This window comes from Microchirus variegatus, assembly GCF_963457635.1.
Source record: "Microchirus variegatus genome assembly, chromosome: 6".
Taxonomy (NCBI): domain Eukaryota; kingdom Metazoa; phylum Chordata; class Actinopteri; order Pleuronectiformes; family Soleidae; genus Microchirus; species Microchirus variegatus.
The window spans coordinates 27,495,697-27,740,323 of record NC_139807.1 but is presented as its reverse complement, the minus strand read 5'-3'; the positions used below and the strand labels follow the sequence as shown (position 1 = coordinate 27,740,323).

The window sequence follows — 244,627 nt, the reverse complement described above, 5'->3', positions numbered from 1 at the left end:
GTGTGCCACCAGCCGGACAACTCCCGAACCCCAGCGCGGCGGAGAGCAGCAGCAGCAGCAGCAGCTACACGGCGGTAGCATTTCACGGGAATTTCACGGCCCCTCCCATCGGACAAGTATTTCCACAGGGAGGAAAAAAAAAAAAGAAAAAACACGTACGGATTGGTTGTTATCCTATCCGTGTTTGGCAGTCTTAGATCCTGTTTGACATACGTGGAACTGGCCTGTTTTGGTAAATGGAAGACCGTGGACACTTCCTGCGGGAAAACAGCGCCATTGGTGGTTCGTGAATACCAAGGAATCACGTTCACAGAGAGTAGGGTTTGTCGAGAGGCTGCTGCTGCTGCTGTTACTACCACCGCTGCTGGTGCTGCCGCCGCTCCCTTTTCTGGAGCCAGCCACAGGAAAACATCCTCTTTGCTTACTTGTTAATTTTTTTCCTTCAGCGGTTAAATTGATTTTCAAACGCTGCATTAACCTTTCTGAATGGAAGCGATGATATTTTCGATTGACCCAATTCCTGTCGCTGCGCACGCGCGGTTTTGGTATTTACCCAAAGGAACGTGCGTTACCACAGCAATGAAACAACACACCTACCGTTGTGCGGAAAAACAGACAATGATTTTTTTTTTTGAGGAACCTTTTTGTTCAAAATGTGTACAGACCTATAAATAAAGTTTTAAAAATAACATGTGATGAACCAACATTTTATTCAGAAATTGTTTTTTTTCTCTAGTGAATGTGTTGTTGCTACCTTTTGTTTCCAGAGCTTGTGAATTTAAATGAAAATGTACTTTATTAAAATAAAAGCGAGACTTTATTTCTCTAAATCACAGGTAACAGAACCACCCGACTCACGCGGAGCCGGACTCTCTCTATTTTCGGTCCGTCCTTTACCTGGTTCCCCACCACAGCAAGGGGACGCGGAACCAACATTATGTTTCGCTAAGAAAACAAAAGACTAAAGTGATAATAAAACCATTATAGACTAAATAACATAATTAATAAAAAATTAACAATACAACTTAAACACATAATAAAACAATAACATGTAATGTAAAAATAATATTAATGGTGACAACATAAATTCCATACTTAAAATAATAAACACATAACTACACGGTTACATTACTATACGAAACAGATAGATGGTGTCAAGCATTACATAAAATAGAGGAAACGTATAACATAATATTATGTATAACATTAAAAAAAATCACTTGGGAAATTAGATGGAAAAAGTTCAGTGGCATGAGATATTTACACGAATGTGTGAAATTAAAGAGCGCAGGTGAGTGGTGCAGAGCTGCTCCTACTATACGCCACTGTGTGGCGCCATTTTGCGATGCTACTTCAATTAAATCTGATTTCTTTGACCAAACACTAACTCTTTCTCTTATGAAAACCAGGACAGGAAACGAGTGTTGGGTCAAAAAGGGAGAGCGAGACATGATGGCTACATTTTCGAGCTCCTCCTCAATACGTTTATGTTTATATCTGGAACGATTTGGTAGTCTTTCTTTTTCTTTTCTTTTTTTTAATTAAACGGGATTTGACCGATTACTATCTTGACGTGCTGCGTCGCTCTTTGGCTGGACGCACACTTGGGCGTGCCTCAGTGACGCGTCAGGGAATGTGCTCATAAAATTGTGTGTTTATGTGTGTGTGTGTGTGTGTGTGTGTGTGTACTTGTACTTGCAGCATACTGAGGACCAGTGAGTGTTTTTAACCAACAAAGTGAGGTCATTTTAACGGAGTGAAGACATTTTGGCCGGTCCTCACTTTGTATTCATTGAAATCACTTCCTTAGGTTGCTATAACATGCTTTAATCAATTTATCAAGAAGAAATTTAAATTTTGGATGACATAGTATAGTATGATGTTTTTGTCAAATTTTTGACCAAAAATTTGGGGTCAGATTTTGTTTTCAAATTTTGGACGACATAGTATAGTATGACGTTTTTGTCAAATTTTGGACCAAACATTTTTGGTCAAAATTTTATTTCATTTTGGTCGGCATAGTATAGTATGATGTTTTTGTCAAATTTTGGACCTTGGGGCTCCACCGGTAGACATTTTACTGGTACTGCAACCAGTAGTTCTTTGTAGATGTCATTCATGAAGTAGATATTTGTAATTGTGTTGATTTATAAAATGGAAATGCTGGTCCTCACTTTGTTGGCAACCCAGTCCTCAGTATGCAGCAAGTGCAAGAATGTGTGTGTGTGTGTTATCTTGTCATGAAAAATGCAGGCAAACAAGCAGAAGCAGATTTTGAAAAAGAAATGAGGGGAAAAAAAGCATGTCAACACCTGCAGTTGCAGGGATTCGACACTTTCTGCCAGATAGTGTCAAAACTGCTGACCTCAGGCCACGTCTGGATTATTAAGCGTTGACATCTCCAGGCTGAAAATAGATTCCGAGCCGTCTCTGAACTGCAACAGGTCTCACTTTATTAAGAAGGTGTTTATATTGACAGGGGGCAATTTTGCAGGTTGGATTTCTGCAGATCAGAAAGCAACACGATTCACCTTGAATGTGTACGCCGCCATCTTGTGTATGAAGTAATGGTATGGAGTGCTTTAATCAGATAACTTCAAGATGAGTCAAGCCACTTTGTTTGTACCTGGTACATTTGTTTTGCAGTCATACGTCAGAGGCATCCTCTTGATAAACATCCGACAGACATAACAGACATGTTGCCATAATAACTGCATTAAAATGGTATGTCTATTACTGTTTAAGTCTGTGCGAGTGCATTCCGATTTATTGCTGTCAGTCAGAGGTTATAGGTATTCCGGTTCATACTGGATCAAGTCCAGATTTCTCAGAAAAAGACAGGTATAAGAAATGAATGAAATTGGTGAGACGTACAATACACAGTGCTCTGCTTCTGCTTGGTCAAAGATGCTGCTGTTATGTATAAAAGGGGTTGTGATAAGATAAGATAAGATAAGATAGTCCTTTATTAGTCCCGCAGTGGGGAAATGTCCAGTGTTACAGCAGCAAGACAATAAAGGTAAGGATAATAAATAATAAATGTGTATTACCGAAAAGAAATACAATATATAAAGTACAATATATAAAGATATTAACACTGACTATAAAAATAGGTTTATAAATAGAATGTAGAATGTACATTATAACCGGTCTGCAGAATATACACAGTATGCACATGGTATTTACAGTAAACAAGGAAACAAGATTGAGCTATTAAATAAGGATATTAAATAAGGATATGGACATTGCACTGATGAGGAAAAACTACAGTATAAAAAATTTGACAGTATGAAAAATGACAATATATCTCACTTCAAAAAAATACATTATGAAAAATATATATATAATATAATATGTATAAGCAGCAATTTGCAATTTAACCTGAGCAACTATTACACAGGAACTCAAATGTAACTGTTAAAATGTCGTTTTTTTTCCCAAATGCATTGTAAAAGATTGAACAGATAATGTTCTTGTATCTGAGATAATCAAACACGTTGCATTATTGCAAGCAGAAAACTGGATTGAGAATGTGTTAAAAGACTCCAACCCACGTAAAAAAAAAAAAACCTTCCCCTATTGTAAGGAGCAGATGGTACGTCCCTGTGTCTCCTCCTCCCTCCTCCTTCCAGTGTCCTCCATCTCTTTCCTTTCCCTCATTTTGCTATGATAAGGACACAGTGACTTCCTGAGACTGTCGTGGTTCCTCCTCCATCTATTACGCTTGTAATCTCTGCAGAGGCTGTTGGAGAGGTATGTAACGTCCAGATTTCCTCGCTTTAAATCATTGCAGGATGGATAAAAGGGCATTATTTGTATTGATATGTGATACGTGTGCAGCCTACGTTTTGTAACAGGCAAGCTGCTGTCATCCATTCATTCCATTTTTAGAAGTGTTTTATTCCCTCCCTCTCGTTATATTGTCCTCATATGCCTTTCCCCTGATTTCCTCTGTTGCAGTCACTGCAGACCTCACTTCTCTCCTCCATCTTGTACTCCATTTATAGCCCATATGACTCATTTACTTTTAAGCAGAGAGCAAGGCTGCAAGACGGTAAATCTTTGTGATTGCATTCAGAATAGGTCTAATCCAGGTCAAAGAAACAAGAGATTCAGTCCTTGACCGTGAGTCAGCTCTGCAGTTGCAGTACCATGCCCCTTTCCTCCCTGATGAAACTGCTTAGGCACAGGAAGCTGCTGTTACAACGTGCATCTCTGTTGTCAAATAACAAACATGTATCTTCAAACCCAAAGAAGTGAATTTCAGGGATTGACCTGCCTTGAATTACAAAGATTACACCTCAGCAGCTGAAACAAAAAATAAGCAATTCAGTCCCTTTGAGCATCAGAGTGAGTGATCATTTTCCAAGGTCACTTTTAAGGCCTCAACCTCCACATGAATGCTCCACTGCTGTTTGCCACTGAAGGGAACAGATAATGTCATAATCTCAATTTGCTGTTTATCCCTCAGTGTATCAGCCCAGACCTGACTGTGTATAAAGACCACTCCAGAACCAGACCAGACCACACCTCCATCCCCGAGTCCATGGAAGCCAAGCCCAAGTCGGGGACTCCAGCGTCCAAGACGGCATCTAAAGCAGAGAAGAAGGAGCCGGTGGCCCTTCGCAAGGCTGAGCCTGCACCTGCACCAGCACCAGCAGCACCAGAGCTTGAGCACCCTCCTTCCCAGGATGGAGCAACAGAGGCTGAAGCTGCAGCAACAGCGGCAGGCGAAGAGGCTGCAGCTTCTGGCACAGACTCCCTGGAACACCTGAAACCCTTTCTCATTGGTGGTGCCATTGTTGCTGCAGGAGCCATCTTGCTGGGAGCATTGCTTCTGGCAAGGAGAAATTAGACGAGCATCGATGCAGATTGGTTCATAGACAGACTACCGTGGGGGAGCCGCTGTTATATAGTTGTTTATTTTGGAGGGGGTGGTGTTTTTTTTTTTTTTGCTTTTCATCCATTTAAACCATTGGTTCTCAAAGTGCGGCCCGCGGGCCAATAGCGGCCCGCAGAAACATTTCTGGCGGCCCGCAATGAATTACAGTTGATAGTTTTAATCCAGGAGCTACTAAGCTTGTTAAATGTTTATTGGACATTACTGGATACAGACCAATAAGTGTAAACTGTAGAACTGCAATCTGGTCATTAAAATGTTTTACAAATGGGATTTATTTCTGGTTTTTTTTTGTTTTTTTTACCTTTGGAGGCCATCAGTCCAATGTTGGGTTCCTAAATTGGCCCTCGGGTATCAAAACTTTGAGAACCCCTGATTTAAACAATTCAAGTTCTGGTCCATGCTGTATATTAGCAGAATTACTCATAGCATATGCATGAAGTTGCTTCAAAACTGCATCAGAACTATAATAGCTTAAAAAAAAAACACTCACTATACTGAGCTTTTGAAACCTCTCTGCAGAGAGACTTTGCCACTGCTTTATCTCGTTTAATCCCGTTTGCAAAAATATTGACATGATCTTGCAGAATTGAAACATTCTTGACTAAAAAAAGATCGCGAAAAACGAGGGTTTATTTACTTTTAAAAGAGAGAAATTGCAGACCTGAAGGGGGAATGTGCATACATTGTGATGTATTGCACATGTTGTGGCTAAATCAGAGCCAAGTTTCTCCTTCGATAGAAAACCAGAAGAGAGAATGTCTCTGCATATCCCCCCCAAAAGGTCCAGAGCATTTTATTGTATTTTAAATTAACCTTTTCAAAAACAGATTATATAAGTACGCAGTGGTGTATAAATGGGACATAGGGAATTGTTTGGAGACAAAGAAAAGAGGTGCAGAATAGCAGCAGATTATTGTGTGTTACTGTAGAATAAGGAAGAGTTTTAGTTTACTATAAAACGATGTCATCATGAAATCAATAACCTTTCATGTCTTACACCAGAACCACAGTCGTGCCGGTTCAATCTTCTCTAGGTACTTAGGAGCTGCAGAAGCCTTTTGTGTGGAAGTATCAGGTTTAAGACCTGCTGCCAAAACACAGGACCTGTTTGTTTTCACTGTGCTCACTGGGCATCCTACACCACTAACACAACACCAGTCCACTGTAGACATGAATTGTATAGTTTTCAAAGGGGGGGGGGGGGGGGTCACTGTGTACTTTCTCACCTGTACAGCCACACAACACCGTCCACTCTCCACTGTCAACCTCATGTCCCTGATTGCATCAGTAGATAGCAAAGACAACTCTCTTTATTTTGCAATGGTATATTTGAACGTATGTTATTATGAGCATTCCATGTTCACTCTCCAACAGACCCAGACACATTCCCAGAATAGTATACCAACACCGAAAACACCTTACATTGTACTTTACAGTGTACCAAAAAAAAGAAAAGAAAAGAAAAACCCAATGTTCATAAATTCAACAGCGTATAAATGCAATAATTCAGATAGGACTCATCATTTAGCACCTGTGCTGTAGCGAGTTAAATGGCATAAATAATGATATGATAAACATGACAACAGAGACGTGACGATGGTAACGATGCTGTTTTTCATGACTGTAATGATACTAATGATGGCTGTTATATTTTTGATATACTTCTAACATTATCCTTATGCGCGCTCCCCACTGGCCCCTCAACTCCACAGTGTAAAAAGTAAAAGGCTGTAATTGAACTTTTATTAAAGGGAGTGAACCAGTTTGAGTGAGTATTTATTCTATGGAATGAGAACTGTAAAAAAAAAAGTTAAACTGATTATTCATTGAATGAATTGTGAAATAAATGTTCAGATATATTATGTAATATATTAATCTTACACCAATGTTTATCTATTCTCTGAATTCTGTGATCCATTTTTACTTTTTGTTCCATGAATAGAAATATTAATACCCTGCACACTCTTGTCTCTCACCTCATGAATTCATCTTACTGTTTAAAAACACCAACCAAATGATCATAAGTCATTTATCTATTTTACACCTAGTTTTTGAATTCTGTTTATAATTCTTTTTAAATGGATAAATATTTTGAAGAAAATGCACATTTTTACTATGCCGATAGATGGATAACATAATTTCCTGACTTTTGTAACTTCTTTATGACATCACTCAACTAATATACGATAGGAAATCATATCTGATAAGCCAATTGGTTGTTTATATGTTTTTTCCACCTTAACACTTTAAAAGGACACAAATGTTGTGCAGTTATATTAAAATAACCTTAGCAAGCCTTTAAACTGTACTGGGGGGTGCTGCTGTTGGCATATAATATTTAAAGCCAAAGTGACTCAGCTTTCCATATGGAAGCGTATTGCATTCACTTGAAAAAAAGAACTCCTGTTTTTCTCAGTAATTAATTTTCGGTTTGATTTTTGAATATTTTTTTTTCTGTTTTTCTGACTATTGTTTTTTTTCTTCAGAAAATCAGGGGAAAAAGTTGACAGAAAAACAGGGAAAAAAATATTCATAAAATCAAACCGAAAATTAATTACTGAGAAAAACAGGAATTTTTTTTTTTTAAGTGAATGCAATACGCTTCCGTAGCTTTCAGTTTATTCCACGTATTCAATGGATATTTTAACTTAACTACCTCCCTGCATATGTCAGCACCGACTGAATGGTTGAATCTATCTATCTGTCTGTCTATCGTAGCTTTTATTTTGAAGGATCAGCACTGGACGTAAAACGGAAGTAGTTGCAGCACTGCCTGGGTCAATCCGCCATCGCAATAACATTTTGTTTTTTACTTCATCTTCAGTTAAAACAGACTGGTGACGGTGAGTGCTCATAACTTCAATGTATTAAATATTGTTTTATTTTACCGGTAAATAACTAAAACATCGCAAACTCGAAGCTACACGTTTCTTGTGGCTAGCATTAGCTAACAGTTTGCCGTTGTGCTAATCGCGTGGCTATTGCGTGTCGGAGTTTAGGTCTTAAAAATAATTCAAGATAAGCTACGTATCTAATCAGTATTCTGATACATACCAAATAAACGTCAGTTAGCCTTGTTTATAGTTTCGATTTCCGTCGCATCTTGTAAACAGTGGTTCTTGGATATTAAAATGGTTGCGTTAGCATTCGCTAGTTAATCCACATGAGTTATGTACAAGTCTTTCTATTGTGACGTTGCCCCTTTTGGAATTGATGTTAATTGGGTTTTGTCTATTGTGTCTTTGGCTCCAGGTGTATAACGATGATTATCCCAGTCCGGTGCTTCACATGTGGGAAGATCGTGGGTAATAAGTGGGAGGCATACCTGGGTCTACTCCAAGCCGAGTATACCGAGGGGTAAGTTGAAGTACCAGCTAGTTATACACCCATTTGTACCGAAGGTTCCTATAGCCTTTCACCCTGTTCCCTAGTAACAAACTGTGTAGAGTACATCACAGGATGGAATAAATAATGGAGACCATGGATCGTCTTTATTAATGTTGATGTTTACTTATTTAGCTGTATGTCATGCATTATGACTGACTTTTACCTCCTCTCTTCCTCTTAAGTGATGCTCTCGATGCCCTGGGCCTGAAGAGATACTGCTGTCGGAGGATGTTGCTTTCTCACGTGGATCTTATTGAAAAATTATTGAATTATGCTCCTCTGGAGAAGTGATCGTGGCCACTTACCTCCTGCAACTGCATGGATTTTGTGGGGCTGTGGCTTGGACTGATTTTTTTTGTGTGATGGCAAATGTCATCACAATGAAGACTTTTGAAACATTGATTTGTCATCTTTTTTTTATGGGTTTTCTTTTCTAAATAAAGCTATTAAATCACCGTACTCCTGATATTGCTGAATTATCTAGTTTTCTACCAGAAACTATACAATTACAGTTACCTAACGTGTGCTTTCGATCAGTACGCTGTGCAACAAACTAAAGCTTTATCTCAATCTCGATATTCTAATACTTGATTACAAATTTAAATCAAACATGGCTTTGCAATTCACATCAATTGTTGTTGAATTATCATTTATATAAATTTATATATAGTCAGGTCTGTTGACCACAATGTGGTTAAATATCCATTAAAATGGTAAATTAACATACAAATAGAACGGATGTAAAGTATCCTACATTAGAAAAAGTAAATAAAGCACTGTATTTACAGTTCCAGAGATGTATTTTTTTAATTTGTAGACTTAATACAAAAGAAAGTGATAAACAACACAATGTATTACTTAAGTTAATCGGTTTTCTTATGCATGCAAGCTTTGGACAGGTGTCCCAGAAGCAAATGTACCTGAAAAATAATCTTACAACATTTTTTTTTCTTTTTAAAACAGGAAAAAGTCCCACTATGTACAGTTGACTGAAGAACAAAAAGTACACATTATTATACTTTTTGGAGACATCTTCAGCCTCACCATAGAATCCTCCAGGTTGTTTTTTTGTTGTTGTTTTTTTTACAGCTTGACGCAGAAACAAAAAGTCTTGTCTTTGCTCTGCTTCACAGTCAGACGTGACCTGCCTGTAATGAGACAGAGCATAGCTTTAAAACCACATTTGGACTTTGGTCAACAGCTGAATGAAACAATGTGTGTTAACTGTCCCATTTTGTGCCCATTGCTCATTCATTAAATTAAGGGACACAATCTGGGGTGTTTCACACAATGCTATGAAGCCTGAAACAGAATGCAACATGTATATGCTGTCAAGTTATAGGCATGAATAACTACATTGACTGTAAACTGCTAAAATGTGTTCATTGCAAGCAGAAAAGAACAGAAAAAGAACAACATTAGAGTCCTTGAAATCTAAAAAAAAATGCACATTTTAAAATATACATTCATTCATTTGGATGACATTTCTTAGTTTTGTTTTCTTCATTAAACTGCAAACTACTGGGAGGAAGTTTGTTTAAGCCTGTTAACTGGCAGAGAATCACAAGTTAGTCAGGCCTGGGACTGAGTTGGTCACGGCGGTTTTAAAAGGAGTTGTAGATCAGAAATGTATTAAAATTCCAGTGCTGAAGCTATGTTGCCCCTGAGCAAACACTGCAAAATTCATACCATTGCCAACAATTAGGATTGCAGACATTTATTTACATCTAAACAGAATTTAGTAATAAAATCGCCATCATAATGTCATCAAAGAACAGGGAAAAGTGCTTAAAATACTGGCTTCACAAACAATAGCACAGCTTGTTTATTCACATGTTAAATTATATATATTTATGTTGTGGAAAAGGGGTATAAGTGTAGTTCCTCAGCTCAGATCTGTCTTTTGGGTTCCTGTGGGATTTATTCCTCAAATTCCCTGGAAACCTCACGTTTCTGACGAAGAGTGGGATAATGGTAGCTATTTTAAACTAAATATAGCCCCTTCATATGTGAATGTGAAAAATTACAATAGCAAATGTCACATCAAATAATAAAAGTCTAATAAGTAAAAATATAAATGTATATTAATAAATCCCTCAAGGAACATTTCACATCTTGTTCAACACATTAAAATTAAATAGAAAAGGACAAAAAATAATAAAAAGTCATACCATGTCAGCGGTATCTGTCTCTGTGATCTCTGTGCCTTTCTCGTTCACGCTCACGTTCCCGCGAGCGCTCCTTCTCTCTATCTCCACTCCAGGAACGTTCTCTGCGTCTTCGAGACATTCCCGCTCCTTCCCAGCCAGAAGAATCTTCTTGGTTTCTTTCTCGGTCTCGGTCTCGTTCCCGGTCACGGCCCCTATCGCGGTCTCTTTCTTTTTCCCTAGAACGACTGCTTCCCCTGCACAGAAATAGGTGCTTGTGTTACAAAAGCTTTCCGTGTGGGCAACAACATGTCATGCACCATGTATTGGGGCCCAGAGGTTTAATTTGACCAACCTGTAGCCATAGTTTCCTTGGATGGAGACGAGACAATCTTTGAGTGAGGTGACCAGAGCTTGGCAGCGTTCATCTCTGTACACTCTGGACTGCTTAATGATGGCGATGGCAGTTAATAAAGTCTCCATAGCCACTTGCAAATCTCCTGTATTTGCAATTAAAGAGATTAGACATTAGATTTAAGTAGTGTGCATCCGTTACTGTTGGTAAAAAATGGATAACATGGATTAAATGTACCCCTCAACACAGTCAAGATAGGCAAAATATGCAAGCACCGACCACTGATCACCAGGTACAAGTAAATTACTTTATTTGTGCACAAACTGATAAAACTAAATCAGTATTTTAACTATGGGTTAATGAGTTAAACACTTCCAGCAATCAAATTTGATAAGACATGTGCTGTGTGAGGACATAAAATGACCCTGTCAACATGTTAAATTGAAATAATGGCTTCAATAAAACCAGCCAGTGTATTTACAAAACACATTTTTAATTTACTGCCGCAAACTCCACTGATGTTTTGATTTGAACTGTTGCACCACCCAAAATAATTTAGCTTGTACCACTTACGACACACAGGATGCCAGCAGGGCAAGCAGAGAGCAGTTTGATGCCAGGTGTTGAAAATAGTTTATGATTCTGGACCTAAAAAAGCCTCAGTGACCCTTTCTAAAGTGTCTCAACCAAAGAAGAAAATCAAAGGTCTACAAATTTTACACTTTTTTTCTCACATTCTCAATCTCAACCTGTAGATGACACGGACATTAACCAAATAGATTCAATATTTATAAATGTGGTATATATAAATATACCATGGGGCAGTTATGTATACGTTTGTGCACAGCAGTGTAATGTCAGGTATAAGTGCAGCATCATATTTCCTTATTTTAAGCAAATCTGGCAACCCTGCATAAACGCTAAAGGCTGTGCATATTTTACGTAACACGACAGTTTGACATTGATAAAAAAAAAAAGTTGATTCAGCTGTACTTCATATTTAAACCACCGCAACTCATTAACTAATAATTATAGTTCCTGTAATGAAATGAAGAAAGCTGCACCAGAGCACACAAACACCTGCATAAAGTATCCAAGCGAGTACTATAAATGTTTAACAGCGCTTGCAGACATAATCTGTTTAACGTCTAGTTGCTCGTGGATATTTTCCATATGGCAGCTATTTTAAGTAGTGACCAGTTCTTCCTCCACATGGCTTATTAGGTTATGTGTTCTTTGTTCCACTTCAAAGAATAAACCACTTTACTTACCAGCTGTTGCTCCAGACACAGCCTTTGAGATGGCACTGCTGGCGATGGCTCTATTTCTGTTCATTAGCTCATCAAAATCCTCCTCTGGACTCTGAGGTGTTTGTCTAAAAAAACAAAAAAAAAATACATAGATTGTTATGTGATAATGATAATGATCCAGTTTCTTAAGTGGGGTTGTATGATGTACTGTCTGAGCTGTGTGCCCCCTGCTGGCCACTTTCTACTGAGAACCAACATGTAAAAATGTCTGAAGAAAAACAGGTTTTAGACTCTTTAGTCTCACCTACTAATAGCCACACATGCTCTTCTCTCAAGAAAACACTACAAAGTAAAGTTTGTAAACTGCTCACTCTTCCACACCAAAGCCAGAGGTTTCAGTCTGAAAAGGCAGCGAGAAAAAGTATTCTAGATATTGTAGATGATAGTAGACATCATAGATTTATGCAGGCATAGATTGTATTAGTTAAGCTTTCTGGTAAGTGGATAAAAATCTGTTTTTCAACATGTTCCCACAGACAGCCATGTTTATAGTGAGTAGGGTCAGGGCCCGGTGATGCGTCAGTACCTCAATCAACCATACTTCAACTATCGTTGCCATTTATGGTTTGCAAAAGCTTTATTTTAAAGGCAGTACATGTTCTTACTTGTGTTGGCTGTAAGCTTTGCTGCTGTGTCCATCCTGGTTGAAGAATGCAGGATTTATATGAAGACTAGGAGGTGGTTGGCTGGGAATATGGACTGGATGAGGAGGGTATATAGGGGGAGGCAGGGGAGGCGGCATGTGTGGAGGCATATGTGGGAAGGGAGGAGGCGGATGACCGAGGAAAGGCATAGGTGGATACGAATGTGTTGGGAAAAGTGGGGGTATAGGTGGAGCGATGGGCTCCTGTGGTAATGAGGGAGCCTGATCTGAATGATCCGACTCCTTGGGATCTTTCGAATTAAGACGAAGGGGTATACCTGTTGGGAAACGCATGTTTTGGGTCAAAGATTGTAGGAACACACACACTTTGCACCATAAGTTCCACAGTATTTTGAGAAGTGCATGGTGCTCTTACGTTTATTTGCAACGTCCTCGAACACGGTGAGGTTCTGTCGAGTGGCAAAGCGGCATTCAACCGTTTCCCCGTTCAATTTACACTGGGGTATTTTTTCCAACAGTACTTTGAATGATTCTTCCGAGGTCACCACTACTTCTGCATAGCTGTGATACAGAGGGGATGAAATAACACATGCAACTCTACACCACATAAGATGCTTCATTTTTCATTACCTATTTTACCAACACTTGACTTTCAACTACTCACCCTCTTGACTGGCCGTTCACTCTGTTCTCTGCAAATTTGATCTCCTTGATGTCCTTCACACCCAAGTTTAGGGCCATAGATATGATGTCCCCATCAGATATCCACTGCAAATGTTAGCAGATTTGTGGAAATGTCAGACGGATAAAATTTTGTTTTTTTCTTTTTAAAACCGAAACATAAACAGACATTATCATTAAAATGGGCTGCACAATTTAAGTCAAAATATCTAAAGTAAGACGAAGTGCAATATCTGAGTAGAAAAACAGAGCTGAGAGATGTATTATATTAAGACAGGTCTCTTGTTGAACTGGAATTCTATTTTACATTACTTCCATTTACATAAACTCAATGTCCTTCATCACCAACTTTGCTTAAAAATTGTATTTTATGACTTATGGAAAATTACATTATACTGGTTCATGTAGACAGTGTTCTGCATGTCCATGGGGACAAAACAACAAAACGGATAACGTATAAAAATGTGACCACAATAAACATACAACAGTAACCGTAACTCACCCAGGGGAAACTTCCAATATACAACGACAGTCGCTTGTGTGAGTTTCCTCCTTGCACCTCTGTTGATTTAGCCTCATCTTGAACTTCTGCCTTTCTAGGAGGCGATGCCTTTTTGGTCACTTTCTTTACCCGATCGACTGAGCCGGTCAGAACAGCATCATAAAGTTCATTTGCTTCAGCAATTCTGTCCAAGTCCTGAAAAATAACAAACATAAGTCATGTTACACTCGCTCGTCTGTTGAAGCTCAACGGACAAAGCAGAGGACGATCAAATGCTGGTGCCAAATCACAGGAGAAATAAACTGTTGTGACCATTCCCATATTGTCTGTGTCTGCTAAGAATTATATTGGCAGCAAATAAACTGAACTGCATGATATTATGCTAAAAGACAGTCTAGGATTTTGTCAACCCCATTCAACTAATTGAGGGTGGGAGTAGGCTGTACAGTTAGCAGTAATTCATCTTACAGGTGAATCAACATCTCTTCTACACAGTTTAATAAATTATTTATTACAGGACTAGTTTATTAGATAGCATTGATGTAAAGGTCTGGTGTAGAGCTGAAACGATGAATCGATTATTAATCGATTACTAAATTAATCTCCAACTATTTTGATAACCGATTAATCGGTTTGAAGCTTTTTTTTCATGATTAAAACAAGATTTCTGATTGTTTTAGCTTCTTAAATGTGAATATTTTCCTAGTCTTTGCTCCACATAACAAAGAAATAATTAAAAACTGAATCATTTTGGTTTGTGGACAAAACAAGACATTCAAGAACATCGTCATTTCCCGCTTTGACAAACACTGATCAATGTTTTTTTTTAAAACATTTTCTGATATTTTATGGACCAACCGATTAATCGATTAATCGAGAAAATAATCGACAACGAAAAGAATCGTTAGTTGAAGCTCTAGTCTGGTGTGCTGCATTTAGTGGATTTAATGGCAGAAATTAAATATAATACGCATAAGTATGTTGGTCAGTGTATAATCACTTCAAAATATGTGTACTTTAGGCAAGGGTCTTGCTTTGTAAAGACCGCCATGTTTCTACAGAAGCCCAAATGAAAACAGCCAAGGCATGTGTATTGTGTTTTGAGGCTGAAACTTAATACATATACGAAGAATAATTTATTGTTATGCCATGTGACGCGGTCGGAGTAGTTCCCTGAAATACTTGTGAAAGGGACGAGTCTGCAGACACCGTTAGATGTCTCTATTTCTTATGCAATGGACCTTTAAGACCAGTGTTCCTTATATACCGACACCTTAGTATGTGACTGTATTACAGTAGTTAAATGAAGATGTACATCCCCTGACATCGGAGTGGACATGCATTGTAGTTTTGATTTCGGTAAGTATTTTTCACAATAGACATTGAACGATAGTTATTTAATTGATTACTTGCTCAGTATTAACAAAGATCTAGACTGCTATATATATAAAAGAAGTAAGTGCAACAGGCAAAGTCCACTGTACTGCATTCACAGGTCCATGAAAACATCAGACTTACCTCCTCGTTTTGATTCAGATCACTGTGAATATTTCTGGCATTCCAGTTCGAGGTGCTTGGTCCGGCTGCAGCTCCAGGAGCAGCCATCCTGTGGGCCTTTGATGATCCAACGGATGGCACGGAAGCGAGTTTTCTTTTTATTTATATCCTTTTTTTCCCCCTATCAAGGTATTTCGCGCTTGCACATTTGACTGCAGATCATCAGTGCACACCGACAACAGGTGAACTGTTACAGTTCACTAATTACTGCGAGCGTTCCGCCTTGTTTGCACTTGTGCTAATGTTCCGCTCGATCCCGTAAAACATCAGACGGTGAAACAAAACATGACCAAACCGAGAATACGATAAGCGGAAATGGGTACAGAAATACTTTAATTAATCAATTTAAAAATAAAGGCACAGTATTTCACGTATTGTGCATGTACGAGTAATTACTAACTAGCGAGCGGTCGCTCTTACATTAGCTAAGGCTAATGTTGCTACTCCTTTAGTATGTGTACGTCAAAGTGTGTCGGTGCGATTGGACCGGGTGGGAACAATATCTAATATTAGTTCCTTCGGTCACTTCCTTTCAGATTTGGACGTCAATTTGGATTAATCTAATGTTATATTAATCGCATTTGATAAAATCGCACCCGATAAACAATACCTCCTTAATGCACCACTTTTACCCCAATTGTGTTCTGCTCTAACTGGACATAATAGTTTCCTTATATTATGACGTAATGTGTGCGCTGTTGAAAGTCGCCCCTAGAAAGCGTTCCCTTCCGAGGAAAGCTGCTTGTGTAAGTACATATTTGCAGACAACAGTAACAATCAGACGTAGGGAAAGCGGTTTCTTTTGTAGGTTTCAGTCGAGCAGGAGTTCAACATGCTGTCGTCTGCCATTGCGAAAAGAGTAAGTAATGAAGTCAACGTAACATGTATTTGTTTAGTGATGTTGCTCTAATGTGAAACTATATTAGTTCAGCGAGGATTTCTTTAAAAAAATGTTAACGCTCAATTATGTCGTGGGATTTTTTAGTTTTTATTTTACTACGGTTTAGCAATGCTGCAAATGAGAAAAGAGTCTAACAAAATGTAACGAGTCAAAGTTCATACACGACATCGTGTGTTGCTAGAGGACAGTTGCACAACAGGACAGCGTATGACGGACATATATTTGTGTAACAACACCCCCCAATGCTCTTGTGTTCTGTGTTTTTTGGACAACATAACTTTCTAAACGTTTAAGTGACTTGTATTGGACTGTATTTAGGAGACATTTATAACATTATAACACATTTTAACACTTTTTTACTGTAATGGTAAGTTATTGGCCAAAACTTGCACGAATAACAGACAGATAATACAGTGGTAAAGTTTGGGCACCCCTGTACATTTTCATGATTTTCCTTTTATAAATCACTGGTTGTTTGGAAAAGACATTTCAGTTAAATATAGCATATAGAAAGATACAGATGCACAGAAAGTGTGCAAGAATTATTTAAACAAAAATAATATTATTGAAAATTTGTGGTGTGATTTAAAGTGGACTGTCCATGCTCGGAAAAACCATCAAACCTGACTGAACTGGAGATGTTTTGTAAAGAAGAATGGTCCAAAATACGTTCCGCCAGAATCCAGACTCTAATTGGAAGCTATAGAAAGCGTTTAAAGGCTGTTATTTCTGCAAAAGGAGGATGCACGCATTTTTTCTTTTGTGGTGACTAAACTTATGCACATGCCATATTTTGTTTAAATAATTATTGCACACTCTCTGTAAATCATATAAACTTTATTTCACTTCTTAAATATCACTGTGTTTGTCTCCTATATGATATATTTAACTGAAATTTCTTATGCAACCAACCAATGATTTATAAAGGAAAATCATGAAAATTTACAGGGGTGCTCAAACTTTTGCATACCACTGTATATGTAGTTCAAGCAGTCAGACCACCTTGTTTCTACAATAGCCCACGATGGACAAACTAAATATCTAAGTTTCTCCAACACATTAGGGAAGGCTGAGGTGAAGGATATTCAACTGTAACATTCAACTTCACCAATAAGTTTTGCTGGATTTTGCACTGTAGAAGTTTATAACAATTTCTGAGGACCTTCAAGAATCACACGTAGGAAGCTCTGATGTAGAGGGACATTTTAAAGTGCATTTTTGAAAGAAGGAAATTTCTGTTTCTTATTCTGTTTGCTTTGGAAGAAATGTGGGAGGAAATGAAATAAATGTTTTCATATTCAATAAAAGAAAGCGTGTGACTCGCACTTTAATCCCAGTAAAGAAAAGAAGATAATAAATGATAAAAATAAGATTTTTTAAACCATCATTTTCAAAAATGATTAGAGCCCAGCCTTGCAATGACTTTATGTTTCGTAAAATACAATATTTGTGACGTATATTCTGGGCCCACGTTAGGTGTAGTGGTTAGCGCTCTCGCCTTTGGAACCAGGGCCTTTCTGCAAGGAGTTTGCATGTTCTCCCCGTGTGTGCGCGGGTTTTTTTTTCCGGGTTCTCCAGCTTCCTCCCAAAGTTCGAAAACACAGGAAATGAATGAATGGTTGTTTGTGTGTATGAATGATCGTGTTTGCCGCAGATTGGCAGCCACGCTTCCGCCAGTCTGCTCCAGAGCAGCTGTGGCTAACGTAGCTTACCACCACCAGTGAGAATGTGTTGATATATTATAATAATAATAATAATAATAATAATAATACTAATATTACAAGGCCCCAGTTCAGACATGCACAAGTCAGTTTAAAATGAGACAAAGACTGTAGAAAATGTGATGTGGTGTCAACAAGATCGTGGTATTTGTCCTGACATGTCCTTATTGTTTCATGTCAGCTGGTGTCTGGGGTGTGCCGGGCAGCCTGGAGACCAGCAGCTGCGGGCATGGTACCAGTTCGTGGTTACCGTGGAGACGCACCAGAGGACTCCAGGGGAGACCTGATCGAGATCCCTCTACCACCTTGGGATGAGAGAGCGGATGAGGCCACCGACGTCAAGAGACGCCGTCTTCTTTATGAGAGTCGCAAGAGGGGCATGTTGGAGAACTGCATCATACTCAGGTGATTAAACTGCACTCATTTTGTCTCATCTGTAATAACAAGTATTTAATGTTTTCTTTCACATCCCCTTTTTTTTCCTGAAATGCTTAAATTAATATTTATTTGTCCATATACTCTAATGGTGGCTCTACTCTTTAAAAGCAATTTCGCTGTAAGTAATGGGACACAAAAGGCTTTTGCACACTAGATGTGTTTTTTAAAGTTACACAACACAAGCTCGTCTCTCCTCTTCAGTGTTGGTTGGATCCACGTGTTGATTTTCTTTCCCTTCAGTAAAACGTGACTTCACACCTTTCTTTTTATGTGATTTGACTTTTTTTCCCCCGGTCCTAATAATTGAGTTGCTCAATCTAGTCTCACTTGGTGTGAAAGTTATTTGCAATTTTTTGCAGTTTGTTCACGTCCCAGTTGATCTGCAACGTCCTTAAACCTGCACTAAGAGTTCAGGTGAGGTTAAAATGAGACCTCGCCTCACCTTTTTGAGTTTGTCAAATAAAACCTTTTCGTCTAACTCGGTCAATGCTCAGAAAGAAATCACTGTCTGTGGAAACACAAGGGTGAGATTGTTACAAAAATGCTTGTAATGTACACTACCGTTCAAAAGTTTGGGGTCACTTAGAAATGTCCTTTTTTTTTAAGGAAAAGCACTTTTTTTCAATGACTATAACATTAAATGAATCAGAAATACACTCTATACATTGTTATTGTGGTAATCGACTATTCTATCTTTTTAATGGAATATGTACATAGGTGTATAGAGGCCCATTTCCAGTGTTCTAATTAGCGCTGCAACTAACGATTATTTTCGCAATCGATTAATCTGTCGATTATTTTCTCGATGAATCGATGAATCGTTTGGTCCATAATGGTCAGAAAATGTTAAAAAATGATGATCAGTGTTTGTCAAAGCTGGAAATTACGATGTTCTTGAACGTCTTGTTTTGTCCACAAAACAAAATGATTCAGTTTTAATGATTTCTTTGTTATGTGGAGCAAAGAAACTAAGAAAATATTCACATTTAAGAAGCTAAAACAATCAGAAATCTTGTTTTAATCATGAAAAAAAGCTTCAAACCGATTAATCGATTATCAAAATAGTTGCCGATTAATACAGTAACCGATTAATAATCGATTCATCGATTAATCGTTTCAGCTCTAGTTCTAATGGTACAGTGTGTTTGCTAATCACGTTAGAAGGCTATTGGATGGTGAGAAAACCCTTGTGCAATGATGTTAGCACAGCTGAAAACATTTTTGCTGGTTTTTGACAAAGGAGAAAATTATTATTTAGAATAAAAATCATTATTTCTAATCTTGTCAATGTCTTGACTATATTTTCTATTAATTTTGTAACTCTTTTGATGAATAAAAGTGTGACTTTTAATGGGAAACACAACAAAAATTATATAGGTCTAGCTTTCAACTGTAGTGTACATGAGCAAACAGGTAGGGAAGTTGTTAGTCAAGCTTTTTCACTTTCCACTGTTACTGGTGTCGGATCATTTTAAACATCCTGCCACTCTTTCTAATCAATGTTGTTATGTGGACTTCATTTTCATTTACCAGCGGTTCAGATAATTACCTATTTCTATTCAGAGCAAAGACGATGAGCCTCAGACGCCAATGAATTCTCCCATCTGTCTTGTAGCCTGTTTGCAAAGCGATACCTGAACACAATGACTGAGAAGCAGCTGCTGCAGTACGACCGGCTGATTAATGAACCAAGCAATGACTGGGACATCTATTACTGGGCAACAGGTGAGATCGTTTTTTTTTTTTTTTTTTTTTTAATGATGAGTTTCTCTTCAGACGTGTTATATTTTCTCGTACAATGCAGCAGTCATCGTAGTTTTTAGGTCCCTGCACTGCAAGACATTTTAATATTTAATGACATTTCAGCCTTGCAATATTAATGTATGTACATTGTGCAAATGACAAATGTTTGTTTTGACTTATTTGGTGTTAACAGTGACAAATGAATCAGATGTACGCATTTTAAATTCAGACCTGCCAACACTGCAAAGGATGGAAAAACTCCAGAGGGTAATCATGATTAAAAAGCCTGTTGTGTGCTTTTATGTGTTTGTTCACCGTTATTCTCGGCTGCTGATTCTAAAATAACAAACAAGCCTGCTTACAATTTATTCAGACTCCTCCCTGGGAGCTTATTTTGTTGTTCAAACAAAACTTTGCACATTTTTCGAGCAATTTTCTCTTATGACATGATTTTGCTATAGTTACTCCTTGTACCTTCTTCTTATAAGTCCGCTGTGTGAGATCGTTTAGGATTCATCGTCGACTACGATGAGAATGAGAAAATAAATGTCAACAAACAAACCGTGGTGTGCAAGAATCTGTTATGCAGTGCAGTGAAGTTGGTTTGAAGTTCGATATTCGACAGACACTCACTCGCTCTACAGCGCCACCCAGTGCAAGCCTCTCATTTACGTCGTCATCACCCGTCTCTTTCACATGGAGCAGCATTTGTAGTTTCTTGGATACAGTTTCTATTTAATTGGATAGCACTCAACTTTATTTCTTTTTAATTTGTGTGGTTTAATGTTTGCTGTTTAATTTGATTTGATAGTGCACAATTGTTTAAAGTGGACCTAGACCGGAAGTTCAAATTAACGCTGTTTTTTTAGTGTGTATCTGCGTCATTACCTTGTTTATGAAGCCCTGAAGGTTCTAAACAAACAGTTCAGCCACTGCTGAGAATGCTGTGTTTTATTGTAATCTCGGGCTCAGCGAGATCTCTGAAAAAACCCGTTATAGTTACGCAAACAGCGGTTCTCCTGAACAGCAGATCGTCCTGCTCCGGGCACTAGTCCGAGCACATCGGGTTGCGTACATCGAACCGCAGAAGAAGAATAACGTCCGTTGTGGAGGTGTTTCACGAGCGACAGTGTCTTCTGACTCTGGGTCTGACTCCGGGTCAAAGTCATAAAAGGGACTGCGGCGGGGAGTCGTGAAGAAGCTATTTTTAAACACTGTTAAACAATGTTTTGATAATGAGGAGCAGTGCATCCACCGTTCCAGAGGGGGCAGCTGCGCTTCTGAGAGCGGGTGTGCTGATATGTCACTTCCGGGTTGAGAGAGTTGAGTCTCAAGTCTCGCGGCTGGGAAACAGCGTCAGAAAAGAGGATTTCTATCGGCTCGTTTACAGCAACCAGAAGGTTTTTGACCATAAAAACAAGTTAATGTATGTAAGTAGACCCTAATAACTAACATATATGTGCAACAGGACCACTCTATGTGAACTTTAAATAAAGTTTGTGGTGTGATTATATCTGTGCTTTTAGTTATTTTAACAATGCAATATTGCCTTTGCTAGTCTGAGCAGTTTTATATTAAGATATCAAAAAGTACCAAAACCGTGATGCATAGCGAATCGTGGGAAAAACCATACCGTTGCATCTCTAACCGTATCTCGCAACGAATCTTCTTGTTGTCTTAAAAAGAATAAAGATTAAGAAATGTCCCTTTGCTTTTCCCTCGAGTGGAGACATTATTATTAAGCGGCTTTGTCTGAATCTGAAAATAATTGAACCTTTGTCTCGACTCTGCAAAACAGAGACTCGACCCACACCTGACGTTTACCAAGGAGAGGTCATGGATCTGCTGAAGGAGTTCACAAAGAACCGCAACCACGAACAGAGGTTGGATGCTCCCAGCTTGGAGTACTTGGATAAGGAAAGTCAGTGAGATCTCGAGGTCTGTCGACCCACTCAGAGACTCATTAACATCCCAGAAGTGAGAACGATTGGTCTCCAGAATGTGTACGGAATGCAAAATATTTGGAACACTGTCGCACTTTTACCAGCTGGTGATCACGGGGAGAAGAAGAGTTGATGGGAAAGTGTTATGTATATTTTGAATGAATGAATTGTATTGTAATGCTATGGTGTTTTGACTGTAAATTCAAATTGGGTACGTCAGCTTTCGTGTGTGTTTGTGATCCGATCTGTGCGATTCATTACATAGGTCATTAAATGAATGTCGATTCTGTCCGCTTCTCTTTATGTTGCTACTCGCTCACGGTCACCTTTCACCACAGGACCGCATCACATGACTGGAGGATGCCATGTTAAAACAATATAACAACGCTGTTGCGTAATAAAGGAATGGCCGCCTGCAGTGTCTGTACACGGACACCAGATGGAAGCACATATCCTTTGTTTTCATCCGCTCGACTGAGGCACACGCTGATCACAACCACGCGCCTGTTACTTACACGTTCACAGATATTCTTATCTGTCATACGAGAAGATTTATTCATCTTAAACTGAACTACTACGAGTAAAAGCCTCAACGTTATCTTCATTGTTACTGCATTATTATGTGTATCATTGCAGCATCGCAGTATTTTTAACAAACTATTCATTTATTTCCTCCACACTGCCATTTTTAACAATGTTACAGTCGTCTCCTTGATTGTGTGCGTGTACCTCTGTGGAAGAGTCATTGCCTCTACTGTGTGTCATGTCAGCTCAGAGGAACCTTGTACTAAGCGTAAGGGAAATGGCCTCGAGCCGAGATAGATGTGCACAGCATCATCGTGACGGACGAAAAGCCCGGCGTGTGGACACCTGCAGAATCATAATGTACACATGATAAACTGTCAAAGTGTTACACAAACAAGGCGGTCGCACAGGAGCGAATCCACTAGTCGTGTGTCTATATGTTCTTTCTCTCATCGCTCTTCAGGGAACATAGTGTGTTTATGTTGAGGAGGAGAGGAGAGTCTCAAGCCTTCAATTTTTTATGTTGTCAGCTCCTCCTAAAATAGACTGAGGTGATGTCAGAAGGGTTCCCCTCTGTGTGGTCCTGTGCTCCTGTGCCATCTGTCTCACTATATATTTCCAGCACCCGGTGGAAAGTGTTACTGTACAGCATTGGTTCTCAAAGTGCGGCCCGGGGGCCAATGGCGGCCCGCAGAAACATTTCTGGCGGCCCGCAATGAATTACAGTTGATGGTTTTAATCCAGGAGCGACTAAGCTTGTTAAATGTTTATTGAACATTACTGGATACAGACCAATAAGTGTAAACAAAAATACTGAGTATTTACCTGGTTTCTATATGGTGAATTTTAGTGTATTATTGGGTTATAAGCAGGTAATAAGCAGGTAGCTACAGCCCCCAATTACTAGCTATTTACCCAGTAAATATATGGAAACAGAAATGTGTTACTTGGTATTAACCTGTAATTAGAGGTAAGAACAATGGCCAAAATACTGGGTAATTACTCAGTAAATTATAAAGCGTTATTATATTAATGCTTAAATTACATTATATTAACGCTTATATTACTTAACGCTAAGCTGTAGAACTGCAATCTGGTCATTAAAATGATTACAAATGGGATTTCTTTCTGTTTTTTTTTTTCTTTGGCGGCCCTCAGTCCAATGTTGGGTTCCTAAATTGGCCCTCAGGTATCAAAACTTTGAGAACCCCTGCTGTACAGTAATCGGATTATTAAAAGTATAGCAGGACTTTTCTTGAATCATAAGCACACAAGTCACGTTCAAGTTAATAATAATAATAATAATAAAACGAGGTTGTTGAGGTTTGCGTACCATGTGCGTATATGCAATTCAAAATGAAGACGCTGGAAGTAATTCTCTTTCAAGGAGAACATCAGAAGAGAATTTCAGAGTTGAGCTTAGACTGAAAATCAAAAAAATTGGCCACTGCTGAGTTGGAAAATAGAGAAAATGTGCATTTCCAGCTGTGTCTGCTATTGGTCGGTCCATGTGTGTCTATATTTTTCCTCAGAACAATTAGTTTATTACAATTTTTAACAATAATATAATTTTAATTAACATAATTTCGAAGACAGGATTCATAGTGTGTGTGCATTAATTGATTATTTAAACACTCTAAATCAGTGGTCCCCAAACTACGGCCCGTGGGCTGCATACGGCCCGCCTCCACATTTGGCCCGGCCCCCCGAACAACACTAGAGACCATTATGATGTTTTTCTGGCTACGCGAATCCTGGCTAGCCCCTGAACGGAATAATGGCGAAAAGGTTATAGGTAAGACCTTTTTTTCTATGAAGAAAATTATTTATTTCATAAATAGTGTTATAATATATTTCCTGACTTTATTTTTTTCTGTGAAGAACCCAGAGAGAGTTATTAATATTTGGTTATGTGTGGCTTTTGGAAAACAATAAATGTTTACGTATAGGCAGGCACCCCTGTGATCGTCACACTTTTTCCGTTACAAACTGACTCCGGCCCCCCATCCGAGAACGGAAAAGTTATGTGGCCCCTCACAGGAAAAAAAGTTTGGGGACCCCTGCTCTAAATTGTCCATATGTGAGCGAATGTTTGTTCATTTCTGTACGTGTGCCCCTGCGATGGACTGGCGATTGCTGAGATTGGCACCAGCAGCCCCCACCACCCCTCACGTGGTGCATAAAGCAGTAAACAACGCATAGATACGCGGATTCACGGCAAAGACAGTGTCGCTGCTGCCTTAATGAGTACCAGACAAAGTAGCCTTTTTTGTTTTATATACACATTTATATTATTATATACACTGTACAGAGTTCAAAAAAATAAACGGTTGATATTTAACACTGTGCACTCCACAGATGTGTGATTACAAAGGGGGAAAAAAACGGAGTGAAAGAGGGGGGGGGGGGGGGGGGGGCTGAGTCATACCAAGGACAGACAGATATCAACATTCCCCGGGAAATACTGATGTTTTCTTATACGACACACGTCACAAATCATTTGTACAGTATATAAATCAAAATGTTGCTGGTAAACCTCTCAAGCAGAGTGCCCAAAATCAGACATTTAAAGTTGTCCACTAGAATGCACCAGTGTGTGATATTTGGGCAGTGAATGTTGCAGCTCAGTTTTTTTTTTTTTTTTGTTATTATTATTATTATTTTTTTTATAACAAATGACAAGCCTGACTGACATTAAAGCAATATTTGAGCTGCATCGTTCTGTAGTGACTTTTACTAAGCCTTTTGGAATGTAATGCTTTATCAGCAGCACTGGTTCATAATGCCTGGTATAACTCGTGCAGGGCCACCAGCACAGACACACACACACGACACGTGTTCCAGGTTATTTTTGGGATCCTCCAATGTTCTGCTCTGACCTGAGATGTAGCTAGCAGTGATGCAAAGAGGTGATGATTATCTCTCATGTCTCACCTTTTTTTTTTTTTTTTTTTCTCCTCCCCCTTCCTGACACTTGGAGAGGGAGCACATATGGTGAAGAGCAAGGCGTGGCGAGGTTAACAAGGCACACAGAACACTCCAGAGTGCCAGAGAGCATGTGTGCACAACATGTGTTTTCTTTTTGTTTTTTTTTTAGGGACCCACTTTTCCTTTCTTTCTTCTATTTTTTTTTGGCTTTTGTGAGTCAGTTTGGACCAGATAGAAAGACAAAAATGTCAGCAGCTATACTTCTGGCTGAACTCAAAATCTAGTACATGGCAGTCAAAGAAAAGAGAGTTTTCTTTTCTTTTCTAATCTGGAGTTATTTGTGGGGTCGTACCTATGTTCCCCGATCGGGGAGCATCGGACCTTATTTTTAAAAAAACGGGTCCTATGTTCCCCACTTTGTGGAAGCCTGGGTGTGGAGCTCCAGGGTAAAGGGTTAGGGTTAGGGTAAGGGGTAATGACCTATGTTCCCCGGGTCCTTTTGGGTGAACAGCGGGGAACATAGAACCCTTTTGTAGAGAAAGAGTTCTATGTTCGGGTCCTATGTTCCCCAATCGGGGAGCATCGGACCTTTTTTTAAAAAACGGGTCCTATGTTCCCCACTTTGTGGAAGCCTGGGTGTGGAGCTCCAGGGTAAAGGGTTAGGGTTAGGGTAAGGGGTAGGGTCCTATGTTCCCCGGGTCCTTTTGGGTGAACAGCGGGGAACATAGAACCCTTTTGTAGAGAAAGGGTCCTATGTTCCTCGGTCTCATACAAAGCGGGGAACATAGGACCCGGGGAACATAGGACCCAGGGAACATAGGACCCAGGGAACATAGGACCCAGGGAACATAGGACCCGGGGAACATAGATACGGTCCCTTATTTGTCATCACAACCAACCATCACTCTACGGATATGCTCTTTTCAAAACCATACATGACGACGCTATGAAGAGAGGTTTGTTCCAGCAATGTCATCACCATCAAAGTGCAGAAATTCCTTAAGAATTGACAAAAAAAAAAAGAAATCTTTGTACATCCGGCTCGCTCCATACAGAATAAAAAACAGTAAACAATGTTGTTCTGTATTAAACTGACAAAATAGAACTCAGTGCAGATATACTGTACACACACGGACAGACTCACAATAAATACGCACAAAATTAAAATTAAAATATCGTCCACAGTGCAAACACACATGCACACATCCAGTAGACAAAAAAAAAAAACAGTGGAATGTAAAAAGACTTTCACCCCGGTTATTATTTCTCTCATTCATCCACTGAACATATCTGTGTGGGACTTAGGGGGGAGGTCACAATCTGGCAGTGAAGCAAGAAACTCTGTTTACAGACGCATAGTCACTGTAACAATAAGGACAAATGGGAGGAAATGTTAATAAACAATAGACACAACTACAAATGGGTGACAGGGGATAAGGCGTTTGACTGAGTAATTAATTCCCTCTGCATCTTTATTCTCAACCCTGAGCAGAAACATTTACTGCCTGCATTCGCAGATTTTCAGTTCACCCAACAAATTATTGACCTTAAAGGAGACATATTATGCAAAAATCAACATTTAAATAATATTAATACTTATATTTGGGACTCTGGAGGCCCTATGCAAAATGTGAACAAAGATGACTCAGTCATGTTTTTGTGGTCTGCCTCAGTCTAAGTCAGGGGTGTCAAACATACGGCCCGCGGGCCGGATCCGGTCGTTACTACCGAGTATTTGCATAAAATCAAACGGTACCCGGAATCGGTACTTGAACGCATCCTTGTAACATTATCCGAGTGGAAGAGTAGGCGATTTCCTAAGCTGACTTGAACGCATCGCTGCTCGCAAAGAGCGCGATGACGTAGTTTGTTAACGTCCGTCATTCATTGGCTGCGACGTTCGAGCGTCATGACGTCAATGTGCTGCGTTGCCGGCATTTAGCCCCGGTGCGGCTAACAACAGCGCTAAGCACTTTCAGTTAGTCTGACGTTCTCTGTGCGTTGCTGTTGCGTTATTCATTTCAGTGCCCGGAAAAGAATGACGTTAAATGGAGCCCCCCCCCCCCCCCCACACACATACTTTTCTTAAAAATTCTTAGGCTGTTCATAAAATATTTTGTAAAAGAATAATTCATTTAATACATAGCATTTTATAATTCTTCTTCCTTGCAGTAATTAATACAAAGAAAAACGTGGACTTATTATTACTTCGATGTCATTTTGCGATGAGTTTACTGGTCCGGCCCCCTTGAGGTCGGATTAAACTGGATGCGGCCCCCGGACCAAAATGAGTTTGACACCCCTGGTCTAAGTACAGTAGATAAAACATGCGATGTTGACTTCCGCACTCGTAATTGCTACGTCTGCTGTTAGCTGCCAGAGCCTCAGTGACGTAGTTTCCTGTGTCTCATTTGCATATTTAAAGAGACAGGCACTCAAATGCGAGCGTTCTGAACAGGGCTGTTTCGACAGAGTGATTGAACTGCTGTGGTGCTTCATCCTTAAGGTGTTTTGACCAAAGCATGTCACAGACAAGTTCATTGGGACACCAGGGAACTAGGTTCACGTGGAGAAATAGGCTATAATATGTCTCCTTTAAAAGTCAAAGTCAAAAAAGAAAGAAAATCAAGGTCAACTTTCTTGAAAAAAAAAAAAAAAAAAAATTCTTAGGTCACTTGGGTAAGATTAGATAATGATTAATAATCTGTGTCTGTCAAGTTTTTCAAAAAAGCCATTTGAAATATAATGAGCACCACAGTGAAATCCTTGTGTGTGGCAGTAGAGATTTCAGGGGGATAAACCCTATGACATCAAGACATGTTTCTGTCATTTTTTTTTTTGGACAGATTGACTTCTTTAACACAGTGACCTCCCCACATATTCAGCTAAAAAAAAACAGTTTCTAACAATTTTCTGACCATCATTAACAAGGGAAATACTATTTTTTTTAACAATATACTTTAATTTAGCTGCGCAACTCCAACATGTTAACACGCACTCACACAAGCTGGCATTTTTGCTTATTTTCTGTCTGGAAGAACAAGTTGATTCTCTAATTGTTTTTTTTTTGTTGAAAAAACAAAAATAAGACACAACATTTATCACTTTTTTTTCGGCCCCGTCGCGTTCTCTTTTCCAAGAAAATAGGAAATAATGTTTTTTTTTGACACATATCCTTTTTTTGTGTGGTTCGGGGGGTTTACAGCAGCACATCACCCACAGCACGCACAGACGACAAAAGGTTTCAGCCAATGGAGAATTATTACAGTGGTGCCAGAGAAAAAAACTGAAAAAAAGATAAAGACATGTTTTGTGTGATAAGGTCCAGGTCCATTTTAAATACACTTCAATTGCCTGTGTGTGGGTTTTTTTTCCTGATTTTTCAGGCGTTTCTGTGGCTATGGAGGAACAGAGACAGCAACAGAAGAATAAGACGCAAGGGACAGAGTGGACAACTTCCTCATTGCAACACCATTATGTAACTGTGGGTGGTAAATAGGTGGCAGAGGTCGGCGCCGTTTAAGCTCAGGTGCACCACTGACTGCAGCCTGCCTTACCGCCCACATAGGATGGCAGGAATATCAGTTTGATCCATTTTTGGTTGGTAGTATTCATGGGTGGCAAGAGGTAGTCTACTGCTCTGATGTTTGACACTGATTATGGTCGACGCGGTGAAGGAAGCGATGTCTTAAAGCGGACCTAGAGTGGTCCTGTTGCACATATATGTTAGTTATGGAGGTCTACTTACATACATGAACTTGTTTTTATGGTCAAAAACCTCCTAGTTGCTGTAAACGAGCCGATAGAAATCCTATTTTCTGAAGGTGTTTCCCAGCAGCGAGATTTGAAACTCAACTCTCTCACCCAGAGTCTTGTGATTGGCCAGTATATTCAGCACACCCGCTCTCAGAAGCACAGCTCCCCCCTCTGGAACGGTGGATGCACTGCTACTCATTATCAAAACAGCTTCTTCACGACTCCCCGCCGCAGTCCCTTTTATGACTATGACCCGGAGTCAGACCCAGAGTCAGAAGACACTGTCGCTCGTAAAACACCTCCACAACGGACGTTATTCTTCTTTTGCGGTTCAATGTACGCAACCGGATGTGCCCGGACTAGTGCCCGGACAAGTGCCCGGAGCTGCTCCGGAGATCCGGTGTTTACATAATCTGATCTGGTTTTTTCAGAGATCTCGCTGAGCCCGAGATTACAATAAAACACAACGTTCTCAGCAGTGGCTGAAATGTTTGTTTAGAACCCACCAGGGCTTCTTAAACAAGGTAATGACGCAGAAACACACTAAAAAACAGTGTTGATTGGAACTTTCGGTCTAGGTCCGCTTTAAGAAAACAAAATTGTCACAGGAAGGAGGACACACGGTTCAAGACGTCAGGAGAGACATCAAAGGGACAAGAATCAGAACTTGACATGGGTGAAAATGAAGGATGGCATCATGGGATATACTGTTTCAAAGAGGCCTGAGAACAAAGACATGACACAGAGTTTCTGCAGCCAACAACCACAGTCAGGGAGTATGTGCTGAGGGCAGGGCTTGATAAGACGATGCTGGGGGAAAAACGCTGTAGGCAGGTTGGTCCCTTGGTTCCCTCAGGCCTTCAGTGCATGCCACTGGGCCACAGTGGTACGAGGATGACCCATCATGTCTTTCCAGTGCTTTACTTCTGCAGGGCCACTCTTCCACGACAGATAAATCTACAGGAAAAAAAAAAGAGTCAGTGTGACTTGAATAGTGTGACACAAAGATTGATGTTATTTGTGAAAACCCTTTACAAAAGCAATGGAATAAAAAAAACGAGGAGAACACTGAGTGCGAGACACAAGTCTGCTTTGTGCTGAACCACTGAGGCTGCATTAGCGGAAGTTTTAAGTCGCTGAAGTGTTTTTTAATCTTCAACTCTGTTTATTCTCCCTGTTGATCTCTTCCTCCTCAATTATACCAACAGCTTCATCCAGCTGGAGGGATGTGTGCTTACACATAGACCAGGGGTTCTCAAAGTTTTGATACCTGAGGGCCAATTTAGGAACCCAACATTGGACTGAGGGCCGCCAAAGGAAAAAAAAAGGAAAAAAAACAAGAAAGAAATCCCGTTTGTAATAATTTTAATGACCAGATTTCAGTTCTGCAGTTTAGCGTTAAGTAATTTAAGCATTAATACAATAACGCTTTATAATTTACTGGGTAATTATCCAGTATTTTGGCCATTGTTCTTACCTTCTAATTACAGGTTAATACCAAGTAACACATTTCTGGTACCATATATTTACTGGGTAAATAGCTAGTAATTGGTGGCTATAGCTAGTAATTGGTGGCTGTAGCTACCTGCTTATTACCAGCTTATAACACAATAATACACTAAAATTCACCATATAGAAACCAGGTAAATACCCAGTATTTTTGTTTACACTTATTGGTCTGTATCCAGTAATGTCCAATAAACATTTAACAAGCTTAGTCGCTCCTGGATTAAAACTATCAACTGTAATTCAGTGCGGGCCGCCAGAAATGTTTCTGCGGGCCGACATTGGCCCCCGGGCCGCACTTTGAGAACCAATGACATAGACGAACTGAACCCAAACATGAACTGACAACATTTTGCAATCCTGTAAGTTTTTAATTAAAATCAAGATAAGTCTGCCTCATGGTACAGTGCCCAAACTCGAGCGTTAAAGCTCAATACGCGGAGGTTAGAAAGAACGTGGCGTTCCACACATAATGACAGTCACTATGTCTTGTGGAGGAACAGCTTTTGATTCTGAGACATTGCAAGAACCTCTTATTACTCAGAGTTAATAGAGAAAAATAAGAGCAACCCCAGGTTCCTCTTCAGCACTGTAGCCAGGCCGACTGAGAGCCACGATGCAACAAACCCATCGATAAAAATAGAAACAACCAGAGATAGAATTAACCACCTCCTACCCTCCAAAGATTGATTGATTGAATATAACTCTGCCCCAACACTGACTTTGTATTAACAGCACAAACTTAACCAATTAAAGTAAAGCTGGCATAACCCGAGACTCTTCAGTCAGCTCTGTTCATTATGCAAAAACTGCAAATTTCGCGAGTTTAAGGACACCACACAGTGATTTTCCAGTAATAATAAAAAGATCATAAATAAAACCACTCTTTGAAAGTAATTAATCAGCGAAGCCATTTACAATTTTATTGCAGAAATAGTTTCACAGCTCCAGTCCTGACTCGTGTTCATTCTGTGAGTTTCACACTCTCTCTCTGTGTGCATGTGAGCAGTTGTTTTTGTAGGAACAGGGTCCAATCCTAGCACCTGATTTCACTTTCACACCTGGTTTCACTCAACTCATGAGCCACAGACTACCGACACTAAACCTTGGTCCCCAGCTCATTATTTGCCCCGATTGTTCTGCAATTAATAGGATAGTGGGACTCTTGGCCACTTGACAGTCGTTGGATTGTCCATAGCCCTTGTTGAGAGGCACATTCGGCCCTCCCAGAAAGCTTCCACGCCGTTGGGGATTGTTGTGTCCTGGCCTTTTAATTAGTATTTTGACCCCTTGTTTCTCCGGGTTAACCTGCTTGTGTCTAAGGACATATAGGACTCCGTCCTCTATCACTACACCAGCATCTTAATCATCAAAAGCAATGTTTTTCCACCTTCGACTCCCTGTGCTTTTGAGTCTCGTGAAAACACAAACCTTAAAGGCCACATTATACTTCTCCGACTGCGTAATGCGTTATCAGACTGCGTAACCACGGAGACACCTCGAGCCTTCATACTTCTGCGTTGTGGTGACGGATACGCTCTGCAATTTCCCGCCTGATCAGTAGGGGTCGCTGTGCAAGGTTGTTGTGCTTTTGGCTACAGTGAGCAATGGCGTCCGAGAGAGAAAGACTGTTGGCCGTGTCTCACTTTTCTGTGTCACGGAACGCAGTTTTAAGATAATTTGAGGCGAGAAATTGGCCATTTAGAGTCTAAACATGTGCTGTGTGTGTTAAGATATGACGTATTTATAGTTTGGCAGCGACGTTGTCGGCGGTGGTCAGCTCCACCTCTGTGGACGCTCGGTGCGCACTGTGAGCCGGCACAGAGCAGCTTCGCTCGGCCTGTCCTGAGGACCGTGGTTGTGGTATTTGTATGAGTATCATCTTATAACTAACTGACAACCTAATAACTTGACTGACAAACGGATCGTTATAAATAATCCTGACGTAAATGTGTTCTTCTTCTTTTTTGGAGTTGACAGACTTTGCCGCAGCTTTCGCGTTATTCTGCCCCCTGCAGTCTGAAGACGTATCTGCATTTAAGGGGTGTCCCATTTCTAAGTGACAAAATAACCAAAAAAAACTCAACACTTGGTTTTGAGGGCCAGTTAAGATTAAGGGTTGAGCTTGAGGGTTAAGATAGGAATTGGAATTGGCCCTACATCTTGACTAACTCGGGAATGCATCATCAGAGTATCCTCCCCTGGAGGAGCTGATGGAAGTGGCTGAAATAATGGACCCTCAAAATAAGCAAAACATGCATTTTCCTTTCTTGATGAGCGCAGCAGATTTGGACAGGGCAACAATATTATAATAAAATAATAAAAAAATTCACACCTACTACTAAGTGTAGTAAGGATAGTTTCTAAGCACATGCTTACTGATCAGTGGGGTAAAGTTAAATAACACCATCTGCTTCACACAGACTTTTTTGTATACTGTACATTCATTTAAAGATCAAAAGATTGGTCTGCATATTCCAGCAGGGGTCAGTAGAGACTGCCTAAGTGGATCAGCTGCTGATTTGTCAGTCACAAAATCAGAGAGAAAACACAGAAGACCAAGAGAAGAAGGACGAGAGCAACAAGAAGGAAGAAACCTTTCCAATGACATCATTGCGACTGAGCCTGTCCTTGTCCATGACGGTGATAATTATGGTGGTCTCCCTCAACACGTGGGCAGGCACATCGAAGGGGAAGGACTCGTTGAACACAGGGTTCAGACAGCGCTTCATTACCACCGTCTTCTTCTTTTCCACGCGCTTGTCCTTGTTCATCAACCACACTTTTACATAAGGGTCTGCGAAGGAGGAGGGAAACACGGCGTGTTTTAATGCAGTTTATGACAACAAATGATTTTTTTTCTTACTTTTGTTCACAAATTTGGATTTGTCATTTTTCTAGCAGTAAATCATTCTGTCATTTTTTTTTTTTTTTACTGTGCGGAGCTGAGAATGAGCAATGATCATGAGAGTAAATATGCTTAAAAAGACATGGGGAAACACTAAAAGTAAAGAATACTGTGTTTCTGTGAAAAGTGTCAAACTGTGGAATTGCTGTGATAAGGACTTAAGAATGTGTAGCTCAATCTATGTTTTCAAACATTTTTTTTAAATATAAAATGATAAACAGTTATAAAGATATTTAGTAATTATGTTGGTATCCAATCCAATCCACTTTATTTATAAAGCACGAGTTTAAACGAGTTTTTGTTTCCAAAGTGCGGCACAATAGGTAAAACAGAGATAAAAATAAAAAATAGAAAGATAATATAGAAAATGTGACACAACAAAACAAATACAGTCACATAAAAACGCATAAAAACACGTAAAAAACACATAAAACACATAAAACACATAAAACACAAAAAAAAGTAGTGTTAAAAGCCAAAGAAAATAGGTGGGTTTTAAGAAGAATTTTAAAATGGGACAAAGAAGTGGCCTTTCTAATATGGAGCGGCAGCGCGTTCCAAAGACTCGGGGCTCGAAAAAGCTATCTTGACATTAACATAGCACCACAATAGACCCCATATTAGTATATAATGTAGTATTATTATTGTTATATGATATAATGCAATACATTTATCTTTGTTTCCTTTTTTATATATTTCTTTTCTTATTTGTGTATTATCATCCACCGGATGCCATATTGTTTGAATAAAATTCAGGATACAGCAAAGGATAGGCTATAATAAGCCCTTGGCTTCAGCCTTCCCCTTTTTCGGACATTTTTATTTACCATTATTTGTGAAATGAACATGTAAATGTCTCAATGTATATTAGTCCGAAATAAAAAAAAACATTCATTCATTCATTCATCTAATAGGGCAACGTTAAAAGGGGGATGAAGAGATGAAGGAGCATTTTTACCAGAAGTGCCTCCGATGTCCATGGCTTTAAGGTTGCGGGCTTTGATGATGCTCACAGTGATGGTGTTGGCTGTGGGGTTGTAGCACAGAGACACCAACAGATCCCCTCGACTCCCCTGGAGAAATCACGCGCAACAACATTGATTATTCACATCTTTATACCATTTTTTTATTTATTTTTTTAAACATCATTCTCTCCTCTATTGGCTTCTGCGTGTTTTTGTTTCATCCTCTCTGTGTTCTCTCCATCCACCTGTCAGCCGCTCCATACTCTCCGTCTATTCTGTCTCCCACCAGCATGCTACCACATTTCCCCCGGGAGCATCACAGCAGCCAGGGAATGACATCACCCGCTAAATTCTGTCCCATCGTCTCTCTCTTCCCCTCCTCCCTGTTCCTCTACCTCTACCATCTTCCTTTCCTTTCCTTCCCTTCCCCCCCGCCCGGACTCACGCTGCCGTCACTACACGGTTTCAGCTCCTTCCAGAAAGTCTGCATGTTGGCCAGGTCCAGCTTGTTGAGGGGGATGGACACCTCTCCTATGGGGTCGTTCCTGCTGAAGCGGTCGTAGTCGAGGACCTGAAGGTACAGAGTCCTCTGGACCACCTTCTCATAGGGGAAGCCTGAGGAGGGAAAGGGACACAGGCACAATCCCACATTTTCTCTGTGAAAAAACAGAATCATTTTTTTTTTTTAAAGCGTGTACCGTCAACACAAGGATAGCTTCCTCCGTCAAACCTTCAAACAGGAAAGTCTCGTTCCAGTGGGGGTTGAGGTTCTTCCTCTTCACTTTGGTTTCCAGTTTGTGCTTCTTGTCTGGCAGCAGGTAGAGCTTGACGAACGGATCCGAGGTGCCGGAGAAGTCCTTGGCGGGCAGATCCTGGCCCTTCAGGATTTTCACGGTGAGAGTGGAGTCCTGAAAGCTGTATCCCACGCTGAACTGAATACGGCCCAGCTTCTCACACACTGGGCCCTCGTGGTCATCTTCCTCCGAACCTGGAGACAACTATGAGACACGGGAGAACGCAGAGACATGTCGTTATTTACCCGGATCTCTTTTGCGGTCATTGTGGAGAACAAAGTAGTTTATGGATTAATTAATTATGAGTAATGCACATGTATAGGAATGACATGTTCAGCTGAAGTCTTGAAGGTTGCAGTTTTTGGTGTTGATTTCTTCCTGCTCGTAACAGTAATAACACATAATAAGAGAGTGCAGTCAAATACACAACAATCTAAAGCATTGGTTCTCAAAGTGCGGCCCCGGGGGTCAATGGTGGCCCGCAGAAACATTTCTGGCGGCCCGCAATGAATTACAGTTGATAGTTTTAATCCAGGAGCTACTAAGCTTGTTAAATGTTTATTGGACATTACTGGATACAGACCAATAAGTGTAAACAAAAATACTGTGTATTTAAATGGTTTCTATATGGTGAATTTTTGTGTATTATTGGGTTATAAGCTTGTAATAAGCAGGTAGCTACATCCCCCAATTACTAGCTATTTACCCAGTAAATATATGGTAACAGAAATGTGTTACTTGGTATTAACCTGTAATTAGAAGGTAAGAACAACGGCCAAAATACTGGGTAATTACCCAGTAAATTATAAAGCGTTATTATATTAATGCTTAAATTACATTATATTAACGCCTATATTACTTAACGCTAAACTGTAGAACTGCAATCTGGTCATTAAAATTAGTACAAATGGGATTTCTTTGTTTTTTTTCCTTTGGCGGCCCTCAGTCCAGTGTTGGGTTCCTAAATTGGCCCTCAGGTATCAAAACTTTGAGAACCCCTGATCGCAAGCTTTTCCAATGATGACTGCACAGTTATTGATAAACCCCACCTCGTGCTCCACATACTAACTTGTTCTCGCGGCGTCACACAGTCTTAATGGACCGTTTGCTCTGTATTTGCGTTGCTGTATTTGCCTACAATCCTACGACCAAGTTCAACACTGTTTTGAATATTTTCCTATTTCCCCCCTTTTTTTTATATAGTGTTTTATTGTCTGACATTTCATTTGAGGGTCCGACGTCTGAAAGGAATTCCCAATAATACATCTGCCACTCCATAACAAGAACAATCTATAATAACAATGACCAAATCCACTCAAAGTCCTCAGAGTCATTAAAAAGTTTGAGCAACGACATTCCAACAGCTACTGAGTGAAAACTTAAACAACTGAATCAACGACAAAATGTCTGAACAAAACTCTGACGCACGCTTGAATTTAATTACATTAGTTTTAAGGGAGTTCACAACAAACAAGCGCTAATTAGCCCCATAAGAACTGCACTGTTGGTGACAAACCACAGGGACATATACATATGTGACAAAGACATAAATAGCGCCCAATTTTACACCGCTTAGGGAAGATGAACACCCAGCTCGACTTGCTTTGCCTCGGCACGGCACGGTTTAGGATGGTTTTCCTCTACGAAATTTGTACCTACTCAACATGGGCGGAGTCAACACTGCTGCACGGAAAGTGCTGCGACTTTGTTTGACGCGCGACACACAAACGAGTGACTAGTGACTTGTAAAGCAGTTGTTTTCAGTGTAACTGAATCATTAGAATCACTTAAAGCGGAACCTAGAGTGGTCCTGTTGCACATATATGTTAGTTATGGAGGTCTACTTACATACATTAACTTGTTTTTATGGTCAAAAACCTCCTAGTTGCTGTAAACGAGCCAATAGAAATCCTCTTTTCTGACGCTGTTTCCCAGCCGCGAGATTTGAGACTAAACTCTCTCACCCAGAAGACAGTCTTGTGATTGGCCAATATATTCAAGCACACCAGCTCTCAGAAGCACATCTCCCCCCTCTGGAACGGTGGATACACTGCTACTCATTATCAAAACATTGTTTTAACAATGTTTAAAAATGGCTTCTTCACGACTCCCCGCCGCAGTCCCTTTTATGACTTTGACCCGGAGTCAGACCCAGAGTCAGAAGACCGGATGTGCCCGGACTAGTGCCCGGACTAGTGTCCGGACCAGGACGATCTGCTGCTCCGATAGAACCGGTGTTTACATAACCGGACTGGGTTTTTTCAGAGATCTCGCTGTGGCTGAAATGTTTGTTTAGAACCTTCAGGGCTTCTTAAACAAGGTAATGACGCAGATACACACTAAAAAACAGCGTTAATTGGAACTTCCGGTCTAGGTCCGCTTTAATTAAAAAAAGAGTTGTTGTGAGTCACTAAATACACCAGACTTCTCTTTTAAATATTGCTATTTTAGACATTTCCCTGGTAATTGGTGGAGATTAACCCACATTTTTTTTTTAGGATTTTTAAGTCTTTTCAACTGATCTACAGTTCGGCATTTTTCGGCTTGAATCTTGTGTCAGACGTCTTTTTCCTGTGACGGCACTCTGTGGCCGGCAGTTTGGAGACATCGCACATATCACCTCAGCTCGCTCGGAACCTCGCCAGTGCAGGTACTAAAAATAGTACCAGATACGATCGTTATAGTGGAAACGCAACTTTACAGTGCCGTGCTGAGGCGAGGCGAGCCCGGTGGAAACACACGCCATGAGCGGCAAACTAAAGCATGTTGCTGTGTCAACATGGTTTCTGTCTGCGTCCATAGCTTTTATGGAGATGAGCGGCAGATAATCAGCCGGTGGACAGAGAGAAAGTCTAAAGGAGAAGGAGAGGGAACAGGTATCCTGTTTAAAAAAAAAAGTGCTATCTGATGGAAGACGAGCCAGAGGCATCACTCACTCAAGGAGCATTTCCAGAAATGTAATATCCAATTCCACATTTTCCCACACATTTGTGATGGTGCTGCTCAACCTCATTCTCCATGCTAAATATGATCACTTTTCATTACGCAGTCCTCCACCCAACAGCTGGCCTAAATTGCTTTCCACCCATTTCCTACATTTGGCCATTCTTTCTTTTTTTTTTCCGCCCACACATTACTCTCTCCCTACCAATTAATTTTTTTTCTAAAATGCAAACAACTAATTTTTCAGCAGATGGAGATTCTACCGAAGCACAGCATAGTCTAGTCTACACATTTTAAAGAATAAATGCTGCGGTTTTCTGTATTTTTGTATGATTTTATATGAAATTAAAGCTTTGCATTACTTCATATAGGACACTATTCAAACGCCAAGCTGAACACAATTTATCAGTCATAAATGTTGATTTCTTCACTCATTTCTTGCTACACCAATGCTGCCTCACACCGTTTCACTGTCTGGAGCTTTGCTGCTCCAACCCCAGCCTCAACCTTTCTGGATCAGAATTTAACAAACTCAAAAGTTTCAGATGTTTTTAAAGAGCTGAGGCATCAATTCCAAGTTTAACCAAGTTTCCATTTGATTCTGTTCCTGAGTGAAGAAGGTTTATGTGTTCATTTGTTAAATATGCAGACCACATGTGGCACGATCTTTAGATACAACAGATAATTATGGCATAGTTTCAGCTTTTTTTAAAGTATTTTTAAAGTAGTTTCATAAATTGTTTTTGTGATCAGTGCGTTTGTTGGGGAATATTTTCTCTTTTATTTATTTTTTTCTAAACTCCCGCTCTAAAGCTTCGGTATTTGAGATTTGGTCAACGCCACATTGGCGCTTTACAAATAGAAGTTCACAGACTCTAACAGGCACTGACTGGAAGATATGAGCTGTCAATCACACAAGTTATTGTTTATTTTCCTCTGGATGGGAACATCGCTACGATTGCACCTGCATTCAAAATGTATAATGTTTCCCTTCATACATGTAATTGCTATGAATGGTTTGATTTTTTGAAAAGTTTGCCCTGTTTTTATGCTGCTTCTTGTCCAGGTCATCATTGTAAATGAAAATTGCTTCTCATTTGACTTACTTGGATAAATAAAATAAATAAATTAAATAAAAATAAATTGACACCCCAAAAACTGACAATTGAGACAATTAACTCCTGAGGAGAACGTATTGATGCTCTAAATTAAGTGATTTTTAGCAGTCGATATATTCTTATTTACTCATTTGTTTTCATATATGCATGGTTGCATTACTGTTCTTTTTGGCTTGCCATTTTTTTCCCAGTAGCAAGAAAATTCTGTTTCAAATTCACTGTATAGACGTAAACACAGGCTCATATATATCATAAATAACTACATGTAGCTTCTGAACAAGGGTGGAAGTATCGAGGAATAACCTATGCCAAGCTTTCCCTGGGAATGAATCAATCCACTGCTAGTTTTGCTCTTTGTAGCCATGGTGAAGAAGCAGCGACACTTTCACACCGCACTATTTATGGCTCTGTGAACATCACACAAAAATGAAAGCAGTGTCAGAAAAACATCCCGATAAAGAAACCATGTGATGCTGACAGGAGAACCAATCCATCTCCTGCCAACGCCTTATCACCTGAGACGCTTGAGCGGCTTTTATGTATATACCGTGTACGCCGGCGTTGAATGTCATTCCACACACAGCGTCCTCTCACACTCAGTGTTGAGTGTGAAATAAAGGGTGAATTCCAATTCCTTGCTTAACCCTCAATCTTAACCCTCAATCTCAAAAATGTGCGCTCCCTCTAGTGCAAGTGCTGTCCTGATTCTCAGAAAAATTTAGTTGAGGGGCAAGTTTAAGGGCTGTATCGCCCTCAATATTGAGATTTTCCGAGACCACCCTTGGGAGCAAGGGCTACCCAGAATGCAGTGCGTGTTTTCTCATAACAAAGATGGCGTTGAAAGCGGCGAAACGAGTACGCTACAAATGAAGTATTTTCTTTGTTAATAGAGATATAAAAATGATGAAAACCATTGTATTATCTTAGTTTAGGCCCATATTATGGATTACTGACGTCATTGTTGCGTAACATTTATTTTTATTTTACAATCTTTTGTCAATAGCCGGCGCGGACAAGCGATCGTTTGCTATGGTTTACTTTTCAATAAGCCGTGGTGTGTGGTAACTGTCAGCTGAATATGTCCGTGGTTGTGGTATTTGTATGAGTATCATCGTATAACTAACTGACAACCTAATAACTTAACAGATCGTAATAAATAATCATGACGTAAATGTGTTTTTCTTCTTATTCGCAGCTTTCTTGTTATTCTGCCCCCTACAGTTTGAAAACGTATCTGCATTTAAGGGGTGTCCCATTTCTAAGTGACAAAATAACCCTCAACACTTGGTTTTGAGGGCCAGTTAAGATTAAGGGTTGAGCTTGAGGGTTAAGATTGAGGGTTAAGATAGGAATTGGAATTGGAATTGGCCCAAAGACTGTGTATGTATGTATATGACGAGTGCCGTGTTGCTTTTTCCTGCAGCAGCACAAGAGCCTCAAAAGTGCAGGCCCGGGTAGGAAAAAATAGAAAAGAAAAGAAAAGAAATGATGGTTGTGTAATAGATAGTAGCCTTTGGCAGAACTGCCCAGAATGAGTATTATCATTAGGCACCAACACCGTGAATTCCTCAGACTCACCATGAGACCCACATAATTACACACCGCTCAAACCCATCGCTGCCATATTCTCACAGCACCCACAGCACTGCGTGTACTTTCACAGCTAATTACCGAACCACGCTGAATAAGGCGTGCGTCCCCCTCCCCTCCCAGCGTCTCACACGAGGGTGATGATTACCGTATATATCTGTTATATCTGTGAAATACTGTGTGTGCAGTGTGTGTGTGTGTGTGGGGTGCAGTATCTGGATATGTTCTACAGGTGGGTGAGCTGAGTGGGATGAAGAAGAAGACGATCTTTTTTGAAGTGTATCGATTTTCCTGCCTCACTGTGCACCGTATATATACTTTAACTGTTTAACAAATAAATAGAAAACAACAACCATGTTCTTATTTTGTCCGTCATTTCTATCAGTTATGAAAAAAGAACACTTGCTAGAAGTAACTGCTGTGATCTGGCAAAGCATGTCGGCTTGAATTAAATCAGCTTGGTCTGTAAATAGTGATAGAGTTTTACAGCGCACCAATTTTGAAAATAATTGAAATGCCTGTGCTTTGTCTTCCAAATAAGTTTGGCTGATTTGGCGTCTGGCATCAGACAAATACGATTTGCTTCTCACCCCAGCTGACTTGTCTTCAGCAACGCTACCGTGTTCCCAGATCTCTGCAATTACTTTGGTAAACACGGAGTTATTAATACTGGCTGCAGCAAAACTTTATACACAGGCACTCAGTCGTCATAGGGTTTTGTTGCCTTTGAATCAACGTCGGTGCACGAAAGACACCTTCAAAAAGAGAGTCAAATAAGCAGAACACAAACCGCATGCTCATTTGACAAAACAATTCAACTTTTAGGCCAAAAGAAATGACATGGACAAAACAGAGTCAAGGAAAATTAAATTATTTGGTGTCGACGTTTCTTCCTTTTCATAAATATCATATATGCTGTATATTTAAACAGTAATTATTGAAATCACATGTCAAACTCAAGGCTTTTTCCTGCTCCTCCCTTATTACACAAGATACATTTAACTACAGGCCTGTACGTGCTGTTCTACTGGAATAGGGAAGAGGAAATCAGCTCGGATATTGCATTATTATTCAGCTGATTTCAATGGAAAATAATACAAATAAAGTTATAACTTTGAAACAGTCGTCCAGTGTCGATAGTCCATGATTAAATCAGTTAACCTGATTTAATGGATAAATTAGTCCATTCCACTCATATATCTTAACATGATACATTTTTACTTTGTTCTAAATTTCATAGTATTTGACCTTGTCTGGCCCTCGACCCTCTGTAATTGAGTTTGACACTGACTGGTTTAACTCAATAATAGCATAAACAGCCAGAGGTGGAAAGTAACTAAATACATTTATTCAAGTTACTGTATTGAATACTTTTTGTTTGTGTATTTTTTAAGTACAATTTAAAATCAGGATTTTGTATTTTACTTGAGTACGTATTGACTCAAGTATTGTACTCAGTTACTTTATAAATCCTATCCGTTACTGAGTAAAAAATAAAAATTCAGCACAATGAAGACCTACAGGGGGAAAATATACACCAGAACCAGACGAATGATGATGTGATTAGCATCAGCAGTGAAAAAGGAACTTTAGGGGAACATTCTGGGAACGTTCTCCAAAGGTTGTATGAAGGTTGGAGAAAAGGCACAGACGTAACATCCTGTGTTGCGCCGGGCGCGTGAGCTCCAAAATATTTCAAAAAGATTTCTGAACACTTGTCATATTTCTACTACCCTCACACCCCACGCAAAGTAACTAAGTAACTTTTACTTAAAGTACATTTCAAATGAACTACTTTTACTGCTACTTGAGTAATATTTCATCAAAGTATTGGTACTTTTACTTGAGTACAATATTTTAGTACTTTTTCCACCTCTGTAAACAGCATCATGGTGGCAGTAGATGAAAAGTAGGGGTTTGAGGTTCTAATGTCTACCCTGTAGACCTGCATTAATATGACTGTTTGTGGCCCCACAGCTATGACTAAATCATAGCTGTGTGAAGCATGAAATAACACCCAATAAAACTGATGCATGATTCTTATCAACAGATAATGAGAAAACTTGTTGAATAATGTGCAGTGTATGACACAGAAAGTAAAAAGGACCTTGAGTCGAGTTTGATCTGAGTTTCCAACAATAGAAGCAAACTAACAAGCCTTGTATAAAAACCGCCAATATAAACAATGTTTGGATTCATTATTTTGAGCGTTTTCTAGGACCTCCTTGGCTCATCTTCCACTTCTTTGTTTGCCTGTAACATTAACCTCAGATTGAGAAAGATGAAGTGAGAGCACATTCAAATCCCTCGGCCATCTCATTTATTGCGATTTTTAAAAGCCTCCACAGACAGCAGCCAATCTCGCCTTAATATAGATGAATTTAGCAAAAAGCAGGAAACAGCCATGCACCACTGATTGAGTTAGTGAAGTATCAATAAAAGGTGTCTCACAGGACAGACTGTGTTGGTATTGCGCGTTACCATCGGCATGTCACTGGTCACCGAGTTGGCCAGGTCAGAAACAGAGGAGTTGGCGTCGTGGCCGTGGCGACGTCCAGTCTCGTCTGGGGTCTGACCTCTGGGGCTGCTGCCTGGTTTGTTACCTGGAGTCCTGCAAAAATGGACACAAACACACACATATAAATACACATGGTCATATTAAACACTGGTGTGAGAAAAATACGGGAAGGTCTTCTTTGTCTTTCGGATTGATGCATTCCTTTAGGTTTATTACGTTAAAGGGAGTTACAAACATTTGCAATTGTTCAATGAAAGCATTGGTTTATCCTATGCCTTGCTTAGGCGTACTCTATCTGGTGTTGTCTCTTCAGTCCTGTCTGAGTGCACTACTTCCTCACAGTGAAATCTCCTAACTCAACATAATCATACATACATTTGTATACAAACAATGTATTGGCTGACTCAATCAAGCCCAATTTATTCTAGCTTACGCAGAGTCCATCCATCCATCCATTATCTACCGCTTTTTCCTCCACCAGAGGGTCACGGGGGGTGCTGTGCCTATCTCAGCAGACATTGGGCGATAGGCGGGGTACACCCTGGACAGTTCGCCAGTCCATCACAGGGCCACATAGAGACAAACAACCATTCACTCACACACTCACACCTACGGTTAATTTAGAGTGACCAATTCACCTAATCCCCATATCGCATGTTTTTGGACTGTGGGAGGAAGCCGGAGAACCCGGAGAAAACCCACGCACACACGGGGAGAACATGCAAACTCCTTGCAGAAAGGCCCTTGTTCCGAAGTTGTTCCAAACGGGGCTCGAACCCAGGAACCCGGGTCTTCTTGCTGCAAAGGCAAGAGTGCTAACCACTACACCAACCGTGGGCCCTACGCAGAGTCCTTTGCACAAAATATTTTTTAAGTGTCTGTCACTCCGTCAAGGGACAACGGAGACGGCAAGAGCTGCGATTGGTCTTCAGGACAGGCCGAGCTAACACTGCTCTGTGCCGGCTCACAGTGCGCACCGAGCGTCCACAGAGGCGGAGCTGATCACCGCCGACAACGTCGCTGCCAAACTATAAATACGTTATATCTTAATACACACAGCAGATGTTTAGACTCTAAATGGCCAATTTCTCGCCTCAAATTATCTTAAAACTGCGTTCCGTGACACAGAAAAGTGCGAAACGGCCACTGTTTCAACAACAACAGTCTTTCTCTCTCTTTCTCTCTCGGACGCCATTGCTCACTGTAGCCAGAAGCACAACAACATTGCGCAGCGACCCCTACTGATCGGGCGGGAAATTGCAGTGCGAATCCGTCCCATCATCTCCAGGTCTGGGACTGAAGTCTCCTCCAACGTGTGATCACCTTTTGTCTCTTCTAACAATGAACGTTTGATCATCTTTTGTCGGAACAGGATTCCGATGATTTAATTAGATTGGTATGGAGCCTCTTCCTCCTTCTTTTACAATTGATAGTAGGCTTGTCTCCCTTTGTATTCTAGAGACTGACTCGTACAGCAGAAGGTAAAGGGCAGATCCTAGGCCATCGCCTATGATGGCCAGTCCATCACAGGGCCACATATAGAGACAAACAACCCATTCACTCTCATTATTCACACCTGCGGTCAATTTAGAGTGAACAATTCACCTAATGCCCAAATCTGCATGTTTTTGGACTGTGGGAGGAAGCCGGAGAACCCGGAGAAAACCCCCACACACACTCGGGGAGAACATACAAACTCCATGCAGAAAATATGCTTCTTGCTGCAAAGGCAAGCGTGCATGCTAACCACTACGCCAACTGTGAGGCTGTAATTGTGGGCTATATAAATAAAATTTGATTTGATTTGATTTGATATTAAAAATGCAAGTATATTGAAAGTTAAATCTTTCATAAACACCACATTCACTTCCACTGTTACGCTGATGACACCCAGCTGTACCTATCCATCAAACCCAACTCCACTCTCCCACCTTAGTCCCTCATCTATCTCCTTGAAATAAAATCCTGGTTCACCTCAAACTTCCTTAAATTAAACAGCAATAAAACATAATTACTTCTAATTAGCACTAAATCCACCTTATCCAAATCCATATTTTTTCCACAAACATCAATCTCTTCCATCTCCCCCTGCCCTTGGGTAAAGAGTCTGGGTGTCATCCTAGACTGCACCAAGTTGGACAATAAGTTGCAACCTCTAATGTTCGGCGAGACATGATTTCTTACACTGGCTTACATTACATGGACAGTTTGTGTCTATATATTTTGGGATAGACTGTGTGTTTATGTCTTTATGTCTTTATGTCTTGTGTGTCTGCATCTGTGCAGTCCCAATTCCATTGTTTGCATTTCTCACAATGACAATAAACTCAAATTGACAAAGCCTCTGTCAACATGGAGACATTTATTTTCCACGTTTGATATGGAGATGAATCCCTGGCGTCAGTTCATTCAGGATGACTTGTCTCATTCACATACTTCCAGCCTTGATGTCCCCCTGATGCTTGCACACTGTAGTGTTGTGTCGGTCAGGAGTGATTCGTTCGAAACTGCGAATCATTTGAGTGAACGAACTGACTGGGATCACTCTTCATGAACTGATTCGTTCCTTCACGCGTGAAGTCGTTCGCCGACGCCGTCACTCACTCGTGAATCTTCGGCAAACGACGCCAGCCAACGTGGGCCGAGCGGGGAGGGAGTGACTCGTAAGAAGAACTGTGCCTGCCGTGCTGCTGTGATTCGTTAGCGAATCATGACTGAGTGAGTGAATCTCGCGAACGAACTGACACAGAGAGCTGGAGAACTGGGGCTGAGGACATGAATCTCGTTCGCGCTGTCACTCACGCATATTTGGTAAAATGGGCGGAGCGAGAACACTTCCGGGTATGAGAACCGTACTCGCTGCTCGCATTCTTGAGAATGGGAACAGAACTTGGACCGAGGCTGATGAAGTTTTCACAAGTACGCACAAATATGGATGTTGAGAAACGGCCATTGTTTTAACAGTGTTTAAAAATGGCTTAAAGCAGACCTAGCCCGGAAGTTCCAATCAACGCTGTTTTTTAGTGTGTATCTGCGTCCTTACCTTGTTTAAGAAGCCCTGAAGGTTCTAAACAAACATTTCAGCCACTGCTGAGAACGCTGTGTTTAATTGTAATCTCAGGCTCAGCGAGATCTCTGAAAAAACCGGGTCAAAGTCATAAAAGGGACTGCGGCGGGGAGTCGTGAAGAAGCTATTTTTAAACATTGTTAAAAAAAATCATCCACCGTTCCAGAGGGGGGAGCTGTGCTTCTGAGAGCGAATGTGCTGAATATACTGGCCAATCACAAGACTCTGTCTTCTGGGTGAGAGAGTTGAGTCTCAAATCTCGCGACTGGGGAGCAGCGTCAGAAAAGAGGATTTCTATCGGCTCGTTTACAGCAACTAGGAGGTTTTTGACCATAAAAACAAGTTAATGTATGTAAGTAGACCTCCATAACCAACATATATGTGCAACAGGACCACTCTATGTCCGCTTTAAGGGCGTTAATTGGAACTTCCATTCTAGGTCCGCCTTAAATGTGTTGTTGCTGTCATGACCTCCACCTCCCCCATCACCACTAAGTCTTCACAGGCTCATCCGACCCATCATTCTTTGTCTCATCAGGTCACCGACCACCATAACAGATATCGTCCCCTTGTGTCCAAACACTAAACACTCTTGTCGTACACTTGTCTCTCTCTCTACTTTTGGGATTAACTGAAGCATTGATCGTGTGCCAGGTTTTATTGCCCAACGTATACAACACACTTGTCAGTGAACGGAAGAACGCTGCTTCTAAAATATCGTGGAATCTTTCCCTGAAAAAGAAAAATGGACGCAGTCTCTCTCCAACCTCTTGAGGGAACACTAAAGCCTGTAGCCTGAAACATTAAACAGGAGGAGGCCGTGAAAAGCTTAGGTAGGCTGCTTGTCAGTAGCCTTTCCTGTATAGGCTATATATTTTCATAGCCAGCAGGGAAGCTCACACCATGATTATTTAAAAAAAGAAAAGAAAAGATCCTAGATTTAATGCCCAGAGTTAAATCATTAGACTGACGCCACTTTCATGTCTAATATTGTTGGAGACAGCAGTTTTGTGATAAAAAGCTACTCTGGCTCTGCCCAAAAGCAACAGAATCTGCTTACCAACACCTCTAAAACGCTCTTTTATTTATAATACATCATGTGATCCATTCATTTAAAGTTTACAATTGACATTTCTAAAGTGAAATAGGATGCAAATCTACAAATAAATAACATATCCTGTCATTTTAATGTCAAATGGTTTGAAACCAAAGTGTTGCTTTACTTCAGTGTCCTCATATCTGTGTGAGGAGCCTCGTTGATGTGGTCTGCAACTGTGTGGAAGTAACTACATTTACAGTGATCTAAAATCCATTTCTAAACATATCTGAGTATAAATATAACATGGCAAGAGGGGAAGGATGCAAACACACCACCATACCTCCTGCAACTGTCTGTGACCAGAATGCAGGCAAAACAAAACCACATCTACACTCAGCTACAAGCCTATTATTAATAAATAAATAAGAATATACCTGGTATATTATGTAACATGGTACATAACATGGACTTAATAACAGTCTAAGGTGGATTGATTAATAAGACTAATGAGCACTTATCGCTCGCTGTGAGAGCGATACGGATCGAGCCAGTGCCAAGGAGACAGAAATAATACTCGACTGAACAGGTGAGCTGTAAAACACAAAAGCAGGAGTGAGATTAGACGATGGTATTATGAGGACGATGATCCGAGAAGGAAAGATACATTTGAAAACCCCGTCTGTGCACGGAGACGAGAGAAGGTGAAGGGGAGTATTTGTCTTTGTTAAGACGAGGAGGATTAATAGAACGAACAAAGTGAGCTTACTGACTCAAAGGAACGCCAGACTGAGGCATCGCTGCAGACACACGCACGCACGCACGCACGCACGCACGCACGCACACACGCACACACGCACACACACACACACACACACACATTCTTGTACTTGCTGCATACTGAGGACTGGGTTGCTGGCAAAGTGAGGACCAGCATTTCTACTTTATAAATCAACACAATTTCAAATATCTATTTCATGAATGACATCTACAAAGAACTACTGGTTGCAGTACCAAAAAGTGTCTGCAGGTGGAGAACTTTTTATTTTATTAATTTTTTAATTATTTTTGGTCCAAAATTTGACAAAAACGTCATACTATACTATGTCGTCCACAAAATTAGATATTTTTTTTTTACAAATTGAGTATAGCATGTTAGCATGATAGCAACCTAAGGAAGTGATTTCAATGAAAACAAAGTGAGGACGGGCCAAAAGTCCTCACTCTGTAAAAATGACCTCACTTTTTTGGTTAATAACCCTCACTGTCGTCAATATGCCGTAAGTACAAGAACACACACACACACACTCTTGTACTTGCTGCATACTGAGGACCAGGTAAAAGTGCTGACAAAGTGAGGACCAGCATTTCCACTTTATAAATCAACACAATTACAAATATCTACTTCATGAATGACATAATAAAGAACTACCGGGTGCAGTACCATAAAATGTCTGCAGGTGGAGCCCCAGAGCAAAAAGCGTGTGAAACACCAGGGCTGGCTTTTTTTTTACCAAATTGAGGACCTCTGTTAAAAACAGACTATAGCATGTTTACGTTTATGTTTTGTTTCAATGAAAACAAAGTGAGGACCAGCCAAAATGTCCTCGCTTTGAAAAAATGACCTCACTTTGTTTGTTAAAAACCCTCACTGGTCCTCAGTATGCCACAAGTACGTAAACACACACACACACACACACAAAAAAACAAAAGCTTTAGCTAGGAGAAATCCAGTAGAGTGGGGACATAGTCGGGATAAAAGCCCAGGAATAAAATCAGATTTGGTTTGGGTGAGGAGTCAATTACTGTGGAGCTGAGAAATGTACCAAACTTACATGGGCAAGCAAAGAAGAAGAAGAAGAAGAAGGAGGAGGAGGAGGAGGAGGAGGAGTGGCGAGAGATGGACAGGGTTTGTGGAGCAAAGAGACAAGCAGAGGTAGAGCAAGAGTGACCAAGGAAAATGCAGAAAGGTGGAAAAAAGGATACGTGGCGTGGAAAAGAAAATAATGGATTTGTCGCTCTCCGTCTGGTTCCTGTGATCTACAGGTCAGAGCGCTAACTCACTGCTGAATTCAACATGTAACGGTTTCTGTGTACGACGACCGACACAAACACAGTTACTTCCTCTGAACGCGACTGCATTATGAGTGCAGAAATGATGTTTACACGGTGGGTTAAAAATATTAAATTACAATGACTATTAACGTTGTTACCTTAAAATGATGACATAACACCTGGCCGTTGTGCTGTGCTAATGACGCAGCGTCCACCTGCACTGCAGTGCGTTATATATATATATACATATATATGTACTATAGGTGACTTCAGATATATAATCTCAGCTGCACACTACTCTCATGAGTTTGATTCAGCGACAGCTCATTGAGTTTGACTAATGTCACACAGCCAGCGCAAAACAGAAATCTTTACTTTACATAAACACAGCAAGCCATTTTCTCCATTATGCACAATTGTGAGCCTAATTTTATTCTACTCTGCTACTGTGATTATTTGGCTATGAATCATCTAAGCCATGTGCAATAACCTAACGCATCAAACTATTTTAATTGATGGAGGCCTGCATATATTATGCATGTTTCCCCCCTGAGACTAAATATATCCACTGTGGCACTGTGAAACACACTGTGCCAACCAGCAAGAACGCTACGGTGGCCCTGAGGTGCAAAACACAAACGCAAATCACAAAACACAACACAAATCAAAAACACAAAAACACAAAAACATTAACTCAAAACGGAAACACAAATGCAGAAAACACATTTTTTAGCCTTATGGACGTTAAAAACACGGACTGTGCAATGATCGACGACACTGGTCTATCGCGGGAAACAACGTTTTTCGTTGTTGTTTTTTGAGTTGCGTTTCCGTTTTGATGTGTATTTCTGTTGTGTTGTCTGCTTTTTTGTTTGCGTTTAATGATCTGCGTTTCCGTTGTGATATAATGTTGTTGTGTTAAATGCTTTTGTGTTTTCTGCTTGGGGCGGAATTCGAACTGGAGCTATCCATAGTGTGCACTTCTACATGGAACGGCAGCTCTACCAAGTGAGCTGAAGTGAGTTAATGTTTTTGCGTTTTCTGCTCTTGTCTTTGCGTTGTGAGTTAATGTATTTGTGTTTTCTGCTTTTGTGTTTGTGTTGTGTGATTTGTGTTTACGTTTTGAGTTAATGATTTTGTGTTTTCTGCTTTTGTGTCTGCGTTGTGAGTTAATATATTTGTGTTTTCTGCTTTTGTGTTTGCGTTGTGTGATTTGTGTTTGTGTTGTGAGTTAATGTTTTCGTGTTTTCTGCATTTGTGTTTGCGTTGTGAGTTAATGTTTTCGTGTTTTCTGCATTTGTGCTTGCGTTGTGAGTTAATGTTTTCGTGTTTTCTGCTTTTGTGTTTGCGTTGCGAGTTAATGTTTTTGCGTTTTCTGCTTTTGTGTTTGCGTTGGGAGTTAATGTTTTCGTGTTTTCTGCTTTTGTGTTTGCATTGCGAGTTAATGTTTTTGCATTTTCTACTTTTGTGTTTGTGCTGTGTGATTTGTGTTTCCGTTTTGAGTTAATGTTTTTGTGTTTTTGATTTGCGTTTGTGTTTTTTGATTTGCGTTTGTGTTTTTTGATTTGCGTTTGTGTTTTTGATTTGCGTTTTGTTTTGCGTTTTGCAACTCAGGGCCACCGTAGAACACACTTGTGAAAATTAGTAAAATAAAAAAAATAATAAAATGAAACAAGCGGAGCAGATTTTGTTAATCTATCCTTTCACACCGACACATAAAAAGGTCGATAATGTGGACGCTGGGTTTTACACCGGCAATGGGAAGCAATTCAATTCACTCACTTTCAGTTCAGGGCCTAATTCATCAATCTTAAAAAAGGACATCACCACTCGCTCGTTTCTGAGATTAACCGATTGAAAGTTAAGACCAAAAAAATAAGAATAAGCCAAATTGTTGAAATGTGAAAATGCTCTGCTCCGCAACTGCACTCTTCAGTCGAGTGCAGTTGCGGGGGCTGTACCTCGCAGTCGATGAGGATTAACCTTAAGTGACACGAAAAGGCGAATACAGATCGGAGCGTCCTCTAATTATGACTCTTAACGCGGTAACGGCCTGCAGGACGTGGACCGATTGTATGCGGTGGTGAGGTGAGTTTGTTCAAGCGTGTAAGTATACATATTTATTCTGGTTTCTGTGTCTTTCAGAGGACATTATATTGACTTTCGTTCTTTTCCTGTAACCTGAACCCTAAACCTAACCTCATCTTAATCATACAGCATGTCTTCACCTAAAAATGGAATAATGTGATGGGGACTTTTTAGTCCCAGTAAGGAAGATAAGACCCCATAATGTGTAAACAGACTTAGGTCCTCACAACATGAGTAATACCTGGAACACATTCTAAATTCTAACCCTAACCCTGGGTCTTAAACATTAAAAAGCCCTTTTAATGGGTGACAGAATATGAGGACCAGCCAAAATGTCCTCACTTTCCCAAAATGTCCTCACTCCCATTGGTTTCTAGGTTTTTTTTTGTCCTCACAAAGACCATAAGCATCACAACTGAGTGCCTAACCTTAACCTAAACCAAATTCTAACCCCTAAAACAGGTCTTAACTTTCAAAAAGCCCTTTTAAGAGGTGACCGAATATGAGGACCATCCAAAATGTCCTTGCAAAGATACCCATACAAGAACATACGCACACACACGGACACTCATAGACATAATGCATTCTCTCGCCCTTTACCCTGACCTTAACCATCACATTGAGTGCCTAACCCTAACCGTAAAAACCAGGTCTTAATTGTCAAAAGCCCTTTAAAGGGGTGACAGAGGAAAAGCCAGTATGTCCTCACTCCATTAGGTTAGTTTTTGGTCCCCACAAAGATACCCGTACAAGAACATACTGCACAGACACAGAGTCCATAAATGTCTTCGCCTTAAAATGTAACCAATGATGTTATGGGGCCTCCCTATTTGTCCCCATAAGGAAAACAAGGCCCCATAATATGACTTGAACTATCTTGAAATAAGCTTTGAGAAAATGATGTTGCATAGACGCTAAAGAAAGAGAAGTTTTTTTAATTCATTGTAAAATTTGAAAAAGTTTGGAATAAACTGAAAGAGACAAAGATATCTGAAGCTGGGACTCGCCTCATTCCTTCCTTCCTTCTCGTCTGAAACACAACACCAGTTAAATAATTCATACTTTAGAGGTTGTTGTAACCATGACGACTGCAATGTGTGCTCCCACTTAAGGGTTGTAGTTACTACTACCATCATGTATTTTGAACAGGGTTACTGTAGCCATGGTAACTTCAAAAGTGGGCAGAGAAGAATCTGCAGAGAGGGTCATCGGCTGGAAATAGCAGAAAGGCCAGAGGGGCAAAGGGACCAAACATTTAAGTAAGTCTTCGAAACTCACTCTTTGACTTCCATCACGGCAACAATTCTCTAATCTATCGAGAAAATAGCACTAGAAATGACAAAACGACTTCAACAACTAACTTGGCTGTTTTGAAAAATGCAATAAATAAAGTAGAGCAACGACTCAGCGAGTGCAAAACTTCATCCAAGGCCTCACAGTGACGAGGCAGTCCTCTAAACTCGCAAGGTTAACAGTCTGCAGAAAATTTAATCAAATCAGTCCTTGATTTTTTGACTTACTCTGCTTACAAACACACCGAGAAAAGCAGGTAACACTTAAGCTGCTTGGCAGATACTGTAATAATAACTTCATGGTTCATCCATGGTTTAAAATTCCAGGTTTACCCATTCATTTGTTTCTGTTTCACCTTATGTTTCAGTGTTTATAAAATGATCGACAGCCTTAAACGAGCTCTGTTCTCACTCTACATTTGTCAAAGAACACAAGTTACAAGTAAATCTATGAAACAAAACAAATGAGCACACACTCACACACAAAGACGAGTGCTTCTGCCGAGAGAACGATCACCCCAATCTGACTTTTAACTGTGACCTCAATCTGGGACTGAAAAATGACGCCACTATGTGTGTAATTGGTCACAGACATGTTATCACTGTGTTAAATGTTACATTGTCTGTTGGAGAATCGATACTTTCTATATGGACAGCCCCAGACGTGACGTGGGGGGAAAAAAAACTGTGATTTGTGGCCACGAAATGCTAATTTGTTTTCATGAAAATAGGTAAAATTTGGCCACAAAATAGGTATAATGTCCATCCGTCCATCTTCTACTGCTTTATCTTGAGGCTAAAGCAGTAAACATGAGGGTCACTGGGGTGCTGCGCCTAAATACTAAACATATTAGTAATTCGTGGCCACAAATTAATATTTTGTTCACACGTGACATGATATTCTTATGGCCTCGGGAAAAAGGACTGGCTTCTATACTGGTCCTGCTGGATCTCAGTGCAGCGTTTGACACTATAGATCATGAGATCCTGCTACATAGACTAGAACAAGATGTCGGGATTAAAGGATCCCGGCACCTATTTATCGGACAGATTTCAGTTTGTTAGTGTAAACGAGGAATCCTCCATACTCACTAAAGTTAACTACGGAGTTACTCAGGGTTCCGTACTCGGCCCAATTCTTTTTTTTGGTTCGTTCCGGAGCTTTATGCTTAAACAATTTACAACTTAAACCACCACTTAGTGTTAAAATAAAAGTAATTAATATGAAACAATGGCGGAGCACATAGTTCATGCAAAAAAATCTCGTCCAATGGAGTCTAAAAAGTGCAGAAAAGGCAGTTTCAAACACTGAAAAGAAGCTACCCCATACCCCATGAGGTAAGATTGGAAAAGGGAAAACAGATGTTTTACAACTGAGTGGAAAATAGAGGGAGGGAAGCACATTTTAGAAAAAATACTATTGCTATACTAGCAATACAAAGTCACATGAAAATCGGTGAAGTATCTCTTTAATCACTTTATATCAACCGAATAGACCGCTGCGCTCCCTTAACTCAGGTCTACTGGTTATTCCGAAAATAAATAAAAGCAGAATCGGTGGTAGAACATTTAGCTACCAGGCTCCTCTCCTGTGGAACCAACTCCCACTTTCAGTCAGACAGTCTGACTCGGTCTCCGCCTTTAAGGTGAGACTGAAAATACAGTCGAAGCTAGATCAGGTATGTCCTGATTAGAATAGTCTATCTTATGCTGCCATAGGCTTAGACTGCTGAGGGAATTTTCCCATCATGCACTTGAATGAATGAGCACACATACTTTGCACGAGCCGCACTTTCTCTACCCCGTCCTCGATTTCTCAACCCTCACCACTCACCCGATGTCCCCCCATGACATGAAGCCCATAAATCCACATGTAGCACATAACTAACTGACTTTTTTAATCTCTTACAGTTCTGCTGACACCAGTGAACGACATGAGGTCAGGACAGGAAAGAGGACTCCGTCATCTTCAAGTCTCTGACCACAACAGCCTTCACTGCAGGCTGTGACAAACCCAGCGATCCAGATGGATCCTGGCATTTAAAGACTTTTTACTTCCTATTCTTTGTCATTATGTATTGTATGTTTTGGGTAACATCTACTGCACGTCTGTCCGTCCAGGGAGTGGATCCCTCACCTGTGGTTCTCCCTAAGTTTTTTCCCTGATAGTTTTTCCTTACCCTGGTCGAAGGTCTAAGGACAGAGGATGTTACCAACCCTGTGAAGTCCTGTGAGACAAACTATGTTTTGTAAACTGTGGGCTATACAAATAAAGATTGATTGATTGAGTGATTGTTTTTGTTTTACCCATTTCATGGGAACTAATTAGTATTTATAATATTTATTAGGAAAAACTTTGTGGCCACAAATGTGTATTTTGTGTGTTATACCTTTTTCGTAGTTTTTCCCTGTCATATCTTATTTATCTTTTTAATTTATGTTTTTCTTCTATAGTCACATTGCCGGTATCATTATTATTATTATTATTATTATTGTTAATAATTGTTTTTGTGTCATCAGGGTTCTTGGTATGGAATTCTGATGGGATTTTACTTTAACTTGTCTTTCTTTTTCCAAAGTAAATGTGAAATGACCAGTGTGATGGAAGAACGGGTGTGTTTTTGAAAATGAAAGTGGTGACAATGACATTTCATGCTGTTTAACGGATCTCTGATCTTCATTTAATTAAAATTGCTGAATCAAAAAAGTAATTTTTATCAGTCAACTAAATAACAATTGAGCTGAGATTTTATGATTAACAGAAGTTTTTGTATTGATATTTTCAAACTTTTTATGAGTCATAATGATTTCTTTGTTTAAGTATGGCTGGACTTAATCTACTCAGGATCAAACACAAAAGTGACAACTATTTGTCTATTACTATTGTGTCTTTTTGAAGGTCTCTGAAATCAAAGTCTTGTTATTTGAACACCCACCATCCCCTCGCTGACTTTGTGTGTGGTATAAAACTGCAGCACTTCTTAGAGAAGAGAAGTTCAAAGGGTTTGTTTAAGAAAAGAATCAAAGTTAATATTTTACCCTCTTATCATTTTCAGTGATCTTTCTCAAGAAGTCAAAACAATTATTTTGACTTCCATTTATGAGATAAGTAATAAAATGATAAAAAAAAGATTGATCATATTTAATAGTATGAACTATGATTAAATTCTTTATCATTTCTGTGGATTAATAAAGCTGGAAACAGAACTATGACTAGGTGTATATATAAACTGTTAATATCTAACATCCACAGCCAGTACTTTTAAAAAGGGGATACTGGGATGTAACAGAAGGAATCAGCATATATAGTATTATTTCCAAAGGGCAATCACATTCCTTTTCCGGGTGTTTTAGAAATGAAGCAAATTTATCAGCGTCTGACAGCGCTGACAGTCATCTGCACAAACAGAGGAGCATTTCCATGACATCACCCTGTCACAGTGCCAGTCATCATCACCCCACGGGGAAAGGCTGAATCAGGAGACGGTGGAATTCAAAAAAAAGGAAGAAAAGAAACGAGAGACAACGGTGGGAAAAAACAGGGCACAGTCAGAAAATATGCAATGAAATAAAGCACGACAAAGAAATTACAGCAACAGATGACAGAGGGAGGGAGATAATGAAGGATGGCATCTTACAGAGAAAGAAAATCAGGGGGCCACAGAGAGGAAACTGAAGAAAGGGTGGGGGAGGAAAAGTGGACGGACGGGTGAGAACATGAGGAACGAGGGTTACCGTCAGGCCCTGAGTAGGAAGTGTTTTCATAAACATAGTATATCTGAGTATTGCTGATCATACACTTGCCCCAAGGAGACCATGGAACACAATATAGGTCCCGTGTCCCATGATGGATGAGGCTCAGGCGCCCGTGTCAGCCCACTCAGCGCTCCTCACCAACAGGGACAAATCACTCAGCCACCACCCCCTTTCAACGCCAATCCTAATACAACTAATGGAGCCGTTCCACACACTGTTCCACTGGCTTCATGTTCTTTGAATAGACTGCGCTGCAATTTCCCGCCCGATCAGTAGGGGTCGCTGCGCAAGGTTGTTGTGCTTCTGGCTACAGTGAGCAATGGCCTAGAGAGAGGGAGAGAGAGAAAGACTGTTGTTGTTGAAACAGTGGCCGTTTCTCACTTTTCTGTGTCACAGAACGCAGTTTTAAGATAATTTGAGGCGAGAAATTGGCCATTTAGAGTCTTAACATCTGCTGTGTGTGTTAAGATATGACGTATTTATAGTTTGGCAGCGACGTTGTCGGCGGTGATCAGCTCCGCCTCTGTTGACGCTCGGTGCGCACTGTGAGCCGGCACAGAGCAGCGTAAGCTCGGCCGTGGTGTGTGGTAACTGTCAGCTGAATATGTCCGTGGTTGTGGTATTTGTATGAGTATCATCTTATAACTAACTGACAACCTAATAACTTGACTGACAAACGGATCGTAATAAATAATCGTGACATAAATGTGTTCTTCTTCTTCTTTGGAGTAGACAGACTGGACGAAGCTTTCGCGTTATTCTGCCCCCTACAGTCTGAAGACGTATCTGCATTTAAAGGGATACTTAACCGATTTGAATGTGGCTTTGTATTGCTAGAATGGCAGTAGTATTTTTTAGAAAATGTGCTCCCCTCCCTCAGTTTTTCCCTGACTTGTAAAAAAAATCAGTTTTCCCTTATCCAAATGTGCCCTACTGTGAGTCAAATGACGCGTTTTGCATCACAGTAGGGCAAATTTTGAAAATGGAAAACTTTTTTACAACTCAGTGAAAAACTGAGGAAGGGAAGCACATTTTCTAAAAAAATACTACTGCTATTCTAGCAATACAAAGCCACATTCAAATCGGTGAAGTAACCCTTTAAGGGGTGTCCTATTTCTAAGTGACAAAATAACCCTCAACACTTTAAGGGTTGAGCTTGAGGGTTAAGATTGAGGGTTAAGATAGGAATTGGAATTGGCCCCAAGACTGTTTCTTTTCTTCTGCTTTTCACCGTCACCGTTTCTCAGTGATGTCCCCCTCACTTTTCTGACATGGGCCCATCTTACATCCAGCTCCTCGCTCGTAGCCACAAGGAGCAAATGGTAAATGAGCTGCAGACTTAGATCTGACAGGTTTTTTTCAGAAAGATGCCTCGTTTGTGCTGACCTACATTGCTTTTTCGCTCCAATCATCTTTCCTTCGAGACAACTGCTCGCCTCAGCGGCTGCCATGGGGACCAGTGGGCCAGCCCGGAGAGTCATTAGGAGACTTGACTTCACTGTGATTGCTGGCTCGAGCACACGCAGTTGAAAGAGTCGGATATGCCGCCTGATAACGGGTGGCGACAACTTCCTGCTTGATTAAAACCGTACAGTCTGGCATTGTGCAACTAAGCAATTGCAGTATGAAGTTATCGCAGCCAAGATTAGAACTTTGATTCCCACTGAGGCCACAACAGTCCAATGGATTTAGACCACCATTTTTTTTTGTATTTTGACAGCACAAATCGGACGCCATATCTTTAGACCTCACGTATATAAGGATTTAATAAAAACTCCTGTTCATATACTGAGAATATCCATTCATCGTCCACGTTTGAGGGATATGGTAAGAGCAACAGTTAGAGCCAATAACAGCTGAGACTCTGGACAATGTGATCGTTCTAAATATTGGGCCATATTCACACTACCGTTCAAAAGTTTGGGGTCACTCAGAAATGTCCTTATTTTTTAAGGAAAACATTTTTTTCAATGAATATAACATAGAATAATACAAAAAAAACTCTATACAGCTATTCTAGTTGCAAACGACTGGTTTTTATTGAAGTATGTACAGTACATAGGCCCATTTCCAGTGTTCTAATGGTACATTTATTTTATATACAATTATTATTTTGAATAAAAATCATTATTTCTAATCTTGTCAATGTCTTGACTATATTTTCTATTCATTTCTCAACTCTTTTGATGAATAAAAGTGTGACTTCGAAAAACGAATAAAAAATTGTATAGGTGACCCAAAACCTATGGACGGTATTGTATATTGACTGAATATTGTTTTTTTTAATTTATTTTGCACATAGTTACAGATACAATTTGTCATGCTGCTTTTTTGGCCAAGCTTTCTCCCCTATGTGAATTGAATTTAAATGAGGCATCCATCCGTCCATTATCGCTTTATCCTCCTGTGGACGGTCACGGCGGGTGCTGACATAGGGCGATAGGCATGGGTCACACCCTGGACAGTTCGCCAGTCCATTGCAGGGCCACATATAGAGACAAACAACCATCCACTCTCACATTCACGGTCAATTTAGAGTGACCAATTTACCCAATATTGCAAGTTTTTGGACTGTGGGAGGAAGCTGGACAACCCGGAGAAACCCCCCCCCCCCAACTCCATGCAGATGCCCTTGTTCCACCCGGGGCTCGCAAAGGCAAGAGCGCTAACCACTACACTAACCGTGCAGCCCACAATGAGGCATTCCCTGGTTTAAAAAAAACAAGGATACATTATTCACAATATGGTTGGCCATGACGGGGCCAAAACTGTGGAGACAAACAACCCCAATCACATATGCAGGCAATTCAGAGTTTCCTCTTGGCCGTCTATCTCTGACTCTCATCCACGTTCGGGATTTCAGGCTCCAACACATTATGAACTCCACAGCAGGAGTTCACACCTGTTCCAGCGCCCTGGCGGAAACATCACGCCCCACTCCCATCCACCTCCACTGGCTCCTGATCAAGTCATGCATCGCCTACAAAATTCTTCTCCTCACTTACAAATCACTCAATGCCGACTGTAAGACCTCCAGTCCTCAGCCACGAGTCTACTCAACTTCCCACTCACATCCATCTCTGCTGTTTTGCGGGACAGAGCTTTCAATGTGGCAGAGACCACCCTCTGGATCTCTCTCCCATCTGATCTGCACAAAGCCGCCAACTCTGGACAGCTTCAAAAAACTCCTGTTCAAGAACCAGCTGAAGACCACTGTTTTGCCACTGTTCAATTGTGCTGTAAAGCATCCTTGGGTTTCTTTGAAGGGCGCTATATAATTCCAAATTATTATTATTAAACTTTCACTCACACTTTCATACAGCGCATTTATGTGCAGTGCATTTTTTATTTTATTTTATATCACTAATCTTTCATTTGTAGAGACGCTAACTGTCTAAGACAGAAACTAATGGGGATCTTTATAAACAAACAAAAAAACAAACCATTCTCACACGAGCGGGCATGTAGACTACCATGGAATTAGATCTGTGTCAATATTTTTTCGATCAACACTTTATGAATTTAGCAAACGAAAATGCACCACAAAAACAAAAATATAAAATATTGTATTTTATTTGTTTGAAAGTACACCTTTTTTTTTGCAACGATTGCAGTTTTGTTTTGCCGACTCTCTCTCGCTGTCTGCCTGGAACTCGTTCCCCAAGTTTTCCGCCATATAGACATCCAATCCAAATAATTCTAATTCTTAGTATCAATTATAACTTCTGGACCATTGAGCTGTCGCTCCAAAATTAATTAGCCAATCAGCAGGCAGCTTCTTAAGGCCCACACATGATCAGAAACACAAACAAAAATCACAGCACAAACGCAAAAAGACTTGTAGCAAACAAAAACTGTATTTCACATCAAATAAATAAAATAGAATATTTTTGAATGATTAAATCAATATTTTTTTGTGTATTTTCATTTTGTGGTTCATTTTTGTTTTGGGAATCGAACCAACAACCAAAGAACACTCACTCTACCAGTGAACAACCATCGCCCTAAATCCCAATCGACATATATTCTGTAGGAGGAAGCTGGAGTTCAGGTTCAGACAGGAAGAAAACATACATCCTCAATACATTAACCCAGTGTTTGAATCCCTGGCTCATTAGGGGGCCAAATGCTTGGGGATTTGGCAATATTCTTCAATTTGACAGCTTTGGGGGCAGTAAAACAAGTGCCAAACACAACACTGGCAGATGTGTGGATTCATTTGTTCCAAGCAATGATGAAGTGATGTTTTTTGGTTACGTTTGTCTCTATAAACTTCAGCGGTAAATGACCACATTTGGCGGGGGATGCAGGTTATGGTTGTCGTCTAGATGCACATTTGGATCAATGCAACTAAAACTACAACGGTGAGAGTAAATAAAACAGTCAAAGCTGTGCAATGTAAATGAAAACAACAGCATAAATGGAGCTAGAACGCACACCGCAAGTGATGCCAGTAATTTAATTTTATGAAAAATTATAGATGAATGCAGCTATAAATAGCAGCGTTTAAAAAAGCATTTGAATCAACTGCATGAACTGCACATAAGGGGGAAGAAAAGAACACCATGCCGAATGATAGGGAGTGTATTTTCCAAAGAAACTGACGAGGGACAAGAACATGGACAGATGGTGAATTCCAATTCCTTGCTTAACCCTCAATCTTAACCCTCAATCTCAAAAATGTGCGCTCCCTCTAGTGCAAGTGCTGTCCCGATTCTCAGATAAATTAAGTTGAGGGGCGAGTTTAACGGCTGTATCGCCCTCAATATTGAGATTTTCCGTGACCACCCTTGGGAGCAAGGGCTACCCAGAATGCATTGTGTGTTTTCACATAAGAAATATGGCGTCGAAAGCGTCGAAACGAGTGCGATACAAATTAAGTATTTTCTTTGTTAAAAGAGATATAAAAATGATGAAAACCATTGTATTATCTTAGTTTAGGCCCATATTATAGATTACTGACGTCATTGTTGCGTAACATTTATTTTTATTTTACGGTCTTTTGTCAATAGCTGGCCGGTGCGGACAAGCGATCGTTTGCTATGGTTTACTTTTCAATAAGCCGTGGTGTGTGGTAACTGTCAGCTGAATATGTCCGTGGTTGTGGTATTTGTATGAGTATCATCTTATAACTAACTGACAACCTAATAACTTGACTGACAAACGGATCGTAATAAATAATCCTGACGTAAATGTGTTCTTCTTCTTCTTCTTTTTTGGAGTTGACAGACTGGACGCAGCTTTCGCGTTATTCTGCCCCCTACAGTCTGAAGACGTATCTGCATTTAAGGGGTGTCCCATTTCTAAGTGACAAAATAACCCCCAACACTTGGCTTTGAGGGCCAGTTAAGATTAAGGGTTAAGCTTGAGGGTTGAGATTGAGAGTTAAGATAGGAATTGGAATTGGCCCAGAATGTCTGTAAGCAGGTGTTTATGGCTCACTTCACAGTCTGACTGATTTCACCCGTCGGGAGATTGTTTGTGTGAGTTTCCAACCGGAGCCAACAGCTTCTCAAAACCAACACCTAATTCTCATTTGGAGGCTGTGAACGGTCAAACACGCCGACACAGCTCGTTACACCACAGAGGAACCAGAAAATCCTGCTGAAATTCGTCAGTATCTGTGACCTATGCAAGTACTGAAAAAGCAGGATGATCAACAAACCCGATGTATATTCAGACTCACGGTAAATGATCCCGTCAATGATCGTCTGTTTGTGCACTTTGGTATTTCCCCATTTCAGAAACTGTTCTTCATGATAAAGCCTTTACACACTAACACACGCTCGTGTTTATTTTCCTGTTGCGTCTTCTGTGTGTGTGTAAGGGAATCTCTGAGCTCATTAAAGATGCAGCCGTGCTGCACAACAACAACAGCTTTCCCAGATAATAAAAAAATATAGAAAAAAGGGGCTTCAGAGCTTTATCCTTGTTATCTGCAGGTGGGTGATTATGTCCAGTCGTTCCACAGGGCATTGGCCAGACAACCACAATGGCCCAAGGCTTACATAAAAAGGCATCGTCTCACATTAAGCACTTAGGATCTTTCACTTAACACAGAGGGAAAAATGTGTCCTCTGACAATCATATAAATATAATCAAGGATGATCACAACACTGGTGATTTAATAGGTTTGATCTCAGAGATGTAATAAATACCTGACAGCTTGAGTTATTACAGCAGCAGTTACCCCAAATCACAGATTAAGATTTGACACAATAACAAACTCTGTTTTGATTTCACTGGAGGTTCCCTATCTTTCTTAGAGCACGTACAAAAAAAGAAGCAGGTATTAAATAAAACTGTTTCACATAAGTGTCAAGTGGTAAAAAAATAGAAGCTGCAAAGCTCTAATAAGCCTCTGAGCTGACATCACTACTTGTATTTTACACTCACTTTATTAGACACACCTGTTCAACACGCTGCTGCTGAGGGTCGAACAAAGCATGGGGAAGAAAGGTGATTTAAAGTTGCAGTGCGTACATTTCTGTGATTTTTGGCTGGGCTGGTTTCTGGTGTTGAGCAGAATAATTCACTACAGAAACTGTTTGTGGGCACTTCTTATGCGTTTTCAGTATTCCTCCAACCTGTTTGCAGGCATCTTGCCTCTGTCTGTCTGTCTCGACATAAAACAAAATCACTTCCTCTGTACTAGAATGTTGTCAGGTGATCTAAACTCTGCTACTGAGTTGTGTATAGAGCTGATAATAATAATCCATCCATCCATCCATTATCTACCGCTTCATCCTCCACCAGAGGGTCGCGGGGGGTGCTGTGCCTATCTCAGCAGACATAGGGCGACAGGCGGGGTCACACCCTGGACAGCTCGCCAGTCCATCACAGGGCCACATATAGAGACAAACAACCATTCACTTATGGTCAATTTAGAGTGACCAATTCACCTAATCCCCATATCGCATGTTTTTGGACTGTAGGAGGAAGCCGGAGAACCCAGGGAAAACCCACGCAGACACGGGGAGAACATGCAAACTCCTTGCAGAAAGGCCCTTGTTCCGAAGTTGTTCCTAACGGGGCTCGAACCCAGGAACCCGGGTCTTCTTGCTGCAAAGGCAAGAATGCTAACCACTACACCAACCGTGGGACCCTGATAATAATAATAATGATAATAATAATAATAATAATAATAACTTTATTTATAAAGCACTTTTCATACAATTAAAAGATAAAGAATATATGAAATGTGTTGCTGGATACAGAAGAGCCCAATCAGGAAACACCATCACAGGAAGCCGTCTGCACCGGGGGCCGCTCATGGCCCGAGGCCAGGATGTCTCCACCCGGGCGCCCACCTAGCCACAGGCCAGCGAGTGACTCACGGCAGTCAAGCACTGCCATAGACCAACCCTAACCCCCATCGGACAGGCCGATGTTCGCCACGAGTTAGAGACATCTCAGCCAATAGACTTAATCAGCACCGTGTGAAATCATTTGACAATGATTTGAATGATGATTATGATGCACAATTAAAGTTCACATTGAGGCTAAATTAAATTAAATATACTTATCTGAATCGGTATAGTTTGTTTGTTTACTGTCCATATATAGAGGAGTTGACTGAACAAACATAGATCTGACCTACATAAAGCGCGCACACACACACACACACACACACACACACACACACACACACACACACACACACACACACACACACACACACACACACACACACACACACACACACACACACACACACACACACACACACACACACACACACACACACACACACACACACACACACACACACACACACACACACACACACACACACACACAGCCTTTTATACAGTTTTATCCTATCATTTCCATTCTGTTTTAATCAGATTTTGTCTTTGTGAATATTTGTGCTCCGAGCTGTATTTGATATCATTAATAAAACAAGAGAATCTGAAATCTCTGTGGAAGGTTCTATTTTTGTCTCGCAACATATTTCTCTAGAAAGCTGAGAGCAAAGGTTCCCCACTCTCTCTCTCTCTCTCTCTCTCTCTCTCTCTCTCTCTCTCTCTGTGTGTGTGTGTCTCTCTCTCTTTTACTGTGTGACAGTGTCTTGTCTTGTCACATATATTCTTGCCGGGATCATCCCATTGTTCTTGGTCTGCTGAGGCTCCTTGAAAACAGCCAGGAGCACGGCAGCAGACAGACACAATGAGCTTACTGGGTAACAACACAGACAGAGAGAGAGACGAGAGGAGAGAGATGGACAGAGATGATGATGGAGAGCTGTTATTAGGTGAGGAAGGACACTAGACTTAGCCCACGCGACCCCTCCGGGTAAAGGCTCACTGACTGGCTGTGATTAGAGTGAGGTGCTTTGACAGACCTCAGCGCAGATGACAGAGGTAAACTGCTCCTCATCCCATGACTGACCTTTGAACATGTTCACATTAGATTTGGAAAGCATAGATATGATCACAATTGTACGGTGGCCGACAGAGGCAAACGCACTGCAAACGCACTGCAAACGCACTGCAAACGCACTGCAAACGCACTGCAAACACCAAAACACCAGCAAATAAGAAAACACCAGCAAATAAGAAAACACCAGCAAATAAGAAAACACCGGCAAATAAGAAAACACCAGCACATAAGAAAACACCAGCAAATTAGAAAACGCCAGCAAGTAACAAAACACCAGCAAATAAAAAAACGGAAGTGCTCTGGGTCTGTGGGGGGCGCTGTTGTGCAGGTCTTCGACCAACCTGTTGCCTCGCAGTGTTGGGCCAAAACTTTTTTTTAAATAAACTTTATTTAAACTTTTCTAGTACACATATACACATATACAAAATACATCAAAGGGAATATAACATTGCATCTCGTCGATCTATTTATCAAAACTCAAAATAAAATAAATAAAATCTACAAGGCTTTGTTGAGAATAAACACAACAGTGAAAACAAATCAATCACAACAAGGTAATAAAGGCAAGGTTACAATCGAGGTATCCTTTCTAAATGCAATGCAATGATGCAATTTTATATTCCCTTTGAGGTGTTCTGTGTACTGGAAAAGTAAAAAAAAAAAAAGTTTTGGCCCAACACTGCGAGTCAACAGGTTGGTCGAAGACCTGCACGACAGCGCCCCCACAGACCCGGAGCACTTCCGTTTTGTTATTTGCTGGCCTTTTCTTATTTGCTGGTGTTTTCTTATTTGCTGGCGTTTTGTTACTTGCTGCCGTTTTCTTATTTGCTGGTGTTTTGGGGTTTGCAGTGCGTTTGCCCCTGTCGGCCACCGCACAATTGTTCCACTATCCACAAAAAAAAAGGAAGGCACATTTATCGCGTTCGTTTTCCTCCACGAGAGCGATATTTCTATCAAGCACAAACTCACAGATGACCCAGTTAGAGAAGCACACACTTGGATGCTTTGCAGAGAAGCAACAATGCGGGGAGGAGGATTAGGCCTGGATTTATAAATCAAGATTCGTGGGTTAAAAACTATATTCTTCCTCAGACAGTCTGACACAATAAGAGGACATTTGTTCGCCGTCTGCGAGATTGTGTTTTGTCTCACAAAGCTTCTGCGAGATGATGGTGTAGATGAGAAGTTGGCATATTCTTAGACGAGTGTTTCATGTGCGGAAGCTCAATTCTAAATAATGTGGGTACTGTGTTCTGTACAACTCAAAGATGAAAGAACAAAGAACTGCGGTCAATTAAGCTGACTTACAAAAGGCATGGGCGGAGAATACGAGGGAAGCACAACACAATGATAGAGAATATGTGAAGCAGGGGGGGAAAATGAGAGGAAAACACAATACTGGCTATAAAAAAAAAAAAAAAATCTTTAGATCAACTCATATACTCATCCCACGGTTGGTGTAGTGTAGTGCCTTTGCAGCAAGAAGACCCGGGTTCCTGGGTTCGAACCCCGTTTGGAACAACTTTCGGAACAAGGGCCTTTCTGCAAGGAGTTTGCATGTTCTCCCCGTGTGTGCGTGGGTTTTCTCCGGGTTCTCCGGCTTCCTCCCACAGTTCGAAAAAACATGCAATTGGATGTATGTATGATAGTGGTGGTCGGAGGGGCCGTTAATGTAATTTAAGCATTAATATAATAACGCTTTATAATTTACAGGGTGGGCCCACGGTTGGTGTAGTGGTTAGCACTCTTGCCTTTGCAGCAAGAAGACCCGGGTTCCTGGGTTCGAGCCCCATTTGGAACAACTTCAGAACAAGGGCCTTTCTGCAAGGAGTTTGCATGTTCTCCCCGTGTGTGCGTGGGTTTTCTCCGGGTTCTCCGGCTTCCTCTCACAGTCCAAAAACATGCAATATGGGGATTAGGTGAATTGGTCACTCTAGATTTACCGTAAGTGTGAGTGAATGGTTGTTTGTCTCTATATGTGGCCCTGCGACGGACTGGCGAACTGTCCAGGGTGTACCCCGCCTGTCGCCCAATGTCTGCTAAGATAGGCACAGCACCCCCCGTGACACTCTGGTGGAGGATAAAGCAGTAGATAATGGATGGATGGATGGAGTAACTGATAGAATTTATAAAGTAACTAAGTAAAATACAAAATCCTGATTTTAAATTGTACTTAAAAAAATACAAAATACACAAAAAAAGTATTAAATACAGTAACTTGAATAAATGTATTTCGTTACTTTCCACCTCTGCAAACAGCTACTTGTTTTCCTGTTTGAGTCTGACTATAACTCATAATTCATCCTCATCTCTCTCTCTCATTCTTTCTCGAGTTACCTCTTTTCAGGTGTGGTTTCATTCTCTTTGCTCGCTGGCGCCTCCTGTAGGTCTGGGAGGTTGGCAAAGTCATCCTGTTCAGCCAGCCCGATTGCTAGAGACAAAACAACCATCTTCCCCTCACTGGACAAACAAAACAACACAAGACCAACACAGGTATGTAGACAAGTGGAGGTAGAAGAGCACACACACACACACACACACACACACACACACACACACACACACACACACACACACACACACACACACACACACACACACACACACGAACACAGCACACATTCAGTTCATGAACAAAGACAGAGGGAGAGAGGTAGTAGACTGTTGTGAGGACACTATTTAATTGGAACAAATATTCAGTCCAAACTTGACATTGCAGTGTTATCTCAACCACACCAGTGTGCTCTGGGGTGAATGAAGAAAACACACTGTTACCGCACACATTTTACTTGCTATTTTGTGTACCAGTTTTTTTTTCAATTACTTTCCAAACATGAACTAACATGGTGATGGTCATGAACCACAGAGTTTTACTGTCTGTTCCTATTATTGTTTAAATGTCCAGTGTTTTACATTCCTGGATGGTTCATTGGCAGAAACTGAATGAACTACCCCTATCATATTGTGTGTGATTATATTGTATTCAAATAACTGTGCAGCACTTTGGTTCAACTGAGGTTGTTTTTTTTAAATGTGCTTTATAAATAAACTTGACTTGACTTGGGAAATGAAGGACTCGGTTCCATTCTGCAGTCTCACCACTAGATGTCACTAATCCTTACACACTGCACGTGTAACATCGAAAAAGTCATCATGTGTAGCATGAGCAGTTTGACACAGGACAAACCAATGGTTTTGGTGTCACTTTATATTCTGTCCCCACTAGGCCCTTTAACACTGATGTGTTGATCTTATATGAAGTACCCATGGACTTGGGGTGAATTCCAATTCCTTGCTTAACCCTCAATCTTAACCCTCAATCTCAAAAATGTGCGCTCCCTCTAGTGCAAGTGCTGTCCCGATTCTCAGAAAAATTAAGTTGAGGGGCAAGTTTAAGGGCTGTATCGCCCTCAATATTGAGATTTTCCGAGACCACCCTTGGGAGCAAGGGCTACCCAGAATGCATTGCGTGTTTTCACATAAAGATGGCGTCAAAAGCAGCGAAGCGAGTGCGATACAAATTAAGTATTTTATTTGTTAATAGAGATATAAAAATGATGAAAACCATTGTATTATCTTAGTTTAGGCCCATATTATGGATTACTGAAGTCATTGTTGCGTAACATTTATTTTTATTCTACGATCTTTTGTCAATAGCCGGCCGGTGCGGACAAGCGATCGTTTGTTATGGTTTACTTTTCAATAAGTCGTGGTGTGTGGTAACTGTCAGCTGAATATGTCCGTGGTTGTGGTATTTGTATGAGTATCATCTTATAACTAACTGACAACCTAATAACTTGACTGACAAACGGATCGTAATAAATAATCCTGAGGTAAATGTGTTCTTCTTCTTCTTCTTTTTTGGAGTTGACAGACTGGACGCAGCTTTCGCGTTATTCTGCCCCCTACAGTCTGAAGACGTATCTGCATTTAAGGGGTGTCCCATTTCTAAGTGAGAAAATAACCCTCAACACTTGGTTTTGAGGGCCAGTTAAGATTAAGGGTTGAGCTTGAGGGTTAAGATTGAGGGTTAAGATAGGAATTGGAATTGGCCCTTGGTGTCTATTTACCAGTCGTCTTCACTACAGGGAATTAAATGTGATATTCATCATTACTAAGCCCATGATACATGAGAATGTATTAAAAACATCCATACAATGCCTCTGCTTACACTTCTTTGTTCAAATATATGAGATTCAATAACGCAACGTTGAATAGCGTGGGCTCGTACAAGAGCAAGAATACATTCTCATGACGTTTTTTTTTAATCCACTCCAGATATAGTGGTTATTAAATATTTTGAATAAAATGAATATCACAAGGAGAAGAGAGTAGAGAAACACTGTTGCCATGGCTTTATCATCATCCGCTATCAGTTTCACAGACAAATACATGAAAGGGAAGCCAACGTCTACAAGAAGAGTTTGGATTATTGAAGGGATAAAAATCAAAGTCACTGAAATGACATGCAGACAAAACAAAAAACACCAGAAAGAAAGAGCAAAAGTTAAAATTGAAAAGTGACTTGACCAAAAAGCATCTCATAGATTTACAGCAGTTATTCTTCCTCCCTAACATGCCTGCAGTCATTTCAATAACGTCCCACTAAAGAATGATGCGCCATAAATTTGAGAAGCCAAGTAGTGACCTGAACAAATAAACATTTGCCCACAACTAACCTTGTAATTCACAGTTGCAATAATATAAAACTCTTCCTTCCTTTTCTGTGCCGATTCAAGGACATCCTTTTATGTATATTCTTTATTTCGCGTTTTATGACACAAACAGATCAAGGTCAATTTCCTTATACTGCCTTGGTTTGAATGCCAGTTTCATGAGGCAAAGACTGAAAGAAGCTGGCTTCTAATGGAATAAGGTTAGAGAAGGTTAATAATTGACAATGTGAAACAGTAATCGAGTATCTTTCAAAATCAGAAAAATTAAATCTTGCGACGATGATGATGACAAATGGACGATCGTAGACATTAGAAGTCGACCAATTCAAAGTTTTAGCCCATTATTCAGCTCCGATAAGACATTTTGGTATCTGCAGACACTGGCTCTGATCGCGGCAAGGGATGCGTTTGCCTCTACCCGTCATGTGGAGACACAGATCATCGCTCTGCATGGACGCTCCACAGACACGCTACTGGGTCTTAGCACGCCGAGCGCAAATCATAGGTCACTGGCTATAACTGTTCATTTAAGGGACACAAAATGGGATTTTCCCCCTGATGATTTATGACGAAAACATCCTTGTAAAGACAGCATGACACAAACCGTTTCATGATTAAATATATAAAAAAAATATCCAGCACATGTGAGCTATAGAGGAATGTGCATTCTTTATTTCTACAAACACACATGCAGTGCACAAACCAAACGCCTGCTGCTAATGCATACAAGGAACATCGTAAATGTCACAAACTATATAATATCATTTATATTCTCCAAAACATTCCTAGGTCTTTTATCTTGTTAATATTTTAATGTATATATTCTTGGATTATCATGACATTGATTGATGATTTCTGTGCTTTTTCATGCTTCAGGCTGTTATTCTATCCGCATTTAAAAATCCACTGTGGATCGACCTCTAATACTCATCTCTCTAAAGTATAAGCTAATGTGAACTGGATAAATTCAAGAAATCTTTTTTTAAGGTACAATTCTTTTTGTGTTTCACTAATTTTCCTGATCTTCCGCGCTCATCTCACTCTCCTGATTCATCCTTCCAGCCTGCCTGCCTGCATTTCTCTGGAGTGCATTACTGCTTTAAAGGGATAGTTCGGAATTTTGGACATAAGACCTATTTTCCAACTCAGCTGGTGTGATGGAGACGTCTGGAGACGTTTTCAAGAAATTTCATTCAGTTCTTCTAGTTGCCGAGTTCGCTGATGCTATGGCTAGCGCAAGTCAATGATACAAGTTAGCATGGCATTAGAAACACTCATACCGACTCCACAGTGCACCCGAGGCAAATCAATTGTAACGGCAGACTATCGATGTACATATCTGTGTTGATAGAATAATATTTGAAACAAAACTAACGTCGCATCGCATGAATTTTTGAGGGACTACTTTCTCAGCACTATACTTCCGGCAGCTGAATCAGTCCGCCGCTGCCGGAAGTATGACGCGCTGCTGCTGCTGCTATTGAGACATAAATCCTTCAAATTGCAAGGTTTGTTTTATTTCAAACATTCTATCAACACAGATATGTACATCGATAGTCTGCCGTTACAATTGATTTGCCTTGGGTGCACTGTGGAGTCGGTATGAGTGTTTCTAATGCCATGCTAGCACATACTATTGACTTGCGCTACCCATAGCACCAGCAAACTCGGCAACTAGAAGAACTGAATGAAATTTCTTGAAAACGTCTCCAGACGTCTCCATCACACCGGCTGAGTTGGAAAATAGGTCTTATGTCCAAAATTCCGAACAAGAAGAAGAACATATTAGCTGCCCATTAGGGATTTGGTATTACCAGCATGGAAGTCATCAATAACATGAACACAGATGTGCATACGACCGTAAAAAAAGACATGCACACTGGAAGCAGAATGCTCTGATCTGAATCACAACATAATGCCAGCTCTATTTATCTGAAATGCGAGTGCCTCGCTTGCTACAGTGACACGCTGAACACAAGTGGAAAGTGATGAATTAGGTTGGTCATAGCCCACTGATAGCAAATGCATAATATTCCCACTGGCCACAGTTTCTTTCCCTGCAGGGTCAACGACTGGCACGTTTTGGTCTGCTGAGATTCATGAGGACAGTTGACAATGGGCGATGCAACCTCCCTGTGTATACTGTATGTGGCCAGCTTTGTTTGACTGATAAATTCACAGCGGCAACAGGGTCACTGGGCCTGGGAAGACATGCAAAAAAAAAAAAAAAAAAGAAAAAGTACAGAGGCGTACAGATGAGTGAGAGGAGGATATGTGCCAGTGTCATGGAAAGGGGGGGGGGGGGGGGCGTTTACGTGCAGCTGCTGCTTTGTAGAGCACATAATCTGTAATCTATCATTCAAGTCAAGTGGAGGAGGAGAGCTCTGTGTGTGTGTGTGTGTGTGTGTGTGCTCTGTCCCTCAAACAATCTGAATCTGAAAACAGCTCGAGTGACCTTGGTAACTATTTGGTGACGATTTCTTTTGAATCTAGGTTTTTCTTTTTTTTTTTTATGACTTTAATTGTTCTCACTCTACATTACACAGTAAAACCAAGAAGACTAATGTTCTCCATTTTGTTGAGTAGCGTGCTTAGATTCACCAAAACCTTTCCCGACGCCCTTTAAATCCATAGAAATCTGTATTACAATTTAAGCTAATGAATGTTTCCTCTCTGCTAACACTTCCAAGCTAAAGGCCCATTGAGTTGTTTGATCAGCAGTGGTGGTAAAGACAATTCCCAAGATCCCACACTGCATCTAGATGTCATTAAACTACTACTATGATTTTCACTGAGAGACTCCTTGCAGCCGAAATTACAGTACGTACTGCATTTGTATATCTTCAGGTTATTATTTCTACTCAATTACATTTGTCACTAGTTTATATCCGAAGTGTGGACATGGATTAAGGTCAAACTTGAGACATTAGACAAACTCAGAATCCTTTCAACAAATTAAAACATTAAAAATTACATTTAAAGGCGCCATATGTATGAATGTGGCCAAAAACAGTTACTACATTCAAATTCAAAATACCGAGGTCTTTTAAGTTACGTTTTCTGACGTAACTGGCAACCCGTGGTTGCTCGGCAGCTGAGACTCTACAGACTGCAATGATTGATAGGCGGCGGTAGGTGGCGCCACATGACGCCAAAACATGATTTCAAAACATAAACACGATTTGCAGTCTGCAAAATATTTTTTTTAATGCAAATATTTTGTCTGTACTGTTGTTGTTGGTGAGTTCAGTTTGTTATATGAACATTATTCCTGAGTCTCTGTGACATATTAGGAGGATTTTATGGCCAGTTGATTTAGATTTATTACATAATGCACCTTTAAGCTAATCTTAATTTATCACTGGGCAGCAGCAATTTGTTAAACAGATTAGATTTTTGCAGTTTTACCTCACCCTCTCATTCTCTGAGAAAAACGTGATTATTCCAGTTACACGGCCACATGCTGTAAAAAATGTCTAACGTCAGCTGCCTATGATTTATTAATCGAGAGCTATCAGTGCCGTGTCCAATAATAACGTCCATGGTGCACATTGCAGCACTGATGATAAAAGCAGTAGTCCTTCAACACTTTTATCATCAATGGTGTCTCCTATTCATTTTTTTTTTTTTGTCCTGGGTCAAGGATCATTTTACAGAGAATAAAACTTAATGACACTCACAAAAATGACTTGACGTCCAGCCCTCTGTGGCGGATCTGCTCCATCATGTGATCCCAGCTGCCCGGATTTGACCTTGATCGGCCCGTCCCTGCTCCTCTGTACCGGGAGGCTCCAGCCGGACTCCCCCGGACCCCCCGCGGGCCCCCGCGGTGACCACCTGCGCCTGGGCCCGTGTGAAGCTGGCCCAGGCTCTGCGACGTGACCGGGGGGTCGTTGGGACCCGGTGGCGGCTGGTGAGTGAGGGGCTGTTGGAGACTCTGTTGCCGGACCAGGGGCCGAGGGCGAGCCACAGCCGAGGATGGGATGTGCTCGAGGGTGGACGCGGACGACAGGGAAGGGTCCCCGAAACTGAGCAGACACACGGGAGGAGATGGTTACAACAAGGTAGACAGATATTGGTGTTAGGTTGGACTCACACATACGCGGCGGAAGCATCAACTTCTCTTCACTTGAGAAAGTTGAGAAAATGCCAATCAAATCATGATATCTTTTTATCTCTTTTATCTCATTTGTCTTTCTTTGTAACCAGTGTAAATCAATTCAATATGTGTTTTATTGTCACTGTTTATATGTGTGCATGTATTGTTACGTAATGTAAAAACTGTTGTTTTTAAAGGTGCTATACAAATGAAGGTATTATTATATGCAAATACGCCAACACAGGTGCAAACCAAGGTTTTTTGTACAAAGTGCAGTGGATCGTGAAGAACAGCTGACTTCCCTTTAGCGATAAAAGCGAGTCGTTGCTGCTACGTAGTTAGCTGATAGCTAACGGCAAACGTCAGGTCTGCCTATACTGTCAAGTGGTTTTAATGCGATGCGTATGTGGGAGTCCACCAGTAAAGAGCTAACAAGATAACACAGCACAAGGTACGACATTTTTTTTTAAATGTCTTAGAAGCAATACAAGTATTTAGTCAACACATGATGTTGATGTTAAGTCAAAAAATAATGTGCGGCAAAAAAACTGAAATGAGTGAAAAATCTGTGTTTTTAGTGAATGTTCAAAGGAAAGAGAATCAACATCACAGATCAATAAGGAAAAGGAGAAGAAGAAAAAAGAGCAGAGATGATTATTATTCATCCATCCATCTGAAACCAATAGAGTACAATGTTTCAATGTACTCAAGTAAAAGTACCAATACTTTGATGAAATATTACTCAAGTAGAAGTAAAAGTAGTCATCTGAAAATGTACTCAAGTAGAAGTAAAAAGTAGTTCATTTCAAATGTACTGTAAGTAAAAGTTACTTAGTTACTTTGCGTGGGGTGTGAGGGTAGTAGAAATATGACAAGGGGTCAGAAATCCAAAACTATTTTGCAGCTCACGCCTGGCGCGACACAGGATATTACGTTTTTATTGGAGAACGTTCTCTAAAGGTTCCCAGAATGTTCCCCCAAAGTTCCTTTTTCACTGCAGGTACTAATCACATCATCATTCCTCTGGTTCTGGTGTATATTTTACCCCCTGTAGGTCTTTATTGTGCTGAATTTGTATTTTTACTCAGTAACGGATAGGATTTATAAAGTAACTAAGTACAATACTTGAGTCAATACGTACTCGAGTAAAATACAAAATCCCGATTTTAAATTGTACTTAAAAAATACAAAATACACAAAAAAAAGTATTCAATACAGTAACTTGAGTAAATGTATTTAGTTACTTTCCACCTCTGACTCATTTATTCTCCTCCCAGCTGGTGTACAAATAACCCTCTGCTGTGGAGCCAAGCTCAGAGTATCGCTCACTTAACCTGAGCCTGTTTTAAAACACTTTCTCTCTACGTCACATCTCTCCCTAATTACCAGCCTCTACCTTTTTGCTTTGTTGTCTTTCGCTTCCACCCTTGTGACTCTCCTGGGTCCTGAAACAGCGCCTGCCGTTTCCTCCACTCTTCCCTTCTTTTTTTTTTTACCTCTGTGGCTTGGAGATGAACTGCTCTCTATCTCCTCCATCCATTCATCTTTTCCTCACCCTCAGCTCTCCCCATCAATCTACCTCCACACCCCCTCGAATCACCGTTCTTTAAGTCTGCTCCCTAATTACCGGTCTGCTACTCTTACAATCATGTAATAGTGCTTCACCCCTTATCCTCCCCTCAATCACTGTGCTCTGCCTGATGACTGTAAGCTTGTGCTGAGCAGCTCTGTCGGGAGCTAATGCTGCGAGGGAAGGATTTACGGCCCGGACCCCGAGTTGTGGAGCGTTAGGCAGAGCCTCTCTTCAGCGTTAACCTTGGCTCTGACTCTACTGGGGAGCCAGGAGACAAATGCAGAAATGGAAGCTGGATCAAGTAAATACAGATAATACACATAAACCAACAAATTACAGGCCACTGGAGTCTTTCTCCAAGACAGGCCTCTCAGTGAATATTTACTTAGTTGTGTATAATAATTCTAACTTGCCAAATGTGAATTGTTATCTTGCTGTTTTCTGTTGAGCAGATTGAAGTTTTACGGAGATTAAAGTCTACTTCCGCAATTGTCGGGGCCTGGATTGCGGCTCCCAGTGGAAATTCAGCATCAGCTTCTTCTGATAAAAGTCAAAAATGAAAGCTGCGGTTCATGAAAAACCAAAGATTTTAAAGGTAAACACAGTATTTACTGTCACACCTCCTCTTACAAGCAATGGAAAAAAACATGTCATGTTCTTGCTGCTGAAACAGCAGAACATGAACATGAACCCCCCCCCCCCCATCCAAGAAATGGATGAAACGTATTTTTTGAAATACGTTTCAAAATATCCCACATCTTCAGTGTTCCAAATAAAAATTCTTCAGGGCCACAATAAAATGGCATGAAATCTCACATTAAAGTCAGAATTCTGACTTTTTCTTTAATCTCAGAATTCTAATTTGAGTCTCACAATTCTAACTTGAGTCTCACAATTCTGAGATTAAAGTCTGATTATTTTTGACTTGTTCTTTAATCTCAGAAAAATACTTTTTCTTTAATCTCAGAATTCTGACTTTTTCTTTAATCTCAGAATTCTAACTTGAGTCTCAGAATTCTAACTTGAGTCTCACAATTCTGAGATTAAAGTCATAATTCTGACTTGTTCTTTAATCTCAGAATTCTGATTTTTTCTTTAATCTCACAATTCTAACTTGAGTCTCACAATTCTAACTTGAGTCTCACAATTCTGAGATTAAAGTCTGATTAATTCTGACTTGTTCTTTAATCTCAGAATTCTGACTTTTTCTTTAATCTCAGAATTCTAACTTGAGTCTCACAATTCTAACATTAAAGTCTGATTAATTCTGACTTGTTCTTTAATCTCAGAATTCTGAATTTTTCCCAGACTTTTACTGTAATCCTAGAATTCTGACTTTTTCTGACTTAAATGTCATATTTCTGATTTTTTTCGACAGAATTCTCAGAATTCGTATTCAAAAATGATCTTACATAGGAAGTCAATGCAAAGAGGAAGTAGATTCCACCACAGATGTCTTAAACTGTTGTCCTTTCATGTCACTTACTCACACAAAAGCCAGTCAGTGGCTGAGATTCTTCCAACACCTTGATATTGTGTCACAAATGCAGTGCAGTTGCTAAGAGTGTGTGTGTATGTGTTCTTGTACTTGCGGCATACTGAGGACCAGTGAGGGTTTTTCACCAAAAAAGTGAGGTCATTTTTACAAAGTGAGGACATTTTGGCCGGTCCTCACTGTGTCTTCATTGAAATCACTTCCTTAGGTTGTAAACATGCTATACTCAATTTGGTACAAAACCCCGTTTTCCAGCCCTGGTGTTTCACACACTTTTTGCTCTGGGGCTCCACCTGCAGACATTTTATGGTACTGCACCCAGTAGTTTTTTATAGATGTCATTCATGAAGTAGATATTTGTAATTGTGTTGATTTACAAAGTGGAAATGCTGGTCCTCACTTTGTCAGCACTTTTACCCGGTCCTCAGTATGCAGCAAGTACAAGAATGTGTGCGTGTGTGTGTGTGTGTGTCACATGTTTCAAACTGGAGGTGGTTGTTGGCTGTTGGATCACTCGCATTGCTTCGAGTGTTAAGTGATAAAGCAACATAAGAACAACTACTTTTACAGTTTAATCGTATAAACATGTATTTTTAAATTTTGGCAAGGTTAAAAATGAAAGTTTACTGAATTTACTTTGCATAATGTATTGTCCTTTGGTGAAATATATCATGAATCATGAGGATATTTGAACAGAGATGAATTTTAACTACCGGTATTCAAACATATGAGCATTTCATCCAAATTATACAGACTAGTTAAGTCTAATCCAATACATTTGGCGTTCATGATTCATGGAGGAATTAGCCTGGACATGTGGGAGTGTCATAAAATTAGCATAAAAATGTCCAAAAGTGTTCTTTGAATTGTCTGGTGCTGCTTTCTGATACTGTCCATCGTTTCTGTTCACTGTATCTATTGTGTGGCACCAGTCATTCACACAGTATCCTGAACATGAGCTCCCTTTTGTTCACTGTTTCACATTACTCTCATATCGGGCTATTTCCACATTTTCTTCTTGCCTGAAAGTCAATTAAGACCACTGTAAACCTTGAATGATTGCATAATTAAGGAAAATTGAAGAGGGTTAAAAAAAAAAAAGATCAAGTAGTCAGGAGTCACTGAAGAAAGGGAAGGGGTGTGTGTGTGTTACAATGGTGAGGAGTGATTTTAGGCGAGGGCCTAAAATAGAAACCAATTCCAGAGGAGAAATGGATATTCAGGCAAATTTGAGTTAAAAGGAGCAAGAAAAGAGAAGGAATAACAGGCAAATTAGATTTAAGTCCAGATATTCTATACTGAAATCCTCACAGGTCATGTAGTTGAAAGGTCATATACTGCACCATCATGCTAAAACTGATTATTTCATTATTTGATGAAGCAGTTAGTATTCAGCAGTTAGTATTCATCCTTTTTTTTTTTTACTAAAAATTCTATTTTATGTTTTGTTTCAACAAGGACACAGTTTCACAAATACACAATTAGCAAATAAAGAATGAATGGCAGAGTGACCTCAGAATGCACTTTTTAATTAATCTATTCAGCTGATTTTTCTAACTGAATTGTGGCAAAACATTAAAGAAGACTGGATGTGAGGGGCTGCAGTTTACATACACACAGAGATCTTCAATAAGAATTTGACGACTCTGATCTTGTGCCTCCTTGTTCACATCAGCCATTTTGGTCTGTGTTGTTTTTCATGATGCATTTCATGATAATAATAATAATAATAATAATAATAGAGAAAGGGGGTATGACTTGGTGAAGGCTGCTCAGTTCCCATTGAACTGGATTAACCCCTAATGCTCACCCCTAGAATAATACACAACTCCTTATATGGACACCCTGGGGCTGTGATTATACGTCACATATTCAGGCCTTGGACATTTTTTTTAGCAGTGATATAAAGTAGCAATAATTCTGCAGAGGTCACAAAAGTAAGTAGACGTATTTCTTTTATTTTTGTTCATAAAAAAACGAGCCAAATTAACTTTGAAGTGTCACAAATTTCACAAATTCAATCTGATTTGAAACATTTTGAGCACTTTTTGCTTGAGTTTTTAGTTGGTGAAAAAGGTAGGTTCTGCTGAAAAAGAAAATATACAAGACACTATATATTGCACATTCTTATAGGGCCGACACAGGTGCAAGCCAAGGGCCAATTTAGGAACCCAATGTTGGACTGAGGGCCGCCAAAGGAAAAAAAAAACGAAAAAAAACCCAGAAAGAAATCCCATTTGTAATAATTTTAATGACCAGATTTCAGTTGTACAATTTACACTTATTGGTCTGTATCCAGTAATGTCCAATAAACATTCAACAAGTTTAGTAGCTCCTGGATTAAAACTATCAACTGTAATTCATTGCGGGCCGCCAGAAATGTTTCTGTGGGCTGCCATTGGCCCCCGGGCCGCACTGTGAGAACCAATGGTTTAAACTATAAGGGAATGTCCCACTCTGGCCAATTTCAAGAGCCACGTTAAAGCGTGGCTTAGATCTAACCAAACATGCTGTTTTGTATAGTTAGTTTTATTATGTATATATTTTGTTCTGTTTATTCCAACATCAACATCCCACCCCTGGGCTATAATCTGGCGCATTTACATACATATACTTTTGTATGTGTTCAGTAATGTGCATTGTCCTGAAACGCCCCCAAAAACAAAACAAACAAAGAAAAACAAAAAAAAAAAACCCGAAATGCTCTGTGTTGTAATGGGTAACTTTAACATAATTTCTTCATTGAGCTACAATCTACAGTATCTATAGAAAATCAATTCTTTACTTTTTCAGTTATGTTTCTCACAGCAAGACAAACAGACACTAAAATATTAATTATATAACTATGGTGCAATGAAATAATTAGACCATAAATGACCCGTAAACCATGATAAACAGTGATGGTCACAAGGAGATGCTGTCATTTCAGTTAATTTGGTTTTAATCAACATGTAGCACAGTAATTATGAATATACTGGTTATAATGTCTGCACAATACCTACTTCTTCTTTGGCTGTGTGTAAAGTATCAGTCGTCGTTATCGCTGTCCAGTAATAATCAACAGAAAGTGTTTATCTGCAGTGTGACCGTGAAACAAACCCGATTACAAAAAACAAAATCACCTCCTTAGGAGTTTACAAAGGTTCAGTCCAAGTAAATGTTGGTTACAAATTACACCGCATTCAGGAAAAGGTTTGTTTGTTTTTTAGGAATCAATGTCCCGATAAAACTGCTCTCCTGCTGTTTATGCAACAGCTTTAAAACGTGGCTGAATAAACAAGCTGTTTGTGGATAATCTCCTTCTATGAACAGCTGCTTCTTTTGAAACGGTTGAAACTGCTCGACTGCAGAAAATTGGCACTTGTATCGGAACATGAATTCATTTTGACTGTGCTGACAAAGTACTGTGCAAACGTCTTGGGCCTCCATTAGATTTCTTGTGTGCTACTGAAATCACCATATATTATTATTTCTCAATGTCTTTATTTGAATACATCCAGAAAATACAGGAAGTACATGCCGTATTATGACGTCTATTCAAGACATGCTTGATCATTACATGTTGAGTAACTTTAACTCATTTGCCACAATACCGTTTTAGCACAACTCGGCTTGGCACGGCTCAACTCTACTCGGTTTGGTTTTCCATTGCTATAGTATGGTGGCCGACAGAGGCAAACGCACTGCAAACCCCAAAACACCAGCAAATAAGAAAACGCCAGCAAGTTACAAAACGCCAACAAATAACAAAACGGAAGTGCTCCGGGTCTGTGGGGGGCGCTGTCGTGCAGGTCTTCGACCAACCTGTTGACTCGCAGTGTTAAACTTTCTTCAAACTTTTCCAGTACAAATATACACATATACAAAATACCTCAAAGGGAATATATAATTGCATCTCGTCGATCTATTTATCAAAACTAAAATAACATAAATAAAATCCACCAGGCTTTGTTGAGAATAAATACAACAGTGTCAGTGTCAGTGACAAACAAATCAATCACAACAAGGCAATAAATGCAATCGAGGTATCCTTTCTAAATGACGAGATGCAATTTTATATTCCCTTTGAGGTATGTTGTATATGTGTATGTGTCCTGGAAAAGTTTAAATAAAGTTTATTAAAAAAAAAAAGTTTTGGCCCAACACTGCGAGTGTTGTTACTTGCTGGCGTTTTGTTAATTGCTGGTGTTTTGTTATTTGCTGGTGTTTTGGGGTTTGCAGTGCGTTTGCCCCCGTCGGCCACCGTACTATAGCAATGGAAAACCAAACCATCCGGTGTTTTCTTACTTGCCTGCGTTTTCTTATTTGCTGGCGTTTTGTTACTTTGTGGTGTTTTGGGGTTTGCAGTGCGTTTGCCCCTGTCGGCCACCGTACTATAGTAACTCCTCAACGTGGGCGTGTGAGTTCTCACAGCGCGGCCGCACGAAACTGCCATTACGTTGTTTCATACATGAAACACACAAACTAGTGACGAGGAGAGCAGCTTCTATTCGGGTTACTGAATCATTAGAATCAGTGAATTAAAAAGATTTGTTCAGTCCTTTCTGACCCGGAGCGCAGACTCGTTCTGACAGTCGCTGGACAAAAACTTGTTCTGAATGGATTGTGGTTCGGCTCAGGATCGCCAACTTTCAGCAGCGCCGTCGCTAAATACACCGGACTCCTCTGTTAAATAATGAGATTTTAGACAATCCCTTGCTAAATATTGCAGATTATTTCATGTTTATCAGTCTTTTGCACTTATCTACAGTTCAGCATTGTTCAGTCTGATTTCTACCGACACTATCAATCAGTGGCCCGACAGTTTGACGACATCACATTTTACTATCAGCTTGTTTGGAACCTCGCCAGAGCAGGTAAAACAAAAGTACAAGGTACTATCACTGATGGAAAAGCCAAAAAAAAAGGGTAGAGGGTGAAAGTTGAGTAGAGTTGTGGTGAACCGAATCGTGCTGGAAATCTGTGTAGTTTAGTTTATCACTATATAGATCAGGGGTCTCAAACTCAAATGACCATCTATTGTGGTCAAGAGGGGGCCGGCCTAGAGAACAAAAAGTGGGGTAAAAAAACAACTGTTCACAATATTGAATCATGATATCACACATATACTTAATAATACTATTTATGATGCAAAATGAATGTATTAATATCAAAAACAGACATGTATTGGCTCGGGGGCCCTAACAAGTGTGTTTATATATGTAATTGAATGTTGTATATAATGCATTTAATAATGGGATAATTATGACCAAATGTCTTATTATCACTGTTATAAAAAACATTGCTAGCAAACATATATTATATTCTATCACCTCGCTGGAAGCTGTGCCTCAGCTACACACTGTGTTTAAAAGACGATCGTGGGCCATGCTTTCTTTATAGCATGATATTAAGTGGGGGGGCCGCATGTGGCCCCCGGGCCGCCAGTTTGAGACCCCTGATATAGATAGATAATGTGTACAGTCAATGCAATGAAATCCATTTTGCCAGACAGACACCTTCTCATCCCTCTAATCACAAAAGGAAAATACATAGTCCATAAAGCACTCAACTAAAGTAAAAACTCAATAAATAATTGAAATGTAGTTGAAAAACGCCATTAATTACTGTGCGTAAGACCATCTTTAAAGCTCCAGTGCATCATTTCTATCGCCCCCCTGTGGACTTCTGAGCTCTCCCTCTCTCACACACTCACTTCACCTTCAGTTGTGCAAGAATGTTTTTTTTTTATTCCTACGATACTTTGTTGAGTTATGTGTTGTATTATGTCTTTTAAAATAATGCTACTTGTTCAGACTGCATCCAGAAAACGTCTCCGGCAGCAGCTCAACTCCACATTCATGTGAAACACAAAATTGTGTTTCTGAAACTTTCCACAGGCACTTCTTGTCATTTTTTATCCACAGAATCTGCTTGCAGCTGTCTCACTTTACTCCACCACCTCCAGTTATGATGTAAAAACGTGTCACTGTGTGTGCGCAGCATTTAAAACTCACATTATTCTATTCAACATGACAGAGCTGGACAGACGTAAAGTCAGGATTTTGCATCAGCAAAGCATCATCGACGTACTGTAATTGCTATTTGTGAATGTAAGACTTCTTTATAGTGCAGAGAGTGAGTTACTTGTGCATCACAGGGACACCCTGAGAAACAGCTGGCTCCTCTTTACAGCGCATCATCAAAAACAGCTTCATCCGTGTTTGACAGAACACGATGCTTTTCCAAACTCGCACACCCTTATTTTTTCATGCTGCTGTGTTGTCCCGCCCCCCCCCCCCATGCGTCACTCACTTGCCAAACCGCAGACCTCCGGCATGCATGTGGCTCTGGATCGTCTGCCAGCGCCCAGCCTTGCTGCCGCCCGTCACCATGCTGCGAACGCTGTCACTGCGACTGGGCCCCTCCCCAGTCGCAGAGCACGCGCCCCCGCTGTCGCTGGGCCCCAGAGAGGGCCCCGCGCCGCCCTGCCCACCCTTATCCACAGCCCCGCTGCGAGGAGTGGGGTCAGAGACAAAGAAACACGGGACGGGACAGACAGAGAGAAAGGGCCAAAGAAACAAGTAAACAAAGAAAAGAGAGAGAGAGGAAGAGATGGGGGGGGACAGACGAGAGACAGGCGCACAGACGGACAGACGGACAGACGGAGACGGTCAGAGAGCAAAAGGATTGTTAGTAAAGTTTGTTAAACACAGTAGCAACTCCAGCTAAAATAAAATATCCAATATAACTTGAGCTTCTCTTCAGGGAGCAGTGAAGATGTCTGAGCTGATATTAAAGGGGATATATGCGAAATCAATTTCTTTAATCATATTAATACTTATATTTGGGATTCTGGGTCCGCCTTAGTCTAAGTACAGGAGATAAAACATGCGATGTTCTGACTTCTGCACTCATTGCTACGTCACAATGAGACATTCCGGGAATTGTTGCCCCGTGGAGCTCCGCTAAAAAACAGTGCAGGCGCAGGGCAATAGTATCGGGAAGAGCAGAAGTCTGTGAAGTTTTCTATTCTTGGCTGCACAGTGCAGCACAGAGTTCTACACAAACTTCCAGCCTCAGAGGATTTACATTTTATATATGACGGTAATGTGCCGGCTAGAGTCGGCAAATGATGGCTTTTGAAAATGCTAACTCGTAGTTTCCTGCGTCTCATTTGCATATTTAAAGAGACAGGCGCTCAAAAGCGAGCGTTCTGAACAGGGCTGTTTTGGCAGAGTGATTGAACTGCTGTGTGGTGCTTCATCCTTAAGGTATTTTGACCAAAGCATGTTGCATGTTCATTAGGACACCAGGGGCCTGTTTCACAAAGCAGGTTTAGTGAAAACTCTTGAGTCTGTTAACCCTGAAATGAGGGAAACTGAGTTTTCCATTTCACAAAGGGAGGTAAAGTCAAACCAGAGAAAGAGGAGTAACTCTAGCCTGTTTCACAGAGAGAGGTAACTTAAGCTCTCGGTCAGTTACCACGGGTCAGGGTTAGACTGAGAGTTTGTTGAACCTGCTTTGTGAAACAGGCCCCAGGGATCTAGGCTGGAGAAAGAGTGTATAATATGTCTCCTTTAATGTGTTGGGCAAAATGAAGGCCAGCATGTTACGACACCTCACTGTAAATAACTTCAGAGACAGAACTTAAGATTCCAGTGACAGGAACTTTGACTGAATGAGGACATAAGTGCACACGAACACAACAGCCGCATCAACAGGACAACGACGTCCACAACAAGACACAAAGAGACGACAACGTGTGCTTTGTTTTGCTTAGTTTTTTTTTTACTGAATAACAAGGACATTTGGCATCTGGTTACCTGGCCTTGTGTTTTGTTAAACGTGGTCATGCTCTTCTCTCTGAAATGTCACTACAAAACTCCCTTCTTTGCATTTTAACAATTTAGTTCAAGCCTCGTCGGTTGAACATATTTAACTTACTCTCGTTCATCTACTCCCACATATATAATCGCAAATGCCCCAATTATTGGCCTATTAAATGCCATTCAAACATAAATTACCCTGTCAATAACATAATGCAGTGCAATAACAACAACGTTTGAATGTCACTGCACACAGAGATCGTAATTGATCTCCCTGTGGTTAGGAAAAGCCAACTAAGATGTAATTAGGGAGGATAAGAGTGAACAGATTCACTTAATACCTCGCACAGGTGTGCGAGATGCATCCGAGTGACGATAGGGAGGTTGATATGAAAACTGACATTTTTCCCCACCCGTACACTTAATCGCAGCCCTGAAGACAATGGGTGCAGTGTCGCTATTTTTGGGAACGGGGCTTGGGCGGACAAGACACTACCAAGGAGGTGAATACTCACAGTGGGAGGGATTTGTGGGGAGAGTGACGGAAAACACAGTCTGAGTGAGTGGACTAATGAGGAAATAAATAAAAAAATAAAAAAGACAAAGGAAAACAATAAAACGCAAACAACCACATTGAAGAAAAAGTCTCATATTTCTCAAGTTATTTTGGGAAATATGCTTATTGGCTTCTTGAGGGAGGTTGGATGAGAGGGTTAACACCAGTCTTACAGATGACTGCACTTTAACTGCAAGCAACATATATATATATAAGCTATATAATATATGTGCATTGATTCACACTTTTACAAGGTTAGTTATGAACTGGACATTTTCTGAGCCAGGAATGATAGACCTCTATTTCTGGAGACTCATTTATAGTTACCTGGTAATTAAGGCAGAGCAATTAATCATTTTCAAGTCGTAATTGCAAATCACGAATGGCGTAATTTATGAAACACAATAATTATGCAGCACTTCTGACTTACGGATTCCTACTGTTTTTTTTTTTTTTTCACAAACATTATTTTCCTGCACAACACAACATTTCCCCCCCCAAATCATCTGGCAATTGGGCCCTGTGATAATTTTTTTTTATTCCAGCTCATTCTCCACATGCAACAGCATCAAGTTGTTGCTTTCAGGGATAAAAAAAAAAAAAAAAGTTTGGTTGATTTAGTCACGACTGGACAGATAAGCTAATCAACACAACTGCTGGCTGCTTCATGTGTCATGAGTCATGGCTGTATAAGACTGGTGCAAATCACCCATTCACAGATAAAAGACAAATCACGGGAATCAACAACAGTCAAACCTCTGCAGAAGAAAGTGTATGTTTAAGATGTTTAAGGTGAGAACATGAGAGGAGCAGACGTGAACACTTGGGAGTTGAGAGACTGTGTTGCAAATAAGGGCACAAAAGGTTCAGGTGAAACAGTGAGATTATGCTCTCTGAGGGTTTGTCTGTCTCCATGGTAACAGGCCCATGGGTTGCAGGTAAGAGGTAAAGAGGGTCTGATGAGGTGAGCAGGGCTGTAGGAAATTGTGCTTTTTAACTTTTGTCCATGACCTGTAAACTGACACACTATAAGAGGAGGCGATAAATCAAAGTGTTTTTTTGTTTGTTTGTTTTTTCCCGTCCCTGCATTTATTCTGTTTTCACTTTTACTAGAGTTCAAAGGATTAAAGTCTCCGTTCATGAACGGCTAATTTGTGTTTTCATAGAAGATGTACAGCTCACATCTCACATCTCACATCTCCATCAGGTGCTGTGCGACCTGCGGTGCATACTAAACACCACCTTATTGTGGACACGCCTGACTGCGAAAGCACAAGGTTTATCAGGCATGAGAGACATGTAGCCACACAGCACCATGGAAACGACTATAAAAAGGTACAGTGTGTAAAATTAAGCCACATTTATAGGTGAAGTTGCATGTAGCAGGTGAATATCTCTCCCTTTCTGTTGGTCCTAAATGATGGGCCCTCAGTAGAGCTGACCCTGCTCCCGATATATGATGATAAAAGGCTAATTCTGCAGAAATGAGGTAATTTAGGTAATTATAATGACTTTATCTTTTCCATCCATCCATGCGTTCATTTCCAACCGCTTTATCCTCCATATGAGGGAGAGAGAGGCGGGTGCTGTGCCAATCTCAGTTGATTTTGGGAAATAGGTATAGGAGTCACACCCTACACCTACGGTCAATTTAGAGCAGGGGTTCTCAAAGTTTTGATACCTGAGGGCCAATTTAGGAACCCAACATTGGACTGAGGGCCACCAAAGGGAAAAAAACCAGAAATAAATCCCATTTGTAATCATTTTAATGACCAGATTGCAGTTTTACAGTTTAGCGTTAAGTAATATAAGCGTTAATATAAAGTAATTTAAGCGTTTATATAATAACGCTTTATAATTTACTGGGTAATTACCCAGTATTTTGGCCATTGTTCTTACCTTCTAATTACAGGTTAATACCAAGTAACACATTTCTGTTACCATATATTTACTGGGTAAATAGCTAGTAATTGGGGGCTGTAGCTACCTGCTTATTACCAGCTTATAACCCAATAATACACTAAAATTCACCATATAGAAACCAGGTAAATACCCAGTATTTTTGTTTACACTCATTGGTCTGTATCCAGTAATGTCCAATAAACATTTAACAAGCTTAGTAGCTCCTGGATTAAAACTATCAACTGTAATTCATTGAGGGCCGCCAGAAATGTTTCTGCGGGCCGCCATTGGCCCCCGGGCCGCACTTTGAGAACCAATGATTTAGAGTGTCCAAATTACCTAATCCTCATATTACATGTTTTTGGATTGTGGGAGGAAGCCCACTCCTTGCAATTAAAAAAATATTTCACCTAAATTTTACACACTGAACCTTTAAATGTGACATTTGGCTTTATTCAAAATATTTTTGTGTCGTATTTTACATACTTATAAATGCACAAATTGATAATTCATTCTAATGCTAATGTTTTTATGTCAGTGCAGATTTGTGGGAGGTTTTTTTCGAGGTGCACTCAAGTCCGTGTTCACTACAGCCCTGCACTGACAGAGAGTTCCCTTACCAGCCAGGACTGAGACTCACTTGGGTGTGAGGCGAGGGTCTCCGTACGGGGCATAGGGAGACATGTTCAAGAGGAACTCCTTGGGCGGGTAGGAGCTCCACCTCTGTTGCACGTTGCTGCTGTCATTGTTATTCCAAAAGTCTCTGTCTAGATCACTGTAGTAGAGGGAGAGAGAGAGAGGCAGAGAGAGAGGCAAATAACCCAAAGATAGTTATAAAGCAGTCAAAAACATGTGAAAGAGCAAAGTTAGATAAGTCTCTCAAAAGAGACTTAAATAGAGGCAATGTGATAATGTTAACGTCTACAAAGTTGCGGTGTGAAACTGTGGACACCTGAACTTAGATAAGGAATACTATTGTTCATAGAATATATATAAAAATGGATTTAGGGCCAATTCCAATTCCTATCTTAACCCTCAAGCTCAACCCTTAATCTTAACTGGCCCTCAAAACCAAGTGTTGAGGGTTATTTTGTCACTTAGAAATGGGACACCCCTCAAATGCAGATACGTCTTCAGACTGTAGGGGGCAGAATAACGCGAAAGCTGCGTCCAGTCTGTCAACTCCAAAAAAGAAGAACACATTTACGTCAGGATTATATATTACGGTCCGTTTGTCAGTCAAGTTATTAGGTTGTCAGTTAGTTATAAGATGATACTCATACAAATACCACAACCACGGACATATTCAGCTGACAGTTACCACACACCACGGCTTAAACTAAGATAATACAATGGTTTTCATCATTTTTATATCTCTATTAACAAAGAAAATACTTAATTTGTATCGCACTCGCTTCGCTGCTTTCGACGCCATCTTTCTTATGTGAAAAAACACAATGCATTCTGGGTAGCCCTTGCTCCCAAGGGTGGTCTCAGAAAATCTCAATATTGAGGGCGATACAGCCCTTAAACTCACCCCTCAACTTAATTTTTCTGAGAATCGGGACAGCACTTGCACTAGAGGGAGCGAACATTTTTGAGATTAAGGGTTAAGATCGAGGTTTAAGCAAGGAATTGGAATTCACCCCCCGTCCTCCATTTGAAATTGAGGCCCAGGTCTGGTTGCAAAAAGATCTCCATTTCAAAAAGAGCTTCGACTTCTATATTGATTTACAACATCAGTCACATTTTCTTGAAGGGTTAATGTTTTCAATCACTAGTTGCAGGTCTTTTTTTAATAGAACACGACATTAGTTTTGTATATTCTGTTCCCATTTATAGGAAAATATATGATAAAGCAAGGCACATGAGTGGACACTGGATGGTAGGAGCCAGGTTGCAGGTGATCTGTTAATCTGTTAAAAGTGATGTCCAGTTTGCGGAACTGCAAAATTAAGTAAAATACGATAAAGCAAGACGTGTTCAAAAACTTGATAATGTGAAATACTTGTTCAAACATCAAGGACATGGAGGAGCGGTTGAAACAGGTAGAAAATTCAGCATTTAACAAACACACTGAAAATGGTTAGCGGTGTCATTTATTGCCTTCCTTACACAGAAATACAAAATAAAAGAAAGAACAGAAATATTTGTCACTCAAGATGAGCAGATAAAAACAGACGTTAATGGGTGTTTACGAAATAAAATCCTCTGCAAACGTCTTTCCAGACTGATCATAATGTCATCTTTTTAATGCGTCTGAAACGGTAAAGCTGGTTTTGCAATGTTTTGACAGAACAGAATATAAAAGTAACTTCTGGAGACAGAGAATATATGAGCATACAAAAGCGTCTAGAGCATTGGTTCTCAAAGTGCGTCCCGGGGGCCAATGGCGGCCTGCAGAAACATTTCTGGCGGCCCGCAGTGAATTACAGTTGATAGTTTTAATCCAGGAGCTACTAAGCTTGTTAAATGTTTATTGGACATTACTGGATACAGACCAATAAGTGTTAACAAAAATACTGGGTATTTAACTGGTTTCTATATGGTGAATTTTAGTGTATTATTGGGTTATAAGCTGGTAATAAGCAGGTAGCTACAGCCCCCAATTACTAGCTATTTACCCAGTAAATATATGGTAACAGAAATGTGTTACTTGGTATTAACCTGTAATTAGAAGGTAAGAACAATGGCCAAAATACTGGGTAATTAGCCGGTAAATTATAAAGCTTCATTAAATTCATGCTTAAATTACATTATATTAACGCTTATATTACTTAACGCTAAAGTGTAGAACTGCAATCTGGTCATTAAAATTATTACAAATGGGATTTATTTCGGGTTTTTTTCCTTTGGCGTCCCTCAGTCCAATGTTGGGTTCCTAAATTGGCCCTCAGGTATCAAAACTTTGAGAACCCCTGCTGTAGAGAATCATTTCAGAATGGACAAATCTGTAGGGAGCAACATTGGATTGGCTTTCTAATCAGAAACGGCTGTTAAAAATGTGATTCTATCATCCCATCATGGATCATTACCATATGCCACCATCCACACCCTTCCTGACACCTACTTGATGGCTTTATTTTCCCCTCGACCTCGCACAGATTCTGGAGAACTCGCAGCCTCCACCCAGGACTTGTTCCTCTTCCCCTGCAGAAAGACAGAGAGACAGAGAATCATCTTAAAAACCGTGTCTCGATCACGGTTTACCACAGCACAGTTCGTAGCTGAAGTGCTCATTAAAGAGGCTTTTAGAAAAGCATCAGACTTGAACATGTAAAAAATAATGATAAATGAGGAGAGAGGGCAACAAATTGGTTTGATGCCAGGACCAGAGCCAGCTTTGAGACGGTGACGAGGGACCACTTCACCACGATGAGATGCGAAAACACACAGATTCTGCACACAAACTGTGACATATTACAATGATTCTGCCCCAGATGCTGCACACACTTTAGCTCGTTCACACACAAAAGAAGTACATGTGTAATTATGTCTTCTCCTGAATGATTCCAGGACACAAGTGGATAAAATTAGATGTTCCTTAAAGGAGGTGGTGTTATCTCACATTTACATTGCCTTCTTATAAAGCTGAAACTAAAGTAGAGCTGCAACTAACGATTATTTTCGTAATCAATAAATCTGTCAATTATTTTCTCGATTAATCGATGAATCAGTTGGTCCATAAAATGTCAGAAAATGTTAAAAAAACATTGATCAGTGTGTTCGTCAAACCTGGAAATGACGATGTTCCCTAATGTCTTGTTTTGTCCACAAACCAAAATGACTCAGTTTTAATGATTTCTTTGTTATGTGGAGCAAAGAAACAAAGAAAATATTCACATTTAAGAAGATAAAACAATCAGAAATCTTGTTTTAATAATGAAAAAAGCTTGAAACCGATTATCGATTATCAAAATAGTTGCCGATTAATTTGGTAATCGATTAATAATCGATTCATCGATTAATCATCGATTCATCGTTTCAGCTCTAAACTAAAGTTTGTGTCGCTTTGCAAACCGTTCACTCCCTGCACCAAAGTCCAGAGTAAAATCGGTGGCATTAGATCTACTCTTTTAGAACAAAAAAAAATGTTGCTTTTAACAGACCTGAACCATCGCTTTTATCTGTGGAGACAATGGAGCATTTTCCTGTCCTGGTTGATGCAGAAACATTCGGTAGAGTTTTCTCCCGAGTTAACCCAACAACCTTCCTTTTAGACCCAATTCCCACATCACTTTTAAAACAATTTTATGAATTGCTCTCTCCAGACGGGTGTCTTTCCGCGCTACCTTTAAAACGGCAGTGGTGAGGCCCCTTCTGAAGAAGAGCAATTTGGATCATGACATTTTCACCAACTACTGACCTGTATCCAACTTAAGGCCACATTATACTTCTCCGACTGCGTAATGCGTTATCTGACCATGGAGACCACTCGAGCCTTCATACTTCTGCGTCGTGGTGACGGATACGCGCTGCAATTTCCCGCCCGATCAGTAGGGGTCACTGCGCAAGGTTGTTGTGCTTCTGGCTACAGTGAGCAATGGCGTCCAAGAGAGAAAGACTGTTGTTGTTGAAACAGTGGCCGTTTCTCATTTTTCTGTGTCACGGAACGCAGTTTTAAGATAATTTGAGGCAAGAAATTAGCCATTTAGAGTCTAAACATGTGCTGTGTGTGTTAAGATATAACGTATTTATAGTTTGGCAGCGATGTTGTCGGCGGTGATCAGCTCCGCCTCTGTGGACGCTCGGTGCGCACTGTGAGCCGGCACAGAGCAGCGTTATCTCGGCCTGTCCTGAGGACCAATCGCAGCTCTTGCCGTCTCCGTTGTCCCTTGACGGAGTGACGGACACTTAAAAAATATTTTGTGCAGTCGGAGACGACGCAGAGGCTCTACGACAGACTCAGCGTCGACGCAGAGTCTCTGCGTAACCTACGCAGAGCACTTTACGCAGAAGTATACATTTTTAATAAAGTTTTACAAAAGCTGATTTTCATCCAATTAAAGGTTTTTTGAAACGGCAACAATATTTTATAACAGTGTCAAACGTGGTTTTAGGACGAACCACGGTACCGAGACAGTCCCTCGTAAAGATTGTTAATGATCTCAGGTGTAACATGGACTCTCAGAAACTGTCAGTCCTGGTGCTACTGGATCTAAGCGCTGCTTTTGACACAGTAGATCACCACATCTTGTCAAATAGACTCAGAAACCTGGTGGGCCTCTCTGGTACTGTTCTTAACCGGTTTTATTCCTACCTCACAGATTGACACTTTCTAGTAAGTATGGATACATGTACCTCAGGGACACATGAACTTAAGTGTGGAGTGCCCCAAGGGTCAATTTTAGGTCCAATACCTTTTAGTTTATATATGCTCCCCCTTGGGGGACGTCATCATGGGGCACGGCATCAATTTTCACAGCTACGCTGATGATACACAGCTCTAACATTGCCGTGTGTCCTGATGGCATGGGGCCCATTAATTCCCTTTTAAACATATTTGTACATCCATTGGAGCAAGACAGAAAATTAAATTTATGAACTTGAAAATGGCACTTTAACAACAATATTGTCAGAGTGTAATGTTCTGTTCCGTTCAGCAGGTTAAGCAGCTGCATCGGGTAAAATAAAAAAAGTTTAAAGTGTCGTCAAATCTACAGCGTATGACTGTTTCACTTTGTATGATTTAACAATAGCACTGCCAAAATAGTCAAACATGCAGGCAGTTACATGTTTTTATCTGAGACCAGAAATCAGTGCCCAGATGATCCACATCCACAAGAACAAATCAAACTGCATCAGGATTTTCTGCCAGTCCATGATTTTCAGACAAAAAAGAACCAGCAGTTTTTTGGAGACGTCTAGACTGTCAGGGCTGTAATGAAGAAGATACTGTGGGTGTGAAATTCTGTGTATTTAAATAAAACTCAGAAGTGTGGATGTAGCATTAGAGTCATCTTCATGTATTGTCACTGTTTTAAAGTCACTGGAAAGGCCAGTATGAACAGAACATGTATTCCTCTTGATATTAAAGGACTAATGTGTAAACTTTAGGTGAAATTTCAGGTAAAATTATGATACTTTTGTTGTTTTTCATGATTCCACAATGAGCCTTTTATATTTAAATATCAGGAGCAGGGTCAGCTGACCACCATGTTTATTTTATAGAAGCCCACAATGGACAAACTTAAGATCTTTTAAGTTTTGATGCTAACTGAAGGCTACAGTTAGCATCAAGAATATCCCTATGAAAAGTTCATACAGTGCTACGGTGCATCACAAACGATGAATGGAATCGAGGATGGTCATCTTTATCTCAAACAAGAACTAACAACAGTGGTGGCAATACCACAACAAAACATCTCAATGTGATGTTTGATCATTTTTAAAGGGTTGTCTTGGTCTCATGATGTCAGCATTTGAACATCATGATGAAGACGACTGTTTGAATACAAATCGTCATTGAACCAGAACTTTCAACTCTTCAATAACAATTGAACCACTTCATCAGACAGTTGCAGTTAATCACCTTGTAAGAGAACAGCATGTTATTCAATAAGTACTGAAACATTGAACAATTGGACATGTGCATTCAAACGTTTAGAGAAGGTTAACTTCAGTTATTGTGGCCTTTTAGTTGCATTCTGAAATTGAACCCAAAAGCCAAACATCCCTAACTTTTTGTCAGTAGTGTAGGTTCAACACTCTTGGAAGGGAAGTGTGGATATTCAGCTGCAACGTGGAACTTCACCAATGAATGTTGCTACATTTCACACACTGTACCTTTAAAGCTCACATAGAGTGGTCCAGTTGCACATATATGTTAGTTATGGAGGTCTACTTGCATACATTAACTTGTTTTATGGTCAAAAACCTCCTAGTTGCTGTGACTGAGCCAATATAAATCTCTCCTTACTGATGCTCTCCTCAGCTGCGGTGTTTCAGACTGAAATCTCACAGCCAGAAGACAGACTGTGTTGTGATTGGCCAGCCAGCGTAGAGCCGTCCCAACTGTCTTGTGATTGGCCAATACCCGGAAGTAACTTTTATGACTTTGACCCGGAGTCTGACCCAGAGTCAGAAGACACTGTTGCTCGTGAAACACCTCCACAACGGACGTTATTCTTCTTCTGCGGTTCAATGTACGCAACCGGATGTGCCCGGACTAGTGCCCGGAGCAGGACGATCTGCTGCTCCCGAGAACCGGTGTTTACGTAACCGGACCGGGTTTTTTCAGAGATCTCGCTGAGCCCGAGATTACAATAAAACACAGCGTTCTCAGCAGTGGCTGAACTGTTTGTTTTGAAACGTCAGGGCTTTGTAGATGAGGTAATGACGCAAATACATGCTTAAAAAAACAGCGTTAATTGGAACTTCCGGTCTCGGTCAGCTTTAATAAAAGTGAGCAGCATCACACCTGTCACACTATCCTTTCAGAAGTCGTATTAACACTGACCTAAACGATCCAGTCACACACACAGGTGTGGATGCCTTTTAGATCTCACACTATACTAGCCACACTGAAGCCCCGCCCCCTAATCAGATCCACTCCACTTACATAATGAACTGAAAGTAGTTTTAACACTTCTCAGTGTTTCTCGTACATTGATTTATTTGTGGTGCCTGCCACATTATCAACATTGGCAGCCACGTATTGATTTTCTTTTCTGTTGCTACTTCAAATGAGTAAATAATAATGAATTATTTTGTGTGGCGCATTGATTCGCTCAACCCTTCCTTACTGCATTCACTCGATCCACCTCTTTCACTCCCCACACACGCACACACACAAACACACACAAGCGCGTGCACACACATATGTAGTGCACTATGGAACATATTTGGTCTTTGGGAACAGAAGTAATACATGTTTATTTGCATACAGAGAAGGGAAGTCGGTGCATGATCACTCAAGATGCATCAAGGACAAAGTCTAAAACTGACATAATTGCATTTATATATGATCATATCACCAGAAATGGATGTTAATACAGGTCTAAACAGAGCTGTAGTTTCTAGATCTACCACCTGTTAATTGGTCACATTTAGAAACATCTAAAAAGACCACGTGTCTCCCCCGCTCTCTCTGCATGTGTGAATATGAGTAATAATGGTTGCAGTTGTTCATGACGACTGCCTGTGAGTGTTTTGGTGGCTCTTGGGAGCTGATTGGCTGCCAGCAGACGTTAAATAAACCCTTTAAAACGTTTCATTTAATGTGTTTTTTGGGGTGTTTCTTGGGTGTAAGGAAGAGGGAATCTAGTAGTAGTATCCAGTATTTTGATTAAACTCTCCTCTTTCATATAAACCTGGTCACAACAGAAGGCAACTTGTCGTTCTTGAAGACGATTGACCTCTTATGCGGTGCCCCACACGTATTTAACCTGTTGTGCTGCCATCGCAAATCAATACGACTTCATGAGTAAATGGGTGTTGAGCTCTCTGTAGAGCGACGACATCAGGGCCGCATCGTAAGTGCTCATTAAGTGGCGTAATAAACCGGCTCCTCCGTGCAATCGATCCACTTCTCTGGAACTTGAAAAACGTAGAATAGAATAATCAAAATTAGAAGAATTAATGGCGCCTTTGTCGTTAAAATTGTGGCATTGAACAGTGAAGAGAACTCGAGAGAAGTCGAACCGCATGTTCATTCATGTCACTGCATGCTTTCGAGAGCCACTTCTGAATGTGTTTTTGTGATCGACACATTCAGCACACTGGGTTCACACACCTGTACTTAGTGCTCTCCACTTGTGATTGGATCACTCGAGACAGATGTTACTGCCCAGTCTGAACAGTGTCTTAATACAGCTTTTCAGTCACAGACGGTCATGACACTTTTGTTTCTTTTTTATCCAACTAATGCGTCCACAACCTGCTCTATTATTTATCCTCTCATATCTCATGTGTCCAGCTCTGCACAATCATTTTCAGCAGCACAGAGAACAGCTCTGGGTCTGTCCTGATGCTCAATGTGTTAAGCCACTGCCTCTGTTAACACACACACACACAAATATACTGTAAACTACACACAGACACACACACACACACAGGACAGGGGGAATATATTAGAATGTGAGATTTAAAGAGGGATGTGTTTTCAGCAGTCATGAGGATGTTATCAAGTGCAGCTCATCTATCATTAAACAGAAAGATGGAGAGGGTGGAGAAGGTACAACATTGAGAGAGAGCGAGAGAGAGAGAGAGTGTGGGAGGATGTGAAACAGAACGAAGGAGCAAGAGGATGAGGAGGAACAGGAGCATTGCACTGTGATTACAGAGTAGAGGGGGGGTGTAAAGAAAAAGAGTTTAAAATTGAATGCAGAATAGTAACGGTGGCAGTTTTGGCAGAGGAAGTTGCAGATATGAGTCGAGCGGGAGGGGTTACACCCTGCTTTCCTCTCGAGCTTCCGCTCCAAATCCTGCTGTTTGTCACACACCTGAATGATTAACAGCATCTTCTTCTCGTCTGTTTTACCTCACTCCCCCCTCCACCCGCCTTCCACTACCATAGAAAGAATAATTTGAATGAGAGCAGGTTTGGACAGCTTCATCCGTCGTGAGGAAAATGCTTTCCTACGAGTCTTTTTAAAAAAAAAATTATTTTAAAGGTGAAGTAAGTAGTTTATAGTGCCATCTAGAGGAGAGGCTGAAATTGACAAAGAACTGCTCCTCTGCTCACCCCCTCCCTTCCCTGAGCGCTACGGTATCCTCAGCCGGTCAAATGTCGTCCTCGTCGTCTTTCTCCGTGTCAGCAGATGAGGTTCGTGAGGCGAGGGAGAGGGCGAGCTACCGCGGCCGTAGCAGACGAAGTGGAGAGAGAGGAGGCGGGACTTCCGCTACAAGTAAAGAGACGCTTGATTTGTTCTCTCGCGTTTGTCCTTACAGGCTCCGGTAGAAACATGGCGTCTCGCTGCTAACAGTGGCAATGCAACCGCGGCCCGCGACCATGTTATTTTACATGACTTTTTGAAACACTACGAAAATGAAACAAAAAATATTATACAGCGACTAGACAATGCAGGAGCGCATAATATGTATAAAAAAGTGGATTTTGAGTCATATAAACCCATAAATACTACACAGTGTCCCTTTAATGCCTTAGTAGATTTGGAGCAGCGTTTAGGGTTGTTGTCTTTTTGAAAGATGGAGGTCAAGGGTCACTGAGGTTACCAAAGCTATTTTGAGTTCCAATAATTAGTGCTAAAGGTATTGAAATCAATAAAATGATTTATGATATTTTATGCACATGCCTAATTTTGTTTAAATAATTCTTGCACTCTTTCTGTTAATCATATAAACTTTATTTCACTTCTCAAATATCACTGTGTTTGTCTCCTATATGATATATTTAACTGAAATTTCTTATCCGAACAACCAATGATTAAAGGAAAATCATGAAAAATACCACTGTAACTTAATGGTATTTGCTATATATCTTCTTCAGTCTTAGCCTGGACAAAAAACATTTCTTTTTTTAAATTGGGTTGAGTGGGTGATAAGAAAAACAGAAACTTCTTCACTTCCTTTAACAATCACTGGACATTTTCTGGACATTTTAAGTCTTGGCCAAAGTATGACCGCTCTCTCTTTATCTGATGTTATGTCTCTGTCCTAAAAAATAAAAGAATAAAACAGTCGATCATGTAACTCCCTGTTGGTAAATGACAAAGAGGAATATCTAATATCTTCAATTTTGAAACACAGATGAAGTGTGGTTAAGTAACCACAACAACTCTACAAGCTGTTTATTGGCTTAAAATGAATTGATACCTGTTTTAATAAATTATTATTTCTTAAAAGAACAACGCTCAATATTTGCCTCTCAAAGGTAACAATTTGCCACTTTTATTTGTCCCTTATGAACTGATAGTTTTAGATTGTTAAACAAAGACAAAACAAGCAACACATAAATGTCACCTGATGTTTTTGGGAAAGTGTGATGATATTTGTCACTTTTTTTTTTCCTGACATTTTACAGCCAAAACATGATTCACAGAGAAACACAATCAGCGGATCAGTGTGATGAAAATCACTATAGTTACATCGCTATTATTAGTGACCTTCGTTGTCAGATTTTTTTCCCCCAGTAATTGTTTATTTATCTGAGACACACAATATAAACATGAGATAATAAAAATGCAAGATAGAAAAGAGATGAGGACAATGAAGCAGAGAGAGATGAGAGAAGAGAGAGAACAGAGAGAGAGAAGCAATCCTGGAAATATCTGTGATATCCTCTCAGTGACACAGAGATAATATGACACTGGGGCAAGTCCAAACCAAACCAGTAAAAGGGAAAAGGAAAGTGACAAAATAGAAAGAAGGAGGCATTAAGGATGGACACAGATTAAATGGGTTAAAGCGGACCTAGACCGAAAGTTCCAATTAACGCTGTTTTTTAGTGTGTATCTGCGTCATTACCTTGTTTAAGAAGCCCTGAAGGTTCTAAACAAACATTTCAGCCACTGCTGTGTTTTATTGTAAACTCGGGCTCAGCGAGATCTCTGAAAAAACCCGGTCCGGTTACGCAAACACCGGTTCTCCGGAGCAGCAGATCGTTCTGCTCCGGGCACTAGTCCGGGCACATCCGGTTGCATACATTGAACCGCAGAAGAAGAATAACGTCCGTTGTGGAGGTGTTTCACGAGCGACAGTGTCTTCTGACTCTGGGTCTGACTCCGGGTCAAAGTCATAAAAGGGACTGTGGCGGGGAGTCGTGAAGAAGCTATTTTTAAACACTGTTAAAACTATGTTTTGATAATGAGGAGCAGTGCATCCACCGTTCCAGAGGGGGGCGCTGCGCTTCTGAGAGCGGGTGTGCTGAATAGTATTGGCCAATCACAAGACTCTGTCTTCTGGGCAAGAGAGTTGAGTCTCAAATCTCACGGCTGGGAAACAGCGTCAGAAAAGAGGATTTCTTTCGGCTCGTTTACAGCAACTAGGAGGTTTTTGACCATAAAAACAAGTTAATGTATGTAAGTAGACCTCCATAACTAACATATATGTGCAACAGGACCACTCTAGGTCCGCTTTAAGAGTTCAGGCTTTTTTGTACAACATATTTCATTTTTTTTTTTTTCCTCTGAACATCCCATTTAATACTCAGATTGTGTACTTTACTAACTGCTGTGTTCACTTACTGAAACAGACACAGGTGAGCGATGAGAGAGCAGCGAGGGAGGACAGCAGGACGGAGTTTAGGCCGTGCCACCAGATCACAATAATATATAGCAGGGACAACAGTTGCTCCGGGTTGGAGCCATTAGCTTCTGAATGATGCTTATTTGCATATGAATCATGAGCATGGCAGCGGAGGCTGGAGGCAGGAAGCCATGATGCAACAAAGCCATGTTTACAGAGTTGCACGGTTTACTGATCGTGTTTACGGTCATGGCCAAACATACTTGCTCTCTGTGGCCCCAGCACTTGCCAGTGAAAGCCAACAGAAAAACATCAGTCAACAAAAACAACAACAGCACCAGCACCGCTGTCTGAGCAGCAGTGTTAAATCGCAAGGTCACCATGTGATCAGAGGGAAACCGACGATGCAGGTTTTTAAAGTCTATTGTAGTTGTTTTTCATGTTTCTGAATAATACAGTGTGATGTAACTATTATTTATCCGGTTAATTATTTTTTTTTTTACATCCCATTCAGAAGAGCTGCATCATTTCCATCTGCCGCTGTTACCGCTTTGTCAATGTATTCACCTCTTTATTTGGAGCAGCTGTGTTTAAAATGTCTGCCCCGCGCTGCCTAAAACCACTTTGACATGCACCAGCATGGCTGATATGATTTTGAGTGTGTGTGTGTGCGAGTGTGTATTTGTGTGAAAAATAAACACAGTAACTTACCAGTTTGCGCTGACACCAGGTGCAGACGCCACAGAGAGCAACCAGCCACACGGCACACACTACAAATGCAACAGACACCAGGAACACACTGAGAGACACTGAGCCTGAGGGAGAGAGAAAGACAGAGACAGAGAAGACAGAGACGCACAGAGAGACCCACGTTAGTGTCAGTGCATCAGCTGCTGCTTCTGCGACTTAAAGTTGACTTTAATGTTGCAACACATGCGAAAAAACTCCCCCTCACCCCGTGTTTTGGTGGACTATAAAGATTTAATCGGCAGCAAGATTTAATGTGCCTTCCGTCTTGTGTTCCTGCCCTTTCCCCATTCATGGATGTCATTTGTCGTCACTAAGGGTGAATTCCAATTCCTTGCTTAACCCTCAATCTTAACCCTCAATCTCAAAAATGTGCGCTCCCTCTAGTGCAGGTGCTGTCCCGATTCTCAGAAAAATTAAGTTGAGGGGCAAATTTAAGGGCTGTATCGCCCTCAATATTGAGATTTTCCGAGACCACCCTTGGGAGCAAGGGCTACCCAGAATGCATTGCGTGTTTTCACATAACAAAGATGGCATCGAAAGCAGCGAAGCAAGTACGCTACAAATGAAGTATTTTCTTTGTTAATAGAGATATAAAAATGATGAAAACCATTGTATTATCTTAGTTTAGGCCCATATTATGGATTACTTACGTCATTGTTGCTTAACATTTATTTTTATTTTACGATCTTTTGTCAATAGCCGGCCGGTGCGGACAAGCGATGGTTTGCTATTGTTTACTTTTCAATAAGTCGTGGTGTGTGGTAACTGTCAGCTGAATATGTCCGTGGTTGTGGTATTTGTATGAGTATCATCTTATAACTAACTGACAACCTAATAACTTGACTGACAAACGGATCGTATGAAATAATCCTGACGTAAATGTGTTCTTCTTCTTCTTCTTTTTTGGAGTTGACAGACTGGACGCAGCTTTCGCGTTATTCTGCCCCCTGCAGTCTGAAGACGTATCTGCATTTAAGGGGTGTCCCATTTCTAAGTGACAAAATAACCCTCAACACTTGGTTTTGAGGGCCAGTTAAGATTAAGGGTTGAGCTTGAGGGTTAAGATAGGAATTGGAATTGGCTCTAAGACTCAAACAGGCATTAAATAGAGTGGAGTACACATACAGACAAAGAAAATGTCCCCTTGCTCGTGTTTCCTGCGTGTATCAATAAGAGCTGTGCACGTGTCAGGAAGAGATTACATCACAGGGCCAGAAGTCATGCAATTACAAGCTTCTATTTTTCCCTTCCTCTCGTGAATCCTTCACCAAATTTGTTTCCATCTTGACGGATGAAAACTTATTCCGGAGCCTCCCATTCCTCAGCTCTGTTTCTTTCAATTACTGCCTCTCAACAATGCAGTTCATTCAGCTGTCTGCCAAGAAATGTAGCGGCGTGCGTGCTGGCTAAACAATGTTGATAAATGATAAATTCCTCATCCCCTTCTCTCTCTCTCTCTGAGCCTCTGTCTACCTTTTTTTTATTCCTCTATTTCTCTTTTTCATTTATACATACCTTTTTCAATCTGAAAAGTGAAACGGTGAACCCAACTTAAAGGTACAGTATGTAAGATTTAGCAGCATCTATTGGTGAAGTTGCCTCACCCTTCCATTCCAGAGAGAACCTACACACAATACATGCAGGTGACTGTACACTCAATATTCTACCTAAAGGGAAATAATTGCACCCAAGTCTTACACACTGGACCTTTAATCTGCCTTATCTACCAGATTCCTTTACAGTTTGTTTTTTTCCAATCTGCCCCGTCTTGCAGGCTCCCTACTTTTATGCACATTAGATTTGTATTTCTCTCTCTCTGCTCACTTTTAACATTATATTAAATGTACAAATCTGTTTTACCTTTAGAACACAGAACATTTAGGTGTTTTCCCTATAACTATGATAAAACGTACAGTGTATAAGTGTATACAGAGACTGTGAATGAGCAATATAGAGTGTCTTATATCCTTTTTTTTCCCAGCACATCCGAGACAATCTGATGAAATTTGTTTTTCATTTTAACCAAATATATAAACAGTTCACTTGGCTCGTTTTTATGAAACCCTCCCCCCCCCCAAAAAAACCTGTCTATTTTGTGACTTGAGCGCAATTGTCACTATGCTTTATATTCAAAAATGCGATATAAAATTTAATCATAACTTTGACTCAACAACACATAAGAAGAAGACAAAATGCATTTTGAAAAGCCTGAAGCCTGAAACACGCACCCCAGGATGTCCATATAAGGAGTTGTGTATTATTCCCACAGCAATTTACTAAGGGTTGTCTTGTGTCTGTGCCAGTAGCAGAGAATACATTGTTTCTTGTCATAAATACATAATCACCTCAAGGCTGGCTGATATATATATATATACATAATAGAATGTGCGCAGTTTATTCACCTGTCTGATAAGATAACTGATTTCAAAATATGTTTTGCAATTAAGGTAACAAGACTGAATAGTTCACCTGCTATGTTCTCGCAACCTTCCAATTTGGCAGCAGTGAGTGTGTTGTTGCATCATCACTTTCAGAAGCATTTAAATGTTAATACGTGGTGGTGTTGGTGGTAGATTTATCTGAAATGTACTCCAGGAAACACAGATGGAACTTCAGAACAACAGAGTACAACAGGTTTTCACTCAGTGTGTTATGTCAGCAGGATGGATTGATGATTTCAGCCTTTAACTCAAATTTTACACAAGAAGAGACATTATAAGCATCTGGATATTTTTACCTGGATAAAGGAAAAACACATTAATTCAAGCTGCTAATACAGTGAATTGTCATTAGGATGCCATGAGATGGTGAAGCGCCGACTCACACTGCATTCAGATATCAGAATGTTGTCTCTACACTTATTCTGTGTACCACAATATAAAGATAAATGTCTGCCCAACAACTCCTCTTTGGGAATACTGAGCAATAACCAAAACACTGTCACATCTCAACATGTCGTATGCCCATAGGTGCATGGTCTCGCCCACACGCCTCTGATAAACATTTGTCAGAGAATTTTCGCCTGTCACATTCCTTAATGTCCACCATTCTTTGACAGTAGAATCTACTTCAGACTCACAAAGGGCCCTTAGGACATTTTCAGCCTCCAACCAGTTACAGTCAACAAACTTTGCACAACTAGCACAATGTTCTTGCCGTTGTACCTTTGCCTATGACGGGCTTGACGAAAAATGAATAACATCCTCCGTGCAATGCAGGGATTTTCAGTGCACGGGCGACACAAGAATCAAAACACTGCGATACAGAACACAGGGACACATGTAGAGATAAAAAACCATTCAGTCTCAGACCCAAGTTCAATTTAGTGTGAGTGCCCGATTTACCTAAAACCCCATATTGCATGTTTTTGGACTGTGGGAGGAAACCAGAAAAGCCGGAGAAAAGTTACGCACACACACGGGGGAGAACACGCAAACTCCAAGCAAAAAGGCCCTTGTTCTCACCAGGTCTCGAAACCAGAGCGCTACAAACAGAGGCTGATTGACTTAATCAGTACTGTGTGAACTCTCTATATAAAAGTTTTATAGGTAAAGGGAGAAATAAGTCGGACCAAAGTTGCAGTATTACATTCCTGATCCCTGGGTCTTGGGACTCATGATGTTACAACCAGGGTTGGGAGGGTTACTTTAAAAATGTAGTCCGATACAGTTACTGTTAAAAAATGTAGTCAGTAATGTAATCTAAGTACCACAATATAAAAGTAATGTAATATGATTAATTTAAGTTACTTCTGGATTACCGCAATACAAATGCAAATAAAGACAAAGAAAGAAGAAATATCCAACTAAAACTATCTATCCCACTAACTACTAACAATTCAGCTGTATTCAAGAATAATAATGGTTAACAATTATTACTGTCATTGTAACTACTATTTCTAGTAATAGCAGTTGTAAACACCCCCACCTATAGAATGCGTGTCACTTATATGTTGCCCAAAATTACCCATACAATTTCCTAATATAATCATGCTATTTTAATACCTTGAAGTGTTACTGACCCATTTCAGTCACTGCAGGTGTTTCAGGCAATAACGTACAAGCCCCACAAGGTGGCAGTAACTACATTTAAAGTGCCTATGGGGCCCTCTCAAGTCAACGAGTTTTCCACGATGAAGTCCGTGCAAGTGTTTCACAATAAAAGCCTTTTGAGCTATTTATGCTAGAGGACTTTTTATGTGAGACAGACACAGTAAGTGTTGAGTTTGCATTAACAATGTCATTTTAACAGGGCAAACGAGAGCGAAACAAAAAACGAGCCTTCGCACTACAGCATGTTCACATCAGAAATAATTACATAAAAACTTATGTGATCATTTAGCTAAATTATGTTACGGTATTCACATTTGAACGTCATGCTCAAACTTCAAAACTACCAAAAAACACGTACCATCCCGGTCACCAGCAGCACCACCCACAGACCCAAAATAGTAGCAGCAGCAGTAGTAGCAGTAGCAGTAGTGCTAACAATAACAATGACAGCCCGAGCCTGGTTAGCAGGCTAACTAATGTTAGCAGGCTAACTAATGTTAGCTTTAGCTAACGTTTGCAGTTTCGCTTACCGTTAAATGTTTCTTTAATGCGATGTGGAGTCCTTGGACGATGACAGTGTGTGCACAGCTGGGAGGCATAGCTTGCACTGTACATTGATGTTGTTCCCCCTTTTTAATTGTAATCCAACTAATAATCCAAATTTTTTTCCAGACGTATCTGTAATCTGATTACGACTTTTTTTTCTGTAACTGTAACGGAATACAGTTACTGTTTTTCTTGTATCCTAATTACGTAACGCCGTTACATGCAGTCCGTTACTCCCCACGCCTGCTTACAACCAGATTCCCTGACTGCAACACAATAATGACCAAAGTCAAAAGGAGCACGTGTCTAAGGGAAATTATTTACAAAAACAGGGAAATTTAACTCAAATCGAGAAAGCGAAAACATAACAAAAAGAGCGCAAAACGGCGGGCGCTTCAGTTGGTGTGGAGAGAGCCCGAACACTGCAGTGAGACCTGCTCTTATAGACGGTGGCTCCACCCCGTGATTATGATCCACACCTGAAACACATTACGGAGAGGCGGAGGACAAGAGCAGCCAAAAGGGAAACACAAACAGGGAGAACTACACCACCCAGAGGTAGCAGAGGACGTTACACTGAGCAATACCCTAGCTCTAAATGCCTCATTTACATATTCAGATTGAAAGGTTCCTATTGGATGATACCAGCTGTCAATCACACTGGTAAATCCACTAAATGGGAAAAGCACAGTTTTGAGAGATCGACGTGGACTTTGACCATTAACTTATTACGATAATATTTAGTGACATAAATCAAATGATAAGTAGGGTAATTTTCCCAAATATTTTTGACTAGTGGCTATTCAATATATTGCTACTCCAAGGTTGGCTTCTGCAAAGAAGCTAGACTGTTAAGTCCATATTTTTATATGCAGTATGTGGGTCAAATACAACTTTATTATTTAAGTAGCTCAGTCTGTTAGATCTCACTTAAGATAAATGCATTTTCTACTGATGATGAGCTCATGTGTTCCAAAAATCCACCACCCACTGTGACCCCTCACAGAAAGACCCACTGGGAATCTGGCCTCATTAAAATGTTCTCACGGTCAGTAAATTGTTTTGAGTAAGTACTCTACAGGTAGCAGTGGACAGGTTAATCACAAATCATTATGAAACCTTAAAGGAGATTAAATATAATCTACATAAACAAGTACATTTTGGGGAAGTTTCCTGAAATAAAAAAAAAAGGCTAAAATCCAGAACCATGGTTACACTAGGTCTAAGTTGCATTTGCAAAATAGATTCCAGCTCCAATGTGACTATCTAGTAAAACAAAGGTAGAATAAATTAGTGTTTAGGGAAGCAGACAGAGTTTGTGCACATTTTATTCAAATAAATTTGAGGATCAATAGCTGATATATTTTTTATCTAAATCACTTTTCCATCTGTAGTATAAACAAATGTCTGTCACACAATGCTGACTAAGCCTAAGCTCCACTTTCTCTGGGTTTCCTCAGGTTTAGATCGAATCACACAGGAAGTGATTTGTTTCATCTCAAAACAGACGGAGGCCACAGCAACATTGCATTAGTAAAGTGAGACAATTGCAAACAGGATGAAGTACGGGTGATTTCTATTGTTCAATTGTTTGCCGTGCTGCTGCTGTGTCAGGCTTCATAGTTCTGCTCGACAGAGCCTGTTTTCAGGTGCAGGAAGCAGTGTACAGTTACTGATGAACAATAAAGTTGCATTGTTACTGTTCATACTGGGCTTCTCTGCTCAAACTGCTGCCCCCCCGACCCGACCTCGGATAAGCAGTAGAAGATGGATGGATGTTACTGTTCACCAAAATGTCAACATCACCGATGTTACACAGCGCACTTTGCAATGAAAGCAGTCACAGATCCAATCCTGTTAACACAGTTTGGTGCATTGCTTCCGAATTACCAAGAAACTGTTGACTGCGTGATATTTAAGGAATGTGGCACTGGCACCTACTCTTATATTACGGTAGCTGAGACCCTGCAGGTCTCTGAGGACACACTGTGCTGTACACAGTCTCCACACAAGGAATTAAACAAAGCCTTGAGTGAACCTTCTCTTCTAATTGTCAGTGTATGTCAAACTACTTTTTCTAAGGTGAGGAATGAGCGTTAGCAAGAAATAACCAGAGGTGGAAAGTAGCTAAATACATTTACTCAAGTTACTGTATTGAATATACTACTAAGTACAACTTAAAATCAGGATTTTGTATTTTACTTGAGTACGTATTGACTCAAGTATTGCACTTAGTTATAGTTATAGTTATAGTTAAAAATCCTATCCATTACAGAGTAAAAATTAAAATTCAGCACAATGAAGACCTACAGGGGGAAAATATACACCAGAACCAGACGAATGATGATGTGTTAGCACCAGCACTGGTGCGTGAACATAGAGGGCACGCGCCAAAAGTGATGTAATATCCTGTGTCGCGCCGGGCGCGTGAGCTCCAAAATAGTTTTGGATTTCTGAACCCTTGTCATATTTCTATTACCCTCACACCCCACGCAAAGTAACTAAGTAACTTTTAATTACAGTACATTTCAAAAGAACTACTTTTTACTTCTACTTGAGTAATATTTCATCAAAGTATTGGTACTTGCACATGAGCACAATATTTTAGTACTTTTCCCACTTCTGGAAATAACACATTTGAGAAAAGCCAAAAGCAGGAATACATGTATTTCATGATTTTTCCTGCCTAATTTGTCCATGTGCTGTCTCTCAGCTCTGAACCTGATGACACTCGTCTTCTTTTGTTAGAGTGTCTTGTGTGCGTGTGTTGTCACCCAGTCTTTGAACTGTGTCTTCACAGTTTCGGTATACGATGATGATGTAACGTCAGGTCGCGGAGGGTTCAATCACCGACGTGGGTAAACCTCCAGCTGCAGCAGCATGCGCTTTGCCTGGTGTCGTGCTGATCACCTCCTATGGCACGGAGTATAAACAAGACTGCTGCAGTGCTGCCGCTGTCACTCAGACACTCCGTCTTTCTCTGTGTGTGTTATTTTTGGAGTGAGTGCACATGTAGTCAAAGATCATTTATCATTCATTGTTTGTTTGTTTTTTTCCCCTCCATCAATTATTCATTATTTTTCACTAAATGTAATCCAATGACTGTTTCATTTGTTTACTAAATGCTTACGGGTGGAAGAGAATATGGCAGTGTCAACAAGCAATTAGTTTAATTCAAGATGTAATTACATCATTTATAATTAGCTTAAATGACTGGTACTGCTCGTCTAAAAAATAGCCCTCATAAAAGTCGGCCTCTCCCTCCTGTTCACATCCCTGTTCAGCCATCAGTCTCATGAGAATTATTCAAAATGTTGTTGGTCTTTCTGTATTGGGAGACTGTGCCTCACGCAGATTACGAATTTATACTCCTGCGTAAAGTGCTCTGCGTAGGTTACGGAGAGTCCTCTGCGTCGACGCAGATCCTGTCATAGAGCCTCTGCGTCGTCTCCGACTGCACAAAATATTTTTTAAGTGTCCGTCACTCCGTCAAGGGACAACGGAGACGGGAAGAGCTGCGATTGGTCCTCAGGACAGGCTGAGCGAAGCTGCTCTGTGCCGGCTCACAGTGCGCACCGAGCGTCCACAGAGGCGGAGCTGATCACCGCCGACAACGTCGCTGCCAAACTATAAATACGTCATATCTTAACACACACACAGCACATGTTTAGACTCTAAATGGCCAATTTCTCGCCTCAAATTATCTTAAAACTGCGTTCCGTGACACAGAAAAGTGAGACACGGCCACTGTTTCAACAACAACAGTCTTTCTCTCTCTTTCGCCCTCGGACGCCATTGCTCACTGTAGCCAGAAGCACCGGAGAACCGATGTTTACGTTACCATAACGGGATTTTCAGAGATCTCGCTGAGCCCAAGATTACAATAAAACACAGCATTCACAGCAGTGGCTGAACTGTTTGTTTAGAAACTTCAGGGCTTCTTAAACAAGGCCAAAAAAACAGCGTTAATTGAAACGTCCGGTCTAGTTCCGCTTTAAAGTAACTAAGTGACTTTTACTCTGAATCAACAAGCTACTTTTTTTTACTTTAACTCAAGTACATTTTTAGACCAGTACTTTTACTTGTGCTTCAGTAAAATGTGATCAAAAATGGTGGTCCTTTTTCTTAAGTAGAGTATTTCAGTACTCTCTCCACCTCTCGTAGTGTGTGACAAATGTCTATTACATTCAAACCGCTGTCAAATGAGTTCACACAATGTTGATTTCCACACATCTAGTCACAGTAACACTGTGCTACAGTAAGTACAGCAACATAGCTGCAAAAATGGTTGGAGTATGACTGAATACAAGGAAAAAGTTTCTACTCGTTCAGCAGCATGATGGAATAAACACATCTTTGTACCCGGTCGCCCCTGTGCTGCTGATGTATACGCACAAAGGCTCCCTCAGTCATGTATGACAGTAGTGCTTGACCAATAGTGTTACATCGTTTCTGTTCATGAAAACCAAACAGAGGCAGAATAATGACAACCTAATTCACCACAATTACTCCACTAAATTCCATAGGAAGCTAACGTTTGATTTTGGAAAAATGCCGAGAAGTGAGCGAGGGACAGGAGTTGTGAAATCTGAAAGTCGTAGCTGTATAAGCGCCACGAGAGGAGCCTTTGAATCTCTTTCACTGCACTTCCAGCAGTGGAGAAAGAGAGAAAGGCGACAGCTGTGGCATTAATAAAAGAGGGAAGGAGTCAGGGACAATTAGCCTTTGACTGATTAGACAAGAAGGTGACAAAAGAATATACCAGCGACTAAGAAATGTGAATGCGGTAGCTTGTGTTTGACCAGAGAGGCAGAGAGTACACACAACTAAAATATCAATACTTTAAACCTGGATCAGTAAATAACATTATTAGATATTAGATAGTAAATATTCTGTAAAAGCATCTATGAATGCACCTGTATGCGCACATTTCATTCTCTCTGCACACTTGCTGCATATTCATCAGCTTCTCTTTGTTGGTTTACTCGTTCAACAGAATGGTCTTGAAATTGCTTTCTGACGCACTGGGAAACACAAACAATGTTAAACTCGGAAATAAAATGCAGTTAAAAAGTGAGACACTTTTCCCGACACAACACTCTCTCTCTCGCGCGACACGGTGAGTCGCTTCAAACTCAACGCCACGTCACAACGGGTTTAAATAACAGCTGAGAAGTTCTTTTTAATGACTTGCACCGAGCTTAATTAGTGTGAAAATCACCCGTGTGACCGTGCAACCTGCTAAACCACTAACGTCTGTTGCGTATACCATGATGCAGGAAACACAAACTATGACAAAGGAAACAGATGAGGTGGTAGCAAACATCTGTTTCCCTTAGATCATTGGTTCTCAATGTGCGGCCCAGGGGCCAATGGCGGCCCGCAGAAACATTTCTGGCGGCCCGCAATGAATTACAGTTGATAGTTTTAATCCAGGAGCTACTAAGCTTGTTAAATGTTTATTGGACATTACTGTATACAGACCAATAAGTGTAAACTGTAGAACTGCAATCTGGTCATTAAAATTATTACAAATGGTATTTATTTCTGGTTTTTTCCCCTTTGGTGGCCCTCAGTCCAATGTTGGGTTCCTAAATTGGCCCTCAGGTATCAAAACTTCGAGAACCCCTGCCTTAGCTGCATTAAAGAGATAGTTGTGTGAGTCTCACACAAAACTCTATAGAGAATATGTTAATTATATGCTGATCCACAGCAGTAAACAACTTACCAGGATGACATTAGCTTAGCCTTTTGTCAAGTGGGTAAAATCTGTTTTTCCTTATCGGCAGCCATGTTCTCAGTGTTGATAATGTACCTGTCCTGTCCCTTTAAAAGCTGCAAAGACAGATAATTGGATAACATAAATGTTATGTTATATATATATATATATATATATATATATATATATATATATATATATATATATATATATATATATATATATATATATATATATATATATATATATATATATAAATATATATAAATATATATAAATATATATAAATATATATAAATATATATAAATATATATAAATATATATATATATATATAAATATATATAAATATATATATATATATATATATATATTTATCACCATCTAACACCATCGTTGTTCTTGTGGTTTTTGACATTTCTGTAAATGTCAGCTAACACCTCACATCTAACAGCTAACATGACTCAGTTTGGCATCTATCGCACGAAAGAGCACCATTATTTTTCTCTTCCTTTAAAAAAAAAAAAAAATAAAATAAATATAAAATAGTAATAGTATATTTGACAAAATCTCTCACTATTGCTATTGAAGTATCTGACTGAGATGAACACATTAACACAGCTAATTCTTATTTTTTCCTATTTATGAGGCTCAAAAGATATGCAGTAGCAAGTAAAAGGACCAAAGGAATTGAGTTGAAGGCCATCACATATACATATGAAATTAATTAGAAGCCAAATAAAACCAAAAAGGTGAATTAACAAAGGATGCTTGGATCTGATGGGAGAGAACCAGGTGTTTCCTGTTTTCTGGAGTCTGGGAGAGCGGAAAAAACATGTTCCTATTGTCCAATTTGTTGGCAATTTATGTTCAAAAGGTAAAACGAGCCAAAGAACATCAGGACAGGGATCTGCACCCTTTATTGAAAGAGCAATTTTTGTCCTCTCTCCACAGAAATAGATTTAATCTGGAACCGCAAAAACCATTTGACCCATAAAATTAAGAGAGCATCATGTATATAGTTTTATAAATAGATATACGAAACATAGTTTTTTCATTTATGAAATTTAAAAAGTAAAAAATACATAAAAACACTGGCCCCATTGTTTGTAGAAAACGAATAAAACTAAGTAAGAATGTATAAGATAAGATAAGATAGTCCTTTATTAGTCCCGCAGTGGGGAAATTAAGATAAAGATAACAATAAAGATAAGGATAATAAATAATAAACATGCATTACCAAAAAGAAATACAATATATAAAGTACAATACATAAAGATAGTAAGATATGTATATATGTAGCTCCTGCTTGTATACTTATGTGGATCCAAAAACACGGATGCGACTCTTAATGTGTACATGACTTAATTTAAGTGTTGGGAATTCCACACTTTTTAAACACAAGTTTGTTGGGTTTTGGGGAGGTTTTCAATTTCTCATTTGATGTAGACCGAGGACGTGATGCTTATTTTAGTGGACAAAATATGAAACCACTTTATTTATCACCTTGACCCATAAAAAGTAAAGTTTTTTTTTTTTTTTTCCAAACCTGCCTCTAGAGCCACAGGTTGCAGACCTCTGGTCTAGGACTGTAACACTGGGAGTGACAAATAACATGATGTCAGACAGGTTTTAAAGGTGACCTAGAGTGGTCCTGTTGCACATAAATGTTAGTTATGGAGGTCTACTTACATATATTAACTTGTTTTTATGGTCAAAAACCTCCTAGTTGCTGTGTTTTCTGCTGCAAGATTTCAGAGTGAACTTTCACCCCCAGAAGACAGAGTCTTGTGATTGGCCAGTTCTATCCAGCACATCCGTTCTCAGAAGTGCAGCGCCCCCCTCTGGAACGGTGGATGCACTGCTCCTCATTATCAAAACATTGATTTAACAGTGTTTAAAAATAGCTTCTTCACGACTCCTCGCCGCAGTCCCTTTTATGACTTTGACCCGGAGTCAGTAGACACTGTCGCTCATGAAACACCTCCACAACGGACGTTATTCTTCTTCTGCGGTTCAATGTACGCAACCAGATGTGCCCGGACTAGTGCCCGGAGCAGGACGATCTGTTGTTCAGGAGAACCGCTGCTTACGTAACTATACCGTCAGGGCTTCTTAAACCAGGTAATGACGCAGATACACACCAAAAAAACTGTGTTAATAGGAACTTCCGGTCTAGTTCCGCTTTAAAATGTTTGGTTTTACGAGAAAACAGGGGCAGAGTTTTCTAGGATTGGACTTAAACTCAGTTGGACACCTGCAGGGTACAAACTGATACTGAGCTTGCAACAATAAAGTTCTCTTTGTTCTCTTACAAGCCTTGTGTCAGTGCAGTGGAGTCTCTTTCTGCATCACAACACCTGTTGTTATTCTGACGCCGTTACATTTCCTTGATATGTATGCTTACCGTTGAGTGGCGTAGAAATAATGACAAAGATTATGGATGTGGTGAGAAAGTGAAAAACAGTGTAATAATCTTTTGAGGTGAGGCTCATGCATTACCCTCCACTATCCGTCCTAATTCAGCACCTGCTCTTTTCTCTTGTGGGCACTAGAGTCTCTCTCTCTCTGCTGAAAGAAGCCCCTCGTTCTCGCCTGCGTCTTCTCTCTCACTCTCCACCTGCTGCGCTTATCAGTTTATGCTCGGTCCACTCGGCCCCTGGTGTCAGCGGCTGGCTCGACACTGAGAATAAGCGTAGTCGTCACTGGAGAACCCCCAGAAGAGAATCCCATGCTGTAGGTCAGCACAACATGGAGAGGGGGCTGCCACCACGGGGGAGGTGACCCTCGCCTCGGCTGACACAATAGACGGCACTGCCAGAAGAGTGGCAAACAGTGAGGAATGAAAGAGACAATAGTTTCTATTTAAAAAAGCTGAGTTAAACCTCTGCATGTGCATGTTTGTTAAAGCAGACCTAGACCAGAAGTTCCAATTAACGCTGTTTTTTAGTGTGTATCTGCGTCCTTACCTTGTTTAAGAAGCCCTGAAGGTTCTAAACAAACATTTCAGCCACTGCTGAGAACACTGTGTTTTATTGTAATCTAAAACCCGATCCGTTTACGTAAACACCGGTTCTCCTGAACAGCAGATCGTGCACTAGTCCGGGCACATCCCGCTGCGTACATTGAACCGCAGAAGAAGAATAACGTTCGTTGTGGAGGTGTTTCACGAGCGACAGTGTCTTCTGACTCTAGGTCTGACTCCGGGTCAAAGTCATAAAAGGGACTGTGGCGGGAAGTCGTGAAGAAGCTATTTTTAAACATTTTTAAAACAATGTTTTGATAATGAGTAGCAGTGCATCCACCATTCCAGAGGGGGGAGCCGTGCTTCTGAGAGCGGGTGTGCTGAGTATACTCTGTCTTCTAGGTGAGAGAGTTGAGTCTCAAATCTCGTGGCTCGGAAACACAGTCAGAAAAGAGTATTTCTATCGGCTCGTTTACAGCCACTAGGAGGTTTTTAACCATAAAAACAACTTAATGTATGAAAGTAGACCTCCATAACTAACATATATGTGCAACAGGACCACTCTAGGTCCGCTTTAAGTGAACTGAAACATTAGGAAGGTTTTTAAAATATCCATATCCAAGTCATCAACAAAATCAAATAAATAGCCACATATGTTGGAACTATTTACTGCTCATGATTCTGCACCAGTGAGGAATGAATCTATGACAAATCTGGTTAGATAAGTTAGATTCCCTTTTGTGTCACATGAAACCATTATTGGCAAGGTCCACATACAGAAAAGTTAGTTTTACACAAGTTTACAAGCGCTTTAAGTGGTTGAGTCGTCATTAAGCAATTATCTGCATCATTAAATCATGAAAAAAACAAAACAACTACAACATTACTTAAACTATTAGCTTGATAATTACATTGCACAATTTACTCTACTGCACCTGGAGAAGTAAATGAACGTCTTAATTAAGAGACCGGCTTCCTGTTGCTCGCTCCACTCAGTGCTTATTGTTCACAGCAAATCAATAAAGAATTTAAAGAATTATTTACAATACAATTGCCTTCAAATACAGCCTAAAAATTATCACATATTTCTGCTCCACTAGCACTGCACTTTGACGACCTTTACTTTAAGCTCCTGTTCCACAACAAAGTTCCATGCACCTCTGACAGAACAGGTCCCTTTACTGCTGCACAACAAAGGCTTTTATTTGTTTACTTCCCTGCTTCGAACGCAACACTCTTTTGTTTAGTTAAAGCGCACATAGATATGTTAGTTATGGAGGTCTACTTACAGACATTAACTTGTTTTTATGGTTGCTGTAAATGAGCCGATAGAAATCTCTCCTTACTGACTCTCTCCTCAGCCGCGGTGTTTCAGACTGAAATCTCACACCCAGAAGACAGACTGTGTTGTGATTGGCCAGCCAGCGTAGAGCCTTCACATCTGTCATGTGATTGGCCAATACCCAGAAGTGACATAATAACAGTCCCTTTTATGACTTTGACCCGGAGTCAGACCCAGAGTCAGAAGACACTGTCGCTCGTGAAACACCTCCACAACGGACGTTATTCTTCTTCTGCGGTTCAATGTACGCAACCGGATGTGCCCGGACTAGTGCCCGGAGTAGGACGATCTGCTGTTCAGGAGAAATGCTGGTTACGTAACCAGATGGTTTTTTTTTTTCAGAGATCTCACTGAGCCCGAAATTACAATAAAACACAGCGTTCTCAGCAATGGCTGAACTGTTTGTTTCAAACCTTGAGGGCTTCATAAACGAGGTAATGACGCAGATACACACTAAAAAACAGCGTTAAACCTATACTTACCTTTCTTGCATATCTCAAAATTTTAACATGAACACCTCCGCGTCCCTCAAAGTCCCACCCTCCAGGGTGGAACGGCAGCGGCTAATTATTTTATTCGGTCTGAATTTTTTAATTGGTCATACTTTTATCATAATAATATGAGACTTAAATAATGATTATATGATTACAAAAGAAAAGTGTAAAAATGCAAGAAAGGTAAGCATAGCTTTAATTGGAACTTCCGGTCTTGGTCCGCTTTAAGAAAGGCTGCTAATACGGTGGTCATTTGGCAAGACAGAGACCAAAAGGAGAAGACAACAGTGTCCGCAAGGCTACAATCAATGAGCAATGAATAAGATCCACATCTCAAGATGCATGAGTTGTTTCAGTAAGCGTCCTCAAATAAAATGTGTCTAGTGGATGTAGTTAATTATGAGCAAAGGAGGAAGCAGGATGTTAAGAAGATTATATCATATTAGATTATAGAGGACAAAGGGTGGGTCAACAAAAACTATCAGATGTCAGAACAGAGGAGAACTCTCAGAGTCATTATGAACAGAAAATCAAGACAACATAAATCTTAATCCAACACTATCTGGATTAGAAAATGTTGCTCTATGTCGTAGCACAGAGCATGAATGAGCACTGTTTTGTTGTCATTAAAATCCGCTAATTGAACGAGCAGCACATCTGTGATGAGTCCTGGAGCATTTCTGTGGCTCAATAAATCACAATGAATGTAAAACAAACCTGAACTGTAGACACACCCAGAGACAACCGCTGTAAAATGTCTCACAGTTAATGTGCAGCAGAGGCACTGGCACTGTTTACCTTCATACAACATGGCTGAAGGGAGTCACGCTCTGTAATTCATACTGAAACATATGTTTTATGTTAAGTAAAAAGTATGTTTTTCACATTTGTGAATGAGATGTGGGTGAGACAAATCCATCTTGCGTTTCTATGTTTCTATGCAAGTTGAGTTTTCACCTGCAATTTGCCCCCCCCCCCCCCCTCCCCTTCAAGAAATCATATTCCCTAAAGCAGGGGTTCTCAAGGTTTTGACAACTGAGGGCCAATTTAGGAACCCAACATTGGACTGAGGGCCGCCAAAGGAAAAAAAAAACAGAAATAAATCCCATTTGTAATCATTTTAATGACCAGATTTCACTTCTACAGTTTAGCGTTAACTATATAAGCGTTAATATAATGTCATTTAAGCATTCATACAATAACGCTTTGTAATTTACTGGGTAATTACCCAGTATTTTGGCCAATTTTCTTACCTTCTAATTACAGGTTAATACCAAGTAACACATTTCTGTTACCATATATTTACTAGCTACCTACTTATTACCAGCTTATAACCCAATAATACACTAAAATTCACCATATAGAAACCAGGTAAATACCCAGTATTTTTGTTTACACTTATTGGTCTGTATCCAGTAATGTCCAATAAACATTTAACAAGCTTAGTAGCTCCTGGATTAAAACTATCAACTGTAATTCATTGGGGGCCGCCAGAAATGTTTCTGTGGGCCGCCATTGGCCCCCTGGCCACACTTTGAGAACAAGTGCCCTAACGCGTGCGAGCAGACTGCCTTACACTGACGCGACACCGTCATTGTTTTCCATAACCCTTGCGACTTATTCAATTGAAAAGTCTGAGGCAGTTGCTCTGTTGCCTGCTTCTCACCGAGGCCGAGCCTCACAGGAGTTGGAGACCAAAAAACGCTGGCTGTTTTCCAGATGAAACTTTTTTTTTTTTTTCATTTCAATACGCAACATATGAGTCGATTGAAAGAGACGTACGGTATAAATTCTGCTAGGATCGAGCACTTAAACAAACACTGAAAAACGGAGAGCCGAAAACATATTTTGTGAACAATCTGCCATTTGTTGTCTCAGAGGAACAGAACACTACGCACCCATGACAGACTCATAACCCACACACTTGATTGGCAGGTGTGTTTATCCGGGCAAAACCTCCCAGGGCTGCAAAGCAAAGCCATCAAAATGTGTTTGTAAGACCCGCAATGTGTTGCCTGTAATGAGCGAGATCCAGAGGTTTACTGTGTGCGCCGCACAAGGCAGGCTATGGGTGAGTGGACAGAGCTGAAGAGGCATAATGACTCAAAAAGAGAGACATAAGAGACGGGAGCTCAAAACCCTTAGCCAAAATGACATGCTCATTTACATGTCTATTGTCAACAGAAGTGCACATCAATCACAGACCAAATTGGATGTAGTCTTAAGCCCAATTTATACTCCTGCGTAAAGTGCTCTGCGTAGGTTACGCAGAGTCCTCTGTTGACGAAGAGCCTGTCGTAGAGCCTCTCTCAGTCTATCTCGGACTGCACAAAATATTTTTTAAGTGTCCGTCACTCCGTCAAGGGACAACGGAGACGGCAAGAGCTGTGATTGGTCCTCAGGACAGGCCGAGCCAAGCTGCTCTGTGCTGACTCACAGTGCGCACCGAGCGTCCACAGAGGCGGAGCTGATCACCGCCGACAACGTCGCTGCCAAACTATAAATACGTCATATCTTAACACACACAGCACATGTTTAGACTCTAAATGGCCAATTTCTCGCCTCAAATTATCTTAAAACTGCGTTCGGTGACACAGAAAAGTGTGAAACGGCCACTGTTTCAACAACAACAGTCTTTCTCTCTCGGACGCCATTGCTAAATGTAGCCAAAAGCACAACAACCTTGAGCAGCGACCCCTACTGATCGGGCAGGAAATTGCAGCGCGTATCCGTCACCACGACGCAGAAGTATGAAGGCTCGAGTGGTCTCCGTGGTTACGCAGTCGGAGAAGTATAATGTGGCCTTTAGGTTTTGCCAGTTGAGGACCAACCTGAAGCAAGAAATATTTAATAGCCATTAGAGGCTGTTTAACCTTCTTATTATAATCTGGCCACCTGGATTTATTTTGATAATTATGGCTGTAGAATTGTTAAAAAATGTTCAATGAGTGAGTTCTTCTGCTGCTTTTCCAATCCAATCCAACTTTATTTACAAAGCACTTTTAAACCATTCTAACCCTAACCCCACAACAACAGCTTAAAGATTAAAAAAGTGCTGTACATCAGAGATGAATAACAAATAAAACATACAACAAAACAATAAAATACTGTAGAAAATATACATTTCCAAGTTAACTTTCACTTTCGATATCTGGCAGTTATTCAACCGTTTGGGGAATTACAGTACTGAGAAGCTGAAGTCATATCCTGAGGTTCTACTGTAATGAAGTATACGGGTGCAAATCTCTATTTCTCTGCTTTCCTGTATCCATCCATCCGTCTTCCACCGCTTTATCCTCCACATGAGGGTCGCAGGAGGTGCTGTGCCAAATTTTCTTAAGATGTCACAAATGGTTTAGGAGTTATTGTATTCATTTTCATGTATGTCGAATGAAAACTTCCGGTTTTGAGTCAAATTCCTTTCCTCTTGGCCGTGGGCTGCCCAAATCCCAGGTAAACCTCCTTAGATGTGGCAGTTTAAAAGGGCAGAGGATGTGTCTTTGAAGACTTGCTGATGGTGGTGAGCAAACATGTCCAGCTTCTTACTGCCTTCATCTGAGCACACAGTATATCCTTATATCCTCTGAGACTGTGACTGCACCCACCAAAGAGGACACAATCTCCAGCCAAGCCCATTTTGCAGTAGCTCTCTCTCTTGCTGATCCTGTGCTCTTGATTCAGTGTAAGGATTATGATTTAGTATCTCTGATGGTAAAGACTGCCAAAGATTATCTATTGCTGTTGTTGTTCAACCGCCATCTATAAGCTCTTATACTTGTACGTGATGATGTAGGGTGTTAGCTGATCTGAGCTGACGTTACGTGAGAGATGGTGACACCGAGGCAAGCATTCATGCTCACATTTGCACCTACTCTCATACTTACACATAGAAAGTAGCAGGCAAACTCAACAAAGAAATGCCAGGACCTTTTCCCCCTGTGAGCCACAGCACTGCCCTCTTATGATGTTGTCCAAAAACTATTAAAAACACTTCAATTAGCCCACATGCTCCTTAATTACAGCGAAACATAGCCACTGTTGGAAACGCAATAGAGTTACAGTCTAGACAAAGCAAGTGCAGGACTTGTTACATAACTCTAAAACCTATTAACTTATGGCGTGAGAAAAGGCAGACCGCAGAATAACTCGATCATTGGCGCAAAATTAAAGTTCAGAAAAGGCAACAAAACATCACAAACTGAACCAAGGCGATTAGACAAACATGCAGTGCAGGAAAACAAAATTTACCATCATTAACCCTTTAACGACGGGCGTATCTCAGACGACATGTTCGCACAAGTACAGTTTGCATTACCGTAATTGCGCAATGGTTTGTGCTGTCAGAAAAATGTACAATGGTTTCTGAAAGCTGAGAATTTGCACGTCAAAGCCAAAAGGTGGTTATTACGGTAATTTCACTCGGGGCTGTTGCATTTGTCGCCATAAACGGAAAAAGTGGGGAAAATGCCTGTAGTAAATTTGTTGCCCTTTTTTTGGACATTGAGACAAAAACTTGTCTCGACTCGTTGTAGTGTTTTGATTTTTGAGTGTAGTAACCGTTTTTGGCCACATTGTTACAGATGGCGCCTTTAAATGTAACATGCAAAATCTGATATTCTTTAGTGTTTTTTTTTTGTTTTTTTTTAAATAAAACTTTGTTTTTCTCTATTTCAAATTGTTAATACATTATTTTAACATGCAGTAAATCGTAAATAACTGGAAGATATTGAAGGTTATTCTGGGAAATTGGGCAAAATCACTTAGTCACACAACATTTTCTGGTCCATTTATAGTTATAATAAGCACACACAAAAAATCTAGACGTGACATTTCGAGGGTTAGGTGTAAAATGGTTCAAATTGACTTTCATTCATAAGCTGTCAGTAATAACTGCATCGTCACCAGTTATTAGTCAGAAAATGTGACCTTGACCTAATGAAAACAGTAGCGTCTGCCTCCTCTTTCATTTCTAAAAATTAATTCTCTATGCAGCGTGACAAAATATATTTGAATGGCTTTTTTTGTAACTAATGTGCGCGCTGCTAAATGTGTGGACACTGACTGCATCTAGCCCCAAAATAAATGTTGGTTTATTATCGACACCGCGGCATGTGTGAAACACAATTTCCCACTGCACTCTTGCCAGACAGAGACACTCACTGTGCGAAATACAGGGGGATCTGGGGGGGTTAGACCCCCCGATTAATACTCGAGACCCCCTGAAAGCCTCAAAGGCAAAATTAGGGCTGGATGATTAATTGAATTTTTTTCATGACGATCATAAAAACATTAGAATCGAACAAAACCGTAAATTCCTATGCTCGAAAAAACACCTTGAATGCACCCGTGTTACGTGCAGCTGCAGCTCAAAAATCTTATGTCACTTCGTGGGTCTGAGCTAATCATTTACCATGAAGTAAAATTATTTCATGGTTTTTACGCAGAAACTTTACCTTTAGCTTTAACTTTTGTCCTTTACAAAACTGAATCCCAAATCTCCATTTCCTCTATCTCCCTGATTCAATCACTAAGATTTTGAATAATATTATACCACACTGTATATTCTTTATTACTGAATCTGCAGAAATCCCCAAGATGCTTCCTTTTGTATTGCCACTCGTGAAACAAACTGTAAGACTTTGACAGCAGGCACACAAAAGGTAACAGCTGCTGCAGAATCTATATTATTATTTTAAATAAATAATACCTCACAGCTCTTCTGAGGCACATCTCGATGTGCAACTTTTCCACGGCCTGAACATTTTGTTTTTGAACAGTTTGGCCCAGAAGAGAAGGAGCTTGATTTTGAAAACCAGTGGAGCAAGTCCGTCTCATAAATTCCCTCTAATCTGGACAGACTGACACAAAGATGCCAGGATAAGATTAATAACGCACATTAATGTCAAAGTATTTCCTGTTCCCTTTTTTCTCCCTTGCTTCCAATTTGCACTCTTATTAGTGTCTCGCTGTGTCCCAGTTCAAGAGCTGGAGCCTCTGATGTCTTCATCTCTCCACGGCGGATGTCAGGTCTCTCCGTGTTTTAAGAACACAAAAATGCAGCCGTTTGATGAAAGCAGTAACGTGTACCTTTGTGCTATTTCATTATTGTGCACTTGTCATCTTCACAAGGTGTGAAAGTTTGGTTCAAAGTCAAGGATTGTGATCTAATTTTCTGAATAAAAAGTGTTAACCGTGGACGCTGTAAACACTGACACGGCGACGTAGTGGCTTTCGTCTTGTGAAGGAATTTCATGAGATGAGTGTGGGGAAATTGAAGATTTGTGTAGCAGAAACCCATGACCAAGTTCTTGAATAAAAACTCTGTTATTTCACAGCAGAGTACACCAAAACCTGGTATTCTCCCTCTCTCTCTCTATATATATATCTCTCTATATATATAGATATATAGAGATATATATATATATAGATATATCTCTATATATCTATATATCTATATATATATACACACAGAGGTGGAAAGTAACAAAATATATTTACTCAAGTTACTGTATTGAATACTTTTTTTTGTGTATTTTGTATTTTTTAAGTACAATTTAAAATCTTTTTGTATTTTACTTGAGTACGTATTGACTCAAGTATTGTACTTAGTTACTTTATAAATCCTATCCGTTACTGAGTAAAAATAAAAATTCAGCACAATGAAGACCTACAGGGGGAAAATATACACCAGAACCAGACGAATGATGATGTGTTAGCATTAGCATTAGCACTGGCGCGTGAACATAGAGGGCGTGGCCAAAAGTGACATAATATCCTGTGTCACGCCCGGCGCATGAGCTCCAAAATAGTTTTGGATTTCTGAGCCCTTGTCATATTTCTACTACCCTCACACCCCACGCAAAGTAACTAAGTAACTTTTACTTAAAGTACATTTCAAATGAACTACTTTTTACTTCTACTTGAGTAATATTTCATCAAAGTATTGGTACTTTCTTGAGCACAATATTTTAGTTCTTTTTCCACCTCTGTATATATATGTATATATTCTCTATACACATCAATCAGTTGCAAGCACGATCTTTGCTTTAGGAGTCGATCTGTGTACAAAAACATCAGTAAGTCAGTATACAACTCAGAAATTCAATTTCAAAATCTTTTTCTATTTGCAGCTTGTGTGTGGAGAGCGTGTCGGGAGACTGAGGCAGAAAAGGGCTGGATAAATTTCACTACAACAGAGTGCCGAGTGCCGAGGTTGAGTCTCTGGTGTGCAGGGCATTCGCCTCAGGGCCCCCTTCATCCTTTCTGCATTCTGTGTCCACAGAGAGTCCCCAAGCAAGCAAGTGGATACTCCATCTCACATTCCGTTCCAACTGTGGAGATTTCTCGCCAGCTTGTTGTTTGTCCTTGTGTCTTTGACTGATGGGTTGTACATGTTGAGTATACCCAGCTAACCTCAAGCAAGTGTCCATGGTGACCGCCTTCTTAATTTGAATGATGCGTCCATTGAAAGCACTTGACATCATGGATGCTGTTGTCTCTTCTTTGACAAAAGACCACCAGCTGGATTAAAGTCTGGTTTACATTTGCTGCAGCACATCTGGCATGAGCCAGTCGGCCTTGGAGGAGAAGTTTTAGTGGAGTAGTTGGTAGCACTTTAGATTAGGGAAGACATATTCACCATTAACTAGGTGCTTACTAACATATATAAGTAGCATACTAGCCCTTTATTAGAAATCATTAAGCACATATTAACACATATGCACATATATGTTAGTTATGGAGGTCTACTTACATACATTCACTTGTCTTTATGGTCAAAAACCTCCTAGTTGCTGTAAATGAGCCGATAGAAATCCTCTTTTCTGACGGTGTTTCCCAGCCACGAGATTTGAGACTCAACTCTCTCACCCAGAAGACAGAGTCTTGTGATTGGCCAGTATATTCAGCACATCCGCTCTCAGAAGCACAGCTCCCCCCAAAAACCTCCTAGTTGCTGTAAACGAGCTGATGGAAATCTGTCTTTTCTGACGCTCTCCTGAGCCACGATATTTCAGACATAAATCTCACCCCCAGAAGACAGAGTGTGTTGTGATTGGCCAGTATCCGGAAGTGACATATTCAGCACACCCGCTCTCAGAAGCACAGCTCCCCCCTCTGGAACGGTGGATGCACTGCTACTCATTACCAAAACATTTTTTTAACAATGTTTAAAAATAGCTTCTTCACGACTCCCCGCCGCAGTCCCTTCTATGACTTTGACCCGGAGTCAGACCCAGAGTCAGAAGACACTGTCGCTCGTGAAACACCTCCACAACGGACGTTATTCTTCTTCTGAGGTTCAATGTACGCAACCGGATGTGCCCGGACTAGTGCCCGGAGCAGGACGATCTTCTGTTCAGGAGAACCGGTGTTTACGTAACCGGACCAGGTTTTTTACAGAGATCTCGCTGAGCCCGAGATTACAATAAAACACAGCGTTCTCAGCAGCGGCTGAAATGTTTGTTTTGAACCTTCAGGGCTTCTTAAACAAGGTAATGACACAGATACACACTAAAAAACAGCGTTAATTGGAATTTCCGGTCTAGGTCCGCTTTAAATAGCTTGGATTCCAGTCTAGAACTGAGTTTACTTTGAAAAACAGTTTTAGAGTCGGCCCGCACTGCTCACACACTTGGAATATAAAAAATGGTCTGGTTATTTTTCAGTTTTATATTTATATAAATATACACTGTGCACCATTAGATGTGTTGTTTCAGCAAAGCTATAATGAAATACCTACAATTATCATTATTATCACTGTAGTGGAACGAAAAAGCTTCTCCAGGTTAAAGAGTCAAGTATTTAGCTCGAACTACTCTTACATTTGAAAAATAGCACAACCCTGTCTCATTAAACCTGGAGAGGAACCCCTAATTAACGTTATTGGTAAAAACCTGTCCTCGTCCGACTATTTCTGTGGAAAAAAAGAGTGAATTACACCAGGGGACTGACACTTTTGCACAGTGCTGTATATAGAATGTCTTGTTTTTGGCGGTGTATGACTGCACACAGTTCCATACATATGCTGTCAATCATCCTGGGAGCAATGGAGCAGCCGGGGACTGGGGATCTCAACAATTGGACATTTAATTAGCTGCAGTCCAGCAGGAGGCTACATATAAACGCCTTTAAAATGGAAATTATATTTTAACTTTAACCGTAATTACCCCCCATATCTGACTGAGAACAAAAGTGTTAACCCTGATTTAAACTATTAAGATGTTATTAAAATATTTTCTTTTTGACCACACTTCACAGTATAATGTTCCCATGGCGATATAGCCACCCGTGCCCTTAATTTCAGCACTTTGGACGTGGGCCAGGATTCACATTCTAATCTTCTCAGTGTAACATCACTGCAGCGATAAGATCGGTCTTCCGTCTCGGCTCTTCCGCCGTCTGTCCAGTTGCTATCTGAGCTGTCTCTTTCCATGTATCTTTCCTTCTTTCCCAGCCACAAAGACAGACACAAACATACCAAACAGTACATCTGCACATGCATTTTCCCCACACACAGTGCCCGAGAGCCATTCATATCAGATGCAGGACGACTCAAAGATGAACAATTGATATTTAACTACACTCACATTGCACATATGTAAGGTTCTTTTGTAGGTTTATTTTTAATTTTTTATTAATTTAATGATTATATGCTTGGCCCACTGCCTGCAAAATCAGTTGTCCTCGGATAGGAGATAATCATTTCAACTTGATTAAAAAAACAAAAAGTAATAATTTAATTGAATAATATCTTTACCACGTTAAAGAGTACATTGTAATATGTATTAAAAACTACAAACGGTGAGTTTTGAACAATATTTACTATTATTTTGTGGTTGCTCAAAATGTGTCATATTATTATTGACAGATATTTATAAAAAGCAATAAAATCAGGCAACTAAAAGGTCAACTACATTCCCGAGGACCCCATTTGCAAACCTTCAGCTCTACTGCATTCTTCAAGGTCATTTCTTAGTATATTAGTTTGTTTTTCGTGTCTGTGACGACATCCACGTACTGATGCATTCAATGTTTACCAGACAGTGAGCGGGAAGAAGCACAGCGCGTGAGTAAAGCTTTCAGACGTGGACTCTATACGACACGCAATATCAAAAAATTGAGGATTTAAGCCTCTCACTAATATGATCATCATCCAATATTGTAAATGTGTCCTTCGCCAACAGCAATCAAGCACTCACTCCCCTGAACAACCGCATGACTACGTGCCTGCTCCAATCTGCCTGGACGCAGTCTGGACAAGTAACGATACAGCGGAAGACTGATACAATATATATCTCACCGAAGGACTGTAGAAAAAACTTGAGACTACTTGTTTTTCTCTCACTCTCTGTGTGTGTTGGTGTGCGTTTGTGACTGGGCAGAGGAGGTGGAGAAATCCAAGAGCTTAGTGTTGTGGTAATTACCTGCAGGTCCACGGGGGACGAGGTTCAGCCCTTGAACTTCAATGATTCATCCAAATATCGCGCACTTTACCTCATAAACCAACCTGTTCATGCAAAAGTGTTCATTTGCCTCAGCCCTCAGACTGAGAAACACTTAACTCTACATCATTGGTTCTCAAAGTACGGCCCGGGGGCCAATGGTGGCCCGCAGAAACATTTCTGGCGGCCCGCAATGAATTACAGTTGATAATTGTTTTAATCCAGGAGGTACTAAGCTTGTTAAATGTTTATTGGACATTACTGGATACAGACCAATAAGTGTAAACAAAAATACTGGGTATTTACCTGGATTCTATATGGTGAATTTTAGTGTATTATTGGGTTATAAGCTGGTAATAAGCAGGTAGCTACAGCCCCCAATTACTAGCTATTTACCCAGTAAATATATGGTAACAGAAATGTGTTACTTGGTATTAACCTGTAATTAGAAGGTAAGAACAATGGCCAAAATACTGGGTAATTACCCAGTAAATTATAAAGCGTTATTGTATTAATGCTTAAATTACTTAACGATAAACTGTAGAACTGAAATCTGGTCATTAGAATTATAACAAATGGGATTTCTTTCTGTTTTTTTTCCTTTGGCGGCCCTCAGTTCAATGTTGGGTTCCTAAACTGGCCCTCACGTATCAAAACTGAGAACCCCTGCTCTACATCTACACCTGTTTCCCCAACATTGTTCAGTGAGTTCTGAAAGAAGAAGCTGCCAGGTTGAACGCATTTTTGGGGGGGCTGCAAAGGGATTTAAGAAACCATGCACCTCTTGAAGTTTAACTTCAATTTCTCATGTCACACCAGCTACTTTTTCCCTTTCTTTCAGTGGTAACATAGCAACAGCTGCTCAGGAGAATATTTAGCAGCGCGTGCCCAGGAGCAGTGTGACTGGCATTTTTAAAAACCGAGCTCTCTATGACTGTCACCTTAATCACATAAACACAACGGGAAGGTGGGAACAGAGTCGGATTCACACAAACCCCACTAACAATACATTACACTACACCACAAATCAGGCAGAGGTTTGTTATACAAGAACACGGTACATCCTATAATCTGTTACTCCATAAATACGTCTGACAATGTCATCAGAATATTGCAGAAATATCGTTATACACTCTTAAATCGGTGGTAGAGCCAGGTGTCCTTCAACTGGAAGTTTGTGAGTTAAATTCCTGGCTCCGCTCGTCAACATGTGAATGTGTCCTTGGGCAAAACACTTAACCAGTGTGTGAATGGCTATGTAAGATAATGTGATAGAAAAAGAATGTGCTGCACTGTAGTTTAAAAAAAAAAAAAAAAAGGGGGGGGGGGGGGGGGTTGCATTATAAATACAGACCATAAATCATCAGCCATTTACAAAAACAGAGTTTGGCTCTGAAAAAAATCCTCTGGTGAATCAGTGAAATTAAAGTAATTTATAACATTTATTCAGTTAAAATGTTCTCTGAGATTATTTCACAGCGGCCAGTGTTTCACCCAGTAAATGATGGTTCTCTCAAATGCGTCTGTAAGACCTTTTTTTTTTTAAAGACTTTAATAATTTAAATATTAGCGACAAACTACAAGACTTAAAGGTGTCACTTTGAAATCGAAACAATTGTCTGTATGTTTTTATTTTAATCAACTCCATATGACTCTCTCTGTTTCTCAGTATAGCAAAAGTTTATCAGTTTGGTGTAGCAACATTAGTCCATAAGTTGTTGGTCTTGCTTACACCCGCTCCTGCACTGCAGCTGTATACACACAAACACTCCCTCAGTCAGATCTGACACGTGTCACATGACACCTCACATGAGACCTCACATGAGACCATCTTCACATGAAGGATGCAGCATACAAATAATGTTATATATGTTCTGTTCACATAGACCAAACAGAGGAAGCAGAATATATATATATATATATATATATATATATATATATATATATATATATATATATATATATATATATATATATACATATATATATATATATATAAAAATATTATATATATATATTATATTATATATATATATATCTTTTATTATATATATATAAAAAAAACACATCTTAAGGAGAGTCTGGGCCAGTAACCTCAGAACCTGCAGACTTGCAATAAAGACCTCATCAGCTACTGATGACGGCAGAGACGGTGAGTGTCCTCACTTTGGGGTCCCAGTGTGAAGTGTTTTATGACTTTGTTATTGGCCCTTAGACCTGAGTACGATGTTGACACTTCCTCACAGCATGATGACGGACTGCCGAGACGAGTATCTTTGACAGAGATGTCTATGAGGCGCTGATTGTAAAGTCGCGCATGTTAAAATAAACAGCAACTTTTTGCCACATTTAGCAAAAAAAAATGTTATGTTAGTTTTGACCAGTTTTGCAGCAATATTTGTGAATTTTGTGATATTTACTTAATATAATGTCAATGTTTAATCTGAATAAAAAATGTAAATATAAATTTTAAATATTAAATATAAATGTTAAATATAAGTATAAATATAAATATAAATATAAGTGTTTCGTTTGACACTAAATATTTAGCTAATATGCAAATTCTCACTGCCGGTAACCGGATGTACCAAAATAAAAGCTCAAGGAGGTCAGTCTGACAATCAAATAACGAATTAAAACCACCCTAGCGGGGGAAATAAACTTGAACATACTATCGTGATCATAACTACTACATTTTTTGTCATCCAGTTTGCTCATCTTTGCTAATTGTGAGGTTACAGAAATGTGACTTAATTTAATAAAAGACAGTCCAAAACCATGCAGATTTGGGGATGAGACAAATAATTGGACACTCTGAATTGGTCCTCAGGTATCACTTTGAGAACCCTTGCTCTAAATTGACCGGATGGTTGTTTGTTTGACCTGTCCAGGATTAACTCAGCCCTTTCCTTCCTTTATGTCAGGTGGGATAGGCTCCAAGCCACCCTCACGTGGAGGATAAAGCAGTAGAGGATGAGTGAGGGACATTAAAAGTCAATGCAAATTTAAAATTAGCTGCAGAGATGTGAATCATGTGAGTGACAGAAATCAAGCGACACAATGCAAAAAAATAAAAAATAAACACTTCATGTTTCGGTGTGAATGCAGCTCAAAGCCAATTTCACACTCACTGTGCATCCGACACTGCCTGACTTACTGTACAGTGGTGAGGAGTCAAAAAAGATAACTGAGCACAGCGACGGCTACATTCACAATCTCTCACCAGAGGGATTTGTTGACTGGTGTGACCTGCCACAGAAATGCAGGTGAGACGTGACACACAGAAAAATAATGCATGAAACCAGATTTAATTTAGCACCACGGCTACTCCATTATGCTCTCTGATTGGTTGGGGGTGCAAACCAATCACCGCAGACTCAGATCAAATTTCCAGCGTAGTCGAAATGAGATCAGGGTTCACAAAACTTTGGGGAGGCGTCAGCAGGGTCCCACAGGCCATATCTTTCAATATTTTACATTAGCCACTGCTGATCACTTGCCAAATAGGGGTGATTAGCCACGGCTTGCAAAACTCATTGGCGAGAGAAGATTATCAGGCTGACAATAATTATGCTGCATGAACTCGGCATAAAGGGTGAATTCCAATTCCTTGCTTAACCCTCAATCTTAACCCTCAATCTCAAAAATGTGCGCTCCCTCTAGTGCAAGTGCTGTCCCGATTCTCAGATAAATTAAGTTGAGGGGCAAGTTTAAGGGCTGTATCGCCCTCAATATTGAGATTTTCCGAGACCACCCTTGGGAGCAAGGGCTACCCAGAATGCATTGCGTGTTTTCACATAGGAAAGATGGCGTCGAAAGCAGCGAAGCGAGTGCGATACAAATTAATAAGTATTTTCTTTGTTAATAGAGATATAAAAATGATGAAAACCATTGTATTATCTTAGTTTAGGCCCATATTATAGATTACTGACGTCATTGTTGCGTAACATTTATTTTTATTTTACGATCTTTTGTCAATAGCCGGCGCGGACAAGCGATCGTTTGCTATGGTTTACTTTTCAATAAGTCGTGGTGTGTGGTAACTGTCAGCTGAATATGTCAGTGGTTGTGGTATTTGTATGAGTATCATCTTTTAACTAACTGACAACTTAATAACTTCACTGACAAACGGATCGTAATAAATAATCCTGACATAAATGTGTTCTTCTTCGTCTTTTTTGGAGTTGACAGACTGGACGCAGCTTTCGCGTTATTCTGCCTCCTACAGTCTGAAGACGTATCTGCATTTAAGGGCTGTCCCATTTCTAAGTGACAAAATAACCCTCAACACTTGGTTTTGAGGGCCAGTTAAGATGAAGGGTTAAGATTGAGGGTTAAGATAGGAATTGGAATTGGCCCAAAGTCTTACAACCTGATCGACCTGTAGCTCAGCTCACAACAGTAAGGTTTGGAACGGTTCTTCCTAATCTTATGTGAGGTGTTTGTGTAGCTACTTGTGCAGCTGTCGGCTACATACATAGCATGACTTCATACCAGTCCAACACACAATGCAACAAAAAGAAGAAGATGACAAGACACATTGAACAAAGGGTAACGATGAAGGACATACAGCGTTCTTCCATTCAGTGTTGTTCCTTCGCGGCATGTGCCGAGGACAAGCTTTGTTTGAGAGAAGGCTGCAGCCTGCATGGAAATACATGAGAGTTTTTTTTATCTCTACTGTCACATGGAAGTGAGGATTCACCGTCAGTCAGCCAGTTAACTCACACCAGTGTTTCCAGCTCCACCCTGTGTTTGGTGCCTCAACAGACGGGTGCCAGTATCGTATAGTTTTCAATGTTTGAACGACACCTTTGTTTTACCGGGATAATCCCATTGAGTTGGCAGATCTCTTCTCCAAGGGTGCCCTGGCCAAGAGGCAGCAGCAACAAACACACACACACGCGCACGTACACAAAGACAACTCATCCAAATTACACAAAAGACAATAACAGACATTTACAATGATAGCAAACGGTTTGCGTGACACAGTAAACCGCACCGCTCGTTGGAAGCAGGGCTTTGAAATATGGGCTGTAAAGTGTCAGGGAAAAGGAATGTTTGTTGTCATGTTCATTTAATTAAAAAAAAACCTTATTGAAGAGTGACATTTTGGGAAGAAACACTTTAAGAAAATAAAGTGGAGGATTACTGTGGTTCAATGGGAGGGAAGATCAGCTCATCTTCCTACTACAAGGTAGCAGGTTGAATCCCAGCTGTCCCAGTGAGAAACTTATCCCCAAATGTTCCTGGAGACTGTGCTGGTAGTATGTGAATGCCATGTTCTGCATAGTAAATGAATGTGTGAATGAATGGGTATGAACGAGTGAATGGCACAATATCAATACAGAGCATTTGCTGTACCAAACTCAAAGTTGGGAGATGTATTATGACTAAAAGAAACTAAGACTAGAGCTGAAGCAAATAATCAACGAATCGATTACTAAATGAATCGTCAACTATTTTGATAATTGACTTTTTTCATCATGAAAGCGGACCTAGACCAGAAGTTCCAATTAACGCTGTTTTTCTTAGTGTGTATCTGCGTCATTACCTTGTTTAAGAAGCCCTGAAGGTTCAAAACATTTCAGCCACTGCTGAGAACGATGTGTTTTATTGTAATCTCGGGCTCAGCGAGATCTCTGAAAAAACCCGCTCCGGTTACGTAAACACCGGTTCTCCTGAACAGCAGATCCTCCTGCTCCGGGCACTAGTCCGGGCACATCCGGTTGCGTACATTGAACCGCAGAAGAAGAATAACGTCCGTTGTGGAGGTGTTTCACGAGCGACAGTGTCTTCTGACTCTGGGTCTGACTCCGGGTCAAAGTCATAAAAGGGACTGCGGCGGGGAGTCGTGAAGAAGCTATTTTTAAACATTGTTAAAACAATGTTTTGATAATGAGTAGCAGTGCATCCACCGTTCCAGAGGGGGGAGCTGCGCTTCTGAGACGGATGTGCTGAATATGTCACTTCCGGGTATTGGCCAATCACAAGACAGTTGGGAAGGCACACTCTGTCTTCTGGGGGTGAGATTTATGTCTGAAATATTGTGGCTCAGGAGAGCGTCAGAAAAGACAGATTTCTATCGGCTCGTTTACAGCAGCTAGGAGGTTTTTGACCATAAAGACAAGTTAATGTATGCAAGTAGACTTCCATAACTAACTAACTCTATGTGAGCTTTAAAACAAGATTTCTGATCATTTTTGCTTCTTAAATGTGAATATTTTCCTTTTTTGCTCCACATAACAAAGAAATCATTGCAACTGAATCATTCTGGTTTGTTGACAAAACAAGACATTCAAGAACATCGTCATTTCCAGGTTTGACACTGATCAAAGTTTAGCATTTTCTGACCAACGATTCATCGACTAATCGTGAAAATAACTGACAGATTCATCTATTAAGAAAATAACTGTTAGTTGCAGCTCTAACGAAGACAAATACTGGCCTGAAATCGGTTCTGCTCGTGGAGGAGCCGCATTGTCATCAGAGTTAGCGCTCATTAACAAGCACCAAGGACGCACTCATCATCCACTACATCACGATCACTTGTAAATATGGCCATGATTAGACGTGGCACAGCTGCAAGGTCACAGTGAAAGACAAAGTCGTGGGCCATGCCACAGCTTTTTCTGCTGATGCTGTGTTTTTATTCCTGCCATAGTATGTTTCAATTAGATGATGACAGTATTGGAAAGTCTCCCAAATAAGATTAAAATGATGAGCTCGCATTTTGGATGTCGCTTTAGGGTCGCGGGGGAAATGTCTGTTTTGATTTATTTTGAATGAAGTAAAAAGCTTAAGAAAGAGTTGGTTGAATCTTTTCAAAGAGTTTTTTGGCCCCACATGCAGCTGCAGTGTACACTTCTACATGTAGCTCACCAGCTCTTAGGAAACAAGTGACCGCAGCATTTTATAATGAGAGCCAGACCCTTCAGCCCACTTCACAGCACTAAAACCTGAATATACCAGCAAAAGGTTATCGTACTGGAGCGACCGTGGTCTATCCGTGCATAGAAATCAACCCTCAACTTTGAATTTTTATGAGGTTCATGGAAATTTAAGGGCAGAGTGTTTTTTTTTTTTTAATTAGCCTCACTGAAACATGACTGTAAACTGTGAATATTTCTTGCGTATGTAATAACATCAAACAAATGTGCCGAATTAGAGATAAACATGATCCTTCATCTTACCTTTCAGATGACTTTCTTTAAGTTTTACGTGTTCTCAAAGGACCTGATGTCTGGCAGTTGCCATCCAATTACATCATCAGGTGCATTTTCTCAGACTTGCCAAAGCTCCTCTAAAAATAATTCAAACCGCAGTTTTACAGGTTGAATATAACTCCTAAAGATGAGGAAAAAAGTGTGTAATTTCACCCTGAGCACTTTGTCATTTCGTAAACGGTAAACGGAAGCAGAATAAATCAATAAATGACTAATAACTGAATAATACGTTTTTTTTCTCCAATATCTTACACCTTATTTACTTCATTACCGTACCGTTTGTGAGAGAGTATGATAGTAAATGTACGTGACTATAGTACTGTTTGTGAGAGAGTATGATAGTAAATGTACTTGACTATAGTACTGTTTGTGAGAGAGTATGATAGTAAATGTACGTGACTTTAGTACTGTTTGTGAGAGAGTATGATAGTAAATGTACGTGACTATAGTACTGTTTTTGAGAGAGTATGATAGTAAATGTACATGACTATAGTGGTGTTTGTGAGAGAGTATGATAGTAAATGTACGTGACTATAGTACTCTTTGTGAGAGAGTATGATAGTAAATGTACGTGACTAAAGTACCGTTTGTGAGAGAGTATGATAGATTAGAAACTGGAAATTCAAGTTGACTTCCGTTTCAATCAAACTCTCTCACACATACTAGTATACTTGCATACACTGCATATCATTGTCTCATACATTCACTATCATGTTGTTGCATCCATAATAGCGTGAAAGAGAGTATGATAGTAAATGTACATGACTGTAGTACTGTTTGTGAGAGAGTATGATAGTAAATGTACATGACTTTAGTACCGTTTGTGAGAAAGTATAATAGTAAATGTACATGACTATAGTAGTGTCTGTGAGAGAGTATGATAGTAAATGTACATGACTATAGTAGTGTCTGTGAGAGAGTAAGATAGTAAATGTACGTTACTATAGTAATGTTTGTGAGAGAGTATGATAGTAAATGTACATGACTATAATAGTGTTTGTGAGAGAGTATGATAGTTAGTGTGCGCGACTATACTAGTGTTTGTGAGAGACTATGATGTAACGTGAGCGCAAGACTGAATTATTTCTCAAACGGCCTCTCATAAGAAAGCTTACAGTCACAGACTTGGGGAAGATCATCCTACAACCAGACAGAGTGAAGCTGTCGTAGGTGTGAGATGTGTCAGCCCATGAAGGCCCCTGTCACCAAGCAAGTGGGAAAATATTATGCTAAGTGGGGGAATTAACATATCAGCTTCATCCCCTGAGATGTGGGACACTCAAATCCTACCTTTGTATTACTTCATATTTCCTTGTTTTTTTCTTGTCAGTCTTAATTTTACTACTGTTTACTCATTAGTCATTTGGCTTTTTAACTGTGTTTCTAATAAATGCGTCTTGTCTCTTAGCGCCAAACTACCAACTTAATGTTTTGCTCTCTTTGAAAAACTTGCCGCAAAAAAAACAAACATTAGGTACGAGGTCTCCTTTATTCGGCAATTGTCTGGACTTAAAAGCAACTCAATGCTTAGACACATATTTCTAAATTCTCAAGATATTTACACTTCTGTGCCGAAAAATAATAAAGGTGAATCGAGACCCTGTATATGCATGTCACCTGAATCCATTAGGGCTGCAAAAAATTATATTGATTATTGATAATCTGTAGATTATTTTCACCGTTGTTTACCAAGTTTGCTCAATAAATTAAAAAAAATACTGAAAATGTAAACCTGTGTTTCCTAAACATGAGAATATAACACTATTATTGTCAACTGAACCAAAGATTTACATTTAATTTTTTTTACAGAAGAACATAAATAACGAGACAATATTCTAATATTTACAATTAATAAGATGCCAGACAAGAGAAACAAAGACCCAAGCCAATTAATCTATCATCAAAACGGTTGATTTAGACATTGATTAAAGGTGCCATATGTAAGAATAAGGCCAAAAACGGTTACTACATTCAACCCGTGGTTGCTCGGCAGCTGTGACTGTTTGTTATATGAACATTATTCCTGAGTCTCTGTGACATATTAGGAGGATTTTATGGCCAGTTGCTTTAGATTTATTACATAATGCACCTTTAATTGTCGTAGCCCTCATTTTAAAAGAGGTTTTTAATTTCTCAAAAACCTGAGGTGCTACACAATTAATTGTTGTGTATAAGTATTGTAATTGTTGTATCCATTGTGACAATTATGTTTTTGTACAGAGTTTTGAGGCAAATAGTGTTAATTTCAGAGAAGAACAATAGGAGACGAAGTCCATGGTGCCCCTGAATGCATCATCTCTGGAATATAAATGCGTTCAGTCACTTTTGTAGCGATTTGTCCATGACATTCTGACACCTGTCAAAAAGTGTAAGTGATATTACTTTGATGTTGCTGTTGCTGCTGCTGCAGGTAACCCAAGACATTAGAATTACTCGTCTGTGGATGATGACTGTCCACCATAACCCTGGATTTCCACTGGACACGCTACAGCCGTGGCACGTCAGCGGCGCGGTCGCCGTTGCAAATCGCTTCCATTCTAATAAATGAGAGCATTTCCACTGGACGCGCTGCAGAACGTCTCAGCAGGGTCCCAGAAGCGGCTCGCCGTACCAAATCGCTTTCAATAGGTAGCAGTTCTATTTTTGCTGTCGCCGCCGCGTAAATTTCAACAGAGCAGATCGCACCAGACAGGAAGTGCGACACAGACTCAAAGTATAACATTTCCACCCCCCCCTTTCAAAATAAAACACAATATGCAGGTCATATAGCCTCTCACAACTTCACATCAACAACACGTCGTGACCTGTGCTGCCAGGTCAACAGTCAATTAATCAGAGCGTCTCGGAGAGTCATAATGTACAACGACTTCAACTGATTATACACACAGTCTAATGCGGGATCTCGCGAACTCGTGTCCGTTCGAGATTATCACGCGATCTTCCGTGAATACCGCTGGCGCCCGGTGGGGATTGCCGCTGGGCAGAGGTCGAAGCAGAACCGCGCCGATGACGTGCTGTGGCTGTAAAGGCCACATTATACTTCTCCGACTGCGTAATGCGTTATTCGACGGATACGCGCTGCAATTTCCTGCCCGATCAGTAGGGGTCGCTGCGCAAGGTTGTTGTGCTTCTGGCTACAGTAAGCAATGGCGTCCGAGAGAGAGAGAGAGAAAGACTGTTGTTGTTGAAACAGTGGCCGTTTCTCACTTTTCTGTGTCACGGAACGCAGTTTTAAGATCATTTGAGGTGAGAAATTGGACATTTAGAGTCTAAACATGTGGTTTGTGTGTTAAGATATGACGTATTTATAGTTTGGCAGCGACGTTGTCGGCGGTGATCAGCTCCGCGTCTGTGGACGCTCGGTGCAGCTCTTGCCGTCTCCGTTGTCCCTTGTCGGAGTGACAGACACTTAAAAAATATTGTGTGCAGTCGGAGACGACGCAGAGGCTCTCTGACAGGCTCTGCGTAACCTACGTAGACCAAGGAGTTGCTCAGTTAGTGTTTTCATGTCAGCCTGGTTTGCCAAACCATTTCTCTTTTCTTGTGTGCGTGCAAGTAGGTGAAAGCAATTCCTCTTTATCAGCGGGGCTGAAATCACTTAAGTGTAAGTGATGGAACATTACCACAGTGCAGAATATAACATTATGTCTTTGCTCACCTCAAGTGTCTCTGTGCATCATATACAGAGAAATAAACTAAAGATTTCATTACATCCACAGAAACGCATCGATGCTGTACCATGGAAAACAACTCTTCAGAGTTCTGAGAGGTTCCAAGGTTAGATAGTGCTACTGCCAACCTAATGTATTTTTAGAAATCAGTAGGTGTCTCCAATCCAGAATACAGCAACTCTTAACAGTCTTGGAAACTTCAGTGACTGCGGCTGCAGAGAACCCACTTCATGTTCCTAAATCTAATAACAAGAGGACGCCCTTTTTTCAAGCCCTCACCCTGCGTCTTTTCCTTCCCTTTCCTCATAGCGAGCTGCTTTTCACTTCATTTAATCACATTTCCCCCCCTCAATGTGTAAACGTAATGTGGTATAATCATTAATCCCTTAAACAATTTAAATCGCATAACTGTGATGTGATTACTTTTTTTTGCTTTAAAATAAGAATGGAATTTAGCACATTAAGGGTGAATTCCAATTCCTTGCTTAACCCTCAATCTTAACCCTCAATCTCAAAAATGTGCGCTCCCTCTAGTGCAAGTGCTGTCCCGATTCTCAGAAAAATTAAGTTGAGGGGCGAGTTTAAGGGCTGTATCACCCTCAATATTGAGATTTTCAGAGACCACCCTTGGGAGCAAGGGCTACCCAGAATGCATTGCGTGTTTTCACATAAGAAAGATGGCGTCGAAAGCAGCGAAGCGAGTGTGATACAAATTAAGTATTTTCTTTGTTAATAGAGATATAAAAATGATGAAAACCATTGTATTATCTTAGTTTAGGCTCATATTATGGATTACTGACGTCATTGTTGTGTAACATTTATTTTTATTTTACGATCTTTTGTCAATAGCTGGCCGGTGCGGACAAGCGATGGTTTACTTTTCAATAAGCCGTGGTGTGTGGTAACTGTCAGCTGAATATGTCCATGGTTGTGGTATTTGTATGAGTATCATCTTATAACTAACTGACAACCTAATAACTTGACTGACAAACAGATCGTAATAAATAATCCTGACGTAAATGTGTTCTTCTTCTTCTTTTTTGGAGTTGACAGACTGGACGCAGCTTTCGCGTTATTCTGCCCCCTACAGTCTGAAGACGTATCTGCATTTAAGGGGTGTCCCATTTCTAAGTGACAAAATAACCCTCAACACTTGGTTTTGAGGGCCAGTTAAGATTAAGGGTTGAGCTTGAGGGTTAAGATAGGAATTGGAATTGGCCCCAAGTTTTCATGATCCTGTGTGTTGGAGTGCTATGAGTTGGGCATCAAAACATAAACAGTTTGTGGGCTTTACTTTAGAATGTATTTATCAATACAATGGCTCTTCTGTGTTGACAGGTAAGCCAGTATCTCAGTTCCCTTAATCTCTGATGATACACAACGGTCAGTCAATGATTTCAGTAAAGAGTCTCGTTATATAACGTAGCGTGAATAATAGAGCACTTTCACTGGGAAGAAAAACACAGGTATTAGCATCAACATTAACTGTCTCATGCAAATAATCCAGTGCAATAAAAAAACAAAACACCTTTGAATAAATGCACTGAGGCATATATTTAAGCCTTAAACAGGATGTACTAAATCAACAGAGAAGTTCAGGAGAAATCGGTCAACAAAGGTGGTTCCCTCTAAATCAATCAGGTGGACTGCATGCAATTTGTCCAACCAGCCGTCAGTAAAATGTCTTCTCCTGGTTTTTCCTGTAGAAGTTAGAACGACACACGCGAACGCTTCAGTGAAAAACACTCTCCACGCATGCAGTAAAAAGCACTTTACACGCACAGACCTCATTTATCCCAGACGGTGATTAAACTCAGCGAGCTTCCTGTTGAGATCACACACACGTGATCAAAAAAAATTATAGCTGATCAAATATTTTCATTCAGGCAATTAGGTTTTATAATTAGAGTTTACATTTGTTGTGAATATGAGCTGGACACACCTCAAAGCATGAGGGTCCTGGGTTTAACCCTTAGTGCTCAAGGAATGCACGTGCAATGGTAAATTGCCGTGGGAATAATCATTTTATGTGTTGTTGAGTTTAAAGTTAGGATTAATTTTATATTGCATTTTTAGTGGTGATATAAAGTAGCAATAATTGTGCAGAAGTCAAAAACCAACCGTTTTTCTTTCCTTTTTGTCCATCAATAATAACGAGCCAAGTGAACTCTGACGTATTTTCCAATTTTCACTAATTAAATCTGATTTTAAAGGTGAAGTAAGTAGTTTATAGTGCCATCTAGAGGAGAGGCTGAAATTTACAACAACGAACTGCTCCTCTGCTCACCCCCTCCCTTCCCTGAGCGCTACGGTATCCGCAGCCGGTCAAATGTCGTCCTCGTCGTCTTTCTCCTTGTCAGCAGATGAGGTTCGTGAGGTGAGGGAGAGGGCGAGCTACCGCGGCCGTAGCAGACGAAGTGGAGAGAGTGGAGGCGGGACTTCTGCTACAAGTAAAGAGAAGCTTGTTTTGTTCTCTCGCGTTTGTCCTTACAGGCTCCCGTAGAAACATGGCGTCTCGCTGCTAACAGTGGCAATGCAACCGCGGCCCACGACCATGTTATTTTACATGACTTTTTGAAACACTACGAAAATGAAACAAAAAACTATTATACAGCGACTAGACAATGCAGGAGCACATAATATGTATAAAAAAGTGGATTTTGGGTCATATAAACCCATAAATACTACACAGTGTCCCTTTAAGTACTTTTTGCTCATGTGTGTTTATATATATTCATATTAAATATAAACACATATATTATGTATGTATTTATTTTCCTCAGATTGCCTTGGTTGTGCTGAAATAAGGATTACACATTCTTATACCTAATAATGGAAAAAAAAGCAGCCAAAATGCTCTGTGTTCTAAGGTTCAAGGTCTTGAATCTAATCCCAATCTGCATGTTTTTATTGACAACACGCCAGCTCCTTACATAACAGTCCCACATGAACCACAATTTGAATTGAGATGCATTTTTATGAAGCAGCAGTGACAACCACCTCACTTCAGCGCGGCCCCTGCTGAGCCCATTCGGCTCCAAATCCCACCCATTTATGTCTGCATGCAACTTCTTTAACCTTTATTTAACCAGATAAAAAAAACCCATTGAGATCAAGATCTCTTTTGCAAGGGTGACCTGGGCCAAGAAAGGCATGCAGCACACATCACAAGTTAAATAAGAAGCAGGAAATGCAACATTTACAAAACAAAACATTGAAATATAAAAGTGCAACTGGATAAACATAAAGTGCAGGAGTTGTGATCGCAGTAACAATTTAAGAACATAGACACCGTTCAAAGGATTTCTGTTGTCTGTCTTTTATGATGGAGTGGAAAGCTGCTAATGAAATAAAAGCTGGCATTTTAAGTTCAGTTTGGAGAGTATTCCAAGCAGCTGGGGGTCGAGAAACTGAAAGCACGAACACATGGAGCAGACAAGTGCAAAATGTCCTTTGAACGCAAGGCGTAGCAGTGGCTTCTGGTTCTCTGAAGAAAAGTGCTTAAATAAGCAGGAACCAAGCCGAGAAGAGCCTTATAGACCAGAGTCATCCAGTGTGTGTAGTTACAGACAGGGAAGACATGGAAGCATTAGCGTACAGTTCACAGTGATGGGTGAGGCGGCTACAGCCAGTGATGAACCTCAGAGCACAATGATAGACTGGTGTCAACGAGTGTAGACACCTGTTAGAGGCACACGTGTACACAACATCGCCGTAATCAAGTAGCGGTAAGAACGTTGCTGATATCATCTTATAACTAACTGACAACCTAATAACTTGACTGAAAAACGGATCGTAATAAATAATCGTGACGTAAATGTGTTCTTCTTCTTCTTCTTTTTTGGAGTTGAGACTGGACGCAGCTTTCGCGTTATTCTGCCCCCCGCAGTCTGAAGGCGTATCTGCATTTAAGGGGTGTCCCATTTCTAAGTGACAAAATAACCCTCAACACTTGGTTTTGAGGGCCAGTTAAGATTAAGGGTTGAGCTTGAGGGTTAAGATTGAGGGTTAAGATAGGAATTGGAATTGGCCCTTGGTCTCCGTCAGTGTCGTCTTGACTACAATTCACTGCTAGCAGCAGCATGTCTGTGTTAAGGCACACATCATGTTCAAACATTAGAGCAGACACACATGCCCACATAGGAAATTTGTCTCAGGTGCATGAAGCACACTCACAAAGACCTCTTAACTATTTAGAAAACAATCTTTCACCACATGTTCAGCGTCAGTCAAAATGCCACAAAAACAACAATATTTGCAGGACACATGGACGTGTGGCGTCATAGTGAAGAGTCCTGGTGATGAGTTGAGAACAAGGGTATATATTTTTCCATAACTAAGCCCTGAAACATAGCAGCAACTCTGCAACAACAGACACACAACAGCTGATATGTGTGAACAACAGAGGTGTGAAAGACGCAGCAGATCAACGCCGCACCCGCAACACACGTGTGTGTGTGTGGCCTTATATTGGTTTCATACAGCGAGAGTGAAGACAACCTGCCTGACCAATTTAACACCTCACTAACTGTGCACACAGTTCACTCAGTTTAAAATGTGGATGTTATGACTTCTCGTTGCACAATGACATTTAGAACTGGCTGCAGCATGACCTGAAAGTAATGTGTGATAAACGTAAAAGGTTTCTAAATTTCTCCGTGTGGAAGATTGTTAGTCACAGCCATCTTCTGTTTTCGTGGAGAAAAAGACATATTGGTGTTTTTTTACATTTCCAGACAGATGTTATGTGTTTTCCACTTCAAAATGATCTGTTTATATTTCTGAAGCCATTTTAAACAGCAGCACAACACGGATAAAAATGATCGATTGTGCAGTCAAACTCAAATGTTTGCAATAATGCAGTGCATTTTTACCTCAAGTCCATTTTATATCTTATTGTTTTCTTTCCCAGAGTACATGCCTGTGGCTCAAATTGCTCCCTCATTCACGACTAAGAGAGGAGACGACGGACAGCTGCCCAGGGCTGGAAATTTATGGCGCTTGAATTTTTACATTTGAAAGGCAAACTACGGTGGCCGACAGGGGGCAAACGCACTGCAAACCCCAAAACACCAGCAAATAAGAAAACGCCAGCAAGTAACAAAACACCAGCAAGTAACAAAACGGAAGTGCTCCGGGTCTGTGGGGGGCGCTGTCGTGCAGGTCTTCGACCAACCTGTTGACTCGCAGTGTTGGGCCAAAACTTTTTTTTTTTTTAATAAACTTTATTTAAACTTTTCCAGTACACATTCCTCGGTAGATGTGGCCGCCATGCATCTTTGTTGAAAAATATCAGCCGGATCACTGAACCCGCAAAGCATCATGGGTAATTTCATCCTCCACTTCTTTTTAAGCCTGCACCAGAGCTCACTACGTTTCGAGGGTTGATTATAAGGGGACAAAAATCACATTTCCCCTTGCTCCACCCTAAACATTTATTCAAAGTTTTTTTTTTAATAAAAAAAAATTGAGGCGTTAATTAACGCGTTTAACTGACAGCACTACTTTTTACTTTTAACTGATTGAGATTGATGATTCAGTTACACCAAAAACTACTGCTTTGATGAGGTACTATAGAAATGGAAAACCATAATCATGTAGTGCCGAGCCAAGGCGTCACATGGTAACTAAACCATAAGAAACTAAAAAGAAAGTATAACCAGCATGGCCTTAATTCATTTAACAGTGGTGTGAATGTAACATGCAATCGTGTAAGTTATATAATTATAATATAATTTTTAAGAATGTGCACATACTGTAGGAGCCTTATTGACTCAGGTGCTGATTGGTTCATTGTCTGAAGTAAGCTGCAGGTAATTGCTCACCCAGGGACCTCAGCATTTACAGGAAGCAGGAGTCTTATCCGTCATCTTCCCAGCTCAGCCACACTGACCTCATTTCAGACGTGTAATTATAAAGTGTTGTACGTGTCATTGCGATGGTAACTACATTTCAGAAGGACTGTAGAAGGTACACGGGCCGTACCTTATCCTCTCCCATTTCTTATTTAAGTGGGTACGATTACATAATGTTGTCATGAGACCAATTCGCTGCATTACACTCACATTATTCCTCATTTATGCAGACTTCAGCATATCCAGCTGATAAAGGATGTTTAAGTTGCTTAGAATAAACCTGAAATTGACTTGCTGGTAGAAAAATGACGGCAAATTAAATCTTTAGGGACTAAAACTTGATTATATAATATGAAGCCTCCTGGTAATGAATGAGTCTCGTCATCGGAATGTGCTTCTGCAAAATGGTGGTAAAAAAAAAAAATATATACACATTATACAGTGTTTCAAAATTGGAATCGAGCTGAAATCCTTTGTCATGATTAATTTAATGCACTCTCTAATATGCCATATCTAATTCATAAAGAGACGTCAAGCTCTTCTCACTGAGCTCTCCCGTGCAGCAGCCTGGGTGCACGGCAGCAGCGGCGGCGTCGTTGTCTCCGTGCACCTTGCTATTAAATGCTCGAGGCTGCTGGATATTGGCAGCGATTTTCTGTGTTCTTTAAAAGCTTTATGGCTGTGTCTTAAGATTCAGGGACGAGATTGGATTCACCCAGGAACAAAATGACAGTGACATTGGACATGGCCAAGAAAAGAAGTGCATTTATTATTGCCTTGTCGTCCCAAAGGTGAATCGGTTAACCCTGGCCGTTAAAGAGACACAAGGTCAAAGAGGAAATTTTACTATTATCTGTCATTTTCCAAAGACTGAATTTAGCACCGCATGACAAGACACGGGCTACGGGGTTGGCGTAGCGGTTATCATTTTTGCCTTTTCAGCAAGAAGACCTGGGTTCACGACCCAGGGAGTTGGGAGTTGGGAGTTTGCATGTTCTCGCTGTGTGTGGACAGTCCTCACAGTCCAAAAAAAATACATTATGGGGATTATCTAAACTGGACACTCTAAATTGACCATAGGTGTGAGAGTGAATTGTTGTTCACCTACACTGCCATTCAAAAGTTTGAGGTCACACTCATACAATTTTTGTTGTGCTTTCCATTGAAAGTCACACTTTTATTCATATAAAGAGTGGATCCCTCACCTGTGGTTCTCCCTAAGGTTTCTACCCTTTTTCTCTGTTATAAGGGTTTTTTTCCCCTGGTAGTTTTTACTTACCCTGGTCGAAGGTCTAAGGACAGAGGATGTTACCAACCCTGTGAAGTCCTGTGAGACAAACTATGTTTTGTAAACTGTGGGCTATATAAATAAAGATTGATTGATTGATTGAAAAGAGTTGCAAAATGAATAGAAAATCTAGTCAAAACATTGACAAGATTAGAAATAACGATTTTAATTCAAAATAATAATGTTGCCCTTTCGTCAAAGAACCAGCAAAACTGTTTTCAGCTGTGCTAACATCATTGCACAAGGGTTTTCAAGGGTTTTCTAATCATCCAATAGCCTTCTAACGCAATTAGCAAACACAATGTAGCATTAGAACACTGGAAATGGGCCTCTATACACCTATGTACATATTCCATTAAAAACCAGACGTTTGCAGCTAGAATAGTCGTTTACCACATTAACAATGTATAGAGTGTATTTCTGATTCATTTAATGTTATATTCATTGAAAAAAAAAAGTGTTTTTCCTTCGAAAATAAGGACATTTCTAAGTGACCCCAAACTTTTGAACGGTAGTGTATCTGAATGTATGTGTCCCTGTGATGGACTGGTGAAGCGTCCAGGGATTCACACTGACCAAATAAGTTTTTTTCTCTCTATGCTGCTGTCTGTGCTTGGACAAAGACAGTGGACAAAGACTCAAAGACAGAGTGACAAATAAACAGGCAATGAAAAATAAAACAGAACATCTCAAAACAGGATGTAAACTATAAACCTAAAGCGCTCCAAAAGGGAGGAAAACCTTACTCAGGTTGAGGAAGTCTAAAACAACACATAAACAAAAAACACTCCAAATGGAGGCTATCAAAGGTTATTGGAAAAAAAGAATTTCAAAGCAGAACTATGAAAACGTACAAACAAAAAAAATCTCTCTCTTAAGAGGCATGAAATACTGACTTACTTCATGAACAGGCGAGGACAAAACTATGAGGACTGGCTGGGATGAACGAGACACTCTGGAACTGAGTTAAAAGGAGAGGGAGAAACTAAATACATGAGGGTGGGGCAACAGGTGAAATCAGTTGGGGCAATCAAGGGAGGTGATCAGGCTGGTGACAGGAAGAGGAAGTGGTCTGAAATGAGAGGAGAGTTAGTTTTCAAAATAAAACAGGAACTACTAAATTTTCAAAAACACAGCCCAGACTGTTCAGGTTGATCCCTATGAAAATCCTCTATGAGGCTAGAATCTAAAATATGGCGTGAAGGGATCCATTGTCTCACGGCTTGCGAGTCGCGCGCATCTCTGACAGAGCAGTGTTGCCAACATGGCGACTTTGTCTCTAAATCTGACGACTTTTTGTGGTGTTTGGAGACTCTCGAGCGAAAGCACGTATCACTCTGCAGTTACTGAGCTCAACAAGCAGCGTGTGTTGCCGGGATCACCTCCCAAAACACAGTAAACTCTGCTGTCCAAGCCTACAGTCAGAGTAGAGAGGAGAACCTTCGCACTCTGGAGGGTGGGACTTTGAGGGAGGCGGAGGTGTTCATGTTCAAATTTTTACTAAGTGCTGTGAGACGTGCAAGAAAGGTAAGGTAAGTTGATTTAAGAGGATCAACTTTTATTTGTCATGCACACACACACACGCACGTATGCACACACACACACACACACACACACACGTTTCACACTGTTTGACAGCTTCTCTCGTCTACAGGTGGCAAATAAAGGACCAAGACAAACAGCAATGCATCATTTAAGTCAGCAGCTGTGTACAGGGAGGAAGCTGAAGTAGTGAGGAAAAAAAGGCCTTTGCCTTTGTCAAAAATGCTTTATAGTCGATCAACTCAGGCTGTTTTAAAATAAATCGATCTGACTTTTAAATACATTTATATTCCCGAGTCCAGTTTTTCTTGAATGTGTTTTTGACCAATGTCAACATTCCTCTAGCTCTCTTTACATCCCTGCATTTAATCCACAGCCAGTGACTGAATAGACCAGGGGTGTCAAACTCATTTTCACTGAGGGCCACATCAGCATAAGGGCCAGATGTAACTGTCATACAGAATAAATGTAACCAAATATAATGAAAAATAAAGGTAAAAACATAGTGCTAAATAACTTTCTGTATTTATCACTTATTCAATTTCACTCGTCGCATGATGCATATACAATGATACACTGCAAACTAGTGGCAAGATGCTGTCACTTTGCGAGTAACGCAATCGCCATGCATTGTGGGAAATGTAGTTTATGGTCAACGCACGCCTTAAAGCAGCATAGACGTATTTTAACACAGATTTTGAAGAACAATTAATCACTCGTGGGCCACATAAAATGAAGTGGTGGGCCACATCCGGCCCCTGGGCCTTGAGTTTGACACATGTGGAATAGATGATCCCTGTGTTTCTGAATGTGCTTCCTACAATTTTTGAAAATTCCTCTCTCGGCATTTATTGATCAGCCGCAAAGGGCTCAACTCTGCTGGTGACAATCACGTAGTTATATTTTTGAAGCTTTTTCATTTCAGTTTCAGTGGACGTGACCTCACGTTCTTGCTTGTGTCAAAATAAACTTTGGTTTCTCCCGAACCCCAGCTGAGACAGATAATTAGCAACACCTGGCCTCTTCTCCTCTTCTCTATCTGCTGTGGTGAAAAGGAAAAAAGCAGCATCTGACTGAGCAGTCGACAGTATATGTGGAACGTTGAAATCAAAATATCGAAAAAAGATTAATTCACTTCAAAGTGAAGCGCGTTTGAGCTTTGATTAAGTGAATCTGGATAGATGATGCAATCGGTTGAAGTCTATTTATTCGGTCATAAAAGAGTAAAAACATTAGCTCGTCTGCGCCTTTTGTCAACCGCTAAGTGTGCATCCCTAGATTTCTATGAGCAGTCTTCCCTCGGTCTATGACTAATCCTCTATCCTTCCCACACTCACACGGCTTCCTTGTCACTCCCATTCTTTCTCTTGTGCTTTTTCTTGGCCCGTCTATCTCCGTGTGTCTATTTTGTGCTGCTGTGATCCGTGTGGCGGTCCATTGTTTCATGATTCTTGGCCCCAGTGCCACAGCAATCTTGGACAACATCACCAACGGATCAAATGCTGCCAAGGCTGTGCCAAACATATGAGACAAAAAGAGACAGAGAGAGAGAGAGAGAATGGCTGAATGGAAGAACTGCAAAATGAATGATGAGCTGTGTATGATGCTTCTGGGTAATTCTCCATAATACATTTTCCTTTCTGCAGAAACACTGGCTGAGCATTCTTCTTCTTCTTCTTCCTCGTGTAAAAAAAAACAACATACCCTTCTTCAGGTACACCTGAAAAATTCAGGATTTGGTTATCCAGCTTGGAAATATCCCACATGGTCTCTGGATGGCTCCTCTAAATTATTCAAAGCATTTTGTGTATAAATAACCACCGACTGGCCCTGAAGCCAGCTGTCTATATATTTCTGCCCTGGAACTCTCAAACATTCCAGCAAAGCAATCAATCCAAGCATAAAGATCTTTTTTGTTTGTCATGCTTGTGCCGTGTGTCGATCCAGTTGAAAACTCTATAACGTGGGTCGCCTTCAAATTCAGCATTTAGGCATTTATGGTCTGCAGAGGAAGAGAAACTATACCGACTGTGGTAATGGAGTCATTTTCCCTCTAGCCCCACCATGAGGTTGACATTTATGTCTCTGAAAACTAAAACATGGTCTGACGTTAATAAGTAGGATGAATTGGAACAGAATTCTGTCAGCTCCGATTTACAGAATAATTAATATTGATCTATTTGATAGATCAATGTTATCCTCTTTTTATTCTGTTATGTTGTGATTGTTTTATCAGATTTGTGTGGAGTTTGTACAGACAAAGAATTTTAAAAGAAACTGATTATAGAGAGGAAAATTACATCAAACAGAGACCACGCTGTGTCATTTTCTTTTTTTTCTTATCTTATTGCACTTCAAATATAACAAGATAACAGATTTCTTGAAAACAAGGGACGTGTTTAACCGCTGGCAAACTAAATTAAACTAAACTAAACCTCCACTATGGCTGCAAGTGTAACTTCTTTGCCAGGGATAATAAAACAACACTAAAATCACACAAAACCAGCGCTAATTTATGGTTCATAAATTAGTCGCAATGACTAAACATGAAGAGATGGATGTGGGAGTCAGTCTCAGAGAGGTTGGGACCATGCAGGTGTTGAAAGCCCAGGACGTCACAGTGGATGTTCTCGTTTGTAGCATCTGCATTATGGGCTTTGTGGATCTGGGCCAGTTTTATTAGAAAAACAAAGATCCTCTTGCAGGGCTGGACTTGTGCCAGGGACCTGATGTGGCCCGTGAGTTTGACATATCTGAGTGAATGAATGCAGATGTATTATTCTTCAATGTATCCCTCGTCCAACTCACAAAATCCACTTCCACTCCCATTTTCTCCCAAAATCTGGAGCCATTGCTCTCCTGTGGCCACTTCCCATTAGTATGGTTTAAGAATTTTTTAAAGTTTGATGAAGTTTGACACGCAAAAGGAAAATAAACAAACAATACATGGGGATGTTGAAATTGAAGGGGAGCAACATTGATCCAAAAACTGACGCGCATGTAGTCACACGTCATTGCAAACAGGCACGCAGACAAACAGCCTCATTTAGCAAACCTGTAAACAAACACACACACACACACACACACACACACACACACATACAAACACTTTCATTTCCCATCTCTTCCCCCTGGGGAGCAGACATTGCGTAGATGGCTAATAACAACTGTACGGCAATTACAGTCATCACTGTCAGTGATACAGGTGCTGGGTGTTCGGTTGGTAATGGAAAATAATACGGGGGCGGTTTGCACTGGGAGGATGTGTGGGGTCAAGTTAAGCATTTGAAGCACTTCATATACACTGTATATATATATATATACACATATATATATATATATGTGTATATATACATACATATGTGTGTATCTATAATTACATATATATTAGGGTTGTAACGATATGCGTATTGAAATCGAAATCGCGATACTCAGAGCCACGAACCTGTCTCGTGGCGTGAGAAAACAGAATCGCGACACGCCCTTTCTAACTCCCAGTTATTTTTCCAGTCACATGATGTGAGCTGTTAGTGCTGCCAAACTTATTTTTATTAGGGGTGTCAAATTATCGCGTTAATTATGATTAATTAATTACAGTCATCATTGACGCGTTATGTTTTTTAATTGTGTTAATCTCTTCTTTACTGATGTCCCCACTCCATCCAGCGCACACATTGAAAAGCGGCACCGGAGCGTCAGCGTGATTATGTAAACAGCGGCGAATCCACAGATTGTAACGGTACCATTTTCATCACTCTACGACCAAGATTCACGGATCCAGCCCCCAAAATAAGAGCAAAACAACAACTGACTTTCAAGAAATACAAGCGGAAATGTTGTCTTACCTTTGCTGTTTATCAAAACAAGTTATTTACACCGGACCAAAACTGCTTCTAATGAAGAACTACACTTCCCAGCATGCTTTGGGGACAAATCCCAGTCTGATTGATCATTTACTTTGTATTTTTCAACAGTATTATTTTGTTACAGAAAAGAGATAAATCTTTGGTTATTTTTATTAAATGTTACATTAAAGGTGAAGTTAGTAGTTTATAGTGCCATCTAGAGGAGAGGCTGAAATTTACATCAAAGAACTGCTCCTCTGCTCACCCCCTCCCTTCCCTGAGCGCTACGGTATCCTGAGCCGGTCAAATGTCGTCCTCGTCGTCTTTCGCCGTGTCAGCAGATGAGGTTCGTGAGGTGAGGGAGAGGGCGAGCTACCGCGGCCGTAGCAGACGAAGCAGAGAGAGAGGAGGCGGGACTTCCGCTACAAGTAAAGAGACGCTTGATTTGTTCTCTCGCGTTTGTCCTTACAGGCTCCGGTAGAAACATGGCGTCTCGCTGCTAACAGTGGCAATGCAACCGCGGCCCGCGACCATGTTATTTTACATGACTTTTTGAAACACTACGAAAATGAAACAAAAACTATTATACAGCGACTAGACAATGCAGGAGCACTTAATATGTATAAAAAAGTGGATTTTGGGTCATATAAACCCATAAATACTACGCAGTGTCCCTTTAAGTGGCTATATAAGTAAATAAAAAAAATAAAAATGTTTTTTAAATTTTGTAAAAAATCGTGATACAAATCGAATCGTGAGTTTGTGTATCGTTACAGCCCTAATATATATACGTATATGTCTATATAGACATACATATACATACACAGAGAGAGAGAGAGAGAGAGAGAGTATGCTTGAAATTCTATAAATATGTACACGATATACTGAAAAGACTGGAGACTGGAGAAGTGAAATCCAATGTAACCAACTCTTGATTTATCCTGAAATAATTCACGACCTATGCAACAGCCTGCGCTGTCTTTCTTCAGGAGTGAGGCTGAGTCACCTCTGTGGCCTCAGTGCCTCAGGAGGAGAATGCTGCTGCACATCCTTAGCTGCTGATCAATAGCCTTGACATGGACATGTCGGCGCTGCTGTGACCGAGTACTGACGGCGGGCAACAGAAATGATCCTCCTGGAATGTACGTATGCAAGACTCCCAAGTCTCCACAAAGGCAAGTTTACCTCAATAATGTGGAGCCACGCTGCTCACAGTAAGTGAAATAAGATTCCGTCTCGACAGGACTTTGAGAACAGAGTAAAACTGGCAGCTGAATGTTTTTACGAGGGAAGTCGCTCAAATTTCCACACACACACTACAGAGTGTGAATGATCAGGTCAGGCGTTGTGATTCTGTCCAAAACAGCAACGAGGGGAGGTTTGACATTCTGAAGCTGGATGAGCCAAAGAGGACAAACAGTTGGGAGAAGGGACAACATAATTATTAGCTTTACTAGAGAAGGCCATTCATTTGTGGATGTCACGTGATAACTGGCAGTGCAGGCCACTGATAACTGGTGTTTAATAAAGTCATTTATTACAGGGAAAATACACATTCTACAGCCATTAGAGCTATGCAATATTCTTACGATGACAATGTACAAACACACACTTTAGAACTGTGCAACATGCACCATGACGCTCGATTACATCTTCACATGATGTTATTATTTGTTTTCTATAATTCAAATTACAGTAATGTGTCGCTGTTTATGCACGGTTTCTAAATTTAAGCTGCAGTAAATAACTTTCCGGTTGATGTTGTTGATGTTATTATTCAGCTTCTGTTTGGTCTTCATTAACAGAAACAACTTAAGCATGTTCGGTTGCCTTATAATTCTTCTTTACAATGTTCTTTACAGTGTAATGTTTATTTTTTTGACTAAGTTTGTATAGGTTTTTTAACAAGTTGTTTACAGTATTTTATTGTTCTTTACATTTATATTTTCACATACTTTATTTATCTCTCCATTCCTACAACAATATAAAGAGAAAATTAGAATTTTTCTGGCATATTTACGAATGGTAATTAATCGTGATTAATCGTGATTAATCCACAGCTACCCTGTGATTAATCTGAAATTAAAATGTTTAATCTTTTGACAGCCCTAGTTATACATAAAAGCCTGCTTAATTTTAGATTTAGTTCTCCATTTTTGATATTCATAGATTTATTTTGCATCATAAATACGTCATTAGACTCAAGTAGAAATTGTTCCATCACAAAACAAGCACTTTGACATTGAAATTCTATGAACGTTTTTATTGCAACATCGTGACATAATATTGAAATATAGTGAAATAATTTCAGCTCATATTGCCCACCTGCTACTGAATAGTTTCTCTAGACCGCCCCCTTTTGACCAGATTAGGGGCTTATTGGCCTTCAGGTCATTCAATTTCGACGCCCCTGCTTTAAGCCATCAGACTGCTGAATGACCCGGTTTTTGAGAAAGGATCAAATGTATCAGACATGTGTTTATGTTTAAAATACAGGTGTGAAGGTGAAGGTATCTAGTATCCACATAAGCAGGGCCGGAGCTACGGGGGGGGGGGGGGGGCAGCTGCCCCCCTACTGTAGAGCCTTGCTGCCCCCCTAACTTTTGTGTTTTAAAAACTTTACTTGTAAGAACATCCGCGACTATGTCCACAAGCTTACATTCTTTATAAACAAGTTACATTTATAATGAATTTAATTAGTTTTGATTTTAGTAAAGACAACAGCTTCATACAATATATTAAAACCTGTCATGTTTTAATCCATAACGTTTACACAGGGTCGCCGTTACACACACACACAGCAGTGTGTTGTAGCAGTAACCCTGCTATAAAACCACTTACTGTCACCTATCACAGCAATGAGTTAAACCAGGTGACATCTTTTACTTTTCTAACTGGGAAAATAACAAATACAATAGCATTAAGTAGTCTAAACATAACTGTTGTGTGTAATAAATATCTTCTGATTTTATATTTGTTATACGTATTAGCTACATGGCCCTACAGTGTAGTGATACAAGGATAACCAGAGCTTCTCACAATGAACAGGAGAGCAAAAAGTGCAGATATTGAAAGGGTTTTAGTAAGAAAAGTGCACAGCAGAAAGACCACAGAAGGAGATGAAGAAATAAGTGAAGGAGAAGAGGATGTGAGGGATGAAGAGGAGGCTGCTGCAGATTCAGAAAGAGACAGGGAGGAAGAGGGTCCTCAGCATTTTAAGTTTTTTTTATATTTTGGATTTTTGCACTTTTTTATTTTATATTTTAATGTTGCTATTAATGGTTCATGATCATGTTCATGATAAAACAGTAATTGTTTGTTTTTTATGTTAAATCCATTTACATTTGGGGATTCTTGCGCCATCCCATGCCACCCTGCCAAGACCTCTTGCCACCGCTTTACCACCCCATGCAGAATTTTCTAGATCCGCCACTGCACATAAGTAATGAAAGATTTAACAGAAACTGAATATCTTGAGTAAGAAAGAACAAATTTAGGGTGATTTCCAATTCCTTGCTTAACCCTCAATCTTAACCCTCAATCTCAAAAATGCGCGGTGGTTGTGGTATTTGTATGAGTATCATCTTATAACTAACTGACAACCTAATAACTTGACTGACAAACGGATCGTAATAAATAATCCTGACGTAAATGTGTTCTTCTTCTTCTTTTTTGGAGTTGACAGACACACGTTATTCTGCCCTCTACAGTCTGAAGACGTATCTGCATTTAAGGGGTGTCCCATTTCTAAGTGACAAAATAACCCTCAACACTTGGTTTTGAGGGCCAGTTAAAATTAAGGGTGGAGCTTGAGGGTTAAGATAGGAATTGGAATTGGCCCTTAGCCTCAAGAAGTTTAGAAAGTGGTCAAAAAATATCATCCACAGACAATAACATGTATGCACACTGAGGAGCTCCAGAAGCAGCAGTGGTCAGTGCATGTCCACCAAGTGTGACAGCGGCTAATTCCTGCTCTATCCCTGGGTGACGCTCAGGTCTGGATGTCTGATGTGCGTCTGACAAAGTAAAACCTAATTAACTGTGAACTAAGCATTTGTGCTACATTTAATAGTCCCCGAGAGCTTCTTTGCGTTAGCGTATTATTTGATTACATTGCCTCTCCACTACCTGTAATGAATAATTTACCAAGCAAACAGAACGGAGACGCGTTTGCCGGGAACTGATATCCAACTGAAGCGGGATCAAGCGAAGGCGCAAACGGGGCTATCGCCGCAGACATCTGTGTTTGTGAGTATTCAAAAGTGTTGTTATCATGATGACATTTCAGTCGTGGATGGACAGAGTTGGTGCTATAGGCACTGAAGGCTGGCGCAGTAAGAGAGTGTCAACAAAAAGGGAAGCAGAAACCTAACAAAAGAGCTGAGAGGAAATGAAGAGCTGTGGGTGTGACAGTGACAGAGATCACTGATGCTCCTGCATCAACACTTTTATGTACAGATTATTTTTTTCAAAGACCGAATGTATCCTTGCGTGTACACACGCTGACAATGTTCTCCTTCAGTCCTGTATTGGCAGGAAGATCCTGTCTGTGCACAGCTCAGTCTCACCATCTGTTCCTGGCTAGACTGCTGATATCTGTTCTTATTATATATCCCGCTCGCCTCGCTCAGTCAAAGGTGAGGCACTCGCATACTGTATTTCATCTGGATTATTCCTCATTCAATCGAGCAAGCGCTATCAATCCACCCCAGTTATACACACAAATATTTTTTTGTGTGTCCTAAAACAGAGAAAGGCGGCGTGCACTCTTATTGTGACAGTGCTGCCTCTGGGCAGGATAACAAACCACAAATAGCGCTCAGCCTTACTCATCCAGAGAACCTTTCAGACGCGTTTTTTTTTTTTTTTTGGTTTGAGGCAGGAGTCCAATTCCTACATAAGTACCAAAATAAAGCCATCCCCACTTGAGTTTGTTGTTTTCGGTTTAGGTGGCAGCACAGTGATCGACATGAATGTTATTTAACGGGCCTGCGAGAATCGCTGCCTTTATCCAAGAAGCCTCACTGTTCCGTCAGCTGCTCGACAAGCATTGCGTGTGCACTTCTGAAAAAGGTTAAAGGAGCTATTGGCAGTGTTCGCAAGTCACGCCTTTATTTCAGCACATGTGACTCCATACTGGTCACGGCACCTGTTCTGAGGCTCTGGAGATAAAACTCTCATCTAAGGTGTTTTTTACAGAAGGTAATGTCTTCTCAAGTAGCATCATTTTGTTCCAGGGTGTGTCTCTGGAAAAAAAAATAATGTTTACATTCAAGTGACAAAGCCTCCTAGCAGCAGCTTCACAGATCCTTTTTACACGCTGAGGTGGTCACCACAGTGCAATATATAGTCATTTTTCATACTGTCAAATTTTTTTATACTGTAGTTTTTCCCATCAGTGCAATATCCATATCCTTATTTAATATCCTTATTTAATAGCTCAACCTTGTTTCCTTACACTGTAAATACCATGTTGTGCATACTGTGTATATTCTGCAGACGGGTTATAATGTACCAGAGGTGAAAAGTAACGAAATACATTTACTCAAGTTACTGTATTAAATACTTTTTTTTGTGTATTTTGTATTTTTTAAGTACAACTTTAAAATCAGGATTTTGTATTTTACTTGAGTACGTATTGACTCAAGTATTGTACTTAGTTACTTTATAAATCCTATCCGTCACTGAGTAAAAAATAAAAATTCAGCACAATGAAGACCTACAGGGGGAAAATATACACCAGAAACAGACGAATGATGATGTGTTAGCATTAGCATTAGCACTGGCGCGTGAACATAGAGGGCGTGGCCAAAAGTGACGTAATATCCTGTGTCGCGCCGGGCGCATGAGCTCCAAAATAGTTTTGGATTTCTGACCCCTTGTCATATTTCTACTACCCTCACACCCCACGCAGAGTAACTAAGTAACTTTTACTTAAAGTACATTTCAAATGAACTACTTTTACTTCTACTTGAGTAATATTTCATCAAAGTATTGGTACTTTTACTTGAGTACAATATGTTAGTACTTTTTCCACCTCTGTAATGTACATTCTACATTCTATATTTAAACCTATTTTTATAGTCAGTGTTAATATCTTTATATATTGTACTTAATATACTGTATTTCTTTTAGGTTAATGCATGTTTATTATTTATTATCCTTATCTTTATTGTCTTGCTGCTGAAACACTGGACATTTCAGCAGCAAGGGGGACTAATAAAGGACTATCTTATCTTAGTTCATAAAGAGTGGGAGCAAGCAGAGAGAGAAGTTCAGCGTGAGGACTAATGAGTATTCCAATTAAAAGGATTCTGGTGCAGTTTTACATGATTCTGATTGTTATTTCGTTTTTGTTTGTTTTAAAACACTTGAATACATTAAAATCAGCTCTACACGACTCTCTCTCTCTCTGTGTGTGTTTTCGATCTTGCGTTGCCCCGGCGACATTCCCACGATGAACACGGGGAATGATATATATATATTTTTTAATATGTTAAGACAGATGGAGGCAACAGCAGCATTGAGAAAGTAAAAACAATCAAACCCTGCAAAGAGCTTGGACTTTGACTGAAAACACAAACATGCGCCCACGTCAAGTTCCAGAAGTGAATTCTGCTGCTCATAAAAAACCTGTCATTCAACAGCCAGGACAGATGTTTCTTGACCCCGTTCAGGTGAAACTGTACCAGACGACTAGAACTGTCAGAAAAGGAGTGCACAAAAGTGTAAATTATATACTAATCCACCCGTCTGTCTCAAATACACGGCGCTCTTAGAAATAAAAGTGCCAAGTAGAACCATATAAGGTTCTTTGGCTTGTCCTCATAGGAGAAACCGTTTTGGCTCCAGGTTTTTATAAAGGTTCCACCTGGAACTCTTTTGGAGGGTTCCACCAAGAACCCTTTTAAAATCCTTTATTCGTCAAAGGGGTTTTAAAATGGTTCTTACTGGAACCATAAGTGTTACCAGGAACCCTTGAAAAACCCTTTCTCTTGGAAAGGGTTTTTCAGAAGCATATGGTTCCAGGTCGAACCTCAGCCCTATAGGGCACTTAAGTAGAAGGATGCAATGGTCTTTTCTTTATCTCAAACAAGAGCTAACAACAGTGATAGCAATACCACAACAAAACATCTCAATGTCTCAATAACTTGATCAATTTTAAAGTGTTGTCTTTGGTCATGTCAAGAATCATTTCATATATATTCATAATCCTTTCCTTGCTTTAAGAACAACAGACCAAGTGGAGTAAAATCCAGACAGAGCATGCATTTAATTTTGAAATACCAATAAAGCATGTGTTGGTATGAGAAGGCCACTGTAGTTAGTTACTAATACACTTGGAAAAGGAAAGGGTTACACTCTGCAGTTTAACCATTAGACACCACCAGTTCTTACATGGCGAAATAGAAAGTGTTTGTCTTATACATATCATTATGATGTTAAAGCGGACCTAGAGTGGTACTGTTGCATATATGTTAGTTATGGAGGTCAACTTACATACATTAACTTGTTTTTATGGTCAAAAACCTCCTAGTTGCTGTAAACGAGCCGATAGAAATCCTCTTTTCTGACGCTGTTTGTCAGCCGCGATGTTTCAGAGTGAACTTTTACCCCCAGAAGACAGAGTCTTGTGATTGGCCAATATATTCAGCACACCCGCTCTCAGAAGCGCAGCTCCCCCCTCTGGAACGGTGGATGCACTGCTCCTCATTATAAAAACATTGTTTTAACAATGTTTAAAAATAGACATTTATGACTTTGACCCGGAGTCAGACCCAGAGTCAGAAGACACTGTCGCTCATGAAACACCTCCACAATGGACGTTATTCTTCTTCTGCGGTTCAGTGTAGGCAACCGGATGTGCCCGGAGCAGGACAATCTGCTGCTCCGGAGAACCGGTGTTTACGTAACCGGACCAGGTTTTTTTCAGAGATCTCGCTGAGCCCGAGATTTACAATAAAACACAGCGTTCTCAGCAGTGGCTGAACTGTTTGTTTAGAACCTTCAGGGCTTCTTAAACAAGGTAATGACGCAGATACACACTAAAAAAACAGCGTTAATTTGAACTTCTGGTCTAGGTCCGCTTTAAAACTCAATGCATAGTGTAAACTGTGTTATTCTGTATCCAAAAACAATGAAGCGCTGTGTCAACAGTGACCAAAAAGGAGGCCTCTGGGGATGAGAAAGTTGCCTGTTGCATCCTGAAACAAACTTAATGTATACTTGAATCTACTGTTATTGTTGTTGTCGTCTGGGTTTTTTTTTTTAACCAAACAGAAGAGCTCAGCAAGGATCTTTCTCTAAATCATCAAACATCAATCAGTATCATAAAACCACACGTTCAGTGTCTGCCCTTTGTTCTTCCATCTTTCTCCTCCATATTGTGTCTGTTTCAAAGTGTGTGAACAGCGTTGCACTGATAGTTCTCAGAATAAAACGGCACAGTGTATACGTCTCTCTCTGTCTTTTGCTTCCCCCTCAAGAGTACTCACTATTCAGAATTGTAGATACTCTGCACAGTGCCTCCCCCCCCCCCCTCCTTCTCTTTGCCTCCGACTCCAATTATCTATTTTTGTATTTCTCCACCAACCCTCTACAGTATATAGCTGCCAGTTACAGTTCCATCCCACACGGCTGGTGCAGTGGTGGGCTACTATTCTTGATGCAACCTCATCCAGATTATTAAATCTACCTCCGAAATCGTTGTTCTCCGCGTGTGCTGATCGATACTCGCGAGGCACAAAGTATAAAAACCCAGACAAGATGGAAACGGGGGGGGGGGGGGGGGGATGAGAGACGAAGCATTAAAGGCGACTGCAGAAAACAATTAGACCGCCGTCTTTATCGCACAGACACGATGCTGCAACGCGGTTATGTAAGAGCATGGGCTTGTGTGTAAACACACAGCAAATCTGATATACACAGACACACAATGCACACACACACACACACACACTGCAACAGTTACTCTCACAGGTCCAGGATATGGTCATAAACAAATAAATGGTCAATACATTAACAGATCCTCTGAAAAAAACAGTAATGGCTCTTTTCCACGAAAGTCCCAGTTCGCCTCAGTACACAGCATTCCACGGCACGGCACGGCACGGCACGGCACAGAGCGGTTTAAGTTGGTTTTCCACTACAAAAATAGTACTTACACAACTTAAAGTCACAGCAGTTTCATGCAGCCGAAAACAAACAGACTGTTTTATTCTTTCACCTGGTTAAGACTATTAAGAAAACTTGGTGTCCAACTACACAGACTGTTTTAATTGTATAAGTATGGTGGCCCTGAGGTGCAAAACACAAAAGCAGAAAACACGAAAACATTAAAGCGGACCTAGAGTGGTCCTGTTGCACATATATATTAGTTATGGAGGTCTACTTACATACATTAACTTGTTTTTATGGTCAAAAACCTCCGAGTTGCTGTAAACGAGCCGATAGAAATCCTCTTTTCTGACGCTGTTCCTGAGTCGCGAAGTTTCAGAGTGAACTCTCACCCCCAGAAGACAGAGTCTTGTGATTGGCCAGTATATTTAGCACATCCGCTCTCAGAAGCACAGCTCCCCCCTCTGGAACGGTGGATGCACTTGCTCCTCATTATCAAATCCCAGTTTTCTGAATTGCTGGAGAAGAGTTTTTGTGTCCCTCTCTGTGACACATTGGTGTCATTTTATTTGCTCCCTCCAGTCTGACTTTTCTATTGAGCCATCATTTCTGATTTGGTCTTCTATCATTCTCCTCTATGCTTGTAAATATGTGTGCAACTAAGTAGAACAGAACAATATTTCCCCCTTCATGGCCTCACCATCTGCTCCCTTGAGTCTGTAAATCCAAGTGGCTCATACTTCCCTACACGGTGAAGTTAAATGGGGAATAAAAACACCTTTGTTTCAGAGACTCTTAATTATGGCTCTGTCTCTCTCTCGTCTCACCCTCTACCTTGTCTCAGATTACTAATGCGATTCCACCCTATTATTTTTTCTGAAGTGTAATATTAATTCAATGTTTCTTGCATGCGAATGTGACTAATATTAACCAATTATTTCTGACAGTTGAAGAGTCAGGCCAACTAGACACCGTACATGCACGTCGTCCACAATGTTCTGGAGAGATTTCAACAAAACTGCAGACACGATCCACTGAATACGAGAACACTGTGTAACGTATGTTGCTCAAATTCTCCACAATGGACAAGTATGAAGACAAGGATCCCTTTGTGATCTTTTATGACACTAAAATTAAATCTATTGTCAGACTGAAACTATAATAAATACACACTTAAACCATTAAAACCTTTTTTTTTTCCAGTCACACAGATCCACATCCTGGAAGAAGTTTCCCTGGTCTTTTACTGAGCTAACATATATAATATATATATATATATCTATCAGGTTTACATTCGCTTGCAACTTATCCTGATCTGCATGTCTTTAAATTCAAAGACGTCCAAAGAGAAGTCCAAACATGGGCATCAAACCCAACCAGTTAAACTATTTAGCTGCAAGCTAATCGCAACCAACAACACGCTTGCACAAGCACACTTTGCATTATCGTAGTTACACGACAGTTTGTGCTATCGGAAAAATTCCAAAGGTTTCTGAAAGCTGAGAAGTTGCATGTTAAAGTCGTGTGGTTATTACCGTAATTTATTTTGTTTCAGGAAGCCGGAGAATCAACGAGTGGAACACTTGTACATGTTTTCCATTTGTTGGCCTGTTTTGCACATTGAGAAACGGATGTTGATGTAAATAGGATTTATACTGTTCACATTTCACAAATTTAACATGTAAAATCTGTTCATGTACATGTACAACAAGAGTGTTTTTCCCAATAAACCTTTTTGTTTCCCTTCATTTTAAATTGTTAAAACAGTATTTTTTTACATGCAGTAAATTGTAAATTGAGCACAAGCACTAAGTTTGCATTTTTTTTTTTGGGCTAAAACACTTAACTCACAGGACATTTTCTGGTCCTTTTAAGGTTAAAATAAGCACCAAAAAAGACATTTTGTTAATATAGGGGTCTGCAACCTGCAGCTCTTCAGCCCCTGTAGCAGTGTGCGAAATACCCATTAACAATCGGGGGGGTCCCCATCTCCCATTTGTTGCACAATACTAATAAACACAGACCCCCCTGTATTTCGCACCGTCCTCTTAAGGAATAATTTTTATCAATTTTTGAAAATCAGGAAATGATCCATTTGCCCTGATACACTTTGACAGTGAGCTGACTTTCTTCTCAAAAACAAAAAGTATCTCGGAATGACTTGAAATTTACCATGATAATAGTCGGTATCGCCCTGAACATGGATCCATTGAAAATATTTGCATATCTCTTAAGGAATAATTTAAGTGAATTTTTGAAAATCAGGAAATGATCCATTTGCCCTAATACACTTTGACAGTGAGCTGACTTTCTTCTCAAAAACAAAAAGTATCTCGGAATGACTTGAAATTGACCATGAGAATAGTCGGTATCGCCCTGAACAAGGATCCGTTGAAAATATTTGCATATCTCTTAAGGAATAATTTAAGTGCATTTTTGAAAATCATTTCCCTTGTGCGTAAAAGCAGTCGCACGTGAATCCCCCACTGAATTTTGACTCCAGTGAAATCCCAGCTGTGGGGCAAAGGATTGATGATGAGGATTTTACTGTGATAAAACATCAAGTCATATCAGCGCTGATGACATTAACAATGTTGTTGTTGTTGTTTTTACACCTGTGTTTTCACGTGCGCGCTTTATTCTCACAGAGCTGCAGCAGACTTCATATTTCACACGATGTGTCATTTTTGATTTATTCCATCGTTTCTTGGTGTAGTTCTTAAACTTCATATAATATATATATATACTGTATATAAAACTTGAATGTATCTTTTATCTTCTATTTTATAGGCCAAAAATGGCTCTTCTGGCACTAGAGGTTGCAGTCAGACCCTTGGTTTAGGACAACTTGGTCCGTCAAAACAAAACGTCTGAAACGTATACATCATATCACCTTCCATTTAAAAAAAAACATGCAATGGACTTATCATTATATATGGCACGCGCAAAAAATACCTAATTGATTGGTTATGAAAGTAATCATTAGATGAAATCAATGATGATCATAGTCATTAGTTGCTGCTCCAGGCTGGTGCTTCCCTACTCTTGTTGTGACATGATAATGTTAGTCGCTGGCCCACCGTTAGTGTTTCACTAAAGAAACTACAGCGTGTGCACTGTGAGCCACCAGTTCATCTAAAAAGAACAACCCTCGAGCAGCAACAGAGTACAGAGCTAAAAGCATCGATGTAAACACTGCACGGGCTTATTTACGACTTTACCTTTTACCACCACAAGGCTGAATTTGAGGCAGACAGCGGGAAAACATACACAAAATAAACATGAGAGATGCGTTAGATTCTTTTACACTCTGTGCTTTTGTGTGATTCATCTTAAAATGCACTGTCTCTGTACTCGTGCACCATTAATCCTGGGTAATGCATAATGACACATAAAGCTGGAGGTTGAACTATAAATTGTCCTGTAATGAATCCGAGTCATTGATCCAATTTGTTCTGACACAGCAGCCTTTAAGCCTAAAACCTAACAAAACATTTAACACATAATAATTAACTTTTTTTTTTTTTTCTTCTCTGACGTGACCTTAAATATGTCACAAGCACACTCCACTGTTAGAGCAGATGGTCAGAGTTTCACATTAACAGCTGGAACACTTTTGGCTTCGTGGCATAAAGTCCATTATATGGCTGCGAGGATTACAAGATTATGGTGTAAATTATTAAATAATTCCACTCTTTTATTACTGATTCACAAACATAAGCATCATCAAAACAATTGACTATGAATTATACAGTTCATTATAGAGTTCAACTTTGATTTATAATTAATATCTACTGTCTGTCTCTCTGTCTGTCTGTGAGCAACATAACTTAACCCTTTAAAACCTAAGCCTCAAAATGTGTGTCTGGACTTTTTTTTAACCATAAAAAGGCGAGAAAATGCAATTTTTCAACATTGTTAAAACAATGTTTTGATAATGAGTAGCAGTGCATCCACCGTTCCAGAGGGGGGAGCTGCGCTTCTGAGCGCTGGTGTGCTGATTACGTCACTTCCAGGTATTGGCCAATCACAAGACAGTTGGGAAAGCTGTCGTTGGCTGGCAAATCACAACACAGTCTGTCTTCTGGGTGTAAGATTTAAGTCTGAAACAGCACGGCTGATGAGAGCTTCAGTCAGGAGAGATTTCTATCGGCTCGTTTACAGGAACTAGGAGGTTTTTGACCATAAAAACAAGTTAATGTATGTAAGTAGACCTCCATAACTAACATATGTGCAACAGGACCACTCTATGGGAGCTTTAATAGTCTGTAATAATTATCACGATAGTGCATGTTCAAGTTTATTTCCCCCACTAGGGTGGTTTTAATTCGTTATTTGATTGTATAAACGCAGCCTGACCTCCTTGAGCTTTTATTTTGATACATTCGGTTACCGGCAGTGTGAATTTGCATATTAGCTAAATATTTAGTTTCAAATGAAACATTTAGATTTAACATTTAGATTTAACATTTAGATTTAAATTTATATTTAGCATTTAGATTTAACATTTATATTTAAGACTTAACATTTAACATTTAACATTTAACATTTAACATTTAACATTTAACATTTAGATTTAATATTTAACATTTAGATTTAGATTTTTTATTCAGATTAAACATTGAAATTATATTTTCACAAGAGAAGTAAATATCACAAATAAATCACAATAAATTATTTAATTACATCAATAAAATGTTTTTTTGCTAAATGTGGCAAAAAGTTGCTGTTTATTTTAGCATGCGCAACTTTACAATCGGTGCCTCATAGATGTTTGTGCTCTCTGAGTGCTTTCTCTTGTTACTATTAGTAGTAATATTATTCTTAGGTGTAGGAGCCATTTGGTTGATTTGGTATTTAGCTTTGCTATATTATAATCAGATTTTTGATGATCACTTGCTAATACCATCGTCTTAAATTACTTTTTGTTTGATGTAGTTGCTACTTTTATTCCGCAGATGTATAGAATGCTTTGGTGGCTCACACGGTGGAGGCAGTGGCTAGCATTGTTGCCTTACAGCAAGAACGCCAGAAGTTAACTAATGTTGGTTCGACCGGGGGTCATTTTGTGTAGAGTTAGCATGTTTTCCCCGTGTGGAAGATAAAGCGGTAGACGATGGCTGAGAGAGTGTGTTTTGGTTTGGGCATAGTGTGGGCATGATGTGAGTTACATAAGTAGAATGACTGGTAAGGGACCAGAATGCATCTGGGTGGGCCTGTAATTTGTCCAGAGCGAGAGACGCAGAAGACATGATTTCGTTTGTTCACTTCGCTTTTTGTATGATAAAAGGTGATAAACTGGACTGGATATAAAGAGCCTGAGTAAGTCACAGGCCCATGATGCAGTCATAGTGTTTTTGATTCAGTCAAGTTTTGAGTTTGATTTGAACAACATTTGGCAATGTCACTTTTCAAGGTAATGAATTGTCAGGGTTTTTCAGGTGCATCTGTTTTCACCGTGCCAGTGTGGCTGGGTTCTGTTGTCACATTTCACCTTTTCATCTTTTCGTCTTTTGATTTGCACAATGCTCTCACACAGTGCCTCTCACCTGCAGGTGCACACACACACGCGCGCACACACACACACACACACACACACACACCTGTCAAGTTATCGTGCAATCACTTCTAGTTACATATTGTGACTCATCTTTTGTCCCTGACAAATCCATGTCTTGGCAATGAGGTTGTGGAGGATTTTAGACAGTGTGTGTGTGTGTGTGTGTGTGTGTGTGTGTGTGTGTGTGTGTGTGTGTGTGTGTGTGTGTGTGTGTGTGTGTGTGTGTGTGTGTGTGTGTGCGTGCCACAGTGCAGGACAGCACCCCCTCACCACATGGGGGGGGGGGGGACTCCTCACTGAACAGCTGCTAAAAACAACAACAATATTAATATAGCCCATAAAGCTCCACAACTGCACATAAAAATAATATAAAATGTATTCTCTTGACAGCCGTATCAAATCATTATTATCAGCGCGCTGCTCATTTGAGGGAAAACGGGTGTTTATTTATAGAGAGATTTATCATGCATTCAGTGGCTGAAATGGCCAGAAATGCCAATATCAATATATAAATATATATATATATATATAAATCAATATATTGATTCTTAGTTTGTAGTTTCAAACATGTTTATGGATAGAAAAGGACAAATAATAATAATTGGGCACGCCAAAAATAATAAACAACACATGCCACTTATTGATAAATATATCTGCAGGTCAAAGAGAGCAGACGTGCTCAACTTCTATATGGGGGTGTGGTGGTGGAAACAAACAGGGAAAGTCCAACTTGGACTAATCACACTTGAGAAGCAGGTGTCTGCGTCATATCGACAGACATCCAAGAGGCAAAATCAACCTTAAGCATCAGGTGTTCTAGTCAGTGACCTCGACCTCAGTTCAAAAAGATGAGAGGAGAGAAGAAAAAAAAAGAAAAAAAAATACCGTGCATGGACGCTGGTGGGGGCAACAGACGCTATTTACTCCACCATTACTTATCCTGATGTAGGGGACTGGGTGTCATTACACGCCGTCTGCTCACCAATTCTCCCCCTCCGACCAAAGCGGAGGACACGCGCGCGCGCGCACACACACACACACACACACACACACACACACACACACACTCGCACAGGCAATATGTGCAAACACATCGCAGCTGCACAAACCAGGAAGACATGCGGTTGCTGCTGCTGCTGCTGATGCTGCTGCTGCTCACTGATGCACAAACTCGACAGCGAATGACCTTGTGCGTTTCTGCTCAGGTCACCCTCGTTCAAAACCCACCCCCGCGGGTGCGCGAGCATTCACAGTGAATCCTAATACAGAGTACAACAAGTGCACAAATGTCACACACATGCGCGCGCATACACACACACACACACACACACACACACACACACACACACACACACACACAGAGTCATTACCATTGCCACCTTAGGTGTAAATGCAACACCTTCTCGGTGGTGAAAAGGCAGGCATGCAACAACAGAGCCAGTCACCATCCCATCAGCTAGTTGATGATGAGGATGAGGAGGATGAGGAAGGTGATGGTGACCCCGAGCATTATAACTTGACACCATCAGCATCATGACACACTCAAGGGCATCCGTCCGATGGCTGCTGAAATCTGTCCCTCACCTTTGCCGTTGTCTTCTTCTCTGTTGAGATGCATGACTCTCTTTTTTTTTGTCCTCACAGAGCTCTCATCTAGGCTGTCTTCTTCTTCTGCTTCCTTTTCTTTTCTTCTTGCAGTAAAGAGTTCTCGGGGTGAACTCTTTATTCCAGTTTCAGATTGGAGATCCCTTGTTTTTGCTCCCTCTTATTGTCTTGTTCTGCTGGCACGCATGGACGCGCCTGCACTTGTGCGTCCTTCCCCCCCTCCTCCTCCTTCTCCTCTTGTTGTGCTGGAGCAGGTAGTCTAGGTGATGTTGGGACTGTGCGTGGATATTGTATCTCCAAGACTCCCCTTTCTTTCTCTCTCTCTCTCTCTCAGACCCAGAGTCGCTCAAATAGATCGAGGCAGCTCAGGTTTAAAAGGGAGGAGACGGCGCGTAGACGGGCGGGGTGACGTGAAGTAAGTCGGTAGGAGGTCGCCTACTCACAGCTGAGGCGCGGAATCTCAGCGCCGTTTGCCCATTTCACCAGCTGTTCCTCGTCCTATAAACATCACAACGCGCCGAGACATGTTGTGCCTCCACTTTCACTTGATGTGCAGCTCATGGCGCGCGCCGGAGCAGAAACAACCCCGGGATATTAACGCGCAAAATTTCGCATTTCTTGTGCCATTATCGATCATATTTGTGGCATTCAGTTACCGGGCTTATTGTAGCCATCCTATTTCACATGATGTGTCATTTTTTATTCATTCTAATAATTAATAATTAATCATATCTTCCAGAGTGATGCAGAAGTCTGCTGCAGCTCTGTGAGAATAAAGCGCGCACGTGAAAACACAGGTGTAAAAACAACAACAACAACATTGTTAATGTCATCAGCGCTGATATGACTTCATGTTTTATCTCAGTAAAATCCTCATCATCAATCCTTTGCCCCACAGCTGGGATTTCACTGGAGTCAGTGGGGGATTCACGTGCGACTGCTTTTACGCACAAGTTGTGTCCTGCGTTTAAATTGTGGCTCGCGACGCGTGCCGAGTCTCCGTCGAGCTTTTCATCACTGCCAGTGTCATGGACCGTCTGCGTGCTTTCATTATTCGACCATCGTGCCTTCACCGCCAATGGGCCTGTTCAGTGGATAATTTACTCACCATTCACGTTCGTCCGGAGCCACGCGCGTAAAATGGCTCACTGGCGGTCTCTAGTGTCAGATATGGGTCAGCGACAGTCGGTGTGGGTATGTGGATGAGACTCCAAAACTCTTCTTTTTAAGTATTTCTACCTTTAAGTTATTGAGTTATAAAACATGTATAGTTGCGTAAACTGGTTATTTGGCACAGACCATCTCATTTTCAAACTGTACAACCATTCAAGTGTGAATGCTGTAGACTCTGACAACAATCACGGTGCAAATCTAATGAAATCAAAGCAGGTCCAATGTCACACAAGCGTCGTGACTTTCCCTAAATGCCCCAAAGATCGAACTTTTTAATTTTTTCATCAAGCCTAAGCCTCAGAACTACAACGCCTACATTATCATATATTAGCGTACGTAAACCTCCTTATAAAAACAGTGTAGTGTTTAGTGAGCGCCAAGAGCTGCTGCATCCGTGTGCACTGCCATCATAGTTGGCAATGCCTAAATCTCTTTGCTGGCTACAGTTTACCATCAGACTTTATATATATATAGAGCACCTTTCATTAAAAGCAAACGCGACACATAGTGCTTCACTGGATAAAAACATAACCAGGAACAAGCACAGAATTGGATTGAGATCACAGGTCCGTGCAGGGTTCCATGCTGAGTCTCAGTTTGTTATTTATGTCTTCGTTCAATCGCCCAGATTTCTCTTCTGATGCCTCTCTCGCAACAGTGCTTTTGACACCGCATGCAATTTATGTGCAAAGTAGATATTCAGCCGTTGCTGGCTCTGCTTTATATCATATGTGGATACTTAATCTCCTAAATACAGAGTGCATTCATTTCCAAGATAGGACACAATCTGCTTTCCCCCCCCCCCCCCCCGTTTCCATTGGCCTACTTCTGGTTGCGTCAGCTCTCTTCCTCACCCCGACACCCTCTGATCTCCCACTGTATGCGCACTGAATATTTATTTGCCTGTCATAGTGTCATCTCTGAAGTCAAAAACAACACATCCATCAGGGAAACTCCCACCATGCTTTCACCCACCAGTGGTTTTCAGTGGGCTGCATTGTCAATTCTTCAAAGATTTGTTCAGTGTCTGCAAGTTAATATCAGAGCCGTACACAAAGTGAAAAGAAATAGAGTTTCCACACACTTCCACGCACAATTTAAAGACATTATATTGTTGTAATCAATCACTGTTATACAGGAAGGACATGCAGTGTTTTTAATAGGCTCCACAGGACTGACGACACAAATTGGACCTAGGTGAATGGCCATACAAAGAACAAGGATTTACTGGCGCCTCCGCCTGGAGGCAGCCCTAGGAAAGGGGCCTGTCCCTGAGCACCTACCAGCTGAGCCTTCACCTATTCAGGCCCAGTCCAAAGCAGAGACATGGTCAGTCCTCCAGTGGGTTCAGTGTGAATTGTGCCACAGACAGGGCCCGGGTTCCTTGGTGGTCCGATCTGTAGTTGCTGAAAATGTTGCTTTCAGGACATGGAATGTCACCTCTCTGGCAGGGAAAGAGCCAGAGTGTGTGCAGAAGGCTGATTGATGTCAACTAGATATATCGTCAGGCTCACCTCAACCAGCATACACAACAGCAGCAGCAGCAAGAATATTGTGTTTTCAGCAGGACTCTGACAGTGTGGTTTCTAAGCGTTCCAACAATGCCTAACACATGGAAAGCTGGTAATATCTGAAGAAGAGCAGCCCCCCTTGCCCAAACACCCCCCCCCCCCATAGCTCCGCCCCTGAGCACAGTAGAAGTGAGATCAGCGTCGGCATGACCAGAAGCATTTGTCTTTGTTAAGAAGTATAGCCAAACGATGATTTAGTTCTTCTGCAATGCGGTCTTTATTGTCCATCTTCATTCAGTGGTGAAAACACAGCAGCTTCTCAAAGCAGCAGTAACAGGAGCCTCTGCAGCAGCGGCTGCATATTAAGCGATCAAACAACCCTAATTCAACTACAAAGTTTATAGTTTTAAGACCCACAGTACTGTGATTTCAAGCATGCAGTGGCTTCTTCAAAATTTCAATTGTGTAAAACATTGATTTTTTCCTTTGTTGACTCGATTTGTGCTGTGCTGACTTGTTGGTTGCTGGTTTTCCCGTGGCTGGTTGTGTTTTTGTGTGAAACAATCTTCCCCCAAAAAGCGGCAAAAGTGGGACACTTTTCTCATAGTCTTAGGCAAAAAAGAAACGCAAAGGTCAGTAAACTGTGTAGCAGTCAAAAACAAAATCAGCCTGCAAATAAGGCTGGACTTCAAATGGAACAGCAGAGACAAACAGGCACAGGTGAACTAACAAGTATGAGTATAGCTAATAAGGCGCAGGTGAACCAAATTAAGGCGGAGCTTGTAATTAGACAGGTGGGAAGCAAAAAGAACTGAAATAACAACACAGAGTGAATGTCAAATAAGACATAAACAGACTAAATTTAAAAAAAAAATTGAAATGAACACATGCTAAAGATGTGAGTGTTAAAGCAGCACAGTGTCCTTTCATTATGAGGAGGATGTTTGTTTGAAACCAACAGGACCATGGCCTGAAACTGAGTTAATAACCATGAAGAGGCATTCCTGAGAGGTAACTTTATAATAAAATGTGTCACGTGTAATATAAGTTGTGTTGTGCTTTACACAAAAGACACTAGATGGCAGCAGTGAGCTGGTAAAGATGTGGTTATTTTGTTGTTATTCTGACATCAAGCATCTGCATCTTGATTGATATTGAGGTAGATTTGTGTCTTTATTATTCAATCAAAAAAAAGTTTGCTTCGATCAAAATATATATCTTCAATTAAAAAAAAAACCTTCACTTCAATCAAAAAAAAAAAGTGTTTGATAGCAAAAAAAGATATAAATTATTCACTGGTAAGAACATAAATCTTTTAGAGAAAGATTTTGTTTTATGCACATGATGATGTATTCATAGTTGACTATAGCAGTGGTTCCCAAAGACTGGGTCAAATTAGCAGAATTTCCAAAACCTTTTAGTTGCCTGTATTCACAGTGTATTCAACATTATATAAGGTTTTAGAGACATGGCTTAAATGAGTCACGACATCATGCACAACTCTGCTCATCACATAATATTGTGATTTATTTTTTGTTCTGCTTACTTACTATTCCTCTTCTCTGTGTGCTATTTAAGAATATGAGCAAGTTTCCCCTCATTGAACAAAATAAAAGTTCCAAACTTGGCTTTGGTAACAGACAGTCATGCTAATGCTAACTATAAACACAGTCACACCACCCACATCTATCTTTACATCATTTAGTCTATATTTATATTATTAGAATGCAGACTAAAAACAGACAGAGCTCAACAACTTTCCCAGTGCTAGCACAAGAATAGAGGCAGCCCAAGGCATGAGCGAAATAAGTAGCTGCTTACTGCGTGGAGGAAAAAAAGTAACGTAACAAAAAAAATCATACATATTTAGATAAATAGTGTAAAGTTATTTGGTTTTATTTTGGAGTTGAAGATTGCTCGCTAAAAGTGCACATTTGCACAGCATCGTCAAGTCAGTGCAATCTTTAGCTGAAATTAAAATATTTCAATCGGCAAACGAGATTGGCACGATTCATACTTTTGTCTTCATTGTAAAGTTGTCGCGCGATAATAAAAAAAAAAATTAAAAAACTGGCCGGTCCTCACTTTGTTTTCATTGAAACCACTTCTTTAGGTTGCTATAATATGCTACACTCAATTTGTCAAAAAAAAAGAAAAATTGGACGACATAGTATAGTATAGTATGACTTATTTGTCAAATTTTGGAGCAACATTTAATTTTTTTTTTTTTTTTCAACTTGTGGATGACATAGTATAGTATGACGTTGTTGTCAAATTTTGGCCCAAAAATTTTTGGCCAAATTGTTTTTTTAATTTTGGTCGACATAATATAGTATGACGTTTTTGTAAAATTTTGGACCAAAAATAAAAAAAAATAAAAATAAAAATAGAAGTTTTCCAGCCCTTTTGACTCTGGGGCTCCACCTGCAGACATTTTATGGTACTGCAACCAGTAGTTCTTTGTAGATGTCATTCATGAAGTAGATATTTGTAATTGTGTTGATTTATAAAGTAAGTAAGTAAGTAAGTGTGTGTGTGTGTGTGTGTGTGTGTGGGAGGGGGGGGGGGGGGGGGCAGCAGCAGCAGCAGCAGCGTGCTCTGGTCTTGAGTGGGAGGTGCATTCACGGACCAGACAACTGCAGTGGGGTCGGTTTGTGTTATACTCGTTCCGGGGCGTCGCTGTCAGAGAGAGAGAGAGAGAGACAGAGACAGAGAGAGAGAGATATCACCAGCAGCAGCAGCAGCAGAACACAACATTAACCTCACACAGACGTGGACAGACGCTCGCATATGAAATTCACCAGGTAAGACAAACGTTATCGGTAAACATAGACGGATCCCGCTGCGTGTTTCCCCCCTCAAAGGCATCCGGAGGAGGATGAGGATGAGGAGGATGAGGAGCGGTGCGTGGATGCTGAGGATTTGTAGCATCAGCTTCGGTGCTCGAGTTTTGACCGAAAACCTTTTCCTCCCTGTGCGTGTGTGTGTGTGTGTGTGTGTGTGTGTGTGTGTGTGTGTGTGTGTGTGTGTGTGATTCAGATTGTATTCTCGATTAACCGGAGTTTATATCTGTTCACAGCTAATGATAAAACCCACAGTGATGCGTCCATGCGCAGCCTTTGGTCTACGCCTAAAATGATCGATTTTTTTTTTTTTTAATGTTGCCACAGGCCTTTAGTGTCTCATCAGAGGAGGAAGGTCATCAATTTTAACATGTACTTAATGGTCCAGTGCCTGCATCGTTGATGATACCACAGGCGTCTGGGTTCTCTATGTGGAAATTGCCTTTTTAAACTTGATATCTGTTTATTTGTGTGATGTCTTCTCATCTGATTTGTTGTCCAAGATATCAGTGACTTATTATTATTATTATTAGTTGAATTCCTCCTCCTCCCTGTGAGGAGGATTGAAGTCGTGGACACAAAAACCCTGACGGTAAGTCAGAGATGACCAACACAGTCCAGTCTCTGACTCTTGTGTTGTAGCTTTGCACTTGCACACACTTTATCAACTATAGCCGGACAGCATTGAGCAAGTACGGTTTGTGAACTGTGTGAAATAAAACTACTTTACTTACCAGCAGGAGGCGATAGACTATATCCCCCCTTTTCGCTACAGAGTGGGAGTAAAATGTTTTTTTGTGGCTCTGATTTCTGTTTGTTTGTTTTTTTGTGCTTCCACACTTGCACTTGCCAATATGACCAACAGAGGCCGCCAGAGGCTTGGTGAATGGGTTGAAGTCTGCCATCCCTGATTGCCTTGTTTTTAAAGAAAAAAAGGTTCATCTGAACTCCTGTTTTGAAGTCTCTAGAGTTGCAGCTTGGCCGTAGGGCTGTAAAGTCAAAGTCGACTGGTCGACTAATTGGTCGACACGCTCTGGCTCAACCAATCACAATTTTTTTTAATGGTGAATTTCATTAGGAGGAAAGTACCACATGCTAATAGGGGAGTTTTACAGCACCCGTGCTTCATAGGGAACAGCCTGTCTTCAGAGAACACCCCCCTTGTTTTCCACTATTTTGGTTTAGTCCAGCCCAGTGGGTTGTTGTCGCTCCGTGGCTCATGAGCGACAGACAGATTAGCGTTGCCATTAATTAGATGTGAATTTTGAGCTTTTCATTTTAGTCTACATTCAGTCCTTCATGAAGTAGATATTTGTAATTGTGTTGATTTAGACATCAGCAGAGTTGCAGCATTTTGCAGCAAGTAGATGACGGTAAAAAAGTGGAATGCAAACTTTGCAAGCAACAGTTTGCTTTTCACAGCTCTACTACAAACATGACATATCATTTAAAAACGCTAAGCTAAGGTTGCTCCGTCCGTTTTGAGTATGAACATATCAGAATTATTAGCATATTTCAATGTTTTAGTCTAATAATCGTTGATTGGTTTTATAACTGCAGGCGCACCTGCCCCCAACAGCGGCAGCATCCATTTTGTGAGTTTTAGTCGACCAAGAGTTTCTTTGGTTGATTACAGCCCTACTTGGCCGGCACTGAACGAGACCCAAAACGAGTGATTTAGACCATTCAAAACATTTACTAGCATTATAAATCACCTGGAAAGTAAGACTCATTTTCCCAAAGGCTTATGTTTTGCAACAGCAGAGTCGCTCCCTGGCAGCTATTTGGTGTATTTGTACTTCCTGTTTAGCTTCAACCACAAACTCGTCACATATTTTCAATATAGACTATGCAGCAGACCCTGTTTGAAGACTGCCCGTAAAAACTGCAGCGCTTGGTGATCTCGTCACATGTTGGTCGCACAAACTATGTCCGGGGGGCAAATGTTCAAATTAAATAAGTAACTTATGGTAAGAAAGGGGTGTATATGAGCTATTGTCGTGTGTTTGGCATGGTAATGTGGACTCAATTCATGCTGAATTGGTCAAAAAGCCACAAAGTTCCATAGACCCGAACCCTATCCCTTAGATATTGGAAGAGGAGAAGAAGCTAAATCTGTTATTATCCATGCTAATGCTTCCGTAAACAAAGGTGCTATTCTAATTCTAATGCGCCACTGCTATCATACAGCACCACCAAAACATTTTGTGATGGCTGCTCATGGGTGTCATGCTGTTGGAGCATGTTAGTATTGGTTGTGAAATGGATATACTATATATATAAAGCGTTTTTGATTTGAGTATAAGATAAAAAAAGAATAATCTCTTGTGTGAGGTGCACTGCACTCCTACAATACTACAAAAAGCTAATGACAATACAGGATATTCACTGGTTAACAGCTCAGCGTCAGGCTTGTGAATTTTATATTTGGTGGAGGATTGTGTTTATACTTTAACGGCTCGCCTGGCGCGTACCACCGTGAGCGTGTACCAGCCACAGAGGAGAGCAGTCGCTGACAGCGGTTGTGTCTGGCTGTTCATTGTTCAGAGGGAGATGGAGACGCGAGGCTCACATGATCTGCTTCACATCATCATGCATCAGCGTTTCATCCACACACTCCGTCCTCATCCAGTCATGCAGACGTTTTGTCACAAACCGCCATCCACTTGTGATTTTTCGCTGGATTTGATGCATTTCACAGTGGCACATAATAATAATAATAATAATAATAATAATAATAATTTCTGTTAAGATGCAGAGTTAGCTTCATGCAGTGTAAAGCCCAGTGATTATTTATTTTTGGATAGGCTTAGTAATGTTTATTTTTTTTTCTCAAAAGCACATCATACTCTCCCACAACCCAGGGCAGACAAATAATGAGGAGAAAATGGAACAATTCAACCACGTTTAGTTTATTTATTTTTTTAAATAATGGATGGATTTAATTCATGGAAGTTGGTTTGGAATGATCGAGTGCACCGTGGATTAAAACAAAGGAGGTCCACTGCCGTCATTAATCTGTTAATGTACAGAATATTTATAGTTTTATGCCACTTTTTTATTTTTTTTATTTATTTATTTATTTATTTTTCTCTTTTGTTTACACAAATGTCATTAAAGTCCTCACAGTGAATTTAAATACTATCATTTGAGTGTTTATGATAATTTGAAAAAAATATTTTTATGGACTTTTATTTGTGTTCTTACTCTAATTTTACTCACTATATATGTTTTATTACTACCATGTAGCACTTTAAGATTTGTTTTTCAAATGTGAATTAATTATTATCATTCAATCAATTCCATTAAAATGGAAGCAGAAATTCAAATTACTGAGATTAAAACAACCCATCATAGCCTCTTTACTAAATCTCTGTGCTCCTTGTGTTGCTCATGTAGAGTTTGTAATTATTCGACATCAAAGGTCCAGTCTGTAAGAATCAGTGACATCTAGTGGTGAGACTGCAGATTGTAACAAATGGAAGACTCCAATCCTTTTACCAAGCACATGACGGAACTACGGTGGCCTTCGCAGACCAGAAATGATGCTTGCATTGTAATCGTTTGCTTAAGGCCATTGCTTAAACCACACAACAGCAATTAATTTCCCTTTTTAATTTAAAATCTGTCTTTATACTGTTATATAGGTGGCTCTTGCAGTTGACGGTGTGCAGTGAACAGACAGAATGAGCTGGAGGACAATGGTTGTTGATGCAGTTGAGGAGCAGAGTGATGATCGAGGCTGTAGCGGACGAGGGCAGATATGAACGAGAGTAATGTATGGCTATTAGAGGAAGTGAGGGGTCCCTGGAGATCCATGATGGGACGCCTATAAGGCCTTGGAGGATGCATACAACATGTCGATGTGCCGCTTTGTTGACAGTAAAGAAGTTTACTTCTTGAAGGCTGTCAGTGTTTCCACCACTGTCCTCTGGTGCGTTTCTCTTCGACTCCTCAGCTTTGTCTCACTGTGTCTGCAGCCGCAGGGGCAGCACTTGAATTGAAGGACAAACAGCCTCCATACAGGCTGCTGGGTTGTTATTCATGCTGCAGTAGAGGATGCTGAATTTAACACCAGTGGAGGAGACATAATAGCACTATGGCCCTCAGCCCAGCTCCGCACACTATGAAGGATGAACGCAATTATTTTGAAATCTGTGATTAAACCATTAGCAGACCATGGTAATTGATATAAACAACAATGAGTCTGCCTCACGGTGGATGTTAGTGTTGCAGGGAAATCAGTTATCCGTTACGTAATGACATGCATAATATCTTCTTAAAAGCTTTGCTCAATAAGATATGGATTTCACATATCAAACATGTGCATCATCTACACTGTTTGTAACAGTGGTGTGGGAAGTGGAACAATAAAAAGAAAAAAGCAAACGATTGCAAGGTGATAAAACCTATAAGTACGACAACACGGTGGGTGTTGGTTTTCTTTTCATGTAGCAGAAAGTATAAGCTCTTGTTAGATAAGTGCTCCTGCACCGTTATTACTGACTGTTGCACTACTGCGAGGAAAATGTCATCTATCACAGGGTTCGTCACACGCTGAAGAGTCACATGTGCATCACACGTGTGGTTTGCAGCTCATAGGTCACTGCTCGCTGTATTAACTAGCAAACAGATGTGCAGAGGGATTACAGATTACGGGTCCATACGCGTCAGAATGAGTTTAGGAGAATTTCGCAAAAGTTTTGTATCATATCAGCTTTTTTTTTTTTATCCATATAGAACCAGCATTTAGGGAGCCCTTTAATGTTGTTTTTGGAAAAATGGATCCTGCATATTGAATGCATATTCATAAATACAAGCAATATGCAACTACTTTTGGGAATACGATGATGATGAATGCCACCTCTCTTGCTTTTGCACTAAATTTAAGCTGTTTATTCTTTTTGGGAGAAGAATATTTGTTACACAGTTGGAGAATTATGTCTTTGTTTACAGCTTCATACTTTAAAATGTCTAAAATGACTGGGACTGATATTGGTATCGGCAGATGCTAGAGTTTGTGATATCGGTAACGGACATGAAAAAGTGGTGTCGTGCCATCCCAAATCGTGTAAATGTGTACACTTGTTCAAATGTACAATTTTGGTGCCATATACAGGCTTGGCAAATTTAGAAGAGCATTTAGAGTAACACAAAAGGTGAGGACGTAATGTTTCTCCTTTAGTTTGAATGGAGTGGTGTCCCAGGCGGGTCTGTAGCTTTGCTTTTCTGGTCGGCCAATCATAACATGTGCAAATATCCCAACACGGGTACTAGCCAATCAAATGTGGTATGAATTGAGCTCAACCACGCGCTACAGCATCCAAACAGAACCTCAGAAAAAGGCTGAATGTTTTTCGTGCTCCCAACAATGGTGGACACAACAACACATCACCATCACTTAGGCAACAATAGCAACTGCTAAACTCTGATAGCCGCCTCTAGCACCAAGTGTCAGGCCCGCCCATCATCACCTGTTAAAGCCATGTGCATATTAGTCCATCGCTACGTCTTATTGTAGGTTAATCCACTATATATGCATTTTATCTTTATAGACTAAGGCTGCAATGAGTACTCTATGTACGTTTTGTTTATCAAACAAACAGAGCTGTGTTCGAGAAGTCAATTTGCAACCGATTCACTGACTTGAATGTGAATAATTTCTGAGTTATCCTGCTCTCCTTTGGACAAAACATGAGCACGTCATCATTTTTTTATTTATTTGACAGCAATTTCTGCATTTTTAGGTATTTTTATGTAATAACTAATTGATTAATATATACAATCATAGTCAGCTATATGGATCGTGTGTTGCAGCCCCAGTATACAGACAGCCTAAGGTTTGGTTATCAGGCAACAAAGGAACGTGAGATGCACTGAATTGAATCACTGTTGTGTGCCTGTGCTATGGATTGCTCCATTATTCATCATCTCTTGAGGTTATTTGTCCAGATGACATCATCAATACATCACCTGCCCCTGCTGCTGCTGCTGCTGCTATGATTCATACACTGAGCTATAAAAAAAAGAAACTGCTGTTTCAGAAAATAAGATGCATATGTCACTCATATGAGTTCTCATATATGGTTATTGTAACCGGTTCTGACTCTGAGAAGCTCGGGCAGTAAACCGGGAAAGATGTTTGAGCTGATCGAGGCACTTAATCTCTGCATGTGCTGATAGAAAATGTGCTGGAAGACTCTACTCTTTCCTCTCTATCAGCCTCGCTGTCGTTTCATAAGCTAATTTGAAATAGCAACTGTAACCCAATATATCTTGCGAGAGGTTCATTGATTGCCCTGCATTGAATAGCCTTGCTGATCTGTTTGCATAGTGAGGGCTTCCACTTCCAATGTGTCTTTTCTCCGAGTTTGTTGTTTAATCACAGGCCAAACGATTTGGTTTACATTAGTGGGCTCGGTCGGACAACAGGAAAAGTGGCAGTGTACGATAGTAGCTGTGATTAGGGCTGTAGCGATACAATAATCTCACGATACGATATATATAACGATATTCAGCCAACGATACGATTCGATATAATTCGATACTCGTATATAATTTTCTGGAAGATTTTAATGAGACAAAGTGATTTTGGTGACATCTTGCGAGTGTTCCATTTACTTGGATTGAATTAATTGAACTGAAAACTAAAAACATCAATTACACAATATATGTCTCTGACTGGACAGAGAGTCTACAGCTTGCGAATGCTGGACAAAATGAATTAAAGATGTGTTTAATGTGATGAGAAAATTAGTTCCCTTTATTGAAACAGTGCAAACTGTAGCTTACAAGCCTGAATAGTAAACAACAATGGAGAGTTCCAAAGTGGCCTGTTCTGAACAGTTGCTTTTTTAGCTTGACACTGAACACATGACAGTCTAGTCACAAGGTAAGTAAACATAGCACCATGGCTTTCCCCAGACAGTCAATAAGAACAACTTTTAAACATTTAACTTAAAATAAGTGCTTAAAATTAGTGCTGGGCCATTACGGCAATAACGCATGACTCGTTTCCATGACGACTGACCTGAAAAAAACACACGTTACGTCATGTTTACGTTAAAATGAGTCTCTAAAGTAACGCTAAACTTTAAAAACAGAGGCACACATACGGAGTACACAGGTACGCCGGTTATTTGTAGCGCTGCTATTTTCGTTTGATAAACAGACCGCTCCAGTTCCACTGTAGGCTAACGGCTAACGGAGCTAACGGTGGCTGGACTCCGGTGACAAGGCACGAAAAACTGTGTTACCTTCTTCTTATTAAACCCGAAGTGCTTCCACACATCTGCTTTAAAGCAGAAAGTGTTGGACTCATGTTCGCCGCTATTTTCTTGAATCTCCTCGCTCTCACTGAGTAAACAGGAAGAGGGAGACGTCGGCGTGTGAAGACGCGGCACTTGCTCTAAATGCTCTACAGCGACACTAGCGGCTGGCTGACCAAATCGCTCTTCCTGCAAGGACGTGCCAGGCGGAACACGGGGGATTTGAATGGGACATAGGGCGCTTTCACACCAACAGCAGTTGGTGCGCACCAAACGATCCATTCGAACCAAAAACTCTAGTTCGTTTCGTTTTCGTTGCTGTGAAAGCATCAATCGCCCTCGAGTCTGCACCAAATCAAGCAGACCGAGACCGCCAAAAAGAGGTGGTCTCGGTCAGCTTGACTCCGCACCAAATGCCAGACTCTGGTGTGGTCCCTCTGGTGAGAACGCAAACTCGGGTCCAAACCATATTTTGCAGTAAATGCCATGGACATAGCCTACCTTGTAGGTCTTTGGAGCAATCTTCGTCTCATAGTGAGCAGGACCACATTCATGAAAATAGCGCGTCTCCTCTGCCTGAAATGACGCGCTATACGTCTTCGCCGACTCCAGTGCATCAGCAGATTGTTCGACCAGACGCAGCCGCGACTCATTCTCAAATTGGATATTTTGCCAAAAAATGGCCAATACAGAGAATGTAATAAACGAAGATCAGAGCAAGTAGCAATGTGCGAACGTGTTGCTCCATAGTGAGTCAAAATTGGCGCTTTTCTACCTGAAGATATAAACACATTGATGAAACGTCAATCGGGCCAATTTTGGTTCGTTTGCTGGTGTGAAAGCGGACCACACTGGAGTCATATGTTACATAATAACAATTGTATTGCCTGGTGCGGATCAAATAATCGAACTAGTGGTGTGAAAGCGCCCTTAATGTATCAATACTCGCGGCTGGAAATTCGATACCTTCTGGGAAAATAAAAAATCGATATATATCGCAGAATCGATAAAATCGCCCAGCCCTAGGTGTGATGTGTTTGTAAAAGCCAAAGAAAACATGAGTGTGGATGTGTCCTTGGGTTGTGACACGAGGACAATATGGACCTGTCGATCCTTCAAAGATAACTTTTTTTTCCACTCCCTTGCTTCACCACTCTCTTTGTTTTCACTCATTACTTTTACTATGCAGAGTGCTCTCATAGGTCAATACCACTGACGTGACTGAGTACATCTTAGAGGGCATAGAGAGAGAGAGAGAGAGACATAAATCACACTTTCTATCAGGAGATCATGAGGCTTTTCAGATGTGGCCTTGGCTGTCTATGACACATTAGACAGGGGCTGATGAGTCCTGTGCTCACACACTGTAGCCGCTGCTTTAGTCAGAGCTGCAAGGGTAAGTGAGTCAAAATGACAGCGTCGCATTTTAACAGGTTGATGCCACTCAGCAGCACCGTTTATATTTACTCTGACAGTCATCTAACATCAATAGTTGTATTAGCAAATAATATCTGACAATGGCTGTAATTGACCATACCTTATGCCAGTGGTGTCTTGCGAATTATCAGCAAATCAGTTACCGCATATATCACCACTAGGACATGGCAAAGCGCCATTCTCATGTCTGATACCGTTATTTTAAAGGATTCACTTTAATGAAAATAGAAATACTAGTGATCGGTGTGACGTCATGTTTACGTGACTCCCAGTTAGCTCCTTTAGCGCCGCTAGTGCGCCTGCAGTCGAACTGGAGCGGTCTGTTTATTGAACGAAAAGAGCAGCGCTACAAATAACCAGCATACCTGTGTACTGCGTATGTGTGCCTCTGTTTTTAAAGTGAGTGTCACTTTAAAGATTCATTTTAACAATCGGGAGTCACGTAAACATGACGTCATGTGCGTCTTTTGGTGTTTTTATCTGTAATTTCTGCAGTGGCTTCAATTTCCATTTGTCAATTAATATATTATCTCATATGTTAGAGTTCACATTTTGTTTCGTCACCTTTATTCACATTACATATCCATTATTATTATTTTTAGTTTGCACTTTGATTGTTGATATAAAATGCAAATTAAGTAGAGCAGTCAAAATTACTGCCCTTGGTAGTTCTAGTAGGAACCAAATGATGCATATGTTAACATATGCATCATTGTCTGATCGTGTTTTTTTTGCACTTTCAGATAAATATTCTAAGTCTATAATACCTGTCTGAATCCAGGCTTGTTTGGAGGCTGGGAAAACAAAACATGGCACTGGTCTGAGGGCCAGTCCTCTTCTCATACCAGCTCCTGGAGAAAGAACGAGTGGAATTCCTCCCTCTGTCCCTCTGTGGCAACGTTCGGCTGCTCGGGGTCCGAGTTCTATAAGGCGAAGCTTTTCTTCTATGAAACGGCTTATTTTGCAGCAAGAGAACAGTGCTACAGTAGAGTGGCAGAAGCCAATGTGTGCTTCTTTTAGTAACATATTTATCGATATATTTTGCATTACTTGCTTCTTCGCTCCATGCTTTGAAAAAAATGAAATAAAAAATAACTACCTTTCTGTACACAATTGAACTTGAGACTAAGCTATTACATGTAGAGTAGCTTTCGTTCACTGGCTAATATGATGTGAAAAGTGGCTTTGGAGTGTGTTATTAAGGGTGAAGTATAGTGTATTTTTACCTCAGGGATGTGACACGGTACCTTTACTAACAGGTGAGGAAAATGTGCAGGAATCCAGGTCACATTCTATGAATCACTCGGGCATGGTTATGGAAACGCTGTGGGAACATTTCTCCTTTTTATTGTCTCTGACAGTTTCTTCAAAGCTGAGACAGTCTTTGAGCTGTTGTTTCCTCTGAAGTGTAGCTGTTGTGCTTTAATGATAGTATGAAGTAAATGCTTCCATAGATTTTATTCTGTATAAATGCAGAATGCCTTGACATTATTAGCATTAGTCTTGACATGATCCAACTCATCAGTGAGATGTAACTTGAGGTAATCATTATGAAAATGATGTTACATCAGAGGGATGTGAAAGACACAGCTGTTATGTGCACTACTCCAGGTGTGAAGACCGACTGCTTATTTAACAATGATCATGGAGGGAACCGCTGTGTTTCGTTTCTTTTTGTTGGCACTTGAAACATTGATGTGTCGTAGCTGAACCTGACATTGTCAGCGCAGGTCGAAAATCCTGGAACATCAGAAAATCGTTCTCTGCAGATAGACAGAGCCTGATATAACACCTGCCCTCTTTTATCTGCTTGTTTTTCAGTTACGATGTGTTTTCAGGTTCCACTTTGATGACAATTTTAATATTTTACTGCCTATTTTGTGTAATATCACAAATATTCAGGGCATATTGAAGAATTAAACGTACCTTAGAAACTGTAATAACTCTTAAATGTGTGTGTTGCTGTGCTGGTAATTTATATAAAGCTTTTTCCAGTGATTTTTCCAGTATCAGGTGCATATTTTTGGATGTGGTTTTACAGTCTGTATCTTGTGTGCTTATTATAATGAGCAAGATAGCTTTGTAGTCGAGGTTTTACTTATTTAAATACTTGAATGCTTAAATACTTAATACTTGTACTTAAATGATTGTTAAAATGAGATTGATTCATTCATGATACAAAATAAAGACTTTTTTTTGTTATGCCATTTCTTTGATATATTTATGATTCACAACCAGGTGAAGGACACAGATTCAGCAGCAGATAAAACTGCAGTGTGGTCACAGACTGAATGAAGTGATGCCCGTAGCCTGCAAAAAGAGTCCAAATCAGTTTTGCACTCTGATTAAATTGGGCCTAAATGGGAGAAAAGCAAAATGGCAAAGAAAGAAACCTCATCTCCTTCAGAGCTTGGTAAGAAAAAAAAGAGGAACCCTTTCAGAGCTGCATTAATCATGGGTGGCAATAAACCAGGCTCTGAAGCAACAATAAATCAAGAAAGCCAGAGAATGAGAAGCACTGAAAACACCATGCTTGGGTGACATCGGTTTTCTTTCCCCTTTACAGTAGTGTCCTCCTCCACATAAATGCACTTACACTGCAACTGCAGGTAAGATATAGGTCGACTGCCTGGTGATACTCATGTTCAGTTTGTTTATACAGTTACTACTCTACCATTTCGTAACAATCTTAAATTAGCTGGTTTAAACATTACTGAAAGAAGTGATGAATCTCTTACAGCTGGAAACGATTACATTTTCTCTTAGGGGGAATGTAAATACATTTCAGGCGATATGGCAAACCCTTTATTGAACACTTTGAGAAGACAAAGTCGGGGGTATATAATAGTATGAATATGTTTATGTGGATGTGTCTATATGTATTGTATATGTATATATTTTATTTTTGGGGAAAAAAAAGAAAAGCACAATATAAAAAAGTGTGATTCTGTGTTGGAAAAATTCAATACACATATTTGAAAAAAAAAAAAAATTAGCTGGTTTACAAACATACCTAATATTTATAAAGACTACAACAAAAATACAACAAACATGAAAGCATTCATACAAAGATGTACTGTATATACCAGGCAACATATATATATATATATATATATATATATATATATATATATATATATATATACGGATTTATATATACATACCAGGCAATCAGTCTGACAACTTCTCTCGTCTGCCATAAAACGCACTTAAAATGAGTGTAGAAGATTGGAGTGATGGAATCCATATGCAACAGCTTAATTCCAATTAGGTACAGAAATCACTGTTTACCAGCTTTAATTCTTGTTTATTGTTAAGATACAGGGATACAGCATGCTCTGGATTAATGTCTGTTCTCTATTTTAGTCTCTGTGGATTATAAGTGGCAAGTGAAATATGTCGGATTGAAACCAGCATTGGCACCGTTCCAGTTTTGCAAAAAGCTTTCCCTTGTCACTAAGGTGGTGCAAACAATTTAGTGACTGAGGAAAATGTTATAAATCAAGTGAGAACTTGGCTCTCATTCCCATGGACGTCCAAACAAACTGAGTCCTTTGCAAACTTGGACTATGATTATGTGCGTAGCATTTGGCAGATATTAATAATTGTCCTTAGCAGAAGTTTAGGTGTTCTCGGAGTTTAGGTGGAACAAAAATAATGGTGGTAACATGGTGGTAACATGCCTTACCTTAATAAGCCCCGTATTCCTCGCCCTCCTGCTGCGCGTCAGTCAACGACTCCTCTCCCTTGTTATGTTGACACTTATCTTATTACTGAGGCCTAAGATGCATTCATCAAGTCGTCTCATTAGCTCGCACATTGTGTGAAGCGCAGCACGTCATTAGCATTTAGATGTGCTGAGAGCCCTCACCTGATGCTGCTGCTGCTGCTGCACATACAATTTCACATTCTTATCTGAACAGTGAGAGATTGCTGCCATTTGACGAAACTGTGTTGCCTGTAACGTGCAGAGGTTAACGTTATATTTCCACATAAAATGAAACACGTATTCAAGCATAATGGATGTGATTTAGGCTGAGGCAGGCGAGTTTGTTGATTGACAGGGCAAGTGATTGTTCACTGGAGGTGCAACGATTCTGACACCAAGACGATGGTCCGCAGTCTTTCTGCCGTGATAACAGACGTCAGAACTGCAAGACTCGTCTCCCTCGTGCACTTATTACCCAGTCACAGAGTAAACCACCGCTGATGGCGCAGCCTGTTCAGCTCTAATGTAATTGTAGATATATATATATGTATATATATATACATAATTATTACTCATCACATTCAGTTTATTGTCTTGTTATTCAGATTTTAAAATTTTCATCCATGTAATGCTTTGTGCTTTTGCGTGAATCAGCAATCAATGAATCAGCACTCAATTACTGTATGTAATAAGATCAGTATATAATAAGTTAATATTGTGAGTCAGAGGCATGGGCCTCTTCTTGGGGGCCCCTTGCTGGGATCCCTACATGAGCCTCTGCCTGCTTCCCTCTGGGGGAGAAGTCGTGTGGTTGACTCCGGGGTAGGCGTCGGTGATAGCTGTGGCGGGCTCCGGCCTGCTTCCTGGGGGGTGGTCTGGGGGAGGTCTCTGGTGGGGGGCTGGGCTGCCCTGGGGGCCTGGTTGGACCCCTGGTGCGGGGGCCTGGGGCCTCAGGACCTGCCTGGGCGTGTGGTGGATTGGTCTGCGCCCGTGATGTTGTTGCCTCCTGCCTCTTTGTGGCGGGCTCTGGGCGGGGGTGGCTCGGGCCCTGCGGCTCCCTGCCTTGGTCTCGTGCGGGGTGGACTTGTGGCCGGCCCTGGGTCGGGCGGCTGCGGGTCTCTCCTGGCCCGGGTGGCAGGTGGACACTCCATGTGCCTGGGTTACTGGCGGGCGACACGGTTTTCACCACTGATTCCCGACCACGCCAAGTGACAACCTCCGCACATACATATACGTGGATGCGCAAATCCACAGACAGATACACATTCTGGTTCATGATAGAACCAATATAAACTGATACAGCCTTTGTAAACAAGATCACCTTTTCTATATGTGGTTGTTAACAAATACAAATGCTACTGTACTTATACAAATGCATATCAGTGTTGTTAATGTTGTAATGTTATCATTATTGCCTTAGTGTGTTATGCTACTAACGTCTATCTAGTGTCTCTCTCTTTCCCCCCATCTCAGGACACCAGGGAACTAGTTTAACTTGTAGAAATAGGGGGTCATATGTCTAGTTTAAGACAAACTAGACATATGACCTCCAAACAGACAGGCTTTTTTTTTTCCATCTTCCAGCCAACCTGGGCTGAGAGACTATAATACAATTTTGAAACCATGCTGCTCAACAATAACGGTGAAAAGCAGCAGTCAAAGTCATAAACGTACACACCCTGAGTCAGTTGCCCTCCTGCACAGGGGTCAAAAATAATGCTGAAGCATTCCCACACCAAGGAAATAAAGAAAATAAAAAAAGTATGTGTTTTTTTTAAACAGAACATTATGTGAAATGTGAGTTTTCAGAAAATGTCCGAGTTTGGGTTTGTGAAAACCACAAGATGTGTTAATGATAATAAAAGCAGGAGTAGTCCAATCTTCTATTTCGTGTTAAGGAGTCTGTGCCAATTGGATTTGTTGCCAAATAGCACAATTTAGTTTAATTTAGTATTTTTGTTGTTGTTGTTTATACAGCATAAAAAACCCACATACAGAGATTAGTTATTGCTTGGTTATTGCTCTGGGACGAGACATCACGTCAGCGCGGTGAGTGAGCAACCTTGTAAAATGTTGACGCAGTGTTAAAAGTCAAGGAACAGCTTATGCAAAGGTTTTAGGGCGAACAGGGAACCATAAGCCCTCGCCTGTCATGTGAGACGAGGCAGAAACGTTTGTGATCAATGAGGATAGATTTCCTGCTGGAGATGGGCTTTGATGAGCTGAGCCGTTCTTATATGGATATGAGTATGTGTTTGTGTTGCTTTTGTTTGCATGAGTGAAGTGTGAAGTACAGGGCCAGGGAAGTGGGCATCTGCCAGTTTCTATGCAATGTTATTATTATTATTAGATTATACTTATGCAATACCCGTTCACACAGAGGTTCTTGGATTTACAGTTAAATTAGATATTGCATATTTTATAGATCCTGTATCTCAAGGTGAAGGATTCATTTCACTACCGAATACAGGTGTCATAATTACAGGTTTACAAAGGCCTGTGAGCTGTGGGAGGGGGAGGAAAGCCCTGCTGTAAACACCTGGAAAGGTGTGTGACAGTGTTTTGGCATTCTCCAAAGCCAAATGAGCTCAAATGTGAGCATGAAATACTCACGTTTAGCAAGAATGCAAGCTATTCAGTATGAGAAACATACACACAACGTTGATTAAAACGTCTTTTCTTTCATGTTCATTGACCTTTCCGTGAGGCATTTATTGCAAACAGAGGCTGCTTTATATTATTTCGACCACTGACTCAACACATTTCTGCTGGTTTTTCACAAAACCTTTGGGTAACGCTTTCTTTTACAGTCCCCTAATTACCTGGTATTTAGCTGGTTAATTCATGGTAACACTAAAGTGTTGCTAGGTAATTACCAAGGGTAATAAGATAAGTAAATACAGTGAAACAGTTGCCAAAATACTGGGTAATGCACGGTAATGTACTCGGTAAGTAAAGTAAAACTGTACTGTAAAAGAAAGCCAAGCTTGTTTCCATGTAATTACACACATTTTTAGGGTTAGGTTTGTTAGATTACCCCTTGGGTAAATAGCTAGTAATTAGGTACCTGCTTATTACCAGTTTATAACCCAATAATACACTTACATTTACCATAGTTTTGCCATAGTTTAGCTGTACATACCTTCTTATTAACAGCAGTAATAACACGCTATAATTAACTATATAGTTACCAGGTAAATGCCCAGTATTCTGGCAACAGTTTCACTGTATTTACTTTCTTATTACCATTGGTAATTACCTAGTAACACTTTGGTGTTACCATGAATTTACCAGGTAAATACCTGGTAATTAGGGGACTGTAAAAGAAAGCGTTACCAACCTTTGCATTGAGGATCCAGGGTAATGGTATACAGTATTTAGGACACCCTGTAAAATGAGTATACGGGTGAATTCCAATTCCTTGCTTAACCCTCAATCTTAAACCTCAATCTCAAAAATGCGTGCTCTCTCTAGTGCAAGTGCTGTCCCGATTCTCAGAAAAATTAAGTTGTGGGTCGAGTTTAACGCCCTCAATATTGAGATTTTCCGAGACCACCCTTGGGAGCAAGGGCTACCCAGAATGCATTTTGTGTTTTCACATAACAAAGATGGCGTCGAAAGCGGCGAAGCGAGTGCGAAACAAATGAAATATTATCTTTGTTAATAGAGATATAAAAATGATGAAAACCATTGTATTATCTTAGTTTAGGCCCATATTATGGATTACTGACGTCATTGTTGCGTAACATTTATTTTTATTTTCACGATCTTTTGTCAATAGTCGGCCGGTGCGGACAAGCGATCGTTTGCTATGGTTTACTTTTCAATAAGTCGTGGTGTGTGGTAACTGTCAGCTGAATATGTCCGTGGTTGTGGTATTTGTATGAGTATCATCTTATAACTAACTGACAACCTAATAACTTGACTGACAAACGGATCGTAATAAATAATCGTAAGACGTAAATGTGTTTGAATTGGCCCTAAATCTTGAGGAACTGTGCAAGTAATAAATGACAAACATTTGAACTCTGCAGACATGTTTTTCTTATAAATGTATATATGTGGCACATGTAATATTATCTGTTATCTGGCTCAGCGACAGCTGGTGCATCTCTGTCTCCTCAGTCTGTGTTGCTGTCAGGCCGAGGTCTGGCTTTTTTTGGTGTCAATTTTTCGGTCCACTTAGGGAATTGCAATCATTAGTTCTAATATATCATGACTTGTGCAAGTCGGCTGGATAAATGAAATATTCAAACCGATAGCGGGACCTCTTTGATCAACATCATTGCTATTGACCGCAGCGGAGATTTCTCTCCGATCGGTTGCTTCCTTTGATCCCCACTTCTCAGGCTGTCAAACAGAATCACCTTGATCTTTTTGAAAGTCCGACGTTATGATCCCGAGCATCTGAAGCTTTCTCTTCTCGGTCGCGTTCCTCATCCTTAAAGTCAAGGGACGATGGTCTCTAAACCATTAATATGTCGGAGCATGGAATTCATATCACCATCATTTTCAATCATTAGCAAAGACCGATCAGGCGTATGCCAGGATTGGTTGAGATATACGTGTGTGTGAGATGTGGATTATGGTGATTTGATAATTACAGTCCAATAATACATAGATTTTCTCATTACTTGTATCATTCTTCTGCATAATTGCAGCACTGTATAAGAATTTGATTCCCACATAATATAAACTACTGATAATGACTCTTAAAGTATTAATAAGTACTTACTTACAATAATATAAAAAACATATTCAGTTAATTCAAAAATCCCTAAAGATTGGAGCCTAAAGATGACAGAAAATTAGGATAATCAGTAAATAATTTCAGTTATTTGCCACTAATTAGATGGTTCCCATTTTCTGCTACTCCCTGCATTTGAGTGTGATTTATTGAATGTTTCTGGGTATTGGATTCTAGGTCAGAATCCTAACCCTAATCCAAGCAGCAGAAACCCTAAGCCCTGGCACCAAAAGGTCCCAAGAGCTGATGAAAGAAAAGCCAAATCCAATCAGTCAATCAGTTTGAAATGTGAAGAAGCCATGACACTTTCAACGGGAGTGTTTATTCCTTTATTATTCATAGGACACATGTTCACAGTGTGTCTTAAAGATGAATACGCCTGGAGAAGAGATGCAGATGGTAGAATTGTCTCATAATCATTACAGACTGAAATGTCTATGTTGCAGTTGCATTTATATATTGATGCACATTCTGATTTCACCTCTACTCTGCTATGAATGCTCAAGGTTGATTGTTAAAAAAAAAACACACAAACTGCGATGATGATTCTTTGGGAATGATTTATGCCTTTGGTGAGGCAGTTCACAAAAGTGGATACCGAGACAACCATTTCAGCAGTTATTAATAAAAGCAGTGATTTATGCATCAGGACTCAGAAGCTGTGAAACAAATGGAATTGCATTATTTGTTCCACTGGGAATGAGGCCGTACGGTTGTCTTTGATTCCTGGATCGCAGCAGAGTCAAATATCCTTTGGGTTGGGTTGTTGTCGGTTGTGATGTTTTGCACGCTGAGTGTTTTGTCTCGAGCACTTTATACTGCTGCAGTGTGTGAGTTGGACCTGTAGGACCAATCCAAGCCTCGGGGGTTGAATTCAAGTAGGAGGGAAATCATGGTGAACTGGTGGTTAGATGAGAACAACACTATCATCGTAACTCTCTCTCTCTCTCTGTCATACATTTACCTTGTGAGGACAAAATGTCCCTCACATTATCACTTAGTGAGGGACACACTCAGCATCGGAATATTATAATAACAGGGTCCCAACAAGATTGATCATATGTTTTTTGAATAATTAATATACTGTATTTTTTTTAGTACTTGTGGTATGTTCAGAAAGCCTTCGGTGTACAATTGAAGCGTTGGTTTATTACACTCAGGCATTGCTCATCTTCTTCTCTCCTCTGTTTCGGCCAAACGTGATATTCCCCTGAAAGAGTGAGTCAGTGATTGTTGATGAAGTCACGGTTTAAATTTTGCCATTTTGCTTTTTTGTTCCTTGAGGCCACATTATACTTCTCCGACTGCGTAATGCGTTATCCGACAGCGTCACCACGGCGACCCCTCGAGCCTTCATAGTTCTGCGCCGTAGTGACGGATACGCGCTGCAATTTCCCGCCCGATCACTAGGGGTCGCTGCACAAGGTTCTTGTGCTTTTGGCTACAGTGAGCAATGGCGTCCGAGAGAGAAAGACTGTTGTTGTTGAAACAGTGGCCGTTTCTCACTTTTCTGTGTCACGGAACGCAGTTTTAAGATAATTTGAGGCGAGAAATTGGCCATTTAGAATCTAAACATGTGCTGTGTGTGTTCAGATATGACGTATTTATATGACGTTTGACAGCGACGTTGTCGGCGGTGATCAGCTCCGCCTCTGTGGACGCTCGGTGCGCACTGTGAGCCGGCACAGAGCGGCTTAGCTCGGTCTGTCCTGAGGACCAATCGCAGCTCTTGCCATCTCTGTTGTCCCGTGACGGAGTGACGGACACTTAAAAAATATTTTGTGCAGTCGGAGACGACACAGAGGCTCTGCGTAACCTATGCAGAACACTTTACGCATGAGTATAAATTGGGCTTTTTTCCCTCTACCCAACGTTTGCCCAGATAAACAAATTAATCTTGGTTGTTTGGAGCTCTCATTTCTAAGAAAGGCTTTGATTTTCACAAATATTATTGCATAATCAATTAGAAATCTCCTGTGTCAATGAGGAGTAGATGCCAATGCAAAAGCCTTCTAGTTTTAGCAGTTCCCACTTCACTCAACTCACCCCCCAGTGGCCGTTGTGATACAGCTATCATTGCTGACAAACGTGTGTGTGTGTTATCTGGTAGATCAGATATAAATGCTGCGTTAGGACAGAAGCCTTCAGGCTCCCACAAAGGGAACTCAGGTTGTGTTGATAAGAAGTGACTTGCAGTCTTGGCACAGTTGGTGGCAGATGGTGAAACCCTGCTGTCTGAGTTTTTGGAAAGTAGCACCTGCCCTTAAACCTTGTTGAAGGGTAAGTAACTCCCATGTTGACACGTTCACTGGCAAAGGTACGATTCAGTTAAGGAAGGAGTGTGACTCTAGATATATACTGTATGTGTGTGTGACACTGTGCAAGTGACACACGCAGAATATTGTGGCAAATACATTAAAGATTAGATGCTGTTTATCATAGAAACAATGCTTCCTAAGGACACCACTTTCTGTTTCTGTGTGAAAACATTAGGGCCCAAAGGCAGATTGAAAAACAGAACAAGAAGAGTCTAATAAAAACGCAAAAACATTGAAAAGCAAGAGGGGGAAACGCAGGGAAGTACCAAAATGACAACCCTACTTAAGTAAAAGTAAAAAGTAACTGATTTTAAATGTACTTTAAGTATTAGAAGTAAAAGTACTTGCATAATGATTAATTCTCTTAATGTCTATATTCTATATTAATATAGGGAGGCAGGGCCTAATCTACGAAGGAGTATTAGGGCCAACCAAAAAAAAAAAACAGCCAAAAAAAAAAAAGTCAGGCACAAAAAAAATTCAGTTCTTTTTTTTTGTGAATATATGTTTCTTTTGCTTGACTTTTTTTTGTGCTGGTTTTTATTTTCCTGACTTTTTTTTGTGCCAGATTTTTTTTTTTGCCTGACTTGCCTGACACAGGTGACTCACGTTACGGTGGGGCGGGCACTTAAGGGGACAGGAAGTAAAACCAAGGAAATACTACAAAATAATACAGAAAACCAGACACAAAAAACTTAAAAACTCAAGGTTTTAAGACAACAGAACAACAAAAAAGTACATTTTAAAGTAAAGTAAAGTTATTATCAAATAAAATTTACTTGGAGAACCCAGGGGTCATGACATTTTCTCTCCTCTGAGAATTTACAAACGAGTACAGCTTTATTGATACCCTACACGCTGTATTATGTAATTCTGCAGTACATGAAAATGAAATGGTTTATGCTGGAGAGCCTTGGCTTCTCACACAACACAGTCTGGCAGCAGTAAGGCAAATGTGAAGCTTCATAAACTACTGTATCAGTCAACTTTTATAGTGCCACACGAAAAAGTCTCTAAAAAAATATATCTGTCTTGCTTGCCCAACAATAATGACAGAATAAATTGTCCCACGTATTAAATGTCATGTTGTGTGTTTCTGTTCACTGCTACTACACATGCTGCTGGGCTGTGTGAGCTGGCATTGACGTAGCAACCTCTGCGCCCCTGAGAGCTCCTTACTCTCTGTCAACTGAGTCATTGTTGTCCTGGTGTAAACACAACACACAAACACTGAGGGGAGGAGAGGAAAATATGGAAGATATTTTGGTTTGCAGAGGTAGATTCAGCACTGTTTTATTTTTTAATTGAATTACTGAATTAATTAAATTGAATTCAACATAACATATTATCTCAGGAGAGAAAAACTCTTTTTTATTATAGAAGAAGAAATATCTGACAGAGCCAGACTCAAAGATGTGCAGCCATCTGCCTCGACTGGTTGGGGTGAAAGGAAAAAAATGGGGGACAGAAGAGAGAGAGGTGAGGTAGAGACAGTAGCAAGAGAACAGGAGCAGATATACAACGACTGAATCAAGTAAATAAAATACATTAATTAATATTATTACTATTAATATTAATGGTGATGGGCCAGTTTTGCTAACTTCTACTAAACTATAACTGCCGTATTTACACTAGGGCTGTAACGATACACACACTCATGATTCAATTTGTATCACGATTTTTGACCCACGGTTCGATACATTCCACAATTTTTTTTTAAAATTAAAAAAACATTTTATTTAAACAACATTTACTTATATAGCAACTTAATGTAACATTTAATAAGAACTATTTTTGGAACACTGTGAACAGATTTGAACATAAATAAATAACCAAAGATTTCTCTCTTTTCTGTAACAAAATAGTACTGTTGGAAAATTACAAAGTAAATGATCACTCAGACTGGGTTTTGTCCCCAAAGCATGCTGGGAAGTGTAGTTCTTCATGAGAAGCCAGTTTTGTTCCAGTGGAAATAACTTGTTTTGATAAACAGCAAAGGTAAGACAACATTTCCGCTTGTATTTCTTGAAAGTCAGTTGTTGTTTTGCTCTTATTTTGGAGCTGGATCCGTGAATCTTGTTCGTAGAGTGATAAAAATGGTACCGTAAAAATCCTCGAATTCTCCGCTGTTTACATAATCACGCTGACGCTCCGGTGCAGCTTTTGTGTGCGCTGTAACGGGTCTTTTCCGCTCTGTGTTTTAATTGTGTTTGGTGAACATAAGAATGGTTTATATGAGCTTTTAGCTGAGTTGCTGACCTTTCTGTGGGTATGCAGCATGTCTGTGTTTGTTAAAGTTAGACATGGTTTTATGACGCTTTTGTCGCTGCGTCGCGATATCGCACACGATAATAAAAATAATAGTAATTTGAAAAGTTTGGTAGCACTAACAGCTCATATCATGTGGCTGACTGGAAAAATAACTGGGAGTTAGAGTGGGCGTTTCACAATTTTGTTTTCTCACGCCACGAGACAGGTTCGTGGCACTGAGTATCGCGATTTCGATTTTCGATACCATATCGTTACAGCCCTAATTTACAGTATGTATCTAAAACCAAGTCAGTGAACTAATGTAAAGTTTTCCAAGCTAGAATATTGTTAATGTGCTGCAGCAGGAGGTTGTGTAAAAAAAATCATCCTGCTCCTATAAGCACCAGTCAAGGCTGATGTGATGTAGAGAGAGTGCAGCTGGAGGAGGAAAGAGAGCATCATGGGAGAATCTGACTAAAAAGAATACTGTATACAAGAGAGGAGGAAGAACATGCAGAAACTGTGTGCTGTGAGCTTCTACACACGAGCTTCTGCTCATCATTTATTGAGCTTCTGCTAGAATATTCATCCACTCGAGTACAGCACCATCCCAGCTAGAGGGAGAAGTTCAACGTTTGTTTTTGTGGCCACTCGAACATCACCAACGTCATCAACCCTCCGTCTTACATCCTTTTTTCCACCTGTGATTTTTGACCATCAATTTTGACCATGCAGAGCGATTAAAGAGAGATGGGAGTGATGTCCAAACTCACACTTGAGCATACCCACAATCATCCTCAAAAGAGACCCACATTTGTCTGAAAGTCGCTGATAGTTTGGTGAGAAATTCGTGGTTGTTTGGATTTCGAGGAGTTGTGAGGACGGCAGTGATATGAGCTCACTCTGCCAGCTGCTGTGCTTCACTTACTCTGATTAAATGCTTTCCAGATCTACATTTTCATTACTGTGCCGCTGTAGCAACGATTTCTCAGGTTCATCGCTGAAACTAAATAAATAGGGTGCGATTCGCTGAATTCAGTCATGATCTTAAAGCGGACCTAGAGTGGTCCTGTTGCACATATTTGTTAGTTATGGAGGTCTACTTGCATACATTAACTTGTTTTTATGGTCAAAAACCTCCTAGTTGCTGTAAACGAGCCAATTGACAGGTCAAGGTAGGATTATCACAGGTGTGTGTAATCAGATTATGGCTGAGTTTCATTTAGCTTCCTCAGTTTCAAGGTGCATGTGTGCCGAGTTCGCTGTCACACGCACCGTCCTGAACTACACAAAGTGAACAGAGGTGTCGTTAATGTGGTCAGTTCCACCTGTGCTTTTCCTGCCCGGAGGTGATGAGAATCTGAGAGTTGGTCATGGTGTTGTATTTGTGTACGTGCATGTGTAAAAAGCTCAGCACGATATAATAATAGATAAATGTCAAACTAACCCCAACACAGGTGCAGCCAACATCTCCAGATTAACAAGAAGACATGTCACCTAAACTCTGGATCTCTGTCCATCACACCACATACATACATCCAGATCACCACCAAAGTTTAATAATGTTTACCTTGAGCCACATCCTAAAATCCATAAATCACTGAACTAGTTGTGCTGCTCACAACCAGCCAAAAGCCACTAAAATGTCCCTTGGCAGAGGCGATGATGCGGGGGTGACCAGTGTCACCAGGTCTTGTCAGGGACAATGCAAGTCCTGTTCCTGTTCTATAATAGTGATGTTTATAAGCGTGTGGTATAATGCATGTGTGCATACATGTATATAAGTTCTTTAATTTGTTAATTTGATACTGAGGATAAAAATGTAGCTTAACGTCAACTTAAGCAAAATGCAATTACCTCGGCTCCACAGTGAGGTTCTTATGTGTAATAGTGTGATATAACAACATAATATTCACTTCATTAACTCCACTACAGTGTCATGTTGCAAGTATTGGATTGGGATCGGTGGTTATTCGGTGCCTTACTCTTTGAAGCCTCAGCCTCAGTGAACCTCCAGCTGAAGAAGAGCATTTGTTTTATCCACAGAACGCCTGCACTGAGCCTTTATACTTTTATACTTGATTGACTAAACAGAGAAAATCTCCACACTGAGCAAAGCAAAGAGATCAGATACAGAGTGATGTGATATAATCCAGATTTCTGTGGTCATGGGGATCAGGGCTGTTAGACGTGTTTGGTCAGTCAGGTCTGCCGAGCTCTGTCTATACACTGCTGTCTCTTATGATTCCTCACTTCATCCTCAGGGACAGTGAGATTAGTTCTGAGCAGTGCACCGCAATGAAATGGCTAAGGCGATGTATCTCCAGGCTGCCATCTCCCACATTGATTTATCTCTCCTCAGATCTGACCTTTCAAGAGAATAAATAAAAGCCATGACAGTTCTCTCTATGAGCAATGTGTACATAATGATGGTGCAAAAAGACCGTCTTTGAAAATATCAATCTGTGTTTACAGTTTTTTTTTTCCCCTTTTGCTTGAAAATGATTTTGCTTTACTGAAAATATGCATGGATACCCATATGTCAGAGCTGTTCCTCTTTATAAATCTAGGAGAAGATGAATTTTTACCTTAAAGTCTGGTTTATTGATTGATTACTGTGTGTTTACTGGGGTTGGGAATATTCACCGATTTGCATCGATATATCGATATGATATATCGATGGCAAACGTCTGCATCGGTTCAAAATCCGGATGAACTCGAGATGTATAGTATCTAAAACATCTGCACCGATATAAACCGAATAATATCTATTATTATAAACGTATATAAACAACCTGACGTGATGAACTCGCTGGTTGGCGTCAAGTGTGTGGAAAAGTTTTTACAAGCGTGATGGTCGTGGTTGATAAATCAAATGCGATATGTAAACTGTGCCGTGTCACTGTTAAATACAAACTTAAAGGGATACTTCACCGATTTGAATGTGGCTTTGTATTGCTAGAATAGCAGTAGTATTTTTAAGAAAATGTGCTTCCCTCCCTCAGTTTTTCACTGAGTTGTAAAAAAATCTGTTTTCCCTTATCTAAATGTGCCCTACTGTGAGTCAAATGACGCGTTTTGCATCACAGTAGGGCACATTTTGAAAATGGAAGTGAAAATAAAAGTGTTTATCATTACCAATATTTTTTCCATTTTTATGGTACTGCACCCATCTTTTGATGATCTTTTGTAATTGTGTTGATTTGTAAAGTGGAAATGCTGGGTCCTCACTTTGTCAGCACTTTTACCCAGTCCTCAGTATGCAGCAAGTACAAGAATGTGTGTGTGTGTGTGTGTGTTAGTGATGGAGGTGGGCAGATTTCAATCTTCCAGCTTGACTCGGTGTGTTTCCCCTTGGGGTCAGTAAAGCAGAGAGGATGCTGGGAGGTGTTACCACCCTCTCCTGCATCAGGAGGATTGATGTCACAAATTTCACACTTAAATCCACACACACAGACATATGCACACACGCACACACACCACACTCAGGCAGACAGGTGCAGCAAACTGGAGCGACAGTGTCAACTTGCACACATTCGCATACATTTTTTGGCGCACACACAGATAAGCAAAATGTCAGCGCGACGTGGGAACAGAGTGATTATCAAAAAATGTGTTTCTTTGTCTCCATCGGCGAGCAGTGCCGCAGCTCTGTGTGGCCCGAGCCTGTGTGATTCATCCTTGGTTCTTTCAGCTGCCCAGACGAGATACTGAAACCAAACAAACACTCGCACAAAGCTTAGAGGCGTGCATGCGCTCACGGTCCTTTTTTTGGGAGGCGTTTTTAGGACGAGCAGATGTGGGAATGGTTGAACTTCCAACCTCATCACAGCAGAGGCAAAGCCCCACAACACAGGGGAAACCCTGTTTTCATGTTATTGTTAATTACAGTCACAAATGTATGAAATGTGTTGATGCAGTTTGTTGACGTCTGGTGCCACGAACACTACGGCGTACGTGCGCGTTTTCCATTTGTGTGGATATTTTCCTCCTGTTTTCCCAGAGGGGGGTTTTGCTCGATTGATTGATTGAACCCAGAAGTTATTTCATGTGCCTGCCACCAAACTGCAGCAGTGAGCCCAGCCGTTACCACTCAGCCTGTCTGTCTCTCAGCAAGATAAGGGGGACATTTTCTGGCCCAATGTTGCCCCGCTGTTTTTCGGGGCTGTCACTGAACACAATGACCGTACCCGCATACAATGAATATTATTAGCATTTTTCTCAGGAAACTGTCAGCGTGGAAGGACAGCTTCTTTGGGAAGCTGCCTTTTTTGACGCGGTGTCTAATATTTGAGGTATAGGGTGAATTCCAATTCCTTGCTTAACCCTCAATCTTAACCCTCAATCTCAAAAATACGCGCTTTGTTAATAGAGATATAAAAATGATGAAAACCATTGTATTATCTTAGTTTAGGCCCATATTATGGATTACTGAATATGTCCGTGGTTGTGGTATTTGTATGAGTATCATCTTATAACTAACTGACAACCTAATAACTTGACTGACAAACGGATCGTAATAAATAATCCTGACGTAAATGTGTTCTTCTTCTTCTTTTTTGGAGTTGACAGACTGGACGCAGCTTTCGCGTTATTCTGCCCCCTACAGTCTGAAGACGTATCTGCATTTAAGGGGTGTCCCATTTCTAAGTGACAAAATAACCCTCAACACTTGGTTTTGAGGGCCAGTTAAGATTAAGGGTTGAGCTTGAGGGTTAAGATTGAGAAAGGAATTGGAATTGGCCCATAGAATAGACTTGATTACGTTCGGCGTCGTCCAGGCTAAATTGTGAGGGAACTGTTGAATGTTCAGCATCACCAGTGATTAACACAAGTGGCTTGAGATCTAAAGCCTCTGCCATTGCTTTGGTGTGAAAAGACCTGACAGAGGTCAAGTGAGTGGAAGCTGATGAGAAAAAGCTGCCACTGATTAATGGCTGATAAAAGACTCAGGATTAAGAGGCTGCAGGTGAGAGCTGTTTCTGATGAGAGATCATTAAGAAGCGGCGATGTGTGAGACCTCTCGACTCGAGGACCAGGTGGACTGTTCAGCGAGGGAGCAATTTCTCACCCCCGTCTCCTCGCACTGTAATTGACAGTTCAGGGTGAATGACTGGTCTGTGGAGCACACAGACATGGGTTGGTACTTTTGTACATTGCTTTGCCAAGGTCCAGACAAACACTGAAATAACCCCAGTTCATCTTGGTGACATCTTTGTCACAGGAAATAAGACCACAGAATTGTGTTGATGCTGAAGACGAGAGCTGCATGGGCATTAATTGCTTTAACCCTGTAAAGCCCAAACCATAGTTGACAGAAAATTCTAATTCTTTGAAACTGGAGCCTTTATTCGTCCTTCTGAACAAACTTTTTTTTTTTCTCAAATATCAATTTCCATATAGGAGTTTTAAAACAAAAAATACACAAACAAATCCAACAATTCCAACAAAAACAATGCACCAATGGAACTGGTAGGGTGGAAGTCTGGAAGACTTTTTACTCATTTTTACTCATTTTGTGTTTTTTTTATTTTGAGTGATGGTAGGCTTGAATACAGTTGTTCGGACAAAGATGCTTTTAATCATTTCTTTGTTATATCGAGCAAATCACACAAAACACTCAAACTGATCAATTTTCAGTTTGAGTGTTATTGAATTTTCTTTCAATAAAACACATTTAAAAAACACAATAAACTGGTTTCACTCAGGAGCAAAACTTAATCCTCAGTTATCTGACATTTGTAGCCCTTCTTGAGACATATACAAACCGCTTGTCTAACATTAACCCCTGACCCTAAAAAATGCTTTTTCCTAATTGGACACACACACACACACACACACACACACACACACACACACACATACACACACACACACACACACACACACCCATTATTGTACTTGCTGCATAGACAATGTGAGGACCAGCATTTACTCTTCATAAATCAACTCAATTACAAATATCTACTTCATGAATGACATCTACAAAGAACTACTGGTTGCAGTAACATAACATGTCTGCAGGTGGAGCACCAGAGCAAAAAGGGCTGGAAAACTTTTTCGATTATTTTTTTTTTTAATTTTTGGTCCAAAATTGACAAAAATGTCATACAATACTGTTGTCCAAAATTTGAAAAAATCTTTGACAAAACATTTTTGGTCCAAAATTTGACAAAAAAGTCATACTATATTGTTGTCCAAAATTTTACTTTTTTTTTTGACAAATTGAGTATAGCATTATAGTGTTATAGCAACCTAAGGAAGTGATTTCAATGAAAACAAAGTGAGGACCGGCCAAAATGTCCTCACTCCGTAAAAATGACCTCACTTTGTTGGTTAAAAACCCTCACTGGTCCTCAGTATGCCGCAAGTACGAGAACACACACACACACTCATGTTGTCACTTATGAGCTGACGAAACATACGACCAGATCAGATACAATCATTTATTATTTTGTTGTCTGATTTCAGTCTGTTGGGAGAGAGCAGTGTGGGAGGATTTGATTTGATATCCAACATCATTTCTTTTTTTTTATCTATTCGTGCTGCTATTATTATGACAGCGGTGGCTGCTGTTGGTGTGATATTAAAGTGGCTTTTTTTTTATACAATCCAAATCATGTCTAATGTGTTTGGTCTCAACTAAACAGACAGCTTCAATTAAATCTCATGAAACTGCCCCAAGTATCTGTCGTCCTCTGTGGACTCTTAACCGTGTTTAGCTCTCAGCGAGCTGGGCTTGTCGCCATGCAAATTTTTTTTCAGAGTGTTTCATGTTCCATCTTCAAATCTAGGTCATGCCAGCCTCATGCGCCACCTGGCCGGGTTCAAAACATGTAAACTGATGTAGAATGCAGAATATTATTCTCAAAATACACTGGTTTTTTTTTGGTCAGGCTTGCCTGTTGGCACCTGGAGTGCAGGACTAAGTGACATCAAATGGTGAAACTGCAGATTCCAACAAACACGAGGACTCCTCCTCTCAGCCCCTCCCTTTCCTGGGAACTTCAGGGAACTATGATGGTCTTATGACAAACCAGAGGGAATGATGCTCGGATTCTTGCATGGACTTCTTTACTTTCATAGTAAGCTTCCACTGCAAAAATGCAAAGTAGGTATGGAATACAGCATATACAGCAATACAGAGGAGACAAGATAAGGGCCCATTCCAATTCTTAACCCTCAATCTTAACCCTCAAGCTCAACCCTTAATCTAAACCAGCCCTCAAAACCAAGTGTTGAGGGTTATTTTGTCACTTAGAAATGCGACACCCCTTAAATGCAGATACGTCTTCAGACTGTAGGGGGCAGAATAACGCGAAAGCTGCGTCCAGTCTGTCAACTCCAAAAAAGAAGAAGAAGAAGAACACATTTACGTCAGGATTATTTATTATGATCCGTTTGTCGGTCAAGTTATTAGGTTGTCAGTTAGTTATAAGATGATACTCATACAAATACCACAACCGCGGACATATTCAGCTGACAGTTACCACACACCACGACTTATTGAAAAGTAAACCATAGCAAACCATCGCTTGTCCGCACCGGCCGGCTATTGACAAAAGATCGTAAAAATAAAAATAAATGTTACGCAACAATGACGTCAGTAATCCAAAATATGGGCCTAAACTAAGATAATACAATGGTTTTCATCATTTTTATGAAAACCATGATACCGATGATTTAATTAAATTGGTCTGGAGCCTCTTCCTTCCTCCTTCTCTTACAATTGATAGTAGTTGTTTGGCAGCCCAAAGTTGGACAGTATTGGTACAACCCCCAATGTTCGGCGAGATATGATTTCTGTACTGGCAATACATTTAAAAGAAATAAAATATACAATGAAATAATATAATTATAAAGTAAACAATCTGGAAATATATACAATATACAGTGAAAGTTAGTTAACAAAAGAAAAAAATGAGAAGATGGTGGCCTCTGCAAAGCAAGGCCATGTGTAAGGCTGTTGTTTCAATAGAAAACACGCTCGCATCCGTCTGTTCTCCTCAGGGCGTGTTGGTCCTCAAACGAGATGTGGTCAAACTGCATTGTTTACATTGCGTTTGCTTTCCTGAGGCAGCCAGAAACCGTTGTGTGCTTGACCCACAAACTGAACTCGGTGGCACATAGTCAATAGTCTGTGCGTGCAGTGGAGGTTGTGATTTCCCCTCACTCACACACATACACACGAGCGTGAGCAGATCGCGTTCCTCTGAGGAGAAGTGTTTTCTGTTTTCCTTTTGTGAGACAATGATCGATAATCTGTAGCTCAGTGCAGTCTTACTTTAAAAAATACACAGGTACCAAGCAAGGGTGGATCACTGAACCAGGGGCAAAAGGGGTCCAGGGGGGGCCCTGAAGCCCAATCCTCTGTGCTACTATCCTGATATTTTTACTACTATGTAATTAATCTAGGGCTGTCAAAATTAATGTGTTAACGCAGGATGATTAATTTGTGGAATTAATGCGTTAATTTTTTTTTTTAACGCACTTTCTCACTCATCGCGCTGCGGGTAAACGTGCAGTTTATGAACAGGCAAGGCAGCGGGCAACTGCATGGGGCCCCGAGCCCCATATGGGGAGCTCCCGACAGTCGGAGCCTGAATGCATCAGTGAGCAGCTGCATCACCATCCCCCTTAAACAACAAGGGTTGATTTGCAATGACATCTCAGTAGGAAACCTCCCTAAAGGGGCCCCACGTCTCCTCACGTTAACCTGTGTGAAGCTAAAGGAAAATGAAGAGGAGTTATCAATCAGGAAGTTAGAAGAGGAAGAAAACAGAGAGGATGAAGAAAAAAGAAAGAAAGACACACAGTTGTAAGTGACGCTACTGGCGCAGATAATGATATAATCATAACATTAACAGTCACTGTCTTACTAACAGGGACACAGACAGCAGCTAACATTAGCGTCAGAATGCTAGCTGACGCTAACGCTAACTAGTAGAAGCAGTGCTTCAAAGTGCTGATGAGGAATTTCCTGCTGTGGGTTTAGTAAGAAAACTATTTAACTTCTATACTTTATATTTTGTTTATAATGTGAGTTATTTACAGTGTTATAGTTATAGTTTTTTTTAAAGTTACAGCATTTTATTTTTTCTATTTATTTATATTGTCTTATAATGTGTTTTTTTTTTTACAATGCAATGTTTCTTTTTTACTTAGTTTGTATAGGTTTTTACAATTTATTTACAGTATTGTATTGTTCTTTACATTTATATTTTCACATACTTTATTTATCTCTCCGTTTCTACAACAATATAAAGAAAAAATTTGAATTTTTTTGGCATATTTACAAATGGCAATTAATCCACAGCTACCCTGTGATTAATCTGATTAAAATTTTTTATCTTTTGACAGCCCTAAATTAATCACAATATGTCTATGGGGCCCTGAAGCCAAAGAACACTCATTATAGTATGTAATATATCTTAAAGCGGACCTAGACCGGAAGTTCCAATTAACGCTGTTTTTTATTGTGTATCTGCGTCATTACCTTGTTTAAGAAGCCCTGAAGGTTCTAAACAAATAGTTCAGCCACTGCTGAGAACGCTGTGTTTTATTGTAATCTCGGGCTCAGCGAGATCTCGGAAAAAACCCGGTCCGGTTACGTAAACACCGGCTCCCCTGAACAGCAGATCCTGCTGCTCCGGGCACATCCGGTTGCGTACATTGAACCGCATAAGAAGAATAACGTCCGTTGTGGAGGTGTTTCACGAGCGACAGTGTCTGTAGTAAATGCTAAGGTCAACATGCAGACATGCTCATGATGGTGATGCGAAATTACTGAAGCAGGTGCCATATTCATATCAGATTTTTACTGTATCGGCATGCCAATTAGCTAGTTAGCACCAACCAGGAAGTGCAGCAGATGTTTTTTTTATACCTAAAACAGAGTATTTGTCAAAGTAAAATGTTGCCCTGATGTTAGAGTGTGGGGTGACTGGAGCCAATCCCAGCTAACAATGGGGCAAAATGTCTCCAGTCCATTGTTGGACAAACAAACAACCATTCACTCCTATGGTCAATTTAGAGTGTCCAATTAACCTAATACCCAATCTGCATGTTTTTGTTTTTAGTGTTAATGTTTTAGTCTGTGTGAGGAAGCCGGAGCAGCTACTGTGAGAGTCTACATGCACACAGGGAGAATATATGCCCGTACAGAAAGGCCCTCAGTCGAAGCGGGATTCAAACTGGTGACCTTGTTGCTGTTAGACAATGTCGTCCCATTCAGTGATTCACTGACATTGATATTACTACAAAGTACGAAACGAAAAAAAGAAACTGTCTGTGTACATGTCTCAGTTTCAGTATTAGTGTTTCACAGATGTGGGTAAGAGCTGCCCTTCAGTCGTGCACGCTCTGTCATTTATTCCCACTGATCTTGAGCAAGCGGTTGAAAGCAACAATTCTTTTATACCATGAGTAGATTTACTGAGCACCTAGGGTGAATCTGTTTAATTGGTCTTTTTTTTAGTTTTTCTTAAAAAGGAACAAATAAGCAGTTGTGTGCATGTGTGTTTTTGCTCTGTAGACGGGAGGTTATTTTATGATTGGCTGAGACATTCCTCCTCTGAGAGACTGCTCTGGAAAACAACAAAGAGTTGCCATGGAAACAGTCAAGGGTGAAGGAGGAGGGTGTGTCTGCTCGGTGCCGCGCTTGTGCTGGTGAGATGGGAGATGGACATTGGCAGGCATTATGGCGGGTTAGTGAGCGGCGTGTTCCTGTGGTCCTGTGCCAGTCACACTGCTCACCAAAGTCTCTCTGCTCTGCTTCTCTTCCTGTCTCCTGCGACGCTCTCTTGTTGTCCTGAAGTGAGTGGGAGGCTGTAATGGGAAGCAAACGCTGAATCTCAATGAGACATTCGAGAGGAAACTCATTTTCTGGCTCTTTCTCCCTTTCTCGCTGGTGAAAGTGCTTTTATTCTTTATTTACATGCGGCACGGTCTGGTTATTACACAATGTATCACACACTGTATGTTAAATGATCCGGAAACGTTGTGAGGGTTGTGTAATTAGTTCGACAGCTATAATCGCCACAGGATTGTGTGATCGGAGCCGACCCTATTAAGGATGATGGATTATCGGCGGCACTGATTATTTCATGAAGCATACATTGTTGTGTTTTTTTTACATGCTTATTGTCTCAGAAATCCTCCCCATCTTTCTGGGATATGTTTTTATTTTTCTAAAACCATTTTGCAACGTGCACTGTGTGTCGCTATTGTGCTGCCTCCCATCAGATAATACACAGGATTGCTGCTGCTTGGGCGTAACACGGACTGAGACTTTATCAGCACACTGTTTAAATGTAAAAGTAAATAACGTCGTACATCTTTCCGTATCAGACGCTGTCAAATTTTTTGAAGTTTTAAGAGTATTTCACCCGTCCAGACAGATGAGATACAATGGAACCGATTGCGTTGTGTCTTGACGGTGAGCTGTGTAACGGAAGCAGCATAGAATGTTATTAAAGGTCACCTAGAGTGGTCCTGTTGCACATATATGTTAGTTATGGAGGTCTACTTACATACATTAACTTGTTTTTATGGTCACTTGGAGGTGGTTTGAAGACATTTGTTGGATTCTTGTACCCGCTGCTGTTTCACAGGATTGTTTATACTCGTCAGCATTTTAATTTCAGATGTGAGCAGTCATACGTTGCGTTATCTGACCATGGAGGATCGATGTTAATATCAAGTCTGAACAAATTCAGACCAGTGTGTCTTGTTGGGTCCTGCACTTGTTGCTTCATGTTATATTATCGACAGGGATGGCTCCATTCCACTTTTCATGGCTCATACTGACACCAATGAATATCAATCCAATACTGTCAGATTATGTGAAAAGAATTCCACATAAACCACATAATCTTTACATTTCTCATGATGATGTTGGCGCACACATCTCTTTTAACTGTCAACTGCCTGTGTTGAGTTTTGTATTTTAGTGATATTTTTCCAATACCTGATCCAGTGATTTTGGCCACTATCAAACTGACATTGATACTGAATCTTGCATTGGCTCATCCCTGATTTACATAAATATTAAGCTACATTTTAAGCACCTTGGACAGCACCAAGGTCAACAGGTCATCTTTTCTGTTTTTTAATGTGTGGCACCTCATAACCAAAGAGAGACAGTAAAAAGTCCAGACAGTCCAGAATATAAAGGTGAAGTTGGTAGATGTAGTTCAAATGAATAGCACACAATACTGATATTAATCACAAAAAGCTACATATGCAGAATGTCTAAGTCAGTAGAAGTGAAAAACCGCTCGATAGCAACTGAACATTTTTGTTTTCAAATTTGCTATGTGCGTAAATTACCGTGCGCATTATTTATTTGTCTTCATTTACATTGACTTAAACTCCGCTGGTAAAGATTAATATGAATGAGACTTCCATTTTCTCCTCGTTTGTGGTGCTATTCGTTTAGAAGCTGATGAATGATAAAATGAATTCATTATTCCACCGCTCCAGAAAAAAAAATGTTTTTTGTCATTCTTATGTCTCCTATTTAGTGCTTTATCTCTCCATATCTGAGTGTTGGTGGCCTTAGTGATTTTGATCATTATTTCCCCCAAAACCCCAAGAGATTGATGGACGTACTTATTTTTCCTGTCTTCTAGGAATTGCCTTTAGAGTTTGACTGATACTCCTCTGTCTTCAGGGTTCTTTGGCGCTGTCATCAGTCTCGTCTTCCCTTCCACAGAGACATTAGTATTCCCTGGGCCCATACTCTGACCGAGCCATCTGCTTGTCTCACCCTCACTCCTCTACTCAGCTGTTCCTCAGGACACGCGCACTCACACATTCACACATTTAAATAGATGTATCTGGCAAATAATGGAGGGTTGTCTGCGGGTAATTGGAAGCTTTAGGTTTTCACCATAGCTGAACGTGGTGCGGTACACGAACGTTGTCAGGAATCAGTGTCGTAGAAAACGAGTGCATGTGAATCGAGAAGGTCAACAAAGACGAGGTCAGAGGGTATCAAGTCCCACGGGGATGCGGTTACCCGTAGTTACCGATTCACACCCGCAGTTGTAGAGAATTGGACGAGGAGGGGGCTGCTGCGCTGCAGGGAGATGCCTGGATATAATGTGGCAGGAAAAAGGAGGGTGGAGTCAGGAAGGCACATGGTGTGTGGCAGCTGGTGGGGGAAGGGAGGAGCAATGAGAGGGAGGGAGGGAGGGATTGAAGGGCGGAGGATGCGGCCGTTGTTACAGCACATCACAGCTCTATTGTATACTACAGACAAGCACAGGACCTGAGGTAAGAGAGATAGTTGAGAAAAGATGGTAAATTTCATCATTTGTTTTGAACATGGGTGTATCCTGTGTATCTGTGGTATAAGTTATAACAGTGTTGTTTTAGAACCTAGTCCCCTGACTTGGCTACCTGAGGATCATCTTTGTGTTTACATTTTTATTTCTTCTTTCTGATTTTTTTTCTTGTACAAACACTGTTATTTTATTTAGTTAGTCAGTCCAAATAAATAGAGGTTAAAGTCGGGTTATGACACAAAAAATGGCTGTCCAAACCTGTGTCTGTGTGCGATATATACAAGGATGTTTTTTCCGTGTACGTAGAGCTAATTAGCCAGCATAATCACTGGAGATGGAAAATGTAATAACGGGGAAGTGAAATGGGGGAAAGCAGTGACAAGATTCCTCTGGGACAGTTGTTCATAGCAACTGGGTGGCACAACAGAGCAGCAATGGGGACACAATGGATGGCAAGGTGCCTTACACATTACAAAGGCAGTGGATTTTAGTATTTTGGTTTTTTTTCCGTTTTATTTTCTCTGTTTATTTTGGAAACTATATGCCTCGATCTATCTCGCAAACTTTCCTGGTGACAGTAATAATTGATGGTCCAATCGTGGCCCTCTTGCACAATTGTGACCTTTTACATTTAAAACTGTTTCTGCAATCTCATTTCAAAACTTTATCGAGCGTGGTTTCCTGGCTTCGGCTGGCCGGGAATTCAGAGTTTTCTTAATCTCTGATGACATACCATGGCTATTTTATGACTTTATATCATAATTTTCTTGTAATATATATCTATATAACTCCATTATTGTTGTTGTTAAAGCGGACCTAGACCGGAAGTTCAAATTAACGCTGTTTTTTAGTGTGTATCTGCGTCATTACCTTGTTTATGAAGCCCTGAAGGTTCTAAACAAACAGTTCAGCCACTGCTGAGAACGCTGTGTTTTATTGTAATATCGGGCACAGCGAGATCTCTAAGACTAAGAAGAAGAATAATGTCCGTTGTGGAGGTGTTTCACGAGCGACAGTGTCTTCTGACTGTGGGTCTGACTCCAGGTCAAAGTCATAAAAGGGACTGCGGCGGGGAGTCGTGAAGAAGCTATTTTTAAACACTGTTAAAACAATGTTTTGATAATGAGGTGCAGTGCATCCACCGTTCCAGAGGGGGGAGCTGTGCGTCTGAGAGCAGATGTGCTGAATATACTGGCCAATCACAAGACTCTGTCTTCTGGGGGTGAGAGTTCACTCTGAAATATCGCGACTCAGGAACAGCGTCAGAAAAGAGGATTACAGCTCGTTTAAAGCAATTACGAGGTTTTTGACCATAAAACAAGTTAATGTATGTAAGTAGACCTCCATAACTAACATATATGTGCAACAGGACCACTCTAGTCTTCATTCTTTCCCCCAGTCGACCATTCTTACTCAGCAAGCTACTGATAGACATTAAAAGTCATGATTGAACTGCCAGCTCCATGGTGTCAGTGGAAATGTGCTGCACCCTTATGATAATGACCTTGATTTAACTATTGATTTTTGAGTGTGTGTGTGTGATGCAGTGTTCCTTTGGGCTTTTGTGCAGGAGGAAGACTTGGAACGACTCTACTCTTATTGTCAATTGTTTTAAATTTGAATCAGTGCAATTCATTACTTGACGTTTGTGTATTTGAAGCCAAGGTTGTGCAAAGAAGGCACAATGCATTTGTTGACTGCACAATCACAGTGATCAATTGGTTTTTGGCGTGAACTGAAAAAGGGATGCAGTTGTTTGCAAATTGTCGAAAAAGACTAAGGGATAAAGCTGAAGGTAATTTTTGATGTCAGTCTGCTCTTTCACAGTCATACTTTTTGTATCGACAACCTTGGAAGCTTTATGGCTGTAGCCTGAAGCATTTTTATTTTATTTCATCCCGTTTTATTATAGTCTATTTCTCTCTCTCTTTCTCTCTCGTGTATGCACTTTCATGGGTGGATTAACGAATGTATTTGATGTTTCTCTGACGTTTTGACCCGTCTCTGTTTTTCACAGGATCAATCGAGTGAAAGTGAAAATGCATGGCCTGTAAGCTGCCAGTCATGGCTCACAGGAAGAGGTCAGGGACCAGTGGGGTAAACAGCATGGCCGCTCCAGGACCCGTCTCCTGTCCCACCGCTCATCCGACAGAGCCATGTGACGCGAAACCCCTCCCTCCTCGTCAACGCCCCGTTCGCTACCCCAAAGAGTCACGTGATCTGAAACCACATCCCCGCACCTGTAAGGCGCAATATCCCTCGACCACGTCTCCAGATGTGGGTCACAGTCATTCGGACGTGGAAATCGCCACAGACGTCGATGTTAAGCGGTACACTAACCAGGCAGATGCGGAACTGGCGGATCAGAGGCCAGCGACGCCCTCCACGCCGGAGCACGAACGTGAAGATCACCGCGACCAGGCGGATTTCCGCGGCGGAGCTAACAGCCTGGACGATGACTCCAGCTCTGACTATATCAACAACACCTCAGACGACGAGGAAGACTATGATGATGGTGAGTCATTGTCCTTATTTTGGTAAAGAAAGTCAAAGTGAGCACAAACATTATCCTTCAAATGTAAAAGCACATAGAATGAAGCTGCAAAACAGTGACCGTGCCATCACTGACATTAGCATTAAGGAGTAGTGCTTACTAAAAATACTTCTCATCTACTGTCTGCATGTGCACAATGACGATGCTGTTCCACAGCTGCTTTCCCCAGTTGTACTGAAGACAGTGATGAGTGATGTAGACACTGGTGATAATGTCACAAAAACATGTGAAGAAATAAAAAGACTCGAGAAAGAACAAAACGGAAGCATTGGATCAATCAAAGTCACCACCTATCAATGGGTTTTTCAAGTCCCACATAAAAATGATATCGTAAATTGTGGCTCTTAATCGATTGCATCAAATATAACCAGTCTCGTTCAGACCTGGTGTTAATATCAGTTGAGCTGTGATCACAAGACGGCATTAACATGTCATGTAGTTTTATAATCGATTAATCGGTTTGAAGCTTTTTTCATGGTTAAAACAAGATTTCTGATTGTTTTAGAAATCATTAAAACTGAATCATTTTGGTTTGTGGACAAAACAAGACATTCAAGAACATTGTCATTTCCAGGTTTGACAAACACTGATCAACGATCACGAAAATAATTGTTAGTTGCAGGCAGCTCTACTGCAAATGTGAAAATGCACAAACCATTTTCAATTGTAAAGAAACAATTAAATTATACAAACGTATACAAACTAACCTTAATATTACAGTTTGAATTAACTTTTTTTTAATGTACAAGCCACAGATATTGAGATTGAGAAACATGTGTGTTTGTGATCAGGTCTGGCAGAGGAGGATGAAGGCGTGACTTACTACATCCGCTACTGCCCAGAGGACGACAGCTACCTGGAGGGTATGGACTGCAGCAGCCAGGGCAACTGCAACCACAGCCAGAGTCACAGTCAGGGTGAATGCACAGGCACCATGCAACCTGCGGGACTCCACACCGATGAATGTCAAGAGGCCGTGGAAGGCTGGGCTGAGGAGGGAGAGGGTGAGAGGGAGGGGGAGGGTGAGGGGGAGGTGAGGGAGGAAGAATGGGTGGAGGACGAGGAGGGAGACGGAGCAGTGAGGGAAGAGTGGCGAGGAGAAGAGGAAGAAGAGGTGAGAGAGGAGTGGAGAGAGAGTGACGAGAATGAGAGGGAGGAGTGGAGAGGGGAAGGCCAGGTCAGGCAGGAGCAGTGGGTGGGGCGGGAGAGGCACAGGATGGAGGACTGGGTTGAGGGAGACGGAGAGGTTCGCTGTGAGGTGGTGGAGCAGGATCCAGATGAGCAGATATACAATGGAAGACCAGAGCCTATTCTGGACCATCACCATCATCACCACCAACCACCCTCCCTTCAAGACGCCTCGCACAACCACGGCGAAGAGGAGGAGGCAGAGAGCGAGGAGTACTGCGCTCACAGGGAGGACGATGAGGAAGGCGAGGAGGGGGACGAGAGACACGGGAGGGCCTACACTGGAGACTACTATGTCCCAGAGGACAATGGGAACTCGGTGCGCGTCTCTCCATACCGCAGCCGAAAAGTGGTGGTGGTAGAGGGGGAGACGGGGGAGGAGGCGGAGGAGGACATTGACCAAATAGTTGCCGAGATAAAGATGAGTATGAGCATGGGGAGTCTTAGCAGCAGCACAGATCAGAGTCCAGAGGAGCTGGTGCACGACCCCGCGCCGAGTAACTACGCCCACGCCAAGCCCGACCCGGCCTCCTACCCTCCACCGGCTCACCACCGGCACGACAGCAGACCCAAGTCTCTGAATCTGCCCTCCATGCACCACAACAACCCCGAGCTACAGAGGAACATCAAGGCACATCCGCGCTCACCAGAGGACAGGCAGAGGTGGACACAAGAGCAGGTGAGCTGTTCCCTAAAGCAAAGCGTTCATATTGTTGTACAATATCTAATTTCACTTATGCTGGGACTGTGTCACAAAGATAAGATAATAAAAAGACAAGATAGGATAAGATGAGATAAGACTGGAGTACAGAGAGTAAAATACAATAGGAGTTTCCTTCTTGCACATTTCGTTATTCATCTCATTCCTTTATCGGAGCCCAGCGCAGGCTTTTAGCCAGCAGGGCGTGCGGGAGTCCTGGGGACTGGGTACTGAAAATAATAAGAAATTAGACGCCCTACTTTTAGGCAGGACGCCCTAAAGACGCCCTATTTTTTCCTCCCGTTTCTCCCAAGATCCGTTTGGAACACCAATAAAACGATTCCAACAAGATGTGAGTACACGGTGGAACAGCACCTATTAAATGCTGGAAAGTTTCTTTGCGCAAAAGTGAAACTTGGCCGCAAACAGCACAGATTATGAACTCCCCGCGACAGAACTCTCTTCTCTCTCTCTTTGAGCAGTTAACTAAAGGGATCAGCTCATCTGATGCATCTGTTATTCCCTTAATTACAGCACTAAAGCACACTATATATAATACAATGAAAAGTCTTGAGAATCTGTCAACACATTTTACTAAGATCTACCCGGATCCCCTGTATTTCATCGCAACCGTGCTCGATCCTAAGGTTCACGTGAACATTCATCGAACATAAGGTTCACATGATATAGGGACGGGAAAAGAAGTGGGGGAAGCAGAAAACTTAGGAGTGACGTTAGCTGAATGATTCGTCGGTGGGGGTTAGCGGAAAAGATCTTGAACCGAAGCAGCTACTTCAGAAAGTAAATCTACCTATTACTGTGCCCTGTGCTGTTAGTGCTTGGCGGAGAGCGTCGCTGTCTGCCGGGTCCATGTTGTTCAGATCGTTATGTTACGTTTAATGTTAATAAAGTTTTCCAATTCCAAATCCAATTCAATACCAAATTGCCAATTGTAGCCGATGGCAGGGCTCTAAGACAAATCACGAGAAACACGAGAGCATAACAGCAACAGAACAATGTTATTATGGTCAGAGTCTCTGCAGAAAATGTCCTGCATTAAGAGGCTATTTTAATACTGTAAAGCAGAGATTCACGGCACAGGGAGCTTTTTTTGTGAAGAGCAGGAGGTGAGTTACAGGTGACATGTTACTTAATGCTTTCCAGAGAATTGCTGGAGCTCCCTTCCTCTGCTATATTGCCTTGAAAATGCCCTGCTCCTCATCTTTCTCCCTCTCTCATAGCCCTGGATGAATACGCACACACACACACTGATAGAAAATGGGGGAGCTCAGCATGTGTTTGAGTCTAACAGTCGGCTGTAGAAAGGAGAACAGGAATAGTCTCCTGTGGGCATCGTGGTGATACACACCTGCTCCTCAGTGGGCACATGTGCTCATCCATTCACCGAGTACGCACCTCATTTGTATCACAGAACTGGGTCAGGCAGCGAGTGTAACTGGATTAAAGAATGTACAGTGCAAACCTACAGTCGCTAACAGTGCAGTGCTACAGTGTTCTGTCCTCTGCCCGTCAATGAAATGTTCTTCTTTTGTGCAGTGCAGCACTTCAATGTGACCCTTAAATGAATCGGGACACAACAAATCCATAAAACGGCTTTGCTTCACAGTATGGAGCTACGAGGTAATGTTAGAAAGAGAGAGGTACTGCTGTGTGATGTACTGTGTGAGGAAAGCACAGTACTGTAATAGTATTTCAATAAGTCAGTGTTTAATTACACATTGGCACTGGTATATATGGTCACACTTTAGATTAGGGAACACATATATTAACTAGGTGCTTACTAACATGCATATAAGTAGCACACTAGCCCTTTAGTAGTAAATATTAAGCACATATTAACACAGAAAGTGTGCAATAATTATTTAAACAAAATTAGGAATTATTTAAACAAAATTAGGAATTATTTAAACAACATATTAAACAAATTTAGGCACAAAAAAGGGTGCCTACATTTGTGCATAAGTTTAGACCCTTTTCATTTTATTGATTTCAATACCTTTAGCACTAATTATTGGAACTCAAAATCGGTTTGGTAACCTCAGTGACCCTTGACCTCGTGGGAAATAAATTGTTTTCCTCCAATCATGAGAAAGAGTATTTAAGGAGGCCAAGTGTTTCTCCTCTTTGCATCTTCTCTGGAGAGTGGCAACATGGGAGCCTCAAATCAACTCTCAAATGACCTGAAAACTGATTGAAAAATGATTGTTCAACATCATGGTTTAGGGGAAGGACACAGAAAGCTATCTCAGATATTCTAGATATCAGTCCTTTGTCTGTCTGCAGTAAATCTGAGTGAAGATATTCAGATTAGTCCTTGAGATTGTTGCTCATCTATCAGACAATCAATCTCAGCGTCCTTATAGCTGCAGACGAAGGAGAAACTGAGATGAATGTAAATTAAGAGAATAGAATGTACTATATGTCATATTATTTCATTTTAATCTGTAATGCGTTTGTCTTGCTGGTTCATTTTATTTTATTTTTTTTAATGATGCTAACACTCTTCACGTCGAGTCTTTAAAGGGATACTTCACCGATTTGAATGTGGCTTTGTATTGCTAGAATAGCTGAGGGAGGGAAGCACATTTTCAAAAAAATACTACTGCTATTCTAGCGATACAAAGCCACATTCAAATCGGTGAAGCATCCCTTTATCGTTAAATTATACAGATGAAGTCATCTAAAGGTTTGACTGGAATTCACACTTAAGCATTCCGTCCATCCCGCCGAACAACATCGGCAAATCTCGCTAATATAACGGCGGTTAGCACAACAGAGTTGGCCAACGCCGTGAATACCGACCAGCGCTGTAGATTTAATCTCAAACGTCATGTTTGCGGTGATTCGTTTCACATGCACAGTGGCATGTGGCTCTTTCCTCTGAATTTCACTTTTTTTACTGCCACACCAAGAAGAAGAAGGAGGAGGAGGAGGTTTTGTTGGCAGGAGGATTTAATTCCAGGTGGTTATACTACAGAATACTAATGTGGGAGTTGTATACTCCAAACTGGATACCCATTATCCATGTGACCGCATGCTGGATGTGCCGTCTATGTTAGTATACGTGAGGAGAGATTAGACGAAAGACAGCGCCTGCTGAAGGACAAGTGAAGATCAAAACAGCAGGAAAAATAGAACCAAAGTCAGAGAAAATCCAAAAGCATTGTCTTTTAAATAGTTAAAGTGCTTTTGACATAGCATGGACATGTTTTACCCTTTTAAAATGGACAAATTCCCATACTCCATAGACCGTTGGGGCACTTTGATGATTCAACTGTTATTCGCTATGTCTTTCGATCGTAGGCTTCTCTCATACAAGTTGTGATATTTTTCCCTGTCCATTCTGTGATATCCGACAGCCAAGATTTCCTTGATCTTCCTCGAGGTCTTTTTCCTCTCACTTGACCATGCATGATTGTGTGTGCTAGAGTCCCGGGCTTTCTTGTCACATGACCGAACCACTGCAGTTTCCTCCTGCGTGCAATCTCTGCAAATGGTTCATATAATCCAGCTAGATCTTGAATTCGTCGTTTGACTTCATCATTGCTTTTTACCTTTCCATGTTATTCCAAGAAGCCTTCTGTAGCATCACGTCTCGAAGGCAGCGATACGTCAGGTCATTTTGGCGTTGTATGTCCATGTTTTGCAACTTGATTTTAGTCTAAAAGGCTATATTTTTTGTTTTCCAAATTTTATTTAGCTCTGCAAGCTGTCCAGTTGCAATTGCTAACCGTCTCTTAATTTCATTATCTGATGAGACGTCATCGGTGATCATAGATACAAGGTACTATAAACTGGTCACCTCCTCTAAAGTTATGTCCTCTATTTCAACCACTTGCTGTGTTGTATTGACATCACCAATTTGGGGAAGTAATCATCACTTTCTATCAGTTCTTCTCTGGATCCTGCAATTAGGTCGATGTCATCGGCAAATCGTAGGTTATTGATCTTTTGCCCATTCACAGCAACAGAACCATTAAAGTTGAGGAGGGCATCCATCATTATATACAATTAGCAGATTTTATGTCAATAGTGGCATCACTTTACGTTTCTAATAATTCTGCTGGAATGTTGTTCAAAGCCAGCTGCTTTTCCATTTTTTTGTTTTGTTTTCTCACTGATTCCACAATTTAACTTGGCAGAATGTCTGATTCTGATTCTTCCGTCAATTGAATGCCTTGATCTAGGGTTTCCAGGACATTATCGTCTGTTTGAATCGTGTAATTATACCGTTTAGTCGCAGACAACTTGACCATGGAACAGGTGGTACTGGTTTACATGGTACCAGTAGCAGGCATGACCAACCTGACCTGACCTGCTCCCTGTAGAGTTGAATATTCCTCTGATAATCCCCAGTGCCCATCCCTAACCACCTGGGTTGTGGTAAATGTATTAACCTCACACCATTAGTAGAAAGGGAATTTATGATTATTAACCAAGACGGTTTTGAGGCTTTTAGACTTCTTTGTACACCGTCTTGACCTTTCCAACACCCCAAGCCCTCTGTGGCTTATCAACCGTCCGCAAACACAGAGAGGAAATGTTGGCTACATGTTCTACTCTCTTATCCACTCACACCTGTTCCTCTGTGCTCATCTGGCAGGTGAGCAACGGTGCAGAGCAGCCCAGGAAACAGCAGCGCTCCGACCTCAACGTTCCCCTGGAGAACAACAACGTACCTGAGGTAAGATGTCGCCAGATATTCCGTTTCCCACGTTTCCCCTCGTCATCCTTCGCATTTTTGTTGTGAGGTCATTTGCATTCATAGTGGACCGGGAGGTGGGGGCCTTGTTTTTTACGCATGTGTGCGTACACGTGTGTGAGACAGTCGGAGTAAATGAGTAATTGTGTAATTACAACAGCAGCTCATGTCCTCGGCTCACAGCGTAATCGCGCTGTGGTAATTTAGTAGCGCGTCTGCCTGCAGTTTTATGAGAGCAGTTTTTCACTGAGGTGTCTTCAGTGGGTGCTTCCCCCCCCCAAAGAGACCCCACCCCATTTTACTTTGTCCTTGAGCAGAGAAGACTGTGGATGTATAGTGACCAGCACCGGTGTTTGAATCTCATGAATGTTTTGTGATTCTTTGCTCACTCTGTAGCTCCTATAGCTTCATCCTGTGCCCTTGAGCAAAGTACATGGCAGGTGTACCTGTTTCCTGCAGCAGTAAAAGAGCCCAGATGTAAATGCATGTATTTGAGGGCAATGCATCGCTGTAAAGAAATATGGAAAAGTCTGCATATGTATGAAGCCTATTCTCAGTAAAAGCACCACCAGGACTTGTTTTACAGGGATCAAGAGTTCTGTTCACGCATTACGTGACTGAGTTTAGTAAACGATAGTGTTGCATCTCAGCAGTTGCATTAAAGCAATTTTAATACCAGTGATGACAAGATAAAGCCACAAGTATGAAAGGAGGTTAGGTCTGTTCACTTACTCCATGCCATAAACCGTTATTGAGGTCAATGTTTGGTTTCATTAACACCCAACCAGAAATAACAGATTGATAATTCAACCTCTCAATGAGCGGTTCAGCTCACGATAGAATCACATCAATACATTTTTGCTTTTTCAGTAAAGAGAGGATGATACTTTCACATTTTCTCCTCACCTAACGTTCAGCCAAATGCATTAGTCAAAACTTAAACATGTCCATATCTTCCATCCATCCATTATCTACTGCTTTATCCTCCACCAGAGGGTCGCGGGGGGAGCTGTGCCCATCTCAGCTGGGTGATAGGCGGGGTCACACCCTGGACATTTCGCCAGTTCAACCATAGAACCATTCACTCACACTCTCACACCTACGGTCAATTTAGAGTGACCAATTCACCAAATCCCCATATCGCATGTTTTTGGACTGTGGGAGGAAGCCGGAGAACCCGGAGAAAACCCACACTCACGGGGAGAACATGCAAACTCCTTGCAGAAAGGCCCTTGTTCCGAAGTTGTTCGGGGCTCGAACTCAGGAACCCGGGTCTTCTTGCTGCAAAGGCAAGAATGCTAACCACTACAACCAACCGTGGGCCCTGTCCATATCTTAAAAATTAACATATAAACTAGGACTGGGTGACACTGTATGGCCAAGAATGTAAGTTTCAGATCATTAAAGATACAATTTTGCTCCTAACTGTGAACCGAAAGTTGAAGAAAGTGTTAAAGCAGACCTAGAGTGGTCCTGTTGCACATATGTTAGTTATGGAGGTCTACTTACATACATTAACTTGTTTTTATGGTCAAAAACCTCCTAGTTGCTGTAAACGAGCCGATAGAAATCCTCTTTTCTGACGGTGTTCCTGAGTCTCGATATTTCAGAGTGAACTCTCACCCCCAGAAGACAGAGTCTTGTGATTGGCCAATACTATTCATCACATCAGAAGCTCTCAGAAGCACAGCTCCCCCCTCTGGAACGGTGGATGCACTGCTAGTCATTATCAAAACATTGTTTTAACATTGTTTAAAAATAGCTTCTTCACGACTCCCCGCCGCAGTCTCTTTTATGACTTTGACCCGGAGTCAGACCCAGAGTCAGAAGACACTGTCGCTTGTGAAACACCTCCACAACGGACGTTATTCTTCTTCTGCGGTTCAATGTACGCAACCGGATGTGCCCGGACTAGTGCCCGGAGCAGGAGGATTTGCTGTTCAGGAGAACCGGTGTTTACGTAACCAGACCGGGTTTTTACAGAGATCTCGCTGAGCCCTGATTACAATAAAACACAGCGTTCTCAGCAGTGGCTGAAGTGTTTGTTTAGAACCTTCAGGGCTTCTTAAACAAGGTAATGACGCAGATACACACTAAAAAACAGGGTTACTTTGAACTTCCGGTCTAGGTCCGCTTAAATTGTGGTTTTAAAATTCATAATTCATTGTGGACCCAAAGCAATAAACACTGAAACTTTTCACAATTCTCTCACAAAAAGTTTGATTGATATCGATATTAAAGAAAAATGTGTAATTTTCTGGTTTTGTCTTGCAGCCGACAAAGAAGGTCGCGTCATTCCCCAGCTTTGTTGACGGTAAGTTAATCGCCTGCTTACCTGATGAGTGATGTAAACAAACGCTGTCATTGCATGGAGAAGTCACATCACATATATACGAGTCCTCCAGTGCTCGTTTCCTGCCTGCAGGCAGATTCTGGGCCTAATGATGTGCGAGGGCCTGAGATGCCTGTGTGCCTCCTTAGTGGGAGCGTCTGAGAGTCCACATCTTAATATCACAGATGCAGATTAATCTCAGCACAGATTCCCAACACTGCTGAACCTCCATTAGCTCACAGCCAGTGGCCATCTCACTTCTCATTCCCAGCCAGCCTATTATCGCCGTCTCTAGAGCGACAGCGTTTGGCTCTGTTTCTCCACACAGCGTGTTGACTGCAGTGATTACAGTGCCCTCTCTCCTCGCACAGCCGCTTCTGAGTCTTACCACGTTCTGTCCCACTAATCACCGTCTTCTCTGGCCCAGTCCCAGGACCCTGCGAGCCAGAAGACCTGATTGATGGAATTATCTTTGCCGCTAACTACTTGGGCTCCACTCAGCTGCTGTCTGAGAGGAACCCCTCCAAGAACATACGCATGATGCAGGCACAGGAGGCCGTCAGCAGGGTCAAGGTACTTTCGAAATGAACCCACTCACACTCGCAAACACACGGTATTTGCATGCAGCGAGACCGAAGGCTCAATTCCCATTTCACTTCTCGCCCCCTAGCACTTAGTCCCACTTCTCTGTTTTACATTTTTCACATGTAGGCATGGTTTTATGTGTATGTGTGAGGTGTTGAGGTAGAGGACCACGGTGACGTGTGAAGGCTAATGAGCTCTTTAAACAGAGGTTTTTTTTAGAGCTGAAATGATTAATCGATTATTAATCGATTACTAAATTAATCGCCAACTATTTTGATAATCGGTTTGAAGCTTTTTTCATGATTAAAACAAGATTTCTGATTGTTTCAGCTTCTTAAATGTGAATATTTTCTTGATTTCTTTGCGCCACATAACAAAGAAATCATTCAAACTGAATCATTTTGGTTTGTGGACAAAACAAGACATTGGAGAACATCGTCATTCCCAGGTTTGACAAACACCAATCAACATTTTTTAACATTTTCTGACATTTTGTGGACCAAACGATTCATCGATTCATCGAGAAAATAATCGACAGATTAATCGATTACGAAAATAATTGTTAGTTGCAGCTCTAATTTTTTCAGGGGCAAACTTCAAACGGAGGGTGAGCAGGGTGTTGTTTGGCAAATTCTAATCTTGTCTTCCTGTTTTTGAGGCTCACTAATGGTTTCCATCTTGTGGTGAACCCTCTGTATTCTTTTGATTGTTGACTTTGAAACACATACACCTTCCTCCTGGAGAGTGTTTTTGATCTGACCAACTGTTGTGAAAGGGCTTTTTCTTCACCAGGGAAAGAATTCTTCTGTCGTCCACCACAGTGGTTTTCCGTTTTCTTCCAGGTCCTTTGGTGTTGCTGAGCTCACCGGTGCATTCTTTCTTTTTAAGAATGTTCTAAACAGTTGATTTGGCCACACCTAATGTTTTTGCTATTTCTCTGATGGGTTCGTTTTGATTTTTCAGCCTAATGATGGCTTGCTTCACTGACAATGACAGCTCTTTGGATCTCATATTGAACTTTTACAGAACTTTTACTTGCTTAATTGAAAATGGCATAACAAGGGAATAGCCCACACCTGTCCATGAAATAGCTTTTCAGTCAATTGTCCCATTACTCTTGGTTATTCTGAGAGAACCGAGGTTCGGGAAAATAGAACGAGTTCCTGAATCGAAGTCCTTTGAACTGAGGTTTTCCCTTTTCGGTGTCATGTTCTTGAAGTTCCGTCTGGCGAGGAGCAGAGGTTGGGGAAGGGTAAAAAAATGAGAAATGGCCACATTTTCTTCAGCTACGCTGTTGTTTTCTCCTGGATGAGTGATACAACATTTAAAGCAGACCCTTTTGATCCCGTCCTGAACAAAAAGCTCATTAAAGTAACCTCAGGAACTAAGTAGGCATTTGCCTGCAGTCTTACGGGGTTTCAATAACAGTTCAAGAAACTTGGGAACCCTTTCTATTTTCCATTTTTTCCCCCCCAGCCACAGCAATCAGAGTCTAAATTTAGCTGCTGCACAATAGTTCCTGGTCCAGCAGTAAAACTTTTAATTGCTTTAGGCACTGTCAGGATGGAGTCTGCAGGGCTCATTGTTGCTGACTTGTCAAGACAGATACAGCAGCTGCTTCCAATGCTGCACGGCTTCATTCACAAACTGTAGAAAGCACTGATAGAGTGCGAAGCCTCTGCCAAGGAAGCTCAGTTTCCCCTCAGTGTCGATACACTTCCAACTCTTGCAAGATTAACAAAATATATATACATATATATATATATATATATATATATATATATATATATATAAAGATCCTGAATCTGTATCTGAATCACCACCAAAATCTAAGTATTTCTTCTTGACATGATCACTCTGCTTCAAACTGTACTGCTGTTTATTTACTAATTTGTTTTCGCTTTAATTTGCCTCATTTTACAAAGTTTTACAGAATATTTGGAAATGAAGTAGGATTTTGCAAAGGGGAGTTGTAGTTTTTGTGAGGTATTTCTTTTGTGCGTTTGTCATGAATCTTAAACAGCTGAACATTAAAGCTAAAGGCAAATAATAAAACTACAAAGACATTTGAGCCTAATATTTCCACCTGTACTTCTTACTGACTTTGTACACTAACTATATACACATCAGACTCTGAATTTAGTTGTTTCAATAGATTAATTTGGAATATTTGCATTTATAAATTTAAATGTATGAATTGTGTACATACAATTTAAAAGCAGGATACAATTAAGGCATGAATATTGCATTATTAGGATCATCTCTGTTTCATATAGACTGCGTTTGTTGTTTTTTGTTTCTCTGCCCTCTCCTCACCTCCTCTCCGTAATAGTTTCATTTGTCCCTGATCCACAATTACTCTTACTGTCTGTAGAGATACACTTGATAACTATATAAATGAATATAGGCAAATTATTCTTCAACGGCAGTTTACCTGATTCCAGTACATCTTTTACAGACTGACTGCACCTGAGTGGCTTTGTTGTTGCCTGTTCCAGCCGGAACAAAGAGGATGACATTATTCAGCCATAAAAGGCTGCAATTGGAGGGGCACAGAAGTGAGATATACAGTGGAGGAAAAAAAGTATTTGACCCCCTATCAAAACTTTACTTAGTACTTGGTGGAGAAACCCTTGTTGGCAAGTACAGAGGTCAGACATTTCTTTCAAGTTTGTACACATCTCGGGAGGAATTTTGGACCACTCCTCTTTGCAGTTCCTCTCCAAATCCTTAAGGTTTCGAGGCTGTCCCTTGGCAACTCAAAGCTTCAGCTCCCTCCACAGATTTTCTATAGGATTTAGGTCCGGAGACTGGCTAGGCCGCTCCATGATCTTGAGCCACTCCTTTGTTGCCTTGGCTGAACGTTTTGGGTCATTGTTGTGCTGGAAGACCCATGCATTTTTAAGTTTTTCACGGTACAAGGCCCCATCCATTTTTCCCTCTATGTGGTGAAGTTGAACTGTACCCTTTATCAAAGAGACACCCCCAAAGCATAATGCTTCCACCTCCATGCTTGACAGTGGGGATGGTGTTCCTGGGATCATAGTCTGAATTCCTCTTCCTCCAAACACGGCGAGTTGAATTGATTCCAAAGAGCTTGATTTTGGTCTCATCTGACCACATCACCTTCTCCCAATCAATCAGATCTTCAATGGCAAACTTCAAACGGGCCTGTGCATGTGCCTTGTTGAGCAGGGGGGGGACCTTACAGGCGCAGTTCGTCTCTTCTGGATCATTTCTCTACGTGTTTTATCCCCAAATAAAAATAATGGTCTATTTGACGAGGATGGAGTACAGTCGCGATGAAGTGCAGGTGATCTGAGTAGATCTGAGTAAAACATGGTGACAGACTCTGAAGAGCAGAGCGCACTTTTCATCGTTTTTACTCCGTGGTCTCAATATTTATGTAGAAAACGCTTTAGCGCTGTAATTAAGGGAATAACAGATGCATCAGATGAGCTGATGTCTTTAGTTAACTGCTCAAAGAGAGAGAATGTTCTCTGCTGTGAAGTGGATGTCTCAAGCCTGAGTATAGCACACATTTAAAATAACATTTTTTTGAGTTCTTGTCTCAATGTCCAAAAACTCATTCCTCTCTGGTGACAAAGATCCTGATTTGCTGGCTTCCTTATAACAGTGCAAGTGAAATAACCGTAATAACCACACATTGGCTTTGACGTGCAACTTCTCAGCTTTCTAGCAGAAAACTGTTACCTGAACTGTGTAATTACGGTAATTCAAAGTGCACTTGTGCAAACGTGTCATCTACAAGAGGACGGTATAACCTGACAGAGGCTGCTTCTCAGTGAGCAAATATTGTTCCATTGTTTCTGTTTATAAAGACCAAACAGAGACAGAATAAAAGCAAACTGCAGATATAATGTTTTTATAAATATCTACTCGAAAAGGTGAAGTGTTTTTATCTCAGGTCCAGATTTCTCCTGCCTTCAAACAACAACGTTTCCATGAACATGCATGGAAGTATTAGAGTCATATACAAAGGCATGATCGCTGAAGAACTCGTCCACATTGGGCCGTTGGGCATGTGTACGACAGACAGGCGGTGAGATAATGAGTCTGCTGCTGACATGTGAACCTTAGGATTCCCTTATTGCCACTCACTCATTCCTATTATCTAATATTGTTGTGATGATGGTGATGATGATGATGATGATGCTTCAGTGCAGTCTCAGAGAAATAACGTTGATGGTACCAGTGCAGCGTAGAGGAGCTCCACTATTATATTATATCAGGATTATTGTTTTATTCATCACTGTCTGAAGTGTTTGTGTCCAGCTCTGTGGAAACTCAACAGCCCTTCCTCAATACCCAAGTATGCCAGTATGTACTTGCATACTTGAGAAGTACGACTGGAGTACATACTCTCCAAGTACGGGGTACACAAGTACTATCTCTTCAATTGGAACAGCAGTGTGCTTCCTTGTTTTACTGTTTAAATGGCAGGTGGCGCCAAACACTTAAGCCTCATTACCGCCACCTACAGTGTTGATAAAATACTTTTAATAAATGCATATGTATTGTTGTTATTTTCACATTTTAAATATTATAGTTAATGTATTAATTAATTTTTATTAAAATATACAGTACCATGTGGAAAATAGATCAATTGTAGCAGCAGTGTAGAGTAATATATATATTAGACTTATATATATACTATATAGTATATATACTATATGCTATACACACACACACACATATGTGTGTATATCTATATGCAGAATAAGGGACACTATATTATATCCCTTGTGTCCCTTATATTTAAATATACACACAATGACAGTGCGACTTTAATATAAATCTAAAATTCCAATTTAAAATAAATAAAATTAATAGTTTGGATATTGAGAAACGGCCAGAATTTCCTTCTTTCAGGAAATTCTAGTTTCCATTTTTTTTTCTTCTCAGTTGTTCTCAGTCATGGACTCAGAGACCAGGTGTGTGATCAAAGTTATTTTGTGATGTTTTGGTACACAGTTGTAACCCACTCTCTTTTATCTCCCGCTCTCTCGTGGGCACAGACCCAGCCGACGTGTATCTAAATATTGAATGACCTCCTGTGTAGTGTTGCTCCACTTTTAAATGTATCCGCCTTTTTAAATGAGGCTTGTCAAAGATGGGATGGATCCATGTGAGTATACCCGTCAAGTCGGATTTATCAGAAATTAAATAAGTGGAGGAAGAGAGACGGGGAATCGACAAACTCTCATTCACTTGCAGTGAAGACATCAGTCTATGGCTCGGTTTTAGCTACTTTTGATGCAGCGTTTGTGTAAAAATTTTGTAAATACACTACTGTGCCAAAGTCTTGGGCCACTTGAAGACTACAGAATAAACATTTTCAGAATAAAAACAGCATCTACATGTACTTACACTTGAACAACAGCATTAACCCTCAGTAAAATTATTAATTGCTCAAACCTGTGTTTGTCCCACTCTATCATGTTGACAATATAAACACCAGGTTTAATGAAAATGAAGATGTTTTAACATCACATACTTGTGTCGTGTTGAGTTTAACTCATTGCCAGTTTGCTAATATGCAAGATCACTCACATTATTCCAATCCAAACGACAATGATCACAGAATATTACACACATCAAAACGACAAAGCACTACTGTTTACAGTTATTCGTATATAGTTCATTTTCCAATTTTCAATGAAGAGACGGACTCCGAAGACCAATTCCCCGCTCTCTCGCAGTTCACTATTGCCCGATCCTTCAAGTTTACAAGCGTAAGCGCAAGTGCAATTTGTCCAATTTCTGTTTAGAACTGAGGTTTATTGGTCCTCAACTGTATCCGACTCCGAAATGAGAATGAATATGTATTTCACTGTGGCAGTGTGTCATAAATGACGACGTAAATTTATTGGAGCCAATTTACAGAACACAAGAAGACGAATTTCGTCTGAAGAGAAATTAAATTACTGCAAGTTCTGCAAAAAATGAACTGAAAAACATACACAAGCTAAATGCCTGGACGTGCACCACACAGCATACTGAAGCAGGGTGATGTGGTGAAGATGGGAGCTACATATATAAATATATATATATATTAGGGATGCAACGGTAGAGTTTTAAGTTGTGTGGCTGTTGTTACTTAAAACTGGAATTTTGTAGTTAAAGACTCATCCTAAATTCCACATGCAGCGTTTAAAACAGCCAGATATTTAATTTTAACCAAGGCGCTTGTGCGGTGAATTCAGTTAAGAATCAAACCAGAAGAAATATAATCGATTTACCAGCTCTGCATTTTCCTCTTAGCAACTCTGCTGCTCGATGCTTGCTTGTACGCGTGTCTGCATCCTGTCTCTAACCGACTGATGCAGGACCTTCATGTGGATGATGGATGAGGTTCAAAGCATTATTGTTATAGAGTGAACAAAGACTACTTTGACCTACTTCTGTTTTATTTATGCAGCCATAACCACCTCTCACTCGAACGCTCCTTGCTCAGGTGCAGTATAGATGCTTCAGTCACAGAGGAGGAAACACACAAAAGTGAACCCCCGAAAAAGAATTTGTCCCTTTGGGCTGTTTACCCTGCTTAACGTCTTTGTCGTCTTCAAAGTCCTAAAAAACCTGCACTCGGGCAAACACGGAGCCTCGCGCTCGGAAATATCATGAGGATCAAGATCATTTCCTGTTATCCATGGCATATAAGGAAGATCTGACCCACAGTATACCCTCGGTATATGACGATATGGTCCCAGTGTGCATTTGTTGCCTGTTTTTCTGGGTCAAACATGGAAAATCCCTTTTTTTTTTTTCAAACACAGTGAGTTCTGTCACTGTGTTTTATACCAGGCCAAAGAAAACGGCTCATTGTTGACTGTGAAATAAGCTTTTTTTTTTTCATCTTAAGCGTCCTCCTCCCCATCATCCAAACTAAGCTCCTGAATCAGCCTGTGAAGATGAGTTGCTTTCTTTTCGCTCTTCACATGTATTAAAAAGTGCTGATAATCTACTATCTTTGTTTTCTTTCGTCTTAGTTAGTAAAAGTCCTTCAGTGAACTTACCAGCGCCCAGGTTTTGGTTGCTTAGCAACAATGGATGCATCAGTAGCACACCCTCACAAAATCTTCAAAAAATTCCAATGTTTTTTATTCACTGCATGTGAACAGTGATTCATCTTTTTTTCTTTTATGTTGAGTTTTGTTTTTAGTTTTTTTTTTTTATGCATCCTAGCAAATCTCCATTTGCTCGGGGGCTTTGTTCCCTTTGGTGTGAGTGTTGTTTATTTTCTCTCCTGCTAATGGTTTCTAGATCCATACATGCAGTACGACTATGAATTATTAACTTTGTTGTCTTTGTGAGCTTTACTGTTTTTACAAGTTGCCTTAGTATAAAACCAACAGTAAACGCATTCGATGATAACAAGGAACAAATTACATGTACCCTGCCATTCAAAAGTCCATATTTTTGAAGAAAAAACACTTTTTTTTCAATGAATATTACATTAAATGAATCACTCTATACATTGTTAATGTGGTAAACGACTATTCTAGCTGCAAACATCTGGTTTTTAACATTTCCAGTGTTCTAATGGTACATTGTGTTTGCTAATCGCGTTGGAAGACTATGGGATGATTAGAAAACGCTTGAAAACCCTTGTGCTATGATGTTAGCACAGCTGAAAACAGTTTTGCTGGTTCTTTGACGAAAGGGCAAAATCATTATTTCTAATCTATTCAATATCTTGAATATATTTTCTATTCATTTTGCAACTCTTTTGATGAATAAAAGTGTGACTTTTAATAGAAAACACAACAAAATTGTGTAAGTGACCCCAAACTTTTGAATGGTAGGGTATATATATAAAAAAACAACTGTAGAGCCAGCGTAATCCACGTCTGCACACTTTTGATTTGCAGTGTTTAAAAAGAGAGTGGAAAAAGGCAATTATTACACTCTGTAATTGCTGTTTTGATTTTTGACTTTACAGCTGTGCAAAACCTTTTCGTCACACACACACACACATAGACACACCATCTTTCTCTCTTCTTTCACTGTGCCTCAATGTCACTCTGTCACTCTCTCTCTGTTTCTGAGAGAAGCGATAGCACACCTGCTGTTTGGTTTGAGGCTTTACTGTCTTTTCCTTCTTTAATTTCCTCCTCCTCCTCCTCTTCCTGTTTTTGTGCTTCCGTATCCGCTGACCTTGTCCTGGCCCAACGCCTGCCCTCCTGTCCGCCCCGCTCGCCTGCCAGAGGGTACAGAAGGCTGCCAAAATCAAGAAGAAGGCGGTGTGTAATAAACAGAGCCAGAGAGAAAAAAAAGACCCATAGGCCACTTTTCCCTCCACTCTCAGCTTTTCTATTTCATTTCATTTGTGTCTGTGGATCCTCTCTCATCGCACCATTCCTGTTGTTTTATGTTGCATTGGCTCTCTGGTGTTTTTGTTTTATGGGAATGGCTGTGCATGTTGGCAGTGACGGTCTTTCAAGAGATTGTAGAATGTAACGCTTTTAAACAGAAGTCTTTAAAATACTTCTCGGGAATGTCAGTTTCTTTTTTTTTATTGGGCACAGCAGGGAACTTTTTCATATCGACTGAAGCTGTGTTGTCAAACTGATGAATCATTAATGTCCGATTTAATAACAAAGGCAACAGAAACTATGTCACTGTAATTCTTTGGAGAAGAAGAAGAAGAAGCTCCAGCCTGGTTTCTTTATATTCACGAGCATTCATCACACTGTGTGAACCTGTGCAATGACCCGTGAGAGCATTATTGTATGTTTTAAGGTATAACAACAAACTATAAATACAAAACATTTAGGTTACTATACGATAGGCACCTGATTTATAATTATGGTTGGATGCAGGGACCCTTTACAAGTGGCTCAATGTATTTGCTGTTATTGATAACATTTTTACGTTGCCTTTAAATTCTCCTCTACGAAGAAGAATAAATAGTTTTGGAGGATTTCAGTGTTGTGTGATGAAGATTTATCTTAGTTTAAAGAGATCTGGTCCTGACATGCAGCAAACGAAGGATTGAAAAACATTAATGAACTCCACATATTTAATACCTAAGAGGAAAAACAGTGGTAATTCTACAATATTATATAAAGAAGTGGTTATTTGTCAGGTGCCTATTTCTGGTCAAATATAACTGCAATGTTGTTTATTTCTGTTTTAGACTTTAACTGATGGCTCAAATTCAGCTGATTTGTAACTGGGCATGCTTCTGTTGGGGATCTCTCGTTACTAGGCAACGCAGTCAGGTATTTGCAGCTGCAGGTTTTTAAATGTTAGTAATTGTAGCTGTTTCTGTTGCACAATGGAAATATTAAAAATAAACGTCAAGGTTTATAGGTGAATGTTCTTATGTTTGAGTCACCTCTCAGCTGTCGCCCAAATTCAGCACCATGGACAGCACCAAATCACTATGTTTTGTCCAAGCTTCTGGAACAATGTCCTTTAGTCGTGATATAATTACAACAAATGTGAAACTAATGCATCATTACAGACCTCTCTGACAGATTTCCAATCCAGTCAACTTCATGAGTTGACTGGATTACTAACAATAACACTCAAAAAAGACACCACAACATCTCTCCTACTGGATTAAAAGCCAAGGACTTCATAAAAAGTATAAACTGTTGGCCATTTTAATGTGAAGAGTAGCTCTGCCCATAATTTTAGAGCTACTACAGGTGTGACCATGTAGTAGCTCTACAATTATGGGCTTATTGGTTTTTTGGGGATGACAGTGTCAGGTGATCAGCAGACCTCAATGACCTTGGGTTTAAGGGTAAAAGACAAACATTATGATCTTGAATTTAATTCTAAAACCAAAAGCTTTGGACAGTCTGTAGGCAGGAGAAAGGCTTTATATAAAAATGGACTGAGCTGCCAAACAAACTCCTGTTGTAAAGCGTTGAGGTTTGTTTTTTTAAAACTGGATATTCACGTCTAGTCTTTTGTAATCGGGCTTCTTTTGGACGATACAGCTATGTGTACAGTATATGTGCTGCACATGTGCCGTGCTTTACTGTCTAGGTTTCTCTAAATGTGGAACAATTCACAAAAATGACATGTTCTGTTGAAAAAGAGCTGAATCCGTCCTGGTGGCTAATACCAGCATAGAAAGCTTTAATATAAAATATCCAGGTGTATGTAATGCATCAGATGAAGGTGGATTCTCATTTGTCCAATTTAAAACTAACTTCACTGTGGTGCATAGCTGATGCTTGCACACGGTGGTTTGTTTGTTGACAACAATTTTTTTCTCGTTCTCGTCGTAGTTTGCGCTGACTCCAAAATAATCTCACACTAAAACGGACTTAAACGAAGAGGGTGCCTTTTCAAACTCAAGTCTCGTTCATTCGCCATTGTTTCTGCGGCATGACCAGCCCACGGTGGATCTAGTCGCACTTCTATATAAAGTTTTGATAATGTTTTGTGACGGACCGGAACGTACCGTTGTTTGCCGGTAAAATACTGAATACGGTTGCATCCCTACAGGACAGTTGATGTAAACTAACAGCACCACCGCCAAATGCTTCCTTTTTCCTGCCTTTGTTCACACCTCACCTTTTAGACTCAACAGCCTGTCATCCATCTAACAAGCATTGCCACGGGTGGGACCTAAGCAACACCTGCATGCCTTTAGTATGAGACACACTCTACTTTAAATCACTGCTTACAATCAACAATGTGCTACAATCTTCATTAATGGGAACCACAGAGGAGTAAATCTCACCCTCTGACTTTGTGTTTCCACAGAGTACAGATGGAGACACGCAAACCCTCACTGAGGTGGATCTGTTCATCTCCACGCAGAGGATCAAAGTGCTCAACGCAGACTCACAGGTGAGCACCAGTGAACGTCATGTTTTCACAGAACTGGCCTGATTTATTTATTTTTATTTTCAATCCCCATATTTTATTTTTAATCCCCATGACGTCACTGTCAGAGTTCCCTTCCTTACGACTCTACGATGTTCTCTGCAAAGTCTTGGGCCTGATTTACTAAGATCCCAAATAGAGAGCTCTAAATTGCGTGTGGAAGCCTAAAGACTGCGCCTGCTGCTGGACCAAAAACATGCAATTTGGGGATTAGGCAAATTGGACACTCTAAAATTAACCCTAAGTATGAGAGTGAATGGTTCTTTGTCTCTTTGTGTGTCCCTGTGATGGACTGGTGAATTGGCCAGGGTCTGACCCCTCTTATTGCCCTATGTCAGCTGAGATTGGCACAGCACCCCTCGTGACGTTTATGTGGAGGATAAAGCGGTAGAAATTGAATGGAAAATAGCAAATTTAAAACCATGAAATTAACTAATTGCAAAGATCTATTTCTGTTGGTTCCAAGTTCTGTGCCAGTTTAAAAGAACGCAATACATAAATGATAGAAACTGTTAATCATAAACTGTATTTAAGATATTTAAGGAACGGTTGAAATAAAGATTGTCTTGAAGTCATGTCCGAAAAATCACGTTTAACTGTTTTACTCCAATTTTTTTCAGCTCTAAATGAAAAATGTTTGAATCAATCTCTTGTTTTTCTTAACAAAGCTGTGTATGGTATTGTTTTCTGGTCACAAGCAGCCGAGTAAAGCAGCAGCATCTCTGTTTGTCAGAGGTGCTGTTGTGGATAGCTTCCTGAGAGCTTTGTAGTTCAGGAGTGGAGTTTTGTGCTCACAATAACAGTCAACAGTGTAGATTAGATGATGATTCATTTGCAGTATTTCAGTCTTGGCCCGCTGTCAGAGCAGAGTGTCACATTGTGTGCGCGTGCGTGCGTGTGTGTGTGTGTTCTTGTACTTGCGGCATATTGAGGACCAGTGAGGGTTTTTAACCAACAAAGTGAGGTAATTTTTACAGAGTGAGGACATTTTGGCCGGTCCTCACTTTGTTTTAATTGAAATCACTTCCTTAGGTTCCTATAATATGCTATGCTCAATTTGTAAAAAAAAAAAAAAAAAAATCAAATTTTGGACGACATAGTATAGTATGACTTTTTTGTCAAATTTTGGACCCAAATTTTTTTTTCACTTTTTTATTCAAATTTTGGACGACATAGTATAGTATGACATTTTTGGTTCAATTTTTTTTTAAATCTTGGTCGACATAGTATAAGTATGATGTTTTTGTAAAATTTTGGACCAAAAGTTAAAGAAAAAAAAAAAATTTGAAAAAGTTTTCCAGCCCTTTTTGGTCTGGGGCTCCACCTGCAGACATTTTATGGTACTGCAACCAGTAGTTCTTAATAGTTGTCATTCATGAAGTAGATATTTGTAATTGTGTCGATTTATAAAGTGGAAATGCTGGTCCTCACTTTGTCAGCACTTTTACCTGGTCCTCAGTATGCAGCAAGTACAAGAATGTGCGTGTGTGTGCGCGTGTGTGTGTGTGTGTGGGCAGCCGCTTGGCGGAAACGAATGTGCTGCAATGCAGTGACTATCTGCCTCCCTTTTTCCATCTGGTTGCCACTGATCCTGGCACTCTGTAGAGAGAGAGTGGGATTCTGAGTACAAAAAAAAAACTCTCCCTCTCTCTGCAATTAATAAGCTCCGTGCAGCTTTGCCTCGGGTGTTTGACACTGATTTACAAAAAGAACAGCTCCAAAAGTGGGGCTGGAACAAGTGAGTGAGAAACGGAATTTGTCGCATAAACAGCTACAACGACTTCCTGTCAGCAAAAACCCCACAGATTTACCTTCAGACTTTGTGTCGTCTCTTAAACGTACATCATGACACGAGACGCAACAATCGTGATTAAAAGCCTTTGCTTTGTTTCGACACAAACACTCTCACATCCGAAACCCGGTGTGAGTTATTATTTTGTGCACCTGCTCATTAGTTCTGGGTAAACACGTATGGAAATGCTCATTTACATAATCAGATAATGCTGCTCTGTTATTTTCACTCATCATTAGAGCCTGTATGTTTTCTATGAGCAGTGCTTTAATATTACCGTCTGCCATGAAATGATTCTGATTCTGCTTTTTGACAGAGAAAGTCGACAAAATCTGCTGCACATTAGAGCAGAAAATTCTCAAATTTGACCCAAAAGAGTATGTTTACTGAACGACGTCTGAACTGAAACTTATTCAAGTGTTTTTATTCAAATAAAAAAATATTTATTTTGTCAATTCAAATGTAGAAGTGGTATACGGAAATTTGATATTGAATCACTGAATATTGGTAATTAGGTGATGCAGAGGAAGTGTTATACCCAGTCCTAATAGTGATGCACCATTATGTAACGTGGTTCAGTTGGATTTTACCTGTTTTATTTTAAAACATGAGCAGCTTCATATCTAAATTGCTTTCAAATCCCTATAATTCAAAATGTAATATATTATGATTAAAATAATAAAGCTGATATATGGTAGTTGATCATTGCTTAGGGAAGTGTTTTACAACCCTGGTCCTCAGGGAACACTGAAACATTCATTTAAAAAACTGACATTTGAAAAATTACATTTTTGAAAAAATGTTTTGAACAAAATTTGAAATATTAAATTTTTTGAATTTTTTTTACAAAAGTTGAAACATTCATTTAAAAAACTGACAAAAGTTGAAACATTACATTTTTGAAAAAAACATTTGAACAAAATTTGAAATATTACATTTTTTTTTTATTTGACAAAAGTTGAAACATTAAATTTTTTGAAAAAAATATTTGTACAAAAGTTTAACTTTCTTATTTTTTTATTTTTTTATTTTTTAATACAAAAGTGTGCTATTAGGCTTCTGCTGAGCTGGTGATTTAATTAAATGGGCCACACTGACATAAATGAAGCTAAGGGCCACAAATTAAAGAGGGTTTAAAATAAATAAATAATAATTCAACCCAAAATTTTGTGCAACATGCATCACATTTACATTTTAAAAGTAAAAATGCTGGGGAAAAAAAACAAATAAAAAAATAAGCTGTGACATGTAACGTCACTGATTCATTTCTCTTCCTGTGTCTGTTTCAAAATAAAAGCCTGGCTGTATTTCACGAGTTAAATACGAGGCAACGTTTGTTGTTTCCGAGGCTATTTCTCATTTTAGCAATGATCAATGACGTGAGGTGATCTGAGAACGACGGATTAAGGACATGTACGTCTATGTGCCCACAGGAAACGATGATGGACAACGCGCTCCGCACGATATCTTACATCGCCGACATTGGGAACATCGTGGTCCTGATGGCTCGGCGCCGGATGCCGCGCACCGCCTCGCAGGACTGCATCGAGTCCACGCCCGGGGCACCTGAGGCCAAGAAGCAGTACAAGATGATCTGCCACGTCTTTGAGTCTGAGGACGTGAGTAAAAGATCAGAAACGATCACGGGATCACAAGTCTGTTCATGTGTTCGCGAAAGGAACTGCGAGGTGTGAAAGATTTAGTGACATCTAGTGGGGAGAGTGCAGACTGTAAGACTCCCTTTCCCAAGAGTGTCAGAGAACTATGGTGGCCTTTGTGTACCAGAAAAACGTAGATACTCTTCATTGGTTTGGTCAGGGGTCTCAAACTCAAATGACCTGGGGGCCAATGCACATCCATTGTGGTCAAGAGTTCACAAAATTGCATCATGATATTACATGTATACTACTATTTATGATGCTAAATGAATGTATTAATATCAAAAACAGACATTTATTTTTAAATTACGTAAATAATAGTGTGGACAACTGTACTTAAAATTTGTGCCAGGAGCCGTTTCGACCACAGCCATTCGTGGCACGGGGCTAATAATAAGCGTATTTATATATGTAATTGAATGTTGTATATGTTACATTTAATAATGTGATATTATGACCAAATGTCTTATTATTACTGTATAAAAAACATTGCTAGCAAACATATATTATATTCTTTCACCTCGCTGGCAGCTGTGCCTCAGCTACACACTGTTTTAAAAAATGGTTGTGGGTCATGTTTTCATTATAACATGATATTAGTTGGGGGGGCCGCATGTAATCGATTGGGGGGCCGCCAGTTTGAGACCCCTGGTTTATGTATTTGCTTTGTGTTCTTTGTTTGTTTTTTATTCCTTGGCTTTAAGTTCAGGCTGTTAAAGATAAAATGCTACAAATACCAAAGTGAATAAACACTTATACAAACATAGTTAAGGTTAATATACTCTGTAAATCCTCCTAAATGTTACACCTGTAATTTCCCCTGACACATTAAAGATAATGCAGGAAGTCACTTTATGATATTATCTTAGAGAACAGCTGAAACCTCTTAAGATATCTTTAATTCATTACCAGTAATAATATTCTTAGACCATGTATTTTTTTCTTTTCTTTCACCACTTTCTTACAATCGTCATTAACACTCAACCAAAATATTGTTGCCCGGTTCTTTTTTATTATTATTATTATTGTATTTTGGTTACCACAGAATTGCTTCTCGTCTTGTTGAGGCAGATTCACTAAGACTTGGCAACGCGAGCGATGTCGAACAAAGGGCCAAACAATCCAGAGCGTGTGCCAGGCAGAGTAAAAGCCTGGACTCCAATCTGTGCTCTCTTCATTTCATTTCACTGCCAGCTTTTTAAAAGCCAGAGTCAGAGCTATAATAGAAACATTCAGCTGCTCATCCATCAGCTCGTGAGCTGTTTTGTGTTATTGTAGCTCCACGTTTTTTTCCCCCGTTCCTGACTTTATTTTATTCCTCTGAAAACACATTCGCAGTCCATTGATTTTTAGAGTTAGTGGCACTAATGTCTGCAAATTCTCTACAAGATTCATAGCCGAGTGTGGAATTCAATTACATAGGAAATGAGGTAAAATGAGACGGACCTTTTATCCTCCTGATCTATATTATCCCTCACAGCCAGGTCTTTTTTTATGTATTTATTTATTTATTTTTTACAAATCCAGGTTTTATTGATGTCCCTTTTTTCAAAACTCTTACTTTTTCCTTTTTTTTCATACCGTGAGCTAGGTGCATGTTCACACAACTCAACTGGCCCCGGAATATTTGTTAATGATAGTTTTTTCACATAGCTGCTTCGTGATGGGGTTAGCAGGGAACGTATTTACATTTGCAGAGCCAAGATACGTCCGGTGCCGATGAGGGCAAACAGTAATACAACACACACACACACTTACCTGTGTTTAGTGACTGCCATCGCGCAAAAAGTAACATTTAGATGTGAAGAAGTATGTGAAATGACCTGTCCAGCAGAAAACAAGCGAGGTCGGCATCAGTGCGTAACCCCCTGTCCCTCATCAGCGCTCTCCACTTCGGGAATGCAACACCGATGTTCACTCGTGACTTCTGCCGTCTTCCAAAAAAAACAACCTGAGTAAACAGTAAATACAATTAACCCTAACCAAATCAGGAAAATGTATTTTCCAAATAAAGTACAAATATGTCAAAATACTAGAAATAAATAAGGATTGCGCCGTGTGCTTTGCTCTGAAAGTGCAATTAATTAATTTGTGTTTTTATATCACGACAAGTTGAAACCGCTGTCACCTCACAGCAGGAGCACAGAGAGTGTATGACAATAAGAATCACTTTGTGTTGGCAAACTCTCTCTCTCTCTCTATTGTCTGGTTCCACCGTGCAGATGCTCGTCCGTTACGTTTCCTTCGACGCCGCTGAAACAGAAACAGGATCTCGAACACTCACAGTGACGTCACAGTTCCTGCCTTCTGCTTTTCCCTCAGGCGCAGCTCATCGCTCAGTCCATCGGGCAGGCGTTCAGCGTCGCTTACCAAGAGTTTCTGAGAGCCAATGGCATCAACCCTGAGGACCTGAGCCAGAAGGAGTACAGTGACATCATCAACACCCAGGAGATGTACAACGACGACCTCATCCATTTCTCCAACTCTGAAAACTGCAAAGAGGTTAGTCCTGTCTGAAGTGTGTTGTATTCTTAAATTAAATCCCACAGTGCATTTCCTCTTTAAACCAAACCATATGTTTAGTTTCCTTGTATCACACCAAAGCAGATGGTAGAGTGAGTTCCACTCAGAGAAACTCACTTTTCTTTTCTCTTTTATGACGCATTATTCACTTAACACCGTGCACTAAGAACATAATTGGAGGTTGTAGAGCAGCGTTAAGAAAAGTTGAAACAGTTTGTGCGGCATAAGCAGAAAACCACACGCCGCACACCTGCTGTTCTTAAACCACACGGGTGATTTGTGGTGATGTGGAAACTCGGCTCTCCTGTTGCAACTGAAGCTTCCCGACCGACTGTGCTGGGACTCAAAACATTACTCGAGGCTTCGCGTGTTTGTTAGCAGCAAGAAAAATGTGTTCTACTTTAAAAGAGTGTGTGCAAGAGTCAGATGTGTAAACGCAATAAATTACTTTTAATTTAAACACACACACACAGTAAGCTTGTATTATTTAACTTAACATAAACACAGCTTTAACAGAGCTTAGAAGGAGTAAACAATGTCGCATGTAGCTGCAGCAAAGATTAGTATACTTATTATCGTATAAGTACTTTGATGTACTTAATCGGCATTTTTTACTCCTTACTGTTTTAAATGGAAATATATATATAATATATTAGTATACCGAGGTCTTTTGGGTTTCGTTTTCGGACGTAACTGGCAACCCGTGGTTGCTCTGCAGCTGAGACTCTACTGACTGCAATGATTGGTAGGCGGCGGTAGGTGGCGCCACATGCCAAAACATGATTTCAAAACAAAAACATGATTTGCAGTCTGCAAAATATTTTTTTTATCGCAAATATTTTGTCTGTACTGTTGTTGTTGGTGAGTTCAGTTTGTTATATGAACATTATTCCTGAGTCTCTGTGACATATTAGGAGGATTTTATGGCCAGTTGATTTAGATTTATTACATAATGCACCTTTAAAGTTTCTGGGTGTACAATCATCGAATTATGTTAATTTGGCAAAAAATTTAAGATATAGTAATCCTGTTGAGATTATTATTTTTTCTCCAATGCTGCACTCATTTTTCAGGGGGTTAACGGGTCATAAAAACTCTTGAAATCGAAAAAAATGTGATAGTGGCATATAGGGCACGAACCCGTTCGTAGCCCCAAGGCTCTATATAGCCTCCCCAGAAGTTGGATCATGGAGAGACAAAATTGTGTATTGGGCTTACGCAAACGTTTTTTGCTGTCAGAGGAAGTATACATTAGCCCCACCCACCCAGAAGTCGGCCATTTTGGAAAAACAAAAAAATGGCTAGTCCACGCATTTGAACGAATTCGTCTACGCACATTTGAGCTAGCCGCGCCAAACTCAGTCCATATGTTCTAGACATGTTAATGATTAAAAGTCGCCAAAAGGATTTTCTCTACGTCAAAAGGCTTGGCCTCAGTGTTCCGACAAAATTGACATTAAAACGGCAAGAAAACGACTTTAAAATTCCACGTTTTGACATGAAAATACATGAAATTTCTCACAGTCTTTGTGTGCGGCGAGGGCCTAGTTATTCTTAATATTGTGTACAATCACATAATTGTATGAATTGTTGTGAGTTAAATCAGGAGCCGTGTTTTTTTTTTACAATGGACAATAATCATCTTTTGAGTTTCGATGCTAACTGAAGGCTTCGTATATGGGATAGTCAACATAAAATAGAAGCAAAGCATGAAAAACAAGTGGTGCAGGAACAGTGCTTCTATTAAAGTAGTAATGTATCTTAATCAGTAAGTACAGTAAATTATTATATTATTTATTATATAATTATTTCAAAGAGAGAATCATCTTAAATTTGATTTTGACTAATACAACAATTTCACTCTTAGCCATCCCGGTACATTAGTATTGATCGTAGTATGTAATTATTGGGTTTATGTGCCACCTTATGTCATTACAAACTCTACATAAATGTTTCGAGGTAATGTATAGTTGTGTCAAGTGTATATATTCGTGTCTTTGTGAGTGAAACTGTGAGGTACTGAACTATTATGATGTAAAATGTAAAATGTAGTGACCAATACAGTACATAAATTAAAATATAATCGAATATCTAGTTTAATATACAGCATAGTGTAGTTGTGTATAAACTACTTATGGATGATAAATAGGAGCAAAGTGTTATTTCTTGTGTCGCTGTGTAAACTGTGTATCATATTCCTCAGCTCCACGCTCATAGCTGAACTGCTGTTGCGGCACAAATCTGTTGTGTAACAACGCACAACAGATTTGTGCTGATCCATTAAAAGGAGCTTCAAAGTCGGCATCAAAAGGGAACGTGTATATAAGTCAAGACGAGTGTGTACGCACACATTCATCAGCAGTTTGTAGCCGATCGGGTTTTTCTGAGCTCAGCACCTCAGGACGGATATAGGCTGGCTTTACACGGCAACGCTCCCGGGTGAAACCGACAATATATTTGATCAGATGTGCCTTTCGTTTAGACGCCGACGGCATTTTTGGGGGACCATATCTATGTTCCCCGGGTCCTATGTTCCCCGGGTCCTATGTTCCCCGCTTTGTATGTGTGAGGGGAACATAGGACCCTTTCTCTAAAAAAGGGATCTATGTTCCCCGCTGTTCACCCAAAAGGACCCGGGGAACATAGGACTCTAACCCTTACCCTAACCCTAACCCTAACCCTTTACCCTGGAGCTCCACACCCAGGCTTACACAAAGTGGGGAACATCTTTTTTGTAAAAAAACGTCCGATGCTCCCCGATCGGGGAACATAGGTACGACCCCATTTTGGGGGCTTAAAAACGCAAAAAAATGAACCCACCCTCCAGAGTGAAAATCTTAAAAAACGCTCCGCTGTCGCGTTCCCGTCTAATGGGTTGAAAAACGCAAAAGTGTTCTCTGAGCTGCTCACGCTGGCTTATCCTCCTGTACGCGCTGACGTCAGATCCATGTGCAGTACAGACAAACAACAACAAACATGTCGGATTATTATCCATCAGTCGGACATTCAAGTTGCCTTATTAGCTGCTCTGATACCTATTCCGGAGTCATTTCAGCAATTTACGCCGAGTTAATGTTTTGGTTTTCGACTGTGGGCTACTCAGCGCTACTAGAGAGAGTTGTATGACAGTGCTTCACAGTGCCACCTAGCCACCTGGCATGCATATTACATCAAATTTCACACACTTTTGCGTCACCGTGTGCATGCAGATTTCCACCCGAAATAAAAAGTGGGAACGCAATGCCACTTTTGCGGTTTGTGTTCAGATCGTTGTCGTGTAAAGCCAGCCTTAGTTTCTAAGGGGTCGTACCTATGTTCCCTGGGTCCTCTGTTCCCCTTTTTTCCCAGAAAAGGTCCTATGTTCCCCACTTTGTATGTCACAGGGGAACATGGGACCCTTTTTTTGAAAAAGGGTAGGGTTAGGGTTATGGTTAGGGTTAGGGTTAGAGAAAGGGTCCTATGTTCCCATAGGTACGGCCCCAGTTTCTAACTGTTTGATCGTCTCCCTCCTGCTCTCACAGCTGCAGCTGGAGAAGAGTAAAGGGGAGATCCTGGGTGTCGTGATCGTGGAGTCTGGCTGGGGATCCATTCTGCCCACAGTCATCTTAGCCAACATGATGAACGGCGGGCCGGCGGCTCGCTCGAGCAAGCTCAGCATCGGAGACCAGATCATGTCGATCAACAACACCAGCCTGGTGGGGCTGCCGCTCGCCACCTGTCAGGGAATCATTAAGGTGCAGAGGCCGTGTCATTTAGATGTGTCATTAATGTTCTTATGGAATGAGCTTTAATGTGTGTTTGTGTTTGTTTGTTTGTGTGTGTGTTAAAGGGCTTAAAGAACCAGGTGCAGGTGAAAATGAACATCGTCAGCTGTCCTCCTGTTACCACTGTCCTCATTAAAAGACCGGATCTCAAATATCAGCTGGGCTTCAGTGTCCAGAACGGCATAGTAAGTTTTAATCTGTCTATTTTCTCTCTCTCTCACACACACACACCTCAACCACGTAGATATTAGGACTATTAACAGAAAAAAGCCGTCAGTATGGTGTATTTAGGGCCACAGATGGGATGAATTTGTGTGAGGAACCTATTGTTAATCCTTCAGATTATTATCATTATTATTACTATTATTATTATAATAGCGATGACTTTCCGGTAATTTTTGAGGGATCCCTGACTCGTACGTCACTCAGGGGCTATATAGCGCCCCCAAGGCAAAATTGAGTTCCACAGAATTTCCTGAAACTTGGTGTGAAGATGTTACAGACCAAGACGAACAAAAAAGTCGAACTTAACCATGGTCTCAACTCAACAGGAAGTCAGCCAATTTTAAATTTTGCCTTCCATTTTGGCGATTTGTACTAGTTTCTATTGCAATGTGTGCATGTTTCACATCTCTATCAAAGAAGAGTAATCCACTCATTATGTTATTATCATTATTATTATTATTATTATTATATATACATACACATAGAGATGTAGTGGTGTTTGTCAGTTATACAATATCGCAATAACAGAAGTGTCTAAATGCTGATAGCGTTTGAAGAAATGACAAAAAGGAGAAAATTTGACAAACAAAAAAACAATTACGCAGACGCTGCCAGACTGCAATGACCGACACGTCAGAGAATATGAATCATATGAGAAGCCACTTTGCAAACTGTCACCCCAAAAACATTAGAGAAGAACAGAAATGGCCATGCCAAAAGTAAAAGTGATCTGTCTTTATTTGTATGAGCAGTGTTTATGCAAATACACACTCATACACCTCAATATACAAGTGAAACCTGAGGAAAGGATATCATTTTGGATAGGGCTACTTTTTACAAGTCTATTCTAATTTGTAATTTCTTAAATAAAAGAGATGTTAATGTATCATGAGATGTAGATATTGTACAAAAAGAATAGAAATAAAACAGTTCTTATTTTTAAAAACAAGAATAAAGACTGCCTCTGATTTTTCATCTGTGCGTGTGTGTGTTTCATCAGATCTGCAGTCTGATGCGAGGAGGTATCGCAGAGCGAGGCGGGGTCCGCGTGGGTCACCGGATTATCGAGATCAACGGGCAGAGTGTGGTTGCGACGGCTCACGAGAAGATCGTCCAGGCGCTCTCCAACTCTGTTGGCGAGGTTTGACGTGACACACACACACACACGCATGTTCACCCACACAGAAGGCTATGGCTACTTCAGATGAAAAGACTTAGATTTTTGTACTATTTGTGTCACTTTAGATCAGAAAGTTTTGATACCTGAGGGCCAATTTAGGAACCCAACATTGGACTGAGGGCCGCCAAAGGAAAGAAAAACAGAAATAAATCCCATTTGTAATCATTTTAATGACCAGATTGCAGTTCTACACTTTAGCGTTAAGTAATATAAGCGTTAATATAATGTAATTTAAGCATTAATTTAATAACGCTTTATAATTTACTGGGTAATTACCCAGTATTTTGGCCATTGTTCTTACCTTCTAATTACAGGTTAATACCAAGTAACACATTTCTGTTACCATATATTTACTGGGTAAATAGCTAGTAATTGGGGGCTGTAGCTACCTGCTTATTACCAGCTTATAACCCAATAATACACTAAAATTCACCATATAGAAACCAGGTAAATACCCAGTATTTTTGTTTACACTTATTGGTCTGTGTCCAGTAATGTCCAATAAGTTTTAACAAGCGTAGTAGCTCCTGGATTAAAACTATCAACTGTAAAACTGTAATTGCGGGCCGCCAGAAATGTTTCTGCGGGCCGCCATTGGCCCCCGGGCCGCACTTTGAGAACCAACCAGTTGTAAATAATATATATATATATATATACACAATATATGATCATTCATTGACATCATCGACCTGTGCTGGCAGTGCAGCATTCTCAAGAGCTCCTTTCTAAATTCCCCCTATGAGAGAATCAATAAAGCTTCATCTTATCCTACAAAGGGCATTCACATCATCACGACTGATGATGTCACCTCCAGAATCATAATGAGGCCAGAGGCTCCTTAGATAAGGCTCCTATTGATATGACAATCACAGTCTTGTCCGCTCATAAGAGCTGTACGTTTTCATTTATTTTCCTCTAAATGGGATTATAATTTGCAAAACCGACGTCTTATTCTCCCGAAGAAGACCTGGAACGAGTGATTGAGACCAAAAATGTTTACCGACGTCATAAATTAAATGAGAATGAGTCTCATTTTCCCATACACCTTTCAAAATGTAGTTATTTTGGCAGTCTAATCTGATTAGATTTGAATTGGATTACAAAACCACATGCAAGCATGAGTAATGTTTCCTTCACTGCATTTTACATCAATAATTGACTATAAATAATGTAGGAAGAGTGAAGAAAAGTGTGCATTTAGTTTATTAAAATCAGATTTAGGTCACCTTGAGCTTGTAGTATTGAAGTATGTGCCATCAGAGAGCGTCGTGTTGTTTGGGAAAGAAAAGTCAGGAGATCTCATCCCATGCTCTGAGGAAGATACACGATCACTTCACACGATCAAAACATGTCACACTGCTATAAAAAAATAGGAAAATAATCCAGTATTGATGCGAGGTTTCAACCTGTCAACAACCCTAAGTGTGTGAAGCAGGGGAGGATCAACGTATTCAGTCATTTGCTCCTCGACGTGGTTTCTTTTTTTTTACTGTCCGTTTGCTGCTTACAGTTTTTCTCGATTGTTTACACACATTCTCTGAAAGCATGACTCATGCTCTCAGAACTCTACACACAAATCCAAAAACACACACACACTATGGGCAAAACCCCTCAATTCTCCTGCAAAATGAAACTTTACATTCAAAACAATGTTATTTCTTCGCAAAATGGTATTTTGATTTCAAATGACACACACAAACCATCATATGAACAGACATGTATAAGAACCAGTTGAACACTGATGTGCTCAATGTAAAACACTATGATGAGTGGAAAACACTCCATTGATCATAATGACTTGGGCCTTTTTTTGTTTAGTGTTACACTTACTACAAACACTACATACATATGCGTGTAAAATACTTTATAATATTGTTTTTATAGGCCCTGTGATGGAGGATGAAGCGGTAGATAATGGATGGACTGTTTTTATACTCAAAACACACAAATAGACAGTAACAAATATATTTTATTCCTATTTATTTCTCACAAAAACAATGTACACAGTGAACATCCCAACCAACACAAAGTTGCACATACAGTGGTCTACATACAAAACAGAACCATTTTATGCTAACGCACTGATTGCAAATTGTAAACCTGTGTGACAGGTGTTTTTCCCATGTGATGAGTCAGTTTGCATAGTAGGGAAATTAACTTTAGAGTTTTGAATGACAGTGTGTTCCTTGTGAAAACAAGAGATTTTCTTCATGAAAATTGTGCCAAATGCAGAGAATTGTGTGTAGTGTTTTGAAAAAAAGTGTGTTTTACAACTGCAATTTGAGTGTAAAGCAGGGTTGAGTTGGTTCAGGGGGTTGGTGCATGAGTTACCTGTTGTGGTCATTGTGTCTCAAGTACCAGTATTTGTGTGTAAACAATTGAGAAAAAACTGTAATTAAATGTTTAGTTTGAACATCCATTGATTCTCACAGTACATTCACCTCCGTCTAAATGGGATATAAAACTCCAACCGGACAATAAAGCACCATAAACAGAACACACACCAGACCAGTTGTGTATATCAGAGTGTTGTGTAGTTAAATTGAATTAACTTGGTATAGTTTCTTTTGAACGTGGCACCAGGGGAAGAAATTGCTGGAAATCTTTACATCTGGTGTTTGATAATGTTATTTGTTTCTTCTCGCCTCCAGATCCACATGAAGACGATGCCGGCAGCCATGTTCAGACTCCTCACAGGCCAGGAGACGCCTTTGTACATATGAATGATGTCCAGTGTCCACGATTGGTCGTCTTATTGACCAGGGACTCTTTTTTTTTTCCCCCACGTCTCTACTCACCATATAACACCCATGAAATGCTTTTTCCATCATTCATCTCCAGAGACTGTGTGTGTGTGTTTGTGTGTGGAAATGATTTTTATTTATTATTTGTGCTAAATGGACTTGAATGCATCACAGTTTATTATTTTTATATTCACATAATGCAATATGGCACTGCGACTATACACCCTGTATAGTTCCATTCCCTTCTCCATTTATTTATCTATTCATGTACTTGTCATGTAAATACATATTTTGCTAATATTGTGACTGACTGAAGGCAGCGGGGGGGTAACTGTAAATATTTATTGAATTGTGCTCTTGTTCCATTGGAAGCAGACCTGGACTATTTTGTCAGAGGGAGAACTTCAGTGTTTGAAACGTTGTTAAGATGATATAGCGTTACGTGTGAGTCGTGGGAGAAGTTTATGGGAGAAAATGCCATATCCTTTTTTTTTTATTATTTAACTTCATTTTACGGCAATACACGAGTTCAGTCTTTTCTAAGTCTCATGTACAAACCCCTCACACACGCATTTGAAGAACATGCAACTTTGATTATGCCTTTGATATGAAAAACAATGTTTCCTTCCCTTTTTTTCTGTGCGTGCTCTCTGCTGTATGTTCATCTTTTGGTGTTTTACGAGCGGATTGTGAATGTAAGTAAACTGTGTCGTGTGAGCTGTCCCATTGCCATCAGCAGTATTGAAATGTCTGTACATAAAGAGACGATTTTGTCGAGTATTGTGCTCTGCAAACACCCTTCACTCCTCTGTGTTGGCTTTCAGTTGTGAAAGAGAGAGAGAAATGTGAATCACACACACACTGTGACAGAAGACAAAAAACAACAACAACAACAACAAAAAAGCAGCCACGAAAAACGGTTTTAAAACGCATTATTGTACTAAAGTTTGAACCATTGGAACATTATCTGTGTGCATGCCTTGTAAAGTAGTATCATGTCACTGTGGCAAGATAATAAATACTGAGCTAAACCTGGCTGATTTTTTTTCCATATTTTCAAAGAAATGTTTGTGGCATTTATAAAGAATTCTGTTTGGTATCCATACACCTTTTTTTATTTTAGCAAAGAGAAACTGCAACCAGATGAAAGGTTCATTCATCCATCGTCGACTACTTTATCCTCCACATTTTCCCTGCACCCAACTGCAGATGTAATTTAGTCTCTCCTGTTGTCAAATTAGCATCATATCTTTCATACTTGTCACAGTAGATGTAGATATACATTGTATTCATTGAGGAAAAATAAACGTATAGTTAACTAGTTGTATAGGGGGCGCCAGCATTGAAGTGCAAAACATCTAGTAAATACACATTAAAGCGGAACTAGACCGGAAGTTCCTATTAACGCTGTTTTTTAGTGTGTATCTGCGTCATTACCTTGTTTATGAAGCCCTGAAATTTCGAAACAAACAGTTCAGCCACTGCTGAGAACGCTGTGTTTATTGTAATCTCGGGCTCAGCGAGATCTCTGAAAATCCCGTAATAG

General features: G+C 40.4%; 5 protein-coding genes across 7 annotated transcripts; 3 read left to right on the top strand and 2 right to left on the bottom strand.

Annotated features, from left to right (window-relative positions):
- The first annotated feature begins 7,643 nt into the window (after window positions 1-7,643).
- polr2l (RNA polymerase II, I and III subunit L) lies at window positions 7,644-8,749 on the top strand. Its single transcript, XM_083890907.1, has 3 exons — window positions 7,644-7,746; window positions 8,156-8,260; window positions 8,473-8,749. Exons 2-3 carry the CDS (start codon window positions 8,166-8,168, stop codon window positions 8,579-8,581), a joined length of 204 nt encoding a protein of 67 aa, XP_083747033.1. The 5' UTR covers window positions 7,644-7,746; window positions 8,156-8,165; the 3' UTR covers window positions 8,582-8,749.
- A 415-nt stretch (window positions 8,750-9,164) lies between these two features.
- Window positions 9,165-15,806, bottom strand: LOC310928376 (cleavage and polyadenylation specificity factor subunit 7-like). The gene is made up of 9 exons (XM_083890905.1): window positions 15,408-15,806; window positions 13,890-14,084; window positions 13,371-13,474; window positions 13,122-13,267; window positions 12,708-13,023; window positions 12,064-12,167; window positions 10,793-10,937; window positions 10,462-10,694; window positions 9,165-9,438 (listed from the first exon to the last, which is right to left on the bottom strand). Exons 1-8 carry the CDS (start codon window positions 15,492-15,494, stop codon window positions 10,466-10,468), a joined length of 1,326 nt encoding a protein of 441 aa, XP_083747031.1. The 5' UTR covers window positions 15,495-15,806; the 3' UTR covers window positions 9,165-9,438; window positions 10,462-10,465.
- Window positions 15,807-16,192: 386 nt separating this feature from the next.
- sdhaf2 (succinate dehydrogenase complex assembly factor 2) lies at window positions 16,193-22,481 on the top strand. 3 transcript variants are annotated; one of them, XM_083891769.1, is made up of 5 exons: window positions 16,193-16,305; window positions 18,250-18,473; window positions 20,122-20,231; window positions 20,443-20,516; window positions 22,048-22,481. In XM_083891769.1, exons 1-5 carry the CDS (start codon window positions 16,279-16,281, stop codon window positions 22,096-22,098), a joined length of 486 nt encoding a protein of 161 aa, XP_083747895.1. In that variant the 5' UTR covers window positions 16,193-16,278; the 3' UTR covers window positions 22,099-22,481. The 3 variants fall into 3 exon arrangements, with proteins under 3 accessions (XP_083747895.1, XP_083747894.1, XP_083747893.1); XM_083891768.1 differs by lacking the exon at window positions 20,443-20,516; XM_083891767.1 differs by lacking the exon at window positions 22,048-22,481 and having other exon boundaries at window positions 20,443-21,465.
- A 7,772-nt stretch (window positions 22,482-30,253) lies between these two features.
- syt7b (synaptotagmin VIIb) lies at window positions 30,254-165,706 on the bottom strand (the record flags this gene model as incomplete). The annotated part of the gene is made up of 12 exons (XM_083891540.1): window positions 30,254-30,358; window positions 33,505-33,704; window positions 34,774-34,888; window positions 35,226-35,395; window positions 35,511-35,778; window positions 43,707-43,836; window positions 67,757-67,879; window positions 73,776-74,123; window positions 88,169-88,303; window positions 90,599-90,678; window positions 100,387-100,490; window positions 165,673-165,706. The coding sequence occupies 12 exons, from the start codon at window positions 165,704-165,706 to the stop codon at window positions 30,254-30,256; spliced, it is 1,812 nt and encodes a 603-aa protein (XP_083747666.1).
- Window positions 165,707-208,281: 42,575 nt separating this feature from the next.
- apba2b (amyloid beta (A4) precursor protein-binding, family A, member 2b) lies at window positions 208,282-243,060 on the top strand (the record flags this gene model as incomplete). The annotated part of the gene is made up of 13 exons (XM_083890859.1): window positions 208,282-208,753; window positions 209,584-210,659; window positions 215,305-215,385; window positions 217,681-217,717; window positions 218,163-218,308; window positions 226,552-226,587; window positions 229,073-229,159; window positions 232,421-232,606; window positions 234,968-235,147; window positions 238,690-238,902; window positions 238,998-239,117; window positions 240,158-240,298; window positions 242,989-243,060. 13 exons carry the CDS (start codon window positions 208,282-208,284, stop codon window positions 243,058-243,060), a joined length of 2,847 nt encoding a protein of 948 aa, XP_083746985.1.
- Between the last annotated feature and the right edge of the window lie 1,567 nt (window positions 243,061-244,627).

Excerpts from the sequence above, each read along its gene's own strand:
- sdhaf2 (XM_083891767.1), top strand. The coding sequence starts at position 16,279 with ATGCTGTCGTCTGCCATTGCGAAAAGA. Across the intron at positions 18,474-20,121 it reads GAGAACTGCATCATACTCAG|CCTGTTTGCAAAGCGATACC; the intron begins GTGATTAAACTG and ends TCTGTCTTGTAG. Across the intron at positions 20,232-20,442 it reads CATCTATTACTGGGCAACAG|TGACAAATGAATCAGATGTA; the intron begins GTGAGATCGTTT and ends TGGTGTTAACAG.
- polr2l (XM_083890907.1), top strand. The coding sequence starts at position 8,166 with ATGATTATCCCAGTCCGGTGCTTCACATGTGGGAAGATCGTGGGTAAT. Across the intron at positions 8,261-8,472 it reads CAAGCCGAGTATACCGAGGG|TGATGCTCTCGATGCCCTGG; the intron begins GTAAGTTGAAGT and ends CTTCCTCTTAAG.
- LOC310928376 (XM_083890905.1), bottom strand. The coding sequence starts at position 15,494 with ATGGCTGCTCCTGGAGCTGCAGCCGGACCAAGCACCTCGAACTGGAAT. Across the intron at positions 12,168-12,707 it reads AAAGCTTACAGCCAACACAA|ACAAACACCTCAGAGTCCAG; the intron begins GTAAGAACATGT and ends TTGTTTTTTTAG. Across the intron at positions 10,695-10,792 it reads CAAGGAAACTATGGCTACAG|GGGAAGCAGTCGTTCTAGGG; the intron begins GTTGGTCAAATT and ends ATTTCTGTGCAG.